This window comes from Hippopotamus amphibius, chromosome 4, assembly GCF_030028045.1.
Source record: "Hippopotamus amphibius kiboko isolate mHipAmp2 chromosome 4, mHipAmp2.hap2, whole genome shotgun sequence".
Taxonomy (NCBI): Eukaryota; Metazoa; Chordata; class Mammalia; order Artiodactyla; family Hippopotamidae; genus Hippopotamus; species Hippopotamus amphibius.
Window position 1 is genome coordinate 156825317 of NC_080189.1, and position 242006 is coordinate 157067322.

Genomic DNA, 242006 nt, shown 5'->3' on the forward strand with positions numbered 1-242006 from the left:
TTAAGAAAGGGATAGGTGGCCCCTAATATTTCTTCTGTGCTTTAATCCTTTCACAGCAACATAGATTTCCAATGAGAAGGTTCTACATAGATTTCCAATGAGAAGGTTCTCTGACATTTCAAAACAAGCCCATGCTGAGAGATCTAGCCTGATCGCTGCTAAACTTTTCCCCTTCCGTGGTAGGAATAAATCCGGTTTATTTGGTAAGAGTTAGTGCTTCACTGAGTGTGTTTTGTTTAATTTTAGTTTGGGGTTAATTGTTAGACAAACTGAAGACAGTGGGGCAATTTGGAAAGATAACCAAGGCTGGCACCTCCAGTTTTGCTGCCACTAGCTACAAGATCTTGGGCAAGTACTTAACCATCCGCTCAACCTTAAGGTGAGGGGGTAGACTGGAAGAGCTCCTGTGATCTTGTTGATCTGACATTCTGTGGTTTGCACATGAGTATGGCCACACTGTATACCTAGGTGTCCCACCCATTTCAGATCTTGAAGAGTTAGGGTACAGTGTGGTACCAAAGATCAACTGGAGTAGGTCTTGAGAAAGAACTTCAGAGTAAATGCCCTAAAACAGTGTTCAGATTCTTATTGTACATAGGATCAGTCAACTGATATGGATGAGTCTATGAGTAAATTCTCTAAATTTTGTTCAAAATAAAACTATGCCGGACTTCCCTGGTGGCGCAATGGTTAAGAATCCACCTGCCAATGCAGGGGACATAGATTCGAGCCCTGGGCCAGGAAGATCCCACATGCCACGGAGCAAATAAGCCTGTGTGCCACAACCACTGAGCCTGCATGCCACAACTACTAAAGCCCGTGTGCCTAGAGCCCATACTGCACAACAAGAGAAGCCACCGAAATGAGAAGCCCAAGCACTACAAGAAAGAGTAGCCCCCACTCTCCAGAAGTAGAGAAAGCTCGTGTGCAGCAGCAAAGACCCAACGCAGCCAAAAATAAATAAGTAAATAAATAAATTTATAAAATACAAAAAACTACATCACTCCCTAGCAGAAGGGAACAAGTAGGGAGAGGATAGAGGTATTTCATGTTTTAAAAAAAGACCATAAGAAAAAAGATTTTCTTGATAAAAATTTAACTTGGAGGAAGAAGGAATTTTCCAAAATGGTGTAGACACACAGAAACAAACAGAAAAGAAAGAGAAAATATATATATATATTGAGAAAAATTTTCAGTCAGTGGTGATCTGTTTCAAGTGGTAGGATTATGAGTACTTGCGCAATGTTTATTGTCTTTTTGTTTATTGAAAATTTTTTATGTTTTTCTATAGTTTTGTTTTACTATACAGTTGTGATCTCCATTCCTCCCCAACCCAGAAGAGAAGAAAAAAATCCTTGATCCCTCTCAGTAGGAAAAGTCTAATTCCCCACATAACTTAAATCTTTAATACCATAGCATGTGTTTAGAACCTCGAAGAGTTGTTCACCAAACATTTCAAGAAGTCATTCAGTAAATATTTATTGAATGGATAAGTGCTAGGAATTCAAATGAGGGAAGGTCCTTCAGGCTAAAGCTGTCAAGCAGAAGTTGTCTAGCCGGGTTTCATGGAAGAGGCAGAACTAAAGCTGGTCCTGGAGATGGATGTGGAGGACAGGGAGAAACCTGCATTCAGGAGTGGAGGGTAAGCATGGGCCCAGCCACAGAGGTGGGAAGCCTGAGTGAGCTCAGGGATGGAGTAACAGGATGAGAAAGAACTCTGAAAAGGTAGGTTGAGACCAGCTTTGTCAAGGGCCTTGTAATTGTTTGACTCAAACAAGTAAGTATTTAATAGATTATTAGTAATTGTTTAATGTCTAGCTTGTTCACCACGAGGGCAGCAACCATCTGTCTGGTTCTCCACAGTTGTCCCAGCACCTAGAGGGCACCTGGCACATAATTGGTTCTCAGTACGTATTTGTGACTGAATGACTGACTTCGATACCAGGCTGAGAAAAAAGTCTGGGTTTGGTTTAGCAGATAAAAGTTTAGCCCTGAAGGTTTTTGAGCAGGGCTGGGAGGTGATCAAATGTTACCGTCTCTGAGGATGAGAATAGGTGAGGAATGGGTGTGGAGGCACTTAAGTTGGGCATCAAAAGGTGTATACAGCTTGATTAGTGGAGAATAGGAAGCATGTAAATGGAAATTAATGCAATGGATAGAAATGACAGAAATACCAGCCCAAGAAGAGGTAAGAGAGCAAAAAGGGAGTGATAGAAAATAAACTTTACTAAATAAAAAAAAGGCAGATTGCAAAAGACTTTGAAAGCCAAGTGGAATTACCAAGATTTCACCACTGTCAAGCAGGGGGTGACAAATGTCACCCCAAAAAGGACCAGTTTCTCTACCACACTGGAAGGTATATCATAAGGCAGGGAGAAAATAATAGCAATTGGTGATAGGGCTTGGTAATGGCCTTATGTCAGAAGATCAGGCTTTCTCCTGGCTCTGTACTTTGAAATCCAGGTGGCTTGAGGCAGGATACCTGTTTAAACCTCAGTTTCCTCATTTTTAAAGAGATGTAAAAATAGAATCTGATTTTTATGCAGGTTTGTAGGATTAAATGAGGCAAGTCCTACAAAAGCTCTTAGCATGCTGCTTATCACCCGCTAGATAGTCAACATATTTATTTTCTTCTTTCCTCTACCCATCGCCCTCAGAAACACTCAAGGGAAGTAGTTAATTAATTTCACCCTAGGAAACTACAGAGGTTTCTTGACTGGGAGTTAAACCAGGGTTTTTCTCTTAAGAAAAAAAAAGGAGGAAGGGAAAAGTAAAGAACAGGGAGAAAGAAGGAGAGAAAAGCAAACAGGCATCATAGACTGATGCTTAAAGTTTGGGGCCTTGGATTTTGACAGAATCGGAATCCATACTCACAGTTTGCCATTAGGCAAGTTAACCCCTTGGTACCCCCGGATCCCTCATCTGGAAATTGGGGATAATACCTATCTCACTGGGCTCCTAGTGTGATTGAATGACAGAATGTATACTATGTGCTTAGCACAGAGTCTGTCAAGTAGTAGTTATTATTATTATTATCTGAGCCTAAAGCATGATTTGGTAAATGAATATCACCCTCTCCTCAGGTCTTCTGGGAAGTAGTTTAAATAAGTACTTTGGTGCTAAAATCCCCCAGACAAATGTTAAGCTTTTCCAAGAGTCGGCCCACCCCCTCACCTTTCACATTACATCATTTCAGGAGAGGAGCCCTAGTTCCTGATTCACAAACCCCATTTGCAGTAATATATGACGTTCAGTAAACGTGTGATAGGGCTGATAGAACAGAAGTTGAAGCCAAACACTCGGGTCCAAATCATTGTCACTATCACTGTCATTGCCACTGTGGACAAAGCACTTCATTCCTCTGTATCTGTGTTTCATTTGTTGTAAAATGAGGCTGCTGTGAGGATTAGATGAAATCAGGAGAACTTGCAGTACCTAATACACAATAGGTGCTCAATAAATTGTACATGTTCTTATATTATTTTAATTCCTGTCTTCTGAGAGTTAGTGGGGCTTGAAATAAGAAAATGGCAAGAAATCTTCCCTACTTTCTTCTCCCTCCCATCTCCTACAAAAACCTCAGTTCAGAAAACAACTGTACCGTGGCAGCTCTTTAGAATGTCTCATCTCTGGAGACTGAGTTGCATTTTAACAATGATCAGAGCATTTTAATCAAGGAATAAAGGTCAAATAGAATTTCCGCTTCTTTCACCCTGGTTGCAGAGCTAGCCCCATGGGACGGCTCTCTATGAAATTATACCTCTTATAACCATGCTGGGTCTGCAAAGATGTCATTTAAGCCTTTTAGTCAGGGACCCCAAATAGGTCCAATCAAAACAGAATTAAAGTGAAAATTATCCATACAGTTGGGGTTTTTGAAGAATGTAATGACTGGGAAAATGATCACATAAAGTGGAAAGAAAAAAAAGATAGAAAACTATCTGTTGTGATCTTAAAATAATTTAAAAGTAAATTGGATAAATCAAGAAACAGAACTGTATATGTAATACATGCCTAATTTTATGGAATGTATATTTGCATTAATATTATTGAAAGAAATATATTAAAATGTGAACAATTATCTCCAGTCTAGATGATGGGGTTATGAGTGATTTTTTTTCTTTGTCCTGTATTATTCAGTATTTTCTACCATTAAAATGTACTGATTTTTTAATCAGAAAAGTATGTCATTGTTAATGGTGATTATGAAAATTTTTAAGGATGTGGAAATGTACATAGTATAACAATGAATGAAAAAGTAGTAAAAAGGGCTTCCTAGGTGGCGCAGTGGTTAAGAATCCGCCTGCCAATGCAGAGGTCACGGGTTCGATCCCAGCTCCAGGAAGATCCCACATGCCACGGAGCGACTAAGCCCGTGTGCCAAAAAAAAAAAAAAAAAAAAAAGTAGTAAAAAAAAAAAAACCTCTTCATACAGTATGATCACAAATGTGTGAGTGTGTGTGCATACATCTGTGTGCATTAAGCATAGTACCAAAATCTTATTATTAAGCTGAGTGGAAGAGTATGAGTAATTTGTATTGTCTTCATTTTACTTTTATTCTCCATATAGCTAAAATAACCATGCAATACTATTATAATTAGAATAAAGAACTACAAAATCTCTTTTTTTTTAATAATAAAATAGATTTCAAGCTGAAAGCATTTTTGCTAGTTAGAGAGATGGTAGAGGAGGGGAAAAAATAGACCCCGAGGATGGCAATAATAATAATAATAATATTAATAACAATAATGATAATGGCTGCTGTGATTTGAGGGCATACTGTGAATGCCATCACTGTTTTGTTTTTGGTTTTTTTTAATTAATTAATTTATTTATTTATTGGCTGTGTTGGGTCTTTGTTGCTGCACGCCGGCTTTCTCTAGTTGCGGTGAGCAGGGGCTACTCTTCATGTGGTGCAAACACTCCTCATTGTGGTGGCTTCTCTTGTTGTGGAGCACGGGCTCTAGGCACGCAGGCTTCAGTAGTTGAGGCACACAGGTTCAGTAGCTGCAGCACACAGGCTCAGTAGTTGTGGCGCACGGGTTTATTTGCTCCGTGGCATGTGGGATCTTCCTGGAGCAGGGATCAAACCCGTGTCCCCTGAATTGGCAGGAGGATTCTTAACCACTGCGCCACCTAGGAAGTCCCCACCATTACTCTTTACAACCTTTTTTATTTATCAGAGTTTTTAATGGCTCTTCCAAGCAAACAAAAAGTTCCTGGAATATAAACAGTCCATTGCTTGCCTATCTTTTCCACCTCCTGGAGGGAATATTCTTGCTTATGGGCAGATAGACACGTGGCTAGGTACTTTCAGAACTATTCAGTAATTTAGCTTAGCTGTGGCCTTACTCACCTAACACCAGCATAGACTTCTTTTATTCTTCAGCTTTTCAAATCTCAGTCTTTAAATTATGTTGGAGACTAAGACTTAGCTGAAATTTCAGCTCACTGTTTTGCTTTTGAGATTAATGCCTTCTTAGAAAAAAAAAATCAATTTAAAGATTTTTGTTATTTATTATTTAAATAAACCAGTAAGATCTGATGAATGAGCAACTCTCACTGTTGTTCGTGAAAAATAGATTTTATGAGAGCTGGAGCTGTTTAGTTACGGATGGACGTGGCACAGCAATGCTCTCTTAGAGACCGTGGTGGACAACCTCGCCACCGTGTGGTATTGAGGAGTATGGCGGCCATTTTTCTCAAAATTTTTAAATGACCTTTTTTTTCTAGTTTTACACTTTAAGTGCTGAAAGTAAACTTCGTGATCGCTGGCTGGAGCCTCTTCAGTTGTTGTGGAAACCGAAACCTAGACCACGGATATCACTGGGGCTTGAACCCAAATCTTCAGACCCTCTTCTGACCCTTTCTTGCCACACGACTGCTTTTAGTTCTCCAAGTTCACTCAGGGACTAGCTGCATGTCAGTTGTGGGGAAGCGTAGCGCCATCTAGTGCAATAACTCAATTTTACAGCCAAGGAAACCCAAGCCTGGAGAGGACAAATGACTTGCCTAAGGGCCCACAGCGAATCCTGTGTCCCTTGTTTTTCATTCCATTCATTCATTTATTCACCAAATAGTTACACGCATCTACTATCTGGCAAGTACTATTCAAGGCACTAGAGATACAATAGTGAACAAAAATAGACAAAAGTCCCTTTGCAAATCTCATCCTCTAATAGGAGAGACAAATAAGATAAACAAGTAAAATACATCATATAATATTATAGAGGGGTCGGGGGGAAGGGCAGTGGAGGGAGAGGGTGGGAGGTAGAATTTAGAAGAGGTTATATTTCAGAGTGGCCAGAGACGCCAAGGTGACTTTTGAAATAAAGATCTGAACAAACTGATGAAGCCAGCCATACAGATGTGGGGGAAGAGCATTCAGGCAGAGGAAACAGCAATGCAAAGTCCCTGAGGCAGGAACATACCTGCATATTGAAGAAAAGAGCAAGGAGGCCAAGTTCCAGGGTAGCAAGAGGTAGGAGAGGTCATGGGGGGCCAGATCATGGGGGACTTTCCGGTCAAAGGAAGACTTTGGCTTTTAGTTTTGTGAACAAAGAAGAACCAAAAGCATTACTCATCACCCAGTTCTACAAGGGTGAAGTCGCTACCGACCGCAGTCACCCACTCACAGTGCACCCTGAGAGGAATTCAGGATAAAAAACAGGATGAGGCATTCTGTTCTTTGGGTAAATGGGCCACTACATAGTAGACACATGTCTCAGGAAGAATTTCAGTGAACCCAGATTCTTGCATCTTCCATACATAGAAAAGCACTAAAATCATTAACTTGAGAAATCAGTTCCTCATGACCAGCGACAATCTTTTACCAAGATGTATGCTTGACTGCGTGTATTCCCTAGCCCCCAAAATTTGTATGTAAACTGACTCCTCCCCTACTTTGGAACAGTTCCTCAGAGCTAACAGAGTAGCTTTCTCCTGGGCTATAGTCCTCAGGAAGTCCCTGAATAAAACAAACTCACAGCTCTTATGTTGTGTGTTTTTCAAGTCGACACTTTGAATGAAATGGGAGCCATTGAAGCGTGTTCAGCAGAGAAGTCGTGTGGTCTAGCTTACTTAACAGGAACACTCAGGCTGCTAGGTTCACAATGGGCTACAGAAACAAGAGCAGGGAGGTGAGATGAGGAGGCTCTTCAATAATCCTGGCAACAGGGACTTCCCTAGTGGCACAGTGGTTAAGAATCCGCCTGTCAATGCCAGGGACACAGTTTTGAGCCCTGGTCTGGGAAGATCCCACATGCCACAGAGGAACTAAGCCCATGTGCCACAACTACTGAGCCTGCATGCCACACTACCGAAGGCTGTGCACCTAGAGCCCATGCTCTGCGATAAGAGAAGCCACCGCAATGAGAAGCCCATGCACCACAAGGAAGAGTAGCCCCCGCTCACCACAACTAGAGAAAGCCCATGTGCAGCAACGAGGACCCAACTCAGCCAATAAATAAATAAGTTAATTTTTAAAAGATTTATAAAAAAAAAATAATAATAATCCTGGCAACAGATAACAGCAAGTTACGCAAGGGAGGTGACCAGGGGTGTGTTGAAAGGTGGTTTAAATTGTAAAATATATTTTGAGGGAAGAGTTGCAAGCTTTGCTGGTGGGTTGGAAGAGGTGGGAAAGAAAGAGAGGAGTCAAGGATGACACCAGGGATTTTGGCCTGAGCAATTGAAAGCATAGCATTGCCATTAATGCAGAACGGAGAGCATCTCAGCAGCTCCCTGTTAGACATGCTCAGTGTGAGATTACCGCCCCACCCCCATGTGGAGATGTCGGGTGGGCAGCTGACTACATAGGTCTGGAGTTCAGCCAACAACTGTTAAGTAGTAACAGTCCAGTCCAGAGACCATGAACTCCGTAAAATGACTAAGGGCCCCATGATGCTTAGAAAACATTCAAGCCCAAATGCTAAAATACTGCCTGTTTTAGCATGGAGCTTTCTAGATTTCTAGCCCCCCCAAAACACAATTTTTTAATTTTCATTGGATGAAAGGTTCTTTAAATTCTATAGTGCTTTACAATTTTCATAAGTTTCACACACACGATTCCATATAATCCCATAAAAACCCTCTTTGCCCCCACCCCTAGATTGCCCCTCCCACCCTCACTGGTAACCACTAGTTTGTTTTCCGTATCTGTGAGTCTGCTTCTTTTTTGTCTTATTCACTAATTTGTTGCATTTTTTAGATTCCGCATATAAGTGATGTCATACAGTGTGTCTTTCTCTGACTTATCCGAAGAAACTCTTTAAAATGGCTCTGCCTTGCAGGGTTGAAGGCTGTTCACCTTTTGCTCAGAGAAGTGACATGCGTCTCACGACACTGGTTAGATCTTTAGGATATTTGCGAGTTTTCTGGGTTACAGGACAGAACTGGCGTGGGGCCAGCGGGAGCCCCAGAGGGAGACCTGTCAAGCCAGGGAAAGGTCAGGGAAACGATCTTGTGCTTCCTGTTGGACTAAAGGTGGATCAGCCCAATTCAAGGACTTCCCTTCTTTGTTTCTTTGTATTGTGTTGATGCCCAGGTCAGGGGCAGTGGCTTGCAGCCTTGTGATCCGTCTCTTTATTATTTTATTCCTTGCCCTTAGCTCCCCCCGCTTCTCCCCACTCCACCCTCCCATAGCTTTCTTTGTACATGATGGAATTGACATTTTCTTTTGCATCTTGTCGTCTCTTGGGGGCAATGGCAAGGGATGGCAGAGTGACTGAGAGCTTATTGAGTATCAGGCAGTAGGTTAGGAGTTGATCCACATGCCCTCATTTGGTATACAAAGACAATGCCACGGACCTACCAACCAGGGCACCAATTGTAATAACAACTGACATTTCAACAGCATTTTACAATTCCACAACCGCCGTTACGTACAGGTGCACCGATTAGGAGTATAGATTCTGGAACCAGACTCTGTCTTTGAATCCCAGTTCTGCCATGATTTGCTGTGTGTTCTAGGACAATTTACTTAACCTCTCAGTTAAGCTTCAGTTTCTTCAACTGCAAAATGGGGATTTAAAAAATCATACCTACCTCCTAAAGTGTTTGTTTAATAGCTTTATTGCGGTATAATTGATATACAAAGAACCACACGTATTTAATGTGTGCAATTTAATAAGTTTGGATGTATGCAGACACCCACAATCTGAAGTGGTTTTAAGGATTAAGTGAGGCAATACGTGGGCAGCTCTAAGAACAGTGCCTGCAGCGTAGTGAGCCCTCAAAATTAAGGCGAATGGGATTATATTACCTCCTTAGGCCCTCAGAAAAATCCTATAAGGCAAGTATTCCTTGTAACCAACTTTGTTAATAAGGAAACTGAGGCTCAGGGAAGCTATTCAATGTGATAACGCAGTAATAAGTAGCAGAAGCCCTAGACCCAGTCACAGGTAACAGCCTTTGATCCCCAAGCTTTTCCCACTTGGAATCCATTTCCGCCAGGAGGGTTGGTTTTTGTGTTAACTTTCCTACCAGGTCTTCTGGAGTCTGCTGGCTTTGTCTTCGTGAAAAGATACACTGGGCTGGGAGGACAGTAACAGCAAAAATAACCTTTCTCAGGCACATCAGTGTGTCAGACCTGTGCCAAGCACTTCTCATGCCTCTCCCATTTCATCTTCACCAAAAACCTATGCACTGGGTGCTTTAATAACCCTTTTGTATATAAACTGGGGCCCAGAGCCACTACGTTACAGGAGTGGTGTGAGTTGGAGCAGAATCCAAGATCCACCTCAGTTTGTGCACAAGAAGACTTTCAGCCGAGCAATTTGTCTTGTGCAAAATTCACCACATGTAGAGGCACTGGGACTCGGGGAGGCAGATTGTCCCTTCATGATAAGCTTTTCCCAGGCCAAGCTGTGACCACCAAACTGTGACACCTGGGGCAGCCCCCCCACCCTTCAAGCTAAGAGGTTGTGCACCTCCTCCTCACCCCTGCCCAGGGCCAGACCAGACCCCTCCATCCCACTTCAGATGCAGTGTGGCCTCCAGGTCAGAGAACCCCTGGTCCAGAGAGTCTCTCCAGGTGCAGAGGATGGGCTGAGGATGTCTGCTTGGGCCCAAGGAGAGCGCAAAGGAAGTCCGAGGTTTGGACTCAATTCCATGCCCAGTCACCATCCCCCACGGAGAACTCTCAGGCCTCCTCCACCCTCCTGCATCAGGGTAGGCAGTCTGCGTTTATTCCTTGTCTCTTGACATTTAGATCCCGCTTCTGGGCCTTCAGCACGTCATAAGCAGAATTTCTCTCTCATGGTGAAATGGGACAGTTTCCCCATTCAGATGTGAGGCTGGGTGTGGGAGAATAGAAACCCCTGGGGGCTTGGCCTGAGCTTAGGTTTTGATGTGAGCAATCTGGTGTTTCTCTCTCTCAATCCACCCTTCCCTCCTTCCTTCCTTCCTCCCTTTCTTCCTTCCTTCCCTCCTTCCTTCCTTCCTCCTTCTTCCCCCCACTCTTTCCTTCCTTCCATCCTTCCTTCTTTTTAAAGAGAGGGGTGGAACCACAACATACAGCTTGAACAAGCTCCAAGAATCTCCCTATTCCCACCAGAGGCAGCCTACTTCCTATCTTGGGCGAGCTGTGTTCAGAATGGGCACTTTGCACACTTTAGGTGTCTTTGGTGTGGGGCGTGGGTGTGGCCAGGTGTGACTGCTCTGCCTATAAGTTAAGCCACTGGTTGTAACTATATGTCCTAGTGCCTATTAATAACGCACAGGCAGCACACCTGTCCCCTGTCACTCCAGCTGCTTCAGCAGTGACCCCCTCTCTGCCCTGCCTTCCTCCCACAGCGCCACATGCACAGGCTGAGCCATCTGTGCACCTCGTGAGCTGCAGCTGGGTCTGCTGATGCCATCTGCCCCGCATTCCCCTCCCTCACATGCCTCATCCTCTATCCCTGTGTTACTCTCTTCTGGGGCCATGATGCCAGGTCACTAATAGGGGTAGGTGAGAAGGAAAAGAAAGAGGAAAATAAAATGATAGCAATTGATTCTGATAAACCCACCAACCCTTAACATTCCTCACCAGGGTTCTTGCCAGTCATTGGCTATGAATAGCGTGGTCCTGGTTCTCAGAGTTCCCAAGGTCTGTGGTTTGTGTAAGGAGCCCACTAGGTAGGCTTGCTACAGATGCTGATTCCACTGACAGCCAAGGAAGTTTATCTTCTTGTTGTTGAAGTCTTCAGCCCTCCCATTCTGTTTGCTTCTTCCCTGACTCAGCTTATCTGCTTTTTTATAATCTGTTGCCAAGAAAGGACTTGATATTTGAAGTGTGAATAAAGAATACCTCAAGTATTATCTGAAACAAGGATTTGAAACTTAAAAGGGACCCAAGAAGAGAAGCACCTCGATAGACAACAAGAGCTTTAGGAGAGTCCCCAGTGACTGACTGGAGCATGTCTCACCCACATTCAGCTCATCCATAAAATGGGGACACCAAGCCATTCCTACCTTGGAGCAGAAGATCTCTTCCAGCTCTGAAGAAACAGAGTTGAACAGAGGAATGGATGCCACCAGCAAGCTGGGGAAAAGTAATCTTCAGAGCCTGTGATTTCAAAGAGCCTTCTGGTTGGGACCTCTGAAATCAGATGGCCAAATGTGGCCTATACAGCGTAAATATTATGACTCTGACAGTAGTGATCTCACCCTCAGGCCCTTTTGTAATCCCATCTCTTCACAATCATCCTCCATTACTTCCTGCAAACATGACGTCCTCTGCCTAGTGAATTCCTCCCTGTCCTTGAAGACCTAGCTCCAAAGAGCCACACTCTGGGAACCCTCTCCTGACTATCCTAAAGATACACAGGAGGCTTCCTCTCTGGGTCACACAGGACTGACCGCACTCAGAGCCCTTGCCAGTTTGCACTGCCATCTGCTCTCCTCTCTTGACCATGAGATCTTTGAGGAAAGACACCTGGCCTTCTTCACCTTTGCCTGGCACATTGCTGGTTGTCCTACTTTGAATGGAGAGAGAGAATGATCTACCATCATAAAGGGCTTTCCCCTACATTTTCTCCTTTAGCCCTCACACAGCCCTAGGAAGATGGACACAGAGTGGTGACGTGACTTGCCCAGGTCACCTGATAAATAGCAGAACTGGAAGATTTCACCCAGCTTGGGGACCATCAACCCCAGCTCAAAGGTGTCCCTGACAGCCTCCTGTCATGTAGGAGAAAGCTTCCCCCAAAGGCAGTATCCCCCTCAACTTCTTTCTCCTCTTTTTCCCATCAAGGTCAAATGTCAGGCAGCTAAGATAGCCGAAAGGTTTTGTTTTGTCTTGCCGCTGTGCCGCGCAGCATGTGGGATCTTAGTTCCCCGACCAAGGATCAAATCCATGCCCCCTGCAGTGGAAGTACGGAGTCTTAACCACTGGACAACCAGGGAATTCCCTAGCTGAAAGTTTTAATAACCTGCCTTCTTCCCCTGCTTGTCTACCTCCTCTGGCAAAGCCCCTTCTGGAAGAGCAGAACCTGTTCTCCCAGAAGCCACCAGGCTTCAGGCCTGTAACGTCAGAGCCTGGGCCCTCTGCCTTAAAGGATGACCTTTCTGAGTTGTTGCAGACCCCATCTCTAAGGTGGAAACCTAGTGTAGCCACCATATAACTGGGGGCTCCCGAGGGCTCATCCATCATCGCTAAGAATCATCCGCTGGCTAGAGAGGGAGGATACAGATTCTGTACTCAACATCACACTTCATCAGGTTCTCTTCCTTCTAGCTGTGTGTCCTGGAGCAAGCTGCTCAGTACTCTGGACCTCAGTCTTCTCATCCGTGAAAACAGGGATTCAACTTAATCCGTATAAATTAGATGCCCCCATGTACAGAGCCCAGAGCTAGGTAGGGTGGCTGCAGATGCAAAGATCAACAGAATATTGTCTCTACCCTCAACAATTTAAAGTCAAACGGGAGAGACAGGAATTAAGAAACAGATCCCACAGCAGAGTGAGATAAATAGATGTGGAAGAAAGACTATTAATACCTGACTTGCCAACCTCATGCAGTTGGGCCAAGACGCGAATGAGGTCATGAATATCAAGGATACTTAAAGCACTGCAAATGTAAGAAAATATGTTATTTGGTTTCTGTAGGAGATACCATATGTGTCGTGTTCTCAAATCTCTCCTTTTCCAAGAACTGCACCTATACCCCAATCTACATCATAATGGTGACTCCACTCCAAGCGCCATTTTGGCCATTTCAGTTGATTGAGCAGATGGAGAGCCCTGGCCTAAGCTGGGCCACGTAACCTCCCTGCACTAGGTTTCGAATGGAAATGAAGGTAACTCAGGCTCAGTCACCCTGGGCTCTTGATTAGAGGAGATGCAAATCCTGGAGGAAGAGACAGCTTTTTTCAGACAAGGTGGACTGAAAACTAAAGAATGCCAAACCACCATATTTGAATGGAAAAATGGAGCAGATCTAGAGGGGCAGCAAGACCAGAGGCAGAGACTGCCTGGCATTCAGTCCTTGGTTCATGTCTGTCCCTGGCTGCCAGAAATGGCATCCCTGCAAGGACCATCTTTTGCTAAAGATAGCTCTGATGGCCTTCAATCCCTTGCAACTAAAAGACTTGTCATTAAGCAGTTTCTAAACAAATTCAATTCAGGCTAATGTAGGACAGAAGTCCTTCCCTAGTCCATGTAAGAACCGTGCCATTCATTCAATCAGTCAGTCAGTTAGTCAGTCAGTCAGTCAATGAATATTATTGAAAGCCAACTATTTACAAGATTCGTAAGACGTAGAAGAGAAGTTGGCTGTACCTTCTATGATATAAGCCAGCCACTGGGTGTCAGCCTTCAGGCCAGTTGGCTCTCAGAGGTCCTGAAATTCCCCAGTTGTGCCCTGGGAGCACTTTGGTGGCATGTGATGCTACTGTCACTTGCAATTGTTCCTGAGAGGCTCTGGAGTCTTGGACAGCATGACGTTTGTCTGCCTATCACCACTCCCCTTCTGGTAGCAGCCACTAGACCCAACTCTTACCCCCTCCACCACACACACACATACTTTCAGGGAGCTACCCTACCCCATTCCATGCTCTTCTGGTGAAGCTGTTCATCACAGGACTCCTCCCCTTATCACAGGGTAGACACAGGACCTAAGTGGGCAATCAGAGTCTCTTCCTGGGGAATCTGAATTTTGAGTTGAGACAAATACAGAGAGTCATCTCACAGCAACACCCCATTAAACAGATTCCCCAGGTGCCCTGCTGAGATGAGGGCAGCCCACTCCCTGGACTCAATTGTTCCTTTAAAACTGTAGCCACTCCAGTATCCATCACACAAAAAAATAAATATCTTCTGAACTAAACTGGCCAATCCATTATTTGTAACCTAAGAGTCCTGACCCATCTCCTTTTCAGATCAAAGCTCCTGGGTGAGTGAAGAAAAGAAAAGGAAAGTAGAAGAATGAGGAAAGTTGCTTCAGGTCTCCTACCCAAGCCTACAGCCCAAGCCTCGATCCTATTTTTAAGACCATTTCATGAACCTATATTTACAAGTCATTTGGCTGAAGGCTGGAGCTTATTTCAGGAAAACATGTCTGTCGTTTCTCCAAAGCCCCGTTAGCTCCTCCCGCACCTGTTCTCTCTTCTGTCAAGCCACCTATCACTCATTTCCAGAGCGAGAAGAACCAGGACCCAGATTCCAAAGCAGGATGCAAGTGATGCTTAGAGAAACAGGCGTGTGGTTTTTGTCATAAATTTTCTTAATATAGTCTTTCCAGTCAACATAGATCCCTCATGAAAATGCATTTCTTATCTCACAAAGGTTGCCTCCCAAAGTAAGACTCATAGAATCCCCCCAAATACACCATTAATCCAACCCCCTCATTTTACAAATGAGGAAACTAAGGTGCAGAGCAAGTAGCTGGCATCCTTGATAACATAGAGCTAACCAACATCAGATCCAGGACCAAAACTCAGGTCCTTTCACCACTAGGTCTGAGTTCTTTCCTCTACTTCATGCCTTCTCTCACACTACAACTCACTTTCTTTAAATGTAAGAATTTCCTTAATCTGTATACATATAAATATTCCGTTGGGCAACAAATACTTGACAGAGAATCTGGATACAAAAACCGTAAAGTACATGCTTCCACTACTATTCAAGATCTATACTTTATGCAAATTATCAGTAAGGATATAGAATCCAAATTTCACAATTTAATACACATTCAACTCTTAACTAAATATAATTAAACAAAGTTACCTGGTACTCAGGTTTTTTTTTTTTCCACTCCCCAAAGTGAATGGTAGAATTAGAACCAATGAAAGAAAAATGACAAGGAATTTGATTTGGACAAGACATGCCCAAAGGGGACGCTCAGAGATGGTGAGTTCTCCATCACAAGAGGTCAAACAGAGGTCAGACAAACAATCATTTGTCAGGGATGTCGGAGAGTGGTGGTTCTCTAACTCTTTCATAAGCACAAGAATCATCCCAGAAGTTTGTTAAACACAGATTGCTGGGACCCTCCCCAGGGTTTCTGATTCTGGAAGTCTGAGATGGGGCTTGAATCTGTGCATTTCTAACCAGCGCCCAGGTCATGTGATGCTGCTGGTCTAGGACCACACTTTAAGAACCACTGTGGTGGTTGGGATGAGACACTTCACTCCAGCTAAGTTATACAAAGTAAGGTCACATTTCTGTTTGATGTCTTATCAGACAGCTTGAGTTCAGTGTTGCCATGTGAAACTGGGCTTCTTTCTTGCCTGGGGCTACTGTTGGTGATAGTCCTAAATCCTGCACCTGCCTCTCTGTGCTCACCTTGAAGCTGGGAAAAAGAAAGCCTCCTTGAGGTTGACCGACACCTAAAGTTACTGGTAGTGTCAGATAGGCTGCCAGAGACACAGTGTCGAAGCTAACACCTGGGCATGACATCCCTCCGCAATCAGCACCACGGGCAGCAGAACACACTTGATGGTCATGATGAAGCATCAGTCCTCACTCTTCCAAGTGCCTCTCAGAGGGAGAGCCAGAGAACCTGCCATCGCTGCTTGCGGGACCACAGTTGAAAAAAAGGACATCTTGCCCAGCCCTCTGTGATCCTTCCTACACCTATGAAAGCACACAGCCAACATTTACTGATCTTTCACTCCATATCAAGTATTGTTCTAAGCAAGTTACACGTAGCTCTTATTTAATCCCTGTTAAAACACTGTTAGGTAGTAATTGGTAGAATTGAGGTTTGCACCCAGATACTTCAGCTCTACATCCCATATTCTTTTTTTAATTGAAGTATAGTTGATTTACAATGTTGTGCTAATTTCTGCTGTACAGCAAAGTGATTGTTATACACATACATTCTTTTTCATATTCTTTTCCATTATGGTTTATCACAGGATATTGAATATAGTCCCCTGTGCTATACAGTAAGACTTTGTCGTTTACCCATTCTATTTATACTAGTTTGCATCTGCTAACCCCAGGCTCCCACTCCATCCTCCCCACCCCCTGCAACCACAAATCTGTTCTCTATGTCTGTGAGTCTGTATCTGTTTTATAGATAAGTTCATTTGTGTCATATTTTAGATTCCACATATAGGTAATATTATATGGCATTTGTCTTTCTCTTTCTGACTTACTTCACTTAGTATGACAACCTCTAGCTCCATCCATGTTGCTGCAATTGGCATTATTTCATTCTTTTTTATGACTGAGTAATATTCTATTTTATATATGTACACATATGTGTGTATATATATATAAAATCTTTTTAAAATTAAAAAAAATTTTATTGATGAATAGTTGGTATACAATATTATATGTTACAAGTGTACAATATAGTGATATACAATTTTTTTTTGGTCAATCCCAAACTCCCTAACTATCCCTGCCCCCCCACACATCCCCCCTGGTAGCCATAAATTTGTTCTGAGTCTGTGAGTCTGTTCCTGTTTTGTAAATGAGTTCATTTCTATTGTTTTTTAACATTCTGAATGTAAGTGATATCATATGATATTTCTCTTTCTGTCTGACTTACTTCACTGTGTGTGACAATATCTGAGTCCATCCATGTTGCTGCAAATGGCATTATTTCATTCTTTTTTAATGTCTGAGTAATATTCCACTATATGTGTGTGGGTGGGTGAGGGGGATATATACACACACACATATATATATACCACATCTTCTTTATCCACTCATCTGTCGATGGACATTTAGGATGCTTCCGCATCTTGGCTATTGTAAATAGTGCTGCTGTGAACATAAGGGTGCATGTATCTTTTCAAATTATAGTTTTGTCCAAATATACGCCCAGGAAGGGGATTGCTGAATCATATAGCAACTCTATTTCTAGCTTTTTGAGGAACTGCCACACTGATTTCCATAGGCGCTGCACAAATTTACATTGCCACCAATAGTGTAAGAGGGTTCCCTTTTCTTCACACCCTCTCTGGAATTTGTTACCTGTAGACTTTTCAATGATGGCAATTCTGATCGGTGTGAGGTGTTATCTCATTGTAGTTTTGATTTTCATTTCTCTAGTAATTAGCGACGTTGGGCATCTTTTCATGTGCCTGTTGGCCATCTGTATGTCATCTTTGGAGGAATGTCTATTTAGCTCTTCTGCCTCTTTTTCTATTGGGTTGTTTGGTTTTTTTGTTGTTGAGTTGTATGAGCTGTTTGTACATATTTGAATTTAAGCCCTTGTTGGTCTCGTTGTTTACAAATATTTTCTCCCATTCTGTAGGTTGTCTTTTCGTTTTGTTTATGGTTTCCTTTGCTGTGCAAAATCTTGTAAGTTTGATTAGGTCCCATTTGTTTATTTTTGCTTTTATTTCTATTGCCTTGGGAGACTGACCTGAGAAAACGTTGGTATGATTTGTGTCAGAGAATTTTTGCCTATGTTCTCTTCTAGGAGTTTTATGTACACCACACACTCTTAATCAGAGATAAAATAGTTGTCAGTGTAAGGAATAGAGAAAGAGGCTGTCCCTCCTCACACTGTTACACTAGGCGAAAGTTTTATCCCCTCACCTCTAAAGACCCCGGCTCTTGAAGTTTCATCTGTGTGTTTCACACATGCACACAGTTATTGATTCCAAAGCTCACTCAGAGTGCTAGGTGACTAGGTCAGGAAGGGTTTCCAGCCTTAGACACATTCTCCCACAAGAGCCTTTCTAGTCTGACAATCTCAGTACTGGTGTTGAGCCCAAATGGCCACTCTAGGCTCCCCCTTGCCATTGATTTAATTTGCCCTTTGGGGAGCCTTGGTGTTTCTTCCTGCCTGCTGATCTTATCTTGGGACCATCTCAGGCATCAGAGGTGTCAAATAATATTAAACCCTAAAGAGATGTAGTCTGAGTATTAAATCCCTTTCATTCAAGTAGACTCCTTGGCCCCCGAAGCATATTTCTCCAACTTCTTCCCACTAGTCAACCACATACAAGGCATCAGACCAAGCCCTAGCTACAAAGCTTGCCACATTTCCTCCTTCTTCCAGGACAATGGGCCACCACTGGCTTTGCATAATTAAAGGGCCGACTCAGACAATTCTTGCAAAACAGGATTTGCCCCAGGGTCCTATATAATACCCATCCTAGACACAAACTTCAACAGGTGCCTCTTTTAATGGGCAGCTTCTCTCTCCAATGAAAAACTAAATTTTTACCTTCCTTGGGTCCTTCTACCCAAGCACTGGCAGTTTAATCGTGTCATCATTTAACATATACTGAGCACCTATTACATGTAGGGCAATGTGCTAGGAGCAAAAGATAGAAATAAGGTAAAAGCTTTTCTAAAGGTAAAGGACAAAAGCTGTACAAGGCTGCAACATCCCCAGGTCTCCTGCCCCAAAGATGACAAGAAGGGCATGGGGAGGGAAGAAGAAAGGGAGTTGGGGGTGGTGCTAAGGGAAGAGGCACTAATTAGTAGTCTGAAGACTGCTAGTAAAACCAAAACAGGCTGACATTAAGTCTATTTAAGAACAGCCTCAACAAAGAAATCTTATTAGCCAACATTATCAAAATAGACCCACTTTCTAAATATGCAGCTAAATTTTTCACTCCTCCACAACTACATATAGAAACATCTCCCAAAAATAACTTTTTACAACACACCCTCTAAAATACCTGATGCTGTTCCCAGTTTGAACAGCAAAATAATTGAGATGCAGATGGCAAGTGACTTGCCTGCTATTGTGATGCAAGGCAGCGAAAACACCAGAAACTGGTTCTTAAGAACTTCCTGAGAACTGCCTCAGATTTCACAAAGGTTTCTTAGGTAAACATTGCAGTTACCTATCACTGCATAACAAATAACCTATCACCCCAAACCTGAGCCACTTACAACAATAACCATCTATTTGCTCATGAGTCTGCATTGGGACTGGGCTTACGCAGGCAGTTCTGCCGGTCTTGCCTGGGGTCTCTCATGAGTTTGCAATCATCTGGTGGGTTGGCTAAAGCAGGATGATCTAAGGTGAGCTCACTTACAGCACCAGGGTCTTAATGCTAGCTGCTCCTCTCCAGTTGATGTTATTCAGTCGTCAAACACAGGCTACATGGCTGCAGGAGTATGCCAAGAGGGCCAAGGTGGAGCTGCAAGATATCTTAAGCCTAGGTTCTCGAACTTGCCACTTTTGCCACATCCCATTGATCAAGAAGCAAGTAACAAAACTGGTCCAAATTCAAGGAGTGGGGAACTAAACTCCACCTCCTGATGGTGGGAGCTGCAAACTATTGTGGCTTTTCACAATGAGGGATAGCTAGACCTCATTTTCACCAGTCCACACACGCTGGCTATTACTGTCACTGCTGGGACCAAGCAAGCACCCACCATCCCCTGCTACCTGTGGGGATGGTTGCAAGAAACATTTTCTACATTGGAGCTTGAGCACTTGGAGACTTAACTTTAGCCCCTGGATGATGCCTGAACTCCTGAGATATCATCACTTATATATGCTGAAATTATAAATGAAGATATAGACCAGCAATCATTGAGTACTACACATATTAGTGGTAATTGCCTCCTATGCCTCAACACACAGGTACAGAGCAGACATCACATATTCATGGGAATCACATCCTCACACGATCTCTTGGGTGACAGACTGGCATTCCCAGGCATGGCACATCACTTCTTCAAAGACAAGTTAATGCAGAGCAAACTAATTTTCTTCAGATTTCACATTTTAGAAGAAATTACTTTTCTAGACCTGATTATTGCTTTTCTTTATAGGCAGGTCTCTCAATATTTGGCAGGATATGAGAAAATCCTAGCTCAGGCAAGGAGATCAAGGAGTGAGGAGAGAGCCAGAAGTGGCTCTGTGCCAGTTACCTAAGAGAGGTCAACCTTGCTACAAATGGATTAAACTTGTCCACGTGAGGGCTAATTAAATGCAAAATTTTTATAGCTTCATTGAGGTATAATTGACACAATAGCCTGCATATATTTAAAGTGGACAATATGGTAAGGAAACCATTAACTGTGAAACCATCGGCACAGTCAAGATAATGAACATACTCACCAAGCATGTAAATTTTCTCGTGCCACTTTATAATCCCTTCCTCCTGTCCCTCTCCCCTTTCCCCATCCCCAGGCCATCGCTAATCTGCTTTCAGTTGCTATTGATGACTTTGCATTTCTACATGCAAATGGGATCACCTAGTATATACCCCTTTTTTTTGCTTGGCTTCTGCATGATTATTTTGAGTTTTATCCACAGTGTTGAGTACATCAATAGTTTATTTCTTTTAATTGATGGGTAGTATACCATTATATGGCTACATCATAATTAGTTTGTTTATTCCTCTGTTGATGGGCATTTGGGTTGTGCTATGTATTGAAGTTTTTCCGGCCAAAATTGAAGCCCTAACCCCCAGTGTGATTGTAGGGCCTTTAAGAGGTAATTAAGGCAAAATAAGTCATAGGGCGGGGCCCTGATTGGATACAGTTAGTGTTCTTAGAAGAAGAAACACCTGAAAGCTCTCTCTCTGTCTCTCTGTCTGTCTGTCTGTTTCTCTCTCTGTCTCTCTGTCTCTCTCCAAGCATAATCAGAGGAAAAGAAAAAGCAGCCATCTGCAAACAAGGAAGAGAGCCCTCACCAGAACCAGAACCCTGCTGGAACCTTGATCGTGGACTTTCTGGCCTCCAGAATTATGAGAAAATGAATTTCTTTTATTTAAGCCATGCGGTCGGTGGCATTTGTTATGGCAGCCTGAGTAGACCAAGACAGATTATTTACAATTTGGGGCTATTCCGAATTAAGCTGCTATGAACACTTGTGTCCAAGTGTTTGTGTGGACATATGCTTTTGTTTCCCTTGGGTACCTAAATAGAAGTGAAATGGCTGGGTCATGTGATCTGTGTATATTTACCTTTTTAAAAAACTGTCCGCACTGTTTTCTAAAGTGGCTATACCATTTTGCATCCTACCAGCAGTGTATGGAATTTGCAGCTGCTTTACTTTCTTTTTTTTTTTTAATAAATTTTATTTATTTATTTATTTATTTATTTATTTATTTATTTATTTTATTATTATTATTTTTTTTTAGGCTGCCTTCGGTCTTTGTTGCTGCACACGGGCTTTCTCTAGTTGCAGTGAGCCGGGGCTCCTCTTCATTGCGGTGCTTGGACTTCTCATTGTGGTGGCTTCTCTTGTTGTGGAGCATGGGCTCCAGGTGCGCAGGCTTCAGTCATTGCAGCACGTGGGCTCAGTAGTTGTGGCACACAGGCTTAGTTGCTCCGTGGCATGTGGGATCTTCCGGGACCAGGGCTCAAACCCATGTCCCCTGAATTGGCAGGCGGATTCTTAACCACTGTGTCACCAGGGAAATCCTTGCTTTACATTCTTGCCAATACTTAGTATGATCAATCCTTTTAATTTCAAAAAATTTACTTTTAAGACAATTTAATTTTTGATAGAAATTTATTATTCATCATTCTAGTGAATGTACACTGGTATCTCACTGTGGGTTTAATTTGCATTAATGGCTGATGATGTTTATCATCTTTTCATGTATTTGCCATTCCTGTATCTTTTTTTTTTTTTCCTGTATCTTCTTTACTGAAGTATTTGCCAATTTTTTGCCCTTTTATTATTGGTTGAGAGCTAATTAAATGTAAATCTGAATAAGCATAAGCATAGAAATTAGACCAAGAATCTTACTGGCTGTCCAGTTTGGGCAAACCTGGGAATGGAGATCAGAACATGCAGGAAGAGTGTTTAGGCACTGAAAACTTGGAGGAAGGTGGTCAGGGCTGGAAGGAGAATGGGTGGGAGGTCCAAAGATAAATTCTGCCAGCTTCACAATTTTGTCTAAGTTTGGTCTCCCTAAGAGTTTTATTGCCATTGACACCTAATTCAAGCCTCCAGATCCTTCGAGAACCCCAATTTCATGACCATTTCTGTGGGATTTTCTTGTTTCAGGAACACACCATATGTCACTCTTGCCTGAAGAAGATTGCCAAGTTTGTAGGCAAAGACAGAGACACCCACAAGAAGTATCTGGATAAGATTTGGTCCAGTGTCCTCTCTGGGGGTAGAGCTGAGAATAAAGTAGTGTCTAAAATACATTCCAGTAAAGTGAAGACCTAGAAAAGGAGGAATGAAGAGAAAGGACCGAGGGATGGTAGGAGAGAAAACGTGTCATACACTTGGTGCTGTGATCAAGGACACTGGGTTCACAATGGATAACTCCTTGCCAGAAAGTGACAAGTGGGAGAGAATCCAGGAGAGAGCAGAATAAATGATGAAAGATCAGAGAAGCTGATTTATGAGGCTGACTTAATAGAGCTCACTGAAGCTAGTTCATTTAACAAAATGTGACTGAAGCTAATTTTCCATCAGAGTATGAAAGAAAATGGAAATGTTCTTTAAAAAGATTAGGAAAATAACAAATGTAAGAGTCAGCTTGTCTAGCAAACTCATTAAGTAAAGTGAAAATAACTTTTGCATTAAGCAGACCAATTCTCGATCTGAACGTGTCCTCTCCACGTCCTGACAAGCCGCTCATTGGCATTCTCTTATTCTCTTCCACATTTCTCCTCATTCCCTCTTTCCTTGGTTTTGTTTGCTGAATGTCATAATTATACAAAAATCTTCAGCGCTGGGAGTTATTATTTCTTCACCTTTTAGAAGAATCTTCCTTCTTGGCTCCCATCCATAGGTCTGCCCATCCGTGGCCATATCTGTATTCCTTTGGCTCCATTTAGTTGATGTAGGCTGAGGTTTACCCCCACCCCTTCCCTTATAGACCAACTCCTCTTGAATTAGGACTTTTTTCAAGCCAGGTGCTCAGGAAAAGATAATAAGTGATCCTTAATTACACCATCCTAACTAATACAATCACTCAGCATTTTGGAACACTTCCTTCTAATCTTTTTTCTTCTGCATTAGAATCACTCTGGTCAAATTACATCATCTTGGTGTGTAGTACTATATGAGAGATAATAGTTCCCACATCATTAAATATCACTAGTGATGTAGTTAACATTAAAAATTCCAGGGACTTCCCTGGTGGTCCAGTGGTAAAGAATCCACCTTCCAATGCAGGGGACGGGGTTTCAATCCCTGGTCAGGGAACTAAGATGCCACGTGCCACAGGGCAACTAAGCCCACGGGCCACAACTACTGAGCTCACACACTTCAACTAGAGAACCTGCGTGCCACAAACTACAGAGCCCACATGCTCTGGAACCGGTGTGCCACAAACAACTACAGAGCCCACATGCCTTGGAGCCTGCACGCCACAACTAAAGAAGAGAAAACCCGCACTCCACAACTAAAGAGAAACCCGAGCGCTGCAGCAAAGGGCCAGCATGCCACAATGAAAGAGCCTGCATGCTGAAACAAAGATCCTGCATGCCACAACTAAGACCCGAAGCAGCCAAAAATAAATAAATATATAATAAATAAATCTTAAAAAAAAATTCTAACAATGTTATCATAGGTTTCCTCAATGAAGACTCCAGCCTGGGATATTGTAAGCTCACTGAAATTATGATATGCTCAGGTAGGAGCTTCTGCAAGCAAGTGAGGCAACAGCTTTTGGAGGCCTCTTCAAAAGATAGTACAAAAAGCCATTGGTAAGAAAGAACACATATTTCCACCCTCTTTGAATCTTGTGTATTAAAGATTTTAAATTAAAATGTATCTTAATGTCGGCATAATCAATAATAAAATGGTCTTCTTTCCATTTAATCCCTTCTCTCTCATAAGTAAAAGATTTTCTAGGAGGTCTTTATTTTGCCAAGAGAATCTGGTACCAATTCCAAAAGGACCTAACAACTTTAGTAAAAAGGGAGTAATCCCAGCATCATCAAAATGCTTTGTTAGATGTCCTTTTACATGCAGTACTGTACAGATGTTATACAAAGACCTTTTCTTAATAGTTCATAATATAAGCTATAACATATTAATAACTAGTAATTACCACTTATCAAGTGCCTATTATACACCATGTGGTTTTAAGTGCATTAGTCTCACAACACATCTGTTAGATAGTGGTGTATGATAAAGAATATGTCTGGTCTTTGTCCCTGGTACCTGGGAGGAAGACTCTGTATCCTTTGAATTTCCTGAGTGGTAGGAGTGTCCTTGTTGTTAATGGTGGGCCTTTGAAGCACACCCAAGTTTATGCGAATCAAGTGACTCAGGAAGGGGGCTGTTCACAACAGAAAGACCAACCATGTGATGAAAGATCAGAGCTTTGAGCCCTGTGATATCACCCTGACCTACTAGGAAGGGGTAGGAGGGGTCTGGAGACTGAGATCAATCATGTGGCCAATAATTCCATCAATCGTGCCTATGTAATCAACTTCAATAAAAAAAACTCTGAAGCTCAGTGAGTTTCCTGGTTGGTGATATACACCTGTGTGCCAAGAGGGTGATGCATCCTAAGGATTTAGGAACTTTTCCTTTGGGACTCTCCCCACTCCACTCTACGTGTCTCTTCACTTGGCTAATCCGGACTTTTATGGTTTATAACAAGATTGTATTCATAAACATAATGCTTTCCTGAGTTCTGTGTATTATAAAATCTGAAGGGGGTAGTGGAACTCCCAAATTTGTAGCTAGTTTATGAGAAGTGCAGGTGGCGTGGGGGCCCCAGAGTTTGTGGCTAATATCTGAAGTGAGAGGAGTTTCATGGAGGACTGAGCCTTCCGTGTGGGACATTTGTCCTAATTCCAGATAGTCAGTGTCAGAATTGCACTCCAGGTACAGGTCTTTCCACCATTCTGGGGTGAGCTGGGACCTCTGGGGTTGTCTGAAAAGTTTGCTCTCAGATTCTCTGTCACTTGGAATAAAAAATATTTATTCCATCTCCAATAATTCACCTATGAATCTTTGCTTAGTCATTTGAGGAGAAGAATTCCTCACCAATCATTGTCAAAGTGTTGTGCTGGAATGGGACTCAGACTTTTGATGCTCAAAAGCCCAGACTCATGAGAATAAGAAGTATCAATTTACCCAATTTAAAAAAAAAAAAAGGGCAAGAAATCTGAATAGAAACTTCACCAGAGAAGGTATGTTGAGCACATAGGAAGTTGCTCAACATGATTAGTCACTGGGGAAATGCAAACTACAACTGCAGTGCTATACACTAGAATGGCTTAATAATAAATACTCCAAACGAAGACAGAATCGAGTGTTAATAAGGATGTGGAGCAGCTAGAACGCTCATATGTTACTAGCGGGAATGCAAAACAATACAGCCATCTTGGAAAACACTTTTATCAGTTTCTTATGAAGCTGAACATATACTTACCACTTGACCCAGTGATTCTACTCCTAAGTATTTACCCTGTGAAATAAGAATCTATATTGACACATGCAAATCTGTACACAAATGTTTACAGTGACTATTCACAGTCACCAAATACTGAAAAAAAAAAAAGTCCCTCAACGTGTAAATGGTGTTAACTTAAAACAATAAAACGGCCAGTTATTTTACTAGCAAAACATGTTAATTTGGGAATAGCAAAGAATTGCAATTCAGGACTCGCAACTATGGTGAACCAAACGCAAGCCCCGAAAAACAAAGGAGAGGAAACTCTTTTACAGAGGAGAAGGGGAAGTTGGGAGGAACTGTTATAAACAAAAAGTTCATTGGAGGAAACTGAGAGTTTTGAGTATAGTGACTTTTCATTGGCTGAGTTGTGACAGTCTCTCATTGGCTGGGCAGTTGCCGCGCAAGGAGGAAATCCTTCTTCTTTTTGTGGGCAGGGGTAAAGCAGTGTCACTTCCTGCTGGAGATGTGAAGTCCATCTCTTCCTGTTGGGATCTGCACCAACCTAAAGTGGTAAGAGCATGAGCACTCCTCTTTACGGCCTCCTGACAGCATTTTAGTGTGGTTTCCCTTTATTTATTTTCACAATGGATAAGTAAACTGGTACATCTGTATAACACAATGCTCCTTGGCAATAAAAATGAACTGTGATATTGTACTTTATAAAAAGAAATATATATTTGGCCTTCGTCCAGTTCCTGATGCAGAGCTCCTAAAACCCTTAGAATTTCCAATGATGAGAGTGATAAAGTTATCTTCTGTTATATTAATGAGGTGACTTTTGGACTCACACCTAAGGATGGGAGCTGGTTGCCAGTGGAGTCAACCATGTGGTTAAAGAGTTGGAACTTTCAGATCCCCCTCACACCCCGTTTTCCAGGGAGGAGAGAGGAGCTAGACATTGAGTTTTATCACAAAATGGCCAAAATTTTAATCTATCATGCTCATGTAATGAAGCTTCCATAAACCCCATAAAAACAGGGTTCAGAGAGCTTCCATGTTGATGAATATGTGGAGATTTGGAGAGAATGTCCTGCTCAGAGAGCATAGAACTGCTTGCTCCTTCTTATATACCTTGCCCTATGCATCTCTTCCATCTGGTTGTTCCCGAGTTATACCTTCTTATAACAAACTGATAATCTAGTGAGTAAAATGTTTCTCTGAGTTCTATGAGCCACTCTTGCAAATTCATTGAACCAAAGGAGGGGATTGTGGGAACTTCTGATTTTTAGCCAGTTGGTCAGAAGCACAGGTAACAACCTGGACTTGCAACTGGTATGTGAAGTGGAGGGGTAGTCTTGTGAGACTGAGCTCTTAACCTGTGGGATCTGATGGCATCTCTGGGTGGATAATGACAGAATTGAGCTGAACTGTAGGACACCCAGCTGGTGGCTGAAAATTGCTCAGTGATGTGTTAAAACACACACACACATTGGAATTGGTACCAGAACTGTAGAAACAAACTACTGATACATACAACAACATGGGTGAAACATGAATGCTTTATGCTGAGTGAAAGAAGAGTCAAAAGACTACATACAACATGATTCCATTGATATGACCTTCTTACAAAGGCAAAACTATAAAGACAGAAGCCCAATCAGCAGTTGCCTGGGGCTGGAAACGGCTGACTATAAAGAGATACGGAGGAATTTGTGGGGTGATGGAACTGTGATGGTAGTTACATGACTATATGCTTTGGTCAAAATTCATAGAACCACACAGTATAGGATAAATTTTACTGTAAGTAAATTTTAAGTCTTCTTAAAAATAATGGGGGGAGGGAATTCCCTGGCAGTCCAGTGGTTAGGACTCTGCTTTCACTGCAGGGGGCACAGGCTCCATTCCTGGTCAGGGAACTATTATTATTTGTGATCACATAGCACTGCCAATAATAATAATCATCATGGGGAAAGTATTGGCTTATGAAACCCTATACTATCATTTGTCCTCTGTGGCAGTAAATGCTAGTTAACATCAGGGAGGAATAAAAGGTGTAAGGACTTGTAAGAGAAAAATGCCAAAGGTCACCACCCATATTGAGAAAGCCAAATCAGTGCTGTGGGTGCTATCTTTGGGTCTTCCCAAAGCCTCTTCTTATGATGATATCAGAGTGGATGTAAATTTCATGCGGAAGCTGGAAGAAGGGCCTCCTTCCTAACTGTGCCACACTTTGTTCCTAGGGCTCTAAAGCCTCGGCTTTATCTGTTAGGCACAAGAAGCACAGTACCTAGGGCCCAAAATACTTTTAGAAGTCCATGAAATAAGTTCCTTTAAAACCATATTGCTTTACAATATTGTGTTAGTTTCTGCTGTACAACAAAGTGAATCAGCTATATCTATACATATATCCCCATATCCCCTCCCTCTTGAGCCTCCCTTTCCCACCCCTCTAGGTCGTTACAAAGCACCGAGCTGATCTCCCTGTGCTATGCAGCAGCTTCCCACTAGCTATCTATTTTACATAGGTAGTGTATTTATGTCAATGCTACCCTTTCACTGTGTCCCAGCCTCCACGCTGCTCCCCACCCCCGCCGTGTCCTCAAGTCTGTTCTCTATATCTGCATCTTTATTCCTGCCCTGGCACTAAGTTCATCAATACCATTCTTCTAAATTCCATATATATGCATTAGTGTATGGTATTTGTTACAAGAAAATGTTTTAATATTTAATATTAATATTTACATTTATATCAATACAGTTATAAAATATAATTTCTAATATTTTTCATAGAGGAAGGGGCCCGAGAAGGCACAAGTACCTAACGACCGTTGAAAGCCATAATGCAGCCCTTCCTGGAGAAGATGTGTGTGTTGCCAGAAGCTCACAAAGTCTCTCTTAAACAGTTGAGTCCACCTTTGCCCTTGTCCTCTTAGCCATAGGGATTCAAACTGGATCACATAGTGATGAGACAGCTCTTTCCTTCTTTTCTGGCCCCCCCCTTCACCAAAATTCCTCTCCATTTCTCAAGTTACAAAATCAAAACTTTCATGCAGGTAAACACATGCCAATATTCTCTATGAAGTTGGGTTTTTTTTTTTTTCAGTTATTATGTTGGGAGTCCATGTCCTTTGGGCCCTAAGTCCTATAATTAAATTGAACATTTGAGTATGTAGGGTTGATCTTCGATTCACCAAATCCAGATGACGATGGCATGAAGGGTGATACCTTTTTCTCCCGATTCAAATCCAATTTATAACCACCTCTCTGACATGGAGCAGCTACTTGGGAGGAGCATGCAGAGAAGCCTAGCAAAGACGTGTGACGCATGGACCGTGTCGGCATCCAGAGAGCAGGAAAGCAAAAATGTCCACTCCCTCCTTGTCAGATGGGATCTTGGGACTGGCTGCTGAGAACTCTGTGTAAGGACCAAAAAAGAGTCAGGTGTGGAGAGATTGGTGGACCTTCCCATCCCCCACCACCCTGGAAGGGCAGCACCAAGCAGGATGTTGGGTTCTAGAAGAAGCTGAAGAGAACTGAGCCAGGAAGGCTGAGTTCCTTCCTAATTCTGTGCCTCACCATTCACAACTTCCCCTGGCTCAGGAGCTCCAGCAACTTCACCAGAACTTTAGATTCTTCTAAGAGAAGCCACCAGCTGTAAGTGAAAGTGTCCTTGACCTTCCCAAGAGGTGCCCCAGGTAGTTACCTCTTTTCATATATAAGGCGTAATTTAGATACATAATCCACTAGCAATCTTCTTCAAATTTCTGTAGGTTTTCAAAAGATAAACCGGTGAGCATTAAGTGAACTTCATTGACATTGAGACAAATTCATTGACACTGATACAGAATAAGCATCCAAATTTACATTAATAATGCCAAAGTTTTGTTTCAAACTGTTAAAGTCTAGTAGCATATATATTAGAAGATAGGTATGTCATTTCTCCAACCTCTTGAGCCAACAATAGAAGCCGGTTGTTGTGATTTATCCAAATCAGACCAGTTATATCAATGGGTAGATCCCTTCTGGATGATCTGGAAATTTACAGCTCTATCCCCAACTGGCTCTGTGACTGTCTAAGCCATTTTACTGGTCTTCATTAAAGAAATTGAAGGGTAGAAGCAGAAGGTTTCATCATATGTAACTGTATTAGTTTCCTGAGGCTTCCCAAACAAAGCACTATACACTGGGTGACTTAAACAACACAGATTTATTATCTCTCAGTTTTGGAGTCCAGAAGTCTGAAATCAAGGCATCAGCAAGGTCGGGGCTGTGAGGGAGAATCTATTCCTTGTCTCTCTCCTATCTTCTTGAAACCTCAAGCATTCCTTGGCTTATAGATGGCTGCCTTCTCCTTACATGTTCACATTGTCTTCCCTTTATGTAAGTCTGTCTCTGTGTCCAAATTTGCCCTTTTTGTAAGGACAAATCATATTACATTAGGGCCGCCCTAATGACCTCATCTTAACTTGATCATCTGCAATGATCCTATTTCCAAATAAGGTCACATTCACAGGTACCTGGAGTTAGGACTTCAATATTTATTAGGGGGACACAATTCAATGCACAGCACTAACTTTGTAAAAACAAAAATCAATGGGGGAAAATATGTGAGCCCAAAAGTAAATTGAAACATCTACCAAGAGAAGGTGAAATAAGAGTTGGATACGTCTCCACAGCCCACCTAGCCTAATCTTTGCCAAACTGCAGAGTATTTACAGGCTCCTTCTATAAAGATTACAGGATCTATGGCAGGGATAGTATCAGGGAGGAAAACACAGTTTCAGAGACTTCTCCAAATTGCACCAATAACACATACATATGAGGGCAAAAGTGTAGATGGATTTATTTGTCCTACATATTATAGAGCCAGCATTACTCAAACACATAAATTTAGCCTATCATACTTGATGAGCAGTCAAAATGAGCCTCCCACATAAAGGTCACTTGAAAATCTTTCACTGGACTGTTTTCATTCATTCATTCATCGACTAGATCCACCTGCTTACATTAACCCCATCTTTATTTTTCCTGCTGGGTGAAATTGGAGATCTCATTGACTCACCAGCCCTCAGGCTCTTAGAAATAAATGGCTAATGTTTCTTGAGCTTCACATCTAAACCAGAGCCAGGAGAGTAAAGGGTTTGTGTCCTGACCAAAGCTCAGTTATTTTTTTGTATTTGCCTTCTTTGTTCCCATCATATGTGAAGTTCCCATGCCTCTCCCCGGACACACATTCTCGGTGGAGAGACCCAAAATCTTTGTTGAGTATTAAGCTCTCTAACAATGACGAATTCCTCCCCAGATGACTTGGGACAGATTGGAGCCAAATGATTTCCTTCAGTCCTTGAGCACATTGTTTCCCTCTGGTGACTCCTACAATCCAGAAACAGATGCAATAAAACAACATTCTGATCTAATCTCTCAAGCCATCCTTACCCTTTTGTTTTTCTCTCTGGATGAAGGAAAGAGAAAAATCCTTGCAAAGCTGCCATGGTGCATTATTTCCAAGCATCTGCTGATGAAGGCACAAGCCAAGCAGCCCTTTTTACTGGAGGAAGGGAAAAAGGAAAAATGGAAGGAAGATATAAAAAATGACGGAGAAAACTCTGAATGAGTGAAATAAAGTTACACAATGGAAAGTGAATTGAGCAAAAACATTGCTTATGCAACGCAGTTGAAATGCACTCATTTAGAAAGCTTAAGCTCACCTTGCCTTTCATTATGAGTGAACCAAGAAGGCAATCTATTTCAATATTTAATTTGGAGTGTCCTTACTTGAAACTGTGGTTGAACTTGGGTTAGGCTGCTTGCCACTCAAAAGCCAATAATTGGGGCAAGTGTCGGTAGAAAGGAAAGGTGTTTTATTCAGAAAAGCCAGAAATCTGGGGAGAAAGTGGGCTCTTGTCTTGGATCTTCTTGTCCAGAGATCAAGTCTGAAGTTTCTGCTCAGCCATGAAAATTTTTAAAGGGAAAAGGAAGAAATGATCTCAGTTAATCATTAAGGTATGAGGTCAGATTCTTCATCATTTTTCCATTGCAAGCAGACCTGCTGACTTCTCCTGATCGCTCTTTGGATGCTGTCTTGCCTGCATGGTCCACCTGCAATTGGATGTTCTCTTGCCCACATGGTCTGCCTGCAAATTTGCTAAGGGGGCAGCTGGGTGTGTGTGTGAGGGGTGAGGGGGAAAGTCAGTCATTCTTCAACCACTTAATTCTTCATTCTTACTCCTTTTAACCTGGCAAAAGAATCAACAGTTTAGGCAAGGCATTGTATACATTCAGTAAAGCAAAAAATCAGGGGTTAGGTTAAATGTTACCTAGTAATCTCATTTTTATGATTAAGGCTTAAGAGGAACAGAAATAGACAAACAGGAAAGGGGCAAAAGAGCTGCTTACAAATCCCTGTTTGTCAGACATCACTCCATTTCTATGGTATTAAGGGTGAAGGTCCATCTTCTGTAACTTATTCATGCTGACATAGGGCACCGTATTTTCAGAGTAGAAGATGTTGACATGGGTCTGTGGCATCTCTTTGCTGACAATTTTAGTTGCCTGGCTTTATGGATGGAATCAATGCTTGCCCTCTAGCTTCTGTTGGGATTAGGTAATGGGAAGCATCACCAAAAGATTGAGGAGTAGAAAGAATGAGGTTGAGATATTTATGACGGTGTCTCCCTCTCTCACGGGTCACCGTAGGTTGGCTACTTTTCTGTACTGAAGGTCACAGTTCCTAGGAGAGGGGAGCATCCCTTCCTCTTCACCCAGCTATGCTCTGCCCCTCCCCCTTGCCCCTGCATGTGTTGGGGGTGGGTAACAGGATCCCACTGTTGAGGGCCCCATTCCCTAACCTCATCCACACCTTTATAAGTACATTAGCCCCTTTAATCTCGTCTTTTTGATTAAAAAATGTTATCACTGGGACTTCCCTGATGGTGCAGTGGTTAAGAATCTGCCTGCCAATGCAGGGGCACGGGTTCAATCCCTGGTCCGGGAAGATCCCACATGCTGAGGAGCAACGAAGCCCATAGGCCACAATTACTGAGCCTGTGTTCTAGAGCCTGTGAGCCACAACTACTGAAGCCCATGCTCCCTAAGAGCCCACGAGCCACAACTACTGAGCCCTCGTGCCACAACTACTGAAGCCTGTGCTCCCTAGAGCCCATGCTCTGCACCAAGAAAAGCTACCACAATGAGAAGCCGGCCCACCGCAACATAGAGTAGCCCCCGCTCACCTCAACTAGAGAAAGCCTGAGCACAGAACAAAGACTCGACACAGCCAGAAAAAAAAGAAAAATTTTATCAAAGTATAGTTGATGTACAATACTATATAAGTTACAGGTGTATAGTAGAGTGATTCACAATTTTTAAAGGTTATACTCCATTTTTAGTTATTGTAAAATATGGGCTATGTTCCCCGTGTTGTACAATATATCCTCGTAGCTTATTTTACACCTAATAGTTTGTACCTCTCACTCCCCTCCCCCTATCTTGCCCCTCCCCCTTCCCTCTTCCCGCTGGTAACCACTAGCTTGTTCTCTATATTGCGAGTCTGCTTCTTTTCCTTTAAACTCTTCTTAATTGTATAGTTTGAGTATTCTTTCCGTATCCAGGAGGTACCCTGGATATTACAAGGCATAGATTTTCCCTTCAACCAGACTGTCTCTTATAGGATTCCCTGTGTCTTCTTCAAAATATCTAGCACAGTCCCATGCACAGAGTAAACACTGGTCATCCATGCTATTGGTGATCTCAGGAAAGTCCTTCACTTAGTCCAGCCCCTGTTTCCAAAGTCACATTACCAGACCCATCCTCATGTATGATTCTGTTTGTTCATGAAAAGTCTGCTCATCATTGCTGCCCCAAACCTGCATTTAATGGGATTTTGCTGCTTATGTAAGCAGTGTAGTGTAATGGAAACGGTAGGGGTTTGGAGCCTTGCTGACCCAGGTTCAACTCCCAGTGCTGCTACTTTCTAGTTGGATAACATGGGAAAAGCTACTTAAAGTCCCCAAGAACCACTGCCATCATCTGTAAATGTGAGATACAGAATCACTGCATCTTTGCCCCCTCCCCCAGCACCTTTTCCATCTTCACCAGTGTGGCCAAATAGAGTTCTCTGTCCCCAGTCTGAACACAATGGCTGGTGGTAGGACGAAGCCAGGTTCCTGAAGAAGGCGGAATAGAAAAGAAAGGAAGGGAAAACAATAGAGAGTTTAGACATATTGGCACCACGGCCCATGTCTGTGATCAATATTAAATATGCTCTGGGGAGATGTGGAAGAAACTGTGATGCCTAAAGAAGCTAAGGAAAAAACACATGAGGAGATGTGAAAAACAACCAAGGAGGAATATTCCAATGCTGCTTGTTCAAAGCGATGGTGCAGTATTAGCAGTCTTTTCACTGAGAGCGGGTTGAAGCAAAGAATTTGTCTAGTGTAGAAAATAGGACACGAAGCAGAGAACATGCTCAAAAGAGAAACAAAGGCACTGAACATGATTCCTACCACCCCTTAAATGAGTTGGTTTATAAGTAACTCATAAGTTCTCATCAAAATGGAATTTAACATTTTTCAACGCTTCTAATAAAGTGAGCATCATAATGCAGAATTCTTGAAACAAGTTGATTGACTCTCATTCCTTTTTTTTTTTTTTTTTTTTAGCAGATAACACCTAGGTACATTTGTGGCTTGGGGAAGAGGTTTCCAAGCACCCCTGCAAGGCAGACGTGGTGTGGACAAAAAGACGGCCCAAGAGAAAAGGACAGGAATGTTTGTATCATGCCCTGGGCTGGGAGTGTCTCCATCCTTGGCGACAGCTAAATGTGTTCTTTCAGGCAATGGGCCAAGCCTGCGTGCCTGCCTGGCTGTTGTGAAGAACCACAGCAGGGTCTCAGGGCTTGTAATACCTTCTTCAAAGGGTTACTATGAGGCAGTAGAATGAGACAATATAAATAAAGAACCTAGTACTCAGCGTATAGCGAGCATTCCACACACACTCTTTATTATTTTTTGTAGGGATTTAGAGGGTGTATACAATTTAGATAAAAGGCTTTTTTTTTTTAATTTAAAAAAGCATCATGGTTGACCTTCTCCTATTGGTTATGGCAGCTATTGTGATGCCCCCAACGGGTTATTTTCCACCTCCTTTATACTTGTCTTCCTGATAAACAATGAAGAGCATCTGACAACACTGAGGACCAACTAGTACAATGGAGTTACATACACAGTTATTTAAGTTGCTTGAAATCAACTATACATTCAACAGAAGAAAATGATACAGATGAGTATATACATATATATGTAACTTTCCCCCCCAACAATATGGCCCTTCAATTCAAGCCAACTACTTCATCTGGTGCTCAACCAAAGAAACAGCCATGGCCATCTGTTCCAACTCTGGGGGAAAACTGGCTGTGCTGAACTTACTGTGAGATGGCATAGAATACATAAAATCAAGTAATCTGTACTCTATGAGTGATTTAAGAGATTTTTAATAGTAATTTTTTATTGATATGATTTTTGCCCTGTGTGTTGACTTTTAGAACCCAGACTCCAAGCTTTGTACAACACCATGGCCACACATTGTTGTGTGTCATTTCAAGTTGTCAGACCCTAAGCATGTATGAAAAGTGACCCCCCGCCAATACCCAGTGTTACTCTGATGTTAATTTGGAGACGGCCTAGGCAGCCTCATAGCTGTGAAGATATCTGCATTACCATGTTCTTGCCAGTAAATTCCTTCTCTCAATACTGGTATTACTGATATTTTAAATTATTTATTTAAAAAATACTTATGGAGTGTCTACTACCTGCTAGGCCCTCAACTCAGCTCTAGGAATACAGGAGTGAATAAAATGGGCTTGATTTATATAATCTCATGGAGTTCACATTCTAGGAGAGGAACCAGATACATTGATCAGCTAACCACACAAATTCATTCAGTCATTCATCCAACAAACATAAATGAAGAGTCAACTATGTGCCAGGGATTATACTAGGTATTGGGGATAGTACAGTCAAAAAAACAGACCCAAATCTCTCCTTGCGGGAGTTTGCATTGTATTAGGGATGATGAAAAATAAATAAGATAAAGGTGTAAACTATTTGGTATGATAGATACTTACAAAGCCTAAGGAGAAAAAAATACAAAGAAGGGGGACTTTAAATGTTGGAGGAGTGGTGAATTTCAGGTAGAGTGGCTGGAAGGCCTCCCAGAGAAGGTGACTTTTGAGTAAAAACCTGAAAGAAGTGATAGTTCTAGCCCTCTATCTAAGAGGAAGAATATTTCAGGCAGAGGAAACAGCGGAAAAGCATGTGTGAGTGTGTGGAGAGAAATGCAGCAGTCTAGACTAGTCTGAAGGGTTAGACGGTAATTCTCCCGTGGTCTCTGGGCAGAGCTGGGGCATTGAAGGCAAAGGACACAGGGGTAATCTTTGCTGTGGGCCGTCAACTGCTGTGGAAACTCTCTCTCCAGACCTATTGGCCTTCTATGAACTGTGCGATATTCTGTGTTCTCTTCGTCTACAAATATTAGATCAACCTACCACTGTGATAGACTGTACTCTCAACTGCAGTTGTTGTTTCCTGCTAAGGTGATACATTTGCTCTGCTTTCAGACTCCTCCAAATGATCATGCTTTGAACAATGGATGCATTTACAGACGGCTGACCAGGGGTGGGGAAGTGGTCTGCAGCCATAAAAAGACAAAGCAGGGCCACCACATTCTAGAATTATTAAAACCCTCATCTTGGTCTCATCAGAGAGCACTCTCACCAACTGAATAAACCAGGCCTAGATGAAGTTGAAATTGTCATCTGGGAGACACTTGCTTGAAGTAGGACATTCCTTCTCCTGTTTGCATGTGTAGTACATACGTGTTCCTCCCAACTGGTTTTGTACATTTTCATCTCTGCCTTAATTATATTCACAGAGCACTCTTTAAATACCCTAATTGTAATAAGGAAAGAGAAGGAAATAAAATGGCTCCATCCCATTCCTCACTCGAAAGTTGATTCTGTAAGTCTAACCCTGACTCGACTTCCTAACCATCTATCACTCTGGGATTTAGCAGGGAAGAATAGGCACAAAATGAGTTGAAAGAGAATGAATGAAAAAGAGAATTAAAGTAGTTAATCCTTATTAATCATTCTGAATGTGCCTCATCCTGGGAGGTAGGTATAATTATTAGGTATGATTTACTTACAGAAAATAGAAGGCTAGAGTAATGAAGTCATTGGCTAGAAAGGCACAGCTGGGGCCCACAGCCAGCATTCCCACCCGGGAAGTCTGACTCCAGATTCCACGCTCTTCATCTCTGCCATATTGCCTTCCTGCAGTGAGCAAAGAGTAAGAGAGGAGAAAAAGTGACAAGAAAAGGGAGAGCTGAATAACAGAAGACAAGGAAAGGAGGAAGGGACTTAAGTAGTTTCCACATTCTGGAAAATAACTGACTAGAATGAATGCTGCCTTTGAAACAGAACTATTTCCCTCAACACTCATTTTATCATTTAAAAAAAGTCACTGCCATTGTCTCCTTTTCCTTTTCTAATCTTTGCACGGTGCTTAGAATGACACTATCTAAACAGCATGTGTTCAATAAACCCTACTGACTAACCAATGGTTTTGCACAAGAAACACTGAAGGACTCTTAGGCAAGCAGATACATTGTAAAATCTCTAGCAATGAGATCTTTTGGATGATGTGCGTTCCATTGTTTACTACTTGTCTAAAATGAGAAGGTCACAAGAGCCAACCCTCAATGGGAATGGTACCCATACGACAATCTGCTGTAATGGGCCTTGTAGTGACTCTCCATCGCCAGTTCCACTGCAGCTCCTGGGTGGGCCCTGAGTGGTCTGAGCCCTATCCTCATCCCCACTGCCAGTGAATGGGTCTGGAGTAGGCAGGCCGAGGCCACCTTGGGCCAATGAGTCACTAAGAAGGGTTTTCTACGCGCTTCTGGAAAATATGCTTCCTTACCCTTAAGAAAGAGCTTTAGGCTCCTGGTTGAATCCTTAGACTTCCTGACTCTCTTCCCACACGGCCCAAGACAGCCCTCCAAACAACGAAGTGTAGATGCAGCCACACCAAATTCACCAAAACTCTTACCGAGGTTATTCTACCAAACAGAGACTTGCTGTAGAAATCAACACTGAAGGGTCTAGAATCCGGATTTGGTTTCAGAATTGAAGAACTAGGCACTGATTCTAGAAAAGAACAGAACCTTAGGAGGACTTAGAATCAAGCCAAGACCAAGATCACCCTGAAGAGATGATTCAAAGCAGAGAAGACAGACGACGTCCTACCAGCTGCTCTTCCTCCCAATTACACACTCTCATCAAGGTATTTATGGACAAACCTTATCCAGGGATTGATTCCAGAGAGCAACTTGTTAAAGAAATTGAGGTTCCAGAACTGAGCACAAGTTTGGTTTCAAAATTAAAGATCTAGATTCCACATCCAGAAAAAAAAAAAAAGGAGAACCTGATGAGGCCTTAGAACAAAGACAAAAACCAGAGACAAGATCTCAGAGATGAGAGAGCTCGCGGTATAGAAACTACACAAAATGGCACCAATCTCACCAGCACCTGTCTTATCTCTCTGGAGCCAGAACAGAGTGAACAGAGAGACAAATTCAGCATATTTGATAGCATCAGCTTGGGCTCCAAATCTCTCTCACTCTTCCTGGAAACATACCCTTCTAAACATAACTCCAGCTCCTCTAGAAGCTGAGCCTTCTGGAGATGGTAAATAGGGCTTAGGAGCCAGAGACAGATATAAAACGCCACACAGCCCTACTGCCAGAGCCTGGATCCAGAGTTCAGCAGATCTTGAGGACGATGAAAATGAACTTCTTAATACATATTTTTTTAAAAGAGCAAAAAGAAAACAAAAGAGCCATCGGAAAGTTAGCAGAATGTTTGAAAAAGGAGGCAATTAGCCCCATAACTGCTAGAAGCTTTCTAAGAACTGGGAAACTTATTTTAGGATGAAGTCAGTACTGGGGACAGCAGAGCAAAGAATGGAAAGGGCCATTGGACCCACCCATCCTGAGCCCTACCCCTACCTCTGATGCCTGTATTCATGCCAGTATCTTTACCATGGAGCTAACTTGAAGTTGAGTTGGGTTTTCTGTTACTTGTATTTTAAATTATCCTACTGATATAGCCTGGTAAACATTAAAAAAATAATGGTGACCATGCCTGGCCTCATGGCCTGATTTCACCCCCAGCATGTTTCATTTGTTCAAGCTAGTCTTCTTTTTCCGTAATTATGACCACCTGCTCACCTGACAGGTGCAGCCTTTCTCTTGACATGGAGGCCTGGCTGGAAAATTTCAGCTGGAGTTCCAGTGCCTGTTATGTCCCTCTCATCCTCCCACCCATCCATCCAGCCATCCACCATCCACGTGATGGATGAATAGATTTATTGCAAGCATTTATCAAAGCATTTTGCTAGGTATTGTTAGATTACCAAAAGAAAAAACTCAAATGCTCTCTGCGCTCAAAGACCTTACAGTCTAAAAGGGGAGGAAAATCATGTATGTAATTAACTATGGCAAAATATATAAAATTGTTCATTGTCACTAAAGTACAGATAAAGTGCCAAAGCCAATCAGCAAAAGGAAAAGATTGTTTTCCACTGAGGAGATTAGGGCCATTTTTGTGGAGGAGATGGATTAAAAAAATTTTTTTTAATTGAACTATGATTTACAATGTTGTGTTAATTTCTGCTCTCCAGCAAAACAATTCAATTATACATATATATATTTTTCATATTCTATTCCATTATGGTTTATTACAGAATATTGAATATAGTTCCCTGTGCTATACAGTAGGACCTTCTTGAAGATGGATTTTGAGCTAGATCTTGGATAATACAGAAACAGTACAAAGAAAAGAAGCATTCCTGGCAGAGTGGGAGCAGGAGGCAAAGGCCCAAAAGAAAATCACAGAGAGTGGATAGGGAACAGTGGGCCAGAAAATAGAGCTGGAACTTAAATGGGTCGTTGAGGCCAGATGGTGAAGGGTTGTGATTCCAGGTCTAGGTGCTATTCTGTGAGCAGGAGGGTGGCAATTGAATCAGGTATGAGCTGGGCAATAGAGTGTGGTTTTGAAAGAAAGAAAGAATATTCAAGACGGAGCATAGCAGGAGTAGAGAGCAGAACCTAGGTGGAGTGGTTTCTCTGTGTAAAGGTAAACTGGAGCACATTCAGAGTTTGAGCGTAAAACGATTCAAATCAGGCAACACGAAACCAAAGGTGGTTAAGAACACTCAGCTGACAGGCAGTGGGGAAAGGTTTTAACCAAGAGGACATGGAAGCAAAGCAAGGAAATTATTCTCTTAGCTATAGCTTAGGCAGGTACCTTATTTGGGATAGCCTAGGTGTCTGTGTGTGACTGTTCTTAAATTTCATTTTGTAGGATGAGTACACTGACTTTGGCTTAGGTTTTGGTTTTCTTGTGTAGGCTGCCAAGGCACTAGAGTTGCCTCAGTCAAATGGCCTCTTTGTTTAATTACTTTAACAACCGAAACATCCAGGAAATTCTCTTCTGTAATCATGAGCCAAGCACGTCAATATAGGAGACCCCTCTTGTGAGGTGGGGTCTAAAGGGAGGGATGGTTATCCAGAGCCTAGGGTTGTCACGCCAGCCCCTCATGGTCAGGCCCAGTCCGCACACTTAGGAGCAGTGAGATGAGGAAATCCTGGATCAGAACCATGTGGCCCAACAGGAAATAGGTGAGTGCTGCATGTTTCCAAGGGTCAGACAAGTGAGTCTCTGAGTAGAGAAGACAAGACCCAGAAGTGGTACATACCTGGGAAGGACAGAGGAAAGGCAATTCAGAAGCTGGCTGGTTGGGAGTATGGGATTAAAAGATGCACACTACCATATATAAAATAGATAAACAACAAGGATTTACTGTATAGCACAGGAAACTATAGTCAATATCTTCTAATAAACTATAATGGAAAAAAATGTTAAAAAGAATATAGACATATACATATATATAGGTATCACCAAATCACTTTGCTATACAACTGAAATTAGCACAATGTTGTAAATCAAGTTACTTCAACAAAGGAAGATGAAGAAGAAGAAGAAGAAGAGGAGGAAGAAGGAAGGGGAGGAAGGGGAAAGGGGGAGGAGGAGGAGGAGGCAAAGGAAGAGAAGGAGGAAGGGGAGGGGAGGAGAAGGAGAAGGAGAAGGAGAAGGAGAAGGAGAAGGAGAAGGAGAAGGAGCTGACCAGGCAATAGCATCAAAGGCCCAAGTACTGGGTTCAGCAGAGAGTCAAGAGCCTAGACAAGGAGTCAGGACAACAGCTATGTTGTAGAGACAAAGTGAAGACAGCAGAGGTTTCAGAGTCTAGCAGACCCAGGTTTGAATCCAAGAGCAACTATTTATCTGCTGTGTAAACTTGGGCAAGCCACTTAACCTCTCTGAGCCTCCGTTTCCTTGACTAAAAAAGAACATAATAATGTCTACCACACAGAGTTGTTGTAACGAATATAAATAATTCATGGAAAGTGCTTGGCACTTGGAGATCTTAACAAATGAGAGCTATTATAATTATCAATATCATCCTCATTACTTATATTGAACCATAGAGATTTCTTCGGCTCAGGCTGAGAAGATAAAGCAAATGAGAGGAGCGTTTGCCAAGAACAGAGAAGCCAGGTGAGGGAGCCAGGCCTCTCCAGATCTGATCCCAGATGACTTCTCTCACTTAGGTACTGGCCATTTGTAATTGTCGGTGTGCTCATTTGTTCTTATACTCTGAGCTGCTATCACCATTGTCACCATTCCTGCAGCAAAAATGAAAAGAACCTTTGATTTCTGTTAAAACAGCCGCACGGCTTATGCTCTGCAGCCAGCATATCTATTCATCTTTTCTGCAGGGTGAGCTGTCATTGAAATCCAAGGATACCACCTGCTCGGGTGTTCTGACAACCGTCTCTATGGTTTCTGGCCAGATCTCATTAGCTAAGTGAGGTGGAGCCCAGCGAGGTTAATAGGTTAATGCTGGCAGGAGAGATTGGAAGGAAGGGTGGGGGGGAGGGGAGACACAGGTGGTTACAAGAGATGATTTTCAAGATGGGAGGACATGGCTGACCCAGCCTGGCATCAGGGGATGCTTACTGGGGTAGAAATCCAAAGTCACAACCTTTTGTAGCCTCTGAGGAATCCGTGATGTCATATTTCATCAGAGGAGGACGTTCACTGCAGTGATCCCGCATTGTTTCCAAATGATGTGGGTTTTGTCCTTTATTCTAAACTCACCCAGCTCTTAGTGCCCAATCCAATAACAACCAACATTTATTAAGCCCTTACTGCATGCCAGACACTGGGCTAACACATTTTACATACTGTTGCATTTAAGCCTCCCCACAGCCCTATGAAGCTGGTACTATTGTTTGATCCATTTTACAGATTAATAGAGGCTCAGAGAGGTTAACCAACTTGTCCAAGGCCACACAGCTAGTAAAACTCGGAGCCAGGATGGCAATTCCGGTTTTGCTGATTCCACTTCTCCAGCTCTGAATTAGAATGCTAACCAGTGCCTCCCACACTTTAATATGCATATGAGTCACAGGGGATTTGTAAGAATGAAGATTTTGACTCAGTAGATCTGGATGGGGTCTGAGAGGCTACATTTCTAACTAGCTCCAGGGTTATGTGTATACTGTTGGTCCATGCATCGAACTTTGAGCAGCAAGGGGCTTGCCTGATAGATCCCATTCACAATGGTTGGTAGGTTTCTGTCCTGGGGAGTTTGGATTTTGGTCTTGGATGAGAAGCTTTTAAACCATTTATGGAGTATGTATTCATTTTCCACGCTGAGTAACAAATTATCACAAATTTAGCACCTTAAATAACACCCATTTATTATCTCATGGTTTTTATGGGTCAGGCATCTGGGAAGGGCATGACTTGGCTCAGAGTCTCACAGGCTGAATCAAGGTATCATCTGGGCTGTGTTCTCATCTGGAGCTCAGAGTTGTCCAAGCTCATACTGGTGATCACAGAATCCAGTGTCTTGCAGCTGGAGGAAGTCCCCATTCCCTGGTCAGCTGTCACCAGGGGCCCACTCTCATCCATCCTGGAAATGCTGCGTTTCTCATCACTTGGCTCTTCCATCTCCCAAGCCAGCAATGGAGAATCTCCTTTTGGTCGAATCTTTCCCATACTTCACATCTCAGACTTTTTCTGCCTCTGACCTCTAGTTGCAGATTTAAAGTGCTGTGCAATTAGGTCAAGACCACCCAGACAATTTCCCTATCGTAAGGTCAACTGATTTGGGACCTTAATTACACCTGCAAAATTCCTTCACAGCAGCACCTAGGTTAGTGTTTAACCGAACAACTAGGAGAAGGCTTGGAGACACCAGGGGTCAGAAATCTTGAGGGACATCTTAGAGTTCAGCCTATAACAAAGGATGTTGGTTTTTCTGGTTGAGCTGTGTGTTGACTGATCATTGATTTTAGAGCCATGGAAATTGAGACTATATAAACTACCTCATTTCTGCTTTCATTTCTTCTCATTTGATATAAGCCTCTCCTTTAATATGAAAATTTACCAACAATGGTTTCAAAATAGAAATGAACTGTCCTGGGGGAGATTCCAGCAAATTGAGCTAAGCCCTTTTTCTCATTTGTTAATGAGAAAGTATAAAATAGCAACTGATGCATAGATCATTTGGGGTTTTTCACTGACTCATACCCAATGTCCAGGAATAAGTCCCCAGACAGGGTGATGTTTACTTGAAGGCAGCAGCTTCTACTCAAAAAACCCTGAGTTCTCCATAGATGACACGAGCTGATTAAACATTAGTGCCTGCATTTTAAAGAAGGAGGGTTTGCAATACCCTGAAGTCAAAGAGCTGACTGAAGTCCCAGGACTTAAACCCATCTTTTCTGAATTCTATCCTGTTTTCCTCCCAATGGCACTGTCCTACAGTTACACGGCTCATAAAGAGTTAACCCAGCATTGTTTTCCTTACTTGGATCTCAAAGAAGATAAGTCAAAGTAAAAAGTGGGAAATAAGCTACTAGAAACCTGCAGGGGGAGGAAATTCCCAGGGGTTTTCTGTAGTGGGGAGAGTTCCCTCTCCAAGCAAAGCAGAGAGGGGAGGAACAAACACACCCTGTAGATCCTAAGTTAGGAAAATGTAGCCAAAGACAGCCCCTGGTCAAGAGGAGGGTCTAGGCAGGACGTAATCCTGGTGATGCTATTTCCAACACATTTCTGCTTAGTACCTCCAAAGCTATAGCAAGATCACCACGTGGGAAAGACTGCAATTTTCTTAACCCACTCACAGCATAAAGTGTAGTGAGGGAATGGCTGCCGGAAAATCCCAGTGTCCATGGCAACCTTGGGGTGAGGAGGAGAAATTGGTAGTGGTGTTTCTTCCTCCAGAGCTTGAAAGCCATGGCTGAGGTGACTGCCCTTAACTGTATTTTTGCCAACACATAACAAACTCTGCTTTGCATTTTTGGTCTCATGGCATCATTTTTGAAATATGAATCATAAAAGCAGTGCAATGCTGCTGTGCCTGCTGGGACTTGCTTTATCACTGTTCTATTTCGGCGTCAAGAAAATGATGCTGTCATTCCAGCTGGGAGGTATTTTGATTGTTCCAGACAGAAAGCTGGATGATCACATTAAGAGTGAGAGAGAGAGGAAGAGAGAGAGAGGGGGAGAGGGAGGGAGTACTTTTACAGCGTATATGTGTCTCCTTTCTGGGGTGAGGAGGAAATGATCTCATCTCAGCAACGGATAAACACATTTTAATGGTAACAGATTCCCAAGTTGAGACCTTCTATGAAGTCTTCTAGCACCGTGGCAGTTTACTAACAGAAGAGGAAAGTTCCTCGCTAAAGTTATCATTAGCAAAGTCCTCTGCCACTAGCTTCTAAACAGAAGCATAAACGTAGGGTAGCAAAATAGAGACTAGGAATAAAATAAGAGAGTTGGAGTAAATGATCTCTAAGGGCCCCTTTGATTTAAAGAAAATCCCAAGCTGGACATTGGCAGACTTAGAAATGATGATAAATGCCCCAAAAGGGAGAGTTTAAATTTAGGAAGGTAGTGGAAATCTTCTCATCTGATAAATGTGTGTGTGTGTGCACGCATGCACACTTGTCACCAACTTAGAGGTGAATTTTTTTCTTTTTAATTTCAGAATGATGGCTTAGTTGATGGCAGAGTGGAAAGGACACACAGACCAGCCAGAAGCCCTGGAGCAAGGCAGACATTCCCAGAAGGTCTTGGCAGAAAGAGTCAGACTGAGAAGCTGGCTGGCCGGCAGTGCCAGGGAGGGGAAGAGATGAACTAGATGTGAGTGGACGATAACCCATGTGGTAGAGAGGTCTAGGCAGCCTGAAATCCACACTAGCCGCTGTGGGTAGTGGGTCACGGGAACTGATTCTTGCAGAATGTAGTTCACAGGTGGAATTTGGGAGGACTGACAGGAACAAGAGCCCCACACTCAATCCAGAACAGATAGGATAGAACAAGGGTCCCTGAAAAGGGACCCAGATTCAGGCCACTAGGGACTTGATCCCCAGGCATGAGACTAGGATCAGGGAAAAGGTTTGTGTAGTCCCCACAGCAAGGCTGATCTGATGCCTTTCTCTAGAGAAACCAGCTTAGGGCTCCTTAAATTCTCCTAGACTCTAGAGATACTTGAGGGCCTCAGCTGGACTAACTGGCAAATCATAGAATTAGGCTTGCGATTTCAAGAAGTTTAAGATGTGGTTCCTGTCCTCAGGGGTTTATAATCTTATTTGGGAAGAAAAGGTCAGCACACATGAAACAGAGAAAAATATGTCTAGGTGTCTATTAACTGCACTATGTACAAGTTGCAGGTGTTACAAAAAAAGAAAAAATTCATAGGTGCCGGGGAAGTCAAGGAACGTTTCTTAGAATTGGTGAGCCATTGGGGATGGTTTGAATTTTTTAAGCAAAGAGGAGCAGATTGTGGGCATTGGGAGTAGTAGATGTTCACGGGAGTGGAGAGAGGAGGGTAAAAAAATATCCTGAGATATTTTCCTCATTCTGTTCTTACCCAGGGAAGGATAGTGAAGCCTCTCATTCCTGCAAGGGCAGCCTCTGATGGAACAGCTGATGGGTGAGTACTTGGAAAGCAGAAGAGAAAGAAAGGAAGTGGAGTTTGCTTGAGAAGAGAAGAACATGATGAGGATGACAGTGCAGGTAGCTCCCAGGCTCCGTATTTGTGGCCAAGAATCTGCTTCAGTCTCTTCGACAGTCCAGCTTTGACTCGCAACAGCGCCCATCACGAGCCCGTAGGGCATTTGCCTACACGCTTCCTGCCTGGGCTCCCCACCCTTATCACTCTGATGCCTGGTTTCCTTTCCATTTGTTTCATGACTATGATTGAATCAAATTTTCCTATTAATTAAAACCCTTGGGACCTTAGAGGCTTAGTCAACATTTTCTTCCCGCTAGATGACATAATGAGACACATGGTGTTCCAAAAGCTCTGGATCCCGTTGCTGACAGAATAGGTCACCTGTTTAGCACCACCAGGATGGTGTCACCATCAAGATGACTGCCCTATATTGAGGGGAATGGGTGAACTCAGCATATTTGTCTATCTTCATGACTTGGACTGTAAAAAAAAATGAGTTTCAACATATTTCTTTAGCACTGACAGTTGCCATTCCCCATCTGCTGCTGCTTAAGAAATTCCTAATTGTTAATGTCAGATCCCAGGATACTGACCTAGCCTACAATGCTGAGAAAGGAACTAGTGGTGGAGAATCTTGGTTCTCAGCTGCTGTTTGACTCTGCAGGAGCTGCAAGAAATAGGAGCTGGGATAATTCCTTTCCGTTAGCAGCTGCTGAAGCAGACCTGACATTTTTGGGTTGGATTAGTATTTCAACTCACCCTCCTATAGCAACTTTTTCACCTTAAGAAAATAACGTATGTACCACACCACTGAGGAGGCTATTCCTATGGGCTAGTAGCAGGAAAAAGCCAGACACCCTACAGGGCTGGACTGGGTCACCTGTGCAAGGCACTGGTGGTTTGGGGAGGTGATGGCAGTGATTGACACTTGTTCAGCAATTTACAGCAGATTGTTTTAAACCTCATTTAATCCTCTCAACAAGCCTGAGGGAAAGAGGTTAGTTTATTATGCATTCTACACATGAGCAAGGAGACTCCTTTTCTTAAGCAAAAGTCAGTGAGTTACAATCCAGAAATGAACCCAGTCTCTCTGAATCTCAATCCTACATCCTTCCCAATGAACCAGAGGTTCTAGTCCACTGTGTGGCAATCAGTTGTGAGATGTCACACAATAATGTGTCATTAACCAAAAAGTTAGATTTGGTGGTGGTTTACTATTTATTCATTTATTTATTTAAACTGAGGTAAAATTGGTATATAACATATTAGTTTCAGGTGTAATGGTGATATATTTTAGAATCATAAATCAGAGTAGGTGATGTCTCTCTCACTTTCTCATATTCAAATGTGCTTTTGGAGCAAGGAGAATGGGTCAAATTGCAGCCAGCTCCCTGAGGAACCACGCACATCAGTTTTACCTGTGCGATAGCCCTGGAAGACCATGGCTGGTGGAGATGGTAATAGTTGTCGTGATTATAAGTTATTGCCATGCTTCACTTCCCTGCAAAACACTCGTTTTGACCAAAGTTTGAATCTGGAGTGTGTTGCTTTTGTGGATGTCATCCACCTAGAATATCTCCAGAAGACACAGGTGGAGAATCACTGGAGCTCATCGTGCAGCCTTCCCGACAGATCTGACACTGGCAACACACAGTTCAGTTCCTGGGAGCTACTACTCTCTATCAACGCTGGGTACCCATCACAGACACACACTAATGTAGGGGACTTTTGCTTAGAGGGAAAACTTGTATAACCAACTCTTAATTTTGGTTTGTACATACTGTGAAAACTACAATGTTCTATTTTTTTTTTTCATTTTCATTTATTTATTTATTTTATTTTTTGGGGGGTACACCAAGTTCAATCAACTGTTTTTATACACATATCCCCGTATTCCCTCCCTTCCTTGACTCCCCCCCCCCAGAGTCCCCCCCACCCTCCCCGCCCCAGTCCTCTAAGGCATCTTCCATCCTCGAGTTGGACTCCCTTTGTTATACAACAACTTCCCACTATCTATTTTACAGTTGGTAGTATATATATGTCCTGCTACACTCTCGCTTCGTCTCAGCTTCCCCTTCTACAATGTTCTCTTAATGGCAATATTATCACTTTCTCTGTAATGTAGGCTATAGCAAGCTGTAAATGCTACTATTACACAAATACAATGTAAATATTCTTAAAGACCTGGGAACTTGCTGCAGCATCACTCCTGGCCACTCTGCAGATGCTCAGAAGCTGTACCACTTACTGTGACTTAGTAGAGACACTCAAAATATGTTTGGGAACCATTTTTACACAAAATAGGGCTGTTGTGATTTCTGCACCCCCTGGGACACTTGGCAATGTCTGGAGGCATTTTTTATTGTCACTCTCGGAGGCTGGTTTGCCACGGCTACTGGCATCTAGAGATGCTGCTAAACATCTTACAAGCCCCCTCACAACAAAAAATTACTCATCCCAAAATGTCAACAGGGCTGAGGCTCAAACTCGGATCTACACTGACACTAAAAGGATAAGCACATTGGTAGAAATTTTTATGTGATGCAGCTGAGCAAATGCAATTGTGTTCAATCATAGATGAGGGAGAAAAGTTTGTTACTAGAACTCAGCCATCTTTATGCCCTTCAGTTTTGGGGAGCCACTTTTGCTCAAGCCCCAGATCACAGGTGGACAGTCACTCCCAGTATTTCCCATGGCTTTCTGAGTGGCTTTTGTGTTGGCAGTGGGCTGTTGATGCTATTTGCCTTTTTTCACTGCTACTTTCTGTTCCAAACTGTTCCTTTCAACTCCTGCATCTGCTGCCCGCTTCCTAGGACCATTCCTCTTTCTCCCTTTTTGCAAATCCTGGCAAAACACCTCTTACATGTACTTATTTTAGGCTGCAAACTATTGCTGGTGGTTCAGGGTTATTTAAACATTTCTCAAGTCTTCCTCACCACAGGAAATTCCCTACTGGCCATGATCTTACATAGGGTTTCACTAACCCATCCAGTTGTCGCTCTCTCATGCCCCGCTCATCTCTTTCGGGTGCCTTATGCTGTCTCTTGAGCGGCCAGCTAAAAACTCACAGATTCCTATTTATTTTGTATACAAAGTAATTTGGCCTTCTTTGTTTCACTCGCTTCTTCTCTTGCCCTGGGTGGGGTTGGAGTGGGATTAATCAAAGAGGAACATCAAACTATTTCCTAGACAAATAACAGCAATCATAAAAACATATCCCATGGGCTGAATTATGACATTGTTCTGGAAGGCAAAAGTGTAGGTACTATTTTACATTGAATTTTGCTTTGTTTTCAAACAGATTGGGGAGAAACAATGTGATGTATCTATTAAGATCAGTGGGCACTGGAGTCAGACCATCAGGGATTGGAATCTTGGCTCCACCATTTTTTGTCTCTGTGACCTTGGGCAAGTTACTTAACCTCTCTGTCCCTTAGTTTCCTCACTATTACAATGGGGAGAATAACAGTACCAACCTCACAGAGCTGTTGTGAGAATTGAAAAGGTAATGTATGTGAAGTGTTTTAGTTCAGCGGCTGACACAAGGAAGCTACTCAACAAATGGTGCGTACTGAAGAGTGGAGAATATAAGCAGACTTCTCACGTCAGAGAGAAAGTGTGCAATAAGCACATTCCTTTAAAGAGGGCTGAGTGTGCTAAGCTATAGGGGTTCAAAGAAGAAAAAGGGCTTCTGCCCTTAGAGAACACCCAGTTTCCTGGGAAAGACAGAGCAGTAAACAAATAATAATAATGCGATGTGACAGTGCTACAGCAGAAGTCTGTTCATGCTTGTCAAAGGATTTTTATTCAGCAGTGACCATGACACTGTTGCTGTGGATAGATGTTAGTTTCCATCCAACTAGAGAATTACAATGCATATTATATTCTCCTTGCAGTGAGAGGGAGTTCAGTAGAGTGTCCTCTAAATTTGGCCACTCCCACTGCCAAAATCCACAGCTTAAGGAACCAAGGTGTGTCTCTGTTCTGTCTTTGCTGCTGGCTCCCCTCTCCATGGGGAGCATTGGAGGGGGCTCAACAGCATGTTAGAATGCACACAAGAGCCAGCTACCTGCCCAGATGCTATAGGAGATTAATCATGGCCTGTATAAAAAGAGCCTAAATTATTCCAAAGAACATTAAACATGCCAGTTTTAAGTGACTTAAATCACTTGTCAGTCTTTATTGTTTTTAATTGTTTATATTGTGAGTACATGTCCTGCGTAAGCACATTTCCAAATGATGGAAATGCAACAAGCGTTGTTTTTCGTATGATTTCAAGAACTTTTCATCCCATGATCTCCCCAAGCCCCAAAATACACCATGGCCTAGGGTGAGTTACAGAAACTCTCTGGGCTATTGTTTTGCTAATTACAGTCAATGAAAACTTAGATTTTTAAACTTTTGTAGAGAATATTGGCAATACCTTGAGTGTCACAAAACAAGAAGAGATATCATTATTAAATAGTGTAAAATTAAAGTCAGTCAAATGGGAAAAAATCAGTTGCATTGATTTCTCACACCTGACCAGGATAAATTCTAAGCAGATATAATATTTCAATGTCTAAAATGAAACCATCTTCTCTTTTAGAAGAAGCTAAAAGAGTGATTCACCATAGAGTAGGGAAGGCCTCTCTCATTGTGACATTAAACCCAGAACTATAAAAGAAAAGCTTATATATTCGAGCTCATAAAATAAGAATTTTCTGCATAGAAAAACCATAAGCAAAGTTGAAAGACAAAGGACAAACTGGATAAAAATATTTGCAGCTCTATTACAGACCAAAGACTACTTTTCCTTAACATATGAACTCATACAAATCAGAAAGGAAAAGACCAACAGTGCAAAGCCTGCGTTTCAAGGCAGGCATTGAAAAATGGGCAAAGAATATGACCAGGCAGGGCCTGGAAGAGAAAGCACAAATGAAAGTGATTCAGCCTCACTCACAATAGAAGAAATTTTAAATTACACTGAGATATCAATTTTCAATGATCAAATTAGCGAAGACGCAAAAGTCTGATACCAATTTTTGTTGATGAGGATGTTCTGAAATAGGCACTTTCATACCCTGCTAGTAGGAGTATTAGTTGGTTCAACAGCTAGGTAAAGCAATTGGCATTAACTCTACTTTCACGAATTTATGCTTTAGATATTCCTCAAATGTGCAAAATGAAATATTGGGTTGGCCTCTTTGATCCTTAACATAATCCAGTTTTATTTATGCACCTGCCTCTCCAAACATACCCCCTGTGTCTCAGTCCACATCTGGGACTGCCTGATCTAAGGGTAATTCCATTTCCATGGCCAGTAATTGGTTCAGGAACTATAGCCGAAGTCAGTGTGTGGCATTGCCCTGAGAAGAGGAGTTGATTCAAGAATGCTAGAGGCTCCTGGGAAAGAAGTTTCCTTGCTCTTAGGTGAACTTTGCCCAAGTCAATGGCATTTCTATATGAAACAATTTTGCATCTGTGAAGCAAGTGGTCCAAGGTCAAAGCCAACACATAGAGGAGGTCTTCTCAGGGTACTGTAGAAAAGTAGATCCAGATTACTTTTTAAACTGCCTAATTAAACTGCCTCTGAAGCCTGCCCTACCCCCTGGACTTGCAGTTGTATGAAGCAATACTTTTCCTTATTGTTTATGTGAGTTTAAATTGAATTTTCTGTTACTTGAAGCCATAGGCTAATACCCAGATTGCACAGAGGAATATGTTTCCAAGAATTGAAGTGAAACACATGGGTAAGTCAGAAGGAAAAAAATGCCTTCTGAAGTTTCTCAGACTTAGCAAACTGCCAAGGCACATGGCATGTGTTGACATAAAAACTTTCCAAATCAGGCTCTGAACTCCAATTAGAATATGGTACTGAAATAAGTTGGGGGGAAGAGGTGGAGACGCTGAGCACAAAGATACCAAATATTTACAGTGATTGTGACCCAGTAGGGGGGTCACAAAGTTTTTTATCCCTTTTCCATGTTTTCTCAGATTTAAAAATGTGAATATATTACTTTTATGATGAAAAACTACATCCAGTCAAAAAGGCCACTTGGAAGCAGAATGGTAGAGAGGCTGGGCCAAGCAAACCCCTAATAAGTTAATGTCAGGTTTTCAAAATACAAGCCTGAAGGCTAAAAAATAAATTAAAAAATGCTTATAAAATGCTCCTCATAAATTAGAGATTAGGAAGTTCAAGAATTCCTTGTAAACCTGAGGCTGTTAGGAGTGAGGGACTTAAAATAAACAAAACAGAGAAAGCAAATTTAGATTACAGCTGTAATATTTGAAGCAGAGTTCATTTTTCTCTTCTTGAGACGATGATTTTTGCAAATATTTCTGAGACGTCATATTTCTGATCACCCCTTGTATGGAGTTTGTTTTCATTTTCTGGTTAATTCCCACAAGCTGAGAGTTGTTACACGATTGCAACTGGGAGGCTTTAGCATCTTCTGGACCAAGGAGAATTCTGGAGGTAGATGATAAGAATTTTTTTCTGTATTAATCCCCTGGCCACCTTTGAAGAGTAGAAGGGAGATGAGATCCCCATAAAGGACACTTGGGTCTAGGGCGATCAGGGAGCTAAGAGGAAACCAAGAAGAGAGAGCAATGATCAAGAGGGAAAAAGATTACCTAGGATAGCGACTGAAAAATGCCTGTTGGACTTTGCAACTGGAAATCACTGGTGATTTGGGCAAGAGCAGGGATGAGAGTTAAGTTCAAGAAGAAGAACATTGTTTCTCCCATAAGAGGCTTGGCCGTGAAGAAGAGGAGAATGAGGATGGATGTTGGAGTAGACAGAAGTCTTAGGGATGAGAAGGAAAGTGCCAATAGAAAGAGAATGCTTGTGGTGCCTAAGGGACCAAGGTTAACAGTATGGGTTAGCGACTTCAGGAGATGGGGTCCAGAGCACGGGTTGAACCATGTCCTTATACACAACAACACCTCTTCCACTAAGAGAAGAAAAAAAAAAAGATGCATAAATGTGTAGATAAACTTAGAAGTAGAAGGGCAGGAAATTGAGATTACAGTCCGACATCCTCTGTTTTCTTTGTGCTGTGGGAGTGAGAATGATATAGACGTCTTGAGAATATTGGTGAGATTTTTAAAGTCATTAAGAGGGATGCAACAGGTACTGAATAAGAACCAAAGAACTGCCAGGAAAAATCCGGGTAGCAGCTGAAATTAGGACCTGGAAAGTTGGCCTGTGTGCTAGGGGCAGAAAAGGAAGATAGGTCCACTGTTAGGTTTTGGTTGATGGCAAGGGTGGGAGGTAAAGAAGTGAAAAAGCACTAGCCATGGAATGATTGAATTGCAAAACCATGAGACCTAAACTAGATAAGGAAGTGAGGGGAGGAGAAGTGTTATGGTGGTGGTGGGAGAGGGGTCAGGAGAAAGAAAAGAAGGAAGAAAATTTTAAAAAGGAGAGGTCAGAAACAGTGGTTCTCAATACCAGTTTGCAGAATAGGGAGCTTATCAAAAATGCAGATCTCTGGGCCCCATATCAGAGATTTCAATCAGTAAGTCTCGAGTAGAGTCTAGGGATCTGCATTATTTTTCCAAGTTATTAATTGCTTTTTAAAAATGGTTAATATGTGAATGGCATAAAATTCAGAGAGTACAAAGACATACAAGGAAAAGTAGGTCTTTCACTCCCGTGGTAACTTCTTTTTTTTTTTTTATGCCTTCAGCATTTTTTAAAGGAGTCTTTACTTCTTTAAGCACTTAAACTACGCATGGAAGTAGATGGATTCTTATTTCTATATCTCCATTGCCTTTATTTTTTTTTATTTTTTTATTTTATTTTATTTTTTTGGGGGTACACCAGGTTCAATCAATAAATAAGATCCGTGGTAACTTCTGCTGTCATTTTCTCAGATGTCCCATTAGGGACATTGAATACATAATACTATTTATATATATATATAATACATATATATAATAGGATTTTTTATACATATTTATATATATATATATGAAAAGGATTATGTATTCAATGTTATATATATATAACAATAGCATATTATACACTCTGTTCCACACTTTTTAATTGCACTTAAACATATATCTTAAAGATCAATCCATGCTGGTTCATTAAAAGCTACTTCAATATTCTACTGGCTGCTTGGAATTCTGTTTTTTTTTTTTTTTTTTTATCAAAAGATGGAAAACAATGGGTGTATGTATTAATTCTCTAATTCAGGGATTCCCAACACTGGAAGAGTTTTTCAACACCCTATGTATAGACATGCCATAACTTGGAAGTCTATGTTTTCAATAAAAGATTGTGATTTGGGTGGTTCATGGACTATACATTGCAAAACACTTGTCACAGGACTTGAGAGCATAATGAGTTTAAAAGATGGAAATACTTAGAGAAAGAGAGCGAGAATACTAGAAAAACAGGGAGGTTTCACTTTGCATCGTGATCTCTACTGATTTTTTTTCTTGGAGAGATTTTATCCTGACTATATCAAGCTCCCCTGGGACGTATACACAAAATACACTCTTTGTGCATAGTTAGAAAATGGTTATATATGCTCACTTGCTGAATTCCAGTGACAATAACCAAAGCAAAAGCAAAAATCAAAACCAAAACCAAAACCAAAACCAAAACCAAACCAAACGAATTCAAACCAAATGAACAAACTAGTAAGAAATACATTCCCATGCGCTGACAAGGTTTCCATAAAGAAAGCTGTGAAAATTCTCCAAAGGAAAGATCTTTTTATTACATTGTTGGGATGTTCATTTTTGCCATTAGAAAAAAGCTGCAGCTCTCAAAACTAAATGCAATGAGTCTACAACATTGAATTCCCCAGGATTCTTGAATTCTGCTTGGAGTTTTTGACTTGGGGCTATGACTAATTTAGAAAGTAGCAGACTCTGGATTGAAACACAGGTTTATCTGATTCCATACCCCGTTATCTTTCCACTACCAAACACTACTTCCCACCAAGGAATGTTCTTTGTGCTCTTTGCCAGGGGAACCAGACATCCAGCCTCCAGAAATGACACCTCTCTCATTTCTGCATAACTTCAGGCAGATGCTCTAGATGACACTGGTAACTACTAATCAGCTGAGCTTTTCAGGGAATCACCCAGCTTCATCAGTTGGCCCAATAGGTCCTGCTGGAATTATGCTACCCTGGCTGAATCAGAATGGTAAACAAGCTTCTTAATATGCTGTAGCTAAACACATTAGACATCTGACATAGAAGAATTCTTTAATGTCAAAAGATGGGGAATAACGCATGGGTATATTGTTTATAATTCACAGATTCCCAGTATTTGGGGAGTTTTGCAATATCCTATATACTTCCCCTTTCCTTTCATTGCCTGCCACAAATGTATTGTGTGTGAGTTTAAGATTAAGTGAGTTGCGTTTTAAATTATACATCAGAAGATACCCTTAGGATGACACAAAACTATAGTGAGTTACTGAAGTAGTTAATGGTAATTAAAACATGTTCTAAAGTACTCATCATACAGAACTGACATTTTAAAAAACCAGCAGTGTAGGTTGAGATGAGATTTCCAAGAATGTTGAGCTGCTCTTATTTTATGTATTGATATTTAGCTCCAAATCCAGATATTGGTATTCTATAATTATACTACATAAGGCTTGGGAAACCCCACCCCAGCCACCCTTTGACTTTCATCTTCCTGATGTGATACAAAGTGGTATATAGCAAATGACTAAGAAGAGAATCAGGGAAGACTTGCAGGGCTCTTCCCTTCTCTCCCAAATTATCTTCACATTTATTTCACATTTCTCCTTATGCTGGTGAAATGCTTTTGACTGTTGAAGAGTTTCCAGCTAAATGCTAAAACAGATTAAAATCTTTGAAAAGTCATTGCTTTCTGTGTTGCTTTATTCATTCAGCTTACATTGACTGTCAGTTGATCTTGACAGCTTGCTACTAGGCATTGTGTGACACGCTGAGAAGTGCCTTGACCTCAAGGAATATACAGTTTAGTTGGAGGAATATATAGAAGTACACATTCAGGTGCCAAATGAATGGAACATATGAGTACTCTAGGCTATTCAAAAAATAGACGAATGGGTTTGAAATAGTCATAATGAAACGGCAGATGGAGGAGTACGGTTTTCTAGTTAAGGCACACGGCATCAGTAGCAGGACAGGGACAGAAATTGATAAACCAATGGGCTGATTAAAAATAAATAAATGTATGCTGACATTCATGTTAAAAGGTTTTATGTTGGGGAATAACAGGAGCTAAGTTAGAGAAAATAGTGATTCAGGTGGTGGGGGACCTCGAATGCCTGGCTAAGGAGTGTGTCTTTAGTACTGTAGGCACCAGAAAGGAATTGGAAGCTTCTAAGAAAAGGAGGGGCATGGGCAAAGTGGATTGGGGAGATTAATTTGTTGGTGGAATGCAGAATGGTTTTGAAGAGAGATTGGAGGCAACAGGAGGCTGTTGGGTCTGAGTTTATGAGAGTATTCACCAAATTGATTGATCTGGCAAGGTAAAGGAAGGATGGAGCAAGAGAAAGGCTAGGAAACTAGACATGGCAGAGGGTGCATGAGTCTCTAAGCCTGAGCAAGTGGGAAAACGCTGGTTCACCAAGAGAAATAAATAAGAAGGGCTGGTCTGGGGGGCGTGTGTGTGGAGGAAGATATGGATACCTGCTACATTTAGGTTGTCGGTAGGACACGTGGCTATGATGTCTAAGTAGATCATCGCTGCCGTATAAATGGACCAGAGCTGCTGTCTGTATGCCTCTGCTCTGAGGCGGGCTTGGGTGGGGGTTATTAGAAGGTTTTGCACACTCAGCTTTGTCCCTTTCAGGCAGGAGGAGAGCATCCACTGTCAGAGCCTTCCCAGTCCCCAAGGGGCCTGTGAACTGGTCAGGAAGTACAATTTTAATAGAATTAGCTGAAAGATGAGCAACTGTCAGGTGGTGGTTTGGCAGTAAGTCATTGCTGCTAACTTTGACATGCTAAGTGTCACATTATTAATGACTTTTATGCATGGCTAAGAGGGTTAACACTTAGCAAATTAGATTCCTCAATTTTTGTCCTGCTCTTATATTTTAAGGGTATGATAGCGTATGTTACCTTTCTGTGCCTCGGCTTCCTGTTTATAAAATAGGAAGCTTGTCGTGGCAACATTCATAAACATTTTGAAAGCTATAGATAAAAAGCACTGTAGGATTCTCTCTCCTCCCACCCCCACCCCGAACACTAAGTCAGTCTCTGGGAAAGATCATCTATTTCACCGAATTCTTTCAATGGCTAACTCCCTAAGTCAGTTAATTAGCATTTTTCTAAAATGCTTTTACCACTCCAGAGCTGAAAGATGTGGTCTATAACTGTCTTTTCTATCTTCTGGGCCTTCTGATCCTGGTGACCCCTTTTTACCCAGTGACTGGTGCCATGTCTCCCGCTTCTAGACTCTTGGATCAATCCCAGCCATATTGGAGGGGAATTAGAGTTCTGTATTAATACTCTGGGACCTCAGCATAAATCAACCGTGATCAGTATGAAATCCGGTCTCAGTTCTAGGTATTAAGTTCCTCCTTTGTTTCTAAGTCTCCCTCTGTCTGCCAGATCTGGCCTTTGGATACTTGTCTTGTTGCCCTGAGCCCAAGTCCTTGTCCTCCACACTTGACCAGTACCTCCCCTCAAGTACCTGAATTCTATTTGTTTTCATCGGTTCCCCGAAAGGAGAGAAATCCAGACCTGGAAGACAGCACTGAGGCTGGGCCTTGCTATAAGCAACACGCTCTCTTAATGCTTGCCATGATTTCCCAATTTCTGTCTGCTCCTGGATTTCCCAAGGCTGCGTAGCAGCTGCCCATTGGCTTACCACATGCACACTCTCTGTGTTGAACCAGCCTGATCCTGGCTGCCTTCCTGGCTGCTGCCGGTTACATACCCTCCAAATACTGTCTTCTGTCTGCACAGTCATCACGCCAGCTGGGTCTGCCACTAATTCCATGGATGTATCTTGTTCTGGTCTCCACTTCCTCCAGTCCACCTCACCCCTATTACAGTTAATCCTTTTACATTAAACTAGCAGATATTTGCTGGTGTGAAACTGATGTGGTATTGGAATTTTATCCTTGTTTATATCTTCCTTTGTATTGGAAAAGCCTGGGATCACGTCTAACTAAAACCTGCTCGGAGAACTTTCCTGTCTCCTTTAGAAGAAACAAATGAACACTTGACAGTACCTTGTGTCTGTGACAAAAACTCAAGGACACTCTTTTAATTGTAAAATTGCGTATTTAACCTTAATTTTGCTTTTAGACATACTAATATATTTTAAAGTATATTTTGGTCAGTGTTCATTCACGTCTTTTTTCAGGGTATGTTATTGGAACTTCATGGCTCTGTGCTTATAAGGAAACACAAATCAAGGCTGGGCATGGTATTCTACAATGGTGGTTTCGACTTTGAAGGTATATTAAAATCTTCTGGAGGACTTGTTAAAATAGACAGCTAGGTTTCACACCCAGAGTTTCTCTGGAGTGATGCCTGAGAATTTGCATTTCTTTTTTTTTTAATAAACTATTAAAAAAAAAGACATTTACTTATTTGGCTGCGCCGGGTTTTAGTTGCAGCATGCAGGATCTAGTTTCCTGACCAGGGATCCAAGCTGGGCCCCCTGCATTGGAAGTGCAGAGTCTTAACCACTGGACCACCAGGGAAGTCTTGAGGATTTGCATTTCTCACCAGTCCTCAGGCAATGTTGACACAGCTGGTCCTGGGATTACTCTTGAGAACAACTGGTCATATGTTTAAACTGGCCACAGGTGACCAGAAGCTGAACAGTTATTGACCAGTTCAAACTTTTATCTGAATGGACAAGGTGGAGATGGCTGAGAAATAAACTTCCAAAGTTCAGTCCATGCAGGTAGGATGACTGCTGGATCTACAGGTCTTTCAATCACTTCCGAGAACTTGGGCAATCACTTAGTTTCTTTGCGTTTGGGTTTCCTAATCCATAGAATAAGGCTAGTCTGTACGCTGCCCTTACAGGAGTATCGTGAAGGTCAAACGAAATGGGTGTGGAAATATTTGAACTGTAAAGTGGTGTGACTCTGGGAGGTATTGCACTGGTTTTTCAATACTCTTCTTAAAACGTCACCACCGACTTCTTTCCGCTCTCTTGCTTTTCTCATTAATTATAGCAACTTTAATCCAGGAGTAGAGAGTACTTTTATTGCTATCATAAACTCAAACTTCAAACTCTTTTTTTAGAAAAATCTTATTCAATGAGATCAGACATGCCTTATAAACATTACACAGAGCCAAGAATGATTCCCAGTCGTTACAGCTATAAAAAGAAAAGTACAAGACCCTATTGTGATTTGGGGTGGAGTCACAGTTAATCTTTCACCCGTGTTTAAATTGGCTCATTGATAAAAACGGCTCCAAGTTACAGCACGTTAAAAAAATAAAACCACCGTGTACAATGAGCAACCTGTCCACCCCATACTTTTACACCTCTTGCAACTTCTATTAATTTAGAAGTAGTAAATTTGTAGCCTCCCAAAGTAGTCTTTGAAAGTCGTAAATCTGTCCGATCCTGGCCGTGGCTATTTTTCTCGGTCAAGGACCTCCATCGCTTTATGGGCCAACACAGTTCTTGCTCAAATTGGGTGCGTTTGTGAGTTTTCAACCGTCATCAGCTGTACCTAATTCTTTCCGGCCTTCAATGAGTATCTCAGATACGAGCCTCATCGTTTCTAGGTCTTTAATAAATACCGTAAGACGTCAGCCAGGAGGCTGACAAAGTTCTAAAGACAAGCTTTCGGGGAGTGAACGACCTGGTTTCCGGCCTGGTGAAGGAGCTTGCCAGGTTCGGGTACCAGGAGCACAGGGCGCGGTCTCCCGCAGCCGCGACTCGCCGTCTCCGGAACCTGGGCAGCCCCGCCCCGCGGCCCGGGCCCGCGTCCGCTTCCCCCGGGCCCGCGTCCGCTTCCCCCGGGCGCCGCCAGGAGGCGCCCGCGCCGGCGGAGGCGCTGCGCGCGCCCGCGGGGAGCGGACTCCAGGGGCGGAGGCAGAGGAGAGGAGGAGCTGGAGGGGGCGCGGCTTGCTCCCGGTCCCTCCCGGGCGCCGGGGCTCCTTCTCCGCCGGGCCCAGGGCTGGCGGCCGGCGGGGGTCGCGGCGGCGGCGCTGGCGGCGCTGGCGGGCCGCGGGCGGCGGGGGCCTGGCTGCGGCTCCGGGTGTTAGGAGACAAGATGGCGGCGGCGCTCCGGAGGCCGGTCCCCACCTCTTCTCCGCTCTCCTCCGCCCCGCCGCTCGCCGCCTCCTCCTCGATCTGCTCCTCCTCGTTCGCCGCCGCCGCCTCCTCCTCCTCCTCCTCCTGCAGCAGCCCTAGCGACCGCCGAGGCGCCGGCCGGCTCTCCCGGAGCTCCGGGGGCGGGTAGACTGGGCAGCCGCGGGCTCCGGCGGCCGAGGCAGAGCTGGGGCCGGGGCGGGGACGGCGGCGGCGGCGGCGGCGGCGCCGGGTGGGGATGGGGTCGCAGACGCTGCAGATCCTCCGGCAGGGGGTGTGGGCCGCGCTCAGCGGGGGCTGGTACTACGACCCGCACCAGGCCACCTTCGTGAACGCGCTGCACCTCTACCTGTGGCTCTTTCTGCTCGGCCTGCCCTTCACCCTCTACATGGTGAGTGTGGGGGCCGGGGAGGAGGGCGGCTCCTTCCCCCCCTGGCGGGCCGGGTCTCCCGGCTCCCGCGGGCGGCCGCGCCTCCCTGGTGCATCCTCTTCCCCTGCCCGGTGCGCGCCCCCCGGCTCCGGTGCTCCCCTCCCCCACCCGTACCCCCCACTCTCGTTTCCTTGGAGGGCTCCCCTGTCTCAGGGATGACGGGAGAAGCGAATCAGCAGCAGCCCCCACCTCCCGCCCCTGGGCGCCCAGCTCGTGTCCTGGGAGGTAGTAGCTTCCTAGGCCCCTTCTTCGGGGGTCCTGGCCCTGCCCCGCTCCAGGCTTTCTCCCCGGGTGGGTGAAGCCCGAGTGGCGCTCCCTGCCTCCCCGTGTGGTGCTCCCTGCCTCCCCGTGTGGTGGTGGGCGCCGAGCTTTCCGCTCCCGAGGGCCGCCGCATCCGTCCCTGGCGCGCGTGCCTGTTTGCGCTGGGTTCCTCGGGCGCCCGGCACCCCCGGGGCGCTCCCTGCCCCCGGGTGGGCTCTCGCTCCTCCTCTCCCGGGAGCGCTCTCCCTCCGCCTCGCCTCTCATCCGCGCGCGGAGCCTCTGGAGCGGGGGAAGCATGCGTGCCGCCCCATGTGGAATGTGTTTGTGGGGCGTCCGGGCTCTTCCTCGCTCAGACGCGGTGGTTGAAAATCTGGCTCTCGCCCTTCCTGCCTCTCAAAATCCTGTTTTTGCTTACCGCTGGTTCTTTTCTGCTCAGCTCCGCGGTCAGTCGCTGTTATTTCCAGGCCGGCTCGGGGTGGGAGGGGGTGGGGGGGGAGTGCGGGGAATCTGGCTGGCATTTCAGCACATTTGTTTGGGTTGGTTCAGGGCCTTGTGCTGATAGGAAAAAGGAAAGTACCGCCTGTTGCTGAATTCGGTACGATCAGTTTCTCCGAACGAGCTAGGTTTTTAAGCTGTATTTTCACCGAAAGTTGTAAGCGCATTTTCTTTTTTAAGACACATTAGCTTAGGGTGGGGCTTTAGGGAAACTAACGTGGAAGAGATGTGATACTTAAGCTTCAGTTAAAATTGTAAAGTAATCAGAAGGGAGGAAAGATCGGTAACTTTTTATTTTAGGAGAATGCCTAAAATCGTATTTCTGCTAACTTTGTGCTTTTTCGTGGAACTGTAGTAAGGGTGCTGGGTTAGAAAATCTGGGAGTATGACTGTAAAGGGGAAGATACCCAGTTCTTTACTAAGTGAAGCTCATTTACACTACTTGGCAGAAAAAGTGAAGGAAGATGTGCTGCATTTCACATTCTCAAGCAGCTTTTAATTTTTCACTGAAATTGTTTGGGAGGAACCTGCTGATGGAGGTAAAAAAGCCATCTTTAAAAAAATACTGAGTGACTGATGGCTTATTTTTTTAGGGGACTTGTTCAGTCTTGTCCCTTTCTGAAAATTTATCACACAGTGTTATAATTTTCAGTTAATTCTGGCCCAGGGAGTTCTATTTGCACTTCTCTATCTTCCAGGAATATGACATCATTAATGAACAGCTTAATTACTTTGGGTGTAAGAATCCTCAGGCTGTCACAGAGCTTTTCATAGCAGTTTTCTTTTATATCCAGGAGAATTGTAAATTTAAAACTGAACCTAGTTCTTGAGATGTCAGGCTTGGTTGCCGTGTTCCACTGTAAGGTTTCCATGTTAGCATGGGACCTGTGTTAGTGGCTAAGAGTCTTGGCGTTATTAACAAACATTACCAAAGGAAATTTAGAACAAGTGGAAAGTGATGCATTGAATTTACTGCTTCATTTTGGGAGTTTATTCAGTTACATTTAATTCACAAATAAATATTCGAGTGTCTGCTGTGTGCTGGGCAATTTGCTGGGTTCTGGGATAATAAGATTTTATTATCCCAGAACCCAGATAATGCTCCTCTGACTTTCTTGTTTAAATTAATGGCAACTCTACTCTTCCTAAACCTTTAGAAAGCTCTCCTTGATTCTCTTCCTCTCTCTTCACATTCCAGTTCATCAACAGATCTTGTGGGTTTTATCTTCAAAAACCTAACTAGAATCCAGCTGATCATCATCACCACTCCCTTGGTTCAAGCCGTCATTGTGTTTCTCCTGAGCTGTTGCAGTGTTCTAATGAGGGTCTCTGCTTCCATTCTTTATTCTCTATTCTTCATAAAGATGTCCGAGTGATTCCTTAAAACATAAGTCATTCTTGGCACTCAGCTCAGAGCCTCCCTTCCCATGTGTTTCCCCTCCCACCAACTCCATTTGCCTTCTTATAGTTTTTCCCACACACTATCTTCCTGCCTCTGGGCCTTTGCACTTGCTCTTCTCCCTCTGTCTGGATGACTCCTCCCCTCCAGGTATCTGTATGACTTACATGCTGCACTTATTCAGGTTTCAGTTATACGTGAGGCTTTCCTTGATAACCTATGTAAAATAGCAACTTCCCAGCTCCTACAATACTTCCTTTACTTAATAGCACTTATTACCAATTGGTATATATTTATTACTTAATGTCTCTCTTATCCCATTAGGCTATATACTCTGAGAGGGCAGAGACTTTTTGTTTACTGCTGTGTTGTCAAGACCTAGATCAGTGCCAAGCACATAGTAAGAACTCAGATATTAAATGAATGATTAGAAATGAACAAAACACAGCTTTTGCCTTCAAGCAAGTTCAAGTCTAGCTTGGGGATAATGAACAATTACAGGCATTAGAACTGTTGTGAAAAGGTAAGTACAGAATGACCCTGAGCTTTTAGTCAGGGGATTGATCTTAGTCTAGGGGCAGTTAGCAAAGAAGATTGGTGAACATTTTAGGAAACATTCTAGTACTATAGTATTGAGGTAGATAGTCTGAAGTATACATTTGAACCAAAATCCAGCATTCCGTGTTAAAATAAAATCTCAGGCAGTTATAGATTATTTGTATGCTCTTCCAATAATAATTATAAATGATTATGACTTTTAACTGTGTATAGCTTCTTTGTCCCAAACACTGTGTCCCCATTTTGCTGATGAGGACACCCGAGGTTTAGCCCTTAGTGACTCGTTACACAGGACTTTTGAGGCCATTTTACAGGCAGGCCCCCCCGCCCCCAATCTTTTTTTTTTTTTTTTTAAAGACCTCTTTGAAGAGGTTGTATGTTGAGTTAGGAAGAGTCTTAATGGCTTTTTGTAAAGGGGTCAAACACTTTTGCTATTAGTAGCGTTTGTGGATACTTTGAAAGGTAGAATTTTTAGTTTCTGCAATTATAAAACGTTTAAGTAGTGAAAATCAAGAAATAACATTTCCTTTTTGCTTTCATTGTCCTTCTGTTTCCCTTAACTCACTCACCCCATTTTGTTTTGTTATAATTATGTGTGTACATGCCATGTCACAGATGGTGAGCTTTGTGGGCATGAGCTTTATGGCATTTTCGTGTGGTGGAAAGCAGACTGGAGTTGGCATCTTGATTTTTGAGTCTTGGCTCTGTTACTGATTGGGCGCGCTTTGGACTTTGATTTATTCACTTGTGTGATGTTTCACAGGTATTTTGTAAGACAATATTTACTAAATAGAAGAAATTATTCACCTTAAGAGCGGCCGTCAATAAATGTCATTTGAAAGAGCTAATTAGAAGAGTATTTCCTCTGTAATGTATGACTGGAGGAGGTTAGATAGTAAGTCAACCCATTATCTTCACATGTTGTTCCTCAACGTAATGCTTTCTTCTGTAAAGAGTTATATCCCTAGGTGATAAACCATAACAATAAAATCTCTTTACACAAGTGGTTGACATCAGAATCACTTGGACATGTTAAAAATGTGCACATTCTGATGTAAATGATCTGGAGTGTGACCTGTTGTGTTTTGTAAACACTCCAGGTCAATTTATAAATTTAAAGAACTTGATCCATATGCCCGTGATTCCTAGCGGTTTATATCCGGCTACTTATCCAACATAATCTCTCGGTTGTTTCACAGGCATGTCTAAAACCCTTCTTGATTCCCACTAACTGCCCCCCCCCAAAACAAACAAGCAAACACTTGTTTTCTTTCTCTTTGTCCTCTTAATTGCACCGTCTTGTATCTAGTAGCTCATACGATCCCCCTTTTCCTTGCCTTATGAGCAAATCTTATCAATTCTGCTGACAGAGTATCTCAAACCTTCCTTTCCACTTCCTAGTTCATGCTATTTTTTGTCTGCACTACTACCTTAGCTTCTGTTTTTGCCCTTTTTCAACCCTTTCTCCACAAAGTAAGACATCAGTCTGTTCATGTCATTCCCCCTTTATGATATCCTTCAATTTTTTTTCTTTTCTTTTTTGTTTGCACTTAAAATCCATCATCCTTACCAAGGCCTCACCAAAGCCAGTTTTGCCTTTGTCTACAGTTTGTGCAGGTTTCTCACTGTGCTGCCGTCACATGGCCGCCTTTCTGTTACTTCAACCTACTGAGCCTGCTCTCCTGTGGGGCCTTTGTACGTGCTGTGTCTTCTGAAGGGATGCATTTCCCTTCAGCTTTCTGCCTGCTGCTGGGTCTTTAGCTCTGGGCTTAAAAGTCATCTCAGCGGCCTAACCTGATAAACAGGTTCTCGCTCTGTTCCATCATTCTGTCCTATAACTTTTTTCTACAGTGCCTGTCACAAATGCATATTTATGTCTTTGCTTACTTGTTTGCAGTCTCTAACATCCTCTCCTTCCCAGTGCCTTGTAAGTCCTATAAGGGCAGAGGCCACGTCTGATTTATCTGGCAGTGTATATCCAGTGTCTGCTCTTGTGTTTGGCTTATATTTGGTTCTTAATAAATATTTGCTGGATGAATTCTTTAATTATATATGTGAACCTTCTTTAGACTTAACACCTTAACTAACATAGAGTAGTTGGGTGTGGGAGTGTACTGTGGTAGGCTGTAGTATATGATGGAGTCACATCTTACCTCCACGTTAGGTTCATATCAATGTGCAAGACAGAAAATAGAAAATTACTGAAAAATCAAGTACAGAATGCCTTGAAAAACCCTTAAGTCACTCAAAGTGCAGCATATGTTTTTTGTGTAAACAACTTTGTACATATACAGATATACACGTGATATATACAGTAATATATACTGTATATATTTATGGAGAGATTATATTCAGAAATGAAACCATTTATATAAAATGTGTGAAGGTTTCAGCTTTTTCTTCCTGGTTATCTTATTGTTATTTTCTCTCTGTAGCTGATCTTTATCATGTATAAAATAGTAAATCCCAATTAGTGAGTAATTCTCTGAGGCCCTCAAGTTATTCTTTCCTAAATATTTAAAAATATTTTAGATGGCTAACAGACACATGAAAAGATGCTCAGCATCACTAATCATTAGAGAAATGCAAGTCAAAGCCACAATGAGGTATCACCTCACACCGGTCAGAATGGCCATCATTAAAACATCTAGAAACAATAAATGTTGGAGAGGGTGTGGAGAAAAGGGAACTCTCCTGCACTGTTGGTGGGAATGTAAGCTGGTATAGCCACTATGGAAAGCAGTTTGGAGGTTCCTTAAAAAACTAAAAATGGAACTACGATATGACCCAGTAATCCCACTCCTGGGCATATACCCAGAGAAAACCATAATCCAAAAAGATACATGTACCATAATGTTCATTGCAGCACTATTTACAATAGCCAGGACATGGAAGCAACCTAAATGCCCATCAACAGCTGAATGGATAAAGATGTGGCACATATATACAATGGAATATTACTCAGCCATAAAAAGGAATGAAATAGAACTATATGTAATGAGGTGGATAGACCTAGAGACTGTCATATAGAGAGAAGTAAGCCAGAAAAAGAAAAACAAATACAGTATGCTAACTCATATATATGAATTCTGAAGAAATGGTACTGATGAACCCAGTGACAAGGCAAGAGTGGAGATACAGATGTAGAGAATGGACTTGAGGGCACGGGGCTGGGGTGTGGAGCGAAGGGGAAGTTGGGACGAAGTGAAAGAGTAGCATAGACCTATTTACACTACCAACTGTAAAATAGATAGCTAGTGGGAAATTGCTGTATAACAAAAGGAGATCAACTTGATGATGGGTGATGCCTTAGAGGGCCAGGACAGGGGTGGGAGGGAGTTGCCGTGGGAAGGGAATATGGGGATCTATGTATAAATACAGCTGATTCACTTTGGTGTACCTCAAAAGCTGGTACAAGAGTGTAAAGCAAATATATTCCAATTAAAGAGCTTAAAAAAATAAAAATAAAAATATTTTGAAGATCAGTGTAAACAAAGGACTTCCCTGGCGGTCCACTGGTTGAGACTCCAAGCTTCCAGTACAGGGGGCATGGGTTTCATCCCTGGTCGGGGAACTAGGATCCTGCATGCTGCAAGGCACAGCCAAAAATAAGTAAATAAAATAAAAGCCCTTTAACAGTATTAAAAAAAAAAAAAAGATCAGTGTGAACAAGATTTAGTTATGATGACTAAAACTGAAATTTTCATATTTTATAATTTATATTTTCTAAAATGTTATCCTTAAATCAGGAAAGTTACATATTAGCAATTAAACATGATTATTTAGTATTAGAGTATTTTCTGTGTCCTTTAGGAAGAATTTAATGACTAGTGGATGATCTGTTTTGACCTATATCCTATGTCTTTTCTTACCAATTTTTTCAGTATTTACTATCAAGGTGAATGTAATTGTTCCCATAATTGGCTATGCATAGATATAGCTCTTATATCTCTGTTATGTCTCCTAAATAAATTAAGGATACATTGTCCAGAGATGGTTTACAAATGAAGTTTCTAAGAAAGCAGCCATTTTGTCAACTTGTAGAAAAGCTTGTGAATTTATCAAAACAGCAATTGATTCCTAAAATGGTTTAGTGTCTTTTGTTAAAGATGGAATATTTTCTGCCATTTGAGAAATTATTCCAAGTTGTAAATCGTTTGGAAATTTAAAAACTAGGATAGTTTCCATTTTTTTCAAGCCTTTGAATACATGGATTTAAGTAGGTAGTTTGCTTTCTCTAGCCGATGTTACTTTCAGTAAGTTTTTACAGAATTTTATTTTGAGAATTTCCAGACATAGAGAAAAGCCAAAAGAACTGTACCCACCACCTGAATTCTGCAATTTTTAAAAATTCTGTGTCTCTGTCTATGTGTTCCTCTCCGTATTGAGACCTTTTTTTTTTTTTTTCTTTAGGGGGATGCATGTGAAGTAAGTTACAGACAAGTACAGATCACGCCCAAACACTTCAGCACTCATACCATTATCTAGAGTTCTAAAAGTGAACCATTGGATGAGTTTTGGTAAATGTGTACACCTGTGTAGTACAAACCCATCCTGTTGTAGAACATTAGCATCACCCCAACAAGTTCCCATTTGCCCTTGCCAGTCAGTTCTCTCACCCTTGTTCTGATTTTTTTTCCATCATAGATGAGTTTATCCTGCTTTTTTTTTTTTAATTTATTTGTCTGCTGCATTGGGTCTTCATTGCTGCACGTGCTTCCTCTAGTTGCAGCAAGCAGGGGCTACTCTTCGTTGCAGTGTGCGGGCTTCTCATTGTGGTGGTTTCTCTTGTTGCAGAGCATGGGCTCTAAGTGCATGGGCTTCAGTAGGTTTGGTGCACGGGCTTAGTTGCTCCACGACATGTGGCATCTTCGCAGACCAGAGCTCGAACCTGTGTCCCTGCATTGGCAGGTGGATTCTTAACCACTGTACCACCAAGGAAGTCTCTTTTAATTAATTTATTTTTATTTATTGAAGTTTATCCTGTTTTAGGACTTCATATAAATGGGGTCATGTAGCATGTATTTGTATGTCTTTTTCACTCAGCATAGTGCTGCAGAGTCATGCACGTTGTTGTGTAGGTCAGTAGCTTATTCCTTTGTGAATGGGCTCCAGTTTGTCCATCTTTGTCCACTGTCCTGAACCTGAGGAGGGCCTCTTCCCAGTTTTTGGCTATTATATAAAAGGTGTCACTCCAACATGAGGGTAGGTTTTATCAGAACTGAAAGAAATTGGAAAACTTTGTTGAATATCAAAAATGCTTTCTCTTCCCAAGTAAGACCCAAGTTTTAATTAAAATAACTTGATAATTGCATACTTCATCCCTCATTTCACTTTTAGTAGTCTTTAGTACTGTACTTTTATTTGCTCAGTATTTAGATTTTTATGTTCTGTCAGTGCAGTAAAACCTTTGTATTCAAATATAAATATGTATGTGTATATATGGTAAATCAGAAATTATAGGTCAGTAAAAAGAAGAAAATGAAAACCACCTGTAATCCCATCCACGTGGGCTGTTGAACATTTATTTTAATAACGAAAATGTATTTGGAATTTATAAATACGTATTATGCTTCTTTCTTACAAAAATGGGCTCATAAAGTTTGTACTGTTTTGAAGCCTTCCATTTTTGCTTGACTATAAATTGTGAATGTTTCCATGTGGGGAAGAAAAGCAGTTTTAATAGCTCTGTAGTAGACTATAGCATGGATGTGTTACAGTGTATTTAATAATTTTCCTGTTATTGGTAATGTAGGTTGTAGTTTTTAGCTATTTAGAAAACACTAGGGTGAGTATTCTTGGAGTTCAATCTTTATACTAGTCTTTTGTATAAATGCCTAGAAGTAGACTTGTTGGATTAAAGTATATGCATATTTTTCTTTGATAAATAATCATTCATTTTTATTGAGTTAATCTTTATAATGAAAAAGAATATGGATGACCTAATGAGAAATTGAAATAATAATGCAAGGTCCCTGAGAAGGCAAAATAAATATGTTTTGTGGTCCAGAGAGCACAGGTAGTAAGGCATCATCCTCAGGAAGGAGGAAGGAAGGAGGTAAGGATGAATGCTGATGGAAGAAGGGATAAACAGTTGGTGGTGATAGTTGAGGTAGATCTTTTCTGGGTTCTGTAATGTCTTAAAGTACAGAGTGAGTGTTTTCTGTTGAGATTGAAGGTGCGGGGTAGCGGGGATGAGGAGGATATTCAAGGTTTGAGGAGGAGCTCCAGAAGGTGAAATGCTGTCCTTACTTTCAGAGAGGGGGAGATGAGTAGCAGAGATGGTAGAATTGCTGGGCAATTTTGAGGGTTCCTTTGAGGTTGGAGAACATGAGTGCAGAGTTGCTGAAAAGGAATGTTCAGGAGAGAAATTTGGGGGTAAAATTTACTAGGAAATTATCAGCATTATAGGGGACAACTCAACCCACAGAGATCTGTGGAGAAAGTTAATTTATTAAAAAGAAGATGGCCAGAACTCCAAAGCCCAACAGCAGTTAAAAATCAGCAAAGGAGACAAGAAAGGAAAATGAAGAGAGGAACCCATAATAGAAGCCAAGGGAAAACGTTTTTGAAAAGAAGAAAATGGTCAAAATTGTGAAATTGCCCTCCCGAAAGGTAGTACTAATTTAAGTTTTCATCAACAGTATTGGGAGTACTTGTATTCCCACCTCTGCACAACACTTTGCAAAAAATGTGTTATTGTTGTAAATTTCTTATTCAATGGAATGTTGAGTAAACAATTTCAGCAATATTCTATTTTTGGTAATTGGCAGAATTTGTCTTAAAGTACTTTTTAATCCAAATTTTTCTTAGTCCAAGCTAAGAATGTTTACTGCACTAACATATATCACAAAACAACTTTTGTTTGATTTTTCCTATTCTCTGTACTCAGATAATTTTCACAGTAGGTAATTGGTAAACAGGCAGAAATGTTTCTTCGAGACAAGATTGGTTACTTCTTTCTGGTATGTTATCTGAGTTAAATCAAATGATTTTCCTGTGTCTCTGTGTATAGTGGAGAACAGAGAATTATTTTGCAGGTGGGCTAGGACACCTGGGACACTGTGATAGCATAGACTAATGGTATGGAAAAGCACAGATTACAACACATATTCTGTAGATTCTACTATACTGTTGATTTCTTCAGCATTACAGGTGAATTTACTAAATCACAGTGGAATAAATAGTTACTGATTCTGATTCCTCTGGTTCCTCTGCCTGTCCACCTAAAAGTTGATTAAATGCTGTCTTTGCTGAAATTGTAAAACAGTTCACACTGTCTTTCTTTCCTTTATCATTAGAACCTAGGGGAAGGTAAGCCATTTCCTTTTGAGGTTTTTAAGGGGGGGAAAAAGTACTATTTGAAGAGCTTTGTACAAACCAAATAGAACCCTGAGTGCCAACTGCCCTGAGAGTAGGCCGGAATATTAGTCACAAATTTGAGAGACTTGAATCATATATCTGGCTGTTTTTCTAATCCTCCTCACTCCCTGAATGCTGTCTAGACATAAACTAAACAGATCCAAGCACCATAGTTATCACTTTGAAAACTGTGTATTTTGAAATACTTTTAGGTTTATAGAAAAGTAGCAAAAATAGTATAGAGAGTTCTTATATACCCTTTGTCCAGCGTCCTTTAATATTAAAATCTTACATAACCATGGTGCATATGTCAAAATGAAGAATTTAACATTGGTACAGTACTATTAATGAATTATAGACATTATTTGGATTTCATCAGTTTTTCCATTAATGTCCCTTTTCTGTTTCAGGATCCAATCTAGGGTACTGTATTGCATTTGGTATCATCATCTTTAATATGGCCTCCTTCCTTCCTGCCTTCTTGCCTGCCTGCCTTTTTTCCTCTTACCATGCTGGGATTCTATTCTTTAAGGAATTTTACAATTCATAACGATTAATCAAACTCTGTCTTATAAGAAAAATTAGTGACAGGTTTTATGTCTGTGATAGGTTCATTTTAGATGGACAAAAGAGGAGAGTATTTTGAATGATTTTTAAATCATGTACTGACCATTAACCTATGTGAGGCTATTTTTAAATTGCGATTTTTTACATATGAAGAATTGTATGGCGTGAAATAACTCTAAAGATGGAAAAGACTTTAGACCTCATTCAAACAAAATGGACACCAATGTCTTAGCTTCCTCTTACAATGCTGTTTTCCTAATTTATAAATCAGAAGCAATGAGACAAATGCACAACCATATTACAGGGTAGACTGTGACTAATCCCTCATGTGTCATAAAGTGTTCAGGAATTGGAGGGAGGATGCAGTTATTATTTCCTAGAAGGCCTTATGCGGAGGATAATTCATACATTCACAACCTTGACTGTATGCTGGGCACTGTGGTAGGCCTTATGGTGGGGTGCCTTTATAAGGTTTGTTATTTGTGCAGGAACATCATTTCTTATAATCTTCCCATCAGGCAAGTGAATCTTTGTTCTATGGAAAAGACTGTTTAGTGAAAGAATGTATGTTATTGGGTGTAATGGTTTGCACTGCCATCAGGTATTTTATTGTAATATATCCAACATGTTAAGGCTTTCTTAAACCTCGTTTAATTGTTCAAAGTTGTAGTTCCAAGAATTTATAAAATTTAACATGAGCTCTAACATGGTTAATGTTTGGTTGCAAATTTCTGTTTCATTGTTGCTTTGCCTTTGATTTGGTAATCTTACACAACTACTGACAAGTGTTTATAGCATTCTTATGCAGTGTTAGTGGTACTCAAACTTTCACTGTGTATCTATCTTGGCTTTCTTCCTTATTAAAGAGTATCTGTAGGTAAAACAGAGAAAGGCAAAGTAACTAAAATCACAAAGTGCACCGCATAGCTCTTCATACTGTTCTAAGCATTGGCAGGTGGCTTTCAGCTAATCATAATTTTATATGTTTTTGGTCACTAGTGGGGTGAGAATTCTCTTTGGGATGGTCAAGCTCCCCCACCCGGCTCACTCTCAGTAACTTCATCTCTTTTCATCTCTGTGTAGTGAAGTGCATATCACAACACAGGCTGCAGTGAGGCTGATGTTGAGATAATCCTGAGTGTGCTTGTTTTTTGTTTTTAAAGGAAGTTTCTCAGCAGCTTTGGAAGATTATTAAGAATTCTTTTTATGTTCCTTACTAGTATCTGTCATGATACTCCACTTGAGAATTGCTGGCCTGCCACATGACACAGGCTTCCACACACAGGATAACATAGGACAGAGCTGCCATTACCGTTCTTAAAAAAAAAAAAAAGCCCACCATCTAATAATTGGGAATTAATTTGCCTGCGTTCCTATTTTGCTTTACTCCAGTAAATCACTATCTGGGGGAGATTCCCGGCATGTGTATTTGAAAAGCCACTCCCCCTAGAGGTACCAACAGAAAAAGCCTGTAGGTGATTGCTGGTGAACACCTCATGCTAACAGTCACCACCTGGGAGTTTTAGTTTATTATTTGTGACTGTCTGAAAATACCTTATTGTTTCCTGCTTAGGTTGATGGTTTAACTCATCTCCTTTTTTCAGCAGTGAATAAATTACTGCATAACTTTGATTCTGGCTGTAATAGAGGCTTTTATGGTACTAATAATAGTTAACACTTATATAAGTGCTTTTTACCCAGTATAGTATAATCCTTGAGCATTTCACCCTCCAGTTAAAAAGCCATTTTTAGGTTTTTGTTATGGAAATATTACTAGTTGTAGAAATTGTTCCAGGTGGTACTCAAGTATATATAGTCCAAAATAAAAGTACATATAATCCAAAGTAAGGATCCAAAATAAAAGCAAACAATGCTGTGGCAATACTGTGGTGCAGATTTGTATATATAAGATTTTACATGTGGAAGTTCACAGCATAAGTTTCTAGAAAAATTGCTGGGTCAAAGTCTGCACATTTAATATTAAACTAAATGTCCACTTATACCTCAGGAAATGTTATACCAGTCTATATTCTCACTAGTGTATGAAAGCACCTGTTGCCCTTTGTTTTCACCAGCATTGGTTATTATGAGTCTTTTTTTGATGTGATAGTGTAAAATGGCATCTTGTTTTAATTTTTTAAATTTTTTAAAAAATTATTTATTTATTTATCTGTTGGCTGCATTGGGTGTTCAGTGCTGCACACAGGCTTTCTCTAGTTGTGGCGAGCAGGGGCTACTCTTCATTATGGTGTGCAGGCTCCTTACTGCGGTGGCTTCTCTTATTGCGGAGCACGGGCTCTAGGCACGTGGGCTTCAGTAGTTGTGGCACACAGGTTCGATAATTGTGCCTCATGGGCTTAGTTGCTCTGTGGCATGTGGAATCCTCCCAGACCAGGGATTGAACCTGTGTCCCCTGCAGTGGCAGGTGGATTCTTAACCACTGTGCCACCTAGGAAGTCCTTGTTTTAATTTTTTTTTTTTTTTATTAATAGGTTCTTTGAGTATCTTTTCATAGGCCTAGTAGACATTTATATCTTTTTTCTTTAGCTGCCTGTTATACCCTTTATCCTTTTCTTGAAAGTCATGTTCTTTCTAAGTGATTTTTGAGAGCCCCTTGTATGTATAAAAATCAGCTCTTTAATTATGTATTAAAATTTTCCCCTGATTTGTCTTCTATGATTGAGTTTTTTGAGCATATAAGTGAACACTTTTAGTAGTCATATTTGCTACTTTTCTTTGTGTGATAAAGACCTTCCCTGTTAAAAATTTGTAAAAAAAAAAAATTCATGTTTTCACCTAATAATTTTTAAATTTGGGAATAAATTTGCATGGTTAAAAAAAAAATTCTAAAAGATGGTGAAAAGTCACCCTTTTGTGTCTGCCACCATCTTCCCAATTTTTGTTTGCACTACTTCCCATAAGAAACCATTGTGAATAGTTTCTTGTGAATCCCACCACAGCATACAGATGCAAATTCAAATGTCTGTTCTCCCTCTCCCACCACTACATTCTGTATAATGTTTTCCTTCCACTTAATGTACCTTTTTTTTTTTAAGATTTATTTACTTATTTGTTTGTTTTTTTGGCTGTGTTGGGTCTTCGTGCTCGTGCTGCATGCTGGCTTTCTCTAGTTGTGGTGAGCGGGGGCTACTCTTTGTTGCAGTGCACGGGCTTCTCATTGTGGTGGCTTCACTGTTACAGAGCACAGGGTCTAGGTGCACGGGCTTCAGTAGTTGTGGCACGCAGGCTCAGTGGTTGTGGCTCACAGGCTCTAGAGCGCAGGATCAGTAGTGGTGGCGCACGGGCTTAGTTGCTCTGTGGCATGTGGCATCTTCCTGGACCAGGGATCGAACCTGTGTCCCTTGCATTGGCAAGTCGATTCTTAACTACTGTGCCACCAGGGAAGTCCCCACTTAATGTATCTTAAACACCTGTGCATCAGTACCAAAAGGGCTTCCTCAGTGTTAAATTGAGATATACTTGACATATAGCTTTATATTAGTTTCAGATGTATAACATAATGTTTGACTATTTGTATATGTTGTGAAATGATCACAATAAGTCTAGTTAACATTTCTTACCATACATAGAAAGTTTTTTCTTGTAGTGATGAGAACTTTTAAGATTTATTCTCTTAGGAACTTTCATATATATGATACAGTAATTTTAACTGTAATCACCTGTACATTACATCCTCCTGACATATTTTATAACTGGAAGTTTGTACCTTTTGACTCCCTTCACCCATTTTACCCACCCCCTACTCCCACCTCTGGCAACCATCAGTCTATTCTCTATACGGTATCTATGATCTGCATTTTGTTTTGGTTTGTTTCTAGATACCACATATAAGATCATACAGTATTTGTCTTTCTCTTTCTGATTTATTGTACTTAGCGTAATGCCATCAAGGTCTATCCATGTTGTTGCAAGTGGCAAGATTTCCATTTTTATGGCTGACTAGTATGCCATTGTAATTCATCCATTGATGGACACTTAGGTTGGTTCCATGTCTTGGCTATTGTAAATAATGCTGCAGTGAATGTGGGAATGCATTTATCTTTTTGAGTTAATGTTTTCATTTCCTTCAGATAAATACCCAGAAGTGGAATTGCTGGATCATTTGGTGATTCTATTTTTAGTTTTTTGAGGCACCTCTGTACTGTTTTCCATAGTGGCTGTACCAGTTTATGTTCTCATCAACAGTGCACAATGGTTCCTGTTTCTCCACATCCTTGTTAACACTTGTTGTCTATTGTCTTTTTGATAATAGCCATTTTTACAGGTGTGAGGTGATATCTCATTGTGGTTTTGATTTGTTGAGGATTTTTACATCTATTCATCAGGGTTATTGGCCTGTAATTTTCTTTTCTTGTAGTGTCTGATTTTAGTATCTGGGTAATGCTAGCCTCGTAAAGTAAGTTTGTAAGTGTTCCTTCATCTTGTGTTTTTTGGAAGACTTTCAGAAGGATTGGTATTAATTTTTTAAATGTTTGGTTGAATTCACCAGGAAAGCTGTTTGGTCCTGAACTTTTGTTGGGTTTAGGTTTTTTTTTAATGGTTCTATAGTAATGCATTGTGTTGATATGTTATTGATCATGTTCCCTGCTGATAGATGTTTAATTTGTTTACAGCCTTTTGCTAACACAAACTGTGCTGCAGTAAATAATTGTACAAATGTCATCTCACACGTGTCTAGATGTAGTATTAAGACAAATTTCTAGAAATGAGATTGGTTGTTCAAAAGGATAAATGCTTCTTCAACAGATGAATGGATAAAGATGTGGTACATACATACAATGGAATATTACTCAGCTGTAAAAAGCAATGAAACTGGGACTTTTTAGAGACACGGATGGACCTAGAGACTGTCATACAGAGTGAAGTGAGTCAGAAAGAGAAAAACAAATATTGTGTATTAACACATATATGTGGCCTATAGAAAAATGGTACAAATCAACCTGTTTGCAAGGCAGAAATAGAGACACAGATGTAGAGAACAAACATATGGACACCAGGTGGGGAAAGCAGGGAGGGTTGGGGGGGAATGAATTGGGAGATTGGGATACCAAATTGTACACTCTAAATATATGCAGTTTATTGTAAAAAATAAATAAAAAGTTAAAAACAAAAACAAACAAACAAAAAGGATAAATGCTTCTGTAGTTTTGAAAGATAGTGCCAAATTGCCCTCCATAGCGGTTGTACCACTTAGTTTGCTTGCCTGCAAACAGTGTATTAGAATGCTTGTTTGAGCTCCTGCCTGCTACAGCCTCACATAGCTTTGTGAATTTCATAGGTGAGAAATAGTATCTTAGAGTGGTTTTAATTGGTATTTCTCCTACTTCGAATGGGATTGAGCAGCTTTTCATAAGCTTATTTTTTTTTCTATTTTTCTGTAATAGTTCATGTGCTTTATCCATTTTCTGCTAGGTTATATATTAAGGATTAATTATATATTTGTCCTTTGTAATCTAATTGCAAACATCTAATAGTTTTATAGTTCAGCCACTTTGGAATTTATTTTGCTGTAAGCAGTATGTGAGTGTCTAGTTTAAAACAAATTTTTTTTGATAGGCACTTGTCCCAGTCAATGTATCTTTTTCTCAGTGGTTTAAATACCACCTTTTTCATAATCTAAGTTTCCACTGGCGTATTTGCATTTTGTTTTATCAATATGTCTATTCTTGCATGAATACCATACTTTTTTAGTAATCCTAGTTTTATATATTTTTCTTTCTTAGTAATAACTAATATATTATAACTTAGTAATGTATATTTTTTTTCTTATAACAAGGTAGTCTTACCTTGTTATTTCTTCTTGTTATTTCATTGGTTATTCTTACATGTTTATTCCTCCATTTTGTTACGTTTCTCAGGGATATTATTGAATTTTTTATTGAAAAGTATTGAATTTTGAATTACTTTAGGGAGGGAAGTTTAACGTCTTTATAATATTGAGTTAAGGTGCACTCTTCATTTCTTTTATGTCTCTCAGTAGATTTTTTTTTTTTAAAAGAAGTTTTCTTTATGTTAACCTTGCACATTTTCCCTTAGGATTATTGTTCTTAGATTTTAGTTTCTAAAGCTAGTGTAAACACAGACATTTCTTTCAGTATGTTTCTAACTATTATTACATGTAAGAAAAATCACGATTTTTTTTTTAAAAAGCCTTATTTCAGAATAGTTCTAGATGTATAGAAAAGTTTTAAACGTAGTGCAGAGAGATCCTTTATGTCCTGCATCTAGTTTCTCCTATTGTTAACAGCTTAGTTTACTGTGGGACATTTGTCACAACCAATGAACCAATATTAATACATCATTATTAACTTTTAATCTGTACTTTATTCAGATTTCTTTCATTTTTGCCTAATGTCCTTTTTTCCCCATCCAAACCTATTGATTTCAATTTATTAATTTTGCAACCAGACGCTATGGATTTAAGTTATTCTTTCTAATAATTTTTCAGATATGCAATTATATTTGTAAAGAATAATTTTAACTTCCAGTATTTATACTTTTTTCTCCTGTGTAATTGCTTGGTATGGTACTTTACATATCTATTGATATAATAAATAATGCTGAAAAATATGAACATTTCCTTGTTCCCTTCTTTAATGGAAATTTTAGTGTTTTACCATTGAGTATACTAAGTTTTTGTTTGGAATATAAATTCTTTTTTCTTTACAATATTATGGAATTATTTCTCCATTTTCCAGTGACTTCTGGTGGTTCACTGTCAGACTGATATTTACCTTTGTATATTCTGAGATCTCACAAGTCTTACCTACCTCATCTTTTTTGTAGTTCGTCTTTGGTTTCTCTGAACCGTTTCTACTCAGAGATCTTTTTGTTTGCTTACCTCAGTTTTGTCACTACATTGCTCAAACGTTATCAACAATGTCAAATAGTTATTGTGCTATTATATGCCCATGCACTATCTCCTTGCAAGTTTTCTCACTTAGTACTCCTTGTAGCCCTGTGAAATGAAGATACTGTTTTTAATCCCTATTTTTCCGAAGAAGAAACAGAGGCTCCTAGGAGTTAACCCACTGGTTTGGGGTTATGCCGATTGCCTCTGCCCTTTCTTCCCTTTGGCCTTGGGGTCACCCTCCACTGTGCACCTTCACAGTCTTGCAAGATGCTTTTCTGGTTGATGTGTTTCTGAAAGCTGACTTATGATTGATTGGGACGAACTAAGTGTCCTCGGATCTTTTTCAATTTGTATTCTGAATCTAGAACTCTCAGAGCTGCCCTTGAAATCACCATCTAATTATATCTTTAATCTTGGCTCCCCTTCTCAACTAGCATATTTGAATCCAGTGGAAGCCCATTCTAGATCTCCCAGGGATTTAGTTATGGTTCTTACATATAGTTAAAGTGAAATAATTTGTCTCACTCATCATTTTTGAGGGAGGGGTTAGTTAGCCTTGTTCTGTAGCATGTACAGGCATACCTCACTTTATTGTACTTTGCTTTATAAGCATAAATTTATAAGCATAAATTTATTATGCTTCACAGGTACTGCACTTTTTAACAGATTGAAGGTTTGTGGCAACCCTGCATTGGGCAAGTCTTTTGGTGCCATTTTTCCAACAGCGCTGTTCTCTTCGTGTCTCTGTGTCACATTTTGGTAATTCTCACAGTATTTCAAAATTTCCATTGTTATTAAATGTTACGGTCATCACTGATCTTTGATGTTCCTATTGCGAGAAGATTATGACTTGCTGAAGGCTTAGATGATGGTTAGCATTTTCTAGCAATAAAGTATTTTTAAATTAAGGCATGTACATTTTTTTCTAGATATAATGCTATTGCATACTTAATAGACTACAGTATAGTATAAATATTATGTATATATATGTATATATGTGCACTGGGAAACCAAAAAATTTGTGTGACTTGCTTTGCTGTGCTCTTCACTTTATTGCAGTGGTCTGGAAGCAAACCTACAGTGTCTGCAAGGTATGCCTGTATTATAAATGGGTTTTATTAAAATTTAATATGCTTTCACTAATTGGTCTTATGCAGGCCTCTTTCCCTGCTGTGTTTATATAAAATACTATTTCTTCTTGCCATTGCTGCTACTATTACATGTGCTCCTTCACTCTAGCTACAGAGATGCAACATTTGGAGTCTGCTTACATCCTGTCCATTTCAGTTTTTTATGAAGAAAATCTGGAACTGTAGTCCTTATGAATATGTAAATAGCAGCAAGAGAAGCAATTGTTTCAAGGACTGGAACTTTTGGGGAAATTCTAACCTAACTTTGGCACAGTGGTGCTGTTGGTTTCTAGTGGGTGGAGGCCAGGCATGGCGCTAAACATCCTGTATTGCATAGGACAACCCCCAGTAACACAAGATTATCTGGTCCAGAATGTCAGTAGTGCTGAGGCTGAGAAACTTTGCTCTAGAGCATTCATTCTGAAGGTGTGTGCTGTTGTCCTCAAGGGGGCAAAAATTAGTTCTTGGGTTGGGGGTGGTGGTAAAATATTTTTATGTACAAAGATGTGCATACAGTACACATAGATATACAGTGTTCCTGTGGCGGTAAAATTGCATGAGGGCGCAGTGTTTAGAAAACCTACACTTCCGTGTGTTTCACATTTACTCTCACACTATTATACTTATAGCACTTCTGACACCAGATGTGTGGGGTTTTTCCCACACCAGGCAATTCTTTGAGACACTGACTGGGTGTCCTACAGTTTATTTCAATTCTGATGCTCTCCACCTGGAGATAGCATCAAATCCCACAGGTTAAGTTCTCAGTCCCACAAGACTGCTCCTCTTCCCAACAACTAAGATGCCAGTCCAAAGTCCAGGTTGTTACTTGTGCTCTGACCAACTGACTATAAATCAGAGGCTCCCGTGACCCTGTCCTGAGGATTGATTGATTTGCTAGAGAGGTTCATAGAACTCAGGAAAACAGTTTACTTACTGTTTACCAGTTTATTATAGGAGGCTATGATAAAGGATACAGGTGAACATTCAGCTGGAAAGGACGCATAGAGCAGTATATGTGGGAAAGAGTGCCGGGCTCTCTCTGGGTATGCCACTCTCAAGCACCTCCCTGTGTTCACTAACCTGGAAGCTCTCAGAACCTCATACTATTGGGATTTTATGGAAGTTTCATCATGTAGGCATGATCAATTATTAACTCCATTTCCAGCCCCTCTCCCCTGTGGAGAATGAGGGATGAGACTGAAAATCCCAAGCTTCTGATCACAGCTTGGTCTTTCTGGTGACCAGCCCCCATCCAGCAGCCCACCCAGAGTCACCTCATTAGAACAAAAGGCATTCCTGTCACCCAGGAAATTCCAAGGGATTTAGGTGTCAGGAACCAGAGTCAAAGGCCAAATATTAGAACAAAAGATGCTCCTTGTGCTCTTATCATTTAGGAGATTGCAAGGGTTTTAGGAGCTTTGTATCAGGAACCAGGGACAGAAACCAAAATATGTATTTTTTATTATTTGACAGGGAGTAATTAGGAAAAAAACGTTTAAAAAGACTCCTTAGGAGTCTTACTTTTAAAGGTAGGAATGGATTATATAGCATGCAATACCGTCATCCTGTTTCAAGCCAATTGAATGAGCTCAGGGCAAAAATGATATATGGGTTCTGTTAATACTCTCAAAAGAGCTAGTATGCTTTTAATTTGTAAATCTTACTGACTTATATCCTTATGTTAGGATCTTAGCTTGCAATTTATTCCATTCTATTCTAGTGAAACGTAAAAAGAACACAATCAAATAATAATGTTTGATAACCTAATTTTTTGTGTGTGTATCCATATTTTATTTTAAAGTATTTTTACTTGATCCTTGTAGTTTTGCTTTGGCTTAATGCTTTTGTTATTGAATTAAATTCTTTTGATTTTTAAGCCTTAAATATGAACTGTTGTTATTTATTTTGTACTTGTGTAGTACACTGCTTTTATTTATTTTTAAAATAAATTATTTACTTATTTATTGGCTGCATTGGGTCTTCATTGCTGCATGCGGGCTTTCTCTAGTTGTGGTGAGCAGGGGCTACTCTTCGTTGCAGTGCGAGGGCTTCTCAGTGGGGTGGCTTCTCTTGTTGCGTCGCGGAGCACATGCTCTAGGTGCGCGGGCTTCAGTAGTTGTAGCACATGGGCTCAATAGTTGTGCCTCGTGGGCTCTAGAGTTCAGGCTCAGTAGTTGTGGCACACGGGCTTAGTTGCTCGCAGCATGTGGGATCTTCCTAGACCAGGGCTCGAACCCAGGTCCCCTGCATTGGCAGGCAGATTCTTAACCACTGTGCCACCAGGGAAGCCCAGTGCACTGCTTTTATAGTAGCATAGCTAGAGAGTGCAAGAAGAATCTCATTACTTTACATATGTTTGCCTATAAGATAATCTCACTGAATATATCCTGAACTATTGTTTTGTGAGGTATAATAAAAAGATAACCTAGCTTCTGTTCTTCAGAATTGCAAAGTTATGTTGATAGATTTCTTACTTTCACTTACTATAAATTCTGAAAAATTGTTTCAGTAGAATATATCAGAAACAATTAGAATAAAGAAATAGGTCAAGCAATTTAAGTTGGACTTTATGAGCTAGCTTCTGGTCCTTATATTTACCATTTAGATGAATTGTTTTTATCAGTTTACTCAGGGATTTATTGAGACTGATTAAACTGTTAAAAGAGTGATTCAGGGGGCTTCCTAGGTGGCGCAGTGGTTAAGAATCCGCCTGCCAATGCAGAGGTCACAGGTTCGATCCCAGCTCCAGGAAGATCCCACATGCCGCGGAGCAACTAAGCCCGTGTGCCAAAAAAAAAAAAAAAAAGAGTGATTCATACAACAAAATGTCAAGTTACTAATTTATGCTATGAATCAAGATAGTTCTTAGTATAGGATATCCCATTCTCTTTCCAGGATTGTTAGGTTTACTCGGAAAGACATATGTAAATCAAAATATTGGTGTCTTTCCAAAAACAGATACATACAGATCAATGGAACAGGGTAGAGAGCCCAGAAATAAGTCCATGCACTTATGGTCAATTAATCTACAACAAAGGAGGCAGCAGTATACAAGGGAGAAAAGACAGTCTCTTCCATGTGGTACTGGGAAGAGTGGACAGCTACATGTAAAAGAATGATATTAGAATAGTCTCTAACACCATACATGAAAATAAGCCCAAAATGGATTAAAGACCTAAATGTAAGACTGGATACTATAAAACTCCTAGAGGAAAACATTGGCAGAACACTCGTTGACATAAATCACAGCAATATTTCTTTGGATCTGTCTCCTAAAGTAAAGGAAATAAAAGGAAAAGTAAACAAACGGATCTAATTAAACAAAAGCTTTTGCACAGCAAAGGAAACCACCAACAAAACGAAAAGACAACCTACTGAATGGGAGAAAATATTTGCAAATGATATGAATGATGAGGGATTAATATCCAACATATATAATTAGCTCATACAAGTCAACATCAGAAAAAACAAACAACCTAATTTAAAAATGGGCAGAAGAATTGAATAGACATTTTCCCAAAGAAGAAATGCAGATGGCCAACAGGTACATGAAAAGATGCACAACATTGCTAATCATCAGGGAAATGCAAATCAAAACCACAATGAGATAGCACCTCACACCTGTCAGGATGGCTGTCATCAAGAAGAACACAAATAACAAACGTTGGTGAGGATGTGGAGAAAAGCGACCCCTCATACACTGTGGGAATGTAAATTGGTGCAACCACTGTGGAAGACAGTATGGAGGTTTCTCAAAAAATTAAAAAACTACCGAATGACTCAGCAATTCCTTTCCTGGGTATGTATCTGAAAAAAAAAAAACAAAAACACTAATTGGAAAAGATACAGGTACCCCAGTGTTCATAGCAGCATTATTTACAGTTGCCAATATGTGGAAGCAACCTAAGTGTCCAGCAGATGAATTGCTAAAGAAGCCGTGGTATAGATATACAATGGAATAATGCTAAAGAAGCCGTGGTATAGATATACAATGGAATAATACCTAGCCATAAAAGAATGAAATTTTGTCATTTGCAGCAACATGGGTGGACTTAGAGGGCATTATGCTAACTGACATAAGCCAGACAGAGATAAGTACTGTATGATATCACTTCTGTGTAGAATCTTAAAAATACAACAGACTAGTGAATGTGACAAAGAAGCAGACTCAGAGAAAATAAACCAGTGGTTACCAGTTGGGGGGCAGGCAATATACGGCTAGGGGCATGGGAGGTACTATTGGGTGTAAGGCTCAAGGATGTATTCTACAACAAGGGGAATATAGCCAGTATTTTGTAATAACTGTAAATGAAAAGTAACCTTTAAAAACTAAAATTTTTAAAAATTAAAAACGACATTGGTGCCTCTCAATTTATGTTCTTATAATTTCATTTGGGGGATTTTTTTGGTAAAGAACAGAATCTGTAGATAATACCATCTGGATAATATTGAAAGATAAATCTGTACTGGTCTCTTTATTTTAGATGCATGAATATATCTTTCATTTTTTATTTGCTGTTCTGACATGTTTTCATAACCAGTTATAATTTCCAGATGTATATCAGTTATTTTTTTATTATACTTTAGGTTGGCTGTTGCTTGATAGCTTGGGAATTTAATCTCATCAGAAAACCATATCAAGGTGGAGGAAAGAATGAATTTGTTTTAGAAAGGATTTTAGTCACTAATTCCATCTATATAGTTTGGATTGTTGAATATTCTGCTGTCTTTGTTGACAAATTCTAGACAGGAATTGTTTGAAGACCCTTTTGGAATTACGTGACCATTGTTTTTTACCTTCCTTTCCTGAACAGTAATCTAAAGATGATTATGGAAACTGAGGGAAAGCTCTATTGTTAACGTACATTCCAGCTTTTTTCCTTCCTACCACTTTTTCTTGTTTTGTAGCATTCCGTCTGTAGTCTGCCAGGTTACTATGTATATTTTAACACAAGCAAACCTCATTTTATTGAACTTTGCTTTATATCCTTCATAGATACTGTGTTTTTTACAAATTGAAGGTTTGTGGCAGCTCTTTATCAAGCAAGTCTAATGGTGCCATCTTTCCAACAGCATTTGCTAACTTTGTCTCATTTTGGTGATTTTCGCAGTATTTCAAATTTTGCATTATTTGTGGTGGTGATCAGTGATCCTTGATGTTACTGTTGTAATTGTTTGGGGCACTGCAAACCGTGTCCACATAAGACACAGATTTAATTGATAAATGTGTGTGTTCTGACTTCTCCAGCTGTTCTGCATCTCTCTTGATCTCCTCAGGCTTCCTTATTCCCTGAGACACAACAGTATTGAAATTAGGCCAATTAATAACCCTCCAGTGGCCAACTGAAACTCTCGTTTTAAAGATTTATAAACATTTTAAAGCTATAAGCAATTAAGCTTAGTGAGGAAGGCATGTCAAAAGACAGCTGAAGGCTAGGCCTCTTGCACCAAACAGCCAAGTTGTGAATGCAAAGAAGTTCTTGAAGGAAATTAAAAGTGCTACTCCAGTGAACACACGAATGACAAGAAAGTGAAACAGCCTTACTGCTGATATGGAGACAATTTTAGTGGTCTAGATAGAAGATCAAACCACTCAACAACAGTCCCTTTAGCTAAAGCCTAATCCAGAGCAAGGCCCTGACTCTTCAATTCTGCGAAGGTTGAAAGAGATGAGGAAGCTGCAGAAGAAAAGTTTGGAGCTAGCGGAAATTGGTTCATGAAGCTCAATGAAAGAAGCCATCTCCATAATGTAAAAGTTCAGGGTGAGGCAGCAGGTGCTAATGTGGAACCTGCAAGTTATCCGGAAGGTACAGCTAAGATCATTAATTAAGGTGGATACACTGAAAAACAGATTTTCAGTGTAGATGAGACAGCATTCTATTAGAAGATGATGCCTCCTAGGACTTTCATAGCTAGAGAGGAGAAGTCAATGCCTGACTTCAAAGAACAGACTGATTCTCTCATTAAGGGCCAATGCACATGGTGACTTTTTAAGTTGAAGCCAGTGCTCATTTACCATTCCAAAAATCCTAGGGCCTTTAAGAATTATACTAAATCTACTCTGCCTGTGCGCTATTGGAAAAGCAAAGCCTGGGTGACAGCTCAGCAGTTTACAACATGATTTACTGTATATGTTATATCTCAACAGTAGGTCTCACTGTTGAGACCTACTGCTGAGGAAAAAAGGTTCCTTTCACAATATTACAGCTTATTGAGAATACACCTGGCCCCTCAAGAGCTCAGATGGAGATGTACAGTGAGATTCGTGGGTTTTTGTGTTTGTTTGTTTGTTTTGTTTTTCATGTTTGCTAACACAGTATCCATTCTACAGCCCATGGATCAAGAAGTAACTTTGGGGACTTCCCTGGTGGTCCAGTAGTTAAGACTCCTCACTCGCAATGCAGGGGACCTGGGTTCAATCGCTGGTCAGGGAACTAGATCCCACGTGCCACAACTAAAGATCCTGCATGCCGCAACCAAGACCCAGCACAGCCAAATAAATAAATATTAAAAAAAAAAGAAAGAATTTCGACTTTCAAGTCTCATTATTTAAGAAATACATTTCTTAAGGCTATAGTTGCCATGGATAGTGATTTCTCTTCATCTGGGCAAAGTAAGTTGAAAACCTTCTGGAAAACATTCACCATTCTTGATGCCATTAAGAACATTTGTGATTCATGGGAAGAGGTCAAAATATGAACATTAACAGGAGTTTGGAAGACATTGATTCCAACCCTCATAAATGACTTTGAGGGGTTCTGGACTTCAGTGGAGGAAGTAACTGCAGTTGTGGTGGAAATAGCAAGAGAACTAGGATTAGAAGTGGAGCCTGAAGATGTGACTGAATTTTTGTCGTCTCATGATAGAACTTTTTTTCTTTTCCATACCGTGTGGCATGCAGGATCTTAGTTCCCTGACCAGGAATCGAACCTGCACCCCCTGCAGTGGCAGTCCCTCATGATAAAATTTTAACAGATTAGGAGTCACTTCTTAATGGATGAGGAAAGTGGTTTGTTGAGATGGAAACTACTCTGGTGAAGATGCTGTGAGTGGTGTTGAAATGACAAAAGATTTAGAGTATTACGAAAACTTAGTTGATAAAGCAGTGGTAAGATTTGAGAGGATTGACTTTAATTTTGAAAGACATTCTAGTGTGGGTAAAATGCTATCAAACAGCATTGCATACTATAGAGAAATCATTCATGAAAGGATGACTCAATCAGTGTGGCAAGCCTCATTGTTGTCCTATTTTAAGAAATGGCCACAGCCACCCCAGCCTTCAGCAGCTACCACTCTACTCACTCAGCAGCCATCAACACTGAGGCAAACACCTTCAGCCAGCAAAAAGAGTATGAGTCACTGAAGATTCAGATGATGTAGCATTTTTTAGTAATAAAGTATCTTTTAATTGATATGTTCCATTTTTTAGACAATGCTTGCACACGTAATAGACCACAGTATAGTGTAAATAAAACTTTTATATGTACTTGGAAACCAAAAATTCATGTGACTCTCGCTTTATTGCGACGGTCTGGATCCAAACACACGATGTCTCAGAAGTATGCCTGTATAAGGTTAGGTTCCCGGTTACCCCTCCATGAGTGTCCCTCAGCAAAGAGAGAATTACCATATTACCCGAGTCTTTACAAAGTCTTTTATATTACCTGCTGCTTGCTCAGTTACTTTTTCCCCCCAGTTGTTTTTTGTGTTTTTAAGTCCTAAAAAACTTAACATATCAATAGTTATAGTAACTACTACTAGGGTTATAAGTTGATAATTTGCAATTATTGAATGTCATAATAAATTATTGACGATAAAACAATATGTTAGTTATGGAGATAGGAATATGCATTTATGAGGTGAATGGAAAAAGAACAGTTGTCCTAATGAAATGCAAATGGATATTTGTTATAAACAGAATTCACAGTAACACCATCATGTACTATTAAAAAGTCTTATAACTTGATATATGCCAAAATGATGACGATGTGCTGTGTAAGCCTATGGTAGATAACTCATGATGGCTTTTGTGATGAAGGAAGCTCTGTTGCTAAAAGTATATGTAAATGACTTGAACAAAATAGTTTTATAAAATAGGGTGGAAATATAGTATATCTAAATATATGTTATATACCATTTTAACTGTAAGGACATTGACTTTCACCAAAATTACAGATTCAGAGTGTCTAAAAGCTTTTTCTTTCCTTGTTGGGAAAATTAAAAGTATAGGAAAATTCCTGTAAAGTATAGGAGATAATTTAGTTCATCAGTATACATCCTTGCTTTTATTTCTTAGGACTTTTATTCCCTCTCTTATTTTTCACGTTTGTATCCTGTCTTCTCATATATGTTTTAAGCTGCTTATCTTTAGCTCCTAAGGCATATATTGATGCTGAGTTGTATGCACTGTATTACTTTTCTCTTTCCAGCTTTTTAATATGTATTTTTGAATGTTGCTTTCTTAAGAAGAACATCCTACTGTAGATAATAATGTAGATACAAATACATTTTAGAGTGATGTAAATATAAAATGCAAATATAAACAGAAACTATCTAGTATTTTTAATGATTCTATTCATATTAAAATAGTATGTAGATAAAATTCAAACTTCTGCAGAAATATGGATAGGCTCAAGTTCCAATAGTTATAAACCAGTGCCTCTGAGTTTGTTAGAGGTTCCCTGCTGGCATGCTGAAATCAGTTTAACTCACTGTGTAGTTGGAATTATAGAAAATTATATTTGGATTTTTTTCCCCCGTCTGGGCAAGTAAACCTGAATCTTGGCATTGGGAGTAGTTTCTTCTTTCTCTTCTGCAGCCCATCCTCTGAAAGGAAATATTACCTGGAATGCTTAACCTCAACCCCTGAAGGAGACCGTGGCAAGAGGGCTGAATCCCTAGAGTTATGCCTTTTCTAAGTCCTTTGGGGTCAGCCTGCATATGAAGACTCTAAGGTTTAAACTTTCCTTTTCTTTCTGATCTAACCTCTTTCTTTACCCCTAATTAACAGTCATTTCCTACAATTTATGGGCAATATTTGGTTACTAAGACCTTCTTCCTCCCGTTTCCCCAAGTCTCTCTATCAGCCAGAAATGAAAGGTGGTACAGATATGGAGCTGAATTCTGTACTTTGTAGGAACAAGCTTATGCATTTATCTTTTTTGTGAATAAGCCAAAAGGGATTTTCCATCAGGATGAGTAAGTACAAGTGTTCCCCCAGCTTCAGGTATACCAGTAGGAGAGCTAGAACCCAGGGCCAATTGGCCATCTCGGTATATAGCTTTATGAAAAATGATTCTTAATTCTTTGCCCTGTTGGCCATTCGTGCCCAGCAAAATAGCCCTAGGACTGATGGATTTGGGAGTAGACTGTGGAAGGAAGCCAGCAGCCTTGTTATCACCATCTAGTTTTTCTTCTTCTGAAAAAGTTTTAAGAAAAGTTTGTCCAGATATTATTGATGGATGGAATTTATAATTTAGGACAGGATGAGTGTCTGGGTTCCCTATCTCATCCCCAGGGCAAAGTACTCTCAAATTCTGCTAGTTTTCATTTTCATTTATCAGGTTTTTTTTGCTGTCATTTTATTTTTACTCCCTTTTCTATTACACGTTGACAGAGCAGACAGATTTTAAAGCTAAGAAAAACTTAAGTTCAGTTTTTCTGAGTATCTCAGTGATTTTTTTATGGTGTAGCCCAGTAGAAGCACCAGCTCCCTTGGCATTTGGCAGTATTCAGTGATCCCAAACCACACAAGGGGAGAAGCATGGACTTAAAAAGAATAATCTGAATGAGTTTAGTGTTTTGAACTTGGAAGCAAAACTGTTACTCAGTTTTTTTCTTGCAGCTGGATATTGAACTATGGTTTATCTTAAGGTAGCAAAGAAAGGCCTCGGGGGAATGACAGTTGCATTTATTAATTTATGGCTAAACATTTTGAGGAAAAATATCTAATTTAAAGGAGATGTATAGAAACGTCATGTTCTGGCTATCTATTTGTTTTGAAAGGCTGACCTAAGTTGGTTTTTTTCCACTTCTACGATTCTGGTTTTGTGTTGTTGTTGTTGTTGTTTGGTTTTTTCCCCCTGTCTTTTGGCCATGCCACGTGGCTTGTGGGATTTTAGTTCCCCAACCGGGGATCGAACGCGGGTCTTCAGTGGTGAGAGCAGAGTCCTAACGACTGGACTGCCAAGGAATGCCCTTCTGCTTTTCTCTTACGGTTAATCTACTTTGTTAGAGAGAGAGTGAAGTTCTGTCTTCATGTTTGTGTCTAAAGTTTTCCTTCATAGTATAGACAGACCCTCTGCCCCTAGTCCCTAGTTAGTTTCTTTTCTTTTTAAATTTGACTTATTTATTTTATTTTGGGTCTTCATTGCTGCCCATGGGCTTTCTCTCGTTTGCGATGAGCAGGAGCTACTCTTCATTGCAGTGCACAGGCTTCTCATTGAGGTGGCTTCTCTTGTTGTGGAACACGGGCTCTAGGCACGTGGGCTTCAGTAGTTGTGGCTCCAAAGCTCTAGAGCACAGGCTCAGTAGTTGTGGCGCACGGGCTTAATTGCTCTGTGACATATGGGATCTTCCCGGACCAGGGATCAAACCCGGGTCTCCTGCATTGGCAGGTGGATTCTTAACCACTGTGCCACCAGGGAAGCCCCCATAGTTAGTTTCTTTTCATCAAACTTTGTCAAACAGTTTCTGAAAGCCATTAAGTTTTTCTCATTTTTCCAGTGATTTCTGTGGAACCAAAGGAATTTTCCCATGATAATGCCAAACCAATGCTTTCTGTGTAAATTGATGGACTTTCTCACTGAAGGGGAAGAGCAATTACCGGCCTGTGTTTGTTAGCAGCTACTTTGCTTCGTAGTTGGATGAAACTAGGGATGTTGTAGATTATAGGCTTGCACTTGGCATATATGAGGGGGAAGTGCTTGATGATCTTTTGTTTGGTGATGATCTCTTATTGGTGAGAGAAGAAAATAAACTTTCATGTAGAGTGGATAGCAGTAAACTATGGCCCATGTAGTTTTTGTATGGCCCTTGAGCTAAGAATGGTTTTTACAGTTTTTAGTGGTTGGAAAAAAATCAAAAGAAGAGTAATATTTCATGCTATGTAAAAATTAAATGAAATTCAAATTTCAGTGTCTACAAAGTGTCCATAGAGTTTTGTTGGAAAACGCTGGGTTCATGTTCATGTATGTTGCCTGTGGCTGCTTTCAGACTACAACAGCAGAACTGAGTGGTTACGACAGATCATATGACCCGCAAACTGTGAAATATTTTTTGTTTCAAACAGAAAAAGTTTGCCATCCCTCGATTTAGGGACAATTAGGTATCATGATGAAGAGCAAGGACTTTGGAGCCAAACTGCTCCTTAATGTCTCATTCTGAGACCTTGAGCAAGTTACTTACCTCTTTGTGCTTAGTTTCTTCATTTGTAAAATGGGAAGAATGATAGTGATGGCTTCATGAGGCGATCGTGAGGGTGAAATGAGTTAATATACATAAAGCACTTAGAAGTGTGTCTAGCACATGGTGATCACTAAGTGTTAGATGTTAGTTGATATCTAAGTATGTTAGTTGGCACTAAGTATTGTTAATTGAACTGGAAAAGATGCGTTGAAATCAGTTCTAATTGAGAACAGCTGCAAATATTTTAAGGACGGATACTCATTTGTTAACAGTGCACTTCAGATCTCAACTCAGTGGTGTAGAAAACAGAGAAAATTAAGATTCCACCACAAAGTATAGATAGTGAACATAATGTCTTTATATTGTTGCACAATGAAATGAGCATTGTATAAAAGATAGCTTTTCTACCATACAGTGTGCCTGCCATAGGGGAGAATTAGTCACTTGAGTTTTGAAATGAAATGTAAGATAAGATTACTTCATGGCACTGATAATTCTAGTATGACCATTTCTGTGATTCCAAGTGGCTTTCTCAAGAGTCCTGTCAGAAATATATGTGGTGTCTTGAATATCTTGAACCTATCACTCCTGGCTGAAATAACATAATTTTTTAATGTTCAGGAGAAACTGTCAGAATTTAAGAAGTGGTGTAAATGGCTCAGTCTCCTAGCTTGTTTCTCAGCATTTTATTTTCTTTCCTCCCAGAGAAGACAAAGTAAAATATTCATCTGTCTGTCTTTTTAAATTGTCATAAAGAATGCGTAACATGTAAAATTTACCATTTTAACACATTTTAAAGTGTACTGTTCAGTAGTGTTAAGTGTATTTGCATTGTTATGGAATGGATCTCCAGGACCTTGTCATTCTGCAAAACTGAAATTCTGCACCCATAAAACAACATCTCCTTATTTCTCCCTCCCACTGGCCCATGGCAACCATTATTCTGCTTTCTATTCCTGTGAATTTGACTACATTAGATACCTCATATAAGTGGAATCATCCAATATTTTGCCTTTTTGTTACTGGCTTATTTCACTTAGCATGCTGTTCTCAAGGTTCATCCATGTGGCAGCATACAACAGGAGTTCCTTCCTTTTTATTTATTTACTTATTTATTTTATTGGCTGTGTTGGGTCTTTTTTGCTGTGTGCTGGCTTCCTTTAGTTGCAGTGAGTGGGGGCTACTCTTCGTTGTGGTGCGCAGGCTCCTCACTGCCGTGGCTTCTCTTGTTGCAGAGCACGGGCTCTAGGTGTGTGGGCTTCAGTAGTTGCAACACATGGGCTCAATAGTTGTGGCGCACGGGCTTAGTTGCTCTGTGGCATGTGGGATCTTCCTGGAGCAGGGATTGAACCTGTGTCCCCTGCATTGGCAGGCAGATTCTTAACCACTGCACCATCTAGGAAGCCCAGGAGTTCCTTCCTTTTTAATGCTCAATAATGCATCATATATATTCATCCATTCATAGATATTGCATTGCTTCCGCCTCTTGGCTGTTGTGCATATTGCTGCTGTGTACATGAGTGTGCAAATATCTTTTCGAGATCCTGCAATTTACTGAAGATTCTATTTATTCTTTTGAATAGATACCCAGAAGTTGAATTGCTAGATCATATGTTAATTCTATTTTTAGTGTTTTTGAGGAACCACCATACTGTTTTCATAGAGGATGCACCATTTTACTTTCCCACCATCAGTGCACAAAGGTTCCAGTTTCTCTACACCCTTGCCAATGCTTGTTATTTTCTGGTTTTTGCTTTTTTTTTTTTTTGGTTAATTGATAGTAGCCATCCTAATGGCTGTGTGGTGATATTTAATTATAGTTTTGATTTACATTTCTATTCATTCAACTTCTAAGAGGGATGATCTTATGAAAAGTATCTAACAGTTCTCAGTAAGGAGGCTTACTACAGTTTTGGGGGCTATATTCAATCTGAATATCTAGAGCCCTCTGACAGCCGTTAACACTTCCTTCCATTCCCAGGGAGGTATAATTGAGAGTTAAGATTTTTTTAATTTCTTGCAAATAAGGAGTAAGTTGAGAAACTGCCTTGATGTGGAACTTGACCTATTGATAAGTCATCCATTATTGAGAAGACTATAGATCATGTCTTTGTAAAAGATGAAAGCTAATACACTCTTTTTCTAATATGAAAACCTTTTTATAACTATTAAACATTTATCTCCTTTTTCTCACTATAAAAGAAATACATGTTTATTACCAAAAAAGCAAGAAAATACAGTAAAATGTAAGTTTACATTTGGAGTACAATACATATTGTATTTGTACAGTTAATGTTGCTGCATGTAGCTGTAGTTTTCACTGTTACAGTATATTCCATCAGTAACTGGCCTGCAGTTTTCCATTTCCTGATGATTTTCACTTGAGTTTGCCTCCCAGTTTTTGGTAGTAGTCTTGTGCTGCAAGTGTAAGAGCTTCTTTCAGTTTTATGCTTGTAAGAGAAATTGCTGGATATTGGGTGATGTATCTATCCATTTATATTTCTACTAGCAGTTTATAAGAGGTCTGGTTGTCTGTACTTAATTTTGTCAGATTTCTTAATTTTTGTTCATTATGATGGATGTTAAATGATATATTGTTGAGGTTTTACATTGTAGTTTGCTCGTTACTGATGAAGTTAAACATGTTTTCATGTTGTTTTTATTGGCTATTTATATTTCTTTTTCTATGTAAGGGCTGTTGTCCTTTATTTTCATTGGTTTGCCTCTTTGTTATTGATTTTTTTTTTTCTTTTATTGGCTGTGTTGGGTCTTTTTTTGCTGTGCACAAGCTTTCTTTAGTTGTGGTAAGTGGAGGGTACTCTTCGTTGTGTGCGTGGGCTCCTCATTGCCATGGCTTCTCTTGTTGCGGAGCACAGGCTCTAGGCGCGTGGGCTTCAGTAGTTGCAGCACATGGGCTCAGTAGTTGTGGCTCACGGGCCCTAAAGCGCAGGCTCAATAGTTGTGGCACACGGGCTTAGTTGCTCCGCAGCATGTGGGATCTTCCTAGAGCAGGGATCGAACCCGTGTCCCCCGCATTGGCAGGCGGATTCTTAACCACTGTGCCACTTAGGAAGCCCGCTTTGTTATTGATTTTGAAGAAATTATTTATATTTATTCTTTATGTAGTATACTTATTATATATACACACATATATATAAATATATACATTTTCCTATATATAGTGATACATGTTTTTAAATTAATTAATTTCATGGAAAAGCATTTTATTTTAAATATAGCAGTGTGTACATGTCAGTCCCAAACTCCCAATCTATCCTTCCTCCCCACCCTTCCCCCCAGTAACCATAAGTTTGTTCTCGAAGTCTGTGAATCTGTTTCTGTTTTGTAAATAAGTTCATTGTATCATTTTTTGTCTTTATTCCACATATAAGTGATATCATAATATTCATCTTTCTCTGCTGACTTACTTCACTTAGTATGATAATCTCTAGGTCCATCCATGTTGCTGCAGATGGCATTATTTCATTCTTGTTAATGGCTGAGTAATATTGTATACCTGTACAATATTACTTGTATAATGTACCACATCTTTATCCATTCATCTGTCACTGGACATTTAGGTTGCCTCCATGTATGGGCTATTGTAAACAGTGCTGCAGTGAACATTGGGGTGCATGTGTGGTTTTCTCCGGATGTATGCCCAGGAGTGGGACTGCCTGATCATATGGTAGCTCTGTTTTCAGTCTGGAAATGAGGGTGTTGAACTAAATGATCTCCGAGAACTCCAGTTCTTATGTGAACATAGCCTGTGGAAATCACCATAATGCAGAATTTCTGTAAATACTCTAAGCAGTGTATGTGTTTGTATGTATTTATGTGCTTGTTTATTTTGAAATTTTTGTTAATTTGTGTGTGTGTGTTTGTGTCTGGAAAAAATTATTCAGGGATTTTTGTTTGTTTTTTACAATGAGTGTTAGATTTATTAAAGCTGTAAATTAACTTAGAATTTTAAACTCAACTGTTTACAAATTGAACACATTTTAACAACCATTTTTAAGAGATTTGGTTTTTATATATAGCTTAAGATCCTTTGAATTTAAATTGCGTTTATAAATTTAGTATTCATTTTAAGTACTTAAATGATCTAACAAATCTTTTTAAGTACATAACTCTTCTAAACCTGATATTTATGGATTTTGTAAAATTTTAAATACATTTTATAAGCCTAGACCTTTTATTCAATGACATTTTAAATTGAAATCACCAGTTTAATTTTTTAGATATACTAATATGAAGAGCTTCTTAATCTAAGCATTTAAAAATACCAAATATTTACCTATTGTGCCTGCACTCAGCCTAAAAGTTTTAAACTTTAGGCTTGATTTACTTTCTTTCCCCACTCCCAATTCCAACCCCACACTCTTTCCCTCTCTCCACCTCCCAGCTAATTGTCTTATTTTTTAAACTTTTATCATATCTGTATTCTAAACCTGCCTGGTTCACCAGAACCTTTTCAATTTCACCCTCTCAAGCAATTTGAGGATATCTTTCAAAGTAAATTTAGAGCCATGTTCTCAGATTACCGAGGTGGAATCTTATGAAAACTTGTGAAATCTAGAGCTATAAACACCTGGAATGATTTTTTTTTCCTTATGAAAAGGGGCATAAGATGAGCCTAGTTTTATAGGCTCTGCCAGCAGTGACTCTGAGGTCATGCCTTCTAAGTGGGGTGGTCTCCAGCCTGCCACCCCCAGACTCAATGTCCACATCTCTGAATCCTCAGGTATGATGGATATGCAGTCCCCACACCCAGGATGCTTCTGACTTATTTCAATAAATCTGTTTATTGCTTGATTCTGTTCTGTATTCTTTTATTCATTTTATTTGGCAGGTTACAATTTTTAAGTATTATAAGCATTTGAGTATTTTAAAATAAAACATTTGGATTTTTCATGTCTCTCACGTTTATCTGGTTTTACAGTCATAGTTCTAAGGTTATTCTCACGACAGTGTTTTTTTTCTCATGACAGTTTTAACCTGGGATTTTCTAGAACACCGAAAATGTTTATATCCTAAAAAAATAAATTACAGGGAGCACATAAACAGGGATTATATGTATTTCAATCACAACCTTCTCTTATTCACATATTATGTAATGTGATACCTTAGCTCTCTACTTGTGCTGTAAGCTTTTTGGCATGGACTTTATTTATACCAGTGCTGTCCAATGGACATGTTATGCGAGTCACATATGTAATTTAAAATTTTCTAGTAGCCACAGTAAAAGTAAGTTAAAAGAAACAGATGAAACTAACTTTAATAATATATTTTATTTAACCCACTATAATCTAAATATATTTCAACATGTAATCAATATAAAAATTAAGATATTTTGCATTCTTTTTTTCATACTGAGTTTTCAGAATCCAGTGTTATTTTATTCTCAGTGCGCATCTCAGTTCAGGCTAACCACATTTCAAGCACTCAGTAGCCACAGGTAGCAAGTGGCTTCCGTATTCAGTAGTGCTGTCTTATACTTTTACAGCTTAGTGCTAGGAACACAATTGTTGCTTTGTGTGAGAATGTGTGTGTTTATTATTTTAGTTACAGATTTCTCTAATTGAATAAAGTATAAAGTATTTTAAAATGCTTGTTTTTATTTTCTTTCTCTTTAAGGCCCTTCCTTCTTCCATGATTATAGTAGCAGTTTATTGTCCTGTGATAGCTGCTCTTTTCATTGTTCTGAAGATGGTCAACTATCGACTCCACAGAGCACTTGATGCCGGAGAGATTGTAGACAGGAACACAAATGAGTTCACAGATCAGCGAGGCAAAGCTGAGCAAGGCAACTGTTCAACAAGGAGAAAAGACAGCAATGGCCCAAGGTAAGGAAACCCATGCCACTCAGTTTGCAGTGATGTACAGTGATGCATGTATACAATGATGTGATTATTGTGTCATGCCTGTTCTATTTACCTGGTTTTAAGCAGGGGTAGTTCTTACCATTATTGATACAGTGACAAGTATGATCATCACATTAGACCACAGCAAAGCTGACTAGCTATCTGGGGATAAATCAGTATCCTTGGCCTTATTAATAAATAACAGCTTGGTGAAGACCTAAAGGGGTGGGATACGGAGGTTGGGAGGGAGGCTCAAAAGGGAGGGGATATGAGGATATATGTATACATATAGCTGATTCACTTTGTTGTACAGCAGAAACTAACACAATACTGTAAAGCAGTTATACTACAATAAAGATAAAAAATAAATATGTAACATGTTAGAACAATAATAGTCATAATAGTGTAATAGTTAATTCATACCAAAGACCAAACCCGATGGGAAACAGGTTAAAGAAATAATAAAACATGGCTTTATAAATCTGAGCATTTATTTTTATACATATAAATAAAACGTAAATATATATCTTAAGCAGACTGTGATAATATTTTGCTTGACATTTATAATCTACAGTTTTCATTTTATCCATTGTAAATTTTTTTCAATTTTATTTTCTCACCGCAGAAACTTAGCTGTTCCTTCCTTAGATCTTAGCATGACTGACTTCCTAGGGTTCAACTCTGTGTAGCTGTCCACCCGCTCCTGGAGGCTGTCTCAGCTCAAATGTTCCTCCTACTGCACTCAGTCACATTCTGTCCCGTTACATTGGCCTCACCTACCTTCTCTTTGTGACAGAGGGGTTTAGTTGTTGTAGTCAAAAGGTTATTGTGACTTTATAGAAATAATAGGTACCCCTAATATAACTCTTAAACAGTTGCTATATGAGCACTTGACATTTTTAAGCTAATGCAGTCCTCAAAAACAATTCTATGAGATGGAGGCTGTTATTATCCCTGATTTACAGATGTGGAAAGTAAGGTGAGAAAGGTCAAATAATCCAGGCAGTCAGGCTCTGGAAGCCATGCTTTTAACCACTATGCCATGTTTCTACTCAGTATAATGTGAAATATTTCTGGTATCAAGATATAAATAATATCATTAAAAGCAGGTACTCATCTATTAAGACAGGTAATGTTTTTGTATATTCTCCAGTGCAATGAAAGCCTTTACCCTTTTTCAGTAACATTTTCCTCTTTCCCTAACATGATTACCCTGTTTGTTCATTGAATAGATATTTTACCCTTGTAATAATTTTCTTAATAGCATAAATCACTATCTGAAATTGTCTTAATCATTCGTTTGCATTTATAAGCTTCTTGAAGCCAGGGCCTTGTTTTCCTTACAACCTATTATGTTCCCAGGTTCTAGAACAGTGTCTTGCACTGATAGGTACTGAGGAAATGTTTTGAACTACTGAAAACTTTTTTTTCTATGATAGTATTTTTTAATGACTACACAGTATTCCATTTTCTGGCTATATAGTAGCTTAATTTAGCTATCTTGTTTGTAGTTATTTCAGTTATTTTCTGTTAAATTTAAGTAATAGATCACTGTGATGTTTAAATTTTAAATGACTACATTTTTTATGATGATTTAGCAGAAGTAGAATTACTAGAAAGCTACACCCATTTTAAAGTTTTTCAATATATATTGCCAAATTCCGAAGATTTTTACCTTTTAGTTACTGTGATCAGCAGTTTGAGGACTGCTTTTTTTTGTTTGTTTTCTTTTTTTGGCACCTTTGACAACACTCAGTATTTAGTATTTTCACAAACTGGTAAATATCTTGTTTAATTTTTTTCAGATTTTGGATTACTAGTGAAATGAAGGTGTTTTTCTTGTGTCGTTCCATTTATATTTGTTATTTTGTGAATTGTATATTTTTCTGTTGGTGGTTAGTTTTTTACTGTTGATTTGGAGAAGATGTTTATGAAGGATATCAACTCTCTTCTGTGTCAAATACTTTTCCTCACTTTATGGCATTTTATTTATGTATTTATATGCCACAATTAATTTTTCTGTGATCTTTTCTACTCTATGAATGTTCATTAGTTCTGTCTTTGAGATCAAGTTTTGTAAGATATTTTTCTTTCCCCAAATTATATAAATATTCACCTGAATCTACTTTCAGTATTTTTATCATTTTACTTTTACTCTTAAATTGTAGTCAATCTGAAAACATTTCTAACTTTTTTTTACTATTCAAATTAAGAACTTTTATTGAGATACAATTGACATACAATAAACTGCATATATTTAAAGTGTACAATTTGATATTTTTTTTCTTATTAGTAATGTATATATGGCAATCCCAATCTCCCAATTTATTCTCCGCCTCCCCTCCACCGCCCCCCCCCCCCCCCCCCACTGCCCCGGCTTTCCCCACTTGGTGTCCGTATGTTTGTTCTCTACATCTGGGTCTCTATTTCTGCTTTGCAAACTTGTTGATTTGTACCATTTTTCTATATTCCGCATATATGTGTTAATATACGATATTTGTTTTTCTTTTTCTGACTCACTTCACTCTGTATGATAGTCTCTAGGTCCATCCATGTCTCTACAAATGTCCCAGTTTCATTCCTTTTTACAGCTGAGTAATATTCCATTGTATATGTGTACCACATCTTCTTTATCCATTCATCTGTTGATGGACATTTAGGTTGCTTCCATGTCCTGGCTATTGTAAATGGTGCTGCAGTGAACATTGGAGTGCATGTGTCTTTTTGAATAATGGTGTTCTCTGGGTATATGCCCAGTAGTGGGATTGCTGGGTCATATGGTAACTCTGTTTTCAGTTTTGCAAGGAACCTCCATACTGTTCTCCATAGTGGCTGTATCAGGGTACATTCCCACCAACAGTGCAAGAGTGTTCCCTTTTCTCCACACCCTCTCCAGCATTTACTGTTTGTCAATTTTATGATGATGCCCATTCTAACTGGTGTGAGATGATACCTCAATGTAGTTTCGATTTGCATTTCTCTAATAATTAGTGATGTTGAGCAGATTTTCATGTGCCTCTTGGCCATCTGTATGTCTTTGGAGAAATGCCTATGTAGGTCTTCTGCCCATTTTTTGATTGGGTTGTTTGTTTTTTTGACTTTGAGCTGGATAAACTGTTTATATATTTTGGAGATTAATCCTTTGTCTGTTGATTCATTTGCAAATATTTTCTCCCATTCTGAGGGTTGTCTTTTCATCTTGCTTATAGTTTCCTTTGCTGTGCAGAAGCTTTGAAGTTTCATTAGGTCCCACTTATTTATTTTTGTTTTTATTTCCATGACTCTAGGAGGTGGGTCAAAAAAGATCTTGTGATTTACGTCAAAGCATGTTCTTCCTATGTTTTCCTCTAGGAGTTTTATAGTGTCTTGCCTTATTACATTTAGGTCTTTAATCTATTTTGAGTTTATTTTTGTGTATGGTGTTAAGGAGTGTCCTAATTTCATTCTTTTACATGTAGCTGTCCAGTTTTCCCAGCACCCCTTATTGAAGAGGCTGCCTTTTCTCCACTGTGTATCCTTGCCTCTTTTGTCATAGGTTGGTTGCCCATAGTTTATCTCTGGGTTTTCTATTCTAACTTCTTTTTTCTTTTCTTTTCTTTAGGTTTGTTAGTCTTGCACCACCAACATTGAGTGAATAATCCATTTTTCCCCCAGTAATTTTAAATGCTTGCTTTTTTCATGTAGCATACTTGTATTATGTCCATTTCTGGGCTTTGTTTTCTGCCCCATTGATCTCTCTTTTTGCTTATAACATACTGTTTTTATAGCTTTCTAATATGTTTAATACTTAGTGTGAATCCCTCTTTAGTATTTTTCTTTCAGTATTATCTTAGTTATTCTCATGCATGTACTTAACTTAGTTTTTTATGAGATGTTCCTTTGTGTGCTCATCCTCCAGAAAATTTCAGTAGAAGTTTGATGATAGTTGTATTAAATTTGGAGAGAACTCAGTCTTTAAAATAGAAAGTCTCACTCAGAGGCATGGTATAAGTGTATGTATTTTTTAGTGGGTTCTGCATAGTTCTTAAGTCTATTTCTGTCAGGAAATGCATACCCTTATTTAGTGGGTAAGCAAACAGAATGTAGATTCTGCACTTAATCTGCCAGGGGCTTGAATCACTTCCTGATAGTATGACCTTCGGGGTGGGGGGTGGGGGAGGGAGTTAAACTTTTTATTCCTTGGCTTCTTCCTCCAGACGATGAGACAAATAATAGTACTATCTCATAGGATTAGTAGAATAAATGAGATCATATATGTAAAGCACTTAGAACCATTTTTGGTACATGGAACAGCTCAGTCATTGCTAGGTCTTATTAGTTCTGGATAATTGTATATGTTTTTAATTGCTTCTGTTACTGAATTTTTCTGTTTTCTTTTAGTTTTCAAAAAACTTTATTGCGAAATATATATATTTCCAAATAGTCTATCAATTATATGTGTAATTTAGAGAATAATAATCAAGTGAATACTTATCCACCACACAGCTTAAGTAATAAGGACATTATACCAATAACATGCATGTCTTCATGTACTCCTCTCCCATTTCATTCTACCCCTTTCCCTTCAGGAGTGACCTTTATCTTATATTTTTTGTTAATGACTCCCTTGCTTTATTGTTACACAATCTTTATAGATATTCCTAAACATATGTTATTTAATCTTGTCTGCCTCAGGACATCCTAAAGAGAATCATACTGTATGTATTTCTCTGTGAAGGGCTTTTTTTTGTGCAGAATATCATATTTTGTAGATTTACCCATGTTGATGCTTTTAGCTATCATTAATGTTTGTTGTTGTATAGTCTACCATTGTAGAAATGGACTACAATTTATCCATTCTTCTGTTGATAGTCATTCAGATTATTTCCATTTTTTTGCTCAGATGATACATTCTTATATATGTCTCTTCATACACGTGTATATCTAGTATATGTAAGCTGCTTTACAGGGTATTTTCACGTTCAGTTTTATTAGGTGATTCCAAGCTGTTTGCCAAAACAATTGTACCAGTTTTTACTTTCACCATGAGTGTGTGAAAGTCTTTATTGTTTCATATCCTCAATATTTGATTTTGGTAAGTTTTAACAATTTGCCATTTTAACAGGTAAGTGTTAGATGTGTCTCATTTTGACTTGTAGTTAACCTTTCTGATTACTAATGAGGCTGAGCATCTTATCTCACGTATGTGGTCCATTTAGGTTTTCTGTTCTGTCCAGTGCCCATTCATTTCTTTTTTCATTTTTCTTTGGAGTTCTCTTTTTCTTATTAAGAAAAAGAAGTTTTAAAACATAGATTCATAATGCTGCTCCTTTATTGGTTATATACATTACAGACATTTTTTCCCAGTTTGTAGCTTGTCATTTTGCTTTTCCTAAGGTTTCTTATGATTATCATACATTCTTAAATTTAATAAACAGTTTATCATTTTCTTGGTAATTAACATTTTTGTGTCATTTAAGAAATTATTTCCTACACAGATTATCAGAAAGACACTCTCAGAAAGACAATCTTTTTCAAAGTTTCATATTTCTTTTGTTTTCACATTTCAGTTTTGCTGGAAATTATTAAGATCTGTTTGTCAGGGATTCAGGATTTGTTTTTTTCTTTATAAATAACTGGTTTAATCAGTATTTGTTAAACAGACGATCTTTTCCTTGATGATCTGTGGTAAATTAAGTTTTCACAGTGGTACGTATGTTTCTGGGCTCTCTTCTGTTCTGCTGATCTGTTTGTGCCTGTGCCGTTACACTATCTTAATTGCTTTATAACATGACTTTTGATACCTAGTGGGGCAAGCCTTGTACCTCTTTTTTTTTTCCAGGAGTGACCTTGCTACTCTTGGCTCCCTACTCTTTGATATAAAGTTTAGAGTCTGCTGGGCAAAGTCTATAAAAACGTAGGGTTTTTCTTGGAAGTACATCAGATAGGTAGATTCCTCTGCTGAGCATCGGTATCTTTACAATATTGAGTCTCTCCATTTATTTAGTCTTCCTTAATGTCTTTCAGTAAAGATGTATCATTTCTCCATTAAAAGGCTTTCATAGCTTTTGTTAAATTTGCCAAATTATTTTGTAGTTTTTCTGCTGTTTTATGATTTTTTTCTAATTACTTTTTGTTTTTCTCCCTTTAAATGTAGCAATTTACTTTGTATCCAGCAACCTTATTAAACTCCCTTATTAATGGTAAAACTTTGTAGGTTATTTTCTTGATTTTCTGTAAATGAGGACAGTTTTATTTCTTCCTTTCTAGACATATGCTTCTTGTTTAACTTTTCATTGGGTATAACTTCTGACACATGGTTAAACTGAAATAGTGTTGGTGTACATCCTTGTCTTTTTAAGAGTCTTTTTAAGTTTCACCATTAAATAAGATTTTTGTTGTAGATGTTTGCTTTTGACATCTCCTTGCCTGCACTCTCCCACTTGTAAATCTCTGTTCTGAGGAACAGAAATGAACAGGAAAACAAAGACACTTATTTCCAGAGCCTGTCACTATGCTTGGTACATTAGAGCTGTCAATTTGTTGCATGAATGAATGAATGTAGTAGGACTGACTACTTGTGCTTTGGTTGTCATTGGCTGTGGTATAGCAGCTCAGAAATGCTTGTTAAATCTTTATCTTAGAGAAGGAGTCAAAGTCATTAATGTATGTATTACATTTCTAACATTTCAGGAGAGGAGATGACCACATTGAATTTTAGAATTTGAATACGATTATTTGGAGACAAAACATGTTTTTTCCCATTTCTCATGCAATGAAAAATATACATTTAAAATATACACAGGTGAATTTTAGGCTGTTTTCTGAAGATTTATTCTGTTTAGGGACTTTGTTTTTATCTATTCATACTTTTAGGAGCATCCTTGTGATCTAGATTGAGTCTGTAAATTTAGTTCTGTGATGGTACTGTGACGCTCTGACTGAAGCCTGAGCAGTTAATGATACTAATGACCAACAAATTTATTTGTGAAGTCTCCTTTGTAAATCAGATTAGACCCTTTCTGCATTTTTCTGCCTTTCCCTGTACCTGTTTTTTTTTTTTTTTGGGGGGGGGGGGTGTTTAACAGATGAGGAAATTAAGGCATAAAGATAGAGATTCCCTGAACTTGGTGTACTGTTTACTGCAGTAGACCACTTTGCTTCTGTGAGAATTGTAAACTACTTACTTTCCGTGTATGTGCTGAAATTGTCATTGCTGAAAATCTGCAAGTCTTGCTAATAAAGAAAATTCTTAGTTTATATGTTAGGACACCGACAGCTGACTAAAAGTTCTGCTTCTGAATTTGTAGAGAAGAGAAAGGTATAGTAAGTTTGTAAGGAGATTTCTTGTTTTCTGTAAAAGGAGCTGTTTGTTTTCTCCTTCATCTCTTATCTCCCTTAATACCTCCTTCTCACTCAGTGTTGACCATTGAGCATTAGTTCTAGATTATTTTTTCTCCACTGGAGATGACCTCCCCCCCACCCCCGTCCCTGGGAGACGTTTGGCATTATCTGGAGACATTTTTGGTTATCACAGGGAGAAATGCGACTGGCATCTGGTGGATAGAGGTCAGGGATGCTGCTAACATCCTAACAATGCGCAGGATGGTCCCCTACAGTCAAGAATCATGTGGCCCCAAATCAATAGTGCAGGCGTTAAGAAACCTTCCCTAGATAATGGTGTTTACTTTCGGTTTTGAACTGCAAAGAGAACTTAAGTGCCTATTTGTTAAAAGGCATTATTGGTGTCTTAGACTGTGGCCTTTAAAGTTAGACCTGGTGTTCAGATCTTATCTCAGTCCTTACTGGTTATGAGTATCTACATTCACGTGTGTAGGGAAAAATCTGGAAAGGACAGATATGATAACACGTTGTAGAGTGCTGAGGAGGTATTATTCGTGTCCTCACTTCCCACCTGAACTCCATATACCAATGACTTGGCTTATGTTGTTTACTGCTCTGAGACCTTAGGCAAGTTTTTACACCTTTCTGTTTTCATTTTTTTCACCTGTAAAATGAGGATGATAGTGTTTATATCATAGATTTTTAGAGGAATGTGTCATGAGAAAAATGCAAATAAAGCATGTGCCCCTGTGACTGGAATGTGTGAAGTATTTGGTAAATATTTGCTTTGTTATTAATAATAATTTTGTTCCAATTGTAATCATTTGGACTTACCATCAGAAGTGATGCATAAAACTGGTTAAGATTCTCCATCAACTGATGAATGAATAAACAAAATGTGTTCTGTCCATATAATGGAATACTACTTGACCATAGAAAGGTATAAAACACTGATAGGTTCTACAACATGGATGAACCTTGAAAACACAGTGCCAAGTGAAAGAAGTCAGTTACAAAAGACCACATATTATGTGATTCCATTTATATGAAAAAAAATCCAGAATTGGCAAATTTATAGAGACAGAAAGTAGATTAGTGGTTGCTTAGGGCTGGTGGGGAGGAGGGTTGGGGACAGTAATAGGTAAATGGGTTTGCTTTTGAGATGATAAAAGTGTTTTAAAATTGACTGTGGTGATGGATGCACAGCTTTATGAGTATACTAAAAAGCATTGAACTGCACAGTTTCAATGGATGAATTGTATGGTGTGTGAATTACATATCATGAAAGCTGATGCATATGAACTAGGGAAGATGGGGCTCTTTAGCCTTCCTGCGGTGTTGAACATTTTTATTCCTTGGTCTTCACCTTACTCTCTATTTTCTGATTTCTTTGCAGTCTTAAGTAGAGAATGCATTGCAGTGGCGTTAACAGTAATATTTCTGGTTATTACACATCACTAGTTCAGTGGATGATAGTTGCCTGTATATACACACTCGAGATTTTGCTAAATTAGAAAAATATTTCTCATTCCGGCCTAGATAACCTGTGTGACTTGACACCAAATGGCCAGCAAACTTGATCATATTCTACTTTTCTCACATGTGAACACTTGTATGTGGAGTCAGCCATCATATTTGTAAATGAGTCCCATTATGTTATATTTTTATAAGTGGGTAACAAGTTAGAAAGCTAATTTCTGTTATTGGATATTAGTTAGCTAACTGTAGTCAGTGGCCTAGAGTTAGGGACCCAATAAGCAAACAAGGACATGGTAGTTATGAGACCATTAATTTAAAAAACACACAAGAATTCAAATAGCTATAGTGATAAATACATAAATGGAAGGTGTACTTGTAAGCAAATTCTATTTTGCCTGTATTTTTTAATTGCAGCTGTTAGAATACCCAGCCCAAACAGGCTTAAGATAATTTATGGCTCAAGTTACTGAAAAGTATGTGTTTAAAGGATGTCTTCAGATGTGGCAGTGTGCAGAATTTCAAATAGCTTCATGACTCTGATTCTCTTTACCAGACTGTGCTTTTCTTTTCGTTGGCTTCCTAGACAAGCTCTCCCCTTATGGTTGTAAAATGGCTACAGCAGCTCCAGGACTCATCTTCTCAGCGTTAAGATAAGCAGATACAGAGAAGTTTCTTCTCTCAACAGTAGAACACTTCTGGCCAGAGTTGAGTCATGTGCTTGTTCTAGAACTACTAATTGCTGTGACCAAGAGGTTGGGATATGCTGGTTGACTTTGGCCAGTAGAGCTCACCCTTAAACTTGAGAGTGGGGTCAGCATTGCCCACATCCATATGAGAGCTTGGAATGAGGTGATTCACCAGAAGAATTTGGGGTTGCTTTTTGTTGTTGTTAACTGGGAGGTTGAATTAGATGCTGGATGGTAAGATAGCTTATGTTCACGATAATGTCCAGCATATATACTAGAGCTTTTATCCTTGGTTATAATAGCTAAAAAATGTATTGACTGAATTTGTATAAACCAGGTAGAATGAGTAAAGCACTTTGGGCAAAAAATAGGATTATGATCATTTTTAGGCCTGAATTGTTCTAAAAGTTGTGTTCTTAAGGAATCTTATTATAAAATTGTCTAGGTGACTTCCCTGGTGGTCCATTGGTTAAGACTGTGCTTCCACTCCAGGAACTGTGGGTTCAACCCCTGGTCAGGGAACCTAAGATCCTGCATGCTGCGCCCCACCCCTCCAAAAAAAAGAGAATTTCTTAAACTGAATAAAAATGAAAATGCAACATGTCAACTTAACAATTTTTTTAAAAATTGTCTAAGTTTTTTGAAATTTGGTGTGATCTTTTTTCCTTATTTTGGGATCCCATTATCTTTTAGTACTGTACGTGGACTTCCTTAGTTCTTTGAACCTAGTACTTTTCTCTTTTGTCTTTCTAATGCCTGTTTTTGCTACATAGCATCATTTCACCTTTTAAACTTGTGCCTTCTAACCCAACACACGCAAGTCTAAAATCTTAGGTTTCCAGCTCTGTAAAACAAGTTAGTATCCTAGTTAAATTCCGTTAACTTAAGGAACACAGCTACAAGTAGCTTGACCAGGATAATTGTTCTTCTGCATGTTCATCATGGTGTCATGCAGCTCAGTCAGACTGCGCTTTTGGAGAGATCAGGGAGTATAAGGTCTGATTACTTTCTGACCACTGTCTCTTTGCTGTTCAGAAACAAAAGGCAGATAATTTCTTTGTTAGGGTGGTTTTATGGCACATGTCATAAAATCCGTGCTGTGTTTAGTGTGGTATGGTTGTAATCAGGGCCAGTTTCTAATATTGGATTGGATGTAGACAGTTTGGGAGAGAGTTTTAAATATTTTGGAGTAGTGACATGGTTATAAAATAGTTCAGATTACCCAATTTATAAAACAAGAATGATTTTTCTTATATTTGCTGTATTAAATATCTGAACCTCTTAGTTTTACAGAAAAAAGTATGATAACTTAAAAAACAAACAGAAAGAAAACCATTGGTGTCAGAATGACAGTTATTTTCCTTTTCTCATTTTTTCCGCACAGTGATCCTGGTGGGGGGATTGAAATGTCTGAGTTCATTCGAGAGGCCACACCCCCAGTTGGTTGCAGTTCAAGAAATTCTTATGCTGGCCTCGATCCAGGCAATCAGGTAGGAACCTGTGCTGTTCTGCTTTGCTCTTTTCCCTCCTCTTGGTGGTGGTGTCAGGTGTTCTCTTGCCTGTAATAGTTAGTTGGTGTTTGGGTTTATCTTGCTGATTAATAATTTTTTGATTGTTTACTGATCATCTTTTATTACTGCTATTTTAAACAGAATTTTCACATTATTAAGTAACTTGCTGCTGAGCACAGAGCACACACTCATTGCCTGGGGGTAGATTTGATCGAGACAGTCGTGGTGAGTGCCCTTGGGAATTTTAGCTCCTAGCGTGTGCTTAGTTAACCTTCCTGGCAGCGTCTGTCTGCATGGAGACCTACAGATGTGGTGGGTTATCCCTTGTGCTTTTCTCAGTCTCTTTTTATAGATTGAAATGATTTACTCTTTAAATACAGCTGCATATTTTGTATTCTTAATTAAACGTGGCCTTTCTTCTTACTGACAAATATTGGCAACATCAGATGACTCTGGGGAATAACCCTCTTTTTTTGCAACAAACTTTTAAAGAGACATACCTTTTTTGGGGAGGGAAGGGGGGCAGGTAGGACAGACAAAAGGACACAGTAGTGGCCAGCCTCTTTTGGTAACTCTACCCTTGGCATCGTGTCCATTAGAACTTGCCCTGCTTGTTTTAGGGAGGGAGTCCCGTCGTGAATGTAATTGATACATGTCTGCACTTAAATGCACAGCACGTCTAATTTGGTTTTCCTTAAAATATTAACTCTTGAATAAAAAAGGGCAGATATCAGAAGCTATTGTGCTACTTGGATTTTGGTGTTTTAGTTTGTACTGTTTATAACAAAAAGAAATTATTGACATAATTATTGTTATCCTTTAGGGAAGCTGAAGTGGGGAAGTAAAGTTGGGCTTTTTTGTATATTGGTAGAGATACTACCCATACAGAGATACCATGTTTCTTGTACATGTTTTATTATTAGCCCTTATTACACATTTTCATAGTCACTTATAAATGTCTTCTGTACTAGATAGTGCAGTCCTTGAACACAGGGGCTCTATCATAGTCACTGTAATCATTCTTTCCTTCCTGCCACTGCTGCTCTTCTCCTTTTCATCTTCTGCTCTCCATTTCCCCTGCCCCCTGCACCCAGTCTTTCCTTTTGTCATTTATCTTCCTTTAAATATTTTTGTGCCTGATGGTAATTTAAGGGATTTTGCTTGTCTGGGATGTGGAGTGGGTCTTAACGCTCAAAGACTTTGCAATTTCAATGTAGATGTCTATAAGTAACTGAAGTTATAAATATGATCTGTGTTACCAAGTAAACATAAGTACAAGATACAAAGTAATAGTTGCCATAGGAATGGTACAGAAAAGGGGCTAATGATTTTGGGGGAGAAAATAATTGTTTCCAGCTAGAGAGAGGGGCAAGTGCTTAGAGGTGGTGGCCTTGCCTGATTGCTCTTTAGTTGGAAGAAATTTTTCTTTTTTGACATCCATTATCTTTCCTGGACTTTACTTTGCCACTTATCAAAGAGAAGAAACACTGGACCATTTTAGTTTATGCAGACCTATTAAGTAAAAACTTCACCTCTAAATGTATGATGATATCATTTTTTTCTTAATTTTTTCCTTTTCTAAATGTGTTTATTTTTATAAAGTTAGAAAATAATAAAATAAAAATCATCTATAATGTCATAATAAAAAAATTTTTTTAAACAAAGGGATTTTAATATGCTTACTCTCTGGAACTTAATTCTCTTTACTATCTCATGAATGTTAATATTATTAAATGGTTTTCTACAGTGACATTTTGGGAACTACATTACATTCTTTTATTTATAGGTACTGTGGTTTGTATTTTCAATCCATTATTGTTTCACATGTGAACAGTCACAGCTCCATTATATTTGGGGGAGATAAACTTTAAATAATGCACCAAAGCATGAAGAATAAAATATAACCACCCATTGTATCTGTTAAGATTGCTTTTGTCACCAAATAATGGAACTCAACTAATTAGGCAACTTAAATAAGAATTTGTTTGTCGCCTAAGTTTGGAGCTGATTGTATAGCTTTTGTTCAGCAGCTCAGTAATATTAGGAGTGTTGGTTGGAATTTCCCTAGTTCTTTTGGCTTTTCTTTAGAGTTGCAGGATGAGCACAGCAGCTTTAATTATGATACTGTTAAAAAGTTAAGAAGCAGGTGACAGTGTGGAGCAGAGTTGTCCTTGGTCATCATCTTCTCAGACATGAAAAGGTCTTTCCCCAAAGCCCACAAGCAGACTCTCCCATACATTCATTGACCAGAACTAGGGCTCACACCTAGATCAGAGTCTGGGCCCTCTTCTCATAAATTAAAAGATATATGTCCAACATTTGAACAAAATGGGAAGCTTGTTAAGGAGAGAAGAAGGAAACACTTTGAGGTTGTGAGCAAGTGACTACCATATGCATATTCAAAAAAAAAAGTTTTTTTAAGCTTATATTCTTAGAAAGGTGGCATGAAGTGGTGTTTTTTTGTTTGCTTACTTGTTTTTAAACTTCTGTCTAGGAAGTTACATGTTTATTATTCTAGTAGAAAAATAACATGTTAGTTTTATAATTTGTTTAGCAGGTGTGATAAGAATGAAACTCTCTTTTGTGGTTAAATGCTTTTTGACCTTCTTTCTGTCTAGTTGCAGTGCCTTTTATGGCTAATTGAAAGCAGAAATTAGGAAAAATCAGGAGAATCAAACTTAATAAACAGTTCAAAAGAGATTGCAAAGCTTATTTTTTTATTGGCTACATTAGGAGTTTATTAGGAGTTTTGACCTATATGTGTATGCTTATTTTTACTTACTTATTCACTGACATGTAATTTTTATACAGTGCAGTATATGCATGTTAAGTGCACAGCTCAGTGGATTTTTACATATGTATACACCCATTTAATTGCCATCCAGACCAAGAAATTTCCTCACGCCCCTTTAAAGTCAGTGTTAACCTGTATTTTGACCAAATTTCATTGTATACTTCTGTTCAGTTGAATCAATGAAAGGAAAGATTTGGCAAAATATAAGTATTATGTGAATGCTCTTGATTTTAGTATAAGATGTTAAATTTTCTTGACTGTTTTCTTCTTGAATCCCTTGAAAACAGATTACAAAAAGGGTTACTCAGACTTGTTGATTTAGTAACTGTCATGTTGTTATATTTGGTTTCCTTAATGTGTTCATGGAATTTGTGGTATTTGTTTCTATGATTTTTATGGTAGTATAACAAATGATGGTTATGAAATTTTAGGAATGTCTTATACCATCTTGAATATAAGCCCTAAAAGCTCTGCAGATTTTAGTGTTGTTTATAGAGTTTATGCTAAAAATTCCTTTTTCTTAGATGCCTTAGTTTTTGTTTTTGTTTTTTTTAAAATATGTTATAGCAACCTACAAAGCAATACTTTCTGTCTGAAACTCAGAAAAGTACATATTGATACACTAACAATTTGACAGTAAGATTTAGGTTGCTCTTTGTTAATATGTTTTGTCCTCCAGGCTTTCCCTTTATATGCCCCGATAAGTCTAAATTTATTTCAGATAGACTTAGCACCTAGTTTTTTTTATAACTTGAACATGTCATGATGCAATATAAAAGTGACAATGACTGTTTGACATGGATTGTTTGAGGTTGGAGGCTCTCGCCCTGGGGGCTCTATCAGTCCTGAGCCTGCAGAGGGATAGTGTCCCCGTATGTCCGTACTAGATGCGCAACATGCACACAGCAAACAGGGAGTGTGGCTCTGATATATCATGGCCTTTTGGTAAAAGTGGCTAACATGTTTTGATAATACAATTTCATTTGATAATCTTGCTAGTCTATGCTGATGGTGTAGCTAGCATTTTATTTATTTCATGTCATGTTTTCAGATTGGATCTGGTTCTTCTCGTCTTGGAACAGCAGCAACTATTAAAGGTAGGTGTAGGGGGGGACTCGGGGCGGGGAGTCAAGGAAGGGAGGGAATACGGGGATATGTGTATAAAAAGATGATTGAACTTGGTGTACCCCCAAAAAAATAAAAAAAAAATTAAAAAAAAAAAAAGATAGGTGTGATCTAACCTGAAAGTTACCTCTGACTTTCCATTTCTTTTTTGGTTGTAGTAAAGATAACTTCATCATATATTTACATGTAATGAAAAATCATTCTTGAAATTATTTTGTGGATAAAATTGTGTATCTTGTATTAAAGATTACTTGATTTAAATTGTGGTCCCCTTTCATCATCCAAATTTCATGAAAGTATTTGACCATTTCCATTACATTGTAGAATTGTAAATTTTGATCTTAAAGAAACTTCTTTTCCTTGAGGGAAAATATTTTCATGGGTTTTGATGAGGTTCATAGAAAACGAATTTAATGTGAAACGTTTAATTGGGTACAGTAAGACACTAAAAAAAGAAAAGTTTTTTTCCTATACGTTTTATATATCCCTATATTCAATACATCTATTTCAGATAAATTCATTATTATTTTTGCCCTATAATTTTATACCTGTAATTTTCCCTGGGAGAGAATTTTATGTTGTTTCAGGTTGTTATTACATAATTTGCATTTCCTTTTTAAAACTTCTTTTGAAAGAAATAGTTGTATTAGCTAATATTATGAGGCTTTCTCTATTTGGTTTGTAGCACTATGAGAATAATTATGTGATCTGATAGTCCATGATACTTCTTATTAGTTTAATGCAGTTTTCATTGATACAAAAACTGCTTTAGTTAATAAATATCTACTATACTCCCTCATGTCCTTCCTTGTTATGCCACACTGTATAGCCTTTACTTTTAATACAGTGTCTTCATGAGTCTCTCTTTACTTTGTAGGAGATACAGACACTGCTAAGACTTCTGATGATATCAGTTTAAGTCTGGGCCAGAGCTCTAGTCTCTGCAAGGAAGGAAGTGAAGAACAAGGTAAGAACATTTTACTTCATGGTGACGTGTTTTGTGGTGACCAGGGTGAGTTTGTGGAATGTTCCGCTCATATTTTGGCAGAAGTTTATAATAGTTTAAATGGTATTTTTTAGAAACATTAAAATAAAATGATTTGCTAGGATAACAGTAACACAGTGTTATAAGTACTTATAGCTTTCTGGAATTCAGCTACACATATTCTGCCAAGTAAACAGAGAACGTTATGAGCACGTGCCCCAGAGTGAATGTGAGATGGGAGAGAAGAATCTGCTACCCCTTTAGTTGGTCAGAGCATCTTGCTTAGCTTAGTGATAACCTAGTACGTAAAACTGTTCTTTTCCATTCAGTATGACCTCTAAATGCCAACTGCTGCATATGTTGCCCAACTGCAGAAATGACAATGTGTTTTGACAGAGAAATAACTTGCTGTTATTAGAGAGACTTACTGAGAAACTGTCTGCCTCCAGCTTGGTGCCTTCCTGTAGCAGATTTTTAATAGAAATGTTGGTTTTAAGTAATATTTTTTTCTCCTTATTCACTCCATTATAAATGTTTATAGAGTTCCTTTTTTTTTTTTTTTTTAAGAACTGCCACATTTTCAAGTTTGGTTTTTAATTTTCAAACATGAAAGGTTGGATATGTCATACCCATTTCAAGTTTTCAAGTGGAGATTATCCAAGGTTATATAATCAGTGAGCCAGAATTGAATTAGAAACCTGTCTCCCTATTTCAAGCCTGTTGTTTTTATTAGCTTATGGGTGATGTTTGGTAGGCAGGCAGGGTGATAAATTTCCTGTACTGAATTATGAAACTTATTTATGAAGTTACAAATAGATCACTGAATTGTGACATTTTCCCATTAATTTAGTGTTTTAGCCAGGTTTAAGTATATTTTGTTACTGGTACTTAGAATTTTAGGTTTATCACTGTAACCACTTTTTTGGAATTGCAGTACCTCATCATTGTTTGTTTGCTTTTGTGGACCACCCCTGACAACCTACTGTGCTCCCCTTAAAAAATGCTTTTAAACATACTGTACGGCATGGAAGCTATTTTCTTATAAAAAGGAAAGGCGACTTAATCTTTTTGAAAATTACCGTATTCCTTTCTATAATATGTAATCATCAGTGTCGTAAACTGGGTAGTGATCTCAGAGGGGCTAGTGCCACTGCCTTTGTGGGTCATAGGTCTCTTTATTTTCATCTGGAAAGTACCTTATGTGAACAGGTTGGGAATTATATTCACACAAATCTACCCTGGCAGATACATACTGACGTAGATAATGATGTTTGACAGTCACTGAGTGCATTCTGTTGCCCTGTGAGGGGTCAGCATACTTCTGTAAAGCTTTGTTGGCACGTGGTCTCTCTTGCAGCTACTCAACTCTGCCACTGTAGAGTGAAAGGGGCTGTAAACAAGCTATGAATGGGCAGAAAGGACTGCGTTACACTAACACTTTACTTACAAACAGGCAGAGGGCCACTTTGGCTGGACAAGCCTTAGTTTATCAAACCCTGTTTAGGTCTTCTAAGCACTTATATGCATTCACCCAGTTAATCTTCACAACAGGCGTTTGAAGTTAATACTGTTATTATTCTCGCTGTACAGATGACCATGTCATGGCTTAGAGCGAAATTATAAGAAACTTGCCCAAATTCACCCATCTGCAAAGTGTCAGTTCTGTAGTTCAAATCTAGTTCTAAATCCTGCTTTTAATCACTATGCTATACTACTTTTATAGTAGTTTTATAATGTAATATTTTCCCATGTATTTAGCATTTAGCAATTATTATTGAGTACTCATATGTGCCTGGTACCATTCTAAGTACTAGCAATAAATTGGTGAACAGATAAAAATTCCTACCCTTGTGACTTCCATACTATTAGTATGGAAGGATACTATTACAAATTATATATATGTATATATATGTATGTGTATATATATGTGTGTGTATATATATATTACTAGAGACAGAGGGTAGGGAGTGGTGGGGGCTGTGGGCATTGTAAGTTTAAATAGAATGGTTCAGGGGAAACCTCGCCGAGAGTGAAGACCTGAAGGAGAGGGAGGAGTGAGCTGTCAGGATATCTGGGAGGAAGGAGACGGCCTCCATGTAGAGGTAGCAGCACAGGCAAAAATCCTAAAGCAGGCACATGCCTGACAGGCTTGAGAAATTGTGTGGCTGGTACAGAGTAAGTGAGGGGCCAAATTACAGTCTTGTAAGCCATTTTAAAGATTTTGCTTTTAATTTCCAGTGAGATGATGAACTGCTATACAGGTTTTGAGCAGAGAAGTGTCATCATCTGTGCTACATTTTAACAGAGTTGTTCTGGCTCCTGTGTTGAGAATTTATTAAAAGGAGCAAAGGCGGATGCAGGGAGCTCAGTTAGCAGATGACTGCAATAATCAGGGCACAGATCAGGGTAGTGAGAAGTAGTCGGACTGTGTGACAGATGTTAATGAGAGATATGTTGATGGACTTGGAAATGTCGTGTGAGAGAAATAGTAGTCATAGATGACTCTAAGATTTTGGGGTTACATAATGGGGAGGATGAAGTCTCCATTCACTGAAAGGGGGACGACTGAGAAGGAGCAGATTTAGGCGTGGGGAGAGCATGGTGGAGGGCAAGAGAGGGGGTTCCGTTTGGGCATATCAAGTGTGAGTTGCTGTTAGACCTCTAAGCAGCAGTAATTAGTAGCTAATTAGATAGGCCTGGATTTCAGGTAAGAAATCTGGGTTGAGGTTTTAAATTTAGGAGTTTTCAGTGTATAAATGACAACAAAAACAATCAGTTATGTCAGATATGGGGTTGGGTTAACATGAAGTTCGTGAACTAACAGGGAGAGCCGGTACTGTTAACTGGCCTGGAGTTGAGGCAGCCTGGCTCCCTGATCCAAATCCCTCCAGGTCTGGACTACAGCTTGGCACCACCTAGTGGCTGTTGTTCATTCTGGCTTAAGTATCAGCTGGGGCTCTTCTGGCTCTCTAGCTGGTTTGGATTTACAGGACAGTGTCTTTAGTTAGTTGGTTAGCAGTTTGTTAACTAGTTGGCACTCATTTTATCAACATGATTCAGGATGATTGGAAGAAAACTGAGATTGTAGGGATGTGTCCTCTATGTCTTCTAAGAAGGGATTATCTACAGTGTCCCTCCCCAGCCTCACTCATGTCTTTCCTACCCAGGATCAGAACTCTGTATAGTACTGGGGCTGGGTAGAAGATGGAGCAACTAGTTACAAGTATTTCTGAACTTTATTATGAGGCCAGAAAATTGGTTGAGACCTACAAAAGAGAGAATATAGATAGAAAAATGAAGAGTTCCAGCTGTTGAGCTCTGAGCCACTGCAGGAGGTTGAATGGGAACAACTGGTGAGGTAGAGGTGTGCATCCCCGCGTTTCAAGGAGAGTGCAGTGATCAGCTTTGTCAGATGTTGCTGATAGGCCAAGTTATATGAGACTGAGACTTGACCATTGGACTTAACAGCATAGAGCAGTGGTCCCCAGCCTTTTTGGCACCAGGGACCAGTTTTGTGGAAGACAGTTTTTCCATGGGGCGGGGTGAGCATGGTTTTGGGATGATTCAAGTGCATTACATTTCTTGTGCACTTTATTTCTATTATTATTCCATTGTAATACATACACACATAATACATTATGGTGCATTTCACCATAATGCTGACAGGAGGTGGAGCTCAGGTGGTAATGCGAGCGATGGGGAGTGGCTGTAAATACAGACGAAGCTTCGCCCACCGCTCACCTCCTGCTGTGTGGTCCGACCAGACCAGACCGTGGCCGGGGGTTGGGGACATGGATAAGCTTCTTAATGGGTTGGGACTAGAATACGTGTTGTCAGAGGAGAGGATTTGAAAACAGGGAATATAGACTACTTCTTGGTGAGATTTTGTAAAGGATATCAGAGATATAAGATGATAGCTAGCAGGGGAAGTGAGGACAGAGGAGGAGATTTAGGTTTTGTAAGAACGTAAGAGAAATAAGAGCTTGTTTTTTATAATTGATGGGGATCTAGAAGACAGGAGAAAGATATGATTTTTGTTTATAAAAGTAATATGTTAATTCTAGAAAATATAGTTAAGTATGAGGAAGAAGATAATTTATACTTCTACCACTGAGATAACTGTCGTTATTTTTTCATGTATCACTTTTTTCCTTATTTTTTATTGTGATACAATTCACATGCCATAAGAGTCACCCTTTTAAGTATACAACCAGTGGCGTTTAGTATATTTACAGATTTGGGCACCCATGACCACTGTCCAGTTCCAGAACGTTTTCATCAACCCCTAAAGAAACCCATACCCATTCTACTCCCCATTGCCTCCTTCACTCAGCCCCTGGCAACCACTGATCTACTTTCTGTTGCTGTGCATTTGCCTATTCTGGACATTTCATATAAATGGAGTTATATAATATGTGGCTTTTTGTGTCTGGCTTCTTTCACTTTGCATGCTATAGCATGTATCAGGACTTTATTCCTTTTTTATGGCTAAATATAGTATATTACTTTTAACGTTTCTACAAACATATGTACGTGTACCCTTAGTATTCTTTTTAACTCTTAGAGACTGGAGTCATGTTTTTTATATAGTGCCATCTTTTTCACATCAAGTATTTTCTCATATTATTATATAATCTTTGAAAACATTTTTAGTGTCTGCATGGTGTTATTACTAGACAGTATAATTTATTCAACCTCATTTTATTGGACCTTTTTATAGTTTTGTGTTTTAAGGAGTTTTATAACAACCTGAGATGAACAACTTTTGTCTAAAACCTTATTCACATATCTTATTTTATCCTTTACTAGAAATTTCTAGAAATAGGTTACTGAACAAAGGGTAAGTATACTTTTTGACGCTTTTGTCCACATTGTCAAATTGCTTTGCAGAAGATTGGTTGCACCAGCTTGTGCCACTATGAGCAGTATGTGAAGTGTCTTTCTTATCCTGAACATTACTAGTAGCAATCACTGCAAAAAAGCTTAATTAGATGAAAAATAGTATCTCTCTGGGTTGATTTGAGCCTGTCTTTGATGGTATTACTACCAGTAAGAAAAACGTCTAAGAAAGCATGTTTACTTGGAAATTTCCTAAAACCACCTGAAGTTCTTCCTGACAAAGTTAAACTTATTATGGTGTATTTACTTAGCAACACTGAAAAAAGCGCATATATTAAAGTAAGTTTGGCTGTGGCTTTTAAAATGAAAAACTTAAATTTCTGCTTTATTAATGTCTTGGAAAGGAGTTGGTTTTCATCAGTAGTATTTGTTTTAAAGTCCTTGTTGTATATTAGAATTAGTGATTTTCAACTGCTTACTCAGAGTTAAGTTTTTGTTTTATAAAATTCATAACCTTGAAATGTGAATATTACACTATCCCATAATTGCTTATTAGGGATATATATTAAGAGTTTTTAGAAATAACGTTATAAATTAATACTACAGAAAAGTAAATACAGTGCTAATTTTTAAATTTGGATTTTTAGAGAGTATAAGAACCCAAGTACAGTGGCACAGTTTTGGACAAATGAAAAAGAACATTGTTTTCACTTATCTTGAAGACTTTAAAACATAAGATAAAGCCTAATATGTCATTTATAAATCACAATTTATATGGTACATGCTAGAGGGTACCTCTAGGTTTTTAATTATTTAGATCTAATCTACATTTAGGTTTTTTAAGGTACGTAAATATTATTAGTAGTTCATTTTATTTTGTATTAATCTTAGGGGGAAATGTATGCTTTTATTATTTAAGATTACTGGGAAGAGTCTGACTTATAGAATCTGTTATTGTATTTTTCATACACAGTTATGACAAATAAGACAATAATATTTCTTTTTATTGAACTAACAGCAGATTCAACCATCCTTGTCTGTCAAAAAGTATAAAAAAATCAGCTCTTGTGCAGTTCGGTTGTCAAGCTATATTTCAAGATAAATTACAATGTAGGTAGGTGGGTAGATGGGTTTATTTATATTTATATCTATACTTATATTTTTATATATATATATATATATATATATAGTATGTATGATAACTCAAGTTACTAATCACTGCCCTAAATGGAGGGTTAAAGGAATAGTCTTACAGATATGGGGGGGGATATGTATTTTTTTCATGAAGCATTTTGTAATTGTCGCATCCATGGTGAAAGAAAAAATGTAGTGTTTTGCCCTGTAGTTATTGTTTTAATTTTTTCAACCATTGTGAACAATAAGATATCTTATATCATCATATCATATTTTGTGTGTGCATTTCTCAGCCTTTTGATTTTTTTTGTTTGTTTCTGATTACTCTAGGTTTTTGTGGATTTGTAAAACAGTTATATTAGTTTTCTAAATTTTAAATTTTGCTAGGTAAAATAAAGATAGCTACCATTAATTGTGCCAGGCATTGTGCCAAGCAATGTGTGTTATCAACTCAGTTATTCCACGGTACTGAGATTGATATCACATTTTACAGATAAGGAAACAGAGGCTTAGAAAGGTAACCCAAGGTTACCCAGTTAGTAAGTTAGGGACAGAACTTGCACAGAAATCCAGGTCCATTTTAAATATAATCCTTTGTTATTTCTTATTTTATTGTTGATAGTCTATAGAACTTTTTCTGAGGCCAGTTGAAGATTTGGAAGTTCAGTTCATTCCATTAGTAGAATGCTTTCTTTGTACAGCCGTGAAATAGAAACCAGCCCTTTGGAGTGACTGGCCAACTGTGTTCAGTAAGCTTCTTGAGAAATTGTTTATACTTGATTTATGGTATGCTGTGAATTCTTTCCATTGTTAAGCAGTAGAAAAACAGACCATAGATTTGTGTTAACATTTCCAAATATATGTTTGAAACAGATTTGGCAACTGATCGGAAGCTCTTCCGTCTGGTCTCCAATGATTCCTTCATCTCCATTCAGCCGTCCTTATCCTCATGTGGACAGGACTTACCAAGGGACATCAGTGACAAAGTGAGCCTGCCAAGTCACAGCCACCACCACCACATCGAGCAGTCTCTGTCCAGTGCCTGTGACACAGAAGTAGCTTCTCTTGTCCCTTTACATTCACACTCTTACAGGAAAGATCACCGGCCACGAGGTGTACCACGGACTTCTAGCTCTGCTGTGGCTTTTCCAGACACTTCACTGAATGAATTCCCTCTGTATCAGCAAAGACGTGGGTTAGATCCTGTTAGTGAGTTAGAATCTTCCAAGCCTCATTCTGGATCCAAAGAATCCTTGGTGGAGAATTCTTGTTTATCTGGGGAATTTCAGCTTGTTGGTGAGCTGAAAAACAGTAATTCTCAGCCACCTACCAAAAGTGGGAAGAGCAAAGCCTTGAAAGTAGACAAAAGCATGGACAGCTTGCGGAGCCTAAGCACGCGCAGTAGTGGCTCAACAGAGAGCTACTGCAGTGGGACAGACCGGGACACTCACAGCACCGTCAGCAGCTACAAAAGCGAGCAGACCAGCTCCACTCATATAGAGAGCATCTTGTCGGAGCACGAGGAGTCTCCCCAAGTGGGAAAGAAGAGTGATCAGAAGAAAGAGTGCTGTGCTGAGCCAGAGGACAGGAGTAGCTGTGCCAGTGACAAAAGGACTAGCAGTGAAAAGACTGCCTTGGAAGTGAGTACGAACAGTGGGGTTCAAGAAGCCAAGGATTCTAATAGCTCTGATGATACGCACAATCAGAAATGTCTCAGCACTTCTGCATCTGAAGAAGCCAATAAAAACCCCCATGCAAATGAATTTACTTCACAGGGGGACCCACCACTTGGGAAAACTGCTGAAAACAAAGAGGAGGAGGGTGATAAGTCAGCTGTTGCAGTGGATTCAAAAGTTGGTAAAGATGTTGGTGGAAAGCAAAAGGAAGGGGATGTACGACCTAAATCCTCTAGCTTAATCCACCGGACAGCCTCTGCTCATAAGTCAGGCAGGAGACGGACAGGAAAAAAAAGAGCCAGCAGTTTTGATTCAAGTCGGCATAAGGACTATGTGTCCTTTCGAGGTGTTTCTGGTACCAAACCACATAGTGCTATATTCTGTCACGATGAGGACTCCAGTGACCAAAGTGACTTGAGCAGAGCATCAAGTGTTCAGTCTGCTCACCAGTTCAGCAGCGATAGCTCTTCTAGCACCACTTCTCATTCATGTCAGTCTCCCGAGGGCAGATACAGCGCCCTAAAGACCAAACATGCCCCTAAGGAGAGGGGCACCGACTCTGAGCACACACACAAAGCCCATCTGGGCCCTGAAGGAACTGGCAAAAAGCGGACAGCACGGCGGACTTCCAGTACAAATAGTGCCAAGACTCGGGCCCGAGTGTTGAGCCTGGACAGTGGCACGGTAGCGTGTTTGAATGACTCCACCAGGCTGATGGCGCCCGAAAGCATAAAACCCTTAACCACTTCAAAATCAGATCTCGAGGCCAAAGAGGGAGAGGTGCTAGATGAGCTATCTTTATTGGGACGGGCTTCCCAGTTAGAGACAGTCACTCGATCTAGGAATAGCTTGCCAAGCCAGGTTGCATTTCCTGAAGGCGAAGAGCAAGATGCAGTCAGTGGAGGTAAGTAAATTGCAGGAAGAGGTTTACCCAACAGTCCCTATAATTTCTGGTGCTATTGATTGGAGTACTTATTAGAGTGTATTTTGTACTAGTAGTTCCTCTTCCACTATTTGTTAAAATAAACTTTCTTCCCATGAAGGAGACAGTAATCTTAGAATAGGTTTTGGTGTGAATACCAAGAAAATGTTTTTTCAGTGTATGCAGGTGAGTCAAAATTTATCCACACTCTGGTTATATTAAAACTTCTGTTGGCCTCACTGTCTTAGTGCAGATAATTTTTGACTTGCCCTAGTATTATTTGAGTGTATCAGTTTGTTCCTGATGGCATTCACTTTTTCTAAGCCATTTGCCACCTGTTAATGTTTTTCCCAGGAATAACAAAAAATTAGTCCCCTTCTTCCTGTGTACAACCATAGCAACAACAAAATGTAGAATTTTATTAGGGCAGCAAACCATTTTTAGTTATCTCTTATACAGTGTGTGCCACTGAACTTTTAGAATTAGATCACTCAACCTGTTATATAAGATTTTTCCAAATGTTACTTTAGCTCTGACTGTGTACTTTGAAAACTTGTGGCCCTTTTCTTGTCTGTCTCTTTGGTTTTATTTCTTGCCTATCAAGTTTTAGGCATTAAAAACATTTTATTTTCTTTCTGTAACTTCACATTAAAGTTTAATTCATTGCTGTTTGTAGTTCATATTGGCATTTATTGTCCATTAGTGGATACATGGTGCTCCCTGTGATAACAGTGACGGTGTTTTGATTAAAATAATAGCTTATTTATTTCAGGTTTATGAGGAATCGTGCAAAATTTGATAGGTGATTTTATATTGCCAGTGTGTATTGGCCAGTTTGTTTATTTCAGAGTTGTTTCTTGTATTTCCTCCTGCTCAGAATAGTTTGCTTATTCTGTTTTGGTTATTATGGAATCTCATTCTTAAATAGAGTCAGAAGAGTGAAGTCCTCTGTTGGTAGCGCGTGGCTTTTTTACCCTCCACCTAATATCCTTTAATAAAGCTTATATCTTTAGTTTTAAAGTTTATAATCTGTTGGTGTTGTAACATTCAGTCTTTTATGGACAGTTAAGCTGAGTTTTTTGTTTGCACAAACCTTCTGAAACAAAGAAACATGCTTTGTCTCTCAAAGAATTCTAATTTCACCCACAGTGTTTTAAAAGTCCATAATGTGGTAAACATTCTCTTGTTCCTTTTGGTATAGTTTCTAACAAAGACTAATTTCTAATGGGAATGTAAAAAAATGATCTTCAGTACCTAAGGAAGAAACTAGTCTGTCAGACCTAAACATTGAGAACTAATTATATCTGAAGTGATTATAACCATTTGGTGACAGTATAGTAATTAAATTCCCTCAAGTCTTTGATGTGGATATCACTCTGTTTTTTATAAAGATCTGAAATGCTTTTAGTGATTTATCATACAGATTATATCAGATATGTTCACAATATGCAAGAAACCATTGGGTTTTAAATTATAGATTAATTTTTATTAAAGTTGTCATTAAAATAAATTTTAAGAGTGAATATGCAATGACAAAAATATTGCTATTCTAAATATTGTTGAAATATAAATAAATACTAAAATGTGTAAGAGCTATAGTAAATCTTACATCTTTGTATTTAAAATGCCATTTCCTTTTCATAGGGAATGTGGGTGTTCTGTTTTTTAGGAAAAGTTGTATGAAAGTCTTATGTGCTTCTCATTGCTAATCTTTGACTAAGATGAGCCCTCATTTTTCCAAATTCCAGCTTTTCTTTTATTTGTGTTCTTATTTTTTAAAAAACCAAAAAACCATCAACTATTAATAAGAAACAAATAATAAACTAAAAGTTTCCATGCACTTTAATAGAATAAATGTAATCATCTGTGGGCTGTTAAGAAACATTTTTTGCCAAAGGAAGGCGTTGCCGGGGCTATTTTTGTGTGAGCTTCATTGTGTTTAGAATAAAAATAAGAACAAAACTAAACTGCTTAAATGTATTAAATTTATATTTGGTTGGTTTTCATCACATTTTATTAGGGTCTTGTTTGGGCCTTTTGGAAGATTGGTGGTAGTGGGAGGGAAGATATTTTGGTTTCCATTATTTAATAATTATGTAGAATCTCAAATACTTTGTAAAATTTGTTATATTGTTAGTTCTTTTTTCATAATTAGGAGAAAATTTTCTTGGCTATCTATTCTGTTTTACATACTCTACTCCTGAAGTGTGTCAACACAACAGAGAATACTGCTCGACCATTCACATGACTATACATAAACCATAAATAGATTTTATCCTAATGAATTTGGATGTGTTAATGAGCTCTCCGATGATTTCTAAAAAGTCTTATCTTTAAGCTGAATGAGTGTTGGTCCTGTGGAAGGATGGAACTTAGGAAATGTACTTTAAAGTACTAAAATAAAATATTCTAAAATAGCAGGTTTCCTGATATAGTGACATGGAGTCATACATCCTTGTTAGTATATGGACTCACTGTAGACGTGACCCTGGGAAAGCTGCTTACCTTCTTAAGCCTTGGCTTCCTTGTCTTAAAATGGGGATGATGATGGTGTCTATCCTATAGGGTTTTTATGAGTTCTAAAGGCGTTAATAGATGTAAAATGCTTACAGCAGTGCCTGGCACATAGTATAAGCTTAATAGTGCTGATGTTTCTATTTCACAGGCCAGTCTGTTATGCTATTCATATGTATCTTGTCCTTAAATTTGAAGAAAATGATTAAATGTAGAAATACACTCATTGTGAAACTCAATAGTAGAAATAACCTGAATTCCTAATTTCTTACATAATACCAAAAGAAAACCATTTTTATTAACATCTAATCTAGTGATATGGATTTAATCTCACCTTAGCAGCAGTATGTCATATTACTTATCTTTGGATACTCAGTCACATAACAAATGGTTGTTTTCATTGTTTCTCACCATTAATCTAGTACTTTGGTTGAAATTGGACTTCGTCAATAATGTTCTGTGATTGCTTAGTCAGGAAAAAAGTTTTATATTCAAACTAAGGCATTTCCTATTGTTGATCTCTTGTTTTTTGCATTTAATTTTTCTTTTATAATTATAAGCATATCTTTAATAATTATGTCTAATATTTTAAGAATAAAAAAGTACAAACAAGTTATATATGATAGAAAAGTATCCTGTTTTCTTATGGAAAACTTAAATTTACTGCCTGATTCAACAGACTATAAAGAACAACCAGAACAGATGAAAAGGTTTATATTCATTCTATTATTCTTTGTATTTTTTTCTGAATTTCTTAACCTCTGTTTTTCTGTTTGAGAAAATTATTTTAAAAGTAATATTTGGGTTACTATTTTATAAGCATGAAATAGGATCCTACGATAATATTTTTGTGTTGGGAACCAAAGATAGTCTTTTGTTAAGGGAATATCACTTTGTTTAAAGAAAAGCCAAATCTTCTTGATAAACACTTTATGAGGATTTGTACCACACATGTAAATTTGATCCCAAATATCACTGAAAAGAAAGACAAAGACCACTGAACAGACAAGAATATGTGAATTAAAGCTTTTGTATTTTTACTGAATAGGACTCTCAAGTCTAATAAACTTAATTTTCCTGATTTCCCACTCCACGTGGTAAGTTAGAAGAAGAAAAGGGAGGGGCGCTTGTAGAGGTTACAGTGATGACAGCGGAAGAAATGCACTGCTAATGCTACAGAAGCTGGAGTAACCATACAAACCAGTGCCAAAAACACAATGGTAGGGGGTCATTAAATGCAGGGGCAAACTGTCTCTGTTAATGCGTTCAAGGACATCATAGTATCATGACTTAATGCTGTATTACAGTATAACGCACTAATAAATGTGTATGTGACTAAGGAAAGATGGCATTATATCTAGTCTACACTGAGAAGAAAGCTTAGACATAAAATCACATAGAAGAATAATGCTCATTAGATGTAGTAAACAGGTTTGGATGCTTCAGTTACTTGAAAAAATTATCTTCTCTTAAAACAGTGTCAAGAAGAGGTATTTTATTGATGCGGCAAATAAGGGTTCGTATATCGAATTCTGAAAATCAGCCCATTCTTTCTAGCAGCAGTAAAGTTCTGTATAAGGAGTCAAACAGTTACATTTTAATACCACCTCTAATTACTAACTGGATAGTTGGCAAGCCATTAAACCTGTGTCTCAGTTTCCTCAGTTGTAAAACAGTAATAACAACTGTTTAGGCCTGTCTCACAGTTAATGATCAGACTCAACAAGCTTCCAATATGTCAAGTGCTTTGTAGATTTATTATGAAAACTAAGACACTGGTGCCTTTGAATCATTTGTAAAGAAGTTTTCCTTTTCGAATATGTCACTTCAAATATATGTTCTTCACTAATGATCCCTTATTAGGTGAATCTCCTGAAAATATATTCAAAATTGTTTCTGAGTGTAGTTTTCCAGGAGAGAGGGTCTGTCAAACCATTCATAAAGGATTAAAAAAGACTAGGAACCACCTATGAAAGTAAGTAATCCTTAATATGTATCTTTTAGGAACTGTTCCTAAATGACTCCAGAGTATCATTTAACTTCCTCTACGCAGCTGTATTTGCCTGGGATTATGGAAAGTATCAATAAGGATATGCAAATTCTCTTAACTCAAGATACAGCTAATAATTTTGTCGTTGTTTGCTATTGTTTGATGGTTTATGTGTCCAAAAATAGAGTAGACCTTTAAAATGTTTTCGTAGATGGAAATTATTTTAATTCAGAATGAATGCTTAGAAATTGTGCAGTAGTTCTTATTCTTTGGCTTCCCAGAAAATGATGCTTATAAACATTTGTTTCTGTATTAGAGCAAAATCTTTGCATGCTAATGTTAGCATCATTCTTGACTGACATGGAAAGTAAGAAAGGGAAAAGATGCTTAGATAAAATGGATTTCATGCCTAGACTAAAATATTCCCTTTAATTTATTTTTTCAAAATCATTTGAATGTTCATTTCTTCATATAGTAACTTAATTCTTAAGTAAAACAATTTTTACCTTGAAGAATATTTCAGTGTGTTTCAGAATGTTTGCATATATATTTTAATTTTCTGAAATGTATATATATTGGTTTCATACTTTCATCTTTTTTTCTTTAAAGTGTTTGCTTAAACAACGTGCTTCTGTGGTACCAAAACACATTGTTATTTTCATGATCTTTCCAAACTTACTCCTTTTTTACTACAGTTGACACTCCCCTCTGAAAACAACACCTTTCTTGAGCAGCATCTTCTGTCTAAATTTTTATTAATTCATTTACTAGTAGTTGAGCTATCACAAGAGGCCAGCCACAGCAGTAGGTAACCACTGGAAAGTAACTTATTACATGTAAATCCTTTCACTAAGCAGTCAGCTGTATGACTTGCATCGTTGTCAAGTGGTGTCTTTTTCTATACATATTTTTGCTCATACTTTCCAATTTTTGAGATACAATACGAACAACCCTGACCTCCTATCTCATCAAATTGTGCTCTCTTGTGCCATCCCAGTCATCCTGAGAGTATATTAGTGCCTTTAATGCCTACCCTGTTTTCATTCACAGAGTAAAACAAACTGGTAGTCTATTAATACCCCCATATTAAAAAAATAGTGCGTTAAAATAATTCAATATAGAATGTGTACAACTTTCCTTAACTCGTTGAGATAAATGGAAAGTAACTCCTCAGGTTGTAGGTATGTATTTTGTTTTCTTTGTGATCTTTAGGAACAGATCAGATCACAGCCATCTAAAATATCTTAGGATATATGTGCCTTGTGCATGAATTGCCCTTAGGCACTCAGTAAATGTTTAAACTTAATTGAATGATTGTATCACTACTCCAGAAGTAGAGCTAGATTATCTGAAGTTCTCTCCTAAGCTTATGATTGTAATTCAGTCTCTTGAAGTCTTTTTAACAGAAAGAAATAATTAGAAAGTCAAGACTCTTATAATTTTAAAAAAATGTTAAAAAATTCACATTTGTCAAATTAGATGTCCTTGAAAGTATTTTATATCTTTGTCATTCATGGTTTTTGAATCACTTGAATGTTTGTGATTTTTTTTTCTCTTTTACCTAAACATGCATAAAATTTAGTTGTACCTAGAGTGCTAAATTTTTACTGTTTGCATTTTATACTCGTTATTATACTAGTTAATTTTATTCTTTGCCAGGGGATACTGAGTTTTAAGCATTAACTTCAAAACCAGGTTTTAAAGTGTTTTCTCTATCCTCTCTGGTTCCCTAGTTAAAAGATTTTGTTGTTATTTTCTTTCTTTTATAAAGTTAAAGCATTCAAAAAGAGTTTTTTGTAGTTAGATTGTGGAAGTGAATTTTCATCAAGTAACTTATGTGACTGAATATGCTTACAGCAAATTATTTTAAGCTTTAGACACTTTTTTTTTCCCTTGGCTCTAATAGACCTGGACCCCCACGGAACCTGTTCCAAATGGAGGTGTTCTATATAAGTAGCACCTTCCAGAGGGGCACGGTTTAGTCTTATTTGTGTGACCATAAATTATAGCATAGTGTTTTCAGTCAAATGTGTGGTCTTAGGTACTGTTAAAGTGATGACTCTAGTAAACATTGAATATTCTTTTATCATTATATATTTATACCCTGAATATTACAGAGGATGACATGGGCAGTAATCATAACTCCATTTTAATATGTTGTCCTGTGCATGTCTGAACTTTTATCTTGATATGTTTCTAAAACTATTTTATTAAGTAAATGGTGTTAACAGTTATTTTGCAAATAACAAAATGTAAATGGTATGTTAATACCAAAAAAAAGTGCTTTCTAGAGAAGGCAAAGAACATTTTGGCTACAAATGGACACTGTGGTTTTGTCTTTATGGAATAACTAGCTTTTATTTAAAATTAAACCCATTAAGTCCCCAGTAGAAGGAAGATAGTAAAAAAAAAAAAAAAAAAAAAAACCTGTTTCCTATTTCCCTTCCTCCTATTCTCAGTATTCAGTGATCCTGTATTGCTTTTTTCCAAATCCTTCTGAATAATGTTAGTACATTTTATGGATTCAGTTATTCTCCATAAATTCTATCTGGGTAAATTTTACTGTTATTTTGGTTGAAACAAAATATCTAAAACTAGAGGGAATGTTTGAAAGTTTCTTAAAAGAGGTGAATTGACCTGTAAACTGAGCGATAGTTTATTATAGCAATAGAATGGAAATCTGCAATATAATTTCAAAAAATAAGTCTTGAGTTGAGGTTTAAAATAGTGACTTAAAATTCTATAACCTGGATTAACCTTACTGATGTCTAAGAACCATTGTCAGGTATATGAGTGGAGTTACTCATCTAATTTCTCATTTCTTCTTTCAAGTGGCTTGTTTGTTTTGTCCTTCAACCAATGACTGCCTTGCCAATATTATGTTTTCTTCTTAGTGATAGTGCTGGTTACTGCTTCCCTTGTTGAGGTCTTGCTTGTCAGGAATAGACAAAGCACACAATATGCCTTGTAGGTGATAGTGACAAACAGGCATCCTTGACTCTCTAGATCAGCATGGAAATGTCTGTATATGTACTGTTCAGTAATAGTGGCCACTGGCCACATGCAGCTGTTGAGCGCCTGTAGTGTGGGTCATGAATCTGGTAAACTGAACTTTTAATGTTCTCTAATTTTAATTAATTTAATTATAAATAACCACATATGGCTAGCGGTTACCATGTTGGACAGCACAGTTCTAAATAGATTTAATCAGCATTATTCTCACAGATCGTATATAATTTTTGTATACATGAGCTTTTACATCACAAGTAACAGCCTTTTCACATTAAAGGAATTTTCATTATATCACAGTAAAACTGGTAAAAGAAAAAAAAAGAAGTATTAGCTCCAGGAGTCAAATTTGGTTTGGATTCAAAGCCCCAAAGCCTAACTGATTTAGGTGTCTAACTTTAGAACGTCACTGGAGTGCGTCAGCTGAAAAAGAAAGAAGTAATGTAAATTGTTGACCTGTGATTTGTGACTTACACTTCTTACTGGCAGAGCTTGCCAAGCGGGTGAAATAATTCTGTGCTTGTCATCCCTTTAATAAAAGAAAACATTGCCTAAGGATAGAGAAGTCCACATCTTCTGGGGGTAATCCATATATTCCTAATTATAATGGATTAATTACACAAAGAATGGTCACTGGGGTAGCCTGGGGAAGGGGTAAAAATGTAAACATTTAAAAGAATACTTTATTAAAATCAACATTTAAATTGATGGAAATGGCTGTTGCTAAGCAGAATAATGATGAGAATTAGTAATGCCTTTAAAATGTCAAGAAGGCTTGTCATAGAACTGAAGTCCAAATACGACATTGTTGATTTTGTAATCCATTTCATACTTGCTAAAAAAAAAAAAAAAAGGAATTTTCATTTGTTGTAAAAAAAAAAAAATGTTTTCTGGACTGTTGTTTTTATTCACATTTAGTATCAGAATACCCTTTCTCAAAATCGAAATGATTCTTAAAATATTTAGATCACTATAAGAAACAACTGTTTTAGCTTCTAATGGATAAACATCATTTTGCATTTTGTTTTAGAAACCCAAATCAGTCATGGTTTTGTAAAATTTTATGTAATTCTATTAAGCCATAGTTTTGATTTTCTCATTGTTATGTATTTGGTTTTAGTTTGTACTTTATTGATTTTGGATTAAGCTATGGGTTTCTTTTTTTTTTTGCTGATATTTTGCTGATATTTGCTTCCTAGTGTTGAGGGGACCAGTGTGGGGGCGTGGAATTGGGTAAATTTTGATGGCAGCTCTACAGTTAACATATACTCATGCTACCTTGAATTGACCATTTAAAAAGCTAGTTGTGCAGCCTAGCAGGCAATAGTTTCATTTAATGCTGCCAGAATTGTGGCACAGGGTAGTATGAGATAAACTTACTGCCTGACTCCTTGTCATCACAAGTACTATCACTGCTGCTTTTACTGTCTTCATGAAAGGAAGAAACTAATGCCCCTTTCCCATTAGTTGGAAGTAACAAATACATATGGTACTTTTAAGGCTGACTTAAAGGGCTAATAGAGGAATATGGAACTAAATAAGACTTTTAGAAAAAGCTTTAAAACAACAGAGATCTTAAAATAGAAAATTGAAGTTGAAGAGAAGATGGTAAGGCCAGATAATAGATCAGAAACATTATTTTTAAAGAAACAATGATCTTTAATAAAAAGGAATTTGTGGTCTCCGACTTCCCACCCTCAAAATAAAGGGAACTTGACTAACTGAGCCAAAAGGTTTTCATAGGTTCACTATTCATCTGTCACATCAGGGGAGGACAGGCTCAGCTGCTATTTACGTCTCTGACCCAGGCTCCTGTTTGACCTAAGTCTGTCTTGATGCAGCAGCACAGGCCAGCGAGGAGGCAGTGTCATTTCGCCGTGAACGCAGCACATTTAGGCGCCAGGCAGTACGGCGCCGGCACAATGCAGGGAGTAACACTACCCCTCCTACATTGCTCATCGGATCACCCCTAAGGTATGGTATTTTAAAATTCCACCAAGCTTAGCATGCATGTAACAGACCTCTAACCTGTTTTGTCAGTCCCAAGAAAGCATTTATTAAATAGCTTTGTTTTTTTTTCTTCCAGTTTCTCTCCTCTACCTTTAAGCTTCTTCAGGCTTTCTCTGCATGCGACTGTGAGCTTATTGCATTACGCATGTCTTATGTTGCATTATTTAAACAAAATGATCAGATTGGTTTAGCCAATTTTAAATCACAAAAATTATTTTAGGGCAGTTATAAAAATGTAAAGCTTAAGTCAGCTTTTCATTTTTTTCCTACTCCAAATCAGTAATATTAATGCAGCGTCTTTCCCCAACACCTTCAACAGTGTTCAATATGAACAAATATGGACTGAGTGGTGAGCTTGTTGAGGACATCAGCTTGATAAACCAGTTTGATTATTTTATTTCACTAAAATTTGATATATTTTATTTTGCATTGCTTAAAAATTAATCACCAGGCCCTAGTAAATGACATGGAACTAGAATATTTAATTTTCGGTAATGTGTGGTCAATTGGAGATATACGCGGGTGAGTCAAAAATTACCCGCATTCTGGCTGTAGAATTTATTTTCGTTAACTTTTAGAAAATACATCATTTATCAACATAATCTCCTTGCTTTTCAATACACTCTGTCCATCTGTCAACAAGCTTTCATATTCCCTCATTAAAAATTGTTTTAGGCTGAGCTGTGAGCCACAAATGCACTGCTGTCTTCACTTCTCTATCAGAAGTAGATCTTCATCCTCATAGGGCTGCTTTCAGGGGACCAAACAAGTGAAAGTCCAATGGAAGAAGGTCAGGACTATAGGGAGGATACTTTAACACCTCTAAATTTGCCACATAATCCACTGTCACTCGTCTATTTGACAGAATCATTTCATGTATACGCTCAGTGCTGTCATCAGCCATGGACGTGGACGGGTCCCTGGCTCCTTCTTGATGGCTAACACTTGTGTGACCTTCCTTGAACTTCTCTATCCATTCATACACACTTCTTCACGACAAAACACTTTCTCCATACTGCTCATAAAGTCTTCGATAAATAATGGCACCACGTACACCCTCAGACCACAAAAAACGAATCACTGCATGCTGCTCTTCTTTCGTGCAAATCACAAGTAGGGTATCCAGTTTTGCTCGCACCACAGTTATAAATGAACTGATGTAACACGTTCACACCTGCACAGCAGTGACTGGGGAGACAGTAGCCTTGAACGGAGAGTGCTGATGAGACACTGCGGCCAAAAGAAGTTTTAATATAATGGGAGGGCGGATAAATTTTGACTCACCCTTGTGTATATATATGCATGCATATATATTTGTATGTACATTTGTATTGAATTTCTCAACCTCTGTAGTATGCTGAACAACAAAAAAAAAACTTTATTTTTTCCAATATTCCTAATTAAGAAAGCATTTATTTATAATCTGAGTAATTTTTTATTGAAATTCTTAAGCTTTTTTATTCGCAATTATTTCATATCTAATGAGCCTATGGCTTGAATTAGAAATATAAAAAAACCTATTCAAAAGACTTGTGCTTCATTTTAAGAGTACAGATATGGACGAAAATATATGTGCTTGCTTAAGCAGTGCGTATGTTATTATAGCATATGCTTTTATTAATCTGTGTCCAAAACCACCATTACCTAAATTATTTTCCTACATTTTGAAATTCAAAAGGAAGAACATTTGGTGAAATAACTGCTGTTGAATGCATGGTAGGTTTGAAGCGATAAATCCCTTCCCTTGTTAAAATCTTGTTCATGAAAGTAGCAAAATCCTTATTTCTTTAACTTACTGCTTTATTTTATATTCCTCCTGGGATTTAAGACAGTTACTTTTCTGAGTTTGACGTTAAAATCAGGAACTTCATCTTTCATAGATCATGTTCCTAATTAATCCTGCAGTAATGTATAATTTATAACGCAGTATGGATTAGTTAAACCAATATTCAAAATATAAAAATGGGAAAGCAACCACTGAAAAGAAACATTTGATCCGGAAATCTTTTCTGAGTGCCTTTGCTTTTTGTGAGTCCTCCTCTTCTATTTCCTTTGCTCCCTGAAGTAACTTTTTTTTTGCTAATGGATTTGGGGTGTAGTCCCAGCCTGCAGAAAGAGTTCACCATTTCATTTTACTTTTTCTATTTTTCTAACCTCTTCTTTTTTCCCCTTGAATAATAACTTGCCGTAAACGTGTTCTTTGCTTACCTTCTCACTCCGTGTTGATATTTCTTACTCCTTTTTTTAACCATTTTTTAGCCTTTAAAAATCTTTTCATTCTTTGGATCTCACTCACTAAACAAATGTAGACAGATTTGGTTTTTTTTCTCTGCCTGGTGGAATATTAAAGAACTGTTCTAACTCCAACCAACCACATAGGATTTCTCCATGTTTTTCTAAGGTTTTAAATATGTCACCATTCATATGAGGATATGTTGTGTGCCTTTTATTTGTAAACAAATACATTTTGTTGTTTACAGAGGGCTCACATTCAGATTTTTAGAAAGTAGTCTTCCAGTAGTCAGTCAGCATATAGATTTTGTTAAGGTTCCGTGATATTTGCAGTACAAAGATTGCACGTATCTTAAAGAGGCTGACTTCGTCATGAAAGAAATAAGATAAAATTTAGTTGTGAGGAATTAGGAGAAACACCAATTGAATAAAATCATCTTTTTTAATTGCAAAAATATTCAGGTAAAGTATAGTGGTATTCTCAATGTGAGTTACATAATAATAATCTCATCTTTAAATATAGGATAGCATGGTTGTGCAAAACTTGAAAAACTTGTTTGTCAAAAAGAAATGGAATAGGTATGCTAATACTTTAATTATAATTACTCTATAAATATCAGCAAAATGTATTAACTTATTTTAAACTTTAATGAATAGTGTAAGTAATTGTCAGTCTAAAAAAAGCAACTTGGTAAAATATATGTCTCCAAGGATTGGGGGTGAATCATCCATTTCCTTACAAAGAAAATTTGCGTGTATTTTTTATGCTTATTAGAATATCCTATTTCAGAATTTTTTTTTTTTAATGGCCACTCTGCACGGCATTTGGGATCTTTGTTTCCCGACAAGGGATTGAACCCACGCCCCCTGCAGTGGAAGCTCGGAGTCGTAACCACTGGACCACTGGGGAAGTCGCTCAGAATGTTTTTTTTTAAGGTTTTTTTTTTTCCCCATTTTGTTAGCCTTGTAGGCCCTTATTAATTCTTCCCATTTACTAGAAATAAAAACAAAGATGAATATTTAAAAATTCTGTAATACTAAGAGTTAGTTCTATATTTATCAGCCTAAATGTGGTATCTTTTAGAACTTTACTTAATGGACTGGAATGAAAATAAATCATCAGTGCATTTGGGGAAAGGGAAAAAAAGCTTTACTGTACTCTTAGATTTATTTTTTTTAATATAAGATTGAAAGACTTGTAATCAAATAAGGTCATAGTCATAACTGAGTCCATAATTGAAAATTCGTATCATTTTGTGGTACTCAGGAATGAATCCACCAAATATTTGTTGTTTGTGTACTGTGTTCAAGACACTCTTCTGAGTGTTCTCTGGAATCTGGAGAGTCATAGCAATAATGTGAGTTTATTGTTTAGTTGGGGAGATACATACAAAGATAACTAAGAGTATAAGGCAGAATGTGTCAAATACTAAATAAGTGGTACAGAGGAAGGAAAGCTCAAGACCAACTATAAGTTTTTATCATTTAAATTAGAAAAGTTAATTAGTAAATTGCATGTCAGTGATGCTACTGATAGCCAGGAGGTTAGAAACCTTAATTTCTACCTTTTGCTGGGTTGTGAAATAGTTGCTACCTTTTCTGAAACTGGTAGTTTTGATATGTAATTGATATTGTAAAAAAGATTAATTTTTGTCAATTATTAGTTAACTTAAGGTGAAGTATAACCCTCCAGGAATAGTTTTCCTAGCAATTTGTGCAAAAATAATGGGCCTTTTTCTTGTTGAAAGATTTTTGAAAACAGGAATTCAAGGGACATAAACATTTTTTGTTTAGCTTTTGATGTTCAGAAACTTGACATTTACAGCTATATAAATTTTGGCTAATTTTCTTTGTTTCTATATTCTGGAGTTGATTTTCATGCATTGCCTAATATTTTGAAAACCTTTTATATGTAGATATGTTGAAGATTAGTGTATTCTCAATACATTCACGTTAGAATACATCTAACTGCCATAGAACACGTTTGTTTATGACTTTAAGTGAAAAAATTAATGGAAAAATTTGAGTATATATATATATACACATATATTATAAAATTTTGTCTTCTGAATCTGAAAGGTCATAGTACTTAAGCTACTCAGTATTTTCTGCCTTGTGAAATTTGGTCATTTTGATAAGGTTTATGGATAAGTTTAAATAGCTTCCAAGGACAAACATACTATTTATGCACATAAGAAACAAACATATTTTAGTATATTAGTTCCCAAGATCATCTCTTGATTTATTTCTGTTGCACAAAGATTCTACTCCAAAGATGTTATTAAGTGAATGCTTTTATAGTTATGACTTAAAAAGTTGTGCTGGTAAGCATTAAGTCAGTATTTTGCAGATTTATTTTTTTCATATGTTGTATACATTCCTGTGTTCTACTTAAGAGTATGTACTTTTTATTGACTCTAAAAGAAGCCTAAAAAAATGAATGTTTCAGGTAGGGTGATTAATAGAACTTTCTGTGGTGGTGGAAATATTCTATAATCTGCACTGTCCAGTGTGGAAGACACTAACTACTAGCTTCTGCCCACTCTGGTAGCTGTGGTAGCCATGGTAGCCACTAGATGTGTTACGTGGCTCTTGAGCACTTGAAATATGGTTAGCATGACTGAGGAACTAGCATTTTAATTACTTTAGTCATGCGTGGCTACTGTATTAGACAGTATAGTTCCAGAGTGGGTTCTGTTACCATAACCACAGCTTTAAGCAACATATGAAGTATTTTTTACTTAGTCTTTTATTTCATGGTTACAGTTGACCCTTAAACAACATGGGTTTGAACTGGATGGGTCCAATTACATGTGGATTTTTTCAGTAATAAATACTACAGAATGACATGATCCATACGTGGTTGAATCTTTGGATGCTGAACTGTGGATGAGGAGGAGCACTATAAGCTATCCGTGGATTTTGAACTCGGGAGATTTGGCACCCTAACTCCCGTGTTGTTCAAGGCTCAACTGTACTTTAAATTACAGCTCTCTTCCCAGTCTACGAAAGATTAGTTTGTGGTTTTATAGACATCAGAGAAACCACTGCATTTGATTCAAAGTATTAGCGAGAAGTTAATACTCATGAGAATGATAAAGTTACTAAATAAGGCCATTCTAAGTAACATTCTTCTTTTAATTCCTAAAAGGTTTAATAATAGTGCAGAGTTGCATTGAACATCATGTAGAGAATGACATATAATAACTATACTCGGGGTCTCTGCACCCCCTCCTGGTGTCTGTGCCAGAAGCTATTGTACTTTCTCTCCTTAATAAACTGTTACTCTGCTGCTTAAAATAATAATAATAATAATTATACTCGAAGTGTTTTCATGAATTTCATCAGTTTAAATTTGAGTGTTATACTGAGAAAATAAAAATTCAGTGTTTTAAAATAAATATATAAAGATATAAAATGAGTTAAGAATATAATATAGTTTTTAAATTTTATCTAATTTTAGATAATTTAGATAATTTTAATAAATTTATAATCACAAAATACTAAGTATTTTTAAATTTTTATAAAATTTAGAAAAGACTATAATATCCATTGAGAAATTACTGGTTTCCAAATTATTTTTAATGTTTTCTAAAATGATGGGTTCTTATGATGAAACTTTGGCATGAATTGGAAAAGATAAGAACAAAATTCACTAAGGGAACATAATTATTGTAAACTAACACCTGTATATAAAGCCTATGGCCTTATTTCAGAAATCTGTAGGCTTTTTATAGAAAAAACACTTTATATATTAATTATATTTCTTTTTATTTCATGTGATTGAGTCATTGTTTTTTATTCTAGTTTTCTCCACTAGTTTGTGATTTTCTTTTGATTCAAAATTGTCATCTTGGTTACATTTGATAAAGATTTGGTTTTCAAGTGCATAGAAATTTTGTTTTATTGTGAATTTGAGATGCCAGAATATTTGAAAGAACAATTCTAGAATAATTATATCAGGGTTATTTATAAAAGTGCATATTGAATTGAAAAATAGGTTTTGTGACTCTTCTTTGCTGCTTTCTTTTTCCTTATACTAGAACTTTGTTGACTTGAGGTGGAAAGATGTCACAGACTGGTTGCTTTACATATACATTGAATTTTTCCGGGGTTCATCACCGTGAATCACATTTCTAAGGAGCAGAAATTTTAAGCCAGCAGTATAAACGGCGTATTTTACAAAGTTTGTTGGCTCTTTCTTAAATTACATTGAAATCTCTCCTTTTTTTTTTTAATTAGTTTTCTATATTGACTTCTAGCTATTGTTTTCTCTTTTCTTCCCTGTAATGTCTCCCCAATCCATGTTTTTTCCTAGCCTTCAAGATGGTCAGCAAGGCCAGCAGTCCACAGCCCAGGTCAAAGTGCAGTCCCGCCCCCCTTCCCAGGCTGCAGTGCTCAGTGCTAGTGCCTCCTTGCTGGTGAGAAATGGGAGTGTCCACTTAGAAGCATCACATGACAATGCATCTGCTGTAGGCGGCAGCAGTTTGCACGATGAACTTGGTATGCAGGCCTTATATAATCTTGGTGACATAAAAGTTTGATGTAGCAGATAATGGGTAACAATGATTATAGTTCTTTCCTGAGGTAGCTTCATTTTGGAACTATGCATAAGAGCACTTTTTATAGGATTTGCCCTGTGTGTAAGGAAAATTTGACTTTTGCCTTTCCCTTTTCTGTTTCTTTCAATTCTTACTCTACATTTTCTTTTGAGCATGTCTGTTATTAATAGGTAAAGTATTAATAAATGTTCATGCTTTGCTGTCCTCTTATGATGATTTGGGCAGTTTTATTGTTTCTTGGCATTTGTACCATGTGGCGAAATGTTGAGTTTTAAAAAATTATTTTGATTGAACCTTAATTTCTCTGAATTATCTGCTGCACGAAGGCCAAAAATGCCTTCTAATGGCCTATTATTGTATAATCTTTCTTTTAAGTATTCTGTATTTTACTTTAATGTCTGTCACCTGAAGTTGGAATTACTATAATTCTAAATGCAATACTCTGAGGACATCATGGCTCTATACCAGTATCAAATAACTTTATAAAGTTTTTTTTCCTGTTAATACATCTATAAATAGAAATATGTTATTAAATAGTTAATTCTCAGAGAGGTGGTATAGTTTAAAGCCTTAGTAATGCCTTAAAGAGACAGTATTTTATTCTAGTTTGTTTTCTATTTCTGTCAGTTCAGCTTCCTTATGCTCGAAATGCAGATTAATAGCAATTTAAGTAAATATGATGAAGAAGAAAATATTGCTGTTCAGAAATATTTCAAAGTATATGTGCTTACTGTGATGTTATTTCTCCATGTTATAACTGTCTTTCATTTATAAAGAAGGTAATCTAGTTGATGCTTTGACTAAAAGGATATATGGTATAGGGTGCCCAAATTAGGTATAATATATAGATGCCTCCCATTTTGTAAAAACCCTTAGTTACAGAGTGAATTAGTAAGTAGATATGCATATTGATGAAAATTGTCATCTTTAGCAAATCTTATAGAAAGTTGCAGATGGTCACCTAAGATATTTATACATTAGAATGTATGATGATTTCTAAATAAAATGAGAAGGCAATAAAACATTTTAATTTTAGAGTGCTTTTGCTTTTGAGTTTGTAATTTGAAGAGGGCAGGAAGTCTGTAAGGAGGGTGTTTGAGAGAGTAAGGTAGACTTCAATTTAGTTACTTGCTTTGACTGAAAATAGTGGTACTTCCTTAGCTGCAAATATATTGAGTAAATAGTATCTTTTTATTGACATTTCTCTTGGGTTAACCTAAAGTTCCTGTGAACAGAGGATCTGTCAATTTGTACGGGTAAAATCACAGTCACTATCACCATTGTCCATTGATCATTTGGTAATAGATGAGGTAAGCTTAGTTTTGATCCATTTTGGATTTTTAAAGTTTTGCCAAATGAAGAATAAATTGAACCAGTAGGTGATTTTCCAGTCTAAAAATTCTTAATTTGCTCAAAAAAACTTGCTAAGCAAGATTGTTATGCAGTTCTATCCTTAAGCCACATGCAGATTATTGAGAATATGTACATATCAATTTAGCATCTACTGTTGAATATTCAAGATATCCTTTTAAAATTTGGATTTTATCTTTTGTGTTAACTGCCTTCTGATAGTTCTTAGCCTGTGGTAGTTGAATGTTGCCAAATTGAATGCTTAGTAATAATTAGCACAAAATACACAACCAATGAACCGTGTTCATTTCATATAAGGTTGGCCAAAAACGATTCTAAAAATGAACTGCAGCTGAACTTGGAGAAATTGGTAGAGACAGTGATATTTATAATATGTTGCACTCGAATATTCTTGTTGCATAGTTTAATTTTCTACATGATTTTAATTAACAGTAGTAAAATAATTTTGTGTGAATGAATTTGGGTATTATATACTCAAATATGTTAAAGTTAGCCATGATATTCCCTGGAAGTATGAAGTATTTACAAAGGATTGCTTCCTTCCAAAATTAGCTTCTTCAGCTGAAAAGTTTAAATGTGTAATTTTTACATGTGAAAATTATACGTACACATAATACATTTATATAACATCCTCATACACATACACGTTTAAACTTACATTATATACTTATATGCACTCAAACATATAGATGTATAAATGTTTTTATGTGTATACATTGTAATTGTGTGTTTACTTTTTAAAGTGAGGAATATTTGCCTTTTTCGAGTAAAGGAAACTTTCAGTCAGGCACTGTTTAATTCGAAGCCTAGGTAGTTTTCCTTAAGTGTGTTTTTGACATTTTTACTCTGTGGTATCATAATAGATAACCACATCCATTTCCTATACTAAGTCCTGAGAATCCTTATTTTTCTGTTGCATTTTAACTAACGTTTCAAGATTAGCAGGTAGCATTGGACATGGTAGAAAAGTTTATTGAAGATGGCATTATAAGGTTTCATTAGTAGCTTATTCAGCAGAGGAAAATATATTTTCATCCCTTCCATTTTCTGCAGGCATAATTGTTCATCATAATAATTTTAAAAACTGAATTATAAGTGTATAATGTAGAACCTGGTTGGAAAATTTTGGATGGTTTCCTTTCTTATTTATAGACTTCATTTCCATGCAGATTTTGTTTAAATAGTTATGTAAGTGATAGACAAGTTTTGAAGTTAAAATCTTTGAAAAGGAAATTACTGTCAAAGAATTTCTCAGATCCTTCAATGTAACGTTATTCTTTTTGTAAAAACCCAAAAACGACATCCTAAAAGTTAATTTTCTTTTTATCAGCCTTTTGTTGAACTTAACTTACTTGCAGTTGATTTCATACTATAGTCTGAATTAAACTTCAGTTTTACTAAATAAAACAAGCTTTTGCTTATTACCCAGGTAAGTCACACAAGAGACTCAGTTTTTATGTTAATCCTGGCTTCTACTTGTGAATTAAGATGAATTGATGTAGTGATGAAACAGGTTATTATAATTGATAGTTAAACTCTTAATATATAACACCTCAGAGGAATTGTTCTAGATTGATCAGATAAAATAGGGAAATCTTTTTTTTTTCTGTGTATGAAATTAGTGGTGATGAGGATATGTTTTGAGAAGTATATATATAATTATTTTCATGTGAAAAATAAAAATACTGTTATAGGCAAGAAATGAGGACAACGGAGTTTTATATTTATCAAGACATAAACATAAAATATACAAATATCATAGGTAGTGTTCCTCTGAATTTAAGACTTTCTTAATTTCACTAATGTGTTAGAGGTTTAAAGAGTGATGAATTGATTTTTCTAAGGTTTTCTTTTGTCTCATTACTGTACAAGTATTTACAAAGAAGATATTCTTTCTGATAACCCACTTTACTACAGAATTTATTACCTTGCAAATGTGGTCAGCTCTAGAAAAAGACTTCACGGAAATCTGGCGACACCCTATTGCCCTTCTTAAGCAGTTTATAGCAGCTATGCATTAAGGAGAAATACAATTTGGAGGCTCTTAAATTTTTTTCTTTAAAAAGCAGAGATTCAGATGATCTATGATACTTTCAGTGATTTTTATGTTAGTGCTTAAAAAAGATTATATGTATCATGGGCTACTCTGTAATATTTTGGGCTGTGTCATTAAGTACGGCTTCTCATTACTATAAATACAAAGTCAAGATGGCTTTAAGGAACCTTGGGGTCCATACTTCAGTCTCCTGTGCTACAGTAGATCTTTTTCGTTCATCTAAACTAAAAGTTAATATTCTTTTTTTGCAACAACCTTGATCTTATCCTTTATTATTGTTTTTGAATACAAATTCTATTTTTTGTACCTTTTTGTGTGGGAGGGCAACATAAAGTATATGTAAATGAAAGTAAAATGTTTATTTTTATTGAAACAGTAAAAATGCTTCATTATCTCTAGAAGGAGGAAGTGTTAAGAATTTAGGGGTATATATTCCATTTGTACTTTTTGGTGTAAGTATGGGAAAAGCATGTTCTAATGCAAGTTTATAAATACTGGAAAATAAAATGAAGAAAATTAGGTCATCTGCAATCTTATCACTCAGAGATAGTCACTATTAACATCTTATATTTTTTTCCTTTCTTAATGCATACATGTATGTGCTTTTCTAACACAGAACTGGGATGATGTTGTATGACTTTTATGTCACTGTATGAATTTTGCTTCTTGCTTTTTTCTCTTCGCACATTTGAACATTTACTCATGTTACTGTTCTTTAACTTGTTCTTAAGTGACGACACAATATTTTACCACTGAGAGCTACATGAAAGGTAGTATAGAATAGCGGACTCTAGAGTCAAACTTCCTGGCTTCAAATTTAAGCTGTACCATTTACTAGCTTTGTGACCTTGGGCAAGTTATTTTCTCTCCCTGTGCCTCAGTTTCCTCATGTATCAAAGGGGGAGTAGTAATAATACTTCATAGGTTTGTGGTGAAGATTGTACTTACTAAAATATGCAAAGCAGTTCGAACAGTGCCTGGCAGTGTAAGTACAGAAATAATCATTGGTATTATCGTTAATGTTATAATTTATTACAGTGTATTTAACCAGTTAACTAACTCTGTTGTTAGTCTTCAAGATGATCCCTGATGTTTTCTGTTGTAATAAACACTCTGCTGAACATCCTTTACACAGCCCTTTCTGTATAGCTGTGATTATTTCCTTAGCATAAATAACAGTGAAGTGGAATCATCTGTCAAGGGGAAATAAACATTATTGAGACTTTGATATGTACTCTTTAATTGCTTTATGGAAAGCTTGTACCAGTGTGCACTTTATCTGACAGGCTTTGAGAGTGTCTGCTTTATCCCAAGTATTAAAATTAAAAATAAACCCAGATAAATTTTATTTTGTCTACTCCAACCCTTGTTTCCTGGAAATGCTTAGAAGTTTATCACTGTTACTGTGGAAAGACTACTGGCATATTATTTTTAAAAGTTTCGGATGCTTGAACTGCTCTAGGAATTTTACAGAAGATAACAGAGACTGGCTGAGATACGTAATTTGTCTCTTGCCAGTCTGTGTTATAAAGAATACATAGCTTTCTAACATTAACATTCTTACGATTCTAAGTTAAAGTTGATTAGCATGTGCATTAGTTAGCATATAGGTGGAGTCTCTCATGGAGAGACGTTTCCTCCCTTATCCGCCATCAGTGACTGAAATTAGAGAGAAGTTTACATTTCTCTCCTAAAACAGTCTGTTGGGAGGTGTCTCTAGCAGATGGGTTGGTTCTTTTATCTTTCACATACAGCTTCCCTGCCTGGTCTATAGTGACTGCTGCAGTTGTTGACATTTCCCGCCAAGCAGGAGGGTAGTGGGGAGGTGGTGCTAAAAAAAGGTCAAGGACAGCTGGCCTTTATCTTTCAGATTGTGACTTGGGAAATGTGCCTGTCACTTTCATCTGCCTTCCATGGGCCCATACCTAGTCACATGGCAACTTCCAGCTGCAAGAGAAGCTGAGAAAGGTCTCTTAAGTAGATAGACATAGGCTCAGCTGAAATTCAGTGAGGAGAAGGTCCTGTTTTTAAAAGGGATAAGGACAAGATGCACACTGGAGGTCAGTCATCAGTATTTGCCACAATAAGGCAATAAGCACTGCAGATCAATAAGGTAGGTATCAGTGACCTACTAGAAAAGTTGAGAGTTACAGGTGGCTTGCAGTCATGGGCAAACAGCTCAACTTTGCTCATAATTTTTTAAATTGTAGATAAAAAATAGGATTATGATATGTTTCGTCTGTTGTATGTATAGTGTTGTCCATTGTTGGAAAGGGTCTGGAGAAATAGACAACTAAAAGATTGAATGTTTTTGGAGGACAGTTTAGAACAATAGACCAAAAATGCCTATATATTTTAATCCACAAGTTTCACAAACATGCAGAGGTACATGTACATGGATATTCATTGTAGTATTGCTTGCAATTTTGAAAAACTGTCAACAATCTAAATGTCTGTTACTAGACAACCTCTGGTGTATTATTCATGAACATAACTGTAATATTCAGAACTTGATACATATGTGTTACTGACATGAAAAGTTAAGCTATTTAGTAAGCAGAAGAAGTAAATTTTAGAAAGTGTGTATGAGGAGAATGATCCATTTGTTTGGGGACAAAAATGTAGATAAAAATTGTTCAGAAGAACACAGAAACTGCTAATGGCAGTGGCTTTCTCTAGGGAGTAGGAGACTTTCTTCGTTCTTTGTACTGCTTTTGAAGCTTTCAATGCATCATATTTTTAAAATGAAATACAAAAACAAAACAACAAATCACTCACTCTCCAAAACCTTGATTAGTGACTTGTGGGAATTTCACTGCCTACACGCTGTCTCATGCTCATCCGTCTGCTTAGTCTTTCACCTGACCAGTCCCTTTTTTCTTCTTTGTAAATCAACTTTATTGACATATAATTTAGGCATGATAAATTGTATCCATTCAACATGTACAATTTGGTGAGTTTTAACAGATGTGCACACCTGTGAAATCCCACGGTCAAGATACAGAACATTTTCATCATCTTCAAAAGATTGTTTGTGCCCCTGTTGCAGTCTGTGCCTGCGCTGTTCCTGGCCGCAGGCATCCACTGCGTGCTTTGTATCATTACCTTTTTCCTCTCGTAGAAGTTCATATAAATGCGGTCACACAATATGTCATCCTTTGTGTTTAGTTTTGCACTTAGCACGATGCTTCTGAGTTTCATCGTGTTGTTGCACATCAGCAGTTTGTTCCTTGTTGCTGAGTATTCATTCTATGAGCTTACTGTATATTGTATATTCATTCATCTGTCAGTGGACAAGTTTGTGTTGTTTCCATTTTATTGTGAATAAAATGTCGAAAATGTTTTCAGAAGTAATTTTATGTTCCCACTGGCGTATATGAGAGAGCCAGTTGTTCCCATTCTTGCTGACATTTGCTATTCTCGGCCTTTTAAATGTTAGCCCTAATGGGTGTATAATGGTATCTCATTGTGGCTCAAATCTGCATTTCTCCCATGACTAAAATGATGAGGATCCTTTGATGTGTTTATTGGCTATACATATATCTTCTTCTATAAAGTGTGACCAAATCTTTTACTCGCTTTTAAAATTGAGCTGTTTGTCTTATTATTGACATGTAAGAGTTCTTTTGCTATTTTAGATACAACTACTTTGTCAGATACAAGTTACAAATATTTTCTCCCATTCTGTGACTTTTCTTGTTTGTTTATCTGACCATTTGTGTAATGTCATTGTTATGGATTATTTTACCAAGCTGAGGAGGACTTGCCCCTTTGAAAGAAATGTGAGATGATGGAATTATATCAGAATATAAACTTGTACATTCGTATCTGGAAGGTTCACCTGATCTGGGGATTCCACTTATTGAATTAAGACATTTTGTGTTAAGTCAGAACTGCAGAACAGTGACCATGGCGGTGAAATATATCAGTATATAAATTTCTTTCACTGTTACCAGGCAGTAGAGTTTATCTTGTCTTTTCTTACCAGTCCTCAAAAGCTCTCTTCTAAACCAACCTCTTTCTTCTTATATCTACCCTTTTTCTTATTCTTCTCCCGTTTTAAAAATCTAGCACAGCGTTGCACATTCTAGCAAGAAGGACTGGTTCTCAGTATTGAAACTTTAAATTGAGTAACATAGTGACTTGATTTCCATTTAGCACAAGAGTTAAAGAGGTTTTATAAGGCTTTTGGTCTGGGACAGAGATTTAAAAACTATGGCCTGGAGGCTAAATCTAGCTGGATGCTTGTTTTTGTAAATAAAGTAAATAAATATTTATGTTACGTGTTTTCTGTGGCTGCTTTCACGCTACAGTGGCAGACTTGAAGTGTTCCAACAGAGACTCTCTGGCCCACAAAGCCTAAAATATTTATTATCTGGCCCCTTACAGAAAAAGTTTGCTGACCCCTGGTCCAGGGAAAAACAGGTCAATTAACCTGTAAGCAGCAGTAAAATGAGTCATTTCTGTCTGGGTGAAAACTCATATTTCCTCAGAGACTCACAGGTACCACTCATGACGAAAAGGGGGTGCTATCCAAGAAATTGGAACTTGTCCAGGCCTTCTCTCTCTTTTTTTTTTTAATTTTATTTATTTATTTATTTATTATTTTTTGGGGGGTACACCAAGTTCAATCATCTGTTTTTATACACATATCCCCATATTCCCTCCCTCCCTCGACTCCCCTCCCCACCTCGAGTTCCCCCACCCTCCATGCCCCAGTCCTCTAAGCAGGCCTTCTCTCTTAAAAGTGTAATATATTTATTGAAATGGCATTGTGAGCACAGTGCTCAGCACCACCAAAAAAAGAAACTTTTTGTACTTGTTAGTCATAGAGATGTGTGTACTCCCCCAATTGTCTTCTGAAAACACTGCCTGAGGCTGCCTCCCTTGCATCTCTCTCTTTGCTCTTGTAGCCCCTCCTTGCCCTAAGAATAATGCTAGAAAAGTGAGAAGTCAAGCAGTGTATCAGGATTAGGCTTGGAGAAAGCAGAAAGAATGGGCGTGAGGTGGGGGTCTATGGAAGGAAGTCGTCCGAGAAATTTAAGAGGCCCTCGTTGTTGGTACTGGGAAGATTAGAAAAACCCTATGGATGATTTGTCCTAGTAACCACCTCTTTCTAAGATAAATAAGTGAAATGAGAGTGACATTAAGAATGCATTAAGGGTTTCTCACGTTCTTCATTCACTTGAGCTTTGTGTTAGGCGGTGAGGATTTTTACTGATAGGACTAATTAGAGAATCTCATTAATTTCTATGTCTTTTATCAGTGTTTTGCCAGTGTTTATTTTGCATTTGTTCTGTCACTCGTGGCTTCAGGGAAATGCTGCAAGTGTCCTTGTTCTTCATAGTCAGTATTCAGTTTTACTTACCTTCTTCTTGTTCATCACTTATTTATTGACTTGTGGTTACTTGAAATTCTCCCACCTCAAAAAAAAAAAAGGTTTTGTGTAATTAAATTGATTTTTTGTAGACAGTAGCGGTCATTATTGAATATTTGAAACAGAAATACCAGGTGCCTTAACTTTTCTTTATCATAAAGATGCTATGTCATGGCCAATGTCGTTATTAAGTCTGAAATTCCGGCCTTCAGTCTTGTTTGTCAGAAATTAATATTTTTCTTTTAAAATTGTAACAGAGCCATATTATTAGCTATAATGAATTATGACCTGGGAGTTGAATTATGAGGAGATAACTTAGTTTATAATCATAATACATGTGAGGAGGACATATTTCATTGATTTTCTACTTTCTTCCCAATTTATGTTCATTAGAAATAATATTTAATTGGAAGTATTTTTCTAAATACAGAATACTAATTAAAATAGGGTTATTAATAAGGGAACATTTGCTTATTAGTTAAGAAAGGTTAACTGTGATTATGGTTTTAATCTCAAATGAAATATATGTAAAATTATATTTGCCAAGAAGATTTGTACGAATTTAAGATATTAATTTTTATAAACCAATAGCAATATGTACTTATGTTTTGCTTATTTTTGAAGATGGCTTTAGTAGATTGTTGTGTTAAAGTATTATTAAGTTTTTCACTGAAACCTTAAGCTAAACACTTTTTAGTGTAATTTTTTTTTTCCTGAATTATCTTCTGAATAAAATTTGTTACTTCTGAAGTGCTGTCAGTTGCGAAGCCCAGAGATGTAAGAGGGACCTAGAATCTGTTCTTTTGATGGAGTTAAGTTGGGAATACACTGTGAAGCCTTAATACAAAGTTTGTTTGTTCTGACATATGCCGTGTATGTTTTTACGAACCTGAACATGTTTGTAAAGTTAGTAGGTAGATAGAAGCTTCTTAAGAAAAAAAAAAAAGCACTGTCGAAGTCATGCACATTTGTTGAAATTACAACTGCCCTTTTCTTAGATATGTCTTATGCCTTGTTTAAATTTTTAAATTTTATTACTTGTTAGTCACTAGTTTGTATGCATTCAGAGTTGTAGATTTATGTAGTAATAAAACTGCTCAGGTTTTCCAGCTTTCTTTCTGTCTGAATAGCTTTTGGGGAGGGCATGTTTTATTTTTATTTAAAAATGCACCCACTTCTATGTAAGTTTCATACTAGCCGTCTATACATAAAAAACAACATAGTTGCAGTAATGACTTAGTAATCATCTTTTACTGTTTCATTTGAAAATTACAAAGAGCAATATTTTAGTTGATTTCAGCTGCATATAAATATTTATTATTTTTAATATCCGAAGAACAGGACTTATATTACTAAAAATTCCATGGAATGCTTGAATACTCAGAATATACCCCAATAATTTTAGTTCTGTTGAATATAGAATTAACTTATTTCGAAAATACACACAAATTTGTGATATAAACACAAATATTTATGGATACCATCCTTACTGGATTTCACACAAGCCTTCCCAGCTCTGTTACTCTTGTGATTTAGTCATTTAATATGGTTTTATAATTCTTCTGCATTTATGTAGTCTGTGATTTTGATCAGGTGTTTCTTTTTTTCTGCTAATGTAAGTTAATTGTAGCACAGCCAATCTCTGATTATCCATGCTAAATAAGGAAAGAGCACAGCATAAAAAATTACAATTTAAAAACAATTTAAAAATCTTAGTCAAGGCAGTTTTTAACTTTTTTCTTCACTAACAATTTCTGCAACCCATTCTATCACTTCAAAACAACTATATCATTTCATTTTAGTTCCCTGCTCTGGTGTCTGTTAGAGGTGCTAAGAGTGAATAACTCATGACAGTGGGGGTAAAAAGCAGAGTTTTAGATAATCTACATGCTGAGTAATCCTCCCTTGAAAAACAGCAAACGAGCTGAGCATTTCATAGAATGCTTTTTTTCCTAATTTATCTCAGGAGAGTTCTGACCAAAAAAAAAAAAAGTGACTACAGAAAACACTGTAATAAGATAAAGTATTTCTATATTCTGGCTATGACCCATAGAAAAGTACGCAAATAATCCTATTTAATAAAGTAGTTTTTCTGATTCTAGTCCTTTTGACAAATGAAGTATTGTTGAAATACTTGTTGAATTGTTGAAATGTTCTGTGAACCCCTGGTTATATTGTAAGTATATTACGGGGGTGTTTTAGTGTCATTTTTCAAGGATTTCACTTAAAGATTCTTACTCTATACTGTTTTCATTGTAGTCATGGAAGAGAAATCTTTTAGCCTTGCCATCAAGTTGAAATTGCCCTTTAGATTTCTTGTATTTATAACCTCAGTGATGCTAGCTGGTAAAACAAAACCTCATAAATACTAAGGCAGCCTGGACTAGATCCAAACAGTTGCAGTTATATACCTCATCTTGTTGTCCTACTAGAAATTTATATTCACTTATTTAGGCTCCCTACACACCATTTATATGGCTTACTGTAGACCTTCAAAATATGGAATAAATTTCAGACAGTATTCAGATTTCTAAAATTCCATTATCAGAAATCATTGTATCTTACACGGTTCATTTTAAGAGAATTTTTTTTAACCTATTTTCCTTTGCAACCAATAACATTTCTAAACCTTTTATCAGTTTTGTAGATATTTGGCTACAGCAAATGGTATTCTCAAATTCTTTTCATAGAATTCTTGTAGAATCATACAACTAGTAATATTCCTTACATACTGTCGTTTAATTATCACCACCATTATTATACTTCAATCACTGAACTTCCTTAGATCCATTTTGATACTTTTCATTTCTTCTTAAAAGTAACACAAAACCAAAAAACTCTGAAGGTAATCACACAAATTTGTTGTCTTGCAGTTTGAGCTATCTTAAAACTTAAACAGCCCTCCAAATGACCACTCACCACTTGTAAGTAGTGGTTAGGTGACCTTTAAACAACATTAAATTTATTCCTGTTATAACTTGAATTGACAGTGTGCTGGGAGGAGAAAAGAGGAGACTGCTATTGCAAAGCTGACTCAAATCACTTTTAATACCTGAATATGTATGTTGACATTTTGTCCCACTGTTTAACATTCCTTTTTAATTCACGTCATGCTGAATTACATGTAGATCATTGTTTTTTAAGTATTTTGGAAAAAGACGATTATAGTACATTTTCTTAAATTGTAGCAGATTTAAAATTAGTGTTTCATTAAGGAAAATTTCTGAGTATTCTAATGGCTTTTTTAAAAAAATCATTTATTTGCTAGGTAAGTTCTCTTCTACGCTTTATGAGACTGGTGGCTGTGATATGTCACTTGTGAATTTTGAACCAGCAGCAAGAAGAGCATCCAATATCTGGTATGTGTAAAGTCATATTAGGAGAATGTATGTACTTGCATATGTTTGCTGTTTTTAAAGTTTGTAAGCATTGAGATAGAAATGTTATTTTGAAAACATTCGTTTATATTGGTTTAAATAAATTGTCATTGTGCATTTGTTGCCTAAGAATTAAAGTTGAATGTTTTGCTGTGGAAAAAAAGGAAGCCATTGTTCTTAAAACGAAAGTTATTAGGTGTTTTTAAAAAAAAATTAAATAAAAATTTCCTGTGGATCTTACTGTGGGACAGTGGTTTCCCACAATTTCAAATTTAACTGTGTATATATATCTATATATTGCATGATGGAAAAAACCTATTAGAAAAATATTTACACAACTAAATTCAAGCCCATCAATTCTCTTTCTTTGTGTAATTTCAGATTTTTATTTCTCTTGCAGAGTGTCTTTTTAAAATATGGATCATTTGTTGCATTTGGTTTCTTTTCTCTCCTTCCCTCAGGAAAGAATTATGTAAAATAACAGAGACGTTAGGAGGAAAGCAGATAAGAAATAGAAATCTTGATTGTAGAACATAATTATAGTTTAGAATGTGTTAAAATTTTTTCTGAAATTTTAACCTTACTCATCTATTCAGATTGCTGCATTGAAGTTCATTGTTGACTGATTAGCTCACTTTTTTTCACCAGGGTCATTTGATAGTCTTATTTTAGGACTTCTGTTTAATAGTTAGACACACCTATTTAAATGTTACATATCTATGGGCAGGTCGCTGAGTTTTTTCAGTTTTGAGAAACTGTTTAAAGCAGTGGGGTCTTGTGATCATTTAGCTTAGCATGCTGAAAAGATAGAGCATTTAAAAAACTGTGCTCTTTAAGCTCCTTTAGTCCAGTCTCAGAATTCACTCCCTCAAAAATGATTGGCGTGTTTAGATGATTTTGTAACAGTGGAAGCAATAGGAGGATGGAGCAATGGGAACACTTTATTATGTTTAATATAATTCAAGATAAGAACAATTCCTTACCCCCTAAATGTGGTAAGGTCTCAAGTTTTGAAATCTAAACTTGACTGAACTGTGGAAACTGAATTGTCATGTTCTAGACTATTATAGGTTAAATTTATTGTGTCTTCTGGCAATATGTTAATTGCTTTCTTAAACAATTTTCTCAAGAACCCTGTGACAGAGGTACTCTTATCCTATGTTACCAATGAGGAAACTGATGTATAAACAGGTTAGATAACTTGTCCAAGATCTCATCCAGTTGATGAGGAGATTTGAATATAGATACTCTGACCCAAAGGCTGTGCTCCTAATCACAATGCTAGGAAAATTCGATTTTGTATTTTGAAGTTTACGTGGAAAAGTTGGCAGTGTAGATATCATGTAATTATTAATAGATTTATTTTTCTTTCTACTACTTGACAAGCTGTTTATTCCCTAAAGTCTTTTTCATTTTATTTTAGTGACACGGATTCTCATGTATCCAGTTCTACCTCAGTTCGATTTTATCCACATGATGTGGTAGGTTTTCCTTTATTTTTATAAAATGATTATTTTCAGATTAAGTAGCTATACAAATCAGAAAATTGATGAGGTTACAAAATATCACCTTTGCTGTCCCATGGTGGATCTCTTCTCATAAGTCTCTTGTTACGAAACAAGCAAACATAAAGCACCATGAAGTTTAATTAGCTATTTATGAATCAGTAATTACACTTTTGAGAGTATGTAGAGGTCTGTTTACTTACCAGTGTCATAATCTGGTTGTACCATTTTTAATTGTGCCATTTTAAAACTTCACTTTGAACATTATGATTTTGGTACATAGCTAACTGATTTGGTACTTATCTACTAACTGTTGGTTAACTATTATTTGTGTACCTGTGGGGGGGTGGGGCCGGGGGGAAGCTTAGTGATGTTATCACTGTATATAAAAAAATGAGATACAGTGGATATATTTTAAAAAGATAACACTGCCTTTGTGTGATGTATATCAAGATGTGTATACTGAGGTTAGAAAGATAAAGCAGTTGAAATCCTTATAAGCAATATTTAAGAGATACATGTAGATAAATTTAGCGCCAAAGGGATTAATTATTAGCGGCTTCCTGAAGATGATGAGTTGTGAGCAGGGTTTTAAGACCATAGATGTGAATTGACATAGAACAATAGTTTTCAACATTTGGCCATGTCTGGAAATACTTTTGCTTGTTACAACTTGGGGAATGCTATAGGTATCTAGTGGATAGAAGCCAGGGATGCTGTGAAACATTCTACAGTGGAGAACACAGTCCCCACAACAAAGAATTAACCTGGCTGCAAGTACCTGTAGTGCCACTATTGAGAAACCCTGGTAGAGAGGAAAAGGGAAAAAGAAGTATTCGGGGAGGTATTTGTCAATGCTTAGAGACAGAAATGGCTGTTACATATAAGAAATGTATTTTCTTGACTATACCCTCCTGTGTAGGAAAAGTGAAGACTGTCCCTACTCTTCTGCTGCAGTGTATTCCTGGAAGCTCCATAGGAAAGCAAAAATAGGGAAGTAATTACAGTTATCCCTTGGTATCTGCTAGGGATTGGTTCCAGGGCCCTGTGCAGATACCAAAATCTGTGTTTGCTTAAGTCCTTTATGTAAAATGGCATAGTAATATTTTCCACTGTTAAATGTTATGAGGGCCTTGAGATAGCAAAATGCTGGCTAGTGCTGTGCTGCATACGGTACACTTTTGATTCTTTCAGAGGAAGTGGAAACTGGTGAACGGATGAGTTGAAGCTGAAAGAAATGTAATCTGGTAATATCCTGTCTAGCCTCAGACGAGCAGCCTGCTGAAACAGAAATAAAGGAGTGTGGGAGGGGTTTGAGTACAGCAGTAACAGTGATAAGAGACTAGGAAGAATTGAGAGTTGAAGGCGTTGAATCCAGTGTAGAGGATCTTAGATTTGACACAGTAGTGAGGTTCATAATGAAAGAAGAGAAGGGACAGGGAGAAGGGAAGCCGCTAATGATTCCCTGTTGGTGATTTTAATGGATTCACAGCTATACAATCATAAAACACTAAAATTTCCAATACTTCCTAGCAAAATCTTTCCAAAAGGCCTGTTGATTAATTTGCTTTATGGTAGTTCACTTCCTTTTGTCACCTATAGTTTCTAATGATCACAAAATATCCACAAGAGTGGACTGGTGTCGAGAATTAAGGAGGTTTAGATAATCTGAAAGTTGATTGGGTAGCCCTTGAATCAAGGCTTGATTAAAGATATTTTAAGCCTTTCAATACTGATTTTCTTTTAGCTCTCTCTTCCACAGATTCGATTGAACAGACTGTTGACCATCGACACAGATTTGTTGGAGCAACAGGACATTGACCTAAGCCCTGACTTGGCAGCTACTTATGGCCCAACCGAAGAAGCTGCCCAAAAAGTTAAACACTATTACCGCTTTTGGATCCTGCCCCAGCTGTGGATCGGCATTAACTTTGACAGGCTCACACTTCTGGCCCTGTTTGATAGGTGAGAAAATATAGGGTCATATTAAAGACATGTGCAGGCTTTGTTTTTAGATTGAAATGTATCAAATTACCCATTGAGTATTTGACTTGGTTTCCATGTTGGAAAGTGTCTTCTGTTTTGGTTCTCTTGAGATAAAATTTAAGTTAGTGGGGCTCCCACACATTGACTCTCTTAAGTCCACTAAAAGCTTTTTAGTGGCAATTTTAATATGTTTATTTAAAAAATCATTTTTATCATTAAGAATCATGCAACTGTACTTAAAAGCCAGAGACTAGGAGGTGTGAATGATCATAAGGTTATATGTAATATGACTTTAACCATAAAAGATATAAGAGGAAGCTTCTGTTTCCCTATTTTTTAGCACTAGTCTTAGTAGTAAACAACATTAGTCAGTTCTGAACTTGGTGACCAACTGCTGCTTCTAGTCGACATGGAGTAACAAAGACTGGATTTACTCTGCTACCTGAAGCAATGAAAAACAGATAAAATGCATGAAGCAATTGCAAGACATTGGAAATAAGACAGAAAAGGACAGTGATTCCTGAGTGATGGGAAGCCAATTATGTGAGCCCAGCTTACTGCCTTAAGAGAGTTCCCAGGCTGTGATAGTGAAGTAGAGTCCAGCAGACTTCCTGAGTTGAGGAGGTGGACCAGCTCAGAGTCCTGGGAGACTAGAGCAGCTAAAGTCTAGAGGACAGAACATCAGAGAGAGGACCTCAGAGATCTGCAGTGGGTCTCCTCAGCTATTCAGCAGAGTGTTGGTGGGGAACGTACGAGGAGGCCAGGGTAAGAATCATGTGGAAGAAACAGAGGATAGTGCCCCTCCCCCCCCCCCCACCATAATTCATACTGTCTGGGGCTTTGTGTAGAGTACTCAGGACGGTCTTGCCTTCGAAGTGGGGAGTCATTAGCCCTAGCATGAGCACTGCTCCAGAACCACCTAGCAAGTCATAACAGCAAGACCTGGAAGGATCAGACTTTACAAGTAGCACCACAAAGCTCACGAAGATGTATAGAAATCCAGAAGGTCTCACCACATAAGAAGTTAAGATTCACCGTATCTGGCATCCAATCAGAGATTTTCCTACGCATACAAAGAAATGACAAAATGTGATTTATAGTGAGGGAAAGAATGAATCAATTGAAACCAGCCTATAACTGTCACTGATATTAGAATTAGCAGTCAAAGACATTACATAGTTATAACTATACTTTACATGTTAGTAAAAGTTACGTAGAGATAAGGAAGAAATGAAAAAAAAAAAAGACCCAAGTCAAACATAGAGATGAAAACTAAAATGTCTGAGGGCTTCCTAGGTGGCGCAGTGGTTGAGAATCCGCCTGTCAATTCAGGGGACATGGGTTCAATCCCTGCTCCAGGAAGATCCCACATGCCGCGGAGCAACTAAGCCTGTGTGCCACAACTATTGAGCCTGTGCTCTAGAGCCTGTGAGCCACAACTATTGAGCCCATGTGCCACAGCTGCTGAAGCCCACACACCTAGAGCCCGTGCTCTGCAACAAGAGAAGCCACCACAATGAGGAGCCTGCACACCACAACAAAGAGTAGCCCCCACTCGCCGCAACTAGAGAAGGCCCACGTGCCACAATGAAGACCCAACACAGCCAATAACTAACTAACTAAATTAATTAATTAATTAAAAAAAAACAAATTAAAATGTCTGAGATGAAAAATAACAATGGATGAGATTAATGGTAGATTAGAGATTATAAAAGAAAATAGTGAAGTTGACAGTATGGCAGTAGAAACTATTGAAAATGAAACAAAAAGGAAAAAAAATCACCCTCCTATTTCCATCCCCCAATGAAAAGAATATACATAATGAAAGTAAGCTGTGGGAGGCAGGGAGAGAGAAAAAATTTGGAGGAAGTAATGTTGAAAAACTTTATAAACTTGATGAAAACTATAAGCGTACATGTTGAAGAGTCTCCATGAGCCTCAAGTACAAGAAATATGAAAAAAAACTATACCAAGGCACATAATTGCTCAAAACCAGTGATAAAATCTTAAAAACTGCAAGAGAAAGAAAGATATAGTTTGTACAGAGGAACAAGGATAAGGAAGACTTCAGATTTATTGTTGGAAAAAATGCAAATGAGAAGATGATGGAGCAGCATTTTTAAAGTATTGAAAGGAGAAAAAAAACTCAATCTTGAATTCTAAGGCTAGCAAAACTGCAAAAACCAAGACGAAATAAAGACATTTTCAGACTAGGAAGAACTGAAAGAATGTTTTTCAAGCAGACCCACACTACGAAATATATTACAGGATGTCTTTCAGGCAGAAGGATAATACCAACTGGAAATATGGGCCTACCCAAAGATACAAAAAATCACTGCAAATGGTAAGTAACTGCATGAATGAAAATGTAAGAATTTTTCTTACTAGTTAAATCTCTTTGGGACATAATGGGATGTTTAAACAAAAATAATGATGCATTGTGTGATTTATAACATAAGTAAAATTCATAACCTTAATAACATAAAGGCCAGGAAGGGACATATAAAAGTATGCTACTGTGGGTTTTTTTATACTATATGTGAATTGATATAACCTCACTTGAAGTAGACTGTCATAAAATGTATACTATAAATCCTAAAACAACTACTAAAATAACAAAAGAAAGTTATAACTAGTAAGTTAAACAAAAAGGGAGATAAAGTAGATTCATAAAAGTTACTCTTTTAATCTAAAATAAGGCAGAAAAAGGAAAGAGATCAGAAACAGATTGACAGAAAATAAATGACAAGATGGTAGTTGGGAAAAGTCAGAAATTGTCAAATCGGAGAAAAAAAGCAAGACAACTTTTTGCTGCCTACAAGAAATGCGCTTTAAATATTAAGACAGAAAAAATATACCATGCTAATACTAATCACAGTAAAGCTGGAGTGGCTGAATTAATGTCAGACAAAGTAGATTTCAAAGCAAAGAATATTACCAAGGTAAAAGGAGGTCATTTTATAATGATAAGGGATCAATTAATCCATAGGATTTAACCGTCCTAAATGTTTCTACATCTCAAACAGTGCTTCGAGGTAAAAGCTGATAGAAATAGGAGAAATGGATAAATTCACAATTATAGTTGAATTCAGCGCACCTCTCAATAATTGATAGAACAAGTGTGTAGAAAATCAACAAAGATATAGTAGTCAGCCAGCCTAAGTTGATCGATATTTATGAAACACTCCCCTCGTAACAACAGAATACATGTTCTTTTACGTGCACACAGAACATTTACCAAGGTAGACCATATTCTGGGCCATAATATAAGGATCAGATTAAAAGGATTCGAGTCCTATATAGTGTGTTCTCTGACCACAGAGTTAATTATAAATCAGTAACAAAAGAACCTCCTAAATATTTGGAAGCTAAATATGTCTGAGTGACTCATAGATCAAAGGACAAATCAAGAGGGAAATTAGAAAATTTTTTGAACTAAATAAAAGTGAAAGACAACTTATCAGAATTTTTGTGATGCCACTAACACTCTACTTGAAAGAATTTATAGCACTGAATAAGAAGAGAAGTCAGTTCAGTGACTTCACCTTCCCATTAGGAAACTAGAAAAAGAAGAACACGTTAAGCCTAAGTAAGCAGAAGAAAGAAAATTGTAAAAAACAAAGCAGAAATCAGTGAGAACACAGAAGACAGTGAGAAGAATCAAGGAAACAAAAAGCTCAATTAAATTAATAGACTGTAGCCAGGCTGACCAGGGCAAAAAAGAAAAAAAGAAAAGAAAAGTTACAAATTACCAATATCAGAAATGTGAGCTAGGATATCATTACAGATTCTACAGGTAATAAATGGATAATAAAATATTATGAGCAGCTATATGTAAATAAATTTGACATTGGACAAATTTCTTGAAAGATAGAAATTATCAAAATTCATTCTGAAAGAAGTACAATATCTTAATGGTCCTATGTCTATAAAATAAATGGCCATCGTAGTCAAATACCTGCCCATAAAGAAAACTCCAGGCCTAGATAGTGTCAAAGTAATATCCCAAAGCAGTGAAATGGAGAAAGGATAGGCTTTTTTCAACAACCATTCGATTTCCATATGCAAAATAAAAAAGAAGAAAAAGAAAGAACTGGTATCTTTACCTTGCATCATATTACAAAAATTAACTCAAAGTGGATCATAGACCTAAATGTAAAATCTAAAACATAAAATTCAGAAAAAAGCAAAATATAGGAGAAAAAATTTGTGAACTTGGGTTAGGCAAAATTGCACATATATGATATCAAAAACAAGATGAATGAAAAAAATTTATAAATTGAATTCATCAAAATTAAAAACTAACCAAAGCCAAAGGGAGAGCACATGTTCAGTGACAAGTGACGTGGACAGGATATAGTGCAGCCGGGCCGACAGGGATCATTGGAGTCGGCAGATCTGGAGTTCCACAACGGCCATGGAAGAACAGTTGAAGATACCAGCGTTTCATTTACTGATTTGAAATTACTGTTGAACTTGTCTTAATATGGGAGAACTATCAAGTGAAATGGTACAGAGATGCTTGTGAATTTTATTTTTAGGTCAATTGATGATAAATTGGGCATTGACTTAATAAAAACAAATAAAAACCTTTTTATGATTATAAAAGCAATTCTTTGTTAAATTTGTAGAAAGATTTTAAGACAGAGGCCAGCCATAACCCTTCCACCCAGAGAGAACCATTATAGTAGTATCATATTGATATGTCTTTTTAAACCTATATGTGTATGTTTCTTGAGTAATAGAACTTGTATCTTCCTATATAGTTTTGTGTCCTTTCTTTGTATAGCAGATGTACTGAGCATGTTCCCATGTCAGTAAATATCTCTAAAATCAAGAGTTTTACCACATATTTAACATTTTGTGAATGAAATTTCCCCCAAGAAGTAAGGCAGGTTCTTATTTTTTGGCATGATGTATAAAAATCATCTTCAGGGACTTCCAGTCCAGTGGTTAAGATTCTGCGGTTCCAGTGCAGGGAGCGCGGTGTTCCATCTCTGGTCAATTTTTTTTTAAATATCACCTTCATTGCTGTATGTAGTATGTTGGACATGGTGCTGCTTGTTTCATAGTGTCAGTTCAGTGAAAGAAGAGCTGTCTCAGCAGCTTTGACAAAGGCGGTGTTGATCAAGGTCTTTATCCCTGCCTTCATTCTCAACATGTGTGAAAGCCTGTATTTAAATAATTTTAGTAAGTTTTCGGATAGGTTCAGATGATTTAGACATGGGCAACAAAACCACTTAGTATCAAAGTTTGGTTACAAACTTTGTCATAAGTAACTTTTCAATTAAATTTTTTAGAAACTCTTTTTTGAGATTTTGTTTTTCAAACTTGTTTCTTTGTATATTTCCTTTATTTGCCCTTCAAGTTGGTTGGTTATTTGGCAACAGATTTGACAGAGAAGCAGATAAGAGTAAAGTTATGACAGAAATTAAAACTGTATTATATATTATAATTAGAACTTACCAATCCATTGTAGCATGCTTTATTTGCACATAAGAATGTGTGCCAATTTTCCATCTAAACTGAATATACATTTGTAGAATGATCCAAAACTTTGTTCAAACCCAGTACTAAAAAAAACCTTAGCAAACATAGTATGAACTTCATACTGATGTCTTCCCTTTTTTCACTCTAATTTCTTATATTGATGATATACTTACTCATACATTTTTCTGTCTACAGAAATCGTGAGATCCTGGAAAATGTGTTAGCTGTCATCTTGGCTATTCTTGTGGCTTTTTTGGGATCTATTCTTCTCATACAAGGCTTCTTCAGAGACATCTGGGTCTTCCAGTTCTGCCTGGTGATAGCCAGCTGTCAATACTCACTACTTAAGGTACCAGCATCTACCTTCTCTTCAGACTTCGGCATAAGAGTTGTGTTAAAAGGCAGAAGATTTTGTATCATTCATTGAATTATAGTGAGAATATAATTTTTAGACTTATTTTCCTTGAACATTTACATTAGATTGGGTAAGGAACAAAAGGGACATATAAACTTTTTAAAAAATATGTGAATGAATCTTCCTAAAAACTTTTTTTTGTATTAAAATACTTGTTAAAAATAAGAATTTGAGGTGTGTTTTTTTTGTGGGTTTTTTGGTTTGGTTTGGTTTGGTTTTTTGGTTTTGTTTTTGTTTGTTTGTTTTTGCCACACCACATGGCTTGTAGGATCTTAGTTCCCCAACCAGGAATTTAATGGGGCCCCGGCAGTGAAAGTGCCAAGTCCTAATCACTAGACCGCCAGGAATTTCCCAAGAATTTGAGTTCTTGAAATTCATTTTTTTTAAATTTATCAACATTAACTCTCCTACTCTCATATTTTAAATCTTCTATTATGTAAGGGAAATTTATTAAGATCCATCATTGGTAGAGAGAAGAATGTCAAAACTAGCATATATATTCTTTGTGGACACCAGGAGCAGAAGATTGCTGTCCCTTTGCTTTTGTTTAAGTTGTGGCTCTGAAATACCAAGTGTTATCAATTTTAAGCTTTCCATAAATGGGAGAATCAAATACCAAATTTTTCACCTTCCAGAACACATCAGTGTGCACTGGTGACATGCACTGTTTTCTTTCCTTTATTATTAGCCAGTGCTGGTTATTTGCCTGATACGTACTAACATGCAGAACCCTCTCCCATCCTGAAAACTATTTGTTTAGTTCTGTTTATACCATCAGCTATCATTTCTTTTTTCTCTCTCTCCATTTATAGACATCTGGGGTAAGCCACCTGTGTCAACTGCTCCATTTTTTTAAGACCCATCCCTACTTCTTCCCTCATCAGAGTACTGAAATTATAGTCTTTATGGGCTAATAATCTATAATTGCCAAATCTGTGTTCTTAGTCTTCATTCTCTGTGAGTGCTGCATCATTTAAATACCTATGAATACTTTCTTCCATTTTCATGTTTTCCTCACTATTGATCTGTGACTTTATACTACCCTCATGATTATCCTACTTTTCAGGGAACTTTATTTTCCTTTGTTGATGCTTCTTTGTTCTTTTGACCATGTCTTAATTTATGAGAATTCTCCAGGGTTTTATTTGGCCCTCTTTCTTGTTTGTAATTCCTTGCCAATGAAGTTACCCTCTTTTATTCCTTTGTTTCCCCTGTATATGAATTATGTCCAGATTTATGTCTCACAGTCTTCACCATTCTCGTAAGTTTTAGTCCTATATATCTTAACAGGCAGCTGGGCACGTTCTGCAAACAGCACATCATCATCTCCTGATATTTCCCTTTCCCAGTTCCTTTGCTTTCTGTAGTAGTATACTAACCCGATCCTTAGAGCCTCTGCTCCTTCCTCCTTGACCTCTAACGACAGTAACTCAGTCCCCCTTTGGTGACTCTGTGTTACAATTTCAGGCCTTTGTTCTTGCTTTTCATTTCAATTCCCCTTAATCCATCCCCTTATCACCTTAAACCATTTAAATTAATTCCCTGGATCCAGTGCCTTTTATCCTGTTAATTTGGTCCACTGCTTAATATGGTTAGATATGGAAAAAGCAAAAGATGACAGATTTTTTTAAATACTTCAGATTTTTTAAATCTAGTTGACTAGAAGAATAGTGATATCATAAACAGAAGTAAGAAAGGCGGGAACAGAGCTGTAGGAGGATAAATGTTCGAACTGAAAGAATTTAAAGATTGTCTGGTCTCATATCCAGCCAAGGGCCACATGTGAAACTCAGTGAACTTAGTCCAGTGTAGAATTATAGGATGATGATAGACCATCCTAGTGAAATTGTTTGGTATGCTGTTGAAAAGGAACTGCAACTTTGGAGAAAAAAATCATGATTTGGGAGGTAGCTACACAATACCTTTTGAACATTTTTATGGGACATTGATAAAGTCTCTTAGAAGGATACAGCTTAATTTATTTGATGAGTTTGATGTGAAAATGCAGATAATATATTTTATACAACTACCATTGAATTGTTTAGTAAGCTTGGAATTTGTGGGCAGAACTGGAATCCTTCTTATAAGCTAGCCCATATTTGTGCTTTTTCTGAATGGAGTGATGTTGCCATAAGAAAGCATCCTACCTTAACTGGACTTATGTGTTGTAATGAGCCAAGCAGTAAGGTGGATCTGTCTGCCATATGCCATTTCAGAAGCATTCAGCTAGATGCAAATTATTAATTAGCCATAGTAAGTTTAAGAGTTAGGAAAGATTTGAGATGTTTTAATGTCAGTGACATCAGTATCCAGAGCTGATGTTGCATCTTCTGTTGATGTTTCAACAGAATTAATGGAGGTCATTTCTTAGCGAGGGAATATTTACTTGAAATTATCTCAGGCATTTTGGAAGTTAATGTAAAATTACCAGGTCTTCAATAGTATAATCTGTCTTTCTGTTTCTTTTTTAGAGTGTTCAGCCAGATTCTTCTTCTCCCAGACATGTAAGTCACTAATACGCCTATAACTTGTGGTTCCATAACATTCCTCAAAACCTTTATTTGGTCATATGTCTGAACTAAGAGTTATGTTACTGTTTTCTCATTGGCAATAGAAAGTCCCTGATAGTGTGTTTGTTCTTTTTAGCCTCCTTTAATCTAGAGCAGTTCCTCAGTATTTGTCTCACACAGTATTGATATTTTTAATGGCTTCAGGCCAGTGATTTTGTAGACAGATGATCCTTCAATTTGAGTTTGTCTGATATTTCTTATTTATTAGATACTGGCTGTGCTTTTTTGCTAAGAATATTACAAAAGTGATGTGTTCTTCTCAGCGCATCATATCAGGAAGCACATAATGTTGATCTGTGCTTTTACTGGTGATGTAAACTTTGATCTTTTGGCTAAGGGTGGAGTCTGCAGTGTTTTTCAGACACTGCAGCGTTAACATTTTGGGCTGGATAATTCTTTGTTGAAAGTTGGGGGTGGGGAGGCTCTGTCCTGTGCATTGTAGGATGTTTAGCATTATCTCTGACCTCTACCCACTAGATGCCAGTAGCACCCTCACCCTAATTGTGACAACCCCAATGTCTTCAGACATTGCCAATTGTTCCCTGGGGGGTAGAATCCCCTCCCAGTCCCTTGAGAACCAATACTCTCCTGTAATGTTATCATTTTTCTCTTGTAGTTAATATGTATATCATAGGAGATACTTTGAGATTGTGTATATGTCCTGTTGCCCTGCAAACCTCCACCCAGTTGTTTTTAATATCTGTGGATATTAAAATCTATTTAATAGCTTTCATTTCTTGCCTGAATCAGTTATCATTTGATCGTTGCCAAATAGTGATTTTTTTTTTTAGCTCCATCATTCCTTCTACATTTATTAGCTGACTTTTCCGTGTAAGAATTTTCCCTTTTTTTACATTGGTGTGGATTCATGGATTCTTATTAAATAGACGATAATGTCACTATCATTATTTTGATGCTCAAATTGTCCCTGATTTGGCCATTGGGAGCCCATCAAGCTGCCTTCTGTGTCCTTTTGACATACCTTTATCATTTTAGAAGTACTTTCTTCCTTTTTTGCACAGTAATTTGTTCCAGGCTCATCTTATACTTTCCCGACTGTAGCCTGAAACCAACCTTTTCTCTGTGGATCCTTGGTTCTTTTTAGTGAATAGTATTAGTTATAAACTAAGATCTGGATGCTAGTAATTTTTATTACTGGAATGTTATTGCTTCTAGGTCCCTCTCACTGGATAAAGCTAGAAGAATATATGTATACACTTAAATACACACATACACACACACATTCTTCTTATACATATCTATTTATATGCATATTAAAAATAATGAGGTCATGCTGATACTTAATTTCAATCCAGCATCCTGGGGTTTGTTCTATTCTTCCTCCTTTCCATATTTGTAATTTCCTTCTGCTACAGTCAGAAACCTGACTTCCATATGGAAACATTTTGAATCCTTAGACTATAAGCCATCAAAGAGCTCAGTAGCTAGTTGTGACTCTTCAGATTAACTAAACTGACTTTTTTTTTGCGCTCTGTCATTCTTAAAGTTTTCATTGTTTCTTTTTTTTTTTTTTAAGAACTTTTATTGAGATACAGTTAACATACAATAAACTGCATATGTTTAGAGTGTACAATTTGGTATCCCAATCTCCCAATTCATTCCCCCCCAACCCTCCACACTTTTCCCACTTGGTGTCCATATGTTTGTTCTCCACATGTGGGTCTCTATTTCTGCCTGGCAAACTGGTTGATTTGTACCATTTTTCTGTAGTCCGCATATATGTGTTAATATACGATATTTGTTTTTCTCTTTCTGACTCACTTCAGTGACAGTCTCTAGGTCCGTCCATGTCTCTACAAATGTCCCAATTTCATATTGCTTTTTACAGCTGAGTAACATTCCATTGCACATATGTACCACATCTTTTTTATGCATTCATCTGTTGATGGACATTTAGATTGCTTCCATGTCCTGGCTGTTGTAAATAGTGCTGCAATGAACACTGGAGTGCATGTGTCTTTTTGAATTATGGTGTTCTCTGGGTATATGCCCAGCAGTGGGATTGCTGGGTCATATGGTAGCTCTATTTTTAGTTTTTCAAGGAACCTCCATACTGTTCTCCATAGTGGCTCTATCAATTTACATTCCCACCAGCAGTGCAAGAGCGTTCCCTTTTCTCCACACCCTCTCCAGCATTTACTGTTTGTTGATTTTCTGATGATGCCCATTCTAACTGGTGTGAGGTGATACCTCATTGTCGTTTTGATTTGCATTTCTCTAAGAATTAGTGATGTTGAGCAGCTTTTCATGTGCCCCTTGGCCATCCATATGTCTTCTTTGGAGAAACGCCTGTTTAGGTCTTCTGCTTATTTTTGGATTGGGTTGTTTGTGTTTTTGATATTGAGCTGGATGAACTGTTTATATATTTTGGAGATTAATCTGTTGTCTTAAACTGACTTCTTTTTTAATATGATTTTCAGGGTCATAATCGTATCATTGCCTACAGTAGACCAGTTTATTTCTGTTTGTGTTGTGGTCTTATTTGGCTCTTGGATTATGGCAGCAGAAACCTTACTACAACCAAGTTCAAATTATATGGAATAACTTTCACCAACCCGCTGGTGCTTATATCAGCCAGAGATTTGGTTATAGGTGAGTCGTCTTTAAAGTATGTTATATCTTAACATTTTTTGTGTACGAACCGTTCACTGATAAATAGATCAATTATCTAGGTAAAAATAGTTTTACTGGGCTTATTTTGCTGTTTATTGCCATCCTCTCAGTGAGGAACAAAACTATGGGGCTATTAGAAATGAAAAAAGCTGGTGATGAACAAATATTATAGTAACTCTTCTGTTATTGAAGCAGATGAAATGAAAGATTTCCTTTGGATCTCAGGTTCCTATTATGTGAAAACAGTTGAATTAATTTTAAAAGCTGTTGTTTATAGTTGGAAAGATTATTTAATATTCAGGCAGTTATGTATAGAGAAATAATTTAAAATGGCACATTTTAAGAAATTTGCTTCATAATTTTAAACAACTTTAAAGAAACTTGCTTAGTAATTTATATTAATTTGGGGTTTATTTTTATCATTTATTTTGTGATCTTAGATGAACAAAAGGATGGAGGTGATAAACTGTTTTTTAACTTGCTTTTCTTTCTTTCTGTAGTGTTTACACTCTGTTTCCCAATAGTATTTTTCATTGGTCTCCTGCCTCAGGTGAATACATTTGTAATGTACCTTTGTGAACAATTGGATATTCATATCTTTGGTGGTAATGGTGAGTACTTCCCTATAAAAATTACAGTTTACATTATTAGTTTTACAAATCTTTAAGTAATAGATGGAACATTAAATTGCTTTTCTGGTTTTTATTTTAGAATTGTAATTAGAAAGAAAAAGGCACTTATTTAATAATTACTGAACAGAAATTAATCTGTAGACAGGAAAAAATAGTCAAGTTTGCTACTTTAGGGAAAGATCCAGAAATAATGGAGTTGATTTGTAAGTGTTTAAATGCTGTCATCTTAAAGTAAAAGTTATAGTGAGTTTACATGGAACCTGTATAGACTTATGAAATATTTATAAAAGATCAAATAGATTGAGCTCTGATACATGGCATTATATTTAGATTTTGAACTAGGGTATGCATTTGATATTCTATATATTTGGTTTCAGAGCTTTGTTTTATCTTTATAATTGTGACGCCGAAACCAGAATGCTTTTAGTAAAAGCATTTTACTAAAGATTTTTAGAAACAACTGTTTTTAGAGTAGAATATGTGGATATGAATTGATGTACTTAGAAATGTATTCCCCTGTTATATGTACATTTTATTTTCAAAATAAGTAAGACTATACCAAAATTACTCTGGAAAAATGTTTTACAGAACTTAAAAATAACACTTTGGGCAGCCACTGTGGTTAAAATATACCCTTATTTAGTTTAACCACCTAACATTTTACTGAAAAATGAGTGTACAACTAGAGAAAAATGTATGACAGGGAAAGAAATTACTGAACTTTATAGTTTTATTTCTATTCATACTTCATCTTCGCAGTCCACATCTTCCAAGTATATGCATTGAAATTATGTCTGCTGATAAAATGTTGATATTATGGTTTAAATTGTAAATAGAAACTAAGCTTTTTCTATATCGCTTTGTATCTAGAGCCTTTTTAATGCTTTGGAAAATTTAAAGGAGTGTGAATCAAGACTGGGCTGGTCTTCAGCATAGCTTAATGGGTAGAAAACAATTTCAGTATTTAGGAGACTATTCTAGGTGCTATATTAATCTAAATACTATGGAGAAGGTTTAGTGTAGGTAATTTATAATAGTGGGCTTTGTCGTAATTTACAAACTTATGCAAGGTGTTAGCTTTTTAATGTCTCCTAAAGAAAAATTTTTCTTGTAGATTTCTTTTATGGTCACCATATGAGATTACTATTAAAGTCTGTTATTTTAGCCCCCCCTCTCTATTCCTTATTATTAGTAATCCCATTAGATATATTTTTTGTTGGTATTGTTAGAAATCAGTCAGATCTATACTTTTTTGAGAGAATTACTTAACACATGGGAACATAAATTTACTTCTGTGGGTAACACAAGTTCTATTTACATGCAGTTTACATACTTAATACATTTTTAGTTTCTTTTCAAGCTCTGCAAGCTTCATTTTCCCATACTTTTATAAATAATAAGATACATTCTTGAAGCATAATATAGGTAAATGTTTATTGCTTCCAAGGTAAATATATTTCACCTTGTATCAGAAATTGTTAATAGTAAACCCTTGTCATTTCAAAATTTTTCGAAAGGACAAGATGAAGAAACTGAATTTTTATAAATTGAACAAAGTAGATATTTAATTATGGTCAGTAACATACCATTTTAAATAGTTTTCAGTGACCTTTTAAGATCCCTTTTTTCCATAAATCTTTACAAATGTGGCTTTCTTTTTCCCTTTGCCATCTAGCCACTACAAGCCTGCTTGCAGCACTTTACAGTTTCCTCTGCAGCATCGTGGCCGTAGCCTTACTCTATGGGTTGTGTTACGGCGCCTTAAAGGTGAGCAATACATGTAGTATGTTCTGTCTTTAAGGCTACTTTCCTATATGAAGATTGCTTTAAATCAACTAATAATGGTTTTGTTTCCTGGTATCTCTTCAGCATTAATTTTCATGGTCTTCATACGCTGAGCATTATTCTGCTCCTCATTTGGTTTGAATTTGAAAACAGTTTTCATAGTTAATCATTATTAAAAGAAAATCCTTTTCCATGCAGTAATCATAGGTTAATATTAGAAACAGATTATTAAAAACTAGGCTGGTCTGGGATAGAGGTAGGCATGGTAATAACAGAAGATGAAATTCATTTTAGGTTTCTACTTAAGAATATGTGTAACTGTGCTTCATATAAAATTTTTTTAAAACCTAGAAGAACAAGTTCAAGGACTGCAATTTAAGATACAACCTAGTAAAAATTAATGCACCGAAATGTGATGTCATTATTGGTTTAGAAGAATCTGGATGAGCCTTAGTTCCATTTTAAAGCAATTGTCACCAAATTATAACTGTAAAAATTTTAGATTTCTCATAAGCAACTCTCAAATCCTAGTATTTTTTTTTATGATTAATACAAGATAATCAGAGAATGATAGCGTTGAAAGGGCTATGAAAAGGGACTCATAGCATTCTTCCTTGTTTCATTTATTCAGTAGCATTTACTGTGCTTACAGTGTGCCTAGTTCTGTGCTAAGTACCATTTCTTACTTTTAAGTTGCCTGTATCTTAACTGTGATTAACAAGTCAATCAGTGGTCTTACTAGAGGGTGATGAAGGTTGTGAAAACAGAATGTTACAGGTATATGAATTAAGATATTACCCTATTCAGCCTAAAAGAACTAAAGGTGATGAACCCAGTGGCAGGGCAAGAATAAAGATGTAGTTGCAGAGAACGGACTTGAGGACATGGGGCAGGGGTGCGAAGGGGAAGCTGGGATAAAGTAAGAGAGTAGCACTGACATATATACACTACCAAACGTAAAACAGATGGCTAGTGGGAAGCTGCTGCGTAACACAGGGAGATCAACTCGATGATGGGTGATGACTTAGAGAGGTGAGATAGGGAGGGTGGGAAGGAGTCGTGGAAGGAGGGGATATGGGGATATGTGCATAAATACAGCTGATTCACTTTGTTGTACAGCACAAACTGGCACAACAGTGTAAAGCAATTATACTCCAATAATGAGCTTAAAAAAAAAAAGATGATTTTCCAGGGGGGCGGTTTTTTAACCAAAATTTGAAGGACAATAGAAATCATCTAATTGAAACAAGGGATGAAGAGCCATGGAGTTGTAAAGAAAGTGTGTTGTGTACAGGAAACAGCAAATAATTTGGAATTGCTGGAAATTGGGTACATGAGGAAAGATGGCCTACAGTAAGGCTGGAAAGGTAAGCAACGGCTGGATTGTGAAATATCTTTTACCCTGAACATATTGGGTGCAGATGGAAGACCATCAAAATATTCGAGGTAAGGCAAGAAAATGATCAGCGTTGCATTTTAGAAAGATTACTTGGTTCCCAGTGTGAAGGAGACTGAAATATAAGCAGGAAGGATCAGAAGTAGGGGGACTCTTGTGCTGCTGTTTTAATTATAAGGGACTTAATGAAAATTGGATTCAGTGAATATATTTGGGAACTCTGTGGATAAAGATAAAAGAGCCAGAGTAGGATCCAGGATGACTTCTGGGTAGGGGCTGCCTTGAACAACTGGTTAGATAATGATACTAATGTACATGATTGGAAATCTTTGAGTTTAGTGGGGAAAGGGATTGCTTACATTTGGACACTTTTACTTGTTGGCATTAATGGGGTATCCAGAGATACATAGTGGGTAGTTATTTGCAGTAACAATGAAAAGATTTAGGATTCATCATCAAATTAAAGTATAAGAAAAAGACTGCTAGCCTGGGTTGGCAGGAGAAAATGGATGCAGATAGAACCCTGAGAAATGCCAGTATTTGAACAGTGGATGGAATAGAGTCCAACAAAGGAAACTTCAGAAGCAATACAATGTGAAAAAATTTTCATTAAATTTGGCAGTTAATAGGATATTGGTGACTTTAACAAAATAGTTTTTTTAATATTTTGGCTGATGAAGCTAGATTATAAATTTAAGTTTGAGTAGATGTTGAGGAAATGTATTCTACTCTCTCTCTCCCAATACATTTGGGAAACCTGTGCACATGATAAGGATGGTTTTGTTTTTTAAAAAAGATCTGAGGCTTGATTGCATTTAAAAGGGGAGGTGGAAAATGAGCAGAGGAGGAGATACTTGATGGCATAAGCCCAGGAAGTAACTGGAGGTAATGAGATCCAAATATAAGCTTCTCCCAGGTACACTACCTTTAAACCATCCTGGTATAAAGATTTTAGATATGTGTTTGGAGAACATGTTTTGGAAAGTGCGTCATTACTTGGAAGTTGCAGTCATGGAAGTTAATAGTGCAGTAAGTTTTCTAATTTTCTCAAGGCCTATTTAACTGTAATTATGTAGGGGAAGAGCAACAATTGTAAAACTGCCAACTAGAACCTTGTGTCCTAAGACAGGCAGGGAGGTACTTTTTTTTCCTTCTTTCTTGGCCGTGGCATTTACATTAGACTATTTTAGTTTTAGATATTCCCCATTGTGAGAGAATAAATGTGCAGATTTAGTTATGTAAATGAGTAAAGATTATATGCAAAGATTTCATCATAGCAGTGTTTGTAACAGCAAAAGCTGTAAATGACCTAATATTTGTCATTTGTGACTGGTTAAATCAATTATGGTATAGCCTCACACTGGAATACTATACAGCCACAAAAAAGAACGAAAATAGATTTTGTTTGTTTGTTTGTTTTTAATATTTATTTATCTGGCTGCACCAGGTCTTAGTTGCAGTTTGCAGGATCTTCATTGCTGCATGTGGGATCTTCATTGCAGCCTGCAGGATCTTTAATTGCAGCATGTGAACTCTTAGTTGCAGCATGTGAGATCTAGTTCCCTGACCAGGGATCAAACCCAGGCCCCTGCACTGGGAGTTCAGAGTCTTAGCCACTGGACTACCAGGGAAGTCCCAAAATAGATTTTTATGTGCAAATGTGAAATGATTTCCAAGACATATAATTTGTTTCTTTTTTTTAAGCGCTATTAAAATGTAATTGCCTTATAAAAATGTAAGATATTTGAAGTGTACAGTATAATGATTTGATATACGTATACATTGTGAAAGGCTTCCTCCCATCAAGTTAGTTAACACATTTATCACCTCATGTATTTGCTTTTTTTTTTTTTTTTGGTGAGAACATTTAAATTCTACTCTCTTAGCAAATTTCATTTCTACAATACAGTGTTATCAACTATAGTCACTGTATTATATATTAGCTCCTCAGACCTTATTCATCTTTTTTTAATTTTTAAGTTTATTATTTTAATTTTTTATGAAGGTACAGTTGACATATAACATTATATTAGTTTCAGACAATGACTCAATATTTGTATATATTGCAAAATAAGCACCACAATAAATCTGGTTAACAGCTGTCATTGTACATAGTTACAAATATTTTTTCTTATGGTGAGAACTTTTAAGATCTGTTCTCTTAGCAACTTTCAAATGTGCAATACATTGCTATTAAGTATAGTCACTGTGCTGTACATTACATCCGCAGAACTTATTTATCTTAAAACTGGAAGTTTGTCCCTTTTGAACCTCTACCCATTTTTCCATGTCCTACCTAAACTTTATCTTATAGCTGAAAATTTGTTCCCTTTTACCAGCCTTTCCCTGTTTTCCCCAGCTCCCAGTCTCTGGCAACTACTTTTCCATTCTCTGTTTCTAAGAGTTTGACTTTTTTTTTTCCCTTATAAGATATCACATATAAGTGATAACATACAATATTTGTCGCTCTCTGGCTTATTTTACTTGGCATAATGCCCTTCAGTTTCATCCACGTTGTTGCAAATGACAGGATTTCCTTTTTTTAAGGTTGAATAATATTCCATTGTGTGTGTGTGTGTGTGTGTTTTAGTAAAAAGGAGAAGGCAGTATGCCAAAATATAGATGTTTTCTTTGTGCCTTTTTTTTTTTAAACACACCTGATGGCTTGTATATACATAGAGCATTTACAGAAGAATACACGAGAATTGATAATATAGGTTACTTCTGGACAGACTCATTGGGGAGTATTATTGCATACCTTTAGGAATGGTTTAATTTTTTAATCTATTCACTAGTATAGACTTTTACATCTGTTATTTCTGATTTCTGCTTTTTTGGTATGTATTTACATTTTTGTTTTTCCTTGAACTTTAAAGCTCATTAAAAGCTAACATTTTTCCTGGTACAGATCAACCAGTTTGCAAGGCGGAAATAGAGACACAGATGTAGGGAACAAACATACAGACACCAAGGGGAGAAAACAGATGGGGGTTGGGATGGGATGAATTGGGAGATTGGGATTGCCATATATATGTTACTAATAAGAAAAAATATCAAATTGTACACCTTAAATATATGCAGTTTATTGTATGTCAATTATATATCAATAAAAGTCCTTAAAAATAAAAGTTAACATTTTTCCTCTAAGACAGCTTTAGTATTTCCTGTTTGTTATGTGTATACTTTCTAGATGTTTACATATTTTTAAGAGATTGCTTGAATTTGGGCTATTATATAATGAAATGAAAACATTCAGACCCAGTACAGTGTGTAGAATAAATCCATCTTTTAATCATTGTACTGCATGATTATTCTCAATTATTAATCTAAATAAAATAAGTCATTCTGAGACCAATTTAAGGATGTTTTTCTTTTGTCTGAGAGCAATAAAAAGTAGTGTCCAAGCATTTGTTAAATAAATGCAGGCATCTTTTGTTTTTTTCTAGATAATTGTTTTGAGGCAAAATTTATACACAGTGAATTCCACATCTCTCAAGTACACAATTTGATAAGTTTTGACAAATGCGTATACCTCTGTAATATACACCCCTAGCAAGATGTAAAAGTTTCATCGCCATCAGCAAGTTCCTTCTTGTTCCTTCCCAGTCTCTCTGCCCCAGCTGCTTTTATTGTAGGTTTGCGGTTCTTGAACTTGATATAAATGGACCATATCATATTTACTCTTTTGTAACTGGTATATTTTGTTCTTATAATGTTTTTGAGATTCATCTGCATTATGTGTATCAGTAGTTTTTTCCTTTTTGTTGCAGAGAAGTATCCCGTATAGTTTTAAATCCTCCTTATTTCCACACATGAATATGTCACAGTTTACTGTCTTAGAGATGAACATCTGGGTTGTTTCTAATTTAGGGCTATTATGAATAAGGCTGCTGTGAACGTTCTTGTGCAAGTCTCTTTTTGTGGACATATGTTTTCATTTTTCTTGGGTAGATAACTAAAATGGAATTGCCAGTTTTCCAAAGTGGTTGTACTGGACATCTGTTTTTCAGTTTTAATTTTTATCAGAATTGTACATAGTTATCTTTTAAAGAGTCAAATATTTCTATAAGACTTAGCACCAGGAACTGCAATCGCCTACCCCTTTATCTCTTCCTCACAATTACCACTTTCAATTCTTTGAGCTGATTCTTTTCGTATTTGCTTCCATATCTCTAAATAACTAACTTATACTTCTTGTATTTTGTCAAGTTTCAGGCATTATCCATGGACTGCACTTTGTGGGAGTTATAGGCTTAACGTTCTTTCACCTCTCCCCCTACATTTCTACTAGACACAGCCTTCCTTGTCTTCCTCATACACCAGATATGTTTACCTTATTGTCACTATGCAAATGTTATTCCTGCATACATTTTGTTTTCTCCTTTACTTTGTTTTTTTATGTATTTATCTCTCTTTCATTCTCAAACTCTTCACATATTGTTTAACTTTCTTAGTAAATTCAGACATATCAGGAAGTTCAGTTCCTGGCCCCTCCACATAACTGGACACATTACTTAAACTATCTGTACCTTGGTTTACTCGTCTATAAATTGGGGAGTAACAGTACATATCTCCAAGGATGATTGTAAGAATTTAAGAAATGCTTATGAAGGTCTGAGAATGGGGCTTGATGCATAGTATGATACACATAATACGATGGTAAGATTTTGATGTAGCCATTTAAAAAAAGGTCTCTGTTGTGACGTGGAACAATTTCCAATACTGTTATTAAATGGGGGAAAAAAAGGCAAGTTTTATAATAAACTACCATTTGTTTACCCACTCCGCCATTCTCCCCTCTTGAATCCCCAGAGAAAGACAAAGGCACTTAACCTCACAGGGCATACTTAAGAACTGTTCACTATTCCTTATACCAGTGTTATCTACTCCATACCAAGTACCAAGCAAGTAAACTCCAGAGGTACTGCAGTGAGCAGACATATCCACATCCACATGTTTGGTTGGCCTTAGAAGCTGGTTTTGTATTATTTATATCTGGGAATATACTGTTTATTCACTCAAGAAACACTGATGCCTGTCCAGTGCTCTGGAGGATATAATGGCATATTATATGAGCAAAGGCATCCATAAAGTAGACACCAACAGTCAGCAGTTTGTTTTGGCTAAAGTGTTGTATCATATGTTGCCTTTTCTTACTCCATTATCATATATAACAAAAGTTTGCTACACCAAGTTATTTTGTTTTTCAAAAAAGAGAACATAGTTTACTATAAACTTAATACCACTTAATATATGAAAGAAATTGACAGCAGCATGTATCAGAAACAAATGTATTCTTCCTAGTGTATAGTAGAGCTTTAGTACCAAAAGAAATATGGCAATCTAGCAGTTAGATATTAAGTTTATATGGAATAAAATGCAGTGAGTAACATGGCCAAAAAGGTTTTGTTTAATTCAGTTATCTTTCTCCAAAATACTGACATAAGAGGATTATATGATACATTGTGAATTAGAAGCGTATTGTTCTGTCAGACTTTTTTTTCCCAACAGGATTCTTGGGATGGCCAGCATATTCCAGTGCTTTTCTCCATTTTTTGTGGTTTACTGGTGGCAGTATCTTATCATCTCAGCCGACAAAGCAGTGATCCATCTGTACTTTTGTAAGTGAGATTACTTGTTATCAAGTTAAAGAAATTTAAATAAGTTGGCATTTCTTTCAGATTTAACTTCCAAGATCTCTTTTTCCAATGCCTTGTCAAAGTGCTGTTGACTTAATCTGTATTTGATTTCAGAAGATATTAACTTTGGGTCATTCTGATCACCATTGGCTGAGAGTATTTGTTAGCTTTTTCTCTAAGATTTAAAACTATGTTTTCATAAAAATATTCTTACTGTATGCTTATTTATGGCATCTTAAACTTTTTAGAATTTGTCATTTGCTTAGTGAGTAAATATTGGGATCACTTCATTTTCTACCATAAACTTTGTTTGCCATTTGAAGTACTGGTTTTTAGGTTATGAATGTATTTTTAAATTATATTCTGTCTCTCTTTTCTTCTTTTAATGTAAAGCTCTTTAGTGCAATCCAGAATTTTTCCAAAAACAGAAGAGAAAAATCCAGAAGACCCTTTGTCTGAAGTAAAAGATCCACTGCCTGAAAAACTTAGAAATTCTGTTGTAAGTTTAAGCTTTTTAGAATCACCTAAAAGACTTAAATTTTGTACAGATCAAAAAAAAAATTTGTACAGTTCATGTTATATAATGAACACTTTTTGAGGTAACACAATTTTAGTAACTGGGGAAAAATACATATATAGTTGTACATGGTTGGTGGTTTTTATTTCAGATTTTAACATGTAAGAAATGCTCATTCCTCAAAGTTTGTTTCGATGTAGAACAGTATTCTAAATATTCATTTTTAGATAAGGTGAAATTAAGTTATTTCATTATTTAAAGAATTCTTAATCCTATTGAATTTAAACTAGAATTTGAAAGGTGAATATTAGCATAAATTAGATTTATTTTGTTACTATTCTTGTTGATAAAAACTATGTCCTTGTAAGTCATCTGCTGGTCTTTTAGTGTGTTTATTTCTCAAGGGCAGTCTGAAAAGTGTGTGTGTGTTTATTTTCCAGGTTGAAGGAGAGAACAATCACCTGTACTAATTTCATATACTCAAGTAGATGTAGTAATTTAAAAAATTTTTATTGTTACTTGCATTCTTTTAGTAGTTATTTAAAAAATGAATTCTGTATATTCATATCTGCTTTATGGAACAAAACATAAAACATTTTTTTCCTAAGTTATTTTACATATTTCCATTTATGAAAGAATGAATTTATGTAGGTCTTGAATTAGACAAATACCTTCGCTGAACTTGAGCTGTTCACATATTCTTTAGAAAACTTTAGGAAAGTACAAAACTGCCTCAACATATAATTTAAACAATTTTTCGACTTTAGTTTTCATGGTAGCAAAGGACATTTCATGTTAAATATAGTAGGATGTTTCTGAATGTATTAGCTTAAAAGCATAAATCTGTGGGTCAATTGGTGACCAAAGATATCAAGAGGTTTCTGGTTTTTACTGCAACCACTAAGACAACCAAAATTCAGTAAGTAAAATAGGACATATGCACGCAGTTTCATTTCAGAAGGGCAATGAACATATACCTTGTCATCCAAAAGGATATACCCTATAAAAGATCTTAAGAATCTCATTTCTTTTTCCCATATGAAAATTTACAGACCAATGGGGGGAAATCTTCATTCTGAAAGACTTGTTATGATATATTTACGATGCGTAGAACTAGTTAAGCTTGGTTTAATTTCCTTGGTATCGCAGTATCAAACCAAAATATGAGGAAACTGAGGAAGAAAATAAGACTTATTGTAGTTAATTATTATGTATAAGAATTACCTTAGAAGTACTACAGAATAGGATCAGTGAAAATCTATTTTGTAACCATGGCCACTTGAGAGGGAAGATTCTGTTTACATTTTTGTGTAACGTGTGTTAACTCTGATTTGTCCCACAGAGCGAGCGTTTGCAGTCTGACCTAGTAGTGTGCGTTGTAATTGGCGTGCTGTATTTTGCTATTCACGTAAGCACAGTGTTCACAGTATTGCAGGTAAGGAATCATTTTGTTCTTTTCACTCTGGGGAAAGTAACTTTGTTTGGATTCACTGCTGATTTGATGGTAGCGTTGGTCCATAATGCTGAAATATATGAGCTTTTGTTTGGTTTTAACAACAAATACTTGTTTTCTCGTGGTTTCTCATGGATCGTGACTCTGGGCATGGCTTAGCTGGTTGATCCCAGCTCAGTGTGTGTTATGATGCTGCAGTCATATGTGGCTGCAATCAGCTGAGGCTGTGAGCAGGCCTCACTTCCTTGCTAACTGTTGGCCAGAGAGCTTAGTTCTTCTCCATGTGGTCCTCACCATGGGCTGCCTGAGTATCCTCACGAAATGGCAGCCCGTTTCCCCCAGAGCCAGTGATCCTAGAGAGAGAAAGCCCAAGACCAGAGCCCAGTCTTTTATAACTGATGTTGGATGTGGCATACCACCAGTTCTTCCATATGCACTGGTCACACAGGGCAACCCTGCTGCATGTGGGAGGGGAATACAAGCGGGCATAAACCCCGGGAAGTGAGGGTGGTGGGAACCGTGCTGGACTGACTACCACAGTACGCCCTCTGCCTCTGTGGTTCACATCCTTTTAAACCCCCCTTTTAAACTTCTAGCTACAGCTAGGAGTCCAGAACCTCGTCCTCTGACTCAGGCCCGGGTGTGGGTGATGCTCCCGGGTGGTAGTCCTGCAGCGCTGCGCGTCTGTAGGCCACGCGGTCACCCTCTGCAGGGCTCCTGACTCTCTTGTGCAGACCTGCCTTTCTGCGTGGTGCCCGTTTGACCATGATGCACCTTCACATAGTTTTTCTCGTGTTTTTGTGCTTGGGCTGCATTGCATCTATGGTCTAGAGTTCATCAAATTTAGGAAATTTTGGTCATTATTTAAATGTTTTTTTCCCTTTTCCTTCTGCTGTCCCTCCACCCACCCTCTCTCATGGACTTCCTTTGGCCTTTTGAATTTATCCCAGAGTTCATTGATGCTTTGTTCATTTTAAATTCTTTTTCTCCCCTGCATGTTTAATTTTGAATACTTTCTGTTACTATTACTTGATGGTTAAATTCACTCATCTTTTATTCTGCAATGTGTCATCTGCAGTTAATCCCATCCAGTGTTTCTTTTATCTCAGAACTTAACAAGGTTCATCTTTAGAAGTTGGATTTAGGTCTTTTTTATATCTCTCACGCCTCTATTTGCTTTTTTGAACAAATGGAATTTACTTTTAGCTCTCTTAATGGCCTTGTCTCATGGTTCTAATTTCTGCGTCACTTCTGGGTTGGTTTTGATTGTCGTCCCTGCTCCCCCCTCCCCCCCCGCCCCGTCATAGTTTCCTGATTCTTTGCACGCATAGTAATTTTTTAAAAAATGTATGTACCTTTTTTTTTAATTTTTTTTTTTTTTGTTTGCATTGGGCCTTTGTTGCTACGTGCAGACTTTCTCTAGGTGCGGCGAGCGGGGTCTACTCTTCTTTGCAGTGCACCAGCTTCTCAGTGAGGTGGCTTCTCTTGTTGCGAAGCATGGGCTCTAGGTGCTTGGGCTTCAGTAGTTGTGGCACACGGGCTTAGTTGTTCCGACGCCTGTGGGATCTTCCTGGACCAGGGATCGAACCCATGTCCCCTGCAATTGGCAGGCGGATTCTTAACCACTGTGCCCCCAGGGAAGTCCCACGTGCATGGTAATTTTTGATTGGGTGTATTGGGTATTTTTGTATTTCTAGAAATATTCTTGAACTTTGTTTTTTGGCAATATTCAGTTACTTCTTAATAGTTTGATCCTCTCAGATCTAAGTTTTAAGATTGCTTAATTGGGACAGGGCTGTTTCGTCTAGGGCTAACATTCCCCCTGCTTGAGGCAACACCCTTTGGACTACTCTGACCAGTGCCCTGTGAATGTTAAGTTTTTCCAGTCTGGCTTGTGAGAACAGGCACTGTTCCTAGCCCTGTGTGGGTGCTGGGTACTTTTCTCTCTAATCACTTGGCCAGGTTCTTTCCCTGGCCATATGTAGTTTCCTCCCACGCATGTGCCAATTCCCCTGAATACTCAATGGAGACCCTCTGCAGATCTTTGAAGTTCTCTCTCCATGCAGTTTTCTCTGTGGAACACGGTCTGCTCTAATGAGCTCTAGCTGCCTAGCTCTCTCCAGGCTCTTAGTTCTATCTCCTCAACTCAGGAGATGCCAGGCTTCACGTGGGTTCGCCTCCCTTCACTGCAGCTCGGGAACTCTCGAAGGGCAGTAAGCTGGGGCAGTGCTGACACCTCATCTGTGTCCTTTCTGTCAGGGTTTGCTGTTTATTTCCTTATGTCTAGTATATTGCAAACCATTGGTTTATATATTTTATTCTATTTTGGTTCATGTGGAACAGAGTAAATCTCTATTATTGCATTTGGCCAGAAGCAGAGGTTGTATTATTTAATTTTAACATTTTTGCCTATTTTCTTCTCTTCCAATTTGAGCCATTAACTCCTGACTACCTCTCAAGCTGAGTGAGGTCCAGTGGGTCTTTAGGGGTCAGATGGAGGCCTCTTTAGTTTCTAAACATAGGACTTTTAATTTGAATATTTGAAGTGATGGTACTTGGTTTTTGTGAATTTAGTCATACATACAACTCTTCCAAACCATGTGAAGCCACAAGAAAAGAATACTTTTTTCTCATTCTGTTTTGCTCTTCACTCAGGACTTACAGTTTTATTTGGCTCATGTCCTTTTTCTCTGCTAGCTAAAACAATTGAATCCATTGCTCTGCAAGTCACATAGAACATTCTTAGGGTAGCAAGCAATATGCCTCAGGCCACACTCTCAAACATTGACAGTGTAAGACACCAAGGAAAATGCTTAACACATTTTAACATATCTGTAATACATGAACAGTTACTCACTTATAGCTGATTTCATTAGAATTTTTACATAATACAGAAATGTTAATTGTAAACAAATGTTTAGTTCTTAGAGTCTATAATTGACTAAAATTGAACTGACAAATTAGAAGTTCTCCTTTGGGTCTCACGATCACTTAATTTCCTCAACTTTATCCTCCTTTTAGCCTGCACTCAAGTATGTGTTGTATGCACTGGTCGGCTTTGTGGGTTTTGTAACCCATTACGTGCTGCCTCAAGTCAGGAAGCAGCTGCCGTGGCACTGCTTCTCTCATCCTCTGCTCAGGACGGTGGAGTATAACCAGTATGAAGCTCGAAGTAAGTAGTTCATTGGCACGTTTCCTCCCAATACTATGGATTTTACTTCTACGTTGTTGACGGGTGGCAGTTAAATAAGTATCGTCAGGTAGTACCTTGGCTTGTGTTTCTTCGGTTTGACACTGTAATGGGTCAGACCTTTTGCAGGATGCTTTCATTTCTGCTGAAGTATAAATGTCAGTGCTAAAATGCCAGCTTTCCACAGAATAAACCTTGCTCTTCGCTTCTCTGAATTGTTCTTCACAGACCTCTCATTAATTAATCCTTCAGTGTATGCCTGTGACTTCTCTCTCCAGTCTCTACCTTGACCCTCAGTCTTCCTTGCCATAGGCAGGCAGCTCAGTCCCCTTTAAGACATCTGTTCAACGTACTTTTAACTCAAAGCTTAAAAGGAATAGAAAGGTCTTTGTTCCTGTTTCCACCAGTGACACTGTGTCCTACCAGAGTGGGTTATAAAAGATTGAATCAAGAGAAAAGAGGTGAAAAACATTTGTAATTGCTGTTATTCATTTAGATTTGGGATAAAATATAAAATGACTAAAAAGAGGTAGAAAGCCCATCCATTTGGCACTTTACTTGTCACTTTAAACCCTGACTTTTCTGTTGTAAGTCATCAGTCTGATTCATTGGCTCCATGACCTATAATATACTGTACTTCCTCATTTTAGGGAAATAATAAAAGTTTAATACCTGTGTCATCATTATTATATACCAGTAATCAAACAAACCAGTGTTTTTTCCTCAAACTTTTTCTTTAGTTAATGAGTTAATATAGAGAGTAAATTTCTCAACTGTTTGGAGATAACTTCTTTAGAGAACTCTGAAGCTTTTGAAAGATTTCTATACCAAACTTGACTTTGCAATATCAAAGCAAATTTCCTAGGCCCTTTAGCAGAATAGCTTGTTATTGTGGTACTGTAATCTTGGTCACTATTTTGATCCTGGAAAGATAATTAAAAACTAATGTGTAGATTGCAGTAAAATAATGTAAAACTATAAAAATCTGTACTGGCCTATTCTTACCATAAGGAAAATAACAGAATGATGTATTTTTGATGGCTAATGATTAATTGCTTTCATACATAAATGTTAGCAAGTGTATCTGGTTTGTTTTGAAGAACAGTTTTCATCAAAGTAAATCATTGATCATGTTTATTTTTTATCTTAAAACATTTAGTCTAAATTTTTATAAATTTTGAATCAACATAACATTTTTCACTGATCGAGAGTATTAGACATTAGCAAAGTTGATTTTAGCAGCTATAAAGAAAAATATGATTCATTAGAGAACTTCCTAGAGGTAGTTGACGTTGTTTTCAGATAGCTGGAGGACCTTATTTTAAATCTTTCAGCTTATCCTAGACACTTTCCCCAATAACATTAAATATTAAAGTACTGGGAAAACATTACTGGCAATGAAAATGACACATGAAGTGTGTGAATCTAAAACATATCGTACTTTCATATCTGTTCTGAGATGTATGTCTTATAAGAGGTGTGTGTATGTAAGGATTTTAAAAACAGATAATTTAATAGATCATTTATTTCTTTTTAGAGAAAGGGGTCGTCTAATAATCTTCAGCAACCTTTTCTACAGAAGTTATAGACATAAATAAAAAGTTATGGCTGAAAACTGAGGTTTCAAGAATTAAAGTTGAAAATGGAATTCAATTCTTCTAAATTGAACATCTAAGTTGGAAAGTTGTATGTCTCAGAATTCATAAAATTGGCAATTGATTGACATACTGGATTAGTTATATTATTTATAGTAGAGCTGAATTTGAGTGGTAGGATTTTCCTTTCTTAGCACATTGCCAGACTATTTTATGCATTAGATGACATGGTCTTCTTGACTTCATATTGCCTTGATAGATGCAGCTACTGTGATGTGGTTTGAGAAACTTCATGTGTGGCTTCTTTTTCTGGAGAAGAATATCATCTATCCATTGATTGTTCTCAATGAACTTAGCAGCAGTGCAGAGACAATTGCTAGTCCAAAAAAACTGGATACAGAGTAAGTACAGTACTCCTCTTGTCTAAGTTTGATTACTGGAGACTGTCACAGCAGTGTCTTAAGTTACTGATCAAATAACAAGTAATCATTGAGCATCTCTTTGGTGCAAAGTACTATGTGAAAAATTCAAGTGAAATTTTGTCTTTGACTTCTCTTTTCTGAACATCTGTTTCTGCTCTTGGCATGTTACTACTCCAGACATCTCATTGTCAACTAACATTTTATGAGATGACGTTTGTTAAATAAGGTTAGTTTTAGCATTAGATGGTAAGTTTTGGAGATGGTTATTTTTGTGTGCTGTGTGAATCAGACCATTTAGGTGTTCACTTGCCTATACAGTCATCCCGTAGGCCTACCCACTATACCAGGTACATGTCATTGGGTAACCATTAATATGTTTTTTATGTGCTAAATGATATTAATGTTTAAGCAATAGAAATATGAACCTGGAGGACCAAATGTCAGAATTGCAATACTGTTACTTATTTTTTAAACATGCTTATTTATATAAAGGATAAGAATTATGATACATATCATTAAAAAGGAATATTTAAAAGTTTAAATTTGATATATATGTTCTAAGCTTAGTAAATGACATGGCGAGTTTTCTGAAGTTCGTAGATTATCTAAGTTTTCAGTCGTCAGTTGGTGAGTGTGCTTTCTTTGTGTTGTAGGTTAGGTGCTTTAATGATCACCATTGCTGGTCTGAAATTGCTGCGGTCCTCTTTTAGCAGCCCTACATGTCAGTATGTCACAGTCATCTTTACTGTGCTCTTTTTCAAAATTGATTATGAAGCTTTTTCAGAGACCATGCTCTTGGATCTCTTCTTCATGTCCATACTCTTCAACAAGGTAATTTATCACTGAAGGAAACATCTGTATCTGCAAAAAGTGTCTCCCTGAGTAATATGCCATTTAGTGAGGATGACGCTTACGTTTCATTCCCTTCATTATCTTCTAAGTAATATCTTTCTCCAGTCAACCAGTTATTGAGGATTAAAATCCTTAAACAATGCCAGTCACTGTGATCCATAGAAGATATATTTCTTGCTGTAGCTAGGAAGGTAAGATTAAATTCTATGGAAAAATTAGAGGAACTATAATTAATAAGTATATAAATATATGGGATCTTCCAAAAGGGGGCGTGGTTTTGAGTAATTTTAGAAGCAGACATGGTAATAATTGGACAAGTGTGGGCTGCTGGCTAGGTGGAGGGAGGAAATTGCCCGATACTGAATGAAGATGCTCGAGACTGAGGACAGTGAGGCCACATGGGAGCAATCAGACACTAGTTTACTTGCAGACGACACTGAAGTTTACAGATTGCTTCTAAAATTTGTTGTCCATCCATAAGATAGGTGCTTTTAGTCCTTTTACAAATGAGATGGTAAAACCTGTGTCTTCTGCCTCCAAGAATCTTCTTGCTGAACCAGTATGGAAATAGGTTGTGCAGTCAGATTATTTGACGTTAAATAGAGTATAGATTTCATGTTAACACTGATCACATACAAAGGACTTTGACATATATTATCCCATTTGATAGGTAACAGAGAGCTGAAGCATATGAGCAGCTACAAAACACAATGAAATCCCAATTTTAGGAAAGTTAGCCTGGTCAGCCACATTTGGGATGAATTGGGGAAGAGAGAACCTAAAGGTATGGAGAACAGCTTAAGAGATTGTGACAGTAATTTAGATGTGATAGAGGTCTGGGCCTAGGATAGGGGCAGTACAAATGAAAACCGTTAATCTGAACAAGGTTTTAATAATAGTCAATTTATAAATATTGTGCTAAATAGCTTCTAAAATATTGCAATGTTATACTTATTCAATCACTAATTTGTATGCATTTTATCATTTATTTCCTCTTCTAGTGAACATGGTTAACCAAAGGAGGAAGCCAGAAAGTTAATCAGAGAATTGTTTGTATAAAAAAAGCATGTGATTTCTCACAAGTTTAATATTTAGATTAGAAATTGTATTGAATCTTCTTATACTGGTTGGAAAAAAGTGAAAGTTGCAGTAAAATATAAACTGAACAATCCTTGAAATAGTCACCATACTTAACTTGCATTAATTTGGATTTTCTTAATGCTTTCATTTGTGAAGCAAATTGTTTTTGAGAGCATACCATGTTCCAGAACTATTCTAGAAGTTTAGGCTACATTAGTTAACAAAACAGAGAAAGTTCTGCCCTTAAGGTTTTTGCATTTTATGTGGTTACTTTATAGCACTTAACAGTGATAATAAGCAAGTAATATTCAAGGGATCTCTTTAGTTATATTTATTTTAAGATATTGTAAGATGTACCATCAATTTAATAATAGTTCCAGAAAAAATTGCTGTGAATGTATACAAAAATATTTCACCCACTAACCACTTATCCATGTAATTACATATCATTTTTCTCTAATATTAGAGTCAGAATTTGAGTACAATCTGTTTCCCATTTGGAAACAGAAGCATGTTCTGAGTCACTGTTTTTAAGCAGTTGTAATGGCATTGGATAGTACACATGATGCTTTTACTTCCTGTCATCCTGATCACATTAGTGCCGATGGTTGACAGCATAATTTTGAGTCATGGCAAAGAATGCAGGGATTCATTTGCATTTTCTGACTGGTTGAGGTTTTCATTTCTTTTTTAAATTAGAAATTAAACAAGTTCATTTGTGAATCAGCTAAATAATTTAAACGTGACGTGTTTGGTGCTTGAATCATCGCACTGACTTAGTCAGAACCTCTTACTTTTAAGATTCTGTGATCTGTTCTGAGAGTGGAGTTTTGCATTGCCTAGCATGCAGAAGCGATCTTGGGCAAACACAGTAATTCTGTTTCAGTGTTGACATGTTCAACAACAAAACAGACCCCAATTTAAATAAGATTAAAATGTATATTACGTTTCCATTGGCAATAACGATTCTGATTATGAACACATGCCTAATACACACTAGTAAATTCTTAGGCAAACAGACAATGACAGTGGTATTACAACTTTATCCCCTGCCTGGCTTCTTTCAAATTCCTTTTGACATTGCATTTAAAACATACTCAGTTTCCAAAGCACTAAAATTTGAGGGAAATGTCTTAGAATAAAAAATATGGTATTTATTGCTTAAGTTTTACAGACATCTAAATTTCCTGCCCCCCCCCCCATTTTTGGATTTGCTTATAGTAGTAATATAACTAATTGAGAACATAGAATTTTTTGAACAGATAACACACAAATCTGTAAGTCAGTTAACTGTCTTTACTTAAAAACATATGCAGTGTTTTGGCAGGGATATTTCTTTTCCTTTTATGCAAATAGAAAATAATTTCAATGCTATTTCCCTCTTAGGAAGAAAATCATTTTAGAAGTTTTTCATTTTCTAATTTAAAAATCTGATGATAAGCCTTTTACTGATTGTTTTTCTTTTCCTCCTGCAGCTTTGGGAACTCCTTTATAAATTGCAGTTTGTGTACACTTACATTGCCCCATGGCAAATTACATGGGGTTCTGCTTTCCATGCCTTCGCTCAGCCCTTTGCAGTGCCCCGTATCCTTCTAATAAAAGTTTTATAAGAAAGGGCAGTCATATCCTTGATGAGAATGTTGGTTTGTAGGCATAACCTTTGACAGGCATAGAATATAGGTTACTATATGATAAATTCTCAAAAATCCACACCTATACCGATTTTGATTGTTTAATTTGTATTAACTTCTGTGGCCCACAGATCATCTGAACATGAGAAGAGTATTAAGGTTTTATAATTAAATAATGCTGATTAAAAATTTTGTATTTATATATGTGAGTATTAAAGTCCAGGAGTTTTCAGTATATTCAAAATGTGTTTAGAAACATTTGTAAATGAATGAGGATTCAAACATTTTCCATAATGATATGATTGTAATTAAACTCTATGTTCAAAATTTTTTGTTCTCATCCTTTCTTAAAAGTACTTTCTAAGTAAACATAAAGATCAGTGACCTTATAGATGTTGACATGCAGACTTTTGTATCTTTAAATTTTAGTTTTTATCTTCTGGAAAATTAAAACCATCTCTACCCAAGAATGTTAATGGAATTTTGCCAGACACATATTAGCAAATACTTATTTGGCTCCCTTCAAAGCATCATGCCAGGCTGTACTTTCCTGGCTGTGTCTTTCTACGTCTACCCCTTATACCATCCAGTGACACCTTCTTCTGTATTCCTCTGATGAACCTCATTTTGCTGATTGCTATAATTGCAGTGTGTGTGTGTGTGTGTATGTGCCCGCACGCGCGTGCACAATCAGATGACTGTTAAGGTCCTTAACCAGTTTTCCCATAGATTCAGCGATGTTGTTTGTTCAGGCTGCCGTGTCAGCCTTCTTTTCTACTCCACTGAACCCCTTTCTGGGAAGTGCAATATTCATCACTTCATATGTTCGACCTGTGAAATTCTGGGAGAGAGACTATAAGTGAGTAAAGAAAAACATTTGAAAGTCAGTTTTTATCTTTTTTTACTAGGAAAAACTATTGACAGCATTGTTATAAATTATTCATAGTTTATTTTTGTATTGAAATATTTAAAATTTTATACTCTTAAAGATTCAAAATTATAGAAAATTGGAAGTCAGACAATACTCTAGTTTCTCTACTTTTTTTTTCTATTTATAAGATTTTTAAAACATACTCCTAGTTAAATATACTAATTTTCCTGTTTTTTTTCTTTTAATGTTATTTCTTACAGTTGTTCCACATTAATAATACTTTGAAACTGTATGCTCTACAGTGTTACATCATTATAACAGTCATAATTAGTTATCTCATAGTTTTCTAAGAAGTAGCTGTTTTTGGAGCTGAACTGTTTATAGGTTATTTGTAGTTTTTCATGAGGATAGGTTTTTAATGACCATCTTTGTACATAAAGTATTTTCTCCATTTAAGCTTAGTTCCTTAGGCTAACTGTTTAATATGATGCTTGGTAACTATCCTTGTATATAATCTCTCCAGATTTTTTTCTTTTTTTTTTCAATTTAAGAAAATATCTAAAGGGGAATTACTAAATCATGGAGCTTAAACATTTTAAAGGCTTGTAAATGTATTAACATATTGATTCAGAGAAGAGCTTGTACTAATTTATAATTCTACTGGCCAGCTCTGTGACTGTGTTTCTCTCTACACTTTCACACATAGGTACATATAATAGGTGAAAATGGTAATCTTGACCTTTTAACAGTGAACTGGCTTATGGATGTGAAAGTTTTGCTCTGGTCTTTTACCTAAAGCTACACATAGTGTTTCCCTTTTTGGTGAATTTCATTGTTATTTATACCCTTTTTTACTTCCATGCCAACTTAAATTTAGTCTAGAACAACATCTCTTAAACTTTTCGATCTCAGAACTCCTTTACATACAATCTTAAAAATTATTGAAGTCTCCAAGGCGTTTTTGTTGATAGGGGTTTTATCTATTACATAGCTATTTACTGTAGTAAATATGGTACAATATTTATTGTATTATAAATCAAACTCAGAATTTTAAATATTTACTAATTAATATAAAAATAACAATAAACCATTTGCATGTTAACATAAATAAAATTTTTCTAATGAAGAATAACTATTTTCCATTCCACCAGAAAAATCAGAAGAATGTCATTGTTTTTATAGTTTTGTAAATCCCTTTCATGTCTGACTTAAGAAAATCCAGCTGTCTTTTACTATGTGCTTCTGCATTCGATCTTTTGTTGCAGTGTGTTGTTTTGGTTGAAGTATACAAAGTAAATCTGGCCTCACATAGACATATAGTTTGAAAAGAAAGTATTTTAATAGCCTTTTTTTTTAATTTAACACAATTATTTCAGCAATGACATTTCTTTTTTTTTTTTTAACATCTTTATTGGAGATAATTGCTTTACAATGTTGTTTTAGTTTCCGCTATACAACAAAGTGAATCAGCTGTATGTATACATATATGCCCTTTTAGACAATTGTGGGTATTCTTTGATCCTTCAACAAATGGTAGTTTCCTAAAGATTAGTGGCAGTGTGGAATCTAAAACCATATCAATGAATTTTTGGAACTGTATTACATCAGAATTCACTCATATATCTTAAAGTTTGAATGGATCTTTTACCCATGCATATGCTTATCCTGGGTTGGCAAAAAGTTCGTTGGGGTTTTTCCCCGTAACATCTTACGGAAAAACCCAAATGAACTTTTTGGCCAACCCGATAACATCTTTATCAATCATTTGGAAAATACTGGTTCAGTGAGTAATGTAGATCTTCCAAATGTTGACCCATTTCACTATACAATATTAAAAAATACATATTCATATCACCACCAGTCTCAAAAACGTTGAAATATTGGGAAGCCATCAAGCACATGGTAGTAGATGAAAGTTTTCTAAAATTCTAATTTTTGCTGGAAAACGAATTTTTGTTATTGGCAGCAGATATCTTTATCAGTTATTTTCCTTGAAGTGTCAGACTCAACTTTCTTCACTTGAGAAATGTCTGTCAAATACTTAAGTGTGCATAGTCGTAGTTTATTCAAGTGAAAATGGTGTTCCATGGGAAAAAAGCAGCTAGTGCAGCTTGCAGTTCAAGCAGTTGCTCAAATGCTTTCCCTCCAGACAGTTGTCCTACTTCAGAATGCAGCAGAAGTGCTTTATGTGTATTTCGCAACACACGATATTAAAAAGGCCTGTCCTGAGGGGCTGCAATTTAATAAAAGTAATATTTTTATTGCTTCGTTAAGGACATTTTTAAGGGAAAGTCGAATTTTTATTTATTGTTTTTTCTTGTGCATGGGTAGCAGTGAAAAATAGTACAGTTTGGTGCCACTGCCTTGATTCATCTTAAAGCACCAGCAGTCTCACCCACCATTGCTTTTGCACCCATCAATGCAGTTATCAACACAGTGGAAAAAAGCAAGTAACAGTTCATTACTATTATGAAAATAGTTTTAATTTGGAGAACTCCCTAAAAGATCTTGAGCCTCCTGCTTCAGGTTCTCTGGACCACATTTTGGGAACCACTGTTCTAAAGAACATTGAATCACTGAACATTAATAATCTTCCCCTTTCAAGGAATGTTTTCATGCACTGTGTCTTTTTAGGAACTGTATACAGTATGCATTTTTTCATCAATTTTTTTTTTTACATTAAACTCATTAATGTCTTTCTATACACTGTTCGGTGAAACATCAGTTAAGAAAAAACTTGTGTTTATGTATGATGGAGGTGGAAGAGTAAAAATAAATCCTTACCCCTAAAATTGTTCTATCGAAGAGCTGTATCAATATGTTATTCATAGATTTTTCTCACTTTCATAAAGTGGTAATATTTATTTCATCTTTATTGTATAGTTTTCTCCCTTTTAATTATGACTTTTTTAATATAAAAAAGCTTACTAAAGATGTTTTATTTTGCCCTTTTCAGCACAAAACGAGTGGATCATTCAAATACCAGATTGGCTTCCCAGCTTGATAGAAATCCAGGTAATAGCTCTATCTGTGAGTGAAGAAGCAAGTCTAAGGAATTCATTATATATGTATTTCACTCCCAACTTACTGGGAATCCTCTATGAGATCCAAAGGTCATTTCTTAAAAATTAAATATCCTTTGCTTTATTTTGTATTACTTTAGCAAAGTATACGTGAATTAGAGTATCTAAAATTTATATACCCATTTTTTATAAAATGCATTTTAAGAAAGCTGATAATAAAAATTCCATTCAAAGATTGTTCTTACATAGGTTAAAAAAGTAGAGCACAGTGAAAGTAAAACTGATGAGGTGCATTGAAGAGTATGCAGTCTGAGCTTATTAATATGTTTGCTCCCCTGCGTCCCTAAAATGTTTAGATGAATGTTAATTTCATTTAGTTTATTGTATACAGAGATGTCATCTAGAGGAGTCAAATAGCCACTCAAGATGAGCTTCAGTGGGTGACATTTTGGTGGTATTACCATTATCTAAAGTTTGGTTCTTAGTTTTGTCCTCTGGGAATCATCTTTTGTCAGCCCACCTATTAGTAATCTGGCACACAGAGGGTAAATCTCACTGCCCCACCCATAAAAGATTAACATATCAACCAGAATATCTATGTATTAATTTACTAAAAGAAATATGACTCCCAATAGACTGGAAGATTTGTATTCATTTGACTCGCAGATTACTTCAAATGCTCTGCTTGAGAAACTAAATTATAGTAATCAGATTGATTCATAATTATACAGTTTGATTAAGGAGGACTAGTTATTTGATATTAATGACCGTCATTATCTAGTAGATAAAACAGCCGTCTCAGCTCTGGTATGTCCTTGTAAGGGGTTTGGAATTATGATGCTGATGATGCCACCTTGCACGTCACAAAGACCATGTCCTGAATTCATATGCCCACTTTGTAATGGGCAGACAGAGCATTAGATACAACTAGTTTATTGAAGCTTGAGCCTAGGGTTTCCCTTTTATTTTATTATTTAGTTAGCCTGAGTTTAATAATTAAGCTTAGTATATTTTGCCATTCTTCAATTCTGTACTTTGGGCACCCATTTACAGATTGTTGCTTTGAATGGTTTACTTCTAAAGATGGTCTTCTTATTTATTGGGTGATGTTTTATCCTAATTTTTTTTCTTAAAGGATGACTTTAATAAATTTTGTAGATTCTTTGCTGCTGTTTCTATATATAGAATTTATTTCTGTTAAGCTTACATTAGGCATCTCAATATACAGAGTTTTTTGACTGACCAACTTCTTTTTGTTTTGGATTATCTTGTTTGTTCAAATCTCGTATTACTTAACCCACTTCCTTTACCAGTATGTCTTTTTGTTCTAGTTTTGAATTTCTTTTTTTTTTCATTTCTCTTGCATGGTTTTAATTGTAAGGCATAGTTAATTGAACAGTGATAGAAGATTTTGATCATGGACTGTTAAAGCGGTGGAAAAGACCTTAGATTTCATCTAATCCAGTTCCCACATTATGTGGGTGGGGACCAGAGACTCAGAGAGGTTACGTTACTTCTAACTCTAATTTAAAAGTTTTTTTCCCATCTTCCTATATTTCATTTTTATATAGAGATTGTAAGGGTATATGAATATTATCTTCCTTGTCAAAGAAATATAGATACAACCCTAACTGGAAATTAGTTTTAATACTTTTAACAATCTTTTTTGTTGATATAAAGGGTACTTTAGATAAATTTAACCTTTTTTTAATCCCTTCTTATAGGATCAGATGACAACAATCTGAATTCCATCTTTTATGAACATTTAACCAGATCCCTACAACACAGTCTCTGTGGTGATTTGCTCCTAGGACGGTGGGGAAACTACAGTACAGGGGACTGTTTCATTCTTGCCTCTGACTACCTCAATGCGTTAGTCCACCTTATAGAGATAGGCAATGGGCTGGTTACCTTCCAGCTGCGGGGACTTGAATTCAGAGGTAAGACATTCACCTTTCATTTCTATAACATACTCCTGTGACATCTAAGTTTTATGTGTTTACATCTCAAATCAAAAGTTATAGAAGTAGGTCCTTAGTCTTTGGAATTGTGGAATGAAAAAAGCTGTTAGAGAGTAATTATTAGTTTTTTTTCCAGATTTCACATTCAGAGAAGAATCATTTCTGCAGTACGCTCTGTATGTAAAGGTAGTATCAATAGTGTATAAGTGGTTTTTTCCTGGTGATAGTGAAGTTGCCCTCTTTGCTAGTCTCTTTAGTGATCAGGTGCATATGTTCACTAGATGGCTGGCAGCATAGAATGCTGTGAGGCAGAGGTTAGCTAACCAAGTTACTTTCATATAGTTGCCATGCCTTTGTCCTCAACAATTTTTTTCAAATTGAGGTGAAATTCACATAACATCAAATTAACAATTTTAAAGTGAACAAATTAGTGGCATTTACTACATTCACGATATTGTGCAACTACCACCTCTGTCTAGTTCCAAAGCATTTTCATCACCCCAAAGTAAAACCTCTCACCCGTTAAGCAGTTACTCCCTGTTCCCCCCACCAGCCCTCAAGGTTTGTATACTGATAAATGAAGCTATTTCTACACCGAAAATTGTGCATTCAGAAACATATCAGCTTGATGTTATCAACTGCTGTAAGTTGAGTGTCTTGTAAGCAGGAATGGAAACTTATTTTGCAGGAATTGCAGTCCTATTAATGCATGTGTTTCCAATCTAGGGAACATTCGGACTTGAGAGTTTTTAGAGAAGGCATCCAAGCTGTGCTTTGGTCTATTCTAAGAAGTACCTTAGGTGTTTTTAATCTGAAATAGGAAGTAAGAAAGCATTTGTCTAAATAGAGGATCAAATCAAACCTGTACATTATAAGCTTTACTTTCACCCTGGTGGTGAATCAGAAAGTTTGCACCTTTGTTACATAATATCTTTGTTAATGGAGCAAGTGCTTTTCTAAAATTACTCCATTCACTGGAAATAAGATTTTACTTGCGCAACACTCAAGGTAGTAAATGCTAATATTTGTTATTTATTTGTAATTTATTTGTAATCCATTCTCCTCTTTTTCAGAATGTCCTGTTCTTGTCTTATAGTTCATTTCTGACTCTTCATCAGAAGCCCAGGGCCTTAATTCCATCCCTTCTAGGGTCTTAACCCAATGCTGTTCGAATCTAATCCAACTAGCCTTATCCAAAAGTCAGTACCCCCTTACCACTGCACACACCACTGCTATAACTTCACCTTCTTTTTTAAATTGTTGGCACCTGAAAATTTCATCTTTGCTTTTTTATTTTAATTTAACTTTTTTTAACAAATATTTGTGGGGAGAGGAGGCTGTTTAATTCAGAATTTCTGTGTGTGTGAATTGGAAGGGGGTCCTTCTTATCATCTGCTCATTCCACTATATTGATCAGAAATTGTCCAAATCAAAAATTGATCCAAATTTTCCCTTTCCCAACTTTACCCTCTGGTACAAAATAGATTTAAATAAAATTTTGGATAAATCCTTTGCCATCCAAACTCTATTTGTCAATATAAACAAAACTCAGATCAGTTTGAGAACACAGTACCCCTTACTTTCTGAACTCATGCTGAATTTCAAAAGCAGGGAATACCTGTAATTCTTCACTCAGCCATAGGGATTTTTTTTTTCAAAGGCAAGTTCAATTATGTCCTTTCCATGCTTAAAATTTTCAGTGGCTTTCCATTGCATTTAAAATAAAATTCGAACTCCTTAAGGTGCCCTACGACAGCTGGGAGATCTGGCTTCTGCCAGTTTCTCCACCTTACTTTGTAGCACCCTCCTCGTCCGCTCTACCACACTGGCCTGCCTTCAGTGTTGTAGGTGTGCTAAATTCTTTACCAAGGCCTCCTTATCGCCCTTCCCTTTGCCCAGAAAGTACCAGCCATCTCCCCTCCTCCTGTCAGTCTTCCACCTCTAATTCCTTAATTATCTTTAAGAATTAGCTTAACTGTCACTTTCTTGGAGAAGCCTTCTCAAACCACCTGTCCCACATGATTATCTCTCATATTACCCTGTTTTTACCTCCTTAGCACTTAGCAGAGTTCTAATTTTATATTTATTTGGGTTTATTTGTTTAAAGTTTATTTCTTCTCTAGCCCAGGGATTGGCAGACTTTTTCTGTGAAGAGCCAAGGTAGTTAATAGCTTAGGCTTTTGGAGCCGTGCACATTCTCTGTTGCATGTTCTTCTTTGATTTTTCTTTTAAAAATAAAACCCTTTAAAAATATCAAAGCCACTCTTAGCTTGGATTTGGCCCAGGGCTGTATTTTGTAAACCTGTGCTATAGATTATAAGCCCCTCAAGGGCAGGAATCTTTGTCTGCTTCATTTATCATTATATATCCAGCAGCTATCACAGCAGCTAGCATACGATAAAGATAATTTTGGAGAATGATTAAGTAATCTGAGTAATAGCCTTTCTCTTTCTTCATTCCAGAACTTTGACGAGCAGTGATGATTATTCTTGCTCAAATGCTGTTGTGACCTTTGGTTATTTTCTCTCCTGCACAGTGTTAGTCCCTGTTCCATCTACCTCCTACCCCTCAAAATATTGAGTGGGATCAGTATTTTGCCAGGCAGATACTTGGATCCACTGAGCATTCTGATGTATTCTCCATTAAGCCAGTTTAATTCCTTTGATTTTTTTTTTTTTTGTCTCTCATAGTGTATGCTAAATTTTAAGTGACATTTAACTAAAATTTCTTGATCAGTTTTTTATAGGTCTTGGTTAAACGCCTTCATATTTTTCATTTCCATTTTACTGATAGTCTCAAGGTTCTTTTCGATTTTTTAAATTTTATGTCAAATATTTGAGTTACTGATCATGTTTTTTGTCTATCAAAATTTTCTGGTTACAGCTTCTACCAAGTTTGTAAATGTTACTTTTATATATTTTTAAATGTTACTTCTTACCAAGTATGGTTTTTTAGGTCAAACTTTATAGGTCAGAATTTTTTATGCTGATTGGATTCTTTTCAGTTTTTACTCATTAATTTTAACATGTCCGGTTTTCATAATTGTTAGTTTTATTTATTTTTACCAGTTATATTCACTACAAAGTGACTGAAAGATCTAGCTATTCTGGGAAACAATTAGTGATAGTTTCTCTAGAATCCCTTTCCAAGTCTCAAAACTCTTTTTTCAATTATCAATATTCCTGTGCTTATTGTTGACAATTTTCTAAGCAAAATGTATACTAGGGTATATTGGGGTAGAAAATATTCTTGGGGTTTGTGTGTTAGAGTGGAAACACCCCACGTTATTTCAGTCACTCTGTTTATTCTGCTACTCTGAACAAGGACCTCATTCTGTCTCTCCTGAGAAAATGTCAAAACCTCTAATTTCACTCTTGCCACATCTCTGTATACTACTACCAGAGTCATCTGCACACAGTGTAGCTCTCATTATGTTATTCCCTTTACTTAAAAACCTTTGACTGACTTTACAGATGGATGACAAAATGAATAAAATGAAATAGTAGCATATAAAACCTAAGGAGTAGACCCAACTTCATGTCACAATTTAAAAACCCAGCCTCAGGAAGTTTCTTCTAGAAATTGAATAACTCTTCTGTCCTCTCTAATCTATTCAAGCATATGAATAAAGAAGGACAATTTCTCAAGGCTCTCTTTTTACAAAACCAATGTAATACTGATGTCAAAATATCACTGAACTGGCTAAAAAGTAACTATAGTTTAATTCATTTATGACTGTAGATACAAAAATCCTCAGAGCCCGGAGTAAGGAGAAACCAGCAGTACTTTTCTTGTTAAGTATCCCTCACCAATTCAGCCATTTTTCATTCTTTAAACTAATTTAAGTATTAAAAGCCAATGAAAATTTTCATTTTCATTATTAGTTTCAAAAATACTTTATGAAATTACATACATCCTTATTCTGAAAAGAACGTATAAGTGTATCTGTAGTCAGTATCCTGTGTAATGGTCAGCCACAGTATGCATTCCTGTTTATGTCAGGTGCAAGACAGGATTTTTCTTGTCACCACTATGTAGCAGGATTTTGTAAGTGCTCGTCAACATCATTAAACAAGAAATGAAATAATAAAATTGTTGATGGGACTAGAGTACCAAACAGTATAGCTCATTAGCTCGGCCAGGCTTACCTCTTCAGTCTTACCGTTTAGTCATACCACAACCACCACCACCATCACCAGGAGGGGCTAAATTTCGTGGCATCTTTTTCTCTCAAAGCAATGTTTTAAATATGGATGTTGTGCATATCCTCTTTAAAAGAAAAAAATTATTATGAAGTCCCACTTGTTATTTTTATTATAATGTAACTTTAATATGTGCCTTTATAAAATTAGCTATCATCACTCTATAGTCCCATAAGGAATTTACAAATTAAATGGAAGCAAGACCACAGAACGAAATAAAAATTAACATTAATGTGGTGGGTGATATTTTGTTGGCATAGATGGCTGTGGATCTAATTCTATGTTTAATCTGATTTTCTATTTTTATTTCAATAACACTAATGCAAAGAATGCATTCTGTTAGATAAGTATCATGTATAAAAGAATGTAATTTCAAAGAATTGTTTGCTAGTACAGGATAATCAGAACTGATACCTAATTGAAACTTTATCAGCGACAAGCCTCAGATGCCAATAACGTAATCTTATCCAATTATTGTTAGAATTGGCAACAGAGAAAAATTTTAATTATATATTTAAATATTAAACTATAGTGAACAATTGCAAGTTGTATAGCCAAATAAGCAGGATGTATATATACTGTTTCTGCTTGCAGCATGGACACAGTACTGGTGAGAATATAGCCCAGATTCTTTTGAGTTCTGCATGTCTGTCTGTATTGTATGCCCTGGGATGATTCAGAGCTCCTTCCACTCTTCTATTTTGGAGTTAACTCAAACCTTCATGAGACATACCGTGACTCATTTGGCCTTCATTTGATGTGAATGAATGCAATTGTAAATTTGAAACCTTGGGAATCAGTGAATCACAATTAAGGAAGTTACTTTATCGCACAGATGCTCAGAACCTTGAATGTGCTAGTGCACGTTATGATTCTGCAGAAGATGGATGTGTACTAGGCCTGTTTCTGGAGCGTGCTGCAGTTTGTTAATGGACAAGCTAAGGCACATCAGTCACATACTCTCAGTTGCTATAAATAAAATGTTTTTTCTAAGTTTCTTATGTCTTTGAAGTACTCATTTTTCCACCTCATGTTTTTTTCCCCTTTGTTGTAAGTGCTCTCTCTCTGTCTCTCTAAGGTACTTACTGTCAACAACGGGAAGTGGAGGCCATTACTGAAGGTGTTGAGGAAGATGAAGGATTTTGCTGTTGTGAACCTGGCCATATTCCTCATGTGCTTTCATTTAATGCTGCATTTAGCCAGCGTTGGCTGGCTTGGGAAGTGATAGTCACCAAGTATATTTTGGAGGGTTATAGCATCACGGACAATAGTGCTGCTTCTATGCTTCAAGTCTTTGATCTTCGGAAAGTACTCACCACTTACTACGTCAAGGTAAGAATATGTGCCTACTTAGATCTCCTAGTATCAGAGGCTCTTCTTGGAAAACACACACACACACACACTCACTTGTTTTTTTTAACTAGTGCTTTGCTACTGAATAGTGATTTAAATTCTCTAGTATCCAGTACAGTCAGTAAATTATACCTATGAAGGTCTTGCTGTTTCTTTCTTTAGTGAAATTTATTACCTTTGTTCATCAGTGTTAATAGCTATCACCTGTCGTGCATATCTTTTTAGGCACTGTGTTAAGGAATACATACACGCACGCATGTATATGTATGATGTGTATATCTTACCTAATTCTCTAAAGGAATATTATGTCCCTGTTTTATAAATAAACAATTTAGGATTAAAAGTTAATTTGGCCAAAGTCCTCTAACTAGCAAGTGGAGTTAGGGATTTAAAACCCAGGCTCGTCTGACTCCTGAGTCCTTGCTGTTAACCACTGCTTTGCACTGCTTTGCACTGCTTTCAACAAACTGAATGAAAGTAGTGCGAGATTTGGGAGGTCTCCAAAAACACCCTCACGTTTGATACCAATTGCAATTTCAGGGTCCCCAAGACCCTGAAACCACAATAAATAATTTGCTAGAAGGACTGACAGAATTCAGCAAAGCCATATACTCATGGTTAGAATTTATTACAATGGAAGGATACAGATTAAAATCCACCAAAGGGAGAGGCACACAGGTCAGGGTCTAGAAACAGTAAGGCATGAATTTCCAGTTCTCCTCTCCCAGTGGAGTTGGGCAGACAATGTTTATTTCTCCCACTAACGACATGAGGCAATACCTACAGAGTGTTGCCCACCAAGGAAGGTCACCTGAGCCTCAGTGTGCAGAGTTTTTATTAACACACAGTCATTTAGACTTGCTTGACCACCCACATGGCCAGCCTTAGTCTCCAGATCCTCTGCAGCTCATGGTTCTAAGCCTCCAGATAAATAAAGACTCTTCTATCAGGCAAGACATTGCAAGGGATTAGAGGTTACCTCCCAGAACCCAAGTGCAGAGACCAAACCTCTCTTTGGACAAGGTTAGTTCTTTACTGCACAAGTATTCTGTTTTTGCTAAAGATTTTACAGAAATTCAGCATGGTTATGACTGGGGGTTTACAGGTGAAGCCAACATTTTCAAGAGGAAAACGTGTGCTAAATCTTAATGATTCATGTATTATTACCTCTATGTACCACCTTATTTGTGCTGATTAGCTTGAAGCCTGAGTCCTCTGTTTAATGTTTGGTTAAACCCAACCTTAGGAAGCTAAAGAGATTGACTTTACAACATTTTTTAACATGTGTGTGTTTGTGGCATTTTCTATCTCTAAATATGTAGATTTCTATTGCTTTATTATATTTTTATAACTTGACATAGGATCACAAGATGGTTTAATAGCTATGAGTAATTTCTCAAATGCACTGCAATAAAGCATTTTCACCTCTCTTAAAAGGTCCTAAATTCAGTAGACCAGAATTGTTTTTAGACTATCCTAAAATCAGTAGACTGGAGTTGTTTTGAAGTTGCCTACCTGAATTTACTGTTGTGATTTTAAAAGTATTAAATTAAGTTTTTTTATCCAGGAAAGCCTGAGATATATTACTATAGCATTCTTAAAATAGTATACTTACAGTATTGAGCTGAATTAAATACATTTTTGATTCATTCTATGAGTATAAACAGTTGGAATTAATTTACCAAGGAATTGGAGTTGATTCAGATTGTGATTTAGCCTGAGGTATTTTTTTCTTTGCCTCATTAGGGTATCATTTATTATGTCACAACCTCTTCTAAACTGGAGGAGTGGCTAGCTAATGAGACGATGCAGGAAGGACTCCGTCTGTGTGCAGATCGAAATTATGTTGATGTGGACCCAACGTTTAATCCAAACATTGATGAAGACTATGACCACCGGCTTGCAGGCATATCCAGGGAGAGTTTCTGTGTGATTTACCTCAACTGGATAGAGTATTGCTCTTCCCGAAGAGCAAAGGTAGAGTTTATTTCATTTGTAACTCTGAATCTGTTTTTTTCCAAAGATAGAAAGAATATCTCTATTTGTCATTACAAGGTCAGTTTTTCTATACTTTCCTTTTTCTATCTGGTTAAGAGAACCTGTCTGGTTCATTAGGGTTGGGCCAAACCAACTCTGCCAAAACAGGTTAGAGAAAACGGCTCCCTCCGTCTTTCGTCAGCGGTGTCATAACCTCACTGTCCAAATAGCACCCCTCCGCCCTGTGAGTGCACATACATATACACAGATTTAGGTTGTAAATTACACGCAGCACCTTCTTAAAGACTGTGTGTTGGAGCGTCCCCAGCCCCAACCCCGCAAACGCACATACCAGACTCAAGGATAATTTAATATCTTTGTCCCAAATCCAAAGTCTAGACCAGTGCTAGTAGAATTTTCTGCAATGATGGAAACATTCTGTGTTCCAGGATGGTAATTACTAACCCACCACATGTGACAGATTATAAGACACTTAAAATGTAGCCAGTATGACTAAGGAAATGAATTTTTAAATTTTATTTAATTTTAATTGATTTAAATTTAATAACCCGTGTAGGCTAGTGGCTACCATACTGGACAATATTCATCCAGACTGTTGACTTTAAAATGTTAACATGGGTAGAAATGATGTAGGAATGTGTAAAAATGCAGATTCCTGGGCCTTGCCTGCGAGATTCTAATTCTGTAGGTCTAGGCTAGGGACCCAAAATCTGTATCATGCTGGATGATTATAATGCAAGGGGTTTGTAATCCACACTTCAGGATAACTTGTCTTATATCCTAAAGGTAAGCTAAGTTATAAACTTCATCAACTACTATTTTCCTTCTAGGTCCCATGGCTTCTTGTGGCAGCGTTGCTCCCCCGGTTAAACCCCCTGTACCATAACCACAGTACCAAGGCCTGCGATTCCAAAGCTAATTCCTCCACTACTATTGCTTTCCAAGCAAAAGTCTCGTGCAGTTGAACCACCAGCATCCTTTGTACAGGATTGCTCTGTACCTTGGGGCATAGTGAGCCACTTTGACAACCAGTGCCTTTATCATGATGTGGGATGTACACACTGACGGTCTTTAGATGTGGTTTAGTGTTTCCTTTACAGCTACTCAGTTAGGGTAAGGCACCCTATCATATCAGCCCGTTTCTCTTTACTTCATCAAAAAGAAAGGGAGCATCCTTGTAATTCCTCTCTGAAAGGTGGCCTTTGAGATTTTATACTGGATACACAGTAGATACTGAGCATATTTTTAAAGAAGGAATGAAGGATAGAATAAAATAACCTCATAAGTGCTCAGAAAAAGGACCAGCAGACAATGTCTGGAAATGGAGGCCCTCAAAGCTAATCTTCTGTTCTTTTAAACATGTAACAAGCAGTTTATTTTTCTTCATAAAGGAAATATACTTAGAATGCTTTGCATACTGCTCTCAAATCCTTGGACTTATTTCTTGGTCAGGGAGAGGGAAGAAGGGGGTGGTAGAGTGATTATATTGTTCTAATAGCCTTTCTCTGGCTTAGGCTATATTGTTTACTTTTGTTTGGTTTAACTATCATCACCTAGGCTAGGAACTGACTGTCTACCCACTCAGGAACAGGCTCCATCCTTCCTAAATTTAAGGAATAAATAATCTCTTAGAGATTATTGCTGAGGTCATGGATATACCTCAAGGAAGTCATCCTCTTAATTGCTGATAAATCATATTCAAAAGATTTACCTCCAAACTTGGTTATCCCCAGTCTCTTCAGAGAGCTTATTATCACTAGGTCAGTCTGGCTTCTTTTACTCTTGTAGTCCCCTCTAGAAGAAAATGATCAGGAAAATTAAAATGATCCCTTCATTCTCCAGCTTTTTAAGTTGAATAAGATTATCCCTACCTCCTTAAAACCATGTATTCTGTTTTCTGAATCCCAGAATAGCCTCTTCCCAGGGAAGGAAGGTAATTAAACCAGAAAGATTTGCTGACTCCAAATTCTGGTACTTTCACCTGAATGTTAATAAAGTTGCCTCCAGATTTTTTCCCATAATTTCCTTCCAAGATAGTTTTCTAACTTGCATATTACACAGAAATTTAAAAATCATTCTTTCCTCCTTCTCTTATGTATTCTAGGAGGAAATGATCTTTCATGTAATTAGCTGTACCTGTCTTCTGAAAAGCTTGAAATGATGTTTTTGTAAATGTAGCCTTGGATTAACTGCATTAAAACTACCTGGAATGCTAAATTGGAAGGATTCTTCTCAGCTTGACTTTGCTTTGTGCTTCTGAAATGACAATACATTTCTTTCACTGTTGTTGTTAGTATTAGCAAGAAGTCTGTGAGAATTTCGAATGCAGTTGAGGATGTAAGACATATGCCTTCTCCAGCAGTAACAAAATAGAGCTACCAGGGTTGAACCAATTTTTTCTTTCAGTACATTAACGATGTGGCTGTGCTGCCTTCTGGCTTGCATTGTTTCTGATGGATAATAAAGGCACATGTCAGAGGTATTGCAGGTTCTGTTCCAGACGACCACAGTAAAGCGAGTATCACAGAAAAGCGAGTCACACAAGTTTTTGATTTCCCAAACAATTGTAAATGTTATGTTTACACTGTGCTAAGTGTGCAATAACATTATGTCTAAAACTGTAACCATGTACATTACTTAATATAAAAATACTTTATTGCTAAAAAATGCTAACCATCATCTGAGCCTTCAGCAAGTCATAATCTTTTTGCTGGTGAACAGTTTGAAATATTTTGAGAATTACCAAAATGTGACCCAGAGACAGAAAAGTGAGCAAATGCTGTTGGAAAAAGTGGTGCTAATAGACTTGTTCAAAGCAAGGCTGCCACAAAGTTGTAAAAAACACAGTATATACAAAGCACAATAAAACAATGTATGCCTATATGTACCACATAATAATGTCCTTTTTAACTGGCTGCTTTTAAGATTTTCTCTTCATCACTAGTTTTAAGCTATTTATTTATTTATTTATTTAGCTGCACCAGATCTTAGTTGTGGCATGTGGGATTTTTAGTTGCAACATGCAGTCTCTTAGTTGTGGCATGTGGGATCTAGTTCCCTGACCAGGGATCGAACCCGAGCCCCCTGCATTGGGAGCTGGGAGTCTTAGCCACTGGACCACCAAGGAAGTCTCAAGCAATGTAATTATGATGTACTTTGGTACTGTTTTCTTCATGTTTTTTTTTTTTTAACTTTTATTGATATACCTTTAACAGACAATAAACAGCATATATTTAGAGTGTACAATTTGGTGTCCCAATCTCCCAATTCATTCCCCGCCAACCCTCCCCACTTTCCCCACTTGGTGTCCATGTGTTTGTTCTCTACACCTGTGTCTCTATTTCTGCCTTGCATTTCCTCTTTCAGAGTTGTTAGCATTTGCCTTATATATTGAGGTGCTCCTATATTGGGTGCATATGTATTTATAATTGTTATCTCTTCTTCTTGGATTGATCCCTCGATCTTTATGTAAAGTCCTTTCTTGTCTCTGGTAACATTTTTTATTTTAAAGTCTATTTTATCTGATGTGAGTATCGCTACTCCAGCTTTCTTTTGATTTTCATTTGCATGGAATATCTTTTTCCATCCCCTTACTTTCAGTCTGTATGTGTCCCTAGGTCTGAAGTGGGTCTCTTGGAGACAGCATATATATGGGTCTTGTTTTTGTAGCCATTCAGGCAGTCTGTGTCTTTTGGTTGGTGCATTTAGTCCATTTACATTCAAGGTAATTATCGAGATGTGTGTTCCTAGTACCATTTTCTTAATTGTTTTGTTGTTGTTTTTGGAGGTCCTTTTCTTCTCTTATGTTTCCCGCTTAGAGAAGTTCCTTTAGCATTTGTTGTAGGGCTGGTTTGGTGGTGCTGAATTCTCTTAGCTGTTGCTTGTCTGTAAAGCTTTTGATTTCTCCATTGAATCTGAATGAGATCGTTGCTGGGTAGAGTATTCTTGGTTGTAGCTTTTTCCCTTTCATCACTTGAAATATATCGTGCCACTCCCTTCTGGCTTGCAGAGTTTCTGCTGAGAAATCAGCTGTTACCCTTATGGGAGTTCCCTTGTATGTTACTTGTTGTTATTCCCTTGTTGCTTTTAATAACTTTTCTCTGTCTTTAATTTTTGTCAGGTTGACTACTCTATGTCTTGGCGTATTTCTCCTTGGGTTTATCCTGCCTGGGACTCTCTGCACTTCCTGGACTTGGGTAGCTATTTCCTTTCCCATGTTAGGGAAGTTTTCAACTATAATCTCTTCCAATATTTTCTCAGGTCCTTTCTCTCTCTCGTCTCCTTCTGGGACCCCTATAATGCGAATGTTGGTGCGTTTAACATTGTCTCAGAGGTATCTTAGGCTGTCTTCAGTTCTTTTCATCCTTTTTTCCTTCTTCTTTTCCACATCAGTGATTTTCACCATTCTGTCTTCCAGGTCGCTTATTCGCCCTTCTGCCTCAGTTAATCTGCTATTGGTTCCTTCTAGTGTATTTTTCATTTCACTTATTGTGTTGCATATCTCTGTTTGTTTGCTCTTGAATTCTTCTAGGTCTTTGGTAACCTTTTCGATCTTTGCATCCAGTCTTTTTTCAAAGTCCTGGATCATCTTCACTATCATTATTCTGAATTCTTTTTCTGTAAGGGTGCCTATCTCTTCTTCATTTAGTTGTTTTTCTGGGGCTTTATCCTATCCCTTCATCTGGTACAAAGTCCTCTGCTTTTTCATTTTCTCTGTCTTTCTGTGGCTGTGGTTTTCAGTTCCACAAGACAAAATAGTGCTGACACTGCTTGATCCTGCTGTCTGCCCTCTTGTGGAGGAAGCTGTCTAGGAGGCTCCTGTGTGCTTCCTGATGGGAAGGACTCTGTTTTCTTCATGTTTCTTGTTCTTGGAGTTTATTGAGCTGCTTGAATCCCTATAGTATATCATTTTCATCAGATTTGGAAATATTTCAGTGATTATTTTTTCAATTTTTTTTTGTCTTCCTTTTTCCCTTTTTCGGGAAACTCCAATTACATTTATATTAGGCTGCCTGAAGTTGTCCTACAGCTCACGGATGCTCTGGGCTTTTTTGTTTGTTTGTTTTAAGTCTTTTTTTGTCTCTGGTTTAATTTTGCAGTTTTGATTATATTTGTTAGATCATTTATTTTTTGTTTTGCGTTGTTTAATATGCCGTTAATCTCATCCAGTGTGTTTTTTTATTCTTAGACATTGTATCTTTTGTATTTCTTGAGGTTTAATTTGTCTTTTATTTTATTTATTTATTTATTTATTTCCACACTGCTCAGCTTTCCGGATCTTAGTTCCCTGACCAGGAATCGAACCCAGGCCCCTGGCGGTGGAAGCGTGGAGTTGTAACCACTGGACCACCAGGGAATTCCTTGTGTATATTATATTGGATTGGCCAAATAGTTGTTCAGGTTTTGCTGTAAGATGTTACAGAAAAATACAAATGAACTTTTTGGCCAACCCAGTATAAACCTTCCATGTCTCTACTTAGCATGCTGTCATTCCTCTAGCTTTCTGAACTTATGGAATGCAGTTATAATAACTCCTTTAATGTCCTTGTTGACTAATTCTAACATCTGTGTCATTTTTGGGTCAGTTTTGAATAATTGATTATTTTTCTAATTGTGGGTCCTATTTTCCTGCTGGTTTGCATGCCTGACAGTTTTTGATTGGATGCTAAATTTGATGAATTTTACCATAGTGATTGCTGGATATTTTTGTATTCCCATAAATATTATTGACTTTATTCTGTGACACAATTAAATTCTTGGGGCAGTTTGATCTTTTCAGGGTTTACTGTTAAGCTTTCTTAGGAGGGGTCAAAGCAGCCTTTAGGCTGGGGCTAATTTTTCCCTATTACTGAGAGTATTCTTTTGAGCACTCTAGCCAATCATGGAATTTTCCATTGTTCCTTTCTGCTTTTTTTCCGATGATTCTTTTCTCAGCCTTGGGCGTTTGCTGCATGTGCTGATCAGTAATCTCCTGGACTTAAGAGGGATCCTCTGCAGTTCTCCAGAGCTTGCTCTCTGTATGTAGCTCTCTCCTTGCCACTTTGCCCTGCGAACTCTCGCCACCTTAACTTCCCCAGACTCTCAGCTGTCTCTCAACTTGAAGACCTCTAGGCTCTACCTGTATTCCTCTTCCTTGTACTACAGCCTGGAAACTCTTGTAGGGTTTCCCATTTCTCAGGGATTAGTATCCAGTGTCTCCGATATATTCTTTTCTTGGCCATTTCAGGTGCAAGGGTAAATCCGGCTTCTATTACTCTGTCTTGGCCAGCTGCATAAGCCTGAACTAAATTTAAAAAAAAATTTTTTTGGACCACCCTGGCGGTCCAGTGGTTAAGACTCCATGCTCCCACTTCAGAGGGCGTGGGTTCAATCCCTGGTCAGGGAACTAAGATCCCATGTGCCACGTGGCACAGCCAAAAAAATAAATTTTTTTTTCCCATCACAAAAGCAACACATTTTCTTTTTTTTTTTTTAAGAACTTTTATTGAGATACAGTTAACATACAATAAGCTGCGTATATTTAGAGTGTACAATTTGGTATCCCAATCTCCCAATTCATTCCCTCCCAACCCTCCCTGCTTTCCCCACTTTGTGTCCGTATGTTTGTTCTCTACATCTGTGTCTCTATTTCTGCCTTGCAAACTGGTTGCTTTGTACCATTTTTCTATATTCCGCATGTATGTGTTAATATGTGATATTTGTTTTTCTCTTTCTGACTTACTTCATTCTGTATGACAGTCTCTAGGTCCATCCATGTCTCTAAAAATGTCCCACTTTCATTGTTTTTTACAGCTGAGTAATATTCCATTGTATATACCTACCACATCTTGGTTTTGTTTTTTGTTTTTTGTTTTTTAGCTCTTTATTGGAATATAATTGCTTTACACTCTTGTACCAGTTTTTGAGGTACCACATCTTCTTTATCCATTCATCTGTCGATGGACATTTAGGTTGCTTCCATTTCCTGGCTATTGTAAATAGTGCTGCAGTGAATATTGGAGTGCATGTGTCTTTTTGAATTATGGTGTTCTCTGGATATATGCCCAGTAGTGGGATTGCTAGGTCATAAGGTAACTCTATTTTTTGTTTTTCAAGGAACCTCCATATTGTTCTCCATAGTGCCTGTATCAATTTACATTCCCACCAACAGTGCAAGAGCGTTCCCTTTTCTCCACACCCTCTCCAGCATTTACTGTTTGTTGATTTTTTGATGATGCCCATTCTAACTGGTGTGAGGTGATACCTCATTGTCGTTTTGATTTGCATTTGTCTAAGAATTAGTGATGTTGAGCAGCTTTTCATGTGCCTCTTGCCCATCCATATGTCTTCTTTGGAAAAAGGCCTATTTAGGTCTTCTGCCCATTTTTTGATTGGGTTGTTTGTTTTTTTGATGTTGAGCTGGATGAACCGTTTATCTATTTTGGAGATTAATCCTTTGTCTGTTGATTCATTTGCAAATATTTTCTCCCATTCTGAGGGTTGTCTTTTCGTCTTGCTTATAGTTTCCTTTGCTGTGCAGAAGCTTTGAAGTTTCATTACGTTCCACTTATTTTTGTTTTTATTTCCATTATTCTAGGGGGTGGATCAAAAAACATCTCGCTGTGATTTATGTGGAAGCATGTTCTTCCTTTGTTTTCCTCTAGGAGTTTTATAGTGTCTGGCCTTACATTTAGGTCTTTAATCCATTTTGAGTTTATTTTTGTGTATGGTGTTAAGGAGTGTTGTAATTTCATTCTTTTACATGTCGCTGTCCAGTTTTCCCAGCACCACTTATGGAAGAGGCTGCCTTTTCTCTGCTGTATATCCTTGCCTCCTTTGTCATAGATTAGTTGACTGTAGTTTATCTCTGGGCTTTCTGTCCTGTTCCATTGATCTATATTTCTGTTTTTGTGCCAGTACCATACTGTCTTGATCACTGTAGCTTTGTAGTATAGTTTGAAGTCAGGAAGCCTGCTTCCACCAACTCCATCTTTCCTTCCCAAGATTGCTTTGACTATTCGGGGTCTTTTGCATTTCCATACAAATTGTAAAATTTCTTGTTCTAGTTCTGTGAAAAATGCCATTGGTAATTTGATAGGGATTGCATTGAATCTGTAAATTGCTTTGGGTAGTATAGTCATATTCACAATGTTGATTCTTCCAATCCAAGAACGTGGTATATTTCTCCATCTGTTTGTGTCATCTTTGATTTCTTTCATTAGTGTCTTGTAGTTTTCTGAGTACAGGTCTTTTACCTCCTTAGTTAGGTTCATTCCTAGGTATTTTATTCTTTTTGTTGCAGTGGTGAATGGGATTGTTTCCTTAATTTCTCTTTCTGATCATTCATTGTTAGTGTATAGAAATGCAAGAGATTTCTGTGTGTTAATTTTGTATCCTGCAAGTTTACCAGATTCACTGATTAGATCAAGTAGTTTTCTGGTGGCCTCTTTAGGATTTTCTATGTATAGTATCATGTCATCTGCAAACAGTGACAGTTTGACTTCTTTTCCAGTTTGGATTCCTTTTATTTCTTTTTCTTCTCTGATTGCTGTGGCGAGGACTTCCAAAACTATATTGGAGAGAGTGGACATCCTTGTCCTCTTCCTGACCTTAGAGGGAATGCTTTCAGTTTTTCACCATTGAGAGTGATGTTTGCTGTGGGCTTGTCGTATATGGCCTTTATTGTGTTGACGTAGGTTCCGTCTGTGCTCTGGAGAGTTTTTATCATAAATGGGTGTTGAATTTTGTCAAAAGCTTTCTCTGCATCTATTGAGATGATCATATGGTTTTTATCCTTCAATTTGTTAATATGGTGTATCACATTGATTGACTTGCATATATTGAAGAATCCTTGCATTCCAGGGATAAACCCCACTTGATCATGGTGTATGATCCTTTTATGTGTTGTTGGATTCTGTTGGCTAGTATTTTGTTGAGGATTTTTACATCTAAATTCAACAGTGATATTGGTCTGTCATTTTTTTTTTTTTTTTGTAGTATCTTTGTCTGGTTTTGGTATCAGGATGATGGTGGCCTCATAAAATGAGCTTGGGAGTGTTCCTTCCTCTGCGATTTTTTTGGAAGAGCTTGAGAAGGATGGGTGTTAGCTCTTCTCTAAATGTTTGATAAAATTCACCTGTGAATCCATCTGGTCCTGGACTTTTGTTTGTTGGGAGATTTTTAATCACAGTTTCAATTTCATTCCTTGTGATTGGTCTGTTCATATTTTGTATGTCTTACTGATTCAGTCTTGGAAGGTATACCTTTCTAAGAATCTGTCCATTTTATCCAGGTTGTCCATTTTATTGGCATTTAGTTGCTTGTAGTAGTCTCTTATGGTGCTTTTTATTTCTGCGGTGTCCGTTGTAACTTCTCCTGTTTCATTTCTAATTTTATTGATTTGAGTGCTCTCCCTCTTTTTCTTTTTTCTTCTTTCTTTTTTTATAAGTTGAGGAAGATATGTATTGAGATTCTTGATCAAATCTTTTTTTTTTTTTTACTATTTATTTATTTATTTATTGGCTACGTTGGGTGTTTGTTGCTGCATGCAGGCTTTCTTTAGTTGCAATGAGCAGGGGCTATTCTTTGTTGTGGTGCACGGGCTCCTCATTGCCGTGGCTTCTCTTGTTGCAGAGCACAGGCTCTAGATGCATGGGCTTAAGTAGTTGCAGCACATGGGCTCAATAGTTGTGTCTCACGGGCTCTAAAGTGCAGAGTCAATAGTTGTGGTGCACGGCTTAGTTGCTCTGCGGCATGTGGGATCTTCCTGGAGCAGGGACTGAACGTGTGTTCCCTGCATTAGCAGGTGGATTCTCAACCACTGTGCCATCTAGGAAGCCCTCTCCCTCTTTTTCTTGATGAGTCTTGCTAGAGGTTTATCAATTTTGTTTATCTTCTCAAAGAACCAGCTTTTAATTTTATTGATTTTTGCTGTTTTCTTTGTTTCTATTTCATTTATTTCTGCTCTCATCTTTCTGATTTCTCTTCATCTACTAACTTTGGGTTTTGTTTGCTCTTCTTTCTCTAGTTTCTTTAGTTTAAGGTGAGGTTGTTTATTTGGGATTTTTCTTGTTTCTTGCAGTAGGATTGTATTGCTATAAACTTCCCTCTTAGAACTGCCTTTGCTGCATCCCATAGGTTTTGGATTGTTGTGTTTTCATTGTCATTTCTCTCTAGGTATTTTTTGACTTCCTCTTTGATTTTTTTTCAGTGATCTCTTGGTTATTTAATAGCATATTGTTTAGCCTCCATGTGTTTGTGTTTTTTACAGTTTTTTTCCTGTAATTGATTTCTAATCTCATAGCGTTGTGGTCAGAAATGATGCTTGATATGATTTCAATTTTCTTGAATTTACCAAGGCTTGATTTATGACCCAAAATGTGATCTATCCTGGAGAATGTTCCATGTGCACTTGAGAAGAAAATGTAATCTGCTGTTTTTGGCTGTAATGTCCTATAGATATCTATTAAATCAAGCTGACTTATTGTGTCATTTAAAGCTTGTGTTTCCTTATTAATTTTCTGCCTGAATGATCTGTCCATTGGCGTAAGTGTGGTGTTAAAGTCCCCCACTATGATTGTGTTACTGTCATTTCCTCTTTCATAGTTGTTAGCATTTGCCTTATATATTGAGGTGCTCCTATATTGGGTGCATATGTATTTATAATTGTTATCTCTTCTTCTTGGATTGATCCCTCGATCTTTATGTAAAGTCCTTTCTTGTCTCTGGTAACATTTTTTATTTTAAAGTCTATTTTATCTGATGTGAGTATCACTACTCCAGCTTTCTTTTGATTTTCATTTGCATGGAATATCTTTTTCCATCCCCTTACTTTCAGTCTGTATGTGTCCCTAGGTCTGAAGTGGGTCTCTTGGAGACAGCATATATATGGGTCTTGTTTTTGTAGCCATTCAGGCAGTCTGTGTCTTTTGGTTGGTGCATTTAGTCCATTTACATTCAAGGTAATTATCGAGATGTGTGTTCCTAGTACCATTTTCTTAATTGTTTTGTTGTTGTTTTTGGAGGTCCTTTTCTTCTCTTATGTTTCCCGCTTAGAGAAGTTCCTTTAGCATTTGTTGTAGGGCTGGTTTGGTGGTGCTGAATTCTCTTAGCTGTTGCTTGTCTGTAAAGCTTTTGATTTCTCCATTGAATCTGAATGAGATCGTTGCTGGGTAGAGTATTCTTGGTTGTAGCTTTTTCCCTTTCATCACTTGAAATATATCGTGCCACTCCCTTCTGGCTTGCAGAGTTTCTGCTGAGAAATCAGCTGTTACCCTTATGGGAGTTCCCTTGTATGTTACTTGTTGTTATTCCCTTGTTGCTTTTAATAACTTTTCTCTGTCTTTAATTTTTGTCAGGTTGACTACTCTATGTCTTGGCGTATTTCTCCTTGGGTTTATCCTGCCTGGGACTCTCTGCACTTCCTGGACTTGGGTAGCTATTTCCTTTCCCATGTTAGGGAAGTTTTCAACTATAATCTCTTCCAATATTTTCTCAGGTCCTTTCTCTCTCTCGTCTCCTTCTGGGACCCCTATAATGCGAATGTTGGTGCGTTTAACATTGTCTCAGAGGTATCTTAGGCTGTCTTCAGTTCTTTTCATCCTTTTTTCCTTCTTCTTTTCCACATCAGTGATTTTCACCATTCTGTCTTCCAGGTCGCTTATTCGCCCTTCTGCCTCAGTTAATCTGCTATTGGTTCCTTCTAGTGTATTTTTCATTTCACTTATTGTGTTGCATATCTCTGTTTGTTTACTCTTTAATTCTTCTAAGTCTTTTGTAAACTTTTCTTGCAACTTTTTGATCTTTGCATCCAGTCTTTTTTCAAAGTCCTGGATCATCTTCACTATCATTATTCTGAATTCTTTTTCTGGAAGGGTGCCTATCTGCTCTTTATTTAGTTGTTTTCCTGGGGTTTTATCTTGTCCCTTCATCTGGTACAAAGTCCTCTGGCTTTTCATTTTCTCTGTCTTTCTGTGGCTGTGGTTTTCAGTTCCACAAGACAAAATAGTGCTGACACTGCTTGATCCTGCTGTCTGCCCTCTTGTGGAGGAAGCTGTCTAGGAGGCTTCTGTGTGCTTCCTCATGGGAGGGACTGATGGTGGGTTGGGCTGGGTGGGCAGAGCTCAGTAAAACTTTAATCCGATTTGGTGGATGGAGCTCAGTGACACCTTAATCTGCTTGTCTGCCAACGAGTGGGGCTGTGTTCCCACCTTGCTGATTGTTTGTCCTGAGGCTACCTAGCACTGGAGCTTACAGGCTCTTTGTTGGTGCTAATGGAGGGCTCTGGGAGGGCTCACGCCAGTGAGCACGTCCCAGAACCCCTGCCGCCAGTGCCCCTGTCTCCTCAGTGAGCCACAGCTGCCCCCCACCTCTGCAGGCAACCCTCCAACACCAGCAGGTAGGTCTGGTTCAGTCTCCTATGGGGTCACTGCTCCTTCCCCCTGGGTCCTGGTGAGCACAGTGTTTTTTGTGTGCCCTCCAAGAGTGGAGTCTCTGTTTCCCCCAGTCCTGTGGAGGTCCTCAGTCAAATCCCTGTGGCTTTCAAGTCTGATTCTCTGGGGATTCCTCCTCCTGTTGCCAGACCCCTGGTTTGGGAAGCGTGACATGGGGCTCAGAACCCTCACTTTAGTGGGTGGACTTCTCTGGTATAACTGTTCTCCAGCTTGTGAGTCACCCACCCCGCATTTATGGGATTTGAGTTTAACACGATTGCACCCCTCCTACCATCTCATTGCAGCTTCTCCTTTGTCTCTGGATGTGGGGTGTCTTTCTTTGGTGAGTTTCAGTGTCTTTTTTTTTTTTTTTTTTTTTTTTATTTATTTATTTTTTTGGGGGGGTACACCAGGTTCAATCATCCGTTTTTATACACATATCCCCATCTTCCCTCCCTTCCTTGACGCCCCCCCCAAGCCCCCCCCACCCTCCCCGCCCCAGTCCTCAAAGGCATCTTCCATCCTCGAGTTGGACTCCCTTTGTTATACAACAACTTCCCACTGACTATTTTACAGTTGGTAGTATATATATGTCTGTGTTACTCTCTCACTTCGTCTCAGTTTCCCCTTCACCCCCGGCCCCCTCCCATACCTCGAGTTCTCCAGTCCATTCTCTGTATCTGCATCCTTGTTCTGGTCACTGAGTCCAACAGTACCATTTTTAGATTCCGTATATGTGAGTTAGCATACAATATTTGTCCTTCTCTTTCTGACTTACTTCACTCTGTATGACAGACTGTAGTTCTATCCACCTGATTACATATAGCTCCATCTCATCCCTTTTTATAGCTGAGTAATATTCCATTGTATATATATGCCACATCTTCTGTATCCATTCATTTGTTGATGGGCATTTAGGTTGCTTCCATGTCCTGGCTATTGTAAATAGTGCTGCAATAAACATTATGGTACAAGTTTCTTTTGGGATTATGGTTTTCTTTGGGTATATGCCCAGTAGTGGGATTACTGGGTCATATGGTAGTTCTATTTGTAGTTTTTTAAGGAACCTCCAAATTGTTTTCCATAGTGGCTGTACCAATTTACAGTTCCACCAACAGTGCAGGAGAGTTCCTTTTTCTCCACACCCTCTCCAACATTTGTGGTTTCCAGACTTTGTGATGATGGCCATTCTGACTGGTGTGAGGTGATACCTCATTGTGGCTTTGACTTGCATTTCTCTGATGATTAGTGATGTGGAGCATCTTTTCATGTGTTTGTTGGCCATCTGTATGTCTTCTTTGGAGAAATGTCTATTTAGGTCTTCTGCCCATTTGTGGATTGGGTTATTTGCTTTTTTGGTATTAAGCTTCATGAGCTGCTTGTATATTTTGGAGGTTAATCCTTTGTCCGTTGTTTCATAGGCAATTATTTTTTCCCACTCTGAGGGTTGCCTTTTAGTCTTGTTTATGGTTTCTTTTGCTGTGCAAAAGCTTTTAAGTTTCATGAGGTCCCATTCATTTATTCTTGATTTTATTTCCATGATTCTAGGAGGTGGGTCAAAAAGGATGGCGCTTTGATGGATGTCATATAGTGTTCTGCCTATGTTTTCCTCTAGGAGTTTTATAGTGTCTGGCCTTACATGTAGGTCTTTAATCCATTTGGAGTTTACTTTTGTGTATGGTGTTAGGAAGTGTTCTAATTTCATTCTTTTGCATGTTGCTGCCCAGTTCTCCCAGCACCACTTATGGAAGAGGCTGTCTTTTTTCCATTGTATATTCTTGCCTCCTTTGTCAAAGATAAGGTGCCCATATGTGTTTGGGCTTACTTCTGAGTTCTCTATTCTATTCCATTGATCTTCCTTTCTATTTTTGTGCCAGTACCATACTGTCTTGATCACTATGGCCTTGTAGTATAGTTTGAAGTCAGGAAGCCTGATTCCACCAACTCCATTTTTCCTTCTCAAGATTGCTTTGGCTATTCGGGGTCTTTTGCGTTTCCATACAAATCGTAAGATTTCTTGCTCTAGTTCTGTGAAAAATGCCATTGGTAATTTGATCGGGATTGCATTGAATCTGTAAATTGCTTTGGGTAGTATAGTCATTTTCACTATGTTGATTCTTCCAATCCAGGAACATGGTATGTCCCTCCATCTGTTTGTGTCGTCTTTGATTTCTTTCATCAATGTCTTAAAGTTTTCTGCATACAGATCTTTTGCCTCCTTAGGCAGGTTTATTCCTAGGTATTTTATTCTTTTGGTTGCAATGGTGAATGGGAGAGTTTCCTTAATTTCTCTTTCTGCTCTTCCGTTGTTAGTGTATAGGAATGCAAGAGATTTCTGTGCATTAATTTTGTATCCTGCTACTTTACTAAACTCATCAATTAGTGCTAGCAGTTTTCTGGTAGAGTCTTTAGGGTTTTCTATATATATCATGTCATCTGCAAAGAGTGACAATTTTACTTCTTCTTTTCCAATTTGGATTCCTTTGATTTCTTTTTCTTCTCTGATTGCTGTGGCTAAGACTTCCAAAACTATGTTGAATAATAGTGGTGAGAGTGGACACCCTTGTCTTGTTCCTGTTTTTAGGGGGAATTCTTCCAGTTTTTCTCCATTGAGAACAATGTTGGCTTTTGGTTTTGCATATATGGCTTTTATTATGTTGAGGTAATTTCCTTCTATGCCCATTTTCTGGAGAGCTTTTATCATAAATGGATGTTGAACTTTGTCAAAAGCTTTTTCTGCATCTATTGAAATGATCATATCGTTTTTATCCTTCAGTTTGTTGATATGATGTATCACATTGATTGATTTGCGTATATTGAAGAATCCTTGCATCCCAGGGATAAACCCCACTTGATCATGGTGTATGATTTTTTTAATGCGCTGTTGCAGTCTGTTAGCTAGTATTTTGTTGAGGATTTTTGCATCTATATTCATCAGTGATATTGGTCTATAGTTTTCTTTTTTTGTGACATCTTTGCCTGGTTTTGGTATCAGGGTGATGGTAGCCTCGTAGAATGAGTTTGGGAGTGCTCCGCCTTCTGCAATATTTTGGAAGAGTTTGAGAAGGATAGGTGTTAACTCTTCTCGAAATGTTTGATAGAATTCGCCTGTGAACCCATCTGGTCCTGGGCTTTTCTGTGTTGGGAGATTTTTAATCACTGCCTCAATTTCCGTACTTGTGATTGGTCTGTTCATGGTTTCTATTTCTTCCTGGTTCAGTCTTGGAAGATTGTATTTTTCTAAGAATGTATCCATTTCTTCCAGGTTATCCAATTGATTGGCATATAGTTGCTTGTAGTAGTCTCTCATGATCTTTTGTATTTCTGAGGTGTCCGTTGTGACTTCTCCTTTTTCATTTCTAATTCTGTTGATTTGCATCTTCTCCCTTTTTTTCTTGATGAGTCTGGCTAATGGTTTATCAATTTTGTTAATCTTCTCAAAGAACCAGCTTTTAGTTTTATTTATTTTTCTTATGTTTTCTTTCCTTTCTTTTTCATTTATTTCTGCTCTGATCTTTATGATTTCTTTTCTTCTGCTCACTTTGGGGTTTCTTTGTTCTTCTTTCTCTAGTTGTTTTAGGTGTAAGGTTAGGTTGTTTATTTGATCATTTTCTTGTTTCTTAAGGTAGGACTGTATTGCTATAAACTTCCCCCTTAGAACTGCTTTTGCTGCATCCCATAGGTTTTGGGTTGTTGTGTTTTCATTGTCATTTGTTTCTAGATATTTTTTGATTTCCTCTTTGATTTCTTTAGTGATTCCTTGGTTGTTTAAGAGTGAATTGTTTAGCCTCCATGTGTTTGTCTTTTTTGCAGTTTTTTTCCTGTAATTGATATCTAGTCTCATGGCGTTGTGGTCTGAGAAGATGCTTGATATGATTTCAATTTTCTTGAATTTGCTGAGGTTTGATTTGTGACCCAAGATGTGATCTATCCTGGAAAATGTTCCGTGTGCACTTGAGAAGAACATGTAGTCTGTCGTTTTTGGATGGAATGTCCTATAAATATCAATTAAGTCGAGATAGTCTAATGTGTCATTTAAAGCTTGTGTGTCTTTATTTATATTCTGTTTGGATGATCTGTCCATTGATGTAAGTGGGGTGTTCAAGTCTCCCACTATTATTGTGTTCCTGTCGATGTCCCCTTTTATAGCTGTTAGCATTTGCCTTATGTATTGAGGTGCTCCTATATTGGGGGCATAGATATTTACCATTGTGATATGTTCTTCTTGGATGGATCCCTTGATCATTATGTAGTGTCCTTCCTTGTCTCTTTTAATAGTCTTTACTTTCAAGTCTAATTTGTCTGATATGAGTATTGCTACTCCAGCTTTCTTTTGACTTCCATTTGCATGGAATATCTTTTTCCATCCCTTTACTTTCAGTCTATATGTATCCCTTGGTCTGAAGTGGGTTTCTTGTAGGCAGCATATAGAAGGGTCTTGTTTTTGTATCCATTCAGCCAGTCTGTGTCTTTTGGTTGGAGCATTTAGTCTATTTACATTTAAAGTGATTATTGACATGTGTGTTCCAATGACCATTTTCTTAATTGTTTTGAGTTTGTATTTGTAGGTGTTTTCCTTTTCTTGTGTTTCCTACTTAGAGAAGTTCCTTTAGCACTTGTTGTAAGGCTGGTTTGGTGGTGCTGAATTCTCTTAACTTTTGCTTGTCTGGAAAGCTTTTGATTTCTCCCTCAAATCTGAATGAGATTCTTGCTGGGTAGAGTATTCTTGGCTGTAGGTTTCTCTCTTTCAGGACTTTCAGTATATCCTGCCATTCCCTTCTGGCCTGCAGAGTTTCTGTGGAAAGGTCAGCTGTTATCCTGATGGGTTTTCCCTTATATGTTGTTTGTTGCTTTTCTCTTGCTGCTTTTAATATTTTTTCTTTGTGTTTAATTGTCGTTAGTTTGATTAATATGTGTCTCGGTGTATTTCTCCTTGGGTTTATTCTGTATGGGACTCTCTGTGCTTCTTGGACTTGGTGAATTATTTCCTTTCCCATGTTGGGGAAGTTTTCCACTATAACCTCTTCAAATATTTTCTCAGACCCTTTCTTGTTTTCTTCTTCTTCTGGGATGCCTATAATTCGAATGTTGGTACGCTTAATGTTATCAGTGACATCTCTGAGACTGTCTTTTAATCTTTTTATTATTTTTTCTTTTTTCTGCTCTGTGGCAGTTATTTCCCCCATTTTATCTTCCAATTCACTTATTCGTTCTTCTGCCTCAGTCATTCTGCTGGTTATAGCATCTAGAGTATTTTTAATTTCAGTTATTTTGTTATCCATTGCTGTTTGTTTTTCTGAGTTCTTATGAACTGTTTCTTGTACTTTCTCTATTTTGTTATCGAGATTTTGTATCATTTTTACTATCATTACTCTAAATTCCTTTTCAGGCATTTTTCCTATTTCCTCCTCATTTATTTGGTCTTGTGGGTTTTTTTCTTGCTCCTTTGCCTGCATGGTGTTTCTTTGTTTCCTCATGGTTGTCCAAACTTTTGGGGTTGCTTGTCCTTGGGTTTTTTTGCGTTATTCTGTGACCAGCAGAGGTTCCTTTATTGTTCGTCTGTAAGCCTTGGTGTGTGGGGAGGGAGAGGGTACAACAGTGGCTCCTTCTCCTGGGAGGCAGTGAGCAGTGGCACACTGATGTCTCAGTCAGGCTTGGAGGTGCCTGTTGCAGAGGGCGCCGGTGGCTCAGGCGTAAACAGAAAGTCTTAGAGTTGGGCCTCTCTCGGGGGTTTTTTTTTCTTTTCTTTTTTTTTTTTTTTTTTTCTCTCGGCAGCCTCCCTGCTGCTGGCGTTGCAAGGGGTTTTAATCTAGCCCCACCCGAGTGCCTGAGGGTACTTGTTATCCCTGAGCGCCTTAGGTGGCCCGCAGGGCGTCTCTCCACTGCCTGTTGCAGAGGCGCGGAAAGAGAGAGAGAGGCTATGCGCGTGGCTTCTCCCAGCCGCCAGTGAGCCTGCAGCCTCCAGCCGCCATCATGGCCGGGCAGCTCTCAGGAACGGGCACTCCTCTCCGCGGGCCTCCTCCCTCCTGTCCTCTCGGTCCGTCACCCTACCGGCAACAATGTTTCCCACACTGAACCAGCTCTCCTGCTCCCACACTCCCGCTCCTGGACCCTCCGTTCAGCCGCGGATCGATGTCTTGGTCCGGGAACGCTGAGCTGCGCTGCGGACCCTCCGAATGTTTCTCACTCCCTCCCGTCTGCCACAGCTCCGCCGCTTCACCCTCTTTGAGCCCTCGTAGATGCCTCCCTACCGGCTATGTCGGGCTCCCCGCAGTCCCATCCGGTGTCCAAGGCCGTCTGCTGGTGTTCAGCTGTTTCTCTGTGAGAATTACTGCGTCCTTCCGTGCATTCCCAATGCATCTGTGGGGAGGGATGCACTCCACGTCTCTCTACTTCGCCGCCATCTTTAATTCCTCTCAGTGTCTTTTTGTTGATGATTGTTTAGCAGTTAGTTGTAATTCCGGCGCTCTTGCAAGAGGGAGTGAGCGCACGTCCTCCTACTCTGCCATCTTCACAAAAGCAATACATTTTCAACATATGAAGTTGACTGGTTGGCAGAGGTAGGGCAACAGAAAAGAAAGAAATGTAGGATCTCCTACACAGTTATATTGTTAACTGAATTGCTCAATTAATAGTAATTAATTAACCAGTCTATATTGTTAGTATCTTAGACAACTGCCCTTTTTTGTTTATAAATTAATGATTTATAAAGCCAAATACATATACTATTGGCAAAGTTAGAATAATGAAGCCCATTATCAGCCTAGATCCATGATTCTTCAACTTCAGCATGCATTGGAATCACCTGGAGTGTGGTGGGTGCACCCTACCTCCAGAATTTGACATCATAGATCTGAAGTCGCTCAAAAGTTTAAATTTCTAATAAATTCCCAGGTGATTCTCTTGTTGTGTGCCAGGATTACACGTTGAGAACCACTGATTTAGATTGTTTCTCAGTAATTGAGATGCTACCAAGATTTTCTTTAGTATTGTATAAGATATACCATTTTGCTTGTGTGTATTTTTATATAATTGTTGTATTATATATTTTAATATATAACATATATATAATAGTCAATTATCAAGGTATGCAGTTATTAAAAAATAAAGACGTTGAGGGGGAGCAGTCTTCTACAGATATCAGTTTGATTTTCTTTACTGTAGTTATAGTCACTAATAGGCTAAATAGATAGAATATTGTATTTTCAGGAGAGGACAATATCAGTAATGATGTATTTCAACAAGTACTTTGAGATGTTTAGCTAAGATCCTAATACTCTGTAATATGGCCAGTTTTTTGTTGTTGTTGTTGTTGTTGTTTTAGTATGTTCTAGTATTATTGTAAAATATTAGATTTTATTTAAAGATTCCAGGGAACCTCCTCATACACATTCACACTTCATTTTATATTGTTTTGTCAAGTTTCTTTTCATTAGAACTTTTATTTGAAGAAATAAGAAGCATGTACTGGTTGAGTTCCTTATCCTCTCCGATTTAGTAAACAGATATCATCTGATTTGTTAAATGATGGTATACCTTTCTGATAACTAACATTCTTTTGTTTTTCTTTCTTTTTTCCAGTGAGGTGTAATTCACATGTAATATTAATTTCAGGTGTACAATGTAATGATTCGATATTTGTGTATATTGCAGAATGATTACTACAATAAGTCCTTCACCATACATAGTTACAGAACTATTTTTTGCTTGTGACGAAAACTTTTAAGATCTACTCTCTCAGTAACTTTCAAATATGCAGTACAGTATTATTAAACTGTAGTCACTGTGTCTGTACATTACAACACCATGATTTATTCATTTTATAACTGGAAATTTGTACCTTTTGACCCCTTCACCCTGTTCTTTGTCTTTTTTTTTTTTTAAGCCACTGGATGTGGACAAAGATTCATCCCTGGTGACTCTTTGTTATGGACTCTGTGTTCTGGGACGGAGAGCTTTGGGGACTGCATCCCACCATATGTCCAGGTAAGGAAGGCATTTCTGTGTTCAGAGACTGGGAATCTCTATAACTGAAATCTGAAAAATCTGCAATAGTTTTTAATGGAAGCATTCTATGCTAATTTATTGCAAATGTCTCTTCAGATATTATATAGATCTTTTTGCTGAACACAGTGGAGTTCTGTGGTTATCAGAACTGGCATTTAAAATTCACACGTGTGTGGGCAACTATAGATAATGAGAATTTAATAGATTTAAGACATTTTAAGAAATAATCAGCTCATAACGCGTGATTGGTCTCTTCCAAATGCCACATTATTTTTCTAACAGTTTACGCCTTTTTCTTTTTCTGTTCCTCCTTCCAATTTTTGTTCAGAGCATTTACACTCTTAATATAGTGGTACATTAAGTTTTGGGACTCTAAAACTGGATTTCTTGATGTATACATCCAATTGAAGTAGAATTAAGAAATGCCACATATTTTAAGTTTCTTCTTTGATTCCTGCATGTTTTCCTTTAAGTCCTCCTTACTTTCTTTTAAGTTACAGAGTCTTTGCCTGCTGTTTTTTTCAGGGACTCACTTTTATAGTAGTTCATAAACAAGGGTCCCAGGTCAAACAGGCCCTGTCCCTTGGGATTCTGATTCAGGGGTGCTGACATTAGTTCTTGTCATCTGTATCTTCAAAACACTCCCAGATGATTCTGATGCATAACCAGATGTTAGAATCAGTATAATGGAAGACCTTTGTCAAAATATGTAAACTTTTATCTCCAATCTTAACAGTAATTTAGAGTCATTCCTCTATGGATTGCATGCCCTGTTTAAGGGAGATTTCCGTATTTCTTCAATTCGAGACGAATGGATCTTTGCTGACATGGAATTGCTGAGAAAAGTAGTAGTCCCCGGAATTCGTATGTCCATTAAACTTCATCAGGTAAGAAGAGGGAATTTCTAATGCATTACCTGTGTTTAATGGTACTTCTTCACTTGACTTCCAAATATGTTGCTTAGAATCCTTTTGAGAAATACTCTGACTTGAAACAAAGAAAAACATGATTCATGACACGATATTAAATCTAGGGAGCCTAAACCTGTGTTTCTAACAGTAAATTTGAATATTAATTTTAGAGAGTGACCTGGGCATGAACTTGAGGAAAAATGCAAGCAATGACAAACTGGAAATAACCGTCTTTGGCCCCTGTGATGGTTGCTTTGACTTCACGTGATTGTAATTCATGCCTGTTCTGTGGGTGGATGTTAGCTGACTCCTGGTGCAGTGTAACATCTCAGGAGTCTTATACGTGCTGCTCTTACTGAACTATGGGCTTCATTTAGCATGTTGTATAGAATAATAGATGGTTAGGACAGATTCAGCCTTAATTAAATAATCCTAGTAAGATAATAAAATGAAAATGAGGCTCCAAAATGCATATCTAAAGCCCTGGATCACTTTAAGAATATATTTTGAAATTAAATACTGGCACTTGCTGCTCTAATCATTCCACTTGACAGTAATGATCAGACCTGATGATAGAGAGCACATGACAATATTCATTAAAATACATCTGCTGTGCTCATATCTGGATGACTTTCCCCCAAATAAAGGGTGAATTACTCTTCAAATGATTTTACGGTGATCTGAAGTGTTGGAATGCAGTTAACATCCCATGTTATTTAGAAGCATTACTAATAAGGGCTATAGTATTTGAAAATCTCTGTGAAAAGAATACTATTTTGAGAATGATGGGGAAAATATACATTTGGGATCAAATAGAATTGTTCATCTTCAGACTAGTTTCAAGACAAAATTCAATGTATTTAAAAGAAAAAGATAATGACTTCATATGGAAATGTTTTTAAAACGTCAGAATTTCTCAAAAGGTATTGTGTATCTACTTTGTAAGAAATACTCTTCGGTAGCATAACGTAGCAGCTCCTGACAGACATCTTCAGTTAATTCTAAACATTACGACAAGCTGTTTTATCTCCATCTGGGAGAGAGGAAACTGAGGCAGAGGCTCTCTGTATTTTCTGATCCTTCGGTCTCTGTCCCTGTCTCTCCCTACACGTGCTCTTGCCTGTCGCTCCCTGTCCATTTCCTCACGTATGTTTTTAGCCTGCGACAGTGGTTTTCTACGTTATAATCAGGCCCAGCACAGTTGGGTACAGCACACTCTCATCATTAGCCATGACAGGCAGCAACAGTGACAAACAGGGAGGGTAAGGAGATGGACCCAGAAACCGGAGGCCATGGAGGGCTGCGGGGAGGGGAGGAGATGAGAACACAAACGCAACCTGGAGACGTTCTGTGATTCACCGTCCTTTGAGGAGGGTGAGACTGACCTGTAAAGTAACAAGCAGCAGCCATTCACTACGCATCACTTTGACCAGACAGTGCATTGCCAGGGAGGGACCCTCAGGCCAGGAAAAGAGAGGTGTGTCGATCAGTGCTGGTGATCTCCAAAGTTCATATGTACTCATGAAAGTCCACAGAAGGTTCTGTGTTAAAGGGTTAGTATACACTTGGCCTATGACCCAGCAACTCCACTCCTACATATTTACCCAAGAGAATGAAAGTGTACGTCCACACACAGACTTGACACACAAGTGTGCATAGCAGTTCTAGTCCCAATAGCCCCAAACTGCAAACTCCAGTGCTCAACAGACAGAATATCACGTAGCAATAAAAAGAAATGATCTACTGTTAGATGCCACAGCAAGAATGAATCTCACACATTATGCAGAGTAAGTGAAGCCAAACATAAAAAGAATACGTATTGTATTCTTTTATTTTTTAAGAACTTTTATTAAGATATAATTGACATACAGTAAAATGCATATATTTAAACTGTACAGTTTGATATTTTTTATTAGTAATGTATATATGGCAATCCCAGTCTCCCAGTTCATCCCACCCCAACCCTCCACTCCCCCACTTCCCCGCCTTGGTTTCCATATGCTTGTTCTCTACATCTGTGTCTCTGTTTCTGCCTTGCAAACCAGTTGATTTGTACCATTTTTCTTTATTCTGCATATATGCATTAATATAGAATGTTTGTTTTTCTCTTTCTGACTTCACTCTGTATGACAGTTGCTAGGTCCATTCATGTCTCTACAAATGTCCCCATTTCGTTCCTTTTTATGGCTGAGTAATATTCCATTGTGTATATGTACCACATCCTCTTTATCCATTCATCTGTTGATGGACATTTAGGTTGCTTCCATGTCCTGGCTATTGTAAATAGTGCTGCAGTGAATGTTGGGGTGCATGTGTCTTTTTGAATTATGGTTTTCTCTGGGTGTATGTCCAGTAGTAGGATGGCTGGGTCATATGGTAATTCTATTTTTAGTTTTTTAAGGAATCTCCATACTGTTCTCCATAGTGGCTGTATCAATTTACCTTCCCAGCAATAGTGCAAGAGGGTTCCCTGTATTATTTTATTTACAGAAAATTTAAAACAGGCCAAACTAATCTCTAGTGACAGAAAGCAGATCAGTGGTTGCTTGGGATGTAGAAACTGAATGCCAAAAGGCAGGAAGGAACTTTGGGATGATGGAAATATTCTATATTTAGATTGTAGCAGTGGTTACACAGGTTTGCACATTTGGCAAAGTGTATCTAACTGTACTTTTAAAATGGGTGCAATTTATTGTATGTAAATTATACCTCAACTTGATTTTTTAAAAAAGATTCTATTGCCAGAGAGCTGAAAATATAAAATTTTTAATAACCTTTATTTAAGACACAGTCTTTGATGGGGTGCTTTTAGCACTTCATAGGTGTTTTTTTTTTTTTTAACTTTTGCTTTTTTCCTTTACAGTTCTTTTTTAATTTTTTAATTCTCCAATCTAATGTTATATGTTTTTACTTTACAAATTAAAACTGTTATCTATGTAGTATTTAATTTTAAAGTGTCCTGTAATGTATCAGTGCTGTCATATACATTATATCAACAACCCAGAAAATTACTTTAATCCCAGTTTTATAGATGAAGATTAACCAAAACTCAGAGAAGTTATGCAGATTGCCCTTTGCATGTGTTCCTTCTTGTCCTCTATTTAATCATTTTGTAAAACAGCTTATTTCCTTATTTTTTTCTTTTTTACTAGTTTCTTTAAGGATTTACCTGGTTATTAGAAAAAAAAATAAACCAATTAAAGTTTAGCTTGGTTTACAAGAGATACATAATGAAAATCTTACAATCTGTGATCTCCTTGAGGACAGGGATAATATCTTATTAATCTTTCTATCCTCATTGCTTAGCACAGTGCCTGGGGGCCAGTGAAGGTTTGTTACATGAGTTTCATTGTTTTCGAAAAATAGTATTTCCTGTACATCTGCTCATAACTTCTCAAGTGTATGTCTAAAATGCTTTTGAAAACTTTCCCTAGAATTGGGAACATTGTCTTTTTATTTATTTGAAAACTAATGAAAAACAATGAAAAGCAAATATCTCCCAGAAGTAAGCATCTTCCATCATCCCATACCATCATACAATACCCCCAAGAGGCAGTCATTGCCAATAATTTGATGCCTATCTTTTCTGATTTCCCCAAGTTCATACAGACATTTCCAACTATATGGATAAATATTTTCCTTTTTAAAAATGTAATCGTGATACGGAAATTGATCCGAAGTGCAAGCTTCTTTCCCATTCAGTATAACCTGGACACCTTTCTAAGTCAGCACATACAGAGGCACATAACATTTTTGAATGATCTGTAGTATTCCAAAGTATAATTTTTACTCCGTTTATTCAGCTGTTTCACTATTCATGGGCATTATGCTTGTTTCAAATATTTTATCAGTAAAACAGTGCTGAATGATGTACGTAGACGTTTACATATTCATTCAACCATTTTAGGCCCAGTGAAAAGAAATATTTGGACAAAACTAAACATTCTCCACTTTTGGCACGCCTAATGATTTCCAACTTTGTGTCCATTTTATCAAGAATATGATTATATTGCCTGCCTCTGCATGTTTATTTTCCATTCAAATAATTGTACAAATATTGGGGTTGGCCAGAAAATTCGTTCAGGGTTTTCCATAACACCTTAGGAAAAACCCGAATGAACTTCTTGGCCAACCCAACACTGCCATCCAAGGATGTCATTCCTTCCCTAATCAAACAACTTGCTAAAAGAGAGCACATCTTATAGCATCCAGCTATCTGCTGGTATAGGAAGGTGAACTCAGTATTTACAAGAAAGATTAGGATGGTTGGTATATGATGTACAGAAGTCAAGTACCATCTGTCAGTATTTTAAGTTGTAAATGGTCTTAGGCCATGTTTGCTAGAAGCAGAATCGGAGTCCAGGATTCTTGTGCAAGAGACTAATTGAGGGGACGCCCTCAGGAAAATCTGTAAGGAAGTGATGGAAACAGGAAAGAACAAGGGAAGAAGCTGAATTCTAGCTTCCCCTAGTTTCTAGAGGGAGCTCTGGAGTGTGGATATCACCAAGAGTTCTGTTGTGTACCTTGCACCCCCCACAGCCAAGGAGGGAGTAACCCTCCCCTGGCATTTCCTATCCAGGCAGCTCCATCAGTTGAAGGCAGTTCATAGCAGAGGGAACAGATGTGAGCTGTTAAGAGCCGAGTTCAGAGCAGTGGAGAGAGGAGCAACCAGCCTAGTAAAGGAAGTCTGGAGAGGCACTCGTAGGTTGTCTTGCCTGGAGCCCTTTCCCCTTCACACACGGTGCCGTCTCCACGCCCTGAAAGTGTGTGCCTTCTTTAAGATCCAGCCCCAAACCACCTGCATTGTGTAGCTTTCCCTGATCACAGCCACTGGACTTGAAAGGTGTTTCAGTTAACTTTTATAATCATAAATTTTTAAAACTCAGAATGAAAAAATACTCTAAATTTTCTAAACCTAGGAAGCAGTTAAGCCTCTTTGAGCTTCAGTTTTGATATTTGTAAAGTGCTGGTATTACCTGCTCAACCTACTTGACAAGATTGTTGTAAGAGTTAGATGAAACCTTGTATTGGAGAACCTTTTTATATTATGTACCCACATGCACAGTGAAGACTTCCCTTGTTCTCGCGTAGGTGAACCCCCAGACTTGGAGGTGCATCCTTAGGGATATCAGCTTCTTGCTCTCACTCATCTCCCCTCCAGATACCACACACTCCAGTCAATTGGCGTGAGCGCAAATGAGTCAGTTTACCTGGATGTAAAAATTTATCTAGGCAGCCAATGTAATATTTAAATATGAAGGCAGCCAGTATAATATTTGTGTTTCCTTAATAACACACCATTTCAGAAATTCTGATTTGTGTTACGATTATTTGGGTTTATATCCTGTATCTCCTGTTAATTTTTAGGTTTCTGAATGGGAGATATACTTCATGTACTCCTTTGTTTCTTCCATGCTACCTGCCACAGAATCTTGCATGTGGTAGATATTAAATAACAACTTATCAAATGCATGAGCAGTTGCTAAGACCAAGAGGTTTTTTAGGGAAGACTTTACTAGCTTCTCTAGGACGGAGACCCTTAATTTGTCCTCAGAGCTCATAGTTTTGAGCCTATCTTAACTAAATGAGAGGCAGGATAAAATGGTATATTATAATCATTCTAGAGTTGTGGCTTTAAGTGAAAAGTGCCTAGTTAAAAAGAAACACAATTTAGAGACCTTTCAGGTAGTTTTAGCCTCCCCTAATTGATAACAAAAGAGATAATCCTTTAACAGAAAGAAACATGAAGATATGAAAACCCACTTAAATGATTTATCTCTAATAATATTAACATGTGCTGATATGAAATATATAAGCCAGTTTTGTAAGACTTCTAATTTAGTAACTGATTTAGTAATTTCAGAAACTTTTATCATCCTGGAAGTCATCCTCTTCTTTTCCTAAAAATATAAGTATATTTTTTATCTCTGTACATAGGACCATTTCACTTCTCCAGATGAGTACGACGACCCCACTGTGCTCTATGAAGCCATTGTATCTCACGAGAAGAACCTCGTCATAGCCCACGAAGGGGACCCTGCGTGGCGGAGCGCAGTCCTTGCCAACTCGCCCTCCCTGCTTGCTCTGCGGCACGTCATGGACGATGGCACCAACGAGTACAAGATCATCATGCTGAACAGACGCTACCTTAGCTTCAGGGTCATTAAAGTAAGGTTTGGAGGCACTTGTTTGCCTCTGACAACTATGCAACTTAGATAACTTTATCCAGACTTTTAAGAAGTAACTGAAACTCTTTTATAGAAAACAAAACTAACGACCATGCTGCATTAACGTTTATTGTTTACAAGCACTTTATTTTGTCGGTAATGTACTCTGTTCTCTGAAATTTCTTCATGTGCCATAAAGCCTTAAGTTTTTTGCTTATTTCTGTTTTGGCTGTCTCTTGCCTGTTAACGTGTGCTGTTTGGGCAGCATTTCTCAATGTCAGCACTGTGTTGCTAATATGATGTGATTCCTAGGTTGCAAAATAATGCTATAGCTTGTGCTTCATAGCAGCTAACTGTAAATGGTTCACTCTAACTTGTTTGTTTGCTTTGTTGTTTTTCTGAACATCTCAGAGCTTTAGAAGGTTTAATCTCTGACATTTTATTTTGATAGTTTATAATGGTTTATTTTTTTCTTCATTGAATCAACCCCCAAAATCACAAACATCCTTTCAACTCTAAACATTTTGTTACCTCTCATTTCTATCAAAAATATCTGTTATCTGTTACAAAATACAGTGCTTCACCAATTTAGAAAACTAAATGGACTACATTTTACTTGGTATTTTTACAAGGCAGAGCAGAGGGAAGAGCTCTGTGGGTGCTTATTTAACAACCTAATGACAGTGAAAAATGGTTAACTCCTATTCAGATGTGACCTACTTATGTTTGTTTCCTGCTTTTCATGGTTGGTTATCATAATGTCTTTTATATCCCTCCCATTTCTACTCTTCTGTTTATATAAATTTTATTCTTGGCCTGTTGACCTAATTCCCATGTGCTCTGATTTTCAGGTGAATAAGGAGTGTGTCCGAGGCCTTTGGGCAGGGCAACAGCAGGAGCTTGTTTTCCTACGTAACCGTAACCCAGAGAGAGGTAGCATCCAAAATGCCAAGCAAGCTCTGAGAAACATGATAAACTCATCTTGTGATCAACCTATTGGCTACCCGATCTTTGTCTCACCCCTGACAACTTCTTACTCTGACAGCCATGAGCAGCTTAAAGACATTCTTGGGGGACCTATCAGCTTGGGAAATATCAGAAACTTCGTAGTGTCAACCTGGCACAGGTGAGCCGTAGGTGTGGTGGTGTGTCCTGACGTGCTTCATCTAGGCAGTGTGCACTAGCATCACCTGGAAAGCTTGAAGAAAAAATCCAGATGGCACAGTATAATAACAACTTGTTACAGCTGAGCTTCATGAAGTAGAGTCTGAGCATTTGTATCTTCAAACTCTTACTAGATAAATCTAATGTACAGTTCTGGTCAGGAACCACTACTCCAGCATGTAGTAGAGTCTTGGACAATTCCCTCTCTTTAATTTCTTAAAGTCTCTGTTGCATCATATTGCCACTATTAGAATGTGTGGGTCAACAAACAAGGCAAATTAGAGAAAAATAAAAGAAACGTGTGCCGGTTGATTACGTTCTTTTTGTGCTGCATTCCAGCAGTAGGGGGAGCAAGCTGTCCATGTTGAAACTCCTCCTTGTGAGGTGCAGAGATACTGCTGCCATTTTAACAATTAGTCAGCACTCACATCTCAGATACGTAGTGTCTTCAAGTATGCACATGAATTTTTTCCTTTGCCTTTTGTGTAGTAAATTATGATATATGGTGTAGGAACATCATAATTTGATGGATGGTAAAGAAAAATCTCAGATTGAGTTGTTCAGATCCTTTAATATCAGAACTTAATCCAAAACACTTAGGGCAACAGACACTCAAATAGGTGTTTTAAAATTCTTCCAGGAATACCCAGTATTACAGGGTAAAATTTCACCATTTTAATGTCTATCCCTGTTCAAACAAAGGGAAGAACACAAGCCATGGTAGTGTTCAAAGAAATTTTCTTTTCAAAAAATACGTGAGAGACTTCCCTGGTGGTCCAGTGGTAAAGAATCTGTCTTCCAGTGCAGGGGATGCAGATTCAATCCCTGGTCAGGGAACTAAGATCCCACATGCTGCAGGGCAACTAAGCCCATGTGCCACAGCTACTGAGCTCATGCGCCTCAACTAGAGAGCCCACGTGCTGCAAACTACAGAGCCCCCGCGCACTGGAATCCACATGCCCTGGAACCCCCACACCACAACTAGAAAAGCCCCCATGCCACAATAAAAGATCCTGCATGCCGCAATGAGAGATCCTGCATGCCACAATGAAGATCCCACGTGCTGCAACTAAGACCTGATGCAGCCAAAAATAATAATAAAAAGAAAATAAATTTTTTAAAAAATGTGTTCTGCTGGAATTGCCTTGTTTGCCCAGGACTGAGTGGTTTCCTGGGATGCAGGATTTTCAGTGCCAAACTGAGACAGTTGTGGGCAAACCAGGAGAGTCAGTCACCCTACGCTTTAAAAAGAAGAAAAATTATTACAGCAGCTCTCTTTAGGTGTGCTACAGCATACGTTAGGTTTAATTTAAATCACTTAGGTTTTTATGGGTTGTATACAGCGGTAAGAATTTTATTTCCAGCTGAGATCTTAATAGAACAACTTGTTATGTGCAGTTCTTTATTCTGGTGTAGAGAAGATGATAAAGTGTATAAAAGTGAAGTTGACTAGGAAGAAGGGAGGCAGTGAATATGAGAGGGAGCTATGAAAACATAACAGACTTCTTTGCTTCCTAATGTTGATTGCCCCATGAAGACTTTCAGGGGTGAACATTAGTAGCATTAAATAGCATTAGTAGAATAGGTCAAAAGAGAATAAAATACCTGTCTTGAAGTGATCTTGGGACCGTGTCTCCTACTCTGGTGTTTGTTCCTAGGTTAAGGAAAGGTTGTGGAGCTGGATGTAACAGTGGTGGCAATATTGAAGATTCTGATACTGGAGGTGGAACCTCTTGCACTAGTAACAGTGCAACAACTGCCAGTGATCCCCACAACAGTGCGTCCCAAGGAAGCACTGGAAACCCAGGCCAGGGAGGAGGACTCCATCCGCCTGTCACATCTTACCCTCCAGCACTAGGTATCTGAAACAAAATTATGTGTGACGTTAGCCCCTCAGCTGTGAGGTTCAGGTAGTGTGTGTGTGTGTGTGTGTGTGTGTGTGTGTGTGTGTGTGTGTGTATGTGTAAAAAGGATGACATATTACCTACTTGGAAATATATAAACAGAATGTTTTGTTTGATCTCCAGTAGGACATTATCCTACTTGTTTATATTAATCATTTAATGTATATAAATATACACTATTTGAAATAGCATTTCTTTGGAAGTATCATTCTTAAAGGCTAATAATAGTTAAATAATATAATGTATTTAACTTCTGTTGAACAAAGATTTGATTTCTTCTGAGTGTTGTAGTAATCTTTGTAAATAAATCTTTGTAATCACTATTTTCTTAGGCTGGAAATTTTAAAAAAGGAATCAAGTCAAAGTTTACGAGAATGTTTAAGACTTATTATATGTAACACCAAAAAGTCTTTCTAGAATTTTTCTTTTCTCTTACACCAGTTGGTACTCTGACCAGTCACATATGGGAATGCCTGGCTTTGAGTATCATCATCCCCACCCCCACTGCCTGCTCTCAGAGAAGCAGGAGAGGGGTGTGGTCTCTAGTTGCATTGTTCTAATTTGAATTGCTCTAATGCCTGAGGTTGGAAACTTTTAAATGAGCTTATCAGCTCTTCTTTCTGAAGTGCATGTTAAGTCTCTTGCCCATTTTTCTATTTGGTTATCTTTTTCTTATTTATATTTGCATATTCTGGTTTAGAGCTCTTTGTCAGTTTTCTGTACCGCAAATACTTTTTCCCATTCTGTATCTTGGCTTTCCCTTCCCTTCCTGTGTAGAGTGGCTTGCCTTTTTTTTTTTTTTTTTTTGATAAGTTCTTAATTTTTGTGGAGAGCAATTCACTGATCTTTTCCTTTATGATTGATACTTTTTGTATCCTATTTAAGAAAATTTTCCTTATCCCAAAGGAAGGTGTTCTTTTACTAGTTTGGCTTTTACATGAGAGCTGTAATCCACCAGGCATGCAGCAGGACTCAGATTTCATCTGTTCCCAGATGGCGGGTTGGTAGATCCAGCACTGTCCTTTCCCCCACTGTTTCGCATGGATCAGATGAAGTTTTAAAACATTTACTTCTTTTAAAAAAAGTAATGGCACTGGGATTGTTAAGACTCTAATTAGGTGTGTGATCAACATGTTGCATGTTCTTTAACTTCTAAAACTGCCAGTGTGCTTCTTTAAAGGTACCTTTCATTCTTAACATTGATTAGCTCTTTTTATTTTCAGATAATACGCACATGTAGTTATTTTTCCAATATAATTAATAATAACTTCCTAATAATCTTCACATCACTCTTCACAAATCTGCCGAATCCGTTCGAGCCGTTAGAAAAAAGGACACAGAAGAACCTGCTCTTCAGTGTCACTGATCATTCATATTCAGTAGTGGTCATTTAATGCATATGCATGTCACAGTGTGGCCTCACTGTGTCTCTGTAGGTAGTGTCGCCTGGCATTGGAATAGATTGAAGGGGCATTAATACTGTATTTGAGAAATAGTAGTTACAGAACTTGCCTCATAGTAGATCCTTAATACATATTTCTCACTGTCTCATTTCTGTGAGATATTTCATTTCCTGTGTATTAAGGAGATCTTCATGTTATTCTGAAATATGTCCATGAAAGAAAATTTAGGATTTATCTCAACCTAAATCCTGCTGTTTCCTATTATTTATTTGTGTCTTATTTATGCCCCAGAATTTGAGTTTTAAAATGCTTAAGCAAATGAAAATTATATTATAAAAACCACACAAGAAAATACATCTCAGATATTTATTTCTTTTTGGTAACTTTAAACGTTTTAGATATAAATATTAAATTCAGCGAATTCACCAACTAATTTAAAGTGAGAGGCTCAAGGGAGAAAGTCTTAGAAACTATCACAGAAGCAATTGCGTGTGGATCGTTCCGCTTAGAATGCGTGCCGCTGCTTTCCCTCCCTCTGCAGGCACCAGCCACAGCTCTCACTCTGTGCAGTCCAGCCTGGTCCGGCAGTCCCCCGCCCGGGCCTCCGTAGCCAGCCAGTCGTCTTACTGCTATGGCAGCCGGCACTCATCTCTCCGGACGTCCACCACGGGATTTGCGCCTTGTCGGCGCTCCTCCACCAGCCAGATATCGCTTCGCAATTTACCGTCATCCATCCAGTCCCGCCTCTCCATGGTGAACCAGATGGAACCCCCCAGCCAGAGCGGCCCGGCCTGTGTGCAGCACGGCCTGCCTTCCTCCAGCAGCTCCAGCCAAAGCATCCCAGCCTGCAAACATCACACCCTCGTGGGCTTTCTTGGAACAGACGCCGGTCAGAGCAGTGCCGCCGACGCGCAGCCTGGCAACACCTTAAGTCCTGCCAATAATGCACATGCCAAAAAGGGGGAGGTGATTTACAGAGTCCAAGTGAGTAAGCCCAGGGTTCTTCTTGCACTGTTTCTCTTACTCGTTTGTTTTTATTTCTTGTTTTTTGAGTGAAGGACTCTTGTGAAAACACACCTTGTATTGCGTAGTCTGAAGACTAGAACATTTTTGAATGTTAGAAGAAAGTTTCTGCCAATGTAAAAGCGGAAAGCAAGCAGTTTTTCACTGATATTTGTTCCCTCTTCAGCCATGGTTATGTGGCCATTGCAGTAGATCTCCCAGGAGGCTAAAAGGAATACAGGTGGCCCTTTAGGTCCTTTCTTATTCCGTTATAGGCAGTGGCGAATTTGAGACACAAAGAGGCCTGTGAAAGAAGGTTTGTTTGTGATTGTGTAATTATCCATCATCAAAGGAAGAATGAATTGGAAATGATCCATGTTTATTTACAATGTAGATTGTGGATCCCAGTCAAATTCTGGATGGGATCAACCTGTCAAAAAGGAAAGAGCTGCAGTGGCCTGACGAGGGTATTCGGTTAAAAGCTGGGAGAAACAACTGGAAAGACTGGAGTCCTCAGGAGGGCATGGAAGGCCATGTAAGTTCTCTTATGAAGCTGGTGCTCTGACCTTTTTTATAGCCTGACTGGTACGCATGTTTTTAGCTGATTTATGTACTTATGTTTAATTAGCAAATTGAATTACTACCTCTGATCTTAAGGGTAGAGTCTGTGAGCATATTCAAGGTCTCTGCCACTAACTGCATGTTTTATTCTGAATCATTAGGTGATTCACCGCTGGGTGCCTTGCAGCAGAGATCCAGGTACTAGATCCCACATCGACAAGACAGTACTTCTGGTCCAGATTGAAGATAAATACGTGACTGTAATTGAAACTGGGGTACTAGAACTTGGGGCTGAAGTGTGAGCCAATGTTTTATAACTTCATTTCTTTTCCCTCAAAATTCCAGCACATTGGAAAAAAAGAGGAGAGAGCAGAAGATGCCTGCAGGTATCACTTTGATCCTGTAGGAGAGACTTGAACATAGAGTGGGCTTGGTTAAGCACCTCTCCTTCGCCCTTCACCCTGACTCCTGTCATTGTCTCCATCCCCAAATAAAGCTGAAATATTTTTTTAAGTTAGCTGCTGAGAAAACATTTTGCATGAAGGATAAAGTTCTGTTAAAATACATCCTTAAAAAAGTTTTTTCCTATGCATTGCCTATGCTTTAAATCAACAAACTCTTGATTTCTAAACTATGATCTCATATTTTTCTAATTTCTTTGCCAAAAATAATTGCCATGTTTTGTCAGAAAACATGAAATCCATTTACCTTGATTTTTAAAAACAGACAAGTGTAGAAACCTTCAGTTTGACATATAGCAGTATAAACGTTTCATGTACAGTAGAAGAGACTATGAACAGACATAGATTTATCTTATTCCTTGAGCGCTAAAAACTTTAATGAAAAAACTGCACTAATTTTTTACAATGCACTAAAGTCTGAGATTTCTCAGAACATTTATTTATATATGAAAATAAAGTACCATTATTTAAATTGCCTTTGGGATTAACCCCTTCCCTTTCCTTATACGTAGCAGGAACTACGCTGCTCTTTTTTCTTTAGTAATCTGTACTTCATGCCAGTCCATTGGATGTTTCCTTTACAATGAATACTCCATCCCAAGATACACATAGCTTCATCATTGGCATTTCCCAGAGCCAGTAGTCAGTGACTTGGTCCCGTGAACACTCCTGCCAGCTCCCGTATCCAAATTTCAGATGGGCTCCAGCACCGTGTACGCCCGGCTACCCTGCTTCTCCCACTTGGGGCAGGCTCTGCTGAGGTCAGTTCTGGGAAGAAAATACTTTTGCTTTTCAAAGAAGAAGATGAACGTCCAGGAATTTAAAGAAAGGATTGATTGCCTTTTATTTTAAGAGTTCTTAGCTCTTGAAATTATTCACATGCAGTTCAGTGAAGTAAAATTTTTTCAAACAAAATTATCCAAATGGTGCAGTTCTTATTGTTATATCCCTCTTTAATAACTTTGCCTTTTATTTTCCTCCTCTCTTCTTGTTCTGTTACTTGAATTTTATTTCCTGTGATTTATAGTGTGTAGCTGTAATTTGAAATATTTGTAACTGTGATGAAATTGACTTAATTCATATGTTGTCTCATAACTTGTATTGGTTTTTTTAAAAATGTATGTATTCAGGGAAATATGTAACTCAGATTTACAATTGGACTAGGTGGGAACTGCAATTTAGATTTCATTTTCAATGTATGGCATTTTTTAAATCCGTCAGAAAACTTCTCTCTTTTTGTGTGAAACTCCAAAGAAGACTGTACATCTGAGCATTCAGGAGCAGCCATCTTTCTGCCGCCTGTGAATGGGAAGTAAAAAAGCAGCAGGTGACGTTAACTTCAGTCACACATTTTGTTTACTCCATTATATCCAAAGTACTCCTGTTTCTACATGTGGTACTAGCTGTATTTCAGGTACTCACTAGCCACATGTGCTTAGTGGCTACTGTATTGGGCAGCGCGGGGTTTAAAGTATCTTCTGATGAGGTGAAAGGAGAGAGAAGCTGTTTTTCCTGCTAATTCTGATGCAGATCTTACAGTATAATGTGACACTTCAGTAGAAGGAATGAAAACTTAGGAAGTAAATAGCTACTATATAGCATCTGATTGCGTTTTTACTCCAAAACCTATTTACGTTTCCTTTTCCCAATTTTAAATTTTGGTGGTTATTCAGGAGCCAGTGTGCCTCGTGTTGACGTTTCCAGACTTCACACTTTGCAACATTTACTGTTGAAAAACTTTTTTGTCAAATGATTTTCTGAACATGTACACAAAGATACCCTTTCTAAGTTGACCAGTTAAAATGTATTTTCCTGATCCTGGTATATTCTTCTTTTTTCTTCTGAAACTGAATATATGATCTGTTTGTCTATCTGTATTATCTAAAATCCTCTCCGAGGCATTGTGCCGCCTGCCGCTTGTTCCCTTTCTGAGATGAATATGATCTCTTCATGGTCATTGCCTAGATGAGAAGATAAGTGGAACCTTTCTGTCTTAAATAGAAGATGCTTCATTTTCCTACATAGGGAAAAAGAAAAAATCTGAACTTCAGATCAGTCAATCAGAGGGTTAGAATTATTTTTATTCCTAGTCCTCTACTCCCAGGTGTTAAATACATCACGCACTATAAAGTCAGATTTCAAATGCAAAACTAGCTTTTATATAGAACATATATATTTGGGTCTTGACTTGGGGTAGCAGCTAGTGGATATTTTTCTCAAAACAAGTTGAATTTTGTTATCCTTTAGTGATTTTATGAATTAGGAACCCTAAAAGGAGCCCTGTTCTTATTTTTTGAGTCTAAAACTTATAGTCTTTCTAAAAGCATAGTACTTTTCTAATAATTGCATCGGGGGAAGCATTGATAATTAAAGAAGGATTCATGTCTTAAGAATAATTTGACCTAAAGTACAATACAGAAATATACACACTTTCATGAATTAAATTGATTATACATGTCTTATTCAACCCTGTCCCCCACCACCCCTTGGAGAATAGTGAGCTATTTGTTTAGATTCCCTGCTTAGCCTTTTTCATTAGTATATAAGACTCCAGTATACACACATTAGCATCTTTAGTTCACAGTTGCCAAAACTTTCAGAGTTCCATAATCCGAAAGTAAAAATATGTAATTAAAACGCTAGCTTTTTTTCCTTTGCTTTAAATAGCTTTATTGATATCTTTCTGTTTTTTTCTTGTTTGATTTTGCTTTTTCCCCTTTTAGAGAGAGTTCTGGAATAAGTTATAAATTGTTAGCTTTTTTTTTTTTTTTTGGTTATTCTTATTCAGTGGTAAAAATCATGTTATAATTCAAAATTAAATTTTTGGTTCATCTTCCATCTTATAACTTGGTGTATAATCCCTTTTTTTACACCATTTTCAATACTTGATAAAACTTTATAGTTCTTTTTTCTAAAGAAATATAATTTTTCCAAAAGTCTAGATTAGTAGAAGATATTCATCTTTAAGGGGCTTGGGAGAGTAGGTGGTGAGGCTCTGTTTTTAAGGTAAAAGGAGATTAATTACCTTTCAGGAAATCAGTGAACAACTTCATCAGTGTTCTGCCTTCTTCGAGTTTCCATCACTGGAAGATTAATTTCCATTAGATTTGAAGTTTGGGTTTTGGGTTTTTTTTGTTTGGTTTTTTTTTTTTTTTTACTATTTCAAGTGTATCCTAGATACTTCCGCTAATCCTTGAAACAGCATTAGTCAGACAAGATTTCTCTCCTGAGTGAAATATGGAAAATTACTCTGTACCAAATGTCAAGCAGTGAAAATACAAGTTTTTACATAAGAAACAACAGCTCATTAAAAAGATGTATTTTTTTCTTCCTGAGTTGGTTTACTTTTCCATCTCATATCAAAATATAAAAAGCAGCCTCAAATCTAAGCCAGGGTAGGATTCCAGCTTGCTTCTGAGCAGCATCCTCTGCCTCTGCTTGGGAATTCTTTATTTGGTGGACTGCTGCACTGAGTCCTTCATCCAGAACTGAGTCTGTTAAACTTACGATTCGCCCAGAAGCTAAAGTTATCGTTTCCTTTTAGTAAATTTTCAAATATCTTCCCTCCCAAATATGTGACTTGAGAAAAAGATAACAGTAATTTTGCATCAGAATTCTTTGAATTTATGTTTACTAGCTGCAAAACTATAAATTGCTGCTCACATTGTGAATGACTTTTGTGTTTATTTTCATTACTTTTTCATGAATATGGACAAATCCCCCCCTTTTTTAAATCCTCAGTATTCATTCTTGTTCTTTTGTTGTAGTGTATTTTAATCACATAAAATTACTTTGGTTGGACACAGACCGAGGCTAAGTGTTATTCAAGGCTAAGATGATACTTGGTGGCTGTTGATGGACTTTGAACTGTCTGTTTCAGTCTTATGTGAAAATTGAGTTTTATTAATCTGGAGAAAGAGGAAAATTAGACATCACCATGTATTTGTGCAGCATAAAGTTTAATATTATGTTGGGTATGTATAGTTTTTTTAAAATCAGGTATTAAAAACCAGCCTCTCTTTTCTTCACTTTCTTTAAAAAAAAAAAAATCGGGTTGATAAACACCTATGCCTTCTCATTTGTTTAGGTGAGAACTGTGATGGGAAAAAAGTTAATTATTACACAGACAGATCTGGTAGGTATGTGAGTGGAGTATTAATTTTGCTTGAAACAGAAGTGAATTTTCTGCTTTGAATCCCCTCACCAGAGCTGCCTTGTCAAGAATTATGTGTGGTAAGAATTCTTCTCTGTTGCTTATCAGCCACATATTCTTTCTGAATTAGAGAAAATAAGTTCTGTTTGTGAGCTGAGCTTCCTTATCTGCCGTTTTGCGGAAGCAGCGTAACCTCTGGGAGACCAGAGCTGATTGTCATCACAGGGTTACACAACAGCTCTGTTCTAAGACACACCTATTACATAGGGTTCTACCTTTTTTCCTGCGCCTCAGCTCTGTACCTGACAATTTACAATTCAGTGGAGCCAACATAGAAGGAAGAAAGGTCATCTAAGATTGTGATGAGGATGAATCCCTGCGTGTTATTTGCACAGATGGGGTGATACCCTGGAATTCAAAACAGAGTGGTAGTAGAGAAAGAGATGGCTGCTCCAGGTGGCTCTTGGATTTAGCGTAATTGTGGTTAAACAAGATTTTTTATATACGAAGCTTGATTCTACAACCAAAATGATAGAAATGGGGTTGGGGGGGGGGGGCGGGCGGGGGAATCATGTCTGCTTATGCTTTTTTAAAGTTTATTATAGTTTAAATAAAAATAAATTGTAAAAATTGATTACCTTAACCTTATACGAGTCTGGCAATGAGCTCTGCATGAGGAAATGGAAGAAAGAAAATGATTCCAGGAAGGTAGGTGGGAGGAAGGAGAATGGGTTTCCCTTTTCTGATCATGGGCTCTGAAAGTATTCATTGCCTCTACCAGCATTCAGTATTAACCAGAGATAAGAATATATGTACTCATGCGTGTTTGTGAGAGTGTGTGTGTGTGTGTGTGTGTGTCTGAGTGTTTGTTATTCTAAACAGCTTGTAAATACTGTAGTTGTTTAAAATGGAAACTAAAAGCTGAGATTGTTTTTTCTTTGCAAATATATTGCATCAAAGATACAGTATTGACAGTGGATAAAACACTGAGGAAATAAAATTTTTTTCATTTTGCTTTCTGTCCATTTTTGTCAAATTAAGAGAAATTAGAGTTTACCATATTAAGCTCTGCCTAGCATATTTTAAAAATGTACTTGGTTCTGAAAATTATTTTAAACAGAAGCTTTGGCCTATTAACATGGGATTCAGCTTATAGTAGAAATGTATATATTTCATAATAAAAGGATATCTTTTCACACTTGGCAGAAAGGTTGTAGTTTACATCTTCTGAACCTATCTAAATGTGTCCTATTAATGATATACTGTCAGAGGGAAGATGTAGAATGATGGATGAAAATGTGTACGTTTCACTGTATTGCACTACATTACAGTCCAGAAAATGGAAAGAATGTGTGATTATGGTCATCAAAATCAGGGACGTGCTAACCTGGGGTGTGTGCTAACCCACTGATTTCATGTATAATACTTAAAATGCAAGCTGACTTACAATGATATTAGATATACTCTTGACTGAGTCACTTATTAAGCCTTTGGTGAGTCATTTTAACTGTAAGTAACAACCAGAACCAGCAGGGTGCAGATGCTGTGCCGCCCGCATCAGTGTCCCGAGCCGTTTGCTGTCCTCCTGCCCAGGACCACAGTGGCACAACTGGAGATGTAACGGCATTTAGTCTTACAGGGTCTGATAGGACAGTGCTTTTTCTCGTGACAGGAAACATGCTGGTTAAATGAAACATATCTTCAACGAAAGGGATTTTCTGTGTACATGGTCCACATTAATCTTAGAGCCAGGGAGGCAAAGGGAGGTTGACCTGAATTTTGGTCCCCTTAAAACCTATTCGTTCTTAAAGTGCAGTTTACTTAGGACTTTTTTTCTGCTAAAGGATCCAAAAATGTTTTGTTGACCTGTAGCCAATGAATCTCACAATGTAGGTGCATCTTCCTCTAGGGAAGGTTAAAAAACACCTTGTGAAGTAAGGACATGACCAAATGATGACTTTTGGGGTATTGATTTAGCACCTACTATACAAGACATCTGTTTTTTTCCCCCTTCCCCCCATTCATGTGTGCTTATTAAAGGAAACTAAATATGATTGAACTTCATACTTAGGAAAATGTAATTTGGCACAAGAGGATCCCTGGGTTGCTCTGTAATTTCTCGCGACGTGTATTAGCAGCAGGTGGTAAGAGATGAATCTTGCCTGAAAGCCTGTTAAGAAACCATTCAGTTTCAGTGCCCAGTAAACTGCCAAAAGGGAAAAGTCATCTTTTAGTCCATGGTTCCTTTTTGCTCCCAAGGACATTGTATGATTACGTAATAACTGGGCCCATGTAAGGTTACTCCAGGTCAGTCCCATCCTGAAGCACAAGCATCCTGACTTGTCTTTATCAGATAGTCACCATCCCAGGACAGCACTGACTTTAATCAGATACCAAGCAGTGCCTCTGTGTTTTTAATAATGAGTTTGCTCTCAACCTCCACCCCTCCTTCTCAATTATGTACCAGTTAATAATATAGTACGTCCCAGTGGGAACTCAACAGTGGAGCACAGATGGCTACAGTAAGGTATACCTTTCTTTAGACAAAATGCAGCTTTGTCTAGCTTATAAATTTGGGGGTGACTCCTTTTGTACAATTGCATTATGATCCTATTTAAGTAGTTCTAAAATATTTACTTAGGATGCTTACAGTTGCAAGAAAGAAAGAAAACCAAAGTTCCTGAAATAGGAAATTGGCTCACTATAAAATGAAAGGTAAGCTGGGCTTTCAGGATTGGTTAATTCATGTTACTCCAAGTTTGTATTTCTAATTTTTTCAACTCTGCCCTCCTATGTATGCTAGCTTTCTTTTCAGATTGGAACTAAACATCTATTTCTGGTCCTCATTCCATTGTCTTTCAGGGAAAAAACCACTTCCTGTTACCTACCTTGAGTGGGAAATCTCCCAGGAGCCTGAGCACATTTCTCCTTGCATCCCGTTAATGTAAGATTTGACATATCCAGGATCCTCAGCCTGTCCCTGTGTCCTCATTTTCTGAACTAGTCACTGACGAGAACAGTCACCATGATTGGCTCAGACAAATCAGAGCTTAGCCCAGAACCCAGAGTCCACTCCGTAAACAGCATGGTTGCCATACAATGTGTGTAAAGGAGTTGGCCACAGCGTCCACAAGAGGTCTGTACGTAGCTTTTCGGAACTTGAGTGTTGTTTTCAAGAAACAGAGGCTCAGACCACCTACAAAATAAGGTGTTTCTCTTTTAGGATGCATCTGCAGCAGACCTAGAACAGAAAGTCAGCAGAAACTGAGGTGGATTAGGTTCAAATGTTTGTTGTTTTTTTCTCAGGGGCTGCCTTACATTTCATCATGCTTCTGCTTTTCTCCATGTACATTATTTCCTTCCTTAACTTGTTGGGGGAGAAAAGAAAAAAGTAACACCTAGACATAGGATGATCTTTAGGAGAAGGCTTTTAATGATGGATTCAGTTTCTAAAGGACTATTCCGATTTCCTGTTCTTTTTTTAGGTACAGTAAGTTGGGTTTCTCTAGGACTGCAGATCTCAAACTTTTTGGTCTCAAAACTTTTACAGTTAAAAAAATTATTGAGCCCTACCCTCCCACCAAAGAACTTTTCTTTATGTAAGAAATACTTACATTTGTTGATATTTATTGCATTAGAAATTCAAACAACAAATACTAAAGATGTTACTTCTAAATGAATTAATAAATAATGAACTCATTACATGTTAACACTTTTATTTAAAATAGTGCTTCCAGATTTTAAAAATTGCGTAAGACATCTGAACTATGTGCTGCTACATACAGTGTGTTGCAGTACATTATTCTGATTGAAGTATATGACAGAAACCTAACTTCATACATATATGTACTTGGAAAAGAGAGGAGTATTTGAATAGCCTTTTCAGATAATTATTAATATTCTTGTTTTGCTACTTCACTAAGATTTGATAAGTGGCATTTTCTTAAGGGTTAATCTATCTTTCTTTTGAGCTGGGTGAGATGAATATTTGGAGAAATAAAGTGCTTTATTTACTGAAAACCATCCAGTCCAGAGGCTTATGATTCATTTTGTAAGACCTTAGACTTTTTTTTTTTTTAATATGGGGCCAGAGGACAAGAGGCAAAAAATATTTCACTTGGGTAATATCTTTTCCTTTCTGGAAACCAGAAAACTATCCAATTCCACGAGTTCTAACATGTTCTAGTTAACATCTGTTTCTCAACCTGTATTAGGTCACCCTCTGGAAATGCAGGTCAGGAAGAAACCCTACAGGTTATGTGGGCCATGGGTGAGAGGGCCAAAGAAATGACAAGTACTAAAGCAGGGAAAGCTCTGGTGTCTCCAGTGATTAGATGGTGAGGTGTCACCACCAAGGCGAGCACTGGCTTATCTGCTGACAGCCAACACAGCAAGCCTAATAGAACCGGGTATGGGACCTGAAAAATGCAAGATCCTCAGCCCCTGCTCTTCTAGAGAACATGAGGGATAAAGTCGTATTTAGGATGCATCTTTTCATAATGATGGTTTCATTAGCATCACTTTGTAGTTAACGTTGCACAGAGTGTGTTTCAGGTAAAGGAATAAGATGGCTTCAGAGCTAGAATTAATGTGGAGAGAATAGTTCTGGAGAGAGGCAGATTGGCTATTCAAATATGCTTGTGTTTGGGATTTGTTAGGAGTTAGTACTTAAACTTGATTTTGTCAGAACCTAAATTTTTTCGAAACTTGATTTTTTTCAGAACCTGAATTAACTTCAGAAGCAGCTAATGATAATGAAAGTAGTAGAAGATCAATATGTTGATGAAAATGCCAGTGTATTGATCTACAGTTCTAGAGATTAGGGCACTCCCAGCCTCGTATCAGAAGGTAACTGATAGGCCACTTTGGTCGTCAGAAGTTAGTTTATGGACATAAAATTAGGGTACAAGGAAGTGTATAATTCTGAACATCATTTTCTTCCCTGGCTTGGAAAAAGCATGCTTTATAATTTTTCTGCTTTCCTAGTGATGGAATATTTATGTCCATCAGTTTTCGTTTTTTCACTCTGCAGTAAACGCTGTCAGGTTTTGGTCTTTGGCTTCCTTTTTCTAGACTCCAAGCAGACCACATTTCTTCTGTTGTCACATTCTTGCTTCAGGCATGTTAATACGACTGTGTTAGGCTCCAGCTTTCACACACTCAGCTTCCGCTTCTGCCAAGACACTTTAATTGGATTTCTCATCACCTTGCCCTTCCTGCTTTGATTGCAGAGAATTGGTCTTACCCACTGGTGTGAAGTTTACTAGTTCGAACATGGGAAAGTCCCTTTATCTTACAATTCAGAGGACATAAATTTACTACACCTACTTCATTACATTTCCAACTAAGAATAATAATTTTCTACAAATACACCATCAGTTTGGGGAGGGGAAAATGTCTCACTCATAACTTTTAAGAGCAAACGTGTTAAGAGATTAAAAGCAAAATCTAATTTTAAAAAGAAAGTTTAGAATTTGGAATCCATTTAGCTCGAAAGGGGTTGTTATAAAGTAAGTTATCTTGGAAATACTCATTATTCAAGGACGGAAGATGATGACACACTGACAGACTGATTAGACACAATCTAATAGTGAAAAGAAATTCAAACAAGATGCTGACGTCTGTGGCAAAGGGCTGGCATATGATAACTTGCCAGATTAAAGATTCTGGAAAGTAAATTATATTTCCGTTGTCGATTTTAGCAAAAGGACTCTATGCAAAGGTGTAATAACTTTCTTTGAAAAGTGCTTATTGAAGTAAGCGTGTGAGTCCCTACTGTGCGCCAGATAAATTCACAACAAGCCTCCTGGATGTTTTACTGTCTTGCCCATGTGGAAATTGAGGCTTAAAAGATACTTCTCAGGAAAAGGTAAAATCGTGGTCCTCAGATTATTATAAAAATGTACTACACATATTCAAGACTTTATCTGATGCATTACTCTGGAGAACTAACCACATGTTATAAGACATTGAAGCAAAATGTTTTTGAAAGAGCACAAATGTATGTGGAGTAAAGGAATGTTGAAATGAATTGTGAAATGGCAACAAATTTTTCTGTTGTTTTTTTGAAGGAGAGTCCATTGAACCTCTCCTAGAGGGGACAGAATTTACATGATTTATTCGATACATACATTTTACAAAGTTATAAAATAACTCGCACAGAATCAGAACCTGGTAAGACAGAATGGTATGCTATAGACGATGCATAGTTTTCCATTGACGTACAAGTTTTGTCTACCTTATTTTCAGTAATTGGCCTGAGATAACACACATAA

The 242006-nt window shown here is 37.9% G+C and overlaps 1 protein-coding gene across 9 annotated transcripts; it reads left to right on the forward strand.

Moving 5' to 3' along the window:
* Positions 1-60292: 60292 nt before the first annotated feature.
* On the forward strand, positions 60293-231649 carry PCNX1 (pecanex 1). 9 transcript variants are annotated; one of them, XM_057734003.1, is made up of 37 exons: positions 60293-60458; positions 96190-96398; positions 107289-107394; positions 111261-111306; positions 112212-112301; positions 119166-120872; positions 130245-130377; positions 136964-137148; positions 149280-149370; positions 150812-150869; positions 152641-152858; positions 158565-158718; positions 161256-161288; positions 163796-163967; positions 164489-164599; positions 166296-166387; positions 173313-173422; positions 173834-173939; positions 175300-175392; positions 178432-178582; positions 180455-180596; positions 181271-181448; positions 184025-184133; positions 184910-185039; positions 188008-188066; positions 189799-190014; positions 195316-195569; positions 197337-197567; positions 217884-217984; positions 218742-218892; positions 224854-225084; positions 225935-226209; positions 227906-228105; positions 230096-230538; positions 230951-231091; positions 231279-231315; positions 231463-231649. In XM_057734003.1, the coding sequence occupies exons 1-37, from the start codon at positions 60306-60308 to the stop codon at positions 231513-231515; spliced, it is 6969 nt and encodes a 2322-aa protein (XP_057589986.1). In that variant the 5' UTR covers positions 60293-60305; the 3' UTR covers positions 231516-231649. The 9 variants fall into 9 exon arrangements, with proteins under 9 accessions (XP_057589986.1, XP_057589983.1, XP_057589985.1 ...); XM_057734000.1 differs by having other exon boundaries at positions 231279-231649; XM_057734002.1 differs by having other exon boundaries at positions 152656-152858; positions 231279-231649.
* The last annotated feature ends 10357 nt before the right edge of the window (positions 231650-242006 follow it).

Coding starts and splice junctions, on each gene's coding strand:
- PCNX1 (XM_057734000.1), top strand. CDS start 60,306: ATGGGGTCGCAGACGCTGCAGATCCTCCGGCAGGGGGTGTGGGCCGCG. Junction 180,597..181,270: donor CCAAAAAAACTGGATACAGA/GTAAGTACAGTA, acceptor TTTGTGTTGTAG/GTTAGGTGCTTTAATGATCA. Junction 218,893..224,853: donor TGTCCATTAAACTTCATCAG/GTAAGAAGAGGG, acceptor CTCTGTACATAG/GACCATTTCACTTCTCCAGA.